We start from the raw sequence: 288358 nt of genomic DNA, 5'->3' as shown, positions 1-288358 counted from the left end.
GTGGTCAGAAGACAGGAGGATTTCTTTAGCATGGGATTGATCCTCTGACCCTGCTTCTTTTCTTCTCTCAGTCTCCCTATGTCCTATCCCATGTGCAGTGCTGTGAAGGGAGCTCATGTGGGGCAGGGTTCTATTCCCTGAAGAAAAGCCACTGGTTTCCTTCCATCTAGCTACTCACTTGTACAGCAAAACTTCATTGGTTCCACTTCCTGTGGAGGCTCCACAGCCCTGGTGGAGAGGTTGTATCTCCCCCAAAGTACAAGCAAGAGTGAGTCAGCATTTTCTCATTTTCAAAACAGGACATTCTGAGATAGTAAGTTAGGCTAGACAGGGCTACAACACAGCAGAGTCTTGAGTCCCTTTGCATGATTTTTTTTTCTTCCTGAGGTCCAGTGGCTGTCACATTGGTTCTGTCTCAGAAGATAATTTTACTAGAACTGGATACTAAGAGGGAACAACCCTGTTATAGTGAAATCCTAGAGGTTGTACGTGTGCTTTTTTTTTTTTTGCATTATGTCATTTGTCATTTTCTTAGATTAAACTTGTGGTTTGTGAAAATATCTAGGCCTACATTAGTCGTCTTGCCACATTTCCACCAGCTGTATTAGCGGGCTGTGTGATCATTTTGAAGCATTTACACCTGCAATCTCCTTACGCTGATACTAACCACTCAAAATGCAACAAATCCTGTACCTTTCTCTGCAGGTGCAAAGGGCCCTTTCTACAGCAGAACCAGAGTCTCATTTTTATTTCTGTCCCCATGGAACCATCTGGGGAGCCTGTGTAGGAGCTGTGCACCTCCTCCATGCTGTGGAGACCAAATCTGTGGGAACTCCCTGTCTCTCCTGGTGCAGTGGGGACTTATGAGTGGGTGTGCATGGATCTACCAACTATTTACTTCACAAAAGTGAGGGCATAGGAGCAGGAGAAGCTTCCAGCTCTGAGGCTAAAGAAGTGGCTATGGAGCGATTGCACTCCCATTCCATGCCTGGGAGGAAGGTTTATTTTCAGTCTTTAGTTTGGCTGACTGGGCTGTCTATGAGGCCCAAGACCTGGGGCTAAAGACTTTACTGGCCATATGATACATTTACATTAACTTTAGAGCTGGTTGAGGAGGAAAGGGTAAGAAGTTCCCTGAATATTTTTCAGACATTTTACTGCTTTGTTGAAATTTTGAATTTTCTTGAATGTTGTCAACGTTTTTCAAAAATGAAAACATTCTAAATGGCATTACAGCTGGTTGAATTCCCTAGCCCTCCACCCCCGGAAACCATTGCATACATTTTCATAATATTTTTTTAAATGAAATCTGGAAAATTTTGACTAGCTCTAATTAGCTTGTAACTTCTGGCTGAGTAATGAATGGGAATCCTGATTTATTTATCTGTTTGTCTTTTCTTGGATGGCTGTTTGTCCCTCTCCAGTTTTTTTGGATTGCAGAGAAGCTTTGGCTACACACTTCAAGATCTGGGGAAAGTGTATTTTACTGTTCACACTGTTAGAGTGGATGACGCTTTCCTAGTACTGGCCCAAATAAAATCTGTGAAGAAGCTGATCTCTTTCTCTGTAAAGTCAAGAATTAGTCTGATGTGACAAGCATGCAGCTACATAATTGGAACTGAAACCTACTCTGTATTAATTAGCTGTTCCATACTGAATCTCCTCCAACTCTTAATACTGAACATGGAGCAGCATCTAATGATCACAAAACCCAACACATCTTGGCCAACAGCAGTTCAGTAGATAACTCTCAAGAGCACTTACCATTATTGCTTTTGTAACCTCAGGATAGATTAGAAGTTTAAGGCTTTCAGTTAGCAGACAATCACATTTACAACTGCAGCAAGGAGCAGTGCCCAAAGTAAAGCAAAGTATCAAACCACTTTTTAAACAGATTCTTCAGTTCCCTAAAGAGGTGGGCAATCTGCCAAAAGCACCTAATCTATAATGAACTAAATCAATTTGTTATATGCTCTTTTATGTGATTTTCCCCCCTCCCTGCTGTCTCAGATAAAAATTGTATTGTTTAAAGTACATCAGAAGATTATTGTATATAAGACTTGACCTTTTGTCTTCTCAAAGGGCATATCAAGACTTTTGTTGGAGGAACTGCAACTCTCATGATGATAATACTGAGCACTTAACATAACTCTTGTGATCAAAGTGCTTTACCAACATCTAATGTTCATGATATCTATGTGAGGTTGGCAAATAAGTGTTGTCCCATTTGACTGACTAGGAAACAAAGGCAGAGAATTTAGTAACTTGCCCAGAATCATTGCAAATGTGGTCAGTGTCAGAGCTGGAACTGAATTCAACAAAGGTAGGATTTCATCCCAGGGATATTGCCAATCCGCCTTTTGCTTCATGTGCCTGTACATTTGTCTGTTCCCATCCATCCCAAACAAACTAGGTAGCCCCTGTCTTAGTTTATTATTGTGAGGCTTCTGTTACATACAAAAGGATGTATTTAAAATACGCCATTATCTTATACAATAACTATAATTATACAGCTATATATACACACACAAGACCATGACACCTTTGATTGGGAGCCACTACCAGTGCAAACTGTCTCACTGTCAATTAACTCAACATTCAGTGTCATGAATTTCATTATGTGCTGTATTGTATGTGTCCTAGCTTTAAATAAGGTCACTCCCTATGATATTTTGATTGAAAATCATGAAAACGAGCTTTTTCCTAACTCACACATTTGTCTTGTGGTTTATGAAACAAGTTTATTACCAGAATTGGAGACCTGAAAACTGAATGATTTAAAAAATAAACAAACCAACCAAATAAATACCTTTATGAAATAAGCCAAAGTACTGTAGTTGCATAAGATATAGTGATAGTTATATAAGGTAATTAAGGGCATAATCTAAATAAGCCTTCTTGTATGTAACAGAAGCCTCACACTGATAAACTGTATTTGTGTTAATAAAGATGCAGAGAATAAACAGCATAACACTATGAGTAAATATGTGTGTGTGTTGGTTGTTCTATGAATTGCAAAAATGGAAGAAGTTAATCTATATAAATAGAATTCCTGCCAGAAGAGACAAATGGGGGGGGGGGACGGGACAAAAAAAAATCCAGAGTCCCTTTTGCTGTTTGCATGCTTTAAATTGAGGTTTACCAGGAAATCTCTAGATGGAGGTGTATGCAAATTGAACCCCCTAAGGTTAAGCAAGAACTCCGTTTTTGAAGCTTTGTCCTGAAGAGGGAACCTTGGCTGCAGATCAGCTGCTCCCAGGGTCCCAAGATCAAAGACCCAAACTGTATAAAGTTGTGATTCACAAATTCATGGATGCTTGTTCTGAGCTAAGAGCTGTTATGAGCTTGTAACCCCTCCCCCCCCACAACCCTGGGTGGAGTTTGGAAGACTGATCACCTGTCAGAGCTCTTGCTGGAGTTGAGGTGATGGCTAGTAAACTTACTAGCATGTGTGTAGGTTCCTTTATTGTTTTGATATGTTTTCTCTGTAATGCTTCCACCTTAAGAATAAATGTGCTTGCTTAGAAAGGGCTGTGAGGTAACTTATACTTGTGGGCAATTGTGCTGTTCGTAGCCTCTGAGGAGAAAGAAGCACAGGCCTGCTTAGACAGTCTAACTTGTTGGGGAACTTGCAGGATAGCAGCTTAGAGAAAAACCAGTCAGAAGGGGAAGAGGCAAGAGACTCTGCTCAAGAGACATAAAGGCCGGGAGCTGGGAGCCTAGAGGGGGTGCCCTAGCTGGACCGTAAGGGGGAAATACAGGTGCAGTTGCCCCAAACTGTGACTTCTATTATGGATTTGTAGGGTAGGGCACCAAAAGGTATTCAGTTAGGCATTCCATGCCAAAATTGATGTTTATAAGCCCAAGTTTCCTCCAGTTTATGATTCTCATACTTTTTCGATCACTCTCTCAGTATTGGTTATGAAGGATTGTGTTTAAGACAAAGTTAAAAACTTCCTACTGACAGAAAATTATTTTTTTAACATCATGTCCTTAGAAGTTAGAGCTGGAAAAGCTACTGAAAATCTTCTGCCCATCCTGGCTAATAGCCATGGATGGACCTATCCTCCATGAATTTATCTAGTTCTTTTTTGAACCCTAAGGAAGTGTTTTGCAATGGCAGTAGAGTAATGAATCATCATGTAGTTGTGAGAAGGTATTTGAAACAATGAACAGGAAAGCAGGTAGTATTAAATTGAAAGGATCATCAGCTGATGATATCAAATGTAAGCACGAATTAAAAGTGACAGCATGGTTGGCTTGAAAGCTGGTGACATGAAGAAAAGAGGGGATAACTATGAATAGCAAGGCAAAGTACAAATTAGATTTTCAACCTGGGTTTGGATAAGATGAAGTGGCTGAAATCCAGTGGAGCTAGCACTGCACAACTCAAAGTCAAAAATCTATGGACCAGGAGTCTGCTGTATAAACAGTGTGAAACTTTCAGGCATATGTAGGCATCTTATTGAATATGTCCAGAGCTCTCCCCATCAATATTGCAACCAAAGTAGTCATCTTTTGATCCTCTGGAATCACATGGAGCGTGCACAGTGTCTCAAAGGTGATGAAATACTCTCCAATATCACTGGATTCATCATATGGTGGACATAACCACTCTCATTCATGGATTTTGGGGGAAGTCGAGCCAGCTGCTGAAGGGTTCTGTCTCTTCCACTCTATTACAGCTAGTTCATGCTTCTGGGTCTCAATTTGGGCTTGTCTCTGGGCCTCAATTTCTTTGTCTCTTAACTCCAGTGCTTGCTGGTGTGCAGCCCTTTGTCTGGCTGCTTCTCCCTCTATGGCAGCCTTTTCCCAGGCAAACTGCACATCGATTTCCATTTGTCTTAATTCCATCTGCCTTTTGTGTTCATTTTCCTTCTCAGCAATCTGCAACCTGTGCAGTTCTAGCTTCTTCTGAGCTTCACTCTCACTCATTTTGATTACTTTTCTGTCCCTATTTCCCTTACCCGAAATAAGCAAACAGAAAATAACAAACCAGTAACCACTTTGTCTGTTCTCCAACCACCACACTCAAAACTCACTTCAAATCATTACCAGTGCCTCAAAGCAATCAGTTGTGCACATATCCTGCCGACTATGCCACTGTGATGGGTTTGGTCACAGAGACCCCCTTGGGACTGTCAGCTGATGTGCTGAAATTACCTCTGAGCCCGTTTTCCCTGCCAGCTTGGCACTCTAGAACCCTGCCTTGTTGAGCCAGACACGCTAACCTGCTGCAACACAGACTGAGGGTCTGGGCCTCAGTCTCAAAGCTGCAGACTTTAACCAAAAACAGCTCAGCAGGTTCCCTCTCCAGCACCCAGACACCCAGTTCCCAATGGGATCCAAACCCCAAATAAATCCGTTTTACTCTGTATAAAGCTTATATAGGGCAAACTCATAAATTGTCCGCCCTCTATAACACTGATAGATATGCACAGCTGTTCGCTCCCCCAGACATTAATCACTTTCTCTGGGTTTATTAATAAACAGAAGTGATTTTATTAAGTATAAAAAATAGGATTCAAGTAATAACAGACAGAACAAAGTAAGTCACAAAGCAAAATAAAACAAAACATGCAAGTCTAATCCTAATACATTAAGAAACTGATTACAGATAATAGCTCACTCTCAGAGATGTTCCAATAGGCTTCTTTTACAGACTAGACTCCTTCCTAGTCTGAGCCCAATCCTTTCCCCTGGTATAGTCCTTGTTAGTTTCAGCAGACATCTCAGGTGGTAAACAGGGGTTTTCTTATGACTGACAGCCACCTTTGTCCTGCTCCTCCCCTCCCCGTTTTATAACTTTGGCACAAGGTGGGAATCTTTTGTCTCTCTGGGTCCCCACCCCTCCTGCTAAATGGAAAAGTACAAGATTTAAAATGGATTCCAGCATCATGTGACATGGTCACATGTCACTGTAAGACCCCCAGTCTCCATTCTTCCTGGGTTGGCCCACACGTACACAGGAAGGCTTGCAGGTAAATAAACGATTTACAACCAATTGTCCTAGTCAATGGGCACCATCAAGATTCTAAACCACCATTAATGGCCCACACTTTGCACAATTACAATAGGACCTCAGAGTTATACTTCATATTTCTAGCTTCAGAGACAAGAATGATACATGCATACAAATAGGAGGAATATATTCAGTAGGTTATAACCTTTGTTATGATACCTTACAAGAGACCTTTTGCATAAAGCATATTCCAGTTATATCATTTTCACACTCATAAGCATATTTCCATAAAACATGTGGAGTGCAACGTCGCAGTTACTGTCACTTTAACTATACTGTGGATGGAGAAAGAAACTTGCTGGAAAAAGCTTATTGCTAAAGTTCCCAGTGATGACAGCTAGAATAGTATATATAGCCTGCTTATATAGCCCTCCATTGCTATGCTATCTGAGTGAGTGTATCACAGCCATTAATGTAAGGATGAAATCCTTACCCCTGCGATGAAGGGGTTTTACAAATGGGGAACAGAGGCAAAGGGTAGATTAAGGGATTTGCCCAAGGTCACATAGGAAATGTTTGTAACTAAGCCAGGAACTGAACGTAGGTCTCCTGAGGCTCAATCCAGTGCCCAAACCATCCTTAGATCCACATCCTACCAGGGATTATTGCCAATTATAAAAATATCGGACATGGAAAAGAGTAAAGAATCAGGAGGGTGGGGAAAAGAAAATAATTACTGCCTTGTTCAGACTTAATTTAACTGCCTTTTGTTCAAGAAAGGTAGAAATAAAATGAAGATATACAAGGAAAAGGAATGAAAAGAGGAAGACAATGGACTGTGAACTGACAAATGATATTGCGTATTATGCGTGGAGGTAATGATGCCAGTTGTTAGGCATAAAGAGAAAAGAGTAGGAGAATAAGAGTCCTGGTGAACATTCACAGAGAGATAAAAGGAAGAAACATTATCAGCCCAGGATACTATGAAATACTCATCAGATAAGTAGGAGGAAAAACACTGGTGACATAGCCATTTATGCTGTGGCAGCGAAGGAGAAGACATTAATCTGCAGTATCAAAAACAGCTGATAAAGCAAAAAGGCTAGAAGAAAACAAATCAGATTTGATCCCAAACAAATCATTAATAAATCTAGTGAAGATTATTTTCATGACCAGAACAAAAGCCATGTTGGAAAAGATCAGGGTAGAATGCTTAGAGATGCTAAGGGGAAAAATGTGAGACAAACAACTTATTTCAAGATTTTAGAGAGCAATGGGAAGAACAAAAGATGGCAACACCTTAAATCTCAAGTGCTTTTAAGAATAGGGGAAAGAAGTAACCTTTCTTTCATGAGGCCAAGGGATGCTCTGAACATTGTGATAGACACAAGCCTGTTAGAAGGGAGGAAGAAATAGGAAGGCCTAGACTTGAGTTGAGGTAGGATGTGCCCAACTAAAAAGACAGATCTCATTAGAGAACATAGGAATGAAAGAAGAGGAAGGAGGAAAAGTGGAGAGGTGGATGAGGATGAAGGCCTTTGTGAACAGTAGTGACTATGAAAAGAATAGTGGTCAGAGTTGTCAAGGGGTGAGACTCAGGGCAGAGGCTGCCAGCGTTATTCGTGTTCATTTCAACAGAACTGCTTGAGGAATAAGGTACTGCTCAATGAAAATAAGGGTGCAGAAGTTAGTCCTAAATGAGGCTGGGAAAGAAGTTGGTGCTTGCCCGGGTTGCTATTTTCCCCCCCAGATTTAAGGATCAGTACCAGATTTTTTCCACTCTGCTTTTCAAAAATAATTGTCTATGATTCACTATGCAGAGAGAAGGCAGCAAGGAAGCTCTAGACATAGCTTGGCCAAGCATTGAGCATGGTTCTGAGAAAAGCCTACAGAAAGATTTTGGGCAGAGTGTTGGCTGAAAGAGGCCTAAAAGTTGCAAGCAAAGAAACTGTCTCTGGTTGTTTAATTTCTCATCTGTGCAGGGAAACAGGACTTTGTACATTCTTTGTAAACAAACAGGATTGCATCAAAGAAACACCTGGCTCCATCATCAATTTCTGTGGAAACAATTTGCAAGGCTCTGAACTTTGGCTGACTGACTGGGTCAAAAGATGTAACAGTATCTTCTGCTCACATCCAAAGCCCCTTGAAATCAATGGACAACTTTTCATTGAATGGGATTTTCACTGGGCCCTATTTACCTAATTCTGTATAGTTGTACGGGGGAATTCTCAGACTATTGCAAATTTGAAAGGAAGATGTAGTAGATTTATTTTCATGAGGAGCAAATATACTCAGGTAGATGGTTATATTCTAGCTGTTCTAACAGTAGAGCTACCCATTGAAAAGACTGGAAGCTGCATACCACTGTCTGACTCAGTGAACCATAACCCATCAGTCTGTTCCCTGATGCTTCTCTGGAATGCTGCCAAGAACAATAATTAAATGACCATTCCATCCTATTAGCTGTGATAGGTCAAAGCAGAATTAGTGCAGTTGGGTCCTTTGAGCTTCTAAACTAAACAGATGTGCCATTTCCATAAATGGCTGTGTCAGCTGCCAGCGAGACACTGAGATGGATAAAGAACACAGCTAGAGCAGCAAATATGTTTTGGTGGGACCGCTTGAGCTGTTATTGTGAAATAAAAGCTAATAAATAAAACAAGGGGGATGAGACCGAGACCAAGAACAATGCTTTTGTACAAGTCAGTCCTATGGCAGCATTTGCTTCTTTGATACATTAATTAGGCAAGATCAGGGATTTATTTATTTAAGGAGCCAGGAATGACACCTAAAATTTCATCCAAGAACAGATAATATAAAAAAGTCTGCTTTCTGTCAGAAAATATAGGGTAATAATAGTCAGACATTCTACCAGAATAAAGAACTTTGGAATCATCTGGTGTAAAAGACACTCTACAAATGTACAATATATTTAATCATTCTTAATAATTAATTGATGAAAGAGTAAGCAATGAGTGCGGGTCAGAACTTTATTTTGAAGTATATTGTTAAGTAATTATGTAGAGCCAGACTGTGACCGGTGTTTCACAGGGGAGTAAATACAGTCAATCTACCTGTCCTAGGTAAGTATATGGCCCCCCATTACTGAATTATCTGAACACCTGTCAATCTTTAATGTTTTACTCCTCACAGCACACTGTGAGGTATGGAAGTACTGTTATCCCCACTTGTCCTTAATAATAGGGAGCTGAGGCAAAGAGAGACTAAGGGCCAAAAAGCTGACTGACTTTCAATGGGCATTCAGCACTTAACCTGCTTAGACACTAAATCCCACTACGAACCTAGCTGCAATTTTAGGTGCCTAAATACCTTGGTAAATCTGGCCCTAAGTGACAAAGGACAAGGTCACACAGGAAGTATGACATATGACTGGAGAATAGCTAACATCATACCCAGGGGCAGCTTTAGCAGGGGTTTATGGGGACAAGTTCAACACACAGATCCAGGAATGAAGCCCTGTGAACCCTCTGCATCGATTGGTCATCATTCCAAACCTGCATTATGATGTGATCCCACCAGCCAGTGCTTGTTTTGAGGGCCCAGAACCAGTGCTCCACCATCTGCAGCTGCTCCATGAATGCTACCAGCAACCTTGAATTGAGTCTTGCTATGTCCCACAGCAGTCTGTCCTCCAAGAAAACATCATGTTCCCCATGTCTCTTCTTGTGGCTCTGCAAATACTGCAGGATTTTGTGCCATGTGCTTACAATGCAGGCACCATACTTCTGATGGGGATGGCAGACAGCGAAGAGGGCCACTTGAGTTTGGGGGACTTAGGAAAAAAGCATGAAAATTATGGAATACAGATGACATCATGAGATGGAGACAGTTGCAAACTCAGAAGTTGACCCCATATCCTGGTCAGCCCTGCACGATTTGTTTCAGCCCCATCATACATTGTCAAAACTTCCCAAAAGACAGTGCACTGGATGGTGGCGAGTTGCACAGTGGGATACTTACCCATGGTGTGTTGTCCTTTGCTCTGATATAAGTGCTCCTGTGAGTATGTGTACTGCTGACACAAGGAACTAAATATGCATGCGCGCAACCGATGTAGTAACTATAGCTGCTATATGCCGACATAACTTGTGTGGATATAAGGTTATAGTGTAGACATGGCCTGAGTATCCTCATGCACACAAACCCTAAATCTGTTGCAGAGCATGGAGTTACACCTTGATGTCCCAAGTCCCAGCATCCTAACCACTGCACCATCCTTCTCTGGACAAATAGTGTAGTTAGAGGCAGAGGAAACTGACAGGCAGAGGAAGAAAACGGAGCCCAGCAAGGAACTCCATGTGGGTGGATGTCTCTGCCAACATGGGGACACTCAGAAGTCAGTGAGGGTCAGCCCATGCCATAGCAACTTGCAAAAGCATGTGCTGTAAGCATGTACTCAGGTCCCAGATGACTTCACTGGGACTTAAGCATGTGCTTTGCTGATTCAGAGCCCTAAATTGTTTGTAGGGGGTAGGGGGAGAAACACATTAAATTAAAGTTGGACTTTTGTAAAACTTTGTAAGAAATACACAACACCCAAGTAAGAGCCCAGACTAATTCTGCAGTGAGGACCTACTCTAAGTGTGGCAGCCTATCCTTGCTGCATTTATCATGTGTTGCTGTACAATTCTCAGTAGCACCCACTGTTGGCAGAAGCAGGGACAGGAGAATGACAAAAATACAACTGAGAGAAGACGGATTCCTCACTCACAAGTAAACAGACTCTGCACAGGGCTCTTTGGAGGTAGGAAAGGAATCCTTCCTCCACCACCCAAAATTCAAGGAGCACCAGTAGAGCCTATCCATAGCCACTACAACAAACCTCAGGACTGCAGGAGTGCCTTTCCCTCCTGTATTCTCCCCAGCAAGCAGAGGGGCATTGGGATTTGGATCAGTCTGTCTGTACAATCACCTGTTCATTTCCCCTATCCTGTTTTCCAGAATGTCTTTCCTTGGTGCTTGCTGAAACGACCTGGGCCAGATCCTCAGATGGAGTAAATCACCTTCATTTCATTGTCTTCAAAGAAATTATGCTAGTTTGCACCAGTTGAGGATCTGACCCTAAGTATTCTGCAATTCTATCACAGGAATTAGCAGCTGAACCCATGGCTTGCTGAAGGATCGTGCTCCGGGATTTAAGCTTGTATTAAAAAGGAAATGTGGTAGCCCTCCCAGTTGCAAAGATAACTTTTAAAACATTAACCAATGAACTCTTGTCTTCCTGAATCTGCAGGCAGGCTGAAACAACAGTTTTGAGAAGTGGGAACTGCCTCATTCTCTCAGTGGGTGGTCAACCTTGACATTTACAGAGAGCATGTTAAAGGTAAATATTTCACTGATCATTTTATCATTTTAGCAGAAACAGCCAGCTAATCTTACAACCCAAACTGCACCCCACTCCATTTCAACTGCTAAAATCCCCAACTGCCTTCCTTTCAGCTTCCCCCTCTCCACCCCCAACAACTTTGACACTGCAGTTGTGTTATCAATACCAAACTCTGCAGTATCTTGGAAACTGGAAACGGGGATGGGGGACAGTAAAAAATAAATGGTATTTATCACGGCTCTATCCCCTTGCCCTTTGGAGTGGCTAGCAGCCATGAGTTATAACTATGCTTAGGCGAGGTCAGGGGCTGCAAAACAGGAAGGTTCCTTTCTTCCTCCCCCCAGTATCAGAAGGATCTTCCACTACTTGATCCACAGCCTGTTTATTTCACTCAGAGTACTGTTTTCTAATTATTTTGTAGGCTTATATACCCGCTTCCCCATCTGTTTTGAAACACCCCCTTTTATTTTGAAAAGATATAGAGAAGTGAATGCACTAGATCTGAATTTTTACCCACACAACTAATTCTTCTCTCTTCTTCTTCTCCTCTAATTCCACTGAGAATAATTGTTTATATACAGATGTGGCAGAGGCAGTAATCAGCATCCTATAGTCTGTGTCTAAGGGGAGGAGTGTATGCAGCTGGCTTTAGGAGACTATACCAGCTGTTTGATAGATACTGCGCTTGTCAGGAAGATAGGTCAAATCCAATAATTTACACAACAGCTGCACAAGCTATAAAAACATATAGTTGGTATTCCGGAGGATATCCTATTGTCAAACTTTGCCTTATGCTGATGATATTTTTTTCCCGACAAGATTAGAAAATTGTTTTCTTCCCCACAGAAGTTAACTGTTTAGTGGTAACTTCTTGATATATGGAGCCATACATACAGGTCAAGGGAGTAAGATGAGAACACTTCCAAAAATTCCCAGCATTGTCAGCCTGGCAGTTTTATAAGTATCATATATTCACTGTAGAATATAGCTATTTATCCACACAAAAATACAGCACATATATTTCAGGCTTCCTCTGTTGTCCACCAAGGTGCTTCTAGTTTGTCCTAGAGGGACTGGGTCTAAGGTTTCAAAGCTAGTTAGTTCTTTCTCCGTGCCTATTCAATTCTTGTACCTACCTCTGTGTTTATACTGTCTTTATATCTGCTTCTGTAGAGTGCAGTGTTGTAGCCATGTTGGTCGCAGGATATTAGAGACACAAAGTGGGTGAGGTAATATTTTTTATTGGATCAACATCTGTTGGTGAAAGAGACAAGCTTTAGAGCTCCATAGAGCTCTTCTTCAGGTCTGGGAAAGGTACTCAGAGTGTCTTAGCTAACTACAAAGTAGAACAAATTGTTTGGCATAAATAGTTAATACATATTCCAAGAGACCATTCAAGGTGAAGTGGCCAGTTAACATAACTCCAGTCACGGGACAAAAATGGGGGAATTAGTGGGTTACAGATTGTTGTAATAAACCATAAATCCAGGGTCTTTATTAAGAACATGGTTTTTACTGTTTAGCAAAATTATGAATTTAAGGCTTTATTGAATGTGTTGTGCAAGTTTCCTTTGAGGATGAAGATTAAGAGGTCAGATATGGAATGGTCTTTTGTGAAAAGTGCTCACCCCAAGGTGATATGATGGTTTTTGTCTTTTATCATTTTTCTGTGTGAGCTCATTTGAGAGCATAGTAATTGTCTCGTTTCACCTAGATAATTGTTACAGGGGCATTTAGTGCACTGGATGAGGTACATGTTGTGATAGGCATGTGTAGGACCCATGGATCTTGAAAGGTGTGTAGTGGGTGGTATTGATCATCATAGCAATGGAAATATGTCTGGAGGTTTAGCATCTGTTGTTCTGGCAAGGTTTGGTGCTGCTTTGAGTTGGTGTCCTGCTCTGTGGGGAGCTTTCTTCAGATGATGAGCTTGGTGAGATTGGGGGTTTTTTAATGGCCAGAAAAGGGGGTTCAGGAAAGATTTCTTTCAAGATGTGGTTCCCATCAGGTATGACTTTTCATTGTTTAATGGGTTCCATTAAACCCATGGGTGCAGGGTGGTAAGTGACAACTAGGGGTTTGTGGTCAGAGGATTTTTTTCCATATTGAAGCAGCTCTCGGGGTATTTGGGTGTCTCATTCCACGATGCAATCTGCGTTCCTGCTGAAATGTCCTCCTTTGGTGAAAGCGCTTTTAAGTGTGTTAAGGTATATATACTGGACTTTCTCCTGTTGTGTTTGAGTACTGGGCTATAGACAACAGATTTCTTGGTGTGTTTGGGTGGTTACTGGATCTGCGAAGGTAGGTGTGGTGAGCCATGAGTTTCTTGCATATAGTTGTCTATAGGGTTCCATCGTGGAAGATAATTGTGGTGTCCAGGAAGTTGATGTTGGTTTTGGAGTGTTCTAGAGAAAGTTTGATGGATGAGTGGTGGTTGTTGAAGTAGTGGTGGAAATCTATAAGGGCGTTTAGGTTGTCTGTCCAGATGATGAAAATATCGTTCATGTATCTCAGGTATAGCATTGGTTTTGTGGTGCATTTGTCCAGAAATTCTTCCTCAAGATGGCCCACGAAGAGGTTGGCATAGCCATCCAAGTATCCATGCTTGTCTCTATGGTTTGGACAAAGTGTGTGTTGAATGTAAAATTGTTATGGGGGAGGATGAAGTGGATGAGTTTGGCAAAGTGTTTGGGGTGGATATCTGAGTGTCCTCCATTGTCTTGTAGATATTTGAGGCAGGCAGCAATGCCATCATTGTGAGGGGTGTTGGTGTATAGGGAGATGACATCAGTGAGTGCAAGAATGGTGTTCTGAGGGAGGTTGTTAACATTGCCGTTTCTGGAGAAAGTCAGTTGTGTCTGGGTGGAAGATGGTCCTTTGTGTGGTGAGTTATTTGAGGATAGGTCTATGAGTCCTGATATTCCTTCAGTAAGAATTCCATGGCCAGATATGATGGGTCTGCCTGCCTTCCCTTACTTGTGTATGTTGGGAAGCATGTAGAAGGTCCTTGGGGTGGGTTTGTGAAGGATGAGTTTGTAGAGTTTCTCTTGGAGTTCTTTGGGGAAGGATTTGATGATATCCTTAAATTCATGGATGAATTGTGGTGTGGGGTCTTCTTTGAGTTCTTTATAGTAGGTGGTTGTGGACAGTTGTCAGTTGGCCTCGTTAATGTAGTCATCATGGTTGAGAACTATGATGGCACCCCCTTAGTCTGCTGGTTTGATCACTATCTGGTGGTTGCATTTCAGGGAATGTATAGCTATCCTCTCGGCAGTGGAGAGATTGTGGTGGATGTGATATTTTTTAAGGATTTAAGTCAATTTTTTTTCCTGAAGCAATCAATGTCATGATCAAGTGTGTGGTTTCGCTCACTGTGGGGTTTCCAGTCAGATGATTCTTTTTTCTTATGATTGTTGGTGGGAATGTGGCAATTGTGGGTGGTGGTGTCATTGTTGTGAATGAATTCTTTGAGGAGGAGTCATAGAATTCTTCTACTTCTCCGCATATAAGTATGATATCAGGTTCTGTGATTGGGCAGAAGTTCAGTTCCTTGGAGAGTACAGATAAATCAGCTGTGGTTAGGGGTAGTCTTGATAGACTGATGATGATAATGGAGTGTCATGTAGTGCCCATATGGTAGGTCCTGATGCCACGGTTTGTCCCCGGGGAGAGGCAGGGAAAGGGTATTGTAGTTGGATCCACTTTTGGTTTTTATATTAGATAGCTATCATCATTTTTTTGATACTTGTTTTGGGTTTCTGCTGAGTGCAGCAGAGTGTGAAGGGGGAAGCTTGTCATGGAACCACTTCTGGCTCCCTGATTCTTAGCCCCTTTCTTGGCCTATGCCCAGGTGACAGTCACCTGAAGACGGCTCTAACTGGCGCCAGCTAGCAATGGTTTCTAAGCAGAGCTGGTCAAAAAATATGTTCAGTGCAGTGGTGTCTCCACCTCCTCCTTATCGTGGACATGACCTCTGCTGGTGGTCTGCTGAGAGTGTGGCACAGGAGCTATGTTGGCTGATCTGCTGCTGCCAACTCCCCCATGTCAGGGGCATCTTTAGCAGGAGAATTAGGGACAGATTCTCTCCTCTTTGTCCTGAGGCTATTCTAATTTATGACAGGGACCAAGCCAGCCCCCAGCCAACACCAGAATTGAGGGAACATAAGGATGGCTTAAAGTCACCTTTGCTTCCCTCTCCCCCTGGTCTTGTGCTAACCACAGCTCAGCAAGTGTGGGTAATCTGGACTATTAACTTCAGTAATGCAATCTTGAGGAGATTCAGGCCCAAAACATTTAGGTGTATTCCAGAGTTTACGAATGAAGATAATGAAATCTTTCAATAACTACTTTTCTATCTGTATTTCACTAATGAAGTTTATTGAAATATAATTGCATTTTGAAGACAATTAGTCTATATTTGTGAACACACACATGTTTTTGTCTGTCTTTTGTCAGGAATCAGGGCCTGCAGCAGAACTAATTTCTTGGTACTCTCATCAGTACAGTTGGCCTGAAGGAGGCTGCCTGATTGGCTATACCGCCTGATTGGCTATACCACCTGATTGGCTGGAGAGGCCAGCAGGATAACTCTTAAGCCAGTAGCAGCAGTAAGTGGGTTTCTCAATGCTCATGCCTACCACTTTGCCCGTTCCTGTGTTATCTTGCTCCTGTTGCTCCTGGCTTGCACCCAGCCTTGCCTCTGTCCTGCTCCTGCCTTGAATCCCTCCTTGTCTGTTACCCTACTTGCTCCAGTTCCTGATCTCTGGCTTGACCCATTGTGACGTTGCAGTCTATATGATTTTATAAAAATATGCTAATGAGTGAATATAATGCAACTGGAATATGCTTCATGCAAAAGGTCTCTTGTAAGGTATCATTACAAAGTTTATAATCTACTGAGTATGATCATCCGATTTGTATAAATGTACCACTCTTGTATCTGAAACTAGAAATATGAAATATAACTCTGAGGGCCTATTGTAATTATGCAAAGTGTGGGCCATTAATGGTGGTTTGTAATCTTGATGACTCCCATTAACCAGGACAATTGACTGCAGATGGCTCTGTTTTACCTGTAAGTCTTCCTGTATATGTGTGTGCTGGCAAGTGGGTAATGAAGGCTTGCAGTGACATGTGATCATGTCACCTGAACTGGAATCCATCTTTAACCTGGTGTCTTTCCATTGAGAAGGAGCGGGTGGGAACCCAGAGAGGGACAAAGGATTCCCGCCTTATGCAAAAGATTATATTAATGGGTGGAACAGAACAAAGCGGGAGGAGCCATCATGAAGAATCCTCTAGCTACCACCTGAGCTGGAACAAGAGCTGTACCAGGGGAAAGAATTGTGCCCCCAGGCCTGGAAGGTGTCCAGTCTGAGGAAAAAACTTACTGAAGCATCTCTGAGGGTGAGATTATCTGTATTCAGTTTGATTAGACATAGATTTGCGTGTTTTATTTTATTTTGCTTGGTGACTTACTTTGTTCTGTCTGTTACTACTTGGAACCACTTAAATCCTACTTTCTGTATTTAATAAAATCACTTTTTACTTATTAATTAACTCAGAGTATGTATTAATACCCGGGGGAGCAAACAACTGTGCATATCTCTCTATCAGTGTTATAGAGGGCGAACAAATTATGAGTAAAATGGATTTATTTGGGGTTTAGACCCCTTGGGAGTTCGGCATCTGAGTGTTAAAGACAGGAACACTTCTGTAAATTGCTTTCAGGTTAAGCCTGCAGCTGTGGGGCAAGTAATTCAGACCCTGGGTCTGTGTTGGAGCAGATGGGCGTGTCTGGCTCAGCAAAACAGGGTGCTGGGGTCCCCAGCTGGCAAGGAAAGCAGAGGCAGAAGTAGTCTTGGCACATCAGTGGCAGCTCCCAAGCGGGGTTCTGTGATCGAACCCATCACACCAATGGCTTTGGCTTCTGACTACTGACTCTGGCTTGACCCTCTGCTCAGGTGTCTAATGCCTGACCTCCAGCTTGACACTTGGCTCTAGCTTTCAACTGACTCCGTCTCTGACCCTAGTTCTTGGTTCTTGACACCTGCTCCAAACAGTAGGTCTGCTGCCCACTTCGACAGCTATGCAAGACTGTCCTTGTCTCAGTTGGCTGACACCTTTCAACCTAGTCAGCTTCCCTGTTGGAAGGAGGATAAAATACCAAGGGGCACATGGCATAATTTATCCAAAATGTCTCACTGGCAGGAAATCTGGTAAACTTGGCATCACACTTTCCTTTGACATTTGAACTTTCAGGACCAAAGATAAACAGTGTTCTTGATGATCAGAGCTGTGATAGGAAGGCGAACTCTACTGGCTGTGCCATGTTTACTTCTTCATAACATCATTGCTCTTTGTTAATACTTGAAAGCCCATTTTCTCTTTTGAGTTGTCAGATTTAATAAGCCTTATGTTCACTTCAGCTACTGATGTTCAATGTCACCTACATCTCACTTCTCCCAGCTCTATCAAACATGTTTTTCCCCCCTTGTCATTGCAGACTCGATTCATTGCGCTGACAAGTCATTCCAGGGAAACATTTGGAGTTGAAGTGCTTATGTCAAAACAAACCAGCTTCTGTAAATTGACATATTATATCCCATCACAGCAAAGGATTAAGCAAAGTCTGCTTTGTAAAACAGAGTAGATGGTTTTGTTTCTATATTATCGTTCTACATTGCATTCCCATGTAGAGTTGCTTGGGTAATGATGATCTATTCTTTTCAGTATGTACAGGCACCACATTAAATTCTGTATCTGCTCCATATGCAAACAATATTTTAAAATAGTGTCTGTTAGTTTTCTGTTTAGTTTCCAGGAATTACTTTTTCTTTCCTTGGTAGACTTAACTTTATATCTGTACACTAGATGGATAGACAGGTAACAGGGGAGCAAGCATAAAAGACATCAACAAAGTAATCAAGTAATACCATACCACATAACTTAATTTTGTTTAACATCTGTCATGCAAACTATGTCCCCAAATGATTTACAGACACAGTAGCAGAAGCAGTGAGTAATAAAGTTGTGTAGACAAAAATATACATTTTTCAGATGAGAATTGAGGATTACATGGAAGCAATTAATGACAGCACAGGAAACATAGCATAGAACTGATTAACAGCCTGAAGGGCGAAACAACTGAAAATATTTGTGCGTCATTTAGAATTACATGCAAGCACTCTTTAGAACAGAAGTAAATAGATCAATTCCATAAAGAAACAAGTACTGTAACAATATACAAGAAATAACTTTGGAGAAGAGCAAAGAAGGATGAAGCATTGCACTTGAAATCTTGGGATCCAACTGACTCCAAGGTATGCTAAAGTTAAAAACAAGGCTGAGCCGTAGCCCTTAGGGAAGCCATGAACCTTAGAGTCCACCTTTCAGAGACACCATATACTTTATATTGGAGAATTAAGTTAGTCACACAGCTATTAAAAATACATTCTGTTGAATTGTACAGGCCAAAATTAAGTTTTCCATCTGTGGAAAAGGTATATTACCCTTCTTGTTTCCCAGGAAGGGCAGGAGAGTGATTGGCTTAGAAAGCTCTGGTCCTTCAAGGGTTCTATGTGATGAGGAAAAGGTTAAAGAGCAGGCCACAAAACAGCTGGAGCCCATTAACATCCCAGGAAGCCAGCCTGGATCACATAAGAGGAAGTGCATCATGGGGCTGGACTGGAGAAAGGTTGTTCCATACAGAGGCAATGCTACTAACGGAAATGTAAGCCTACTGTGAGACTGTCTTGTTTACTTCTTGTGTACAGGCTTTATTTTCCCCTCTGTTTTGAAGAGGAAAAGGGCTCGAGGACTGTCTATTTTCAGTTGGTTGAAAGGTTTTGCTTTCTCCTGGCTCAGAGGAGGAAATGGGTTTAAAGACAGTTTTCAGGCATTTGAAGGCTTTACTCTCCCTCTGTCTCAAAGAGAGAGTGGAAGAGAGATGTGGTGACTTGGTTTCCCTGCAAAGGGATTAGGAACCATAAGGTAACAGAAAAAATTGGGCAGCAAACCTGCACCATTGCCTTAAAGTTAGAGTCTTGAATTGGCACACCAAAGTGAATGGTGGGTTGGAGGTTCCTTCAGCACTGAAGGGCTACTGGGAGACTACCCCTGGACACCATTCTTCAGTAGGACAGAAATGTAGGTAGCATGTGATTTAATTTTGGCAACAACCACTAAATGCATACAGACAGAACAGGGGGATCAAATCCCCTGTCTCATGTCTGAGAGGAAGGGGCATGTCATATTAGTTAGCTATTGTACTCAGTTCCTAGGGTTAGAGGAAAAGGGGCGAGGCAGGACATGAAAAGGAAGGGAAGCAAATACCTGGCAACGCCTCCTTCAGACAAGTGGTTTATACTGAATTAAAGGTATTCACTGCCTGGTGAGCTGCAGCTAGGGGATCCCATAGTGTCCACTCTGAGTTGGCAATGAAGCCTTCCTTTGGGGTTGGGGACCACTGAGCTGTGAAGGTGCTAAATATCAGAAGAGATGTAAAACTGACACCCGAACCTGCCTCCTTGTCCTTAGACAGGACTCAGCATAACATTTGGCTGTGCTCAGTATCCTGATGAAGTGCACTCTCAGCTCGCTTGCCTAAATTAACTGCTGTTTCAACTGGATATCTTTACCTCCCGTTGTAAGCTTTTATAGTGTAGATGTGCACTGTTAAACAAATGCTGTGTTTCACTCTAGAGATAGCCGTACATCAATGCTGGATGAAATGTTGCCTCTATAATACCCTTATCTACCTATTGGAAAGCTATTTTTGTGTTAGAGCTGGGTGAACTTTTTCAGTGAATAGTAAATTTGCTGAAAAATGCATTTTGGGGGAGGGAGGATGTTAGCCGAATAGGGCCCGTTCTCCCCGGAGCTTACCTAATTACACCAAGGAGGCACGGAGAGACAAGAAGACGGGTACCATGTTCTTTATTGATCGATCAGCTGAGCGGGTGCTCTGATCGGCTAATGCCAGAAGAGAGACACACCTTACATGGCCGAACAGGCCCTTTTTATAACCAGTAACAAACAACTTAGCCTTCATCCTTTTGCGTCATTACGCTGACTTATGGATAATAGGTTACACAGGATACATATCTTACTTTTTGGGGAGGGGGATACAAGAGACATCTGTGGCGGATACATTTGTCATTTTGAAGGGAAAACAAGGTACATTTGCTGACCCTTTGCACTAAAAACCTTGGGGAGATATGGGGAAACAGCTGCATATACTTGTGAGCCAAGTGAGCCAATTAAATTGATTAACAAATAACAAATAGCTAACATGATTAAATACATGGTTAAATGCATATCCTTAGTTCTACTTAGGTCTTTAGGCCTTTTCCATCAGATCTTTAGGCCTTTTCTATCAGGGGAGATTCTGAAACTATATGCGAATTCAGGTCAAATTCAGCAAATAGCTTTGGACAAAACCCCCCCAAGCCATTATTGTTCCCCAAAAGTCAAAACAATTTGTTTTGATCATTTCAAAATGAACCATTTTGACTTTTTGTTTCAAAATTTACCTAGATTTTTTTTAAAAATGAAAACCACCCAATAATGAAACACCCCAAAAAATCATTTTGGATCAGTATTTTGTTTAGGTTTTGGGTGGCTCTTTTTATCTGAAACAAAAATCCCCCCCCTCCCCCAGTTTGGCTCCCAAACTGAAAAATCAGTTTTATTCAGCTCTAGTTTAAATCATCAGATCAAATGACCGGCACTATAGCAATGCAACATATTATCTGTCTATGCTCTCATTTGAGGTAGTTATGATATACAAAACCAAGTTTTTCTTGCACTTCTTATGGATAGTATCTATCACACTAACAGTGTGAAAACACTCTATCCAAACTGTGGAAGGGAAGAAAACATCTATTAGCATGATCACTCAGTACGATGGCTTCTGCATAATGTGTGAACTTGTTCATTTAAAGGTGGAGAAAAATTAACATAATTCATCTGACCTTTCTGTATCCTTCTTGTGCTCCTAGCACTTAATGTGTGTTTACTTAAACTCTTCCTAGTCAGCCAGAAATGTGCTACAAACACATCACATGTATTGAAGAAAATGCAACCTGATTTTTTTTTTATTAGGAGGGAAGACTTAATCTAGCCCTAATGGATGTTTGCACACGTGAGAAACCCATCATATAATTTAACTTGACACACAAAAAGAATATGTTCAGGCTCCGCTTTTGTTTCAGACCATGGTGTAATGTGTTGTAATAAGCTACTAGTAAGATTGTGAGCTCATTTTTTATCAAGTTGAAAGGGTTTCTTCTTTAGCTGTTGATAAGCTTCACAAATAGTCAACTATGATGTTGCAGTCTGAAGTCTCGCTTATCTTTATTCAGTTCATTGCAGCTGCCTATATCCTCTTTGCTATAAGTAAAAACATTACAATACTTCTTGACTGTTTAGCTGCTCCAAAGTCCTCTTGACTTCTTGAGATCTATCACTTCCCTCTAAAAGACACAAAGAAAAGGCTTTTACTGGAGAGTTGTCAGGACTTGATTTACTAGCCACTGGCTCTCACTAGCTGTATTGCGATCTGCAGTGATTGTGGTGCTCTTCTCTGGGAGGCCAGGAATTCCTGCAATAGCCCCAAGAGGGTTTAGTTTTAAAGGGACTGATATTTGGCTAGCATTTTATTTTTCCTGCTGTGGCAGCCATGACATTCGGACATTCTTGAACTCTTGTACTTGGGTAAAACACGGCTTTTTAGTGGCAAGCAAGTCAAGGTGTAATAAAGTTAAAACAATGAATATAATGGTATCACTGACAAGCTATACTATATAAGCCTGTGATAACTAAATATCTAACGTTAGACTCTACTCCCTCAGACATATTCACTGCTCCGGCATCTCTGAACTTAGTAGTTGCTATGGAATGCCCCATGACTCTTCTTATAGCTCTACCTCTTTCAGAGATGGACTTTGTATCCCATAGGTGAACCCTCTCCCGTGTGTCCCAGTATCCTTGTACTGTTGGGGAAATCTTGACACTAGCTCTTTTGCAGTCGCAACAGTGTTTTTCTTCGGAGGAAATCCCCTCTCCAAGGGAGAAAAATGGTCAGTTTTACAAAATATTCGATGGTTATTTTCCCATTATTGAAATGTATAAGTTTAAATTGTTGATAGCAGAATATAGTGGACTATTACAAAGTCTTGAAAGATACAGAAACAACTTTCCCTGAAACAAACAGAACTCCAAACAAGTGACTCATAGGACCTTGGTCAAAACGAAACATAGTTTGGGGCTACTGCCACTTCTTTCTTGGAGGTATACACTTCAACACTGTGAGCTCAAGGGTGGATAGCTCGGAACTTGCTAAGCTTACACTGGAGGTACACTCTGCCCTTAGTTGAGCTGCATATGTGTCCAGCCGCTCTGAGGTGCGACTGAAGTGTACACCCCAACTGTATCTCAAAGCTCAATGGAAGTGAACCTCTATATATTTTTTACACACCTCCAACTGCAGTTCACTACCTCACTTGTATTTTGGGGTGCACATTAACTGTGATGCACTTGCACTGCTCATACATTTTGTCCCAAATTCTGCCCTTTGCTTAACCCAGGCAATCCTCTGGAAGTCAAAGGGATGCAATGGAGGACAGAACTTGACCTAAAGTTGGGTTTTAAAGTGTGCACTTCAAAGAGTATACTTCAAATTGCATCTCGGGTACTGAGTTAGTTCAGAAATGTGTTAACAGTGCCTGTTTAGCAAAGCTAACACTTTGAGAGACACCATTAGCAAACTTATGAGAAAAAAACCCAAAGAATTTATTATCTGGAAGTGGAATTAAGCCTGTTAGACTCCTTCCAGCTGCAGGAATAACTGATGACTAGCTTTGCTGCTTTATGAAAGGAATAAAATGACTAATGAAACTTGGAAAAAGAATAGTTTTATGGTTTAGAAAGAAAACGTAGTGCAAAAATAAAGTAATGGGATCCATGGGAAAATATATAATGGTAATGGCAAGGCCAGAGTGTTTCTTTTAATCTGTCCTTGAACTCAGTGCTCATGAAAGGTGTCAGCTTCTCAGCTCTGGAGACTGAAGTGCACGATCTGTGTACAAAACAAGCAACAACAGAGCTGGCTTCTCCCCCCGGCAGGCCTCAACCATCACTAACCAGAAAGGATTGTTCTTCATCCTCATTGAATTCAACTCCTCTCTGCTGAGACTTAAAATAGTACCAGGGATGGTTTTGTTATTACACATTGATTATGAAATGCAATGAAGGCACCAGCTTACATATCTGATGGCTGTTCAGTGGGCTGAATTGTCACTCTTCTGGTAGGCCACATCAGCTGGAGATGAAAGGCTGTCTCTTCTATAGTATGCTAAGTGCATAAAGAAAAATATAGCATTAGGGATTTTTCTAACCTTTAAAATATTGGCTAGGTTATGGAATTTCATATATTCTTTATCTGGAGTATATGCATCATTGACAAAAATGGAACCACACTTTACTCAGTAGGGAAACATGCAAAAATTAGCAAAATGGTTGTGATGGCTGTGCTGTCAGTTACATTGGCTCATCCTCAGTGACTTCTGTGGATTTGGCCTGGTGTGTAACAGAACCAAAATTGTCCCAGCTCTTTCTTTAAACACAGTCTAATGCCATTGTATCTTTGTACCAGGCCATAATACTTAACATTTATTGTATATTGTGGTTTTCTTTTTCAAGTGTTCGGTAAACATTGGTTCTCATCACCCTCATAGGTTAAATGAGAATTAACCATATTTTGGGAGAAGGATACCTTAGCAAAGAAGCCAGGGCTTTATCCAAAGCCATAAAGGGAATCTCCCTCAATGCCAGGATTAAAACGCCTGTTTGTAGCTCCTGAATCCAGTGCTCAAGCAATTGGACCACAACTCTTTCAATTTTCCACCCTCCAACAAGAAGTTTTACTAGTAAGAGACCCTAATGGAGTTGGTTGCCATCACTCTACTTCCTGGAAGCCAAGCGACTGGTTCATACTACCTGGTCATCATCAATCTGGGGAACATTTCTCTATACAGGCACTCTTATGGTCCTCATCGCCAAAATATCACTCAGCACTTATATTTATCAGCTACCCCATTGACACCTGCAGATTTTACTTCTAGTCAGTCTTGTCCTAGAAAAATGCCCAGAAAACATCAATAAAGTCCAGATTTGGGGCTAGAGCCACAAAAGTAACCTAGGCTCAGTGTTGTTATGTGTAGCTTTAGGCACCAGCCTGCACAGTGGAATCCTCAGCAATGTAGGGGGAGAGTTAGGCAACTAAGAATAGGATTCCCAAGAGCCAGCCCACTGAGCATGGAGCTGCCTAAGTTCCCTCACCATAGAGTCATTTTCACTGTGTGGCCCAGCGATATTTAAATATGTTGGTGAAAGAGACAGGTTTTTGAGTTACAGAGAGCTCTACAGGTCCATTTGAAATCCCATTGGGTAATGGAGAAGAAATAGAAGGGAAGGACTAACATGAAAAATGAGGAATGTATCATGATCAGTGGAACTGTAGTCAGAGGGTCCATGTTCCCTGGACGGACTATATTGAGGGCACTGGGACCTCAGAAAAATGGGGACTGTAGAGAGTTTGGTTGGAAGCAACTCAGCCACATGGACAGAGCGGTGTACAGGGTTTAATAAAGTTCCACTTTTTCAACTTAACCTGCATTCAGGATCACTCTTTGCAAATGAAACAAGAAAGACTATATGCCCCTTGCTCTTTAAGATTGCATAACCTATCCCCTTTTTATTGAGGCAGGATGTAACTTGGGGGTGAAATGAATAGTGCCTGTAATTGATATCTGCAGCACAGAACTTATTTTGCAGTCATTGTGACTGGGATAATGCTCATGCTGAACTAAACCTTAAATGGATCCACCAGCTCTTCCATACACGTTGGACCCTTTTCCTTTCATCTCTCTCTTACCAGTCATCTGTTCCTTCCCATTTATGTAGCTGGGTTGGTGGTGATATGCTATGGGAGATCAGCTTAAAGTTTGTTTACACATATGTTGTAGGTTAAACTACTCTGCATTTAGTACAGTGTTCTTCTTCCGGTAGGGTAATGATACAAGTAAAGGGCAAGTGCATCATGTTACAATTTAAATTTGTTTTTGTTCAGATACCATGTTTAAGATTTTTGCACTGTAAAAAATGTGCTCAAAAGGGGGAGCAAAAAAGGAAATGTCAAATAGCAATATAAAGATTCCCATATGTGCATTTCCTAAAGTAAGTTTGCAAACATGCTGCCTTAATAAACATGAAATTGCATGTTTAAAACTGTAGCTTCAGTGTGAACTACTGACTGTTTCAAAATCCTGGATTCAAACATTACATGAAATGGGCTATTTGAGAATCTGAACCGAGGTCTGGGTCCAAATTTTGTGGCCTTTCCCTATCTCAGTGATGGGGCCCAAATGAAACCCAGTGTCTGAACACACCTGACCTTTTGGAGGATGTTGGCATCTGGTTCTGAATTTTGCATCTTAGACCCAGCTCTTGTATTAATATAAACAGCCTGTGTTTTGGTATGACAATGTAAACTATTCTAAAAAGCAACTTCCTATTGAGATGGGGTGAGTTTAGCATACATTCTTCTAGGCTGACATGAGGGAGGCTCCCCCTGTAGCTCAAGAGCCTCTTGTTCATGAGGATCCCTATGAGTTTTAGCCTTAAGAATACACAAGATGTACCGGTATACACATTTTCAAAATACAGCTACTGGACGAGGAGTTTCTATAACTGGTTAAGTCTATTCTGGACTCCGAAGATCACAAGAATGCAGATGCAAAAAAGCCCTATATTCAGGGTAAATGTGAGTAACTATACTTCACACTTATACTGCATTAGATGTTCACAACACTGTAGTGTGTCACTAACTAGTTAGTCCATTTTGGTATGGTGGTATCACTATTTTACAAATGGGGAAAAATGCTGAAGACAGATGAAGTCTACCTAGCATGTCAGTTGTAGAGCCAGGGTTAATCTTCCAGAATCTCAGCCCTGTGGCTAAGCAAGAAAGAACAATTAAAATATAGTAAAGGGCTCTATCCAGAACTGCATATAGAACAAACACCTTAATTACATAAATCACTGGTTATATGTGAAGCATGGGTGTATGTTGATTTATATGTTGTGTGGTTCTCTTCCTTAACTGCAGAACTTCGATCATTCAAATAACAAATCATCTAAATTTTTTTTCAAAGCACTGGGAGAGAGACATGCATTGAACCTGCCTTTACAAACTAATGCTTTTGCAAGCCCGAAACACTGCTCTCTTGATATTACTTTTGTTATTGCCAAAACCTGCTTTTGGACAAAGGAACAAAACCAATTTGGAGTGAAATTATGTGTTAAATTGAGAAAAATTTATTTCAATACCCAAGGAGCTGAACTAGGAATAATAGAATTCATCAGATGATATCAATTTCTCAACAATGGAGTCTTATAGGCAACAATAATGCAATAAGGATAGAGCGCCTTTCTGTACGCTGTCAATATTCTGGAATAATGTAAGAGAGTAAATAGAGTTGGATATCTTAATCAATAGCACTTAGTTTGCTAAAGGCACCTTATGTTGCTCTCAATCTGCTGGACATCTCTGCTTGTCTGGTGTCTGTTCTCCCAGGGATATTCCTCTTCTTTGTAAAAGGAGAAATGTGGGCAAAACTGCAGAGTGAAATATTGCAACTCCATGCAATTGTTAAAAGTTACTCGGAATAGACTTTTGCTCACCATCAGGCATTGTGCTACGTTTAAGAACGTCATGCTGTTCACCATTAGAAAGACCAGGTGGATGAGGTAATATATATTGGACCGAATTTGTGTTATTTACCATGACTGTCAGAAATCCCTTAGTTTTGCTTTGCAGGTCTGTCACTTATGCCACCCAAAAGATGATTTTTAGAAAATCCTATAGTCACCCTGATAACATTCATTTTCAGTGTACAGGACACTCACCTTAAAAGTCTCATAGGCTCGAGGTTTCTTTGATACCCATCACTACGAGAGGTGCAGAATCCGTCACTAAAAGGGCTCCCAAAACTTTTCTGCCATTGTCTCTCAGGATGACTGGAGTTGTATCAGACTTCTAGGGGTATGGAATGGCTGCTGTATGAGGAGCGATTAATAAGACTGGGACTTTTCAGCTTGGAAAAGAGACGACTAAGGGTGGATATGATAGAGGTCTATAAAATCATGACTGGTGTGGAGAAAGTAAATAAGGAAGTGTTATTTACTCCTTTTCATAACACAAGAACTAGGGGCCACCAAATGAATTTAATAGGCAGCAGGTTTCAAACAAACAAAAGGAAGTATTTTTTCTCACAACACACAGTCAACCTGTGGAACTCCTTGCCAGAGGATGTTGTGAAGACTATAACAGGGTTCAAAAAAGAACTAGATAAAGTCATGGAAGATAGGTCCATCAATGGCTATTAGCCAGGATGGGCAGGAATGGTGTCCATAGCCTCTGTTTGCCAGAAGCTGGGAATGGGTGACAAGGAATGGATCACTTGATGATTACCTGTTCTGTACATTCTGTCTGGGGCACCTGGCACTGGCCACTGTCGGAAGACAGGATACTGGGCTAGATGGACCTTTGGCCATTCTTATGTTCTACCATGATCCTAAAGTAGACGGTAACCAGGGGCACACCTTCAGGCTACACCTCTAGTAGATTAGAATCTGAACTCCAGTCCCATACACATGTAAAGGGACTGAGTTTAGCAGAACACAGTTTATGAACCTGAGTCTCTGCAGTACAGGAGCGCCCATAGCTGCACTCCACAAAAGGGGCAATTTACTGTGAATATGAGCAGAGTGCCCACAAAAAAAAAAAAAATCAAATAATGGGGCCTAATCTGCTGGAGCCTTCATTTTGTCTAGATCACTGCAATTGACCAGTGGATTTGCTTTTCTTTGGTTTGTAGCTCTCTGTGTGGAGTTTATATGCTCCATGGAAAAGGCTCTTCACAACATTTGTTGGACAATTTACTTTGTGGCTCTAGTAAAGATTTTGAGGGAGTAAAATAGAATTCCCGAGTAGAAACTAGTATCTTTCTGTAGTATTTGCTCACATTTATTATGATACAGGAGGCAGTAAATAAAAAATAAAATAAAAACAAAGCTTGAACTGAGAGAAAAATGAAGAGATGAAGGAGTGGCCTACAGCTTTCATTAGCAAAGACATTACTAAATTCATCTGATAAACACCACAGACTTAGATAGTAGTGTTAGTGAGATGTCAAAGGCTCCATCTAGTTCTGTATGAGGAACAATCTGTAAGCACAGTATATGCTTGGTAATATCCTGGTAGTTGCCAGCACCCTGTCTGCATATCCTTTGAATGTCAATGATGTAGGAACATTGCAAATATTTGAGGAAGATTCTGAAAAAGCACAGCTGGCCTTAAAACTAATGCCTGATTCATTATTGCAACAAATCAGGCTATTGCTGAAAATTTGGAAATCCTGACAGTGTTACAGATTATGAAAAATGGGTGGCCTAAATATCCCGGAAGCATGTCCAAGAGAAACAGATCTTTCTTCTTGAAGAGAAGTACCCTTGCAAAATTGATAGGAATGTTAATTCCCAGAAATTAGATAATTATCCCATTGGAAACGTAGCAATATTCCTAAAGGAGAGTCCAGGATGATTGGTTGAACAATACTAAATGTTGTGAATATACAACTATGTCTGTTTGATAGCCAAACACTAGGACATGTGTGCAAAGAATTGTAGCTATCTGTGAGTCTTGTGAAGAAATTAAAGCTAGCTATAGAAGAGGGAACCATAAATCATTACTCAGCTGTCAGAGGAAAATAGGGCTGACATCTGTACATGGTACTTTGCCCTGTACAGTAATATTCATTAGGAGTAATATTCACTTAGCTCCATTTTTGGTTCATGAAAATCCATGAAGCAAATCTGATTTCTTTCAATACATTCATTATTTGGAAGTATTTGCCCAATAGTTAGGAAGATTAACTTTTACACTATGAGTTGTTCTCACAGGACGGTTAGTTCCCTGAGTAGTACTACTTTGGTTTTGCTGCGTGGTGGGTGACTAGCTCAAGAAACTTGTTAGATGTCATATATTTCCATGGCTACTACCCCTGAAGTAGTTACAAAAGAGCTATATGCTGGGAAATTAGAACAGAAGAAATATTATGACAAAATACCAAATGGCTACCCTCATTGTAAATCAGGGGGAAAAAACCCAATGTTTCAGACAAAACATGGCTAGTAACCTACCAAAGTAAAAATCATGCCATTTGCATCAAAGCCATACATCATAACGCTACAGAGCATGGCAATGAAGACATGTAACTAAAACCCAGGAGGATATTGGCTCCTTTTCTTGATGTGTCTGAAGTGCTACTGTCAGGGTTTCTTCCCCACTCTGAACTCTAGGGTACAGATGTGGGGACCCGCATGAAAGCCCCCTAAGCTTATTTCTACCAGCTTAGGTTAAAACCTGGTACGCTGCCACCGCCAAATGATTTAACAAGAAACAGGGAAAGGACCACTTGGAGTTCCTCTTCCCCCAAAATATCCCCCCAAACCCTTACACCCCCTTTCCTGGGGAGGCTTGAGAATAATATCCTAACCAATTGGTTACAAAATGATCAAAGACCCAACCCCCTGGGTCTTTGGATAATGTAAAAATCAGTCAGGTTCTTAAAAGAAGGATTTTATTAAAAAGAAAATGTAAAAATCATCTCTGTAAAATCAGGATGGAAAATAACTTTACAGGGTAATCAGATTCAAAGAGCCCAGAGGAACCCCCTCTAGTCTTAGGTTCAAAGTTACAACAAAACAGGGATAAACCTCCCTCTAGCAAAGGGAACATTCACAAGTTGAGAAAACAAAGATAAACTAATACGCCTTGCCTGGCTGTTACTTACAAGTTTGAAATATGAGAGACTTGTTCAGAAAGATTTGGAGAACATGGATTGATGTCTGGTCCCTCTTAGTCCCAAGAGCGAACACCACCAAAACAAAAAGCACAAACAAAAGCCTTTCCCCCCACCCCCCAAGATCTGAAAGTATCTTGTCCCCTTATTGGTCCTTTGGGTCAGGTGCCAGCCAGGTTACCTGAGCTTCTTAACCCTTTACAGGTAAAAGGATTTTGGTGCCTCTGGCCAGGAGGGATTTTATAGTATTGTAAACAGGGGGGTTGTTACCCTTCCCTTTATAGTTATGACAGCTACTGACAGTGCTTTTGTATTGACAAAAATAATACATGTTGACTCGGTCACTTATCATAGGAAAACACAAGGAGCAGCAAACACAGCCTCAACAAGGTGAATCCGCTTCAGCAGCTAAACAGGCCAATGCAGAAGGAACTATTTTGAGAATTAAAGGTGAAATTCTAGATCTACTGAAGTCAATGGGAGTTTTGACATTGACTTCAATTGGCCCACGATTTGTACCTCAAGTGTCTGTCTGATCACAAAGCCCTTGCGGTTCAGCAACAGTAATTGCTGACAGATGTCCAATCTCATCTGCTAGATAGGTTCAGGCCATTTACCCTGGCCTCCGTCGAGATGTCCCTAGTCATGAGTTTCTGGCTGTATTCACTTCTCGGTAATGCTTTTTTAGTTTATATGATTCTTTTTTTCCTGGAGTGAATATAATGTCTTGTAATACTGACTCTTGTTGTCTGGCATGACCCAGGAAATAAAAGTATTCTCATAAATAGCACTATTATGGGTTGCCCCTTTATAACGTAAGCCACTGCACATTGTAAGCTGTTTGATATTGGATGTTAAATAAAGCAGCTGGAGCTCCAATCGGATATCTGGGTTATCCGTGCTCATGAGCTGAGTAGAAGGAGCAGATTCTGAACTATAGCAGAGTTTAGTGCACACAGCAGTGAAGTACAGGTGTGTCATAGGATTTGATGCTTAAATATTGGTAAATCACTTGTCTTTGCTGAGGAAGGTGATCTTTTTTTAAAAACAACTTGAGTTTCATTCTAAAAAGGAGTACAATAAGTGACCAGGCATGCTTTATCAAAGAATACCAGAAGCCCAAACAAAGTTTGGAATCTTTTATAAGCACTAAGTGTGAGAGGGAGAGAGAAAATATATGAGATCATCTAGTATTTGGGATTTTAAACAAGGATGTTTCAAATTATAGTTAATCCTGGAATAGGTGATGCAACTGGCACTGGATTCTGAGCTAGTGAAAAAATGGAGGTCACCCAGCAAGAAAACAGCAGAGGCATGGTAGAAGAAATAGCAAAGAGAAGATTCCCAGGGGAAAAGAGCAGTGCCACTTAAAAATTCTTCTTAAGAGCACTGGGTCAATGAGGCCACAGCAAGTAATTGCTCAGGCTCGACTCTTGCAAGTGACTTCAGTGTGGATCTGTATAGGCACAGCATTCTGCCTCTGTTCAGTCACTTGTAGGATTGGGGCCAAAGACTGAACCCCAGCTATTAAGATGGGCTTCATAAAATGCAAAGGAAGTTAGGATAGTGTCTGGAGAAAATGACTTGCTTAAATGACAACCAGTGTAGAGACTGTTCACAAGCCAATGACAGAAGGTGCCAAGCCCACTACTTCCCAGACTGAAAGGCCTGGATAGGATGGAGAAGAATGCACAACACCACATGGATCGTGCTATGCTGCCTGTTATAGGAAAAAGGGGATGTCTGTATCTATGGAGACCAAAGGCACCCATGGTATAAGAGAACTTTAATACTGGAAAACATTTTAAACCTATCAGAATCCATATGGTTTTTCAAACTTCTTTTGCAGCATTAATAATTATTAACATAATGGTGTTTGAAAATCATTGGACAAACCCTTATCCAGTTTGCCTTTCAATGAAGGGCTCAGTATGGTACATAAAACTGAATTTGAGATCCCTTTTTTTTTTTTTTTTTTTTTTGCCACGGATGTGTGATGTACAGATTTAACCAGTAATGGGACGCCCCTGTCCAAATGCAATATTAATAGTGAGTGCTTACCCAGCATGATCTCACAGCTGGTGCTCAAAGTGAGCTCTTCATGATGGTGATGTTACTACAGGATCAAGGAGAGCTGAACTTGGATTGTGAAGCTAGGTTTATGAAATATGGATAGTGGCAATAATATCAAGGAGGATCTAGATAAGTTAAACTTCATTTGGCATTAAAGAAATCTCATGCCAGATCCTCAATGGAACTATCAGGACTTATACCATTTGAACATCTGGCTTCCTTTTCTCTATGATTTTCTCTGTGATTTATATCAATTCCTCATCTTCCTTTTTAAGACAAAATCACCACATTGCCCTAAGATCTTACACTTTCAAAACACAATTAATGACTGCACCAGAAATATCTTTTTCAAATTAGTACTTCTGATCACAACCACTTACAGCATGAGGATTTTTTATTACTCTTTGGGGGCTTCATTTGTTGTTATAATGAACAGGATAATTGTATGAATGAATGGGCAGGCACTTAGCACACTAATGAGATTCTTCATGTTTCCATGGAAATGGAAGGACCAGATATTTGGCTAAGATAAGAGTTCATAACTTGAGTAGCAAAAAGCAGCAGTTTTTCTTCTTCTTTTTTTTGGTAGCCTATAAATGATTTTGATATACCATACAGCAGTAAATGGCACCAGTGAAGTTACATATGACTTACAACTGTGAGCAGGCTAGAATCTAGCTCTTGCAGCAACAGACATGGGTTGACATGGCAAGAAGTTTGGAAGGCTAACATGCATACTGATATGTTACTGGAAAGCTGAGTGGCCTCCACCACAGAGGCCATGCAGGTAGGCTGCTAAAATGTTTCAGAGCATGGTCTAATAAAGATTGATTCAAGTGCTACAGTTTCTTCTGAAATTCAGTTATAGAAAAAAACAATTAGTAACTGGTAAGAAATATATGGATTTCTTTGACAGGGTTACCAGCCTTGTGGATACAAGGGAAGCAGTAGACATGATATATCTTCATTTTAGAAAGGCTTTTGAAACAGTCTCACATGATAGTCTCATTAAGTAAACTAGTGAAATGTGGTCTAGATGAAATTACTATAAGGCAGTGGTGGGCAACCTGTGGCCCGTCAGGGTAATCGCTGCTATAAGGTGTTTGCACAACTGGTTGAAACACCATACTCAAAGAGTAGTCATCAATGGTTCATGGTCAAACTGGGGAAACATATCTAGTGGGGCTCCACAGGGGTCAGGCCTGGATCCTGTACTAGTCAATATTTTCATTAATGACTTGAATGCTTATAAAGTTTGTGGATGACACCAAGATGGGAGGAGTTACAAGAAATTTGGGGGAAAGGATTAGAATTCAAAATGATCTTGACAAATTGGAGAATTGGTATGAAATCAACAAGATGAAATTCAATAAAAACAAGTGCAAAGTGTTACACTTAAGGAAAAATCAAAAGCACAACTACAAAATGGGGAATAAGTGGATAGATGGTTGTACTGCTCAAAAGGATCTGGGGTTATAGTGGATCACAAATTGAATGAGTCAACAATGTGATGCAATTTGCAAAAAAAGGCTAATATAATTCTGGAGTGTATTAACAGGAATGTCATACATAAGACACGGGAGATAATTGTCCTGCTCTACACAGATGAGGCTTCAGCTGGAGTGCTGTGTCCAGTTCTGGGTGCCACACTTTAGAAAAGATGTGGACTAATTGGAGAGAGTCCGGAGGAGAGCAACAAAAATGATAAAAGATTTAGAACATCTGACATATGAGGAAAAGGTTTTAAAAAACTGGGTATATTTAGTCTTGAGAAAAGAAGACTGAACAAGCTTTCTAACTATCAGGGGGAAGTAAGCACTGGAATAAGCTTCCAAGGGAGGTTGTGGAATCTTCATCTTTGGAGGTTTTTGAGAAGAGGCTAGACAAACTCCTGTAAGGGACAGTCTAGTTTACTTGGTCTTCCCTCAGCGCAGTGGGCTGGACATGATGACTCGAGGTCCCTTCCAGCCCTGCATTTCTATGATTCAATGAACATATGTGACTTTAAATAGAACCATTATTGATAATTTATTTTCCTTCCATGTGAACCACAGCATGCTGAACTACCCTGTATGCACTATTTGTGTAAATCGAAACACTGTAAGCTAAGGCATTCTTACAGAGTGGAGAATAGGCCATTGAAATTTCTGCTGTTTCTCAGGATTACAAGATTACAAAACAAACAAAACCTTTAAAAATCCTGTTATGCTTTATGCATAATAAAGAAGCCAGCCAACAAATAAACAACCCTTCCCCAACCCTATCATTTCCATAAAAAAGGTAATTAAATTAAATATGTTAAGGTAATGTTTAAGGCTGCACAATTAAAATCATTTATATATTTTTTAAAAGGTAAGGAGGTTCCAATAGTGACCTTAATTCTGCCATGTTGCACAAGTAGTATTTCCTTTTCTTGTTTACCTGGTTAGCTATGTATCTTACTGTGTTACTATTTATGCTGTTCAATATATGCCATGAAATATATGTGACTTGCACCATAGACTTAGCTTGTAAGCATTTAGGGACAGGGCCATCTCTGTGTTCTGTGTGTGTGTACAGCACCTCACACAACAGGGACTTGGTCCATGACTAGCATTCTTAGGTGCTTATAAATAATAATGATGGCGTCTTGAAAGTAGAACAGTGACCTCTGCATTTCCTGACATTATCTGTGCAAACTTAAGATCTGAAATCTTTTCTTTGTTAAAAAGGCTTCCAGTTTTATGCATGCAGTCAGCTGTTGCCATAAGTGCTAGGATTTAGATTTAATGGATAATTTCCAGTTGACACAAGAGCAGGTTAGGTGCGTAAATGCTAACATTTAGTCTTGCAGTTATGTACCTTCAGAAATGGAGCTCAAGTTGTGCATGCTTTCAAAATTGTCCTTTAAAACTGAATAAATGTATGGATTTATTATAATTCTGTTTTTTTTAATTTGTAACAAAGATAAGACAAGGACAGCACACATGATGGTAATTGGAGAGAAATAGCAGTCTAATAATTCTGTTACAAATCATACCGCTTGCAGAAACCCCTTATTGTATTTTTAATATGGATTTTTTAAAATATACTATTATTTTGTTCATTATGACTGGTACTCTGCAGTCCCCTCCTTTATAAACAGAAAGCCTGGACCGGAGAGTGAGAAGTAAAAAGATGAATCCTGGTGAGTTCAAATCAAATTACAAAATCAAAATTTAAGAATAGCAAATGGGAAAAGACCATGTCACATTCTGTACCAATAGTCTGTGTTTGTGATTTTTGAGAGTTTTTAGTAAATATAAAGCAGAAAATATTGAACATTGCAGCAACTTTTCATGTTAACTGTGGTGCACTTTGACGGGTTCTGCAGAAAAAATGGAGAACAAAGTAAGAAAATGTCCTAAAAGTCTGTTCGCATGTTGGGACTTATTCCAAAGGGAACAATAATAAGACTCAGCTATGGTATTGTTAGTTTTGCAAAGCACTGCTTTAAAATAACCAAAAGCTATGCTTACTAGTGGTATTGCTGATTAGAGGTGGGAGTGAAATTTGGTGCAGGACAGGAGAAGTGTAGCCCAGCTCATATTTGTCCATGCAATATCAGGACAGTCTGTGCTCTCATCCCTGTTTATGTTCACAACATACACAAGGAGAAGTTTATCTATCTATCTATCTATCTATCTATCTATCTATCTATCTATCTATCTATCTATCTATCTATCTATCTATCTATCTATCTATCTATCCTATCTTGCTGGAAGGTTGCTACATAACCCTACTTTATTTCTTAGAATCCAGCATAACACACCAAAAACAGAAAGAGACAAACCAGGCTGCTCCCTAAGGCAGAAAGGCACAACTCATCCCACCTTGTTCTAGGCTGGCTTTTTCAAAACTGACAGATCACAGGGTTCCCAACAGAGCCCCTAGCCTGAAAGCAGGACAAGGAGCCACTCCTTCACACACTTTTAAAGTGATAGTTTGCAATTCCACCACAGTCCTCAACACATCACAATCCTGATAGCCCTATAGCAGTGGCTCTCAAACTTTTTTATTGGTGACCCCTTTCACATAGCTATCCTTTGAGTGCGAGCCCCCTTATAAATTAAAAACACTTTTTAATATATTTAACACCATTATAAATGCTGGAGGCAAAGCGGGGTTTGGGGTGGAGGTTGACAGCTCGTGACCCCCCATGTAATAACCTCGCGACCCCCTGAGGGGTCGCGACCCCCTGAGGGGTCCCGACCCTCAGTTTGAGAACCCCTGCCTTATAGTATATAGTTAAGATTCCACAGCCACTGGTCCTAGGAAGAATGAAAGAGGCCGGTGAGAGGTCCTGAAGCTGGGATGGGGGAATATCATAGAACAGTTCTGACTCTTTTGCAGGAGAAAGAGGTAGAGGAATCTGAGTCAGGAGGGAGCAGGTGGGGAGAAAGAACTGGCAGCTGGGAGGGCAATGAAGTGCCAGGTCTAATCCAGATGTATGATGTTGATGTAGAAAGACAGGGGCTATGTAGAACATGTTGGGGAATTAAATCTGCTTTAAACAGCATTGTGTTATACCTCCCTTTCACTATGTCTTTCCTGTAGTTCTTGAAAGGGAACACGTTGCATAGTGTATCCCCCTCCTGCTTTTGTAGTAAATGAGCTGTGTGGATCTTTTGCTGAGGGGACAGCTATGCAGAGGGAGGAGCATACCACACAACCCACTTTCCTTCATCAGAAGCTGCCCCACTACTTATCCCATAGCTTAGCTCCCTTCCATGCTACACCATGTGGAAGAGGGGAGATATGGTGTCCTTACCATCCAAATCTGATTGTTTCAGAAGTTGATATACTGTGATTTTATTCTCTGTGTAGTTTCTGGCAGTAAATTGCACTCCCCCCCCCCTTTGAAACTGAATGATAACTGTTGAGATTGGGCCACTGTACTATTATGTGGCGACAGCATGTCCAGGATTGCCTTGGCAAATACAGGAAGTGTGAGGAAGAAAGGTGCTCATCCAAGGTCAAGGGTAAATGTCAGTTTCTTGGGTAAATGGGTTTTCAACAGCAAAAGTCTGGAGCTTAATGGATCTTTCTGGCAGTTGACAGACCATATACTTTAGAGTGCAACTCAATGTTCTTTTTGGATGCTTCTTTGTTTGGAATTAAGTGTCCTTGTTCTATAGTGTCATCATGCACTTAGTGTCACCGTGTAATGTGATGTCTGTCAGTTCTGCGATCCTGTAGCAGGACTCACTGAAAACCTTACCTAGGAGGATTAAAGCAGGATTCCATGAATGTAAGTGCAGTTATCTATTAGGCAAGTGGCTCTCAACCTTTCCAGACTACTGTACCCCTTTCAGGAGTCTGATTTGTCTCGCGTACCCCCAAGCTTCACCTCACTTAAAAACTACTTGCTTACAAAATCAGACATAAAAATACAAAAGTATCACAGCACACTGTTACTTAAAATTACTTACTTTCTCATTTTTACCATATAATTATAAAATAAATCAATTGGACTATAAATATTGTACTTACATTTCAGTGTATAGTATATAGAACAGTGTAAACAAGTCATTGTCTGTATGAAATTTTAGTTTGTACTGACTTCACTAGTGCTTTTCATGTAGCCTGTTGTAAAACTAGGCAAATACCTAGATGAGTTGATGTACCCCCTGGAAGACCTCTGCATACCCCCAGGGGTACATGTACCTCTGGTTGAGAACCACTGTATTACACAATGCATTGCTACTTTCCATGCTCCAAGTTGCAGCATATTCAGTTTAGAAATGTTTTAAAATCCCTTTTTATAGGCATTTATATAAAATTCTAAAAACAGAATCCATCTGTTTTCAATTATTAAGTACATTCAATTATTAAGTACATTATTAAATGGGTGGGGGAGGGATGGAATGATCTATAATGACAAATAACTACCGTACATTCTGGTTTAAGGCTGGAGAGATGGATATAAGTATTGCATTTCAGTGGGAGCTTCAAGGAGGAATACTGACTGGCTTTTATTCACCAAAAAAGGCAGTTGGGCTTAATTGTCCCACTCTACTCAGCATTGGAATGGGTTCAGCTGGAATACTGTGTCCAGAGAAGAGCAACAAAAATGATAAAAGATTTAGAAAATCTGACCTATGTTGAAAGATTAAAAAAACTGGGCCTGTTTAGTCTTGAGAAAAGAAAATTGTGTGTGTGTGTGTGTGGGGGGACCTTTAAATATGTTAAGGACTGCTATAAAGGACAGATGATCAATTTATGTTCTCCATGTCCACTGAAGGTAGGACAAGAAGTAATGGATGTAATCTGTAGCAAGGGCGATTTAGGTTAGCTATTAGGAAAGTCTTTCTAAGTAGAAGGGTAGTTAATCTGTGGAATAGGATTCCAAGGTAGGTTGTGGAATCCCCATCATTGAAGGATTTTAAGAATAGGTTGGACAAACACGTGACAGATCTAGGGTCTAGGTTTACTTGGTCCTGCCTCAGCACAGGAGGCTATACTTGATGACTTCTCAAAGTGTCTTCCAGCCCTATGTTTCTCTGAATCTATATAAATAAAATAGATTCGGTAGACCAGGTTGAAAACTTTTTCTCAGTTTTTCTACCAAAAATGACTTTTTAAATGAAACAAACTTAACCTTGGACTGACATGCCTACAACAACACTGCATACAATTCCATAGAAGCTTTTTCAGTTTTAATAATAATAATAAAAAAATTTAGACTATGAAATTGTAGTTGAAAAACTGATTTTTTTCACAATATTTTTTTTGGGTGGGGGGGGAGGTGAATGATTGGTGGGGAAGATTTTAAAAAAATCTTCTACAAGGGCGGGGGGGGGGGGGGGGAAATAGTATTTTTTGACCCAGGCTAGTTTTCAATCCGTCTGACAACTTTGCTTGGAATAAGCATATAGTCTTTTAAAAGAACAGGAGTACTTGTGGCACCTTAAAGACTAACAAATTTATTTGAGCATAAGCTTTTGTAGGCTACAGCCCACTTCATCAGATGCATAGAATGGAACATATAGTAAGAAGATATATATACATACAGAGAACATGTCACTAAGGTGCCACAAGTACTCCTGTTCTTTTTGCGGATACAGACTAACATGGCTGCTACTCTGAAACATATAGTCTTTGGTTCATTATCCTTAGAAATGAATGAATGTCTCCCTTTGTGGAAGCAAAGGAACCATTTATATTCAAGTAACAGAACTGGTCTTAGATGTGTGCTAACCCAGCATGCACTGTTTTTGGTGCTCTTAACAGCACAGTCTCTGAGTAGTTCATTTCGGCAGATGAATCCAAATATGCCGGTGCATACTTCAAAAATCTTTTATTTGGGGAAGCTGCACAACCCCTGGATATTGCTGAAAACTACAAATTGTTTAAATGGGAGAAGTTAAATACATGATCCTTTTGTGAGTAATTGTAAATGAATGCAGGCTGACGTGGACCATTTTTGATTGCTTTCAAAACAGACTAATTTCTTTACAGGGAGCAACCCAGGAAATGAATGCACTTGTTTTGTCAGGGGGCAGGTAAATACTCAGGGCTATTATTTCAGCTTCATCTAAGATTGCTTGCTTAATTACTGACACTTGGGGGGAAACTGTTTTGGCAGTACAGCTAAACCATTGCAATAATTTCCTGCTTACCTGTACACAAAAATATATTAATGTATATTTGTAGTTGTTTTGCATTCTTCTCACATTATCCAGAAGGCCCCTAGGGGGAAAATACCTAGAATCTATATTAAGTAATGGTGTATATTATTTACCATTTCTAGTATGCATTTGAAATATAAAAAGTTTAGACAATTATCATATGAAAAATACATGAGTGCTATAAAACTACAGTTTATTCACTTTTTGAACATATTAAACAGGAAGTGTGAAACGTGTCAACTACATTTGAAATAGGAGGCAGAATTCTGCTCTTATTTACATCAGTGGAGTTTACATCAATGGAGTTGTTTCAATTTTACATCACAGTAAAAGAGAGCAGGATTTGCCCCAGAATTGTAATCTCTGTTCCACCTCCTGTTCCTAAAATCTGATCCTTCAATTAGCTTTATTACTACCCCAAGCTCACTAGAGACAATTGACACTGCCTGGGAACTGAATGATGCTGTCGCTCTAGAGGTGATCCAACCAAACCAGGCAAATCCATGGGTACCATGGAAGAAATTGCATGACGACTGCCTACACTGTACCTCTTCTGTGGATAGAAGGCACGAGTATCCAGACTTGACAATCCAGTACCTGCAAGCACTAAAATTCACTCACTTGTACAAAAGAGAAATTAATAAAATATGTCACAATTAGGGATAAATTCTACCTTTGGGAAGCTTCTATTTTCTGCAGCAAAGTTTGCTAAATCAAGACCTCACATATTAAGCTGTATATGCTACTTTCCTTTCAACACCAAGGGCCTTGCTATATGTTTTCTAGCATACAGAGAGCTGTGAGAGGGAATTTTCAGATGCCCACTGCTGATCCTCTGTTTTTTCTTTTGAAACTTTAGGTATGCAAAAAATGGAAATCTTCCTCACAGGCTCCTTAATATCTACTAGCCCATTTTTGAACAACTTTATGCCTTTGAATGTGGAAGAAGAATGCTTAGTGCTGGAAGGAAATGCTAAAACCAAAACAAAAACCCATTAGGTTCAATCTACCACTTTAAAATCACAATGCATCTAACTTTTATTTTTTATTACTTTCTTTATTTTGGAAGTCTTCCACATTTTACATTTATTTGTCTGCTTGTTCCTAAAGTTGTCCTTAGAAACCTGATAGCGTAGTTGAATGTAACATATGCGTCTGAATTTAATTTTGATTCATGGTGACAACCAATCCTTAGTTACCTACAACCTGTGCGTGATCCTAAAGGTGGCAGGGTTCACAGAATTCTAATTTTTTGTCATTTTGTCTTCTCTTTGATGTCCTCTTTATGTACCAGGCACATCATGCTCCCCATTGGGTGTCCTCTTTCTAAATGGTAGTTATTCGCATGATGAATTGAGTACTTGCCTGTTTTTAAAAGAATAAGATTTTGTTTGTGCCTGAAAATCTCCATATTTGGCTGGTAAAGTACCTCTCAAAGGAGAGAGAAACAGTATCTAGAAGAATGTCTTGTGTCTAGATGAATAAAATCAAACTCCACTAGCTTTTTTACTTTTAATTGTAGGCAATTTGTTCTGCGATGGAAAAATGTTTAAAGATAATCAATGCTCCAATCCTGTTTAGAGTTTTTAATTTTTTCCCCCTCTTGGCACGCTATTACCTATTAATTTGTCAGCTAAATGTTACAACTGTATGAAGCACTCTTCTGTAGCTGAGCCTTCCTCTTTGTAGGGAAAATAAGTTAGTGGGTTTTTTTTTAAGTGCTGTTAAAGGTGCCAGATTCATAGCACTAGAGACAGAAATTTCTGTATCTTCTTAGCACAGTTAGCAGGTATAGCATTTGGGCAATCTTCTCTGTATTGTACTGACCTGGGGCTCCTCCTGTAGGAATGAGAGTGCAGTTTAGTGTCTTTGCTTATTCAATCTGTGGCATCTCTCAGCCAGCCAGGGTGTGAAAGACTCACTTCTGCCAAGAGCTGGACTGAGACAACAGGTCATGTACTGATGAACATCTGAAACCTGAGTTGTTTTGATTGAAGAACCTAAAGACTGAAAGATTTTGTATTCCACTTTGAACCCTTTAAATCATCCAGTTCCTGTCATATGTACATGTTGACAGGATTAGGCCTTTGTACTGAATTAAAGGGAATGAATTGTTCTCCCTTTCCCTAAGAATTAAACTAGGTTTGGTTTTGGGGTTTCCAAATTTAAGGGTAACTTGGTGAGGAGGATTTCTGAGCAGACTATGTCTCCTTTCCCCTGCCCCCAGTGCAGAACTTACTGGTTTAAGGCCCCTACGCTTATTCACTCATTCCTCTAGACACCATCAAGGCCCCAGTTCAGCAAAGCTCATGCCCAAGTCCTGAGAATTGAGCACACGTTTAACATTAAGCACGTGCTTAAGTGCTTTTCTGAATCAACTCCTAAGAGCTTAGTCTGACACCAACTGAAATCCAACACAGAGCATGATGAGGGGTGGCATGGGTATGATAACACACTGCTTGGTAGTTTGTGTCTCTAAATCTTTGATGTATGTTACATCTCTATAGCTCTGCTAGTAAGATGCTGAGCAAACACTCAAAATTGAGATTCAGATTTTGTTTGTGAAAAGAGCACTGCTATAATTATATCAGCAATAGCAATGTGTATATAGGGACCTTTTCATGTATGTTATGTAGAGTACAAGGAAAAACTGCCTTTGATCTTTTATGTTGTAATACCTAACTGAAACAAAACAGTGTTGGGCCATTTTTAATATCTATCTATCTCGCAGTTACACAGGACACAGCAGGAGTGAACATTTAATAATACTAGAGATAGGGCCACAAAGTTTTGATCAAACTGTTTAGGGATTTTTGGATCTGGAATCAGCTTTGGCCTATTAGGGTACATTTACACAGCAAGTTGCAGCCTGTAGCAGTGAGTCTCATAGCCCAGGTCTACAGACTTGGGCTCATGGTACGGGACTAAAAATAGCTGTGTAGACTTTTGGGCTTCTGTTGGATCTTGGGATCTGAAGTCCAACCCCCGCCTTAGCCTTCAGAACCCAAGCTCCTGCCAGATCCCAAATGTCTAGCACCATAGCATGACCCCAAGTCTTTCTAGCTTGGCTCTGAGATTTGCTACCACTTACTGTGTCCATGCTTAGAGGGGTAGGAACCAGGTGCTAAATTTGGATCAGAACTTCACCGAAGTTCAAAGGATCTAAGGATTTTCTTCAGGCTCATCTCTAAATGAGATTGGTATGATATACCTTCTGATGTTCGTTATGAGAATGAAAACTCTCTGGGATGCAGTCTAGTTTTTAACTATGTGCAGTAGTTTTTTTTTAAACAGCTAGAGGCAATACCTTTTTTGTTTACAGTTTATAATTTATTAAACTTTGTACATTTTAAATTAAATTGACCTCCTTGCCCTTTGGAAAATACTTATCACACAAACTCTGTTGATCTTCTTTATTAGACCCATGGTGATAGTCATCATGTGTAAGAGAAAATACAACTTACGGTATATCTAATTCAGCAATTTCTAAATCTTGATCTTGTATTGGAATCTGCTTTGCAGGTGCCAAGGTCTTGAATAAACATTTTTCACCAATAGAAAATAATTCTTTTCAAAAGAGGAACCAATCTCTTTCAATAACATGTAATCACCTGAGTCTACCTCATTAAGCTAGTTTTCAAGGGCATATGCAAATCCTTAGCTGTATACAGTTGCCAAACCACTCAACCATTTTTGTTTTGAAAAGAGCTCCCTCTTGTAGTTTAACCTGAAACTCACAATAATTGTTTCTCAAAAAAAAAAAAAAAAAAAAAAAAATTAGAACCAAAGATGTCTGAGTTGATATGAAAGTCTGAAACTTGTTCTCCCATCTCTGCTAAAAATCACCCAACCATTTCAGAAAATATGAATAGGTATCACTTTGTATCTTCAAATGCTGTACAAACACTTGACCTGATTCTCCACTCTGCTATATGTTTTTTGCAGGTGTCTCTCCATTGATGTTAACTTGGTGTAAAGCCAGTGTAAAGGCATGGAGAATCAGGCCCACTTATTGAGCCTCCCAACCCTTTGTGAAGTAGTTAAGTATTGTCATCTGTGCCAGGGTACCTCCTTCACCTCATCGGCTTCAGCGTTTCTCCCTTGCACAGTGGGTGTTCTAGAGTAAATCGGTCTGACTCCAGAGGGATTTCCTCTTCACTCTGGTTTTATTTTTCCTTATTTACATTGTGGGCCTTGGCTAGGCCCAGGACATTCCCTTAAGCAACATAACCCCCCCACCCCCAACTCACAATGCAAACAAAAATACTTTTTCCTGGTCCCTCTCTGGGGTGTTACCCTACTATGCAGGCTCCTAGCTGCTAGTCCTTCCCCAAGCAGCTGTTAACTTAGTTTCTTTCTCTATAGAGAGACCAGCCTTCCACCTAGAGGAAGACTTTCCTTCCTGCTGCCACTATCCCTGCTGCAGCTTGTCTCTCATCTCTCCCCTCCTCTCTCTCACCAGAAGAGGATTGTTCAAAGGTGATTGGCAGCCCTTAACTGGCCTCAGGTGTCTCTAGGTAACATGAGGTAACTTTTTTTCAGCTCACAGGGAACAGGGCCTTCACCATGCTAGGGCTAATATATCTGCCCTACACCATCATCCTATATCCGTCAGGACTGACTTTGTCATACATCCCTGTTCTTACAGATGAGGAGACTGAGAGGTGAAGGGACTTTCCCAACGTGGAGCTAAGAGCCACTCCCAGACTATGTCTCTGAGTATGTACCTAGGGTTTCGATGGGCATGTACTCGAGGCAGCTAGCCCTTCCTGTCGCTTGTGCTGCCTCATCCACATTCTGTTTCAAGCGCGTTAGCTCAATGAGAGCTGGTGCAAGCATGTCTCCTCAACCTGGGAAATCAACCCCCCAACTCAAGTGGAGACATCTACTGGTAGAGATATTGTCTGTTGTGAAGTGGCCCTAAACTATAAAGTTGTCATTCATTTGTACCTAACTCCATGTTGGAAGCTATTCATGCACAGTTTAAAGCCATAATCTGGTAGAAATACAACACCTGTGAACAGCGCTTGTGTTATTATGGAATAGTACTGAATTATTGGGAGGAAGCTTAATCCAGTGAATTGAGTTAGAACTGAGAAGTTGGTGTTGGGAGAGGAGGGTTCCACTAGACTCTGCTTTTGGCTTGCTGTGGGATTATGAACAAGTCACTTTTGCTTCTGCCTCAGTTCACATCACCTGTAACACTGGAATCATAATGCTTCAGCGGTGCAGCTGTGCTGCTGCTGCAGTGCTGTAAGTGTAGACAAGCCCTAAAGCACCTCACTTAGGACCACATGTCCTTCGAATTGTAGCTGTTTTGTAATACAAAGAAACCTCAAAGGTTTAATTACCAGATGAAGGAGAGTTCATTAACCAGCACAAAGTAACAGGTGTCTAGGTGCTTATACATCACTGACCAGTAATGTGTTAAGCCAGTAGTACCTTTCAACATAAAAGACATATTACCATTAGAGACTCAGTTTAATTGATTGGAACAGCAGGATTGGGCTCTAAATTGTTTTTTTTTTTTTTTTTTAAATCTATCAGGAACAAAATATATTTGGGCCATATGGTGTGATACTGCTTCTCTGGATGTCACTGACTAAACTCCCATTAACTTCAGTGCTCCAGCATCATGGTCACGTTTAGGAGTACTACTGAATGATGCTGATAAAGATACATGAAGCATCACTAACAAAATAGCTTTACAGCAGAAAGTACTGTGTCCTCTCTTCTCATGCAGTGGAGATTAGTGGGTTCTCGGAGAATTTGCATCATAGGACCCAGAAACTCCCTGTAGATCCCATTTTGGAATTGCTCCTCTCAAGAGTGAGTTTCTGGGGCCTCTTAGGGTATGTCTACATAGCAAAGAAAAATCCACAGCTAGCCTGTGCCAGCTGATTCAGGCTCGCAGGGCTCAGGCTGCAGGGCTGTTTCGTTGCTGTGTAGATGTCCGGGCTCGGGCTGGAGCCTGGGCTCAAGGACCTTGCAGGGTGGGAGGGTCCCAGAACCCAGTCTCAACCCCAAGCCCAGAAGTCTACACAGCAACGATACAGCCCCGCAGCCTGAGCGCCGTGTGCCCGAGTTGGCTGGCATGGGCCAGCCACAGGTTTTCCTTAGTTGTGTAGACATACCCTTAAACAGTCTAAAACCTCTGTTTTAGTCTGAGAAGATACAATGCTTGAAGGCATTTAGAATTAAAACACTTATTTTAATATAAAAAGTTTTATTTATAAACCTTCACTATGACCTGGGAATTTATTCTTTTGAGGAAAATTCCTTCTGGTAGCATTTGAAGCTTTCTAAATGTTTTGTTTTCAGTTCTAAAATGTCTTTAATATATGGAGATATACCTATCTCATAGAGCTAGAAGGAACCTTGAAAGGTCATCAAGTCCAGCCCCCTGCCTTCACTAGCAGGACCAAGTACTGACTTTACTCCAGATCCCTAAGTGGCCCCCTCAAAGATTAAACTCACAACCCTGAGTTTAGCAGGCCAATGCTCAAACCACTGAGCTATCCCTCCTCCCAGGAAATATGGATGATGTATGTTCAAAAAACTCTGACATTTAAACACACTTTGAAGTGCAGATGCACTCATTATTTCACTGACTCTCATTTTTTGTAAACATGAGGATCAGGGTTAATAAATGACCATGCTAGTTTTATGGCGGCAGGAGGAAGGAACACATTATTTTTCTGTTAGTTTTGTAGGCTTGGGGGAATCTTCTCTTCTCTTCTTGTTTGTAGACCAAATCCTGCTCCCTGATTAGGTAGACTTCTACTCTATTGCACCATTCACCAGTCACTCCTCTTGAGTCTGTCATGAAAAGTAATGCCAATGAACAAAACTTCATTTTAAGAGTTTGAAACACAGGTATTCTTAGGGAATCCAAACTTAAAATCACAGTACATTCAGTTCAGTGACATACTGCAAACCTCTCCAATTAGTTCTGTTGACCTGTGTCACTCTTTAATTGATACAGTAACACCTTAATGCTTTTGTTTCATGGAATAATTGTAGACGTTTTTAATAAAAAAAATTCCATTGGATTTTCACACTCAAAAATGCAGAAGGTGCCAGTAATCTAGGGGTCAGATTTCCAAATGTGTATGTTAAAGTGTGTGGACAGATGTTTGGTGTATGCAGCCAATGATTTGCACACACACAGGTATGTCTGCCTAGGAGCCATACATGGGCATTGGAATCTGAACATGCCCAAGTAAAAGCACATGTGCACTTCAGCACATGCATGTTTGAATATTTGCACTTTGATGTTTATTACCTAGCCCATTAATCTTACAAGGGGTATTTTCAGTGTTCCTGAGCCTCTAACATGGAATAGCACAAGTGTGATAACTTTTACTACTTGACCTTAATCGCACACACTGTCAGTTCTTTAAAAGTTAGTGAGGATTTTTCTTCATTCTAAGTGCTTTCTGAAGCATCAGGTTCTTGTGTTTTATTTTGTTAAAGAGCATGTTGGTTCATTTCCGTTATTTGATTAAATATTTCTGTGGCACCTAGTCCCATAGTGTCTTGGTACCTTCCAATAAATTTAAAACAAAACAAAAAAAATCATCCACATGTTGACTTAATAAAAATGTGTCAGCCCAGTATTCTGCACATCATGTTTACACACGTTTCCATGGTATTTTTCTGTCTTGCTTGAATAGCTTGCTAGTTATTGCTATCAAATAGAGGAAATAGTACTAGGGAATGAACATCTGAGATTAGTAACATTAAAGCACACAAACACTCTGGAGGAGATAGATATATTTGGAATTCTGTATTTTCCTGTGTGGAAGATATAGAACTAAAGGTAAAAATTAAGCTCTTTGGTCAGCAGAAGTGCTGCTTTCTAGCTATATACTATGGCAACTCCAGAAAGGTGGGGCCAGACTGAAAATCTGGAGTAACACTATTCAAGTCAATAGTTTTGTCTGATGTACCAGATCAAAATCTGGCACTATGGAGTCACTCCCGACTCAGCAGCCAATTTTGAAAAATACACAGCCAAATACATTAGCAACACTCTATCCGTATGGCTCCCCAGAGACTGCTGAAAAAGTGCCAATAGCTCCCAGCCAAATTATATATAGAAAATCTGGTTTGTTGTCCGGATGAAATTTTTAACTTCCTGTGAATGCTGTGACTGGTGGGGCAGAGAAGGGCATGGATTGCTCTCGCTGAATTGAGCAATAAAAATGTGAAAACTTCATCTCCTAAACCAGAAGCACATTATTGCCCATGTGGTGATTGTCTGGGTTAACTGCGATTAATTGACAGCCCTAATTATTATTTTTGGTTACAAATATTTGCACTGTAAAAAAGATTAAAAAAATAAGTGCAATCTATAAGTGGAAGCATGAAGGGGTATATGAATGTTTAGCATACCAGGCACATAAATACCTTGCAGCACCAGCTACAACAGTGCCATGCGAACACTTGTTCTCACTTTCTGGTGACATTGTAAATAAGAAGCAGGCAGCATTATCTCCTGTAAATGTAAACAAACTTATTTGTCTTGGCGATTGGCTGAACAAGAAGTAGGACTAAATGGACTTGTAGGCTCTAAAGTTTTATCTTGTTTTGTTTTTGAGTGCGGTTATGTGAAAATAAAATAATTCTACACTTGTAAATTGCACTTTCATGATAAAGAGATTGCACTACAGTACTTGTATGAGGAGAATTGAAAAATACTATTTCTATCTTTTTTACAGTGCAAATATTTGTAATCAAAAATAATAATATAAAGTGAGCACTGTACACTTTGTATTCTGTGTTGTAATTGAAAACAATATATTTGAAAATGTAGAAAAACATTCAAAAATACATTTAAATTGGTGTTCTATTATTGTTTAGCAGTGAGATTAAAACCAATTAATTGTGACTAATTTTTTTAATCTAGTTAATTTGTTTTGTGTTAATCACTTGAGTTAACTGCGATTAATTGACAGCCCTAGTAACCAGGGCAATTCCAATTGCCTCCATTTTTGGGTTCCAAATGCATCAAATAAGCCTGTTGTTAGAGAACAAGTGTTCAGCAAATTGGGAACTCAAAACATCTAGTCACAGGTTTGAAAATGTAGGTGCTTTTTTGATCCATTTCCCACCCTGGTTTCCTACCATATTTGCACAGTTGGTGGGTTTTTCATGCTGTTTAACTCCTGTATATGTACACATGATATTGTCTAAGTTTTCATCGTCATGATTTAGATGTATAGGAAACATACCGATAGGTTATAGAGTAAACAGTTGCTTCTATTCACATTGCATCATCATAATTTAATATGCTGACATGTATTGAGCTCTCATTAGTATTTAAACACCAATAATACCATCATCACACTTACAAATATTCCTAACCCTCTTATACCAAATATAGGGCATTGTGTTATTCTCTTCAGTAAGGCACGGCTCTAACACAACAACCACCAGCTCTAAATACAATATCTTCTCAACTTCTTCCCTGAAGCACTAAGCCTTTGCACTGCCCTAGCTGAAAGCCAGAGGGTAGTTAATACAGTGCAGCCCAAGGCAATTAAGCAGTAGTTCTGAAGGGCTAGACTGACGGTGCTGTTTATAGTGAAGTTTGAGTGAGCCAGGTTCTTTGGGGAACTGTACATAGGAAAGCTCACATGGTGGAAGTCCAGTTTTTCTGTTTTTAGTTGGCGGAGACTGAAGGCTGAGTTTAGCACAGAAGAAGCCTCTTTCACTTAGATTCTCCTAAAGACAGTCTGCATTTCAATTAAGCTCTCTGATACATATGGAAAAATAAGGGGAGAGGGGGGAATATTTTCTCTGTGTGTACATGTCTGACTCTGACCGTACTCCCTCCATATTTTCCCTAGTTGTGGAAACTGTCTTTTTCTCATAAGTTAGCTCGTTCAATTATGACAGTCCAGTTTTTAGAGGAGGAAATTTGTTTTCCTTGAATTGATAGGCCTCAGCAATGATGCAACAACAGACCTATCTTGCCTTTTCCTGGCAGAGGCCAATAACCTCCTAATTTCTGTTGGAAATTCCCACAATGGGTGAAAACTGTTACTATTTTTTCTACAGTGAGCCTCACATAGTATTCTGTTTTTAAAAGGTACATGACTTCCCTTCCAAATTTGAAATAGTGCTTGAATATGCCTTCTTCTCATGGGACAGAAGAGACATGACCCAGTTTCTATAAATATGGAGGTGATTCTCTGGTGAGATTATTGGACACAGAGAGGGAAAGTAAGCAAACATAGTGCTGGCTGCTCATCTCACCATAGAAATGAATGGACTACCCCACTGCCATTTGGATAAGTCTGCCACCCATTCAGGGCAGCTGTATGTATGCTGTAGCCAATGTAGAATGTATGTTGCAGCCAATTATGCCATACCAGTTAGCAGCAATAGATGGTGCTGTGAGGGGATGGAGGGCAAATGTGCAAAGGCGTAGAGGTCACAACCCCATTTAGTTTGTGGGATCTGACAACATCAATGGAGGAGGTGGCATGCCAGCAGGCAGGTCCACCGACAGAAATTCCGAGCTCCAGGGCCAGGGCCGCCCCTGCTGGGGGCGGGGCCCGAGGCTGAAGTGATGAATCTGTCACTTCCGGGACTGCCCATGCTGGCCCATGGGGCCCCCCCAAAACATGGGGCCCAGAGTGGTCTCATGTGCCTAGGCATCCTGCGGCCCGCCCGGGTGATTTAAAAGGGCCCAGGGTTCCCAGCTGCCGCTGTTACCGCAGCAACGGCAGTGGCCCCCAGGTCCTTTTAAATCACCCTGGCCTGTGGGCAATTACCCCCTTTGCCCCCCTATTGGTGGGCCTGGCAGCAGGACACTGCTTTGTGCAAAATTCCTATACTCTTTTTATGTTAACAGTTTTGTATTTCTTGTGTCTGGATAAGAACCTGGTTTTGCAATTTAAAATCCTGTGATTCTACAAATAGCTGTGAGTTGCCTGTATGACTGGATCCAATTGTTAATTGTCTCCAACACTAGAATTATGGAATGGCTGGTTTAGAGAAATTTCAGCTACCTATTGAACATGATACAGTTCTGCGGTAACCTAGAATCCTACTTTCGACGTCTCCGACTCAAAGAATATTTCCAACATACCTCTGAACAGCATACTAACCCACAGAATCCCCCCTACCAGCACTACAAAAAAAAGGATTCTGCGTGGACTCCTCCGGACGGTCGAAACAACAGACTGGATTTCTACAGAGATTGCTTCCGTCAACGTGCAAAGGCTGAAATTGTGGAAAAGCAACATCACTTGCCCCATAACCTCAGCCATGCTGAACACAACGCCATCTACAACCTCAGAAACAACCCTGACATCATAATCAAAAAGGCTGACAAAGGAGGTGCTGTCGTCATCATGAATAAATTGGAATATGACCAAGAGGCTGCTAGACAGCTCTCTAACACCACATTCTACAGGCCATTATCCTCTGATCCCACTGAGGATTACCTAAAGAAACTACACCATCTGCTAAAAAAACTCCCTGACAAAGCACAGGAACAAATCTGTACAGACACATGCCTAGAACCCCGACCAGGGGTATTCTATTTGCTACCCAAGATCCATAAACCTGGAAATCCTGGACGCCCCATCATCTCAGGCATTGGCACCCTAACATCAGGCTTGTCTGGTTATGTGGACTCTCTCCTCAGACCCTACGCTACCAGCACTCCTAGCTATCTTCGAGACACCACTGACTTCCTGAGGAAACTACAATCTATCGGTGATCTTCCAGAAAACACCATCCTGGCCCCTATGGACGTAGAAGCCCTCTACACCAATATTCCACACAAAGATGGACTACAAGCTATCAGGAACAGTATCCCCGATAATGTCACAGCTAACCTGGTGGCTGAACTTTGTGACTTTGTCCTCACCCACAACTATTTCACATTTGGGGACAATATATACCTTCAAGTCAGCGGCACTGCTATGGGTACCCGCATGGCCCCCCAGTATGCCAACATTTTTATGGCTGACTTAGAACAACGCTTCCTTAGCTCTCGTCCCCTAACGCCCCTACTCTACTTGCGCTACATTGATGACATCTTCATCATCTGGACCCATGGAAAAGAAGCCCTTGAAGAATTCCACCATGATTTCAATAATTTCCATCCCACCATCAACCTCAGCCTAGATCAATCCACACAAGCGGTCCATTTCCTGGACACTACTGTGCTAATAAGCGATGGTCACATAAATACCACCCTATACCGGAAACCTACTGACCGCTACACTTACCTACATGCCTCCAGCTTCCATCCAGGACACACCACACGATCCATTGTCTACAGCCAAGCTCTAAGATATAACCGCATTTGCTCCAATCCCTCAGATAGAGACAAGCACCTACAAGATCTCTATCAAGCATTCTTAAAACTACAATACCCACCTGCTGAAGTGAAAAAACAGATTGACAGAGCCAGACGAGTACCCAGAAGTCACCTCCTGCAAGACAGGCCCAACAAAGAAAATAACAGAACACCACTAGCTGTCACCTTCAGCCCCCAACTAAAACCTCTCCAGCGCATCATCAGAGATCTACAACCTATCCTGAAAGATGATCCTTTACTCTCTCAGATCTTGGGAGACAGACCTGTCCTCGCTTACAGACAACCCCCCAACCTAAAGCAAATACTCACCAGCAACCACACATCACTGAACAAAAACACTGACCCAGGAACCTATCCTTGTAACAAAGCCCGATGCCAACTCTGTCCACATATCTATTCAAGTGACATCATCATAGGGCCTAATCACATCAGCCATACCATCAGGGGCTCGTTCACCTGCACATCTACCAATGTGATATATGCCATCATGTGCCAGCAATGCCCCTCTGCCATGTACATTGGCCAAACCGGACAGTCTCTACGCAAAAGAATTAATGGACACAAATCTGACATCAGGAATCATAATACTCAAAAACCAGTGGGAGAACACTTTAACCTGTCTGGCCATTCAATGACAGACCTGCGGGTGGCTATCTTAAAACAGAAAAACTTCAAAAGCAGACTCCAACGAGAGACTGCTGAGCTGGAATTGATATGCAAACTAGACACAATCAACTCAGGATTGAATAAGGACTGGGAATGGCTGAGCCATTACAAACATTGAATCTATCTCCCCTTGTAAGTATTCTCACACTTCTTATCAAACTGTCTGTACTGAGCTATCTTGATTATCACTTCAAAAGTTTTTTTCTCTTACTTAATTGGCCTCTCAGAGTTGGTAAGACAACTCCCACCTGTTCATGCTCTCTGTATGTATGTATATATATCTCCTCAATATATGTTTCACTCTATATGCATCCGAAGAAGTGGGTTGTAGCCCACGAAAGCTTATGCTCTAATAAATTTGTTAGTCTCTAAGGTGCCACAAGTACTCCTATTCCCTTTCTACAGAGCAAGAAAATAATTGCCAGAGATTGATGGCACATGACAATTTTAAATATGTATATTACCCAGAAAAATCTATATTAAAAGAACATTATTAAAGTTGCAAAGTCAAGGACTCAAGTCACATATAATCCCAGCCCTCAATAATATGTACACTTTGCATTTAGTACAATGGCCCCAAAGACACTTAAACTTAATTCAGTAAGGATTTTCAAGGATATTGCAGGAAATTGCCATATCTGTCACATCCCTCTCTGGCAGTTAGGCCACAAAGGGGATAACAGCTTACTACTCCTACCACTTAAGGAGTTTGTTTGTTTGAGCTCAAATGATAGAAGCATTCTGCGTAGGGATTGAATCTGAGACTTCAAGCTCCTAAAGTGACCTCTTATATTTATGGACTGCCCTCAAATTATAGAAGGATATTTTAAAGTTTAGTTTGATAGTAATGAGACAAGTTGTAAACACTTCATCACATGGGGAAAAAAGCTCATTTCATATTTATTTCTACTCTCCTGGCTGCCAAACTGCATTTTCTCAGTGCTATTGCCAGACACTTCAGAGAGTTCCCATCGTTTCTCTTCTGGCTGTGGTAAGTTGATTGCAGCAGCTCAGCATATGGCCCAGGTTTGGTCTTTCACTTATATTCTTTACTTCTTTGGCTACAGCTGCACTTGCCTCATATTAGCCTCATAAAAATATCAGCATTGTCTGTCTTTGCACACAGGCACCAGTGTTGGGATGGCCATACTGAATGAATGGTGTGAGAACATGGCTTGACATGACTGAACTGCGGAAGAGGATTCTGGGAGCAGAATCCTTCTCTTAGCATCAGGCAGATGCCGGAGGTGAAATTGACTGACTGGCTCCATGTGGTGTGTATGATCAATACTGATATTTGAGTCAGCAAATATGTCTACTTGAAAGCAAACAATACGTGTAGAACATCCTCAGTGGAGCATGGGCTGACTGGGGCATCTTGACCCTGTTGAAGGAAATGAATGATTGATAAGGGAGTGAATGTGGGATGATTTTCAGTTGGCACCACTCTGCAGTCTCCTCTTAAAGTATTAATTGGGTAAAAATTAGTAACCACCTGCCCACTGGGCATGCTTTTAAGATATGTGACTCCTGTGAGGAAAAAAAGTATAAAAATCAAGCAAATTAAATTACTTGGTTCGGATTCCTTAATTGACACTTGAAGAAGCAATGCTGCTAGACAGAGTAGCCAATCACTCTGCTACGTGGGCTCAAGTAGGACTGTGAACCAGAGAGGTCTCTAGGCAACTGAGGCCTTGCTTCAGGGGAATCCAAGACAGACCAGAGGGCTGAGAAGAACAGACAAGGAGAAAAGAAGCCGTCTAAATAATTGGTAACCACCTTCTCTGTTTGCCAAGCAGGAACTAATAGTTCCCCAGGACAAACTGCCATTGCAGTCAGTGGGAGATTAGCCTGGGGTGTCACAACTGCAGGGGGACTCCAGACACTACAGGTGCTGCATACCTACATGGTGAATCCTCCCACCCATTACCAAACATCTCTGAAGTAAATAGGATGAAATTCAATAAGATCAAATGCAAAGTACTCCACTTAGGAAGGAACAATCAATTGCACACATACAAAATGGGAAATGACTGCCTAGGAAGGAGTACTGGAGAGAGGGATCTGGGGGTCATAGTGGATCACAAGCTAAATATGAGTCAACGGTGTAACACTGTTGCAAAAAAAGCAAACATCATTCTGGGATGTATTAGCAGGAGTGTTGTAAGCAAGACACGAAAAGTAATTCTTCCGCTCTACTTCACGCTGATTAGGCCTCAACTGGAGTACTGCGTCCAGTTCTGGGTGCCACATTTCAGGAAAGATGTGGACAAATTGGAGAAAGTCCAGAGAAGAGCAACAAAAATGATTAAAGGTCTAGAAAACATGACCTATGAGGGAAGATTGAAAAAATTGGGTTTGTTTAGTCTCAAGAAGAGAAGATTGGGGGGTGGGGTGCAGGATAACAGTTTTCAAGAATACAAAAGGTTATTACAAGGAGGAGAGAGAAAAATGTTTCTCTTTAATGTCTGAGGATAGAACAAGAAGCAATGGGTTTAAATTGCCGCAAGGGAGGTTTAGGTTGGACATTAGAAAAACTTCCTAACTTTCAGGGTGGTTAAGCACTGAGATAAATTGCCCAGGGAGCTTGTGGAATCTCCGTCATTAGAGATTTTTAAGAGCAGGTTAGACAAACGTGTCATGAATGGTCTAGATAATACTTAGTCCTGCCTTGAGTGCAGGGGACTGGACTAGTAGACTTCTTGAGGTCCCTTCCAGTCCTATGATTCTACATTGTGCAAGGGGGCTTCAGCAGCTGAGTACCTGGGAGAACAGAACCCTTTTGCTAGAGAAGATTACTGTCTTAACGGAACACTCTTTACATGGCTCCCAGAGGTTCACTGTGAAACCTGACTATGCAGCCTGTAGGATTCTCACAGAGGAGTTGCCTGTTCAGTCACTTGTCAGCTATGTGTATTGATCTTTGACATTCCCCTTTTCCATGCCCAGTTCAGACTCCTCCTCCTCCTTGCCACCAAAGTTACCATATCTCCCAATGTCTCCTCCTCCCATCACGAATTCCATTGCCACCACTTCTTTTAGCAACCCCCACAGCAGGTAAGAGACTGAACTCTGTGTCCAGCAACCTCAGCTGAAGTTCCATTTTCTGTTCATGCTATCAGACAGACCCTGTGCTTATGCTGCTGGTGGTGAAGGGCCCAGGTTCAATCCCTACCAATGCCAAAGGTATGTATATAGAAGTGTAGTTTTACTTACCCACCACTTCAGGTTCTTTAGCCCATTCCGGGCTACATGTGCTGCACCAGTTCTGGCCACCTTTGTGATGTAACCCCATTGCCCCCTGAAGACATGGCACATCAGGAAACTCTACAGCTCTCATTTGGTGTTTGTTTCTATGACAGCTGGTGAACCTCAGTCAGACCACAGAAAGAAAGGTTGGTGTTCTCCAGGGAAATTGCTGGAGTTTCAGTCTCTTTCCTCTGCCCCTCCCACACAAAGGACTTTCAAAAGATGGCCTCAGTTCCAGGTAAACAAAACAGCTCAGATGAGGCTAGTTTGGGTGGAATTACTGGCTCCAAGAGGAGGCAATATTTCTCTCTGGAGCTTCCCATGGGAAAAGAAGTTGATGGTGGGAATGGAGGCAGTACAAGCACTACCACTCAGCCCTGGAATGGCAGGAAAGCAGGATCCTGGGAGCCCAGCAGTCGGTTTGTCCTGCTGGAGAGCAGGAAAGGGCATCAGAGAAACTGTATGACAGACAATAATCTCTACATTGGCTGAAATCTACTATAGGAAACAACAGGTTCAAGGACACCTCTTCTGAGGACACTTTTCCTGGTCATAAAATGAGGATGGCACAATGATAAAGATGTCTGTATCTCAGGGCTGAGATCCAGGGATGGGGGCAGCTCCCAGTCACTCTATGTAGCAAGGACTGATCGCCATCCATAGAGCCCCAGTTGCCCACATGAGTGAAGGGGTCTTGCCTCCGCAATGGTGGAGGTGTCTTCTATCTAAACATCACTGAGATGTAGCAATTCTTGGTTTGATTTGATGAGATCACCTGTCCTCACTCCTCTCTGAGCTGGGCTAGCTGCACGCTGCACACATGTCGGAGGACAGGATAGATCCCAGAGCCTGCAACACAGAGTGGGGAGAAGCTCCTGTTCATTTCATGCTCAAAATCCCATAAAAGAAGTGCCAAAGGGAGAGGGGAGAATAAAGGGAAAGAGGTGAAGTTGCCATTGTGGGGAAGGCACTGGAGTGGGACACAATCCAGTTCCCAGCTCTCCCCCAGGTTTTTGGGTGGGGTCTAGAACCTATCACTTAATCACCCTCATTGTCTGTGAGATGGGGATAATAGTTCCCTTCCTCTGAGGTGGGGTTGGGAAAAGAATCCCATTGTCTGTGTGGGGCTCAGACACTCTGGGGATGGATTGTGCCAGGGTGAGGGACCAGGACTGGAGTTGCACCCTACAGCCAGGGGAGAAGGATGGGGACAGAAAATCAAAGAACAAGGAATGGGGCAGGGATTCCCAGTGTAGCTCCATGCTCCTGTCAATGCCAAGGGTTTGGTATCTCCCCTTCATCAGATAATTTCCTACCTGCTCTTCTTTGCCTGATTTCCAGTGAGACAGAAGGTACCTGCAGTAGGGAATATGGGCTCTAGGATGTTGAGTTCTCCAATCTAGTACAGGCCCTGTAGCACTTCAGGCATCTGTCTGAAGGGTTGGAGGGCCTGATATTTCCCTGCAGCTTTGAGGACAAGAACCTGTGAGATCTGCTGGTCTCTGGGCATGGACTGGAGTGAGATTAACTGCTACCCTCCTCCCCAAATCAGCAACATTTTCTATCTCTCTATCTCCCCAAAACAACAGGGTTCCTCAGATGGACCCCCTTGCCCCCAGCACCTTCACCTAGCTAAGGCAGTGACTGTTCCTCCCATCCCACGAGAGAGAGTGGAGTCTTCTATTTAGTTACTGCCCCCTCCTCTCTTGCTGTTCTGCCTCTGGACTCATTAATCCATCACGGCCCAGTTTGACGCTCATGTTCAAAAATTGCCCCAGGCAGGTTCAGGGGAGGTGGCTGTAGCTGAAGGGTCAGGAAGGCTTTTGGCAACAGTGAAGAGGAAGGGAGGGAGGTTGAGACCTCTCCTTGAGTGGCCTCCAGTGACTAATGTTGCAGCCATGAAACAGCCACACCAGTGAATGTGGCTAGATGGGCAGCTCCTAGTAAGATAGCTCGTCAGACCTACGGGGCACCCCTCCTTCTTTTCCTGTGGGACTGATGTGGGTAGCAAGTTTAAGGCACAGAAGAGCTGGGATTTAGCTGTGATGAACATCCAGGATTTTGTACAGAGGTTACTGGGCATAGGCAGACCCTTGTGGTTCTCTCAGCTCCCATTTAAATACTGTGTGTGATGATACTAAGCAGCATTATCCGTCTCCCCCAAACTCCTGGCTTGGACTGTAGCTGGAAGGACTGGTGTCTGCACTGCAGGGGGGCTTCTGGTTACAGGATTCTGCTCTCTAGTCTGCCCCTTGGGGCATATGTGCTGTACATATGAGCCCCTCCCATTCCTCCTGGTGCTGAGATGTGGTGGCCTGGGTGGAATAAGAGACTCATTGATTTAAGAGCTTTAGAAGGGGGTTGGCTGCTCTCAGGATTCTTCCCATGTCCTTTGGGTTATGTCCCATAATTGTCCCACTAGACTGCAAGCTAGTGGCAATACCTGGTCATTGCTGGCCATATCCTCTGTCTCCTTCCTGATGTTCATGATTCAGAGGATAAGAATTTTGACCCCTTCCCCAACTCAAAAGTACTTTCTGGGACAAAAGGAGTGATTAAAATAATCCTTCTCCTCACCCCTGCAATAATCTGTGTCCATAGAAAGGCTGATTCCACATGGATCTTCCAGTTTCTTTGAGTGTCCCTAGGCAGGAGCTAGTGACTCTTCTCTGAAAACAATCTCCAGGATCTCACAAAGATTTGAGGCTTTCTCCCCCCAAACCAGCCTGGCAATCTGTGGATAGTGCTGAATAAAATCATGCAGAGATTTGAGTTGGGAATCCCAGATCCTCTGCCTGGGTGGCCCAGTGGGGTCCCAGCTTGGAGGACACAGACAACTTGTTGACTGTGTTAGATCCCTAATTAAACAGAGTTAAAGAAAATAGTATATATGGTAAGGAAATAAATACAACATTAATTGCAGATTTCTGCTGTATATTTCTTCCTGTTTTCTTTTATGTGTGTGCGCAGAGATTTATTTCTTTTATAGACTTATTTTTATTTCTGTGCTACATTTGGGTTCTTGCAGGCTGAAGGTGTGACAGGTTGGATCACTAAAACCCCCTTGGGAACTGCCACCTGATGTGCTGGGACTACCTCTGAGCCCAGTTTCCCTGGCAGCTTGGGACTTCAGTACCTTGCCTTGTTTGAGCCAGACACTCTTGCCTGCTGCAAACACAGATCCAAGTCTGAATCATGTCCCTCTCAAGCTGCAGGTTTAACTGAAAACAGCTTAAGAAGTGCTTCTGTCTCCAGCACTCAAATACCCAGCTCCCAATGGGGTCTAAACCCCAAATAAATCCGTTTTATCCGGTATAAAGCTTATACAGGGTAAACTCATAAATTGTTCGCCCTCTATAACACTGATAGAGAGAGATGCACAGCTGTTTGCCCCCCCAGGTATTAATAGTCACTCTGGGTTAATTAATAAGTAAAAAGTGATTTTAATAAATACAAAAAGTAGGATTTAAGTGGTTCCAAGTAATAACAGACAGAACAAAGTAAATTACCAAACAAATTAAAATAAAACACGCAAATCTAAGCCTAATACAGTAGGAAACTAAATGCAGGTAAATCTCACCCTCAGAGATAAGGGTGAGATTTACCTGCATCCTCAAACAATAAGCTTCTTTGACAGACTAGCCTCCTTCTAGTCTGGGCCCAATCCTTTCCTCTGGTACAGTCCTTGTTCCAGCTCAGGTGATAGCTAGGGGATTTCTCATGACTGCAGCCCCCTTTGTTCTGTTCCACCCCCTTATATATCTTTTGCACAAGGTGGGAATCCTTTGTCCCTCTTTGGGTTCCCACCCAAGTATCATCCTACTTCCATTGAAATAACTGGAAAAACACCATAGTCTTCAGTGGGAGCACAACTGGATCTACATTGTTTAGTTTAGACTTATATAGAACAATATCCCCTTGTAACCTGACTCTATCATAGATCTTCCTATGGAGAAGCCCTTTAGCATTCACAGAACTTGGCCTATTTTGCTACCAGCCTACAATGACAGACTGGAGAAGAAAGTAAACACATAGCTTATTTTCTTGTGCCATAGTGTGTTTTACACTCTCTAGTTAGTTCTGCCTCAGGCACTTTGCATAAGCATCTTACATAATCCTGTTTATATATATATATATATATATAAAAAATACTTCTTGAAAGGCAGTCTGAATTAATCAGTCCTCTTTGTCAGTCTGTCTGTAGGCCCAAAAGAAGCATCGAAGAAAGTATGTTGTTCTCCCATCATCTGTCAAATGTTGTTAAACTCCATAGACAATGATGAGTCCTTTCCCAGCATTACCGTGAACCCAAGCAGTTTGATTTCATAAATCCTTGTGAAAAGATATAACTAATCAGCCCAGCTGCTGCATGTCATTGGCGCAGTTTCTCCAGAACATCACCTCTGTATGTCTAATCATTTCACAATGACCCACTTAACTCCCCTTCTCCCCTAAATTCATTAATCCTGTTTCCTGCTTCAGATAGATCTTCTTCCTAATTCTCTTGCTACAGAAATGCAAAATGAGTAATTGCTGCTCTGGATACTAAGTGACTGAGACACAGGTTCATCCTGTGATCAAGAGAGAGATTTATTAGAACAATAATTTGACTTCAGCATCCAAGAAAATAAACTGCAACCCAGTTTTGTACTTGAATCAAACAATATTTCTTTTCTCTCGTGTCATCTCAAGGCCACACACACAAAAAATAAGGAAGTGAAGGTTTGGATATTCATATTTTAGAGGGCTCTTGGGATCCTTGCAAACATGTTTCCATGGACTGCTCCAGTGTCCAAGGCAATGTACACTTCTTCAGTTCCTAGTTTCATTGGTAGGAAGCATAAGAGCAGCTTTTCTTGCAGTATTGCTGGAGCAAGCTGAGGGATAGGTGTCACAATACTAATAAGAAGCTGTTTACTGAAGCATTCCAGCCCAAATCTGCAACATCAAGAAGTTCAGGTAGTTGAAATAGCTTTGGAGAAACACCCACAACTTCAGATCATTATCCAAACTGAGCCAAAGTACTAGTTGACAATTGATCTACTCCTCCTGCTTTGGAACTCACGGCTGTATCCTCAAGTGGTGTAAATTGGCATAGCACTATTTACTTCAACTGAGCTGTGACAATTCAGACCAGATCTGGCCATTTCTATCCCTGCAGATTTAATTTTGTCTAGTTTATAAATGGTTTGTCCATCTAATGTCCTATGTGAATTATTGCAGGTAATGTTATACCACTTCAAAAATGGTCTAATAATAATGTGTAGTTAGAGGAAGCTTGGACTCATGGATACAGTACTAGCCTGGGAATCTGGAGACTCTAACACTGGCCTGCTCGGTGACCATGGGCAAGTCACTGCACCTCTTTGCCTCAGTTTCCCCATTTGTAAGAAAAGCACTATGTAAGAGCTAGCATACCTGCCTCTGACTGGTGTTCCTTTTACAGCTTACAGAATCAGACTCTCCATACTATAGAAACAAAGCAGAGCAAATAAGGTTAGGTTTTTTTCTGTGCTGATAAATGTTTTTTCCCCACCCACCTTTTAATTTCAAGAAATATTTTTGGTTACAGCACTGTACAGTTAAAGTACTGTTCTGTGAAATACTTTTGCATTCAATTGCTTTTAACTACGGCAGTAGAAACTACTGATCATTCAGTGCTGGTAATAATTTCCCTTTCATAGTATTTAGCATAATATTGTATTGTGATTTATGCTCAGCTGCAGTTAAAAAGAGAATAAAGCACTTGCTCTTAAAAAAATACAACCCTCTTGTCTCCTTTGCTATACCACAGCCTCGACTGTTGGGTTCTATCAGTCTCTCCCTTGTGAGGGGACAGTGCACAGCTCTATCATTAGAACTAGAAATGGGTTGGATCCAACTATCCCTGAACAATGGCCCTGGGACCATATTTTGCAGCTTGACCCCCTCTTTATATGAAAGCAGATTCCACTCAATTTAAAATTGAACCTAAAGCCCTGCTGCTGGGGTGGCACTTTGACTTGTGCGTTGGAGGACCTTGTTAGGTGTGTAACCATCCACCTGAGATAGTTGACCAAGGTAATATAATCACAAGTAGAGCTAGGCAAATCTGTGCAAACAGGCACAGGATTATTTGTTCCAGTTCTTAAACAAATCCACTTAGAATGTGCCTGTTGCCGGATGGACAGGCCCGTCACCTGTGCCTTGTTAGGTGCTTCTCCAGGTGATGGGCTTTAAGGCAAATAAAAGAAAGGCTCCTGCATAAAAGCCCGAGTGAGAGCTGTGAGGAGGCTTTCCTACAGCCATATAAGTAATAGATAGTGCTAGAAAAGCAGTCTAGACAAAGAGGTGTACACATGAGGCATCTATGAAGGGGCTGTGAGACAGGCTTACAAGCAGGCTAAGCTAAGAAGTGTTCTAGAGGGTTGCAGCAATGGGTTTGAGTAAGTAGCTGTCCACTTACTTGTTATCAAGTCCCTGGACTAAGATGGGGGGGCTGGTTTCCCCTACTAACTCACTGAAGAAGTGAAAGCTCCCTGGCATGAGGATTGAAGTACTAGTGAGCCTGGAATCAGGCTGAATACCCAGTGTGAGATTGCTGGATGGTTGTTGGACTTCTGCATTAGTCCTTGATAAATCAAAGGCTGCCTCCCTTCTGAAAATAAACACATTCAGAAACACTGGAATTGGTCTATCCAGGAGTGGTAGACTAAGGAGCATGAAGGAAAAAGGACAATTGGAGGAAACCTCAAGCTGATCAAAGTGGGACTATAAAGGCAGACTTATGCTTGGAAGCCACAGGAGGTAAGGCTGTCTTCTCAGTGCTCTCTTTGTATTCATTTTCCTCAAATATCCCAGTTTGGAGGCAGGAATTTAAAAATCAAACAAATCCATGTTCACTTTTTGGCAAAGTTGGTATGTTTGAGAATCAGAATTTAAATTCATATGATTGTTCTCTACTGCACTACATCTGTACCATTATTATACAGAGCCTCTAAAATCTCTTCAGATAGCTCTTATGTACAAGAGACTGATGGTAAAAATGAAACCAGAAGCACCATAGTGCAGTGTGGTTGTACCCTGCCAAGTAGCTCTATGAAAATGGCTTTGTGAGGATTCTTGTTCAGGCCTTGGTGATTCTGGGAGACCAATCAGATTTGATCAATAAATAAAAATATTTAACTGCCCACCTTGCAGATTCTGTCTAGGATCTGAAATTCAAGTTGAGTTTTCTCTGGCTTGTGCATGGTTCCTAGCAATAATGAAAATTCTGCAAGACAAATTATTCCCTCCATGACATCTGTGCATCGTGATTGCCTAAAATGAGTTGCACTGGTATATCTAAGGACAATCCCATTCGAGGGATAAGTGACTCCAGAATTGTTACCTGGACTTGCAATTTATTATTGATAAACAATTTTGTTTTTTAAGCCAAAAAAAAATCTACTTGAATATCCTGTAGCTGTACTGATGCTGTAAGGCTAACAGGAGTAAAAACATACTTGTGCATGTGACTAAGCCAGCAGATTTGTCTCTGAATACACACAAGGAGCACATGTATCAAGTAAGAAGGTCCATGGTCTCATTTTTACAAACTAGCTCTTCAGAGCAGAATGACCCTCTAAAATTTAAATACTAAATATGATACATCTCTCAAACCCTCTGAACAAAACTCTACTCACAAATTAGAAGGAATACCTTTGAGTATATTGAAGGCAGATTTTTGGGGTTTTATTTGCCTCCTATTTTACCATTGAGGATTTCTTAATTTACAGATGGCTTTTTTTTTAATAATTGCTTTTCTATTAGCAAAGTGAATCTGTAGTTGATTATTCCCCAAGTCAAAGCTCAATGTTAAAATCAGAGCTGACTAATAAATAGGAACAGTTCTCACACAAAAGCAACCCCCTCCTCTTCCCCCCCCCCCAAAAAAAAAACAACCCCCTGACTTTTTTTCTTGTCTTGGCCTCAAATTTTCAGAACTTGAAAGGATACTTGGACAGGTTAAAACCTTTCATCTTTCAGACAAAACCAAGATTAATCTAATCAAATTCCCATGAAACAAGAAATGCACATTTCCCCAGTATTGCACAACACTCCTGATTCTTACCATTAAAGGAAACCAAATGTAGAGCTCCTTAAAACCAGCTTCTTGCTTTATTCTCTGAGACTGTATGCAATGGGTTGGTGTTCAATTACACACATTGTTACAGCACTGCATGTTGATCTATTTTTAACTTTATTTGGCATGTGTCTCTCCAAATGCCCCATGATATTGCAGAGAAGTACAGCAAAACAGCACATTGTCTCTAGAATACATTTCTAGAGTATGAGGAATTGCATGGGTGGGGGTGTGTGTGTCTCATATGCTATCTAGAAAGGCCTTGCTCTAGAACAAAATCCTCAGTTGGCTCATTATTTGCTATCTCTATAGCAGCTTCATAGGAAGATATTAAAATACTATGCAAACAATTGTAACTCCTCATCCCTGTGAGGTAGGCCAGGATGTATTGGCAAATCTGGCTTCTCCAAACTCTGGTTAAGCAATCTTGTTGATTATTCAAATGTTGATGTGTTTTCAAGTTTGCATGAGTGGAACTGCAGAGCCGTGATGATTTGGGAAGATGGCCATTTCTATATTTGAAGGAGTTGGTCCCACAGGATTTGAAGTCTGTCTTCTAGAGCCTGTAGTCAGTGAAGCAAGAATGTGAAAAGAATGCCCCATTGTCTATTTTCCATAGTAGTCTTCAGATCCTGAGCCCATGGTTCCTAGTTCAGGAATGTATTGTTAGAGCTTTATATGTCTACCATATTGAAACATTAGGGGTAAAATCCCAGCCTCTAGTGAAGTAAACACAGAACACCTGTTGGGGTCAGGGGGTTGCCCTAGGTGTGTTTGCATCATGCAAGTTTCTTTCCAGGTACAGACCGATTTCCATCCCCAGGAAATTTTGGAATGAAACTATTTTATGTATTTTAAATTATTTCTGACTGTCCCCAGGTAAGTGGAGGATGAATACATAGCAATTCAGAATTCTATTTGCTAAGAGGATGCTGCTGATTGAGTCATTTAGAGATTGCAGGATCTGTCTGGCTTAGTTACAGAGCAGTTGATGCTGGGTGCCAATAATTATTCATGTCTTGGAGTCTGAATTTTGTTTTCTGAATATAAAAATAATAGTTATGGTACAGAAGATTGGACTTCTCCTGAAGGCCATTGGCTTGAATCCCATGCAAGTCAATAGCAATCCAAAGGTGATGTGATATCTGATTGCTGTTCAGTGGCATAAGTGAAACGAGTTTGTGGTTTTCAGTCACTTTGTAGCATGTCCCCTATAAGCCATCCTCAAAACTGTCACTAATGGGCACTCTTGTTGGAAGCCAAAGACTGAATGGGCATGGTTGAGGTCCCCTTGAAAACCAGGCACTCTTCATGACTGCACCTACTGTAGGATGTTCAGAGCCCTAGGGAGTGCCCTCTAGGATCTGTAATTCCTCCCCTCTTAGTATTATGTTAACTGGAGATTAGCCAGAACTAGAACTCTTCATCCAAACTATCCCTTAATCCTCAAAATTCAGTGACTTGAATAAAATGGGACCTGTATCTGAGTCAACAAGGTAAGGTCTGGGAAACCTTAACTCATCCAGTGAGGTTTTGGAAAGGCAAAAGCTGGCTTTCTCAGGTCTAGTTTTTTTATTCTATCTAAGCAAAACTAGATAGTTCCTGCTAAGGGTTTTTATTTAATTTTTGAGATTTGGAATATGTTAAAATCCAACACTGCCAGACTCCAGGTTTGGGAACTCATGCAAACAAAAAACAGAACAAAATTACGTGCAAGGAACTTTGAACTATATCTGCCAAGTTTTCACAGCTCTGTAGTGTAAAGTCAGCCAAGTGTTAAAATAATTTAAGGGGAGAATATTTTAAAGTGCCAGACTCCTTTTAAACACTGTCAGTTTTCTTTCAAATAGAGAGATTCTAGGAAGGAAGATGACAGTGTAAACACTATTTCTCACTTGCATCTATCTTAATGCTGAGTTTCCAGTTCCTCTTTTGTACTTGTATTCCAGTAGAATCTAGGAGGCCACAGCTGAGATCAGGGTCCCATTATGCCAGGCACTGTACATATGTTAAGACAGTTGATGTCCTGCAGAGCTTGCAATCTAAATGGACAGGATCGACACTTAGGATTGCAGAGAGAGCCTCTTAAACTATAAAGCAAGAATAAATCAGTGCAGCAATACATGCCTGAATCATCTGCAAATAGCTTAACATAACAGTTCTGAGTCATGAACGTTTGGTGTGGTGTTAGCAATGTTGGCAAACTTTCACAAGTAGGCTTCAGAACTAACCGTTTCACTGATCAACATAGATGAAGAGTTGATTTTATTATACCTGCATAATTTGTGAGAATGGCATCTCCTATTTGTGTCATGAGTGGCTGAAGCTTGATTTATGGGAAGAGTTTGGGATTGTATCATAACTTCCCCTCCTGCACCCAGCTATACCCTGGGTGCACACCTCCCACTCTCAGAATTGTGCAGGGGAGTCTTTGATTCATTATGGCTATATGTTTGGTGGATGAAAATCAGGTCTCCAATTATCTCTCTGGCTCCTCAGCAATCTATTTTGGCTCTAGAGCAGTGGTTCCCAAACTTTAACAACCTGTGAACCCCTTTCACTAAAATGTCAAGTCTCACGAACCCCCCTCCTAAAAATGAATATTTCCAGGGATTTTCTCCTTCACCCAAGTATAAATTATAAAAGCCGTGATCTTGGAAATATAAAATTTGTTTTTGACATGCTTATTACACACTATTATTAATTGATCATTACAGTATTTTTATTACATTATGAAAACGGCAACACTCGTCCAAGATCTCACTTTCGTAGCTTGTATCAGTTTGAATAAGCTTGTTATAAGACAAGGCTCCTATGTTTCATCAGATGTGAAACAGCATGAAGGTATTTAAGGAGCCAATTCAAAGAGTTCCTCCTACACAGGCTTGAGCAGTCCAGGCAAACAATGCACGTTACAACAAAGCTTAAACTTGTTCTTCGTAATCATTTTAAAAACAATACTAGCTGCCTATTTAATTTTAAAAACAGCAAAAAATATCCATCTCCCTTTCCATTTCTTATAAGGAGTCTTGAAGTTTAAATCTCCTCAGTGTGATAGATGGGCTTGCTTTCATTTGCTTAGCTCTTGGAAGTCAGGGGCTCCGGGCTGCTGGCCCTTATGCTGCTCAAAGTCCCTAGGGACAGCTCTGTCTACCATTCAGGAATTTTTTCCTGAGAACCCCCTGTAACATTTCATGAACCCCCAGGGGTTCACGAACCCCAGTTTGGGAACCACTGCTCTAGAGGAAGCAGCTAAGGCACACATACAGTTTGCCAGAGTGAGAGAGGGTTTTTGTTTAGGGATGTGACAGGCTGGGAGAAATCCATTAGGGATGAGGGGGTGGTATGGCGAAAACTACTGCACAGTGTGGAGGAGTTTTCAAGGATAGCTGGGGGGAGTAGCGATTGTTTGGTCTGTGGGGTTGTAAATAGGGTGGTCACAACATTCATCTAGGAAGCCTCCTATCTTAGAGGTTGAGTCCTGGTCCCACTGAAATCAGTGAGTTCTGTCACTGACTTCAAAGGAGCCAGGATTTCACCTCTGGGCTCTGGCAATAGCTAGATATTGAGAATGCAACATTAGGATCAGGGAATAACTTAAATTCCCAACTTAGTATAGTTTCTTCATGCAAAAAAGTTCATTTGAGCATGGGTCAAAAAATGTACCCTCACTTACCTGGGCCCTAACTACTTTTTGTGTGTCTTTAAACATTTCAGTTTATCTCTCACAATGTGTTGACTATTTGAACTCATTACTCAAACAGACATTCATATTGCTAACAAACTGAAGTTAAATACTATTTCATAATAACTGGAGTCACTTGATGCCCTAAAACAGTAGTTCTCAAACTTTTGTACTGACCCCTTTCACATAGAAAACCTCTGAGTGCGACACCCCCCCTTATAAATTAAAAACACTTTTAAAAAATATATTTAACACCATTATAAATGCTGGATGCAAAGCGGGATTTGGGGTGGAGACTGACAGCTCGCAACCCCCCATATAATAATCTTGTGACCCCCTGCGGGGTCTCGACCCCCAGTTTGAGAACTCCTGCCCTAAAACAATGTTTTAAACTGTTGAAAATATAGAACTGAGACACTGCAATTTCACTATGGAACCTGAGTAGAAAAATGCCAGACTTTTTGACTCATGATTACTAGAAAGAGAAGCAGGCATATAATCAAATCACCTCCTATCCAACAAACCAAATCTGAACAGGCTTTCAGAAAATGTTCTAGGTTTTTAATCTTCATGACTTCAGTACTTAACAGAACAGGAAAGAGCAGCCAAAACAGACTTCAACTTGGAAAGTAAAGTTTGCTGCTTCAAGTAGCCTAGACAATGATTGATAGGAAGTCATTGAATGTGACAGGCTTGTTTATAAGTTGGTTCAAAGGCCACAAAATGTAAGTCCATGCAAGTCAGTGTGTGTATGGAATTTAGATTATACTTTCAAACTTCAAATCTAGAACAAGTATACATTGCTTGAAGAAGCTGTGTACATAAACAATTTTTGATAAATAGTGGTGGGTGGGCTGGATAGCTAAGGGAATTAATGGGTTACAGAACTCTTCATTATTAGCATATCTCTTCTGATCTCATTACTTTTGCATTGGTGTAGCTCAGGAGAAATCAGTGGAGCTACAGCAGTCTAAAGCTGGTAAGAGATCACTCACCCATCTGACTTTGGTGTGGGTCTCTATTGACCAAAATTTGCTTCATTCTTGCTGATTGAATAAACATCCTTCTGGAAAAGAGTTAGTCTCAGTCTTGTTTGTCAGGTGTCCATACAGTATCACAAACCCACTGTAACTGACCCATACCGGCAGGCTTATTGGATATGCTGATCTAGTTTCTGCTCTCACACTGTACTGCAAGCTCCTCTGGCAAGGAGCATTGTATTTTCTGCCTAGAAAGCACCTAGGAACATACTTTAGACCATGAATAGCCCTACTGAAATAAGTGGGTGTACTTATGGAATAGAACATGGCTTAATATGATTGGAAAGGATGCTGCTCTAGGTGCAGGTACAGCACTTAATCTGCAAGATGTCTTGAGTCCCTTACAAGATTGGATTAAAAACTAACTTGACTTTGCCTTTAAAAAGAACCTACTAGAGGAGGTAATTACTTAGCTATGTGAGGTAATGACTGGTGGGTTTTCATTCCCAGCAGGCTCCTCAGAAAACTTAAATATAAAGTGAGCCAACACATCTGTAACTTTACCACCTAAAGAGAGCTGATGCTGAAATTAGACTCCTGTTGCAGTAGGGCCCCAAGATAACGCTGGCTGCTTTTATTTGACCTTTAAAAGATGTGAAGTCCTTATTAATCCATCCACTAAAGAAATACAAGAATTAGTACAAATGGGTTCAGATGAAAAGGCTTGAGGGCTCAAAACTTTCTTTGTGGAAAAAGGCATTGGAAGTCTAGAAGGTGATGGTGATTTAAAAAAAAAAAACTGGAGAAAATTAAAGAAAAGGAATGAAGGCCTAGAGAAGAAACTGCCCCAGTAATTCAATACGTTATTTGAGGTCTAGTATTCATGGGGAGAAAATTAGTTATTACTTCAGTTGAAGAGAAGTGGATTCCTAAAATCTTAATGTTGACCGGCAGTCTCAAGATACATCTACACTTGTGGTGGTATGCAGAGTACAATCACTGCCCAGCCAGCTAGCTCAGGTGTAAATAGCAGTGTAGACAGTGAGCCACGGCTTAAGTGAATAGAGTGCCCTAATGCCTGAGCCCCCAGGGTACATACCCTACATGGCTCTCTAAATGCCCATGCACTGTCTCCTATGTCTGCCCAAAACATTAATGTAATGTTCTGCTGCCTCAGCACAGGAGCTACCAGAACCTTTCATTGTGGTGTGTAGCTACATACATAGTGCCCGTACTCTACATGTTACTGTAAGTGTAGACATAGCAAAGGTGGATTCAGGACCCCTGAATTCTATATCCAGTTCTGCCAATGAATTGTTACCCCAGACAAGTCACTCCAACACTCTGGACCTCTGTTAATTGGGTAACCTTTTGTGAATGAATATACTTGCACCACTACAAGCTAGAAGTGGTAAACTGGGCATCTAATATACCCACCACTAGCCATGGTATTAAGATAACTAATTAAACAAGGTTCACAAATGTACATGAGACTGCACATTGTGCAATTTGGACTAAGCACTCACCTTGATGACTAAATTGACCAACAATGACTGGTGAATGGTAATAGGTAGTGACAAAGTATGGGAGACCAATATAGTCAATTTTGTGTATAATATATTAAACAAAGTTGTAAGGTGGATTGTGGCACTGTACTTAAGGCCCCACTGCTGTGATAAGGAGGCAATTAATCATATAAGAGACACACAAGTTTGGAACCATAATTTTTTTTTTTTTTTTTTTTTTGTGGCTGGATCTGAGCACCTCACTTACAGTTACTAAAAACAGGGACCCAATGGGATGTCAATCAGAATAGGCCTTTTGCTGGCCCTCTTCAGGGGTGAATGTTGCCCACAATGGGACTATTTTATATTAGTAATCTAAATAGGACTTGTGCCTAAGATGGTAGCTTGCCACTGTATATTGTTAAATATTCATTGTAAAATAAATACAACATAGAGTTCCTAATATAAGTCATGCTCAAAGAGGCACATTCTAAGGTTGAATGTTTAGCTGTAACTTTTGGAATACCCTGATTTTTTGGAGAGCTAACCATGGCCTATCAGAGAGCCATTGAAAGTTTGAGAAGTTTTCTCTTCCTAGAATTCCAGTAAGAACAAGTTGAATTGGGGGTGGGGAGAGGGCAGGGAGTAGAATTAAATCCATTTTTAACCACTTGCCATGCAATAGCAAAATAATACCATTGTGCTGTTTTATGAGGCAATAATCCTGTTCCCTGATGGGACAGTCTACTTTGCCTCCAGCTTTGTAGTTTATCAACTAACTGTATTATAGCCTCATAAAAACCACATGATTGTACTTCATTTTCTTATGTAATATGTAGACTTCTATCATGCCCAGAAATCAGCAGTAGACTCCAAGAAAGTTAACACTAACTCTTAGATTCCAAAGGCTAAAGTCATGGTAGTTTTGCATTAGTGTTGCAGACACTTTTTTTTTTTTTTAATGATCAAGGTTAGAAGAAACAAGAGGATTGAGGGATCATAATCTATAAAAGTAATAGGGCCTCTGTGTGAATGAATAGGTTCGGTTATTATGGATCCCTGGAGATCACATTAGATCATGGATCTTGCAGGATGTCCAGGATTAGGGTATGGAATCCCAACTGGCTCTGTAAGGGGGCAAAGCTCTCTACTGTACAGAAGAATTCCAGAGAATCGCAGCAAGTCCATGGACTTCTGTCCTGCTTAGCAACCCCCGAGTCATGGACTTTTTTGCCCTTAATTAGTAAAAATCAACCTAGGTAAATAATTTGGCTTTTCTTTGGGTCACTCCTACAATAAACACTCTACTTGTGAGTAGTAGAGCTGACCAGAGGACAATTCCATTTTGTGTCAACATTTTGAGGTTTCAAATTTTTTGTTCTGCATTGGAACAAAACCCAAACCTTTATGTCAAACAGAATTGTCTAAATGTTCACTTGGATCAAAAAGATCAGGTTTTCAATTTGTGTTCTTTTTCTGCTCTGAAGTGACCCGAGAACCCTGGACCTCAGAAACCTTCCTGTCAAACGTTTTATCAGAATGAATACATCTCGGTGAAATATTTTGGCTTGGAAACAACATATTTTGAGGAAAATACTTAGTTGAATTTTCTAACCAGCTATAGTGAGTGTGTGTAAGTATTTTCACACTTGATTCCCTAACAGCTCCAAAGAGGTAACTGCCTGAAAAAGGAATAATATTCATTACGTGCTATAGTTAAATACACTCTCTCTAAACTGATGAAAGATAATCCTGGGCCCGTGTTATGAAAACACCAATGTTATGCCTTATTCTTTTCTCATCTTGTGAACGCTCACCTACTTCTATGCTAACTGCTTACATGTTGAAGCAGAAATGTAAAGGTCAGCTTTTCTAGCAGGCAGCTGCTGTAAACAGGCCTTGCAAGGCCAAAAGATAAGCAGACGAATGGGAATTTTTCTAATTGTAACTGCTCGAGGTGGGAGGGGTAAGAGGGAGTAACAGAACAAAGGCTTACACAGAAACAGCTTGGAATATAAAAGGGAAAATTTTATTTGTATGTGCTGCACTGGATTTGAGACATGCTGGTCTCCTAGTGCCATTTCAGAGCTCTGAAATAAACTTGGCTTGCTTTCTCCCCTCGGTGTCTTTATTGGTGCCAAGCACACCGGGCAACGAACCCTGTTTGCCATCTCTGGGCCCATCTGGGCAGGCAACAGGTCTGACTTTCCCTTTTGAAAAGTCAGACCTAAAGATTTGTGGTTGAAATTCAACCATTAACTTATGTTAACCCCCTAAAATAACTATCAAAATCAGTTTGTCCTGTAGAAAGGTCTGAATCAACAGTATACTATGGGTACTTTGTTTTCCACTCTGCTTCTTCCCACTGGTTTCTTCCTATCTGAGTTGACAGCAGGCAGCCACACTCAGAAAGCTATATTCTCTCTGCTCAAGATAAAATGTTATGTTGCCTTATCTTGCGTGCATGCTTTGTTTTGTTGCATCTTGCTGGCATGGTCACGCAAGGATGTAGTAGCTCTGTAGACACAGCAAATGAAATCAATCATTCACCTCAAAGACAGTGCTTCTGTAGACTTTCCTGTAACTCCTTCTCTCCCATTTCCCATAAAGCAACAACTCTTGTAGAACACAGAAGGGATTTCCCAACCTGTTTTAAATCCCCTTGTCATCTCTTTACACAGAGGCAACTCTTGTCTTCTGCCTTAGCAGGGATAGTTGTTGGTGAAACTGATGCTGTTCTACTAGGCTGGTGTAGAGGGTCAAATGCAGAAAGACTGTGTGGGCTCTGGTCTACATGTGGTGTCTTGTGCCATCATACTTCAGATATGTCCACATTGATGCTGGAGGTGTAATTTCCAGGTCAGATAGACATACCCACACTAGCTTTGATCAGGCTGGTGCACTAAATGTAGCAGTGTAGCTGCACAGGCAGCAAGACAGGCTTGCCTCTCCCCATGTAGGTGCCTAAGGGTCTCAGACTGATTATTTTTAGCAGGCTAGCTCAATCAGAGCTTGGGCCAGTTGTCTAACAGGTCTGGAAATTATACCTCCAGCATCAGCATAGGCATATCCTTAGACAGGAAACACTTAATCTATAGTGTTTGCAAAAAAAAAAAAACATTTTTTTAAAAAAGTGGAATGGCAACTATACTATCCATTACATCTTCTCTGTGTATGTATGTGTGTGTGTGTGTGTGTGTGTGTGTGTATGTATATATATATATATATATATATATATATAGAACAATACGCAGCTAGCTCTGGTGCTCTACTAATGCTTACAATAGAACCAAAGAGAATTACCTGCAGTAGGCAGTATTGCTACTTCAATGGGAAACTGATCAGGCCTGGACCCTGTAAGTCTGGCACTCTAAGTGGAGGATTGAGCTTTAAAATAACTTGTGTAATTGTAAGAGTTCTTTTGAGGCCATACATACAAGGCCCAATACTGCAGTCCTTCTGTGTATGGAACTCTCATTGACTTTCTGTGTGTGTTGAGACAATGGGATTGAGCCCATATTTTATTATGGATGTGGGAACAAAACATTAAGTGCTTTTCAGTTCCCCTTTAATGGCTGATCTTGCATTCTGGGTGTGCAGCGAATGCAGCCTTGGCCTGAAAACTGCTACACACTATTGCTGCTGTTTGTAAAAGAATAGCTCTCCCCTTATGTTTTAATGTGGTACCAGACAGTGCCTGGCCACCCACAACTTATTGCTCTTCAAGGGTTCATTCCTCATGGAGTAGCACCTTTTGTTACTAGGTGCTGGTTCTCAGACCGAGATTAGACTCCATCTTTTTGCATTTCAGGCATTATGAATTACTTTCACCTTTAAACTCATTAATTGTCATTAACTTAATCTCATGGAAGTATGTAGCAGAAGTACAAGGCTCAAATGCTGCTACAAATACCATAAATGGGTAAATTAACAGTGCATATAAAAAAACTTGTGAAGTGATATAGCAACCTTGAAAAGACTGGTGCTGATATCTGAAAATGACAGTGGGCCAATTGACTTCAATGGGAATAGCATGCACTGGGCCAAATTCAGATCTGGTGCAAGTGCATGCAAGATGCAATTAATCAAGTGGCACAGTTGAAGTATTAGAGCAGTTGTCTACTACACATAGATTCAGATTGTAACAGAGGAGGAGGGACCTTGGATTCAGGAATTTGTTCCACTATTAATCTTAAAATTTATATAGTGAATAGGTTAAATTTAAGGTACCACGCTAGGCTACATTCTGCTCTTATACCAGTATAACTCCAGACATCAGTGGAGTCTCTAATGAGAATTCAGAGTAGCTGAGAACAGAATATGGCCCCCAAATAAATAGTTGATAACACAATAAAAATGCCTTTAATATAGTTACCTCAAGGTAACTGAGGTAATTATAAATTATCTTAAAATGGCTGTCAACACAGATCTGTTGGAATAACTAAACTGACCATGCATTATTCATTCAGCACCACATGGGATGCTTTTATTACCCGGCAACATGAGCTACTGTAATGTTTCCACTAAGTATAGGAAAACATTGTTATATTGCAAATACCATGGTTTAGCCAGGGCCTGATTCTGCCCAGCTTTGTTCCTTCACTCAGGGATAAATAATACATAGGGAGTGCAAAGTGGGAATAAAATGCTACAGAATCATCAGTATGTATTGTGTCAGTAAGGCTGTGCCAAAATGTTCTCCTAATCCTTGGGGATATGTGGTTTGAACATGATACTGTTACCCAGAAACACAATTCTAATTGCACATCTAAATCTGACTTGCTTGTGGCCTTCTACAAGTAACTTAACCTCTCTGGAAAGCTGTTGTGAGTTAATTAGTGGATGTTAGTGAAGGGCTTGAAAAAGGAAAAAAATGCTTCTGTAAGTGCTGGGAGGAGCAGACAGTTTGAGAGCCTCTTGCATGTGAGTAATTATCCTTTTGCATGTATAGTATCTTTCAAGGTGGTGGTATGTAATTGCTCAGATCAGCAATGATATGCTTTGTGGCCAGCACAAGTAGATAATTCAGTAGTTTTCTCTAATGAGACAGTTGGTTTTGCTTGAAAAAAATATTTGCTTCATAGCTCTTTCAGTGAGCTAATGAGGTGAAGGAGTAAAATGCAGGGGTGGGAACAGAGGAGAAGGATGACTTAGGAGTGGGCAAGTTCATTTTATCTAAATTATAACTGCTTTAATATACTTGCCTTGAAAATGTGTTTCAAAGTGTTTGCTTAAATCTCAGCTCAGAAATGTGACTGAAGAGTGTGGTGTTTAGATGCTGCATGTGATTATTAGAACTGGTAGCACTGGCTTTTGGGAGTCTGAAAGGACAGGAAACAGGAAGGAGGGGGGAGGAGTTGAGGAGGCTGGGAGAGTTAGAGTGTGCAGCTACAGCTTGGTAAAGAGATTTCCACTGTAAATAAAGTTCTGTTGAAGTTTAATACCTTGCCTGGTGGATACAACATTTTGGCGACGAGGATGGATCTTCTGCCTCTGAACCCACCTGCACCCTTTCTGCAAAGCCCAAGTGAGCCTCCAATTGCTTTTACTGTCTGGATCCATATGTTTGAAACTTATCTGCCTGCAATCAGTGCTACAGAGATTTCTGAAGTAAGAAAGCGTGCTCTGCTAATCCACTGTCTTGGAGCAGAAGGGCAGCATATATTTTACACTTTCTCCTTGCAGATGATAAATATGAGACTGCACTCACTGCATTAAAGAACTTTTTTGTGCCAAAAGTGAATTTAGTAGCTAATCGCTACAGATTTCACCAGCGTGAGCAGAAACCAGGGGAGACTATAATGCAGTATATTGCTTCCCTGAGGAGTCTGATTCTAACTTGTGATTTTTGGGAATATGGCAGATGAGATGATTAGAGACCAGCTCATTGAGAAAACAACCGTGCTTCATGTAAGAGAACGCTTACTTCTAGAACCACAACTTACACTAGAAAAAGCAATAACCATTGCTACTCGGATTGAGTCAGCTACAGCTGAAGCCAAAATAATGAGCAAGGGTACAGGAGGCCCAGTGACTCCTTTGCAGAAAAGTTCACTATTACTGCAGACAAACAATTGCAAAATGAAAACTACTGAAAAGCCACTGAACCAGCAAATGCAAAATACAGTAAAAGCATGCTTTTGCTGTGGATCCCCACAACATCTTGCAAGCTACACAGGATGTCTAGCAAAAGTAGCTCAGTGCAACCATTGCAAAAAGATTGGGCATTTTGCTAAAGTATGTCACAGTAGCCAGTTCAATCAACAGGTGCATGCAGTTACAATACCAGATGTTACTGTGCTGAGTGTAGACAAAATCACTACTGCACATATTCCAGAACAGATAAAGTGCACTGTAAATGTTTCTGCCATACCCTCAGGCAAATCACAGTCTATTCAGCTAATGTCGGACACTGGCTCAGCAGTATCTATACTACCCGATTCCATCTATTTGCATTACTTTAAAGATGTGCCTCTTACTGAACCCAAACTTCACTTGGTATGCTATTTGAAAAACCATATTCCAGTACATGGCTGCCTGCCGGCAATAGTTACTTTTGGTGATTGCTGTGTAACTGTGGAGTTCTACATTGTCCACAAAGGCACTCCTATCCTTGGCAGAGATTTATTAGCTGCTTTAAATCTCAGGGTAGTTAATGGACGAATTGATCTTCCTCAGCAAAGCACTCTTGCGGTACAGACACCAGTTTCAGCTGGGACCCAACTCCAGGTTGAGGAGAAACTTGGCTGTGCTTATGGGTTTCTGCATAAAGTTAAAATGCAGAATAATGTGATGCCTGTATGACAGAAATTACGGCGCTTACCATTTTCAGTCAGGGAAGCTGTTTCAGAGGAACTTAAAAAACTTCTTCAAAAGGACATTATTGAAGAGATTAACTCCTTGGAATGGGTTTGGAAATACTACTGAGGAGCATGACAATAACCTGCAGTCTGTACTAAACTGCATCAGCAAAGCAGGACTCAAGCTCAATAGGTCCAAATGCAAATTTAGACAAACTGAACTCTCCTTTCTGGGGCATACAATTTCACAGGCTGGACTAAAACCTGATCCAGATCCTATCCTGGCAATTTCAAATGCTCCTCCTCCAACAGATTTGCAAACCTTGCGTTCCTTCTTGGGTCTTACCTCCTGGTATGCAAAATTCATTCCCAGTTATGCTTCTGTCATTGAATCGTTACGAGAATTACTATGGAGAAGTTCAACCTTAGTGTGGACAACGGATGCACAAGCTAGTTTCGAAACGGTGAAAGACTTGATTGTACATAGTCCAGTACTTGCACTATTCAGTCCCACATTGCCCACAATTGTAACTACTGATGCATCAGATTATGGACTTGGGGCTGTCCTCACACAACTTCATGAGGACAACACAGAGGACTGTTGCATTTGCTTCAAGGACACTAAGTAATGCTGAGAGAAAATATTCTACAGTTGAAAAAGAAGCACTTGCTTGTGTCTGGGCTACTGAAAAATGGAGAACTTACCTGTGGGGCCGCACGTTCAAGTTGCGCACAGACCACAGCCCTTTGACGTTGCTCACCACGAAAGGACTGGGAAGAGCAGGATATCGTATTGCTATCTGCAAGACTACTCTCTTTCAATTATGAACTGGAATATAAGCCTGGAAACGAAAATGTGGTAGCTGATTGCCTTTCTTGCCTGCCTTTGCCTTCACCAGATGGTCCACCGGAGGATGAGGATGTAGTAGTTGCGCTTATTACAAGCACTCTTACTGCAGTTACAAGAGAACAATTTCAAGCTGCTTGTTCAGCGTGTCCAATTCAACAAAAATTAGGAGAATTTCTGACAGAGATGGCCCAGTAACCCTAAAAATCTTGACCCAGTTTTGCTGCCTTATTTTAGAGTTCAGGATGAACTTTCTTTGCTCGATGGCTGTGCTACGAGGTACATCCCGGCTACTTGTGCCAGAAGGATTACAGTCAAAACTCATACACCTGGCACACGATACTCATCAAGGAATTGTCCGAACCAAACAACTACAGGATCTGTATTGGTGGCCAGGGATGGACTCTCAAACTGAAGCACTCATAAAATCCTGTGTCACTTGCCAAATGCATGATAAGACAGCAGTGACATGTACCCCTCCATTACTGCCTGTTCCTCTTCCTGAATCTGCATGGGAAAAAGTGGTGATTGACATTGTAGGACCCTTTGATACCACTCCAATTGACTGTTATGCCATCACTTTAATAGACTATTTCAGCAAATGGCCTGAGGTAGTGTTTACATCGCAAATCTCTTCTGCTACAGTAAGTAAGTTCCTCTCTTCAGTTTTTAGCCGGGAAGGTAACCCCAAAGAACTGGTTTCAGATAATGGTAGTCAATTTACTTCCCTGGAGTTTGAAACTTTTCTAGCAGAGAGGAACATCTTACACAGGAGGTCATCCCTATATTGCCCTCAAGCCAATGGGGAAATCGAACAGTTTAACAGAAGTTTGAAAGAGAGTTTGCAAACAGCTAAACTGGACGGGCGATTGTGGATACCCTTCACTACTGATTTCTTGCAAGCATATCGGGCTACACGACATGCCACAACGCAAAGATCACCCGCAGAGTTACTGCATGGGAAACAGATGAATACTAAACTGAACATTGCTGGATTGTTAAAGGCACGACCTGATGCCCCAAACAAGGATGATGTGAGAGACAGTTGAACAGAACCAAGCAAAGTCTAAGGCTTTCACAGACAAACGGTGGGGTGCAAAGGAACCAAAGTTTGTGTGGTTCCTTTGTTAGAATATGAAAACCTGGAATCTTATGCAAAGGGGACAATAAATTCACAGCTCCTCTTAAAATCATAGAGGAGAAGGGACCTTACACCTATCGACTCTGATGGGCGGGTATGGAATGCTTCTTATCTTGCACCTGCCTATGCACCAAGAGGAGATTATGCCAACACCCAGTCTACATTGGATGACTTCACCACAGAACCAACACAACAAGACATTGCACTGGAACCGGGGCTTGAGAGACGGCCTGTCAGATCCAGACGACCACCTGCCTGGACTAGAGACTGTTATGTAGTATCTACAGTGTTTTCAGTGTAATTCCTGCCAACAGTATAGTGTCTTGTTTCATATTTGTTCCTGTGGTTAGAACAACAATGTTTATTTTAATTTGGAAAGTTTTGAGAGGGGGGAATGTGGTGTTTAGATGCTGCATGTGATTATTAGAACTGAGAGCACTGGCTGTTGGGAGTCTGAAAGGACAGGAAACAGGAAGGAGGGGGGAGGAGTTGAGGAGGCTGGGAGAGTTAGTGTGCAGCTACAGCTTGGTAAAGAGATTTCCACTGTAAATAAAGTTCTGTTGAAGTTTAATATCTTGCCTGGTGGATACAAAGAGCTAGAGCCTACAGCTGCTTTGTGCCTCTGTGCTGATGCAAATCAGCTGTAAGCTAAACAGATATAGCCAGTTGAAGATTCCCCTGCCTAGGCAATAGTCCAGTGGCATAAGGCCATGGTAGCTATGCCTGTGCCACCCACATCTCCTGGTCTCTGTTGAAAGAGTGTCTATATGGAATAAGTGGGCATGGTTTGGAGGCTCTTGGCAGCCAGTGTAAAGTAGGGCAGTTCGGAGACTGGTCTGTGCTGAGGTCTGGCCTAGGATCAAGGTCTGGGAAGAGCAGTATAAATGCTACCTCTACCCCACACACACTCTGCTGATGCAGCCCTGGAGACTGAAACTTTTTTTGTACCTTGGAGGTAATCTTTCAAGGTGAGAGTTAAAGAATAGCATGGAGTAGAATGGAAGCTTTCTGCAGAACAGGCATAGGAAATGCAGCCTCCATGTTCTCTTATTTTCAATTTGTCATCTTCCTTGAGCATTGAGTTGAACGCCAGATCCTTAGCTGCCATAAATTTGTGTAGCTCCATTGACTTCAGGGGAAACCTTTAAAGTCTCTGCTGTAGGAATGTTTGCCATTGTTTGCTAAAGGTTGAAAGCTGAACAAGCAGACTCTGGATATGTTATTAACAATAGTAAAAGCTGAGAAATAATGCTGCAAACTAAATGTTGAGAACTACGTGAACATAACCCCTTGAGGATAATATCTGTCAGGCTAATGTAATCAGGCTGATGGCCACCAATGACTGGTTTTTAGAGCAATTTCTTTTGTAGAGGAAACTGTTGGTTTGGTTTTTGTTTTTGTTTACCTAGATGAGGAATGGTGGGAAATTATCAAGACCTCCTTTGCCAAGTTATTCTGTATCTATCTCTGAATGGTGTTCTGACATTTTAAAGAAGTAGTGGACTCTCTGACCCTCAAAGGAAAACTTTGACTATTTTTATACAAAGAGGGGAAGTTTTGAAGAAAATATGTTATCTTATTTCAGATAGGACAGATCATGTGCAGGATCCTGACACTTAGCAAGAAGCTTATGAATAATGTTCAACAAGAATTTTCTCATTCTTCAGAGTATAAGCAGATCAAGGAATTGGGGGTAACTTTTTTCTTCCATGTATAGCATTACAATAATGTATCTAAGCATGTGCTTTTTGTTCATTTTCAGCTGCATAAAAATATCAGCCCAGGTTTCTCAAGCCATGAGGCTAGGCAGAACTAAAACACCATTAATCCCTCCAGATGGGTCAGTCAGGAACCATATATCTTAAAGACCAATGCAGACTGGTAAAAATGTGCACCTTAGTTACAGTGAGTAATTAACCATTGGAGCAATTTACCAAGGGCCATGGTGAATTCTCCATCATTGACAACTTTTTTTAAATCCACGATTGGATTGTTTTGCTAAAAGATGTACTCTACAAATTTTGGGGAGGTTCTGTGGCCTGTTATACAGGAGGTCAGAATAGGTCAGACTAGGTTATACTGCTTCCTTCTGGCCTTGGAATATATGAATGTATTAAATATTCTCTGATACACATGGAGATCTAGAGTAACTGTGACCCAGTTCTGGTTCTGCAAAATCTCCCCCATTGGTCCACTCTAATTTTTCCCCTATATCTGGAAGCCAAAACTGCAACCAAATAAATCAGATCTAAGGCAGGTCTCTTGATAGCATCGTTGTGTATATACTTCAACAACCTAGCCAAGACATTAAAAAGTTATGGAATTAACCAAAAGCTATCATTAGGCTAAGATAGGACCACCACTTCCTAGAGATAATTTGAACCTCTAGGTATGGGCATATGAAAGAAAGCAATAGGTATGCAACTGAGACACAAAATGGCATCTGAAAGTATTGATATCTACTGTAATGTAGATGTGAAATAGGATCAGTATGGATCCGCTCTAAATTTACTTACAGTAATCTTTTTAAATTCAGAATATTCACATGCTGTGCTTGGGAGAAATTAAGCACAATGAATTTAAGAGAAATCATTCTAGAAGTGTAGAGAAATGAGCATGCTGTTATATCACATTTTCTGTGGTGGTATCAGCTGTGAATGCCTTTTTTTGATGCAGACCATTAATAAGCTTAGCAAGTGTAGCATAGGAACTATAGCTTGCTGTTTCAGCAAGGAGGAGAAGGGCCAGCCAGAACGCGCTCATACCCTATCCAGAAAAATAATGTAGTATATCTTGTGTATATGGTTGGGTAGGTTAAAAGACGGGAGGGTAAGATTGTTTTGATCCTAGAAAAAGGGCAGGTGCCTGACCCCCTGATAGCTGCACAGGTAACTTTGGGAGTACAGAACTGTAGGCTCTTCAGAACACTTTTTCATAAATGTGTCCTAGTATGGTTTTTAAAAAACTTAAGTTGGTTTAAATAGGAACACATCTCTAAGATTTGGGGCCTGACTTTCCACTTCATTGCACCAGTTCTATACTGGTGTAACTCCACTACAGTCAATACCTGATCCCCTCTATTGTATTCTTGTGTCCCACTCACCTAACAGCATGGCTAAGGGACACATGGCATTGAGTATCTCTTGATCCTGCACTCTACTCCTCTGTGAGGGAGGCTTAAAAGTGAAGAGACACTGACCTCAGTAACTACTTGGGTTCCCAGTGACGGACTAGGATGCCCTGGAGAATGGCTGTAGCTTTGGATGGACAATAGGATGGAATAGTCCTGAACAGGAGGAGCTTTCTGTGGAAGGGCTTTCATGGTCTGTAGGGTCATGGCGGGGGGGGGGGGGGCGCATTCTATGCTTGTGCAGCTCCCCCACTTACCCCTTAGTGCTTGGAAGCTTTTCTGGACCATTTTGTTTCTCCATAGTCCATAGCTGAGAAGAATTTGACTCAAACTTTTATCCGGCATATCTTCATGGTCTAGTTCTGGGTGTCTGAAACAGTGTTAACATCTTCCATGAGGAGAATGGGGGTGGGAAGTGTCTTTCCATAGCCCATTTGCAACAGCTATAATTCTACCTTCATTTCTCTGATAAAAGATCTAGACAACTTAATAGTGTGTAAGAGTTTGCCGTATTGTTCCTCCTTCAATCCTAACAATGCCTCTTATCTGATCATTTGACAATCATTTAATATAAGGTAATTTTTAAATTTTTCTTCCTTTAAAAAATGCAACAAAATGGCTCCTCCCATGAAATCGTTGATTAAATTGAAACACCAGATATAATAGTCTGAAAATAGTTCAATATTATAACTGTTTTTTTCTCTTGTGAATTCTTATTGTTGCTTCTGGTTTGTCCATATAGTTTGTCAAGAAATCTCTATCACTGGTCTCATGATGGGTATATGCCTTTCTTTTGAAAGGATACAAACACAAGCTTTGCTTTGCAGTTACTGCACCAATATCGCAGACAAGACAACATGATTATGTGTATGTGGTATGGATTAATGCACTCAGTGAAACAAGCACCAAAACTGCTGTCAAATAGATTGAATCTTTGCTTCATCATCTACTGCCAAAAAGTCACCATTTTTGCAAATACCAGAAGAAATGCAGTACATTCCCCCACAAAAATAGCATAGTTAAACAGTACAAATTCAGATTGCAAAAGAACACCTCTAGTTCTAAAAACAAGAAATAAGCACTTCCCTGCATGACCCAAACACATTCCACACTTTAGCACTGCCACAGACCAGTAGGGAAAAGAGAAACCAGTTTTGAGGGATCTCCATAGAGAACACCCTAATGTCTAATCCCAGGCATGCAAACTTGAACATTCCACCTGATTTGAATTACCCTTTGTGGTAGATAGGAGAGAAATGAACCCTGATTCTGCCACATTGTTCCTGAGCTCTGCACTAGGGAGGAGAGAGGGTGCTTTGCCCATCTTGCTGTAACGTTGAATACTAATATGCCAAACAGTGCTTGCAGCAAACACCAGCTAGTAACTTTTGGATAACTACTTAGGCTATTGCATGCTGGATGAGTGCTTCTTTGAGTACCAGCTGGTTTCTTCTGCCTGGATGATTGTTTTGGGGTTATTCCTAGCAGGTAATGGGGACTTTGACATTGGTCTTTAGCACATATTGGCCCATTTTGCTATATATCAGACTTTCATGATGGGTACATAACTCCTCAACACAACTGTGATTATGTTACCAGGATTTGTAGTAGTGCTTTTTAAAATATCACTCAACATGTATTTTCTTTATATTTTGTGGAATAACTTTATTCATTGTCTGGTTCTAAGGGAAAATACATACATGTGGAAAATTCACTTCAACTGGATTACCAAGAAATGAAGGACTGGGTTATCATGCTTTTGAAACACTTAATGGGAGTTGCCCATTAAAATCCTCAATGCATCACACAGCTAATTTACCTCCATTTAGTATTTTTATTCTTTGCCTCAATGCTAATCTTCATTTGCATATCTGAATGGGTTTACAATGTTGGCTTAAGTTCATAAATGAATTTCACCTGATCATTTTAGAGATGGCCTGAATTATGCTGCTTCTGCCAATCATAGTAGCAGCAACTGGGTACAACTTCCTTTTGTTCATGGTAATACCCTCTCCCCTTTTTACACTATTCCAACATCAGTTAGCTGTGCTGTCAATACAAAAGATATATGGCACTACCAGGTTCAAATGCTGTTTTAAGATTGATGTAGTTTAATAGTACATGTCTGTTTGGAGGACATAATAGCTGGCTAAGACTTCCTGAACAGGCTGTAAAGGAATGTATCCTTGTGACACTAAGCACCCCTGTATTCTTGCCTAACACAATGATGATAATTTTTGTACAAAATATGCCTTGATGATGATTAATATTCTTGCATTTGATGTGTATTGGGAGTGATGACATTTGCTGGAATGATCACTAAAGCGTGTTTAAGACAGGAATGCCAGGGGGTTGGTAAACTGGTCTGCCCCAGACAAAGGAATGTAGCTTTCCCCACCTGGCAGTTGCTTCCAAAGTACTTTGAAAGACCAATGAGACTGTCTGTCTACATATCACATAAACAGACCCATCACGCTGACAAGGGGTGGAGGCAAACCTCGCAGGAACAAACAGGGGAAAAGAGCATGGCATCTAGCCCTGGCAGGAGAGCAGTTCAGTCTGGCTTTTACTTTTCAGAAGAATCCATTTCAAAGGTTTATTGGCCTATAAAGAAAGGGGTGCTGAACCTTAAATGATAAGCAATTGACTCAACTGGTTGTATACGTTATTGTATTAGTGTATAGAGTGAGGCCTTTTCTGAAAGCTATGACACACTGGTGATTAATATCACTGTGAAATGTATGTAAACACTATATAAGGAATTAGGCTGTACTGTTCCTCCAAACAGGAGGGAATGTCACAGCTAGCTACCTGTCTCCTTTGTAAATTAGAAATAATGGAAGCCTCATGTATATTGAAATCATCCAGTGGGATTGGAAGCCCCTAGGAAAGGGTGAACAGCATGAGCTCATCCTGCTTCTTGAAACCAAGTCATTGAACTTTGGTTATCTCTTCCAAAGACAGAAGCCATCCCTAGCATCCATTATTGGTCACAAGGGAACAGTACTCTTGAGCTGAGAAAGATGGGTCCTTCAACCAATGGGAGTATTGATGTCTGTAGAACTGATTTATATAGGAGATAAACCTGCTTAGGCAAAGATGTTTCACCTGACTGCCCCCTGCCGCCCCATCCAACCCCTCTTCTCATTCCTGACTGCCCCCTAGGATCCCTGCACCCATTCAACCCCCCTTGTTCCCCACCCTCTGACTGCCCTGACCCCTATCCACACCCCCGCCCCCTGACCACCACCCCGAACTCCCCTGCCTTCTATCCAACCGCCTCCCTCCTGCTCCCTGCCCCCTTACTGCACTGCCTGGAGCATCGGCGGTGCTACAGCCGTGCCGCCTGGCTGGAGCCAGCCATGCCCCCGCACAGCACAGAGCACCGGGTCAGGTTGGGCTCTGCAGCTGCATTACCTGGCTGCCCAGAGCATTGCGCTGGCACCATGGCACGCTGAGGCTGCGGGGAAGGGGAAAGAGTGGAGGAGGGGGCTGGGGGCAAACCTCCCGGGGCAGGAGCTCAGGGGCCGGGCGGGAGGGAGGGTCCCGCAGGCCGGATGTGGCCCACAGGCCGTAGCTTGCCCACCTCTGCTCTAACCACTTAAACCTTCTTTCTGTCAGAGAATTCTAAAGGAGTTAATGTTAAACTGAGCACCTGGGCAACTACAAGTTAGGAAACAAGAATTTTAAAGTGACAGTTCAATAAAATGTTAAAACAACATGGCTGTTAACGTTAACTTTGTTGCATTAGAATAAAATTATGCCTAAAGGGTGCTTTTGTTGTTCTAAGAAAACAGCATGATTTGGTTTCCAAACACCATGTTAGGCATTTTTTTTTTAAACATCAAAGCTAAACATAGCCTAAGGGGGAATAATTAAATTATTTACTCAGATTTGTTGTTTTCTATAACAGTTTGGAATCCATCACTAATGATTTTTTAATCTCATTCCAAGCTATACCCTGGGGCCAGAAGACTAGGTAAAGCTAATTACACTATTGATAACTCCAGTCTTGTCATGCCTGAAGTTGTGCCCAAGAACTGAGATCTTCTGAGAAGCAAAACACATAATGCATCAATATTGCAAACCCAACAATTCATCTTGTACAGCCAATTGTGGAATGGAGATACAGAAGCCCTTCTGGATGTTAAGTTGAGGAGTTCATGTCCTGAAGCCTGGGACTGGAATACTCCAACCACTACAGCCAGTCACATAAGTCAGTGAATAACTGACTTGCTGGATTTAATTTTTTTTTAATTATTTGACAATTTTGTTCAGTTGCTAGTTATAGAGCTGCATGAAAATAGCTTCACTTGCTATAGAAAAACTTGATTTGTAAAGCATTAAATGCTCAGTAAGGCATGTGGTGTCGCTAAGAGGGGTGATATGCTAGTAAACAGTATTTTTACATGTAGTGATGTAAAGTGTGCATGGGGACTCTTGTGTCCAGAGTAAGAGCTGTATTCTGTTCTAGCTGCTTCAGAGGATCTGATCTCCTTTAGGATTCCCCAGATCAGAGGAAGCACTGAGTGGTGTAGATTTGGTATAGTGACTCAATGCACCTCCATACCTGTGAGTACTGGGAGAGCTGGTCTAAGCATGGCAACTCCCACCTCTAATTGGCCCATGATGTCCGCCTCCATCACCCACTTGCTAAACTTTCAAACAAGCACCTTCATGCTGCCCCTCAAGCATGAGAGGCTTGCTATGTAAACCTCCACAAAGCTGCCTCCGTATTCTCCTCGAAATTCATCTTTGAAATTCTTCTTTGCTGTGATGCCCACAAAAAAGTTGACAATGGTTAGGCTGCTGGAATGCACAGACCATAGCCTATGATGCTGACCAATATGGTCTTTTATAATTGACTTGTACTCCTTCTACCTGTCTATCTCTTGTCTTCTACTTAGATTGTAAGCTTTTGGGGCAGGGACTGTCTTTGTTTTGTGTTTGTACAGCAGCTAGGACAATAGGTCCATGACTACGCTCTTCCACATTGCAAAATACTAATAATTATACACCATTAGGTTCTCAGATGCCAAAGTCCTCTGGAGGCTGTGGGTAGCCAAGCATAAGTTTAAAGCAGCCTGAAGGATGCACTAGGATTATATCAGGGACTGGTCTCTAGCATGTTCCGTCATTTGGGGAAGTGGCTTTAAAGCCAAGTGCAATCTCACTTGGATCAATGTATTTGGCCTAATAAGCATCATTCATGCCAGGTGAGCTTACAGGTTTTTGCTCTTTACATAACATGAAGGAATCACACAGGTGCAGTGGGTTCCAAAGTACCATGTTTAATGAACATTTTAATGTGCAAAGCCTAGTTACAGATGCACTGCTGCTCTGGGAGGGTTCTGGTGACTTCTGAAATGTAGACAGTGAGGGCCACTAGTGCTACATCTGCGCAGTCCATATCCGCAAGTCTCAGATTGTGGGTCAACAGGCTCAGGCTCATGCTACAGCACAGAAAATAGCTGTGTAGACATTGCAATTTGGGCTGGAGCTCCGGCTCTGAAGCCTAGAGGGGTGTGAGCTTCAGAGCCTGCACTCTAGGCCAATCACAACATCTAGACCGCTATTTCTCCCGCTGTAGTATGAGCTGAGTCTACCTGGACTCTGAGGGCAAGTCTACACTACTGCGCTTCCTTGGTGCAGCTGCACCTCTGTAGCACATCTGGTGAAGACCTGCTATGCCAATAGGAGAGACATAGTGCAGTGTGGACAGCACTTAAGTTGATGCAACTTGCATCACTTGGGGTCGGTGTCTCTTTCACACCCTGAGACCTGTAAATTGCATCAATTTAAGCAGTAGAGTAGACGACCCCCTCAACTTTCTGCTGCTTGCTATGTAGATGTATCCTGGAAGGCTCAGAATATTTAAAGGGACACTACTGAGTTCTTACATTATACTCTTCTCCTTTTAGTGTAAAAGGTCTCTCTCTCTCTCTCTCTCTCTCTCTCTCTCTCTCTCTCTCTCTCTCTCTCTCTCTCTCTCAAAAGAAATGTTGAATGAAAGCAGTATACTTGTACAAAACATGCATGCTACAAATTGGCTGAGGTAGATTACAGCTTCCCTCTGGATAACCTCTCAAGCCTCACAACATCTGGAATAGTGTCTGTGCTACTTGGTGTTGCTGATACAGCTACACCGTCTTCCTGCTCTGCAGAGTTTGGTTCTCTTGTGTGTGGCTTTGTTTAAAGAAAACCAGTGAGCCTTGTTTCTATTACAAGTCACTGTCTTGCTTTAATGTAGGCTCAGTATTTCAATAGGCATCACTGGTGTAGAAAATACTTTGGCACTTGTGCTCAAAAGCTGGCTTGCATGTCTTCACCATGACCTACTTATTACTCCAGGTTTCCAATGAGTTCTTCATAGCTTCTTACTAAGGCTCTTTAACATGAAACATGGTTGTGAGATTATTAGCAACCATTTGATCAGTGTTTAATATTGCTCTATAGATCAGGCTTGAACAAGTCTGTGCGACCTTAAATTATGCCTCTCACATATGCCTCCCTTTTTTTTTTTTTTTTTTTTTTTGAAGATCTCCAGGTGCTCTTCATTGGTCACAGGAACTAGCAATATATCATCCAGGTAACACGGAGTGCCAAGAATACTGTAATATCGCTCCGTGGTTTGCTGCCAAATAGTTGTTACAGATGCTATTTGAAATAAGCTTTTGTGTGTGTTAATTGTGAAGTAGTACTTGCACTCTCCTCGGTCACCTTTTGTACAGAGGTTTGGGCTAGGTAGGTTGATGTTGGAGAATGACTAGCAAATGAGGAAAAGGATGCTGGTCTGCATGCAGCACTAGGTTATTGGTAACCTTGAAATCATCATATACAGAGAGCAGGGTTCTGATGGCTTCTGTGTTTCAGTGATCATGGTGAGACAGGGCACTGGGAGATAACAAAGGGGAATATGGGAGGGAATAGTCTGAGTGCAGAATAAGAGTCTCGTTGTCTAAGAGGTACAGGATGAAGCATACCAGTTTCTAGTATTTGTTTCTTATAGTTCTATTTTAACTTATTCTTGAATAATTTAAGACTTGTTTAGTCTGTCTTGTAGGATGCTTTAATACAAGAAAACTTGCCAATTCTGAACACTTGCACTTCAGAGCAACATTGAAATGTTGACTTACTCTTACAGTCTCAAAGTAATTATCCAACTGATGTAGCCTAGGTGAAGTAAGATACCCAACTCTGTTTCAGGTGCTTCAGAATATAATTCTAGCATAGATTTTATGCAAGAATTTTGGAATCTAAGTTGGCTTCTAGAATTATGCAACTTGTTTTCCCAATAGAGGATTATTTTCATACTTACTGATGTCTCTTATAGTCATTCAAATCTTAGACCCTCAAAATCTTCCACAACTGATGCAGGACCCCAGTCGTGACTTAATGTAGTAGATGCATCAGAAGAATTGAATCTTGTGGAAAAGTAAAGAAATAGATCTTGTATAACATTACCTTCCTGTCAATAGTCATGTAGATAAGGTCCCCATTAAAACATACACAATTGTCTGTCTGAGTTGAGTCAGGATAAGAAATTGACAAGACACACCTATCTTTTGTCCTCAATTCTTTGATCACATCTACCTTGCATCAGCCTATTGCTGCCATGGTTTTTGCTGATTAATTTTGAATTAATGGCTTTTCTTGCTTGGAAACATCTGCTTACTCTACAGTGCTAGGTTTTGACATTTTAGGTTATGTCTACATGCCAAGCTAGGGGTGTGATTCCCAGCCAACATACACACACTTGAATGTAAATGAATGTAAATAGCCATGGTAGCATGGACAGCAGCAGCATGGCTTGGGTATGTCCTGTACATACCCACCAGTTTCAGGCAGGTTTGTACTTGGCACACCTAAGCTGTCTCCATTGCTGCTGCCTGTGCTATTGTAGCTACACTACTACTTACATTCATGCTAACTTGATGAGAGCTAGTGCAAGTATGTGTACATGAGCTGGGAATCTCACCCCTAGCTTGTAGTGTAGATGTAGCCTTAGTTGCTTTCAGTGCTGGGGCCTCATTGTATATGGATACCAGTGACTCCCAACTTTTGATTGAGAGATCACAAACATGGTACTGGTTTCTCACAAATAAAAATTCTGATCTTGGAAGCATTCCACATCATTAACTCCCTTCTAGTGCTGTTCATCAGTAAACCTCAATGCTTTACAAAGCAGTGTACTCTCTCCATTTTACAGAGTAAAACAGAGGTGGACTGACTTGTCCAACTGTGGTGTATTGAAAAGTGTGTTAAAATTATAAGCTATCACTTTAAATACTATGGGTTTTTCCTGGTCTTGCTTGCAAGCTAGGGTGTTCTGGGGAAGTATGTGATCTGAGCCTAGCAGTAGCAGTCAGTCTGCAGGCAAGCAGCCTAGAATAAAGTGGGGTGAGTTGTGGCTCTGTTCTAGGGAGCATCCTGCTTTGTTTTTGGTTACGGTGTGTGATGAATTCTAAGAAATAGTGTTGCACTACAACCTTGCAGCAAGGGTTTTTTCCTCTAACTTCTCTGTGTGCATGGTGTGAACATAACACCAAGGTCGCACAACAGGTCAATGCCTGGGAATAGAACCCACGTCTCCTAACTCTCAGACCAAGCCATTAGACCACAGTGGTATAGGTAGGAGGTACACCTTTCCCTTTGGCATGGGCACAGTAATCATGTGTTCGTACTGCTATTGTTCCTGTACAGAAAGGGGAATAACTACACTGGTATAAGTAACTTTTTTATACTAGTATAACTAGGTGTCATTTTAACCAATAGAATCAAAATAGTTATACTGGTTAAAACTTTCTGGTGTAGACCAGGCCATATAGACAATTGTGCAAGGGAAGAGGCTGCAGAATCCGGTCCACAAACCTGTTGAATTTTGTAACTCACTAGACAACTCTGAGCACCAGTGTTTTAACCATTCATTCTTTTAATCAGTGGGGTAGCCTCCCAGTTAGAACCAAGTGATTACTATGTGAAGAAGAGTAGGATGTACACTGATCAGATGCTCTTTTTGTAGTAAAACAGCTATGTAAATTACGTAAATAAATACCAAACTAAACTTAAACTCTGCTTTTACACAGGTGAGTTTTGCAAATTCAAAGTTAAGTTATTCCATTCACTCTTTATTTGACTTGCCATTCAGCATATAAGCCTAGTACTAGGCTGTTTAGGCTTGATTGTCACATGGTAGTGGTTGTGTTCCTGACTGGTTGACTGTAACTTATTGATGTATCTAGTTCAAATGCTCGTGGGAAAATAAACTCATTTCTTGAGTACTCAACTTTGTATGTTTAATGTGCTGTTCTCGAGGATTTTGTCAGTTACACTCCTCTACTTGGAAAAGGGACAAGAGCCTAGACTAAACATTCATTTACATTTGAAGAAATACATGTGGAATGGTTTATAACCAGTTCTAGTAAGGAAGCTGATCTCATAATTATCATACTGCATGTGATTTGATCTGTAATTCCGTAGTCTCTCAAAAATCCCCCTTTCCTTCCACCATTAAATGAGGCAACAAGTGTAATGTACCTGGCTCCTAAAAATAGAACAAACAAATTAGCCACATAATCGTATGATAAATATTTCACTGATATCCTTAGGGATATGTTGTATGTAATGGGAGGAATTTCACTTCTTGGTTTGAAGAGACTAACTTTGATATTTCTTTACACTAATTTTATCCTGTACTATCTAGCTGACCTCTAAGTTATTTCCAAAAAAAGTCTAAATATTATACAAAGCTTAAGGAAAAATGACATCCAAGAGAAGAAGCTGATAGTCTAACCCTTTTTGTGTGAGATGTACATACATGTAGATGCCATCTTGGGCTGCCATCTCATAAGATTCTAAACCAGTGGCTTTCAATTTTTTTCCCCTTTCAGGCTCCTACACTTCAAATGAAGGTGTGCACCCATTTGGAAATCTTAGTCTGTGGACCCCCAGGGGGTCCAGACCACAGGTTGAAAACTACTGCTATAAACCATTTGGCCTGTGCAGTATCTGCGTGGACACCTCCAATTGATACACAAGTATTGCGGAAAGTGGTGTTGGTGCTTTAAGAAACTGTCAGTGCTCAAAAATAGTGCTGGGAAGCACTATGGAGCTGTGGGTGCTGTCATTCAGATGAGATGCAGAACCAAAGGTCTGATCATTTAAAAAGCTGATGGCAATCGGTGCATGGCTGAAAGAAATGGATGATAGTTAATATTCTGGGTAACTATTTTTTATCTATATTCTGAAAGTCTGAACTGAAATCAATTTATTGCATTCCTATAAATAGTGTTGCTGGCTTCATATCTCTCATTACATTAAATAGCTGAAATGGAGCCAAGAGATTCTTCCCCCCCCCCCCCCCCAATTTGAATCTTCCCTTTTTTTAATAGAAGGTTTAAGGCTCCTCTGGCAATCCTTCAGTGATCACTTTTTTAAAACTATGGATTTGTGCATGTCTTACATTATCTCTTTGAGTAATCACAGTTGCACATCAGCATAGTGTATACTTGCTCTCTAGCCTAATTCATCTCCCATCTTTGAAGAGAATGCAATGAGTGTTTTTCCTAATGCTACCTCTGTCAGCTAAGAGCTTCCTCAATGCCAGGGGAATCCAAGCTGTACTGCTCTGGCCACTTAGTTGCACCAAGGGGCTGGAATGTGGCCCCATGTTACTGTTTTTCATGGATTTCCAAGGGGTTTTTTGGCAATAAAACTCTACCCACCCATTTTAGATCGATATACAAAAGTAAATATATGAGAGCCTCAGTTGGTACGAACTCTCATATTTCCATTGACTTGCTTTTCAGACACAATGGCTTAGTTCCATTCTGGAACATTGTTCCCATAATCACAGTTGCATCTATCCATCTCCCCTGTAACATTAAACCCTTTATTCTCCCCCCCCCCCCCAGTTTTGGCCTGAAAACTGATCGGATTACTTCATCCCTCAAGAGGATGAGGTTCTTGGTCTAGAGATTTGGTCAAACTGAGTGATGCAGAAAGACGAGGAGATGGGTTCAGAAACAGGTGGTTCCAGATGGTGTAAATTAATATAGCTCCACTGACTTCAGTTGAGATACAGCAATTTACACCAGTTTGAGGATCTCCCTCTGAAAATTCTGAACCCTTATCAATATGCCTCAGGGCCCATGTGTGCATGAAAAAAGCACCATCAACTTAATCCCACTTGCATTTTTTTTTTAACCTGTAGCATTACAAGAGCTCCTAAAATTACTATAACTGAAAGCTTGTGTGGAAAAATTGTTTTTCCCAATAGCTTATTTATAATCATCACTATACATAGAAAACAATGAAACCAACCACCTACACAGTACTGTCAATCCATTTCTAAACCAGGAGACTTGCTGAAACTCACTTTCTTGCAAACAGTTTCAGTTTTGACAAATTAACATTTTTTCAATGGGGAAAAACTCACCTTTGAAAATGCCCTACCACTCTAAAAACATGGTCATAAGCTCAGTGTGGCTTGGGCACCATGGTCTGCCTTTAACTAGTGTTCAAGTGGATATGTTTAAAGGGACATATGGAAGGAATTGGGTACCCAGTGCACATTCAGAGTCCAATATGCTTGTGCAGTGTCTTAAATGTGTTCATAACTTCTGTTCCTGTTGGAGAGCTTTTGATGACTGAAATCCACAACTAAGCAATTGCCAACTTGTAATCATGCTCTCCTGCAGGGACAGATTTTGGGAGGGGTTGGAGGGACTCAAACCATGTTGGCTTGGTCAGCTACTTAGTTTCTTACTGGTGAAATTTATTACTAGAAGTCAGCTGACTCTTAGAGGAATATAGTTCGAGGATAAAACACTAGATTTAGTAGTCTGGAGGTTTGGGTTCCATTCTCTGCTCACCCACAAGCTTCCTATGTGACCACAGGCATGTTGCTTGCCTCTTGGGCAGCCGAAAAGAAATGAAGTGAGAGAACATTCAAAGTTGCTTTCCAATTTTGAGTCTTGTAACACTGGTCAAGAGTGAGGCTCCAAATGTGGTAAAGATGATTATTCTCTAAACAGGACTGTAACTCTCTACTTTGCCAAGCTTAGGATAAAATGGGGGGAGGGGAAACCAATATTTTTTTTTCTAGAACTTGGAAGAAACAAAGTATTAAGAAAATTAAAATAGACAGGGCTGTCCTGAAACCCAAAAGAAGAAAATTAAATATCTTAATATTAACTTGAAGTAATTCTGCTGGGACTACATGAACTATCATCTTTTTTGTAGTCTAATCTTTCTGTTATGCTTCTCAAATGCCAGATTTCTTCCATCCTTCTTGCTCTGCCCTACATTTAAAAGGTGAACTAAACTAAAATTTCCACTCAATCTAAAAGTTACTGGGACAACTAACATGTTATGTTATGTCCTGTAGTTGGCCATACAGGTACATTGCATCAGGACTGGAATAGCAGGTATGGTGATACTTTGAATTATGACTACAAGTTTGGTTGGTAAATTTCCCCCTCCTCCCCCTTAATATCCATTTAATTTCCATACCAACATGTCTGTTTACTTGGGTTTTGGGTAGGAGGAGGATCTCACATTTTGAAACGAGCTGTAAAAAGTAATGCTGCTTAGGTTATGATATTTGCATTACCACACAACTTTCCATAAAGACTGTTTCCTGACAGATATGGTGTGCAAGACAAACTACAGTAATAGTAATGAGGATTCTGTACAGAAAAACATGGGCCGAAACAAAGTCTCTAACAATGGTATGCCAGATCTTCAGCCTCACCTGGGGCTCAGTGGTCATTATACCCCCATGTCAGAAGAGCTTTTACATCTGTTCCTGGGGGCAGGTAGAGGAACCATGAGTTCCACCCCCAGAGAACCTGAAGTAAGCAGCGAAGGTCTGTTTCCTCAGACTCACTATTGTTTCCCTGAGAACAAGGTGGGTGAGGTAATATCTTTTACTAGATCAGCTGCTGCTGGGGCGAGAGAGAAGCTTTCATGCTTACATAAAGCTCTTCTGAAGAGCTGGTCCAATAAGAGATCATCTCCCCCCACCTTGTCTCTCTCATATCTTGGACCAATTGGGCTACAGCACTGCATACTGTTTCTCTGGGCCACTTCCAATCTCCATCTCACTCCAGGCCCCTTTCAGAGAGCGACTCCTTCCAATGCTTTTTCCCTGGAGGCTCCAGCTCCTTGTGCTGCTTCCTGGCCATTTTTGGTAGATGCAGAGTCCACTCAGGCTCCCAAGCAGCCCCTATCTAGTCTGCAGGCTGTTACCTAATCTGCCCTTTAACCCTTGCGGTGGCAGTCTGACAATTTATACAGCACTTCCCTGACCTATTCTTTCTATTAGTGTAGAAAAATCCTATCACTGTCAATAGGAGTTACAATGCACACACCCTAAGATGCTAATGAGACACCATAAGGGTCTGATCAAAAACCCAGTAAAGTAAACAGAAAGATTCCTATTGATTTTAGTGGGCTCTGCATCAGGCCTTAAATGAGGCTTTCCTGTGCTTTAAATCAGATAGCTCTAGAAATTCAGGTTTTTGTTTAACAATACATTTCAAAAAAATTCTCTGGCTGTCAGTTACTTTGAGCATGCCACTTACAAAAGAATCAAACCTCAATCCAGTGATTACTGTGATGGGCTGGACTCCCTGGGATGTCACCTGATGTGCTGGGACACCACTGAGTCAGACTAGACTGCCTCTTCCCTCAATGTGGAAAAGGGTGTACACAACTTCTTGCCCCCCCCCCCCCCCAGTTAGAAATCACATAAATTGGGTTATATTGTAAACCAGAAATAAATTTATTAACTAAACAGGTATATTTTAAATAGTTAAGGAGGTAGCAGACAGAACAAGGCAGTTTACTAAGAAAATGAAACCAAGCATACAAACTAATCTTAATACACTAAAGAAACTGGTTACATGCAAGTTCTCACCCTAAATGTGGTTCTAATCTTCACAGGCCAGCCACCCTTTCAGCGTGGGTCCAGTTCTTTTCCCCCAGTTCAGTCGTAGTTGTTTCCAGCAGTCATCTGGGGGGGAAGCAGGGGAGAACTGATGACCAGGATTACTTCACTCCCCACCCTTAAATAGGATTTGCATAAGGTGGGAGTCCTTTGTTTCCCTAGTTTGATCCCTCTTTCCTTACAGGGGAAAGTTACAAGAAATTCCAGGTCATGTTTTTATTATCAGGTGACAAGACCGCCTGACTCTGTAGGATTACAGCATCCACGAGTCAGTGGCAGTATGGCACATCCACAGGAAGGCCAAGATTTTCACAGTCCATTGTCCTCGCTGATGGGCCATCCGCCCTGTCTGGCTTTTCCATTGTTGTACCTGAAGTGTTAGCAGTGGGCATCACCCAAAGTGGCATAGCTGAAATACAGATAGAGTCAATATTCCTGATTTCAGATACAGAAATGATACATGCATACAAATAGGGCAATTGCATTCAGTAAATCATAACCTTTCCAATGATCTCACATGACCTATCTTGCATAAAGTATGTTACGTCGTATTCATATCATGAGCATATTTTCATAAAGAATACGGAACAACACATCACAATTACAATACAGATCTCCTCACTATTCAGTACAACTGCTTCATTTTCTAAACTAGTTGGCTGCCAATTTGCTTCTCACCAGATAAATGCCATAAATTAGTGTCTATTAAAGAACCTGCTAAGTAAACAATAACACAATCTGCAATATGTGGTGATGTCAATCCATTTCCTTTTCTAGGCAGCACCTATTTATGTACAGTGTCATGCTGAGTGTTTGCCAGCACATGGCAAATTGCCAAGAGTCTCAAGCATTTCCTCCCATCATTAAAGCTTAGTTTAGGTTTTCCCCTCATTCAGTAATCCCAGAACAAACAAACAAAAGAGAGGTCCACTTTCAATGTGGCAACTATAAACAGGGCTAGGATAACTCAGATCAAAACCAGTTAGAATTCTGACTACATCATATAATGCGCTGGAGTAAATTTGTTTCCTACATGTGGCTGAATAACTTACTGCTAGTCATACCTATTGTGACTCAGGGCAAAAATGAGCCCCTTTCCTTGCCCTGTGTTGAGGTGATGTTATATTAACAGCTTCCTAATGTGATGTAAAATAGGAAGTTGCTATACTGGTATAGCTGGTCGGTGTTGTTGATGCAAGTTCTCTATAGGCTTGGTTGGGCCATTCAGGCATATCCCAGCATTGAAGATGTCCTGAAACCAGGAGGCATGCCCATGGGGAAGGGGTGGAGCCAAGATTCCATTTCATTCCCGCTCTGTAAGGTACCATGTTCCTGTGGGGGAACAATCCATGTGATCGCAGGGACTGGAATTCTGCTTGAACCTTAGAAGCTATGTCTACTCAGCATTTTGGAGTGAGCCTCCCAGCCCCCAGGTTGAGAGCCTCAGCCCAGGGCTCATGCTACTGCTCTCAAAATAGCTGTACAGACAGTACTTTGAAGGTGTAGCTCAGGCTGGAGCTCTGGCTCTGCAGCCTACAAAGTGGTGGGCTTCAAGAGTCCAAGCCACAACTTCAAAGCGCTGTCTATACAGCTATTTTTACATGAACCCAAAGCTATCAACCTGGGGCTAGGAGGCTTACTCCAAAATGCTGTATAGGCATATCCATACCCATACAAGCTATGCAAGTGTGCGGTGAGGAAGGGCAGATGCTCCTTGAGCTTTCCTCTTGCTGCACCCCCACGCCAGGACCAGGTACAATCAAACTCCATGTTGGTAATTCCTGCTTGTTAGAACAATTGTACTAATAGCTTGCATCTTATGATTGTGTTTTCATAGATTATTCAGACAACAGGAATGCACATCCAAACAAGCTTGTCCAACAATATTCTTAAAGTACTGTCATTAAGCAAGGACAAATGTTCCCTCTAGGCTGTGTAAAACCAAGCTAATATGGACTCCACAGTCTTGATGTTAATTGAATATGAAACCAGCCTTCTATTCTTAGTAATACATGTGCGGCTTATTTATTCTAGACAGAGCTGCTAGTGCTGCCCATTAAGGATGCCCAACACTTTTATAAAGATCCTGTTTTCATTTGTTAATAAGCTTTTTGCAAAAGTATTTTCCATGCTGGGTATCTGCCTGAGGCTGATGTTTTCCAAGACAACTCAGCCTAAATATTTAAGCCTTTTCCAAGAACAAAGTTAGGGAAAAATACATTGTGCCCATGTTAAATTGATTTTCTTTGAAAGCTGGTAGAATCCCATGCTTTGGAGCAGGGACTTGAAATTTAGCAGCAGCTGGCTTCTGTGTGAGGGCTGTGCCTTTGATCATCCATGAAAATCTACCCAAATTTTTAGTCAATTTATAAGCATTTGGAAAATTGCTCTTTGTATATGCTCAGGACAGTTAGAGCTTTGCAGTTTAATTCCACAAAGATGCCATCCACACTAGGCATGTTCCAGCCCAGCGTGTTTGTTCTTTTGTGAGCTCCCCTTGTGCATATGCATTGTAATTTAACTTTTAATCACATCACACATACTATTTTCCACAAGACCTCTGCCTCATTCAGTGCATAGGATGGTTCAGGGTGGTGTAATGAAGTAGCCTGTTGTCTCTAGGACCCTTCTTCCACCCCAGCTTCTACAGGAAAGGAAGCACATGTAATGAATGTGGGAGAGGACTGCACTGACTTCAGTGGAGTTGCTCCTGTTTTACCCCAGTGGGAGAGGTGGGACTATAAGTGACCTGGCCAGAAGGCTGAGTCATGAGAAGGGGCAAATCACTGAGGACTCAGAGGGGACTTTGATGGGGGGATCCAGAGTCTAAGGTTGCTGCAGCATTCCAGACCATGAAGGGGAGCACTGGCCATTCTACATGGTCTCTGAAATATACCTTTTTACACTTAGTGGGTTAGCTCTCTGCTAAATATTTTAACAGTTTATGGAGCTTTTCACCTCTTGGTCACCAGTTCAAACTTAAACTACACTGATTATTAGGAGAAGTCCGGTGGCACCTTAAAGACTAACAGATTTATTTGGGCATAAGCTTTTGTGGGTAAAAATGCATCTGAAGAAGTGGGGGGGGGTTACCCTTGAAAGCTTATGCCCAAATAAATCTATTAGTCTTTAAGATGCCACTGGACTCCTCGTTGTTCTTTGTGGATACAGACTAACACGGCTACCACCTGATACTGATTTTAGGGAGGGTGAAAGAAATAATTCTATTGTGGAAAATTTGTATGAAAATACCTTTTTGGCCCTGTTTTTTTTCTCTTGGACTAGACATTTTTAACACTTGACTATACCAAAATTTGAAAATTTTACTTTTTTACTTCAGTTATGAAATGTGCCTGATTTATTTTACAACCAGCAACTTGTTACTGGTAAGGGAACGCCAGGTTCTAGCACTTCCATGTTTTTGTGTTCACAGAGAGCATTCCCCACTACGAATCACTTACGTGGAGGGAAAATCTAAACCGGTATTACATGTGGGTAAACATTCTGAGCAACAGAAGTTCAGTTTTAGAACTGATATTTGAACTCAAGTTCCTGGCTTATCATTCTTAGTGACAAAATTAGGCACAGTATTCCATCACATTCATACAAGTGACAAATACAGAGGTACTGTATAATTTCTCTATTCCTACTTGAGATTCCCCTGTTTATGCATCCCAGTATCACATTAGCCATCACATAGAACAAAACTCTGAAATTAGAATTCTGCCATCCATTTGGATGTCTTTTCAGTTTGGGCTGCCATTGTTGTCAATTGTTTTACTTCCTTCTTGTATGGTGATGTTGGCCATGAAGTAGTAGTAATCCTGATTCTGTGGTTTTGCCACCTGGGAAAACATCTGTTTTTTTTGTTTTTGTTTTGTTTTTTTGTTTTTTTTCTAATCCTGTTTGTGGCCAAAGTGGGGGTGGTCTTTCAAATACCATATTATATGCAATAGCTAGTACATAACCTTTACCAAAGCCCTCTGAAATAATGGGAAAGACTTCTATTGATTTGAATGTCTGACCTAAAGCCCAGTGGAATTAAGAGTCTTTCTACTGACCTCAGTGGGCTTCTGAATCTGGCCCATGTTGCGTGATTAAACAGTCAGTGCAATAGATGGCAAAATTCATCTAACACAACTGCTGTGAGCTTAATCATAGACACAACTATCATTGGTGGAATATGAACCAGCTGTTGGACAGGATGACTCAGCAGTTCAGTAAGAGGGGACATTTTCCCTAGTAGCTGCCATCTTGTGCCCCAAAATATAAGCTGCCGTTACTGAAAAAAGGGTGCAGGGGAAGATCCTTGGCTAGTGTAAACCAATGTTTGATTGAAGTCCCTGGAACTACCTCTACTTACAGTAGCTGAGGATCTGGCCCTCTATCCCTTAAAGTTGTGAAGGAAACCTTCAACATGTGAATGAAGTTTCAAGCCAATGTAGTGAGAGCCTGTCTGCAGACTCAGGCAGGTAAAACTATAGCCCTCATGAGTATGAACTGCTCCCCTTCATTTCAGGGAGAGTGCCAGCTCTGCAGACCTAATGATTTAAATATCCATATTGAGATTTATTGCACTTCTGATCAAAACCTGCATGAAGAAGAGAGAGGGTCTTATAATGAAGTTCTGTGCTGTATTGTTACTGGGAGTTACTTAGGCATCATGACTGGGTGGAGCTTGGAGAGAGAAGTACCACTTCTCACAGCCTCGCCCCTATATGCTGTAGCGTCCATTCCTCCGTCACTGCTGTACTTGTGGCCCATAGGCTCAACTTCCTGCAGCACAGAGGGAAGTAAAGTTTCCATGAAACTTCATGTAAAGGGTGACTGGGGGAGATCAGGGAGAGGGGAAAAGCCACAACATGCCTCTTCTAGCTCTCTTGCAGCCAGAGAGCTTGCCCTGTTTCCCTCCCCCTTTCTGTTAAATGTCTTTACACTTGGTTCAGTGGAAGTCTGTTTTTCCTTTTGCTCTGGTTAATTTATTTTTACATATTTAAATTCCTGTTAGTCTGTAAAACTCTTATGGCACATTGCTGTGTGAAAAGTCTGTCTTTTGCTGCTGCCTCCTCCTGTTGTGACTTTAAGTTGGCAAATGAAAAATACAGTGCTGTGACTGGCCTTGTCCACACAGGAAGTATACCTATTTCTCTTTATTAGGATTATTCTCAAAAGTCAGGTGTCATGAATTTACAGGGTCTGTGCTATGCCCTGGTCTTAAAACACACTCCTGGGAGTATCCCTCTAGTGTGCCAAACCCCTAAGGGGTCACCCTTTTTCCCATAAGGGTAGGCTACATGGCCTCAACAACTCTGAGACTGGGCCTCCAGGCTCCAGCACTCCTGTTCCTCACTGTGAGCTCTGAACAGTGAGTCTGACCTGAGGTAAACTCTGTTCAGAGATCTTTAAACCTTCAGGTAGCAATGCACCTCAGTCAGTATTTGCAGTGGCACCAGGCAGCCTTTTCAGAACAGGATTGGCTGCTATAGTCAACCAGGATACAGCACTGGGAAGTCCGTAGGTTAGCATAGAGAAGCAAACTTTTCTCCGTTACATCCCTGCAAACAACTGACTTCCATCAGGACCTGTGAGTTCATAGAACTCTGCAGGTGTCCACGTACACAAGTTATTTTGTGCTCCGACCCTGAAAGAAATGGTCATTTTGCTAACTTTTCAATCTATTTCTTACCTGTAAATGCAAATTTTTTTTTTAAAATTTACTTCTTACTGAGACCTTTGATTCCTATGGTGTCATTACTACAGCACGTTTCCAACTCTTAATTGGATCAGACTAAACACATTAGCTAATGTGACTCCTGAATTGTGTTCACCCACCCTCTAAAGGATTTCTAATATAAAAATAACACACTTTTCCCTTAAGTGGACAAACCGATTCAGCAACAAGGCAGTTACTGCCTAGATTTTCAAAGCGAAGTGCATGCAAATATGTTTGCATGTGCCTGGTTTTTGTATCTAGCCAGGTACTCAGGTAGCCCCTATTACCATAGTAAATGCCCTCACAATCATTAGTGGGTTTGGTCCTCACAGCACCTTTTGTGAGGTCGGGGAGTGCAATTTATCCCTATTTTACAGGGTATAGACTAAGTGACCAGGGCCGGCTCCAGGGTTTTGGCCGCCCCAAGCAGCCCAAAAAAAAAAAAAAAAAAAAGCCGCAATCGCGATCTGCAGCGGCAATTCGGCGGAAGGTCCTTCGCTCCGAGCGGGAGTGAGGGACCGTCCGCCGAATTGCCGCTGAATCGCTGGATCTGCCGCCCCTCTCCGGAGTGGCCGCCCCAAGCACCTGCTTGCCAGGCTGGTGCCTGGAGCCGGCCCTGTAAGTGACTAGTGCAAGCTCAGCCACAAGCTTCCTGTGAATTGAATCCAGGTGTCCTGAGTTGTCATTCAGTGCCCTATTCATTAGAAGATGCATCGTATCCACATAGGCACATGCAAAATGTATGCAAACAAATCATATATTTGCATACTTACTGTTAGTTTCCTAGGTGGGCAATGAATAGACACCTCTAGTATTTACTTTCATAAACTGAAAATCTGACCCTTTGTGCTTAACAAATCTAGCACAGTCTACAGTTGTATAGCAGGTTTCAGAGTAGCAGCCGTGTTAGTCTATATCCGCAAAAAGAACAGGAGTACAGGTGCCACAAGTACTCCAGTTCTTAGTTGTATAGCAGTAAATGAGGGGAGAATTTCCCTTTGTGGAATAGGCAGATATACTGCTGTCTCTTCTTCTGATCTATCCAGAAACTATTACACTGAGTCACCACGCATGCAGAGATAGAGGTAGATACATTGGGGAGACTTTGAACTGGCAGATTCCCAAGATAGCTAGGGACAAGTCAACTTCCAGCAAGGAACTTGCTCAACTAGTTCAAAACTGGACAGTCTCTCCAATAATAAAAGCAAGCGAGAACAGCCCAAGCTGATCTGAAAAGTCACCCCACACATCCTGACTTCAATGGGAAGCAGATCAGGCCCAGTGTGAAGGGATTACATTATAGTGATGATGATTGCTGCCATTTTACCAGCTTATTCAAAAAACAAACCTCCATGCTGAACTGGGCTTGGGGGTGGAGGTCAGTCATTGGATCCTATATCCTTATTACACTATGAATAGTAGCATGAAAAGTAGCCACTGCTGAGCATCTCAGCTGTCGTTTTTTGATGGTTATAATCATAGACATGTAGGGCTTTGCAAGGCTACATTTTTTTTTCTAACTCTCTAGTCTATGCTACAGTGAGGATGTAGAAAAGATTTGTCTTTATGACGTTTTTAGCTTAAATAAACCAGAAAGTAACTGACTTTCCAAACAAATCTCCAGAATTTCAGTGGTTTGGGTTTCTTTATACATTTTACCAGCTGGTCCTCTCTTTCTGCTCTGCTGAGGAACTCCACAACCTTTGTTGACTCCTCATGTCACACTCTGGCCCAGCCAAGTAACAGTTTGAATGAATTATTCATTTTTTTTCTTGAAAAGATGACTTCTGCCTAATCTTCAAAGACTTTCTGATGGCTCAACATCTGACCGCCCAGCAGCTTGTTTGAGAGTTCCCATCAGAGGAGCAGTGGATTCAAACATAGGAAATTCCCTTGACTGAATAGCCAACAGTGCTATTTTAGGATATGGTGGAATACTGTAATCCCTGAAGAGAACATTTTTTTGGTCTTCCTTTTTAAATTGGGCTGCAGGGCTTACTGTCACCTTGGTGTTGGATTAGGGTTTCCAAAGCAGTCAAATGTACTCCACTACTTATCTCAGGGCCAGTCAGGATTTAGTGTTTCTAATCACTTCTCTTATAGGGTCTAAGAGTGGAATGAACTAAAATCCTTGTCTTAAATTGCAACACTAATTACACTTTACTAAAATTTAGGCGACAAGAATTTTATTGCCTGCAAGAACTAAACATTTCCTTTGCATGAAATTTTTGAAAACGAGTCTGTAAGCAATATGGTGTTACTTTTGCCTCTCTCCAGGCCACACTTCAAATAAGTCCACCTCCATGCTCATCAGGATGCGTGCATAGTATGCAGAAGATGTCATTAGCTAGGCCTAAAGGGAGGGTTCTGAAGTTAAAGCTGTATCAAGCTATTAATTGGAAATTGAGGCTCTGCCCCACCCACTGCCACTTCCCTATAAAAACACATGCTTTTCTTGGCTCAGGTTTTGTGACCCTCTAGTGGCCTCTGAGGCAATGAAAAGGGGTTCCCAGCCCCACACAAGTCATGGGACAGACTCAAGAATATGGCTTTTTAATACATGGAGAGTTATACTGGGGGCAGTAGGGTCAGTAGTGTGCAGGGGTAAGAGGAAGATTTGTATATTACAGTGAGTTCATAGGGATGTGTGATGAAGGGAGGAAAAGGGTCCTTTAAACTGCTCTCTGCAATCTATTGCTGTTGTTACCACTGAGGTTCTTTCTGGTATTAATTCTCTTCCCTCCCCTTACTCATATCTGAGGTCTTCTATGAAATGCTCTAGATTACAGGACAAATCATCCTTAATATATGTAACAAATCCACTGGAATCAATGGAGCTACATCAGACAAGGATTTGGCTGTAGTAGTCTGAATGGAAGCCCTGAGGGGGATGGAACCAATGTACCAAACACACACATTAGTAACTTCTAAATGTTTCATTGAGCCAGCCCAGTCCTTCATTCATTTTCTTGAAAATAAAATGTCAGTCTCGTCCCATAAAACATGAAGGAAGATGCAAAGAAACTAAACAGGAAGCACTTAGCTAATGAGAGCAACTTGTCTTTTCTTCAAACCACACCAACTTCTTTGTGAGGTCCAAATTCTGCCCATGAACAGTGGGATTCCACTGAATAAGAGTAGGAATAATGATAAATTCTTTCAAGTATAAAGTAGGTGGGGACATTGGGGGTGGGGGGGTGGGGAGGGAGGAGCTGGAATTGTGCAGGCAGCCTATATGCATAACTGGAAATCTGAACCTCACATGATTCTTAATGATTTTTTTTTTCTGACACATCTTCAGCAATGTGCAATAATTGCAATTTATTTGCAGCTTGTTATAATAATTCAAGCATTTGTTTTTGCTGAATTGGCCATTTCCTCAACCCAGAAATAAAAAAGGTTCTCATCAAAAGGCAAAGATAAGTAGTGTATGGTGATTTTTATTTTTTATTTTTTTTGTGCTCAATGGCCCAATCCTGGCAACCTGACTCTGAAATCTCTTCAACTGAATGGTGATTGTGCTTGAGTAGCATGGATCATTTTCTTTACTTCACCCTGCCAATGGTGAGACCCACCGTTTTAAAAGCTACTGAATACTTGGCTACGTTTCATATTGGCTCAGTAAAATGTCTGTCACTGCTGTTTTATTTAATTGTGATAGAGAAAATAAACAGGGAGCTGAGTATTCAGTGTTTCCCAGCTTTTCTACATATGGTTGTTTCACTAGCACACTTTCGGTAGTTAACTCCAATACAGGTACAGAAGTCAGCTTTTGCCCACAATTGCCACGTAGTGGTATCTGAGATACTACGCTTCCCTGCTATACTTAGACTAGGAAACAGCAAAGGTAACTGATGTCTGTTAGTAAATGTTAACCTTTTTATGGTGACCGCAGTAGTTCAACTGGAATTTGGCCTTGACAACATCCTTTAACATAATTCATTCTGCAATCCTGTTTCCTGCTATAAAATTGGTCTGTATTGTTTCAAAGAAAACCGAACTGTACATCTCATGAGGGCAGGGGACTGGACTCTATGACCTCTCGAGGTCCCTTCCAGTCCTAGAATCTATTAATCTCAGCAGCGCTCAATATAGGCTAGGTTTATGAAGTATGCAGTGTAATATCTGCTCTTTGTATAAACTGCCAGCATCAGAAGGAGGGATCTTCTGAGGTCCCAAAGTTTGTGTATCCTAATTTATTTGTTGGCTCAGTGAAAGATATCCCATTTCCTACAGTGTGTGGGTTTTTTTAAAAGTTACAGACTGGAAAACATACAGCCTCCCTCACACTTTCTTAAAGCATGCTCCTTGAAACATTTCAGCAATAACGGTCTCAAGATTCTACCAAATCTCAGCTCAGACCTGTACCCCACAAACCATACAGTGGAGAAAATGGAAATACTTCAGGAGTGAAGTACTACTCCAAGTGGGTAAGAGAAACAGAATCCTGTCCCACAACTAGAGTTGAATTCACTGATAACTCGCATGTCTCTGTAGAATTCTGTAAGACTCACTCCTTTTGTTGGGCTAATTTGGGCATTTCTAAAACTGGAAATGTAAATTAATAAACCACAAACATTTTGTTTAAATTAATAAACCATGCTTTGTTTTACAGCTACTACCATTAGTCAAGAGTGTATTTTCCAGCTTCAGGCAATAATGGGGGTTTGTTTAATTTATCTGCCTGGAATGATCCACAAATGTCTGATTGTATTAGAATTTTCAACTGGCTTGAGTTTGCAATGAAACAAATGTCAGGCTGTTTTTATCAGGAAAAAAAATAGGTTTTGATACTGCTACCTTTTCTAGCAAATGAGAACTAGAACGAGAGGGGAGGCAATCAACCATGATGATCAGATTGGTAGACTTGCATAATGGGATGCATTTTTAACCATAATTTTGAAATAAAAAGTATAGATGCAAATCAAATTTTACGCTTTCAGTGTACTATTATTTATGCTAACTCAGAGTACCCAGTTTAATTATTTCACTGTAGCGCTTTTTTCCCCTTCCAATAACTTTTAGTTTGTCATCTTCCGTTGAACCTCAGCATGAGATGTAACAAAATATGGCATGTTCTAAACAGGAAAGAGTAGAGTGGGAGCCACTAAGAGGCCTTCACTTACCAAAATACCATTATATCTTTCTCATGCCAATGTTAGCATATAGGGTGGAAACCTGCTCTTCCATCCTTCTGTCACTAGTTGCTGATTCCATATACTCTGAGCTGTTGATCTCAACTATTTTGCCCTTTCTAAGGGTTCTTAAGGTTTCCTTCAGATGGCCTTTTTTCCTCACACCAGTCAGTTTCCTTTTGACAGCTTTATTTGAAGGTCTGTGTTGGCATGTGGGGTACATGTCCCAAATATGTCTAATGCTTCCATCTAACTTAGTGGAGACAAGCTGCTGGTTGGTAATTCCTCAAATATCTTCACTGGTAATAGTCTCTCCACCCAATGCCCACAATCTTTCATAGGCACTTATTTTCAAAGGTATCTAGTTTTCTAGTTAACATTTTAAACAGATCTCCAGCTCTGTTAAAAATGCTGTATGTTAGCACTAATTATGTTTAGGTTGAAAATTCTCAGTTTTGGAATGTTATGGATGCCTTTCCTTTCCTTGAGGTCACTTCTTCTTTCTTGATCTCCACTAGCTAGTATGGCACTTCCCAGGTAAGTGAACTGTTCTTCTTTCTGGATCTATTTGCCTTCTAACATGATGCTACTGCTTGATGTCTAGATTTCAAGGATGTTTGTTTTGGTGTACATTTTGAGTCTTGCATACCCATTTATTTGTAGCTTTTGAAGGGTGTCACTTAATAGTGCAATATCATCAGCAAAGTCTAGATCTTCCAGACACTTACCATCTATTCATACTATGCCCAAGTTTGTGTTGCTAATGTCCAGTCTATGGCAATAACCAAGAACAGCAGCACTAAAATACAACCCTGTTTCATGCCAGTGTCTGTGATGAACCACTGTCTGGTTGTTCACCTTTACAGCACACTTTGCATAGCTGCACATAGCATTGATGATGACTTCAGCTGGAATTTCATAAAACTGAAGAGTATTTTACAATGTATGCCTATGCAGGCTATCAAATGCCTTTTGAAAGTCAATGAAATTGATAAGCGGAGGCTGCCATTCTGTACATTCTTCAGTGATGGTCACAGGATCTCTTGGGCCTGAATACAACCTGTTCTTCCTAAGCTTTATATCCACTACATCCTGCATAATAATATACTACAGAAGACTTTCCCTACAACAGAGAGTAGTATGACTCTATTCCAGTTACAATCAGTAAGATCACCCTTTTTGGTTATCCTGACAATTATTCCATGTTTCCACTGGTCAGAAGGGGGCTGTCACAGACTTCATTGAATAACTCTGCCAGTTTAGTTAGGGTGGCAGTGTCAGGTGTACTTTGCATTTCTGCTGTGATTTGGTCATCTCCCACCACTTTGATTTTCTGCTTCTTGACTGCAGCCAAATCACTATTGGTCCAATAGTGATATCAGGATGATCAGGTTCATATACTTCATTGAACTCTGGTGCTGAGATAGGTCTAGGTCTGAGGACTTCTTTTAAAGGCTCTTCCCATTGTCTGTCCTACTTCAGCCTTTTGGCATCTTACTTTTTATTGGCCCACTTCCTATTTTGACACTTCCATACAGGATTCCTTGTATTCCTCTTCTACTTTTTTCCAATATTTCATTGGTTCAAGTTGAAATTTCTCTCAGTACTTTTTTAGTTCTGTACTGTTGATTTTCATTGCTGCTTTCTGTTTAAAGTTTGTTTATCTTTCTCTGTTTTAATTGCAATTTGGCAATGCAAATTTTGTGGTTGCTGCTGACATCTGCTGCTTGACATGCACTTGCATTTTGGCCAGTATCTGAAGTTGATGCAGATGTGATCAATCTGTGTTTTGTTTTTGTTTTGCCATCTGGTGAATTCTATGTGTAGGCCTCTGTGGATGAACAGGGAACTTGCACAAGCTAGGTCAGATGCCAAACATAATTCAACTAATGTCTCACCATTTTGGTTGATTCCCAACCCATGCTTCCGTGCTGCTCTTTCCATTCCTTGGTTTTCACATCTTACGTAGCATGAAAGTATCCCATCACAAGGAACAAACTCACATTTTGGGATTCTATCAATCACACTTTGGAGGCAATTATAGAACTTTTTATCCTGGTCACTGTTACTGTCAGAGCATAGTACTGTATGAGTGATCTCTTTAAGAATATGGTTTGGAATCTTACATGTATGATGCGTTGATAACTGATTTCTCCCCACCCCCGAATTTGTGATAATGAGCACTACGCCTTCTGAGTGTACATTGTCATTACAACCTGAATAGATGAGATGTATGTTCTCTTGCTTGAAACTCTTCTAATCACCACCCGTCAGCTGCTCTGACTGATGCCAAGGATTTCAAATTGATAGTTGTCCATCTTCCTCGTGAGTTTCAAGATCTCTTGCATGTCCATAAATGACTCTGAAGTATCTTTTTGCTGCCAGAATCTCACTTTTTGGGGGGTCCTAGCTTTCAGAGACTGGATTTCACCAGGAACTTTCATGCACCACAAGGGATGAGCAGTGTTTTCTACCGAGAAACCATTTATTACTGGAATGGTAGCCTGGTTCTATTTTACAACAAAAGAAACCTCATTGGTTTTGTCTTGTTTTTATTTTTATTTTTTTAAATGAGGTTAAGTGTTTAGCCTTGCACTCAACCTTACCTACATTATCCTGGCTGGGGACCAGCAGCCACATCAAAGGTAGCAGGCGGGGTTATCACAATATTTGCTGAACTTGTAGTATTGCATAGTGCTACATTTTATTGATTTACCAGAGTAAATACTGATCTCTTAAAGGCACCCACTGGACTCAGTAGGGGTGTGTGTGTGTGTGGGGGGGAGGAATCCAATAATAGGTTGGATACATCCTGGATAAATCAGCTAGTGTTCTCCTGGATCTGATCACTTTCTATCAAGGGTTAGTCTAATGTTCTCACTGGGTGTTTTGTAAGAAGGTTAGGTAAAGAAACTGTGCTATCTACTTTATTAGCTCTTGGGGCAGGGGACTCATCTCAATAACTGTCAGCACAGTATTGTCATAGGGTGACCCTGCTTGCCTTAATTGCACCTCTGATACCCCAAGGACTCCACTGAGAAACTTTCTTGTCTCAATAACCCTCTTCTTGGGCCCCATTTATTAACAAAACATTGTGTAAATAGTGAAAAACATAAGTCCCAATGTCCAAGTTTGTATATCAACCCCCAGTTCTTAAAAGTTAGTTCCTTGTTGCCCCACATAACACACTCTGGTGTCTTTCACCATACCTGGCTCTCTGGTCCTCTTCTGTCCCCCTGCCAGGACAGCCAGCACAACCCTAGTTCTAACTTTCAGAGCCTCTGTGCTAGGAGATGATTCACACCTCCCCATCCCACCCACTCACTGTTCCTCTGGGACCAACTGTCTGGTGTGGAGACATCAGAGTACATCCCTCTATTGCTGCCCTGCCTTCAGCTCTCTCCAGCCCTTGGCTTCAGCTCTTCAGCTTAGAAGGCAGTAGACAACTCCCTTTTACTGCTGTCTGGACCTGGCTGTCTCTGTTGGAGAAGTCAGTCAGCAAAACCCTCTCATTGTCCTCCCACTTTCAGTCTTCCTCAGGAACCTCCAAGCATCCTTTGGGTTTCAAAAGAACTCACCTTCTTTTCTCTCATTTATATAAATAAATTAAATAAAATAATCCCACGCAGCTCTCACCTACCTCTTTCCTGCCTGATTTACTACATCTTTTCCCTCTAGGGACCAGGTCCCCTCTTCTAGGACCAGTTAGAGTGAGTCACAGGTGCATGGGCCCTGCTCCTCTCAAAAGGCTAGAATCACTTTTGACAAGGATGTAGACCAACATTTTAGAACAGAATGCCTAATGCGCCACATCTCTAGAAAATCAGACCACGTAGGCATCTAAATAACATCTATATCTGTCACTTATGTTAGAACTAAGCAGTATTAATGAATTAATGGGAATTGCCGGTACATAGCCCAAATTTTCAGGAGGTACTACTTTTGTTTAGGAGCCTAAATATGGATTTAGATGCCCAACATTACACACTTTAGCTTGAATATTTTTTCCAGTGCTCACTTACTCAATACAAATGAATATCCCAATTAAGATATATCAACATAACTTTCTATTTTTGTTTCAAATTCATTAAATTCTAATTTTATTTTTCAATTGTCTTGAAGTAGTGGTTGGTGAATACAACTTCTGTAAAGTCTACGTATCCTCCCCCCCCCCCCCCCCAAGAGTACATACTGTATCCAGTGAATGCATTGTAAAGTTAGAGCTAGAAATTGCATTCACATGGAAATTGCTGGGTTTCAGGTTTTGTTATTAAACTCAATTTTAACCAGGTTCTCTATTGCCCACTGAGCTTTTGAAGCAAACCTGGACCAGTTAATGGTTTAACTTCATAACTGACTCAAAGCTCACTGAAGTCAACTGAAGTCTTGTCAATGACTTCAAAGGGATTAGGCCCTATGAGGTAGGGGTGGTGGTGGTTTGGAGGCTTACATTGCCATGTGGCAGTTATGTGAAACCAGATGAATCTCAGCATTCATACTGAGTTTTGCTTTGAGATTCAGGGTTAATTTAAAAATGAACCATTGATGATTTTGCAAAATTGCCCCAGTTTGTCCCCTTGAGAAATGAGGGAGACCCAAAACCTTTCATCCAAATCCCTGTACTCTGTTGATTTTTTGAGAGCATTAGATACAGATCTAAATCAATGCTTATTACTGGCACTGTACCCCCACAGTGGACAACAGACCACCTTCCATTGCATGTCAAATTATTTAAGTCTGATTTCACGCACAATTCTCTGAGTATTTTAAATCCCAACAAGGCAACTTGTATCTTTCTCAAATGTCAACATTTTCTAATGATTCCAGAGGGGAGCAAACTTCTGGTGGTGAATAACACCAGAGAGCTTGGTGAGCCAGTATGCTTGCTTTAATAATGCCACCCCAAGCACAGGGTTAATTTAATGTCTTCACATATATGGAATTTATTTATTCACTTTAATACTTACTTGTAAGCACAACATTTTAAAGAGAACTATATACAAAGCCTGAAGACTGCAGTGCATGTATGCTAACTGTGGTGACCGATCTTCATCACTCAAGAGATGGAATTTGTTTGGTCTAGATTCATGGGTTCAGAATTAGGCAGTAAATCTGAAATAGTCAGAACTTTCGTTTTGCATTTGGGTTGCTGCTGCTGACTGCAGCATGTGTGCCCTTCGGCAGCACCAGCTTTGAGCCGAGTGTGTGTCATTGCCCCTTCTGCTCACTGAGGACCACATTTTTGAATACTGGTTAGTGCATCTGCTTTTGGATGTAGCAGTGTTTATTGTTCCATGACCTCTGAAAACTGCCATTCCCTGCATCTGATAGTGGCAGGTGGTGTGATAATGCCAACTTTACTGTGGAGACTCTCCAGCAATGGCTGTATGGCAGCACATGCTTTCTCTACTGGGTGACTACTGGCTACTGCCTCTCTGGCCCACTTTGCCACATTTTGTCTACCCTTTGCCCCAATAACCATTTCTGGATACAGAGCACCATTGATCTTTGCAGCTAGTCTTTGCTTCTTGCTGATGAGGGAGGATCATGTGGACAGTGTGTTCGTCATTTTTGAACGACATCTGCTAGCATGCTTCTCGTGATTATGTTCTCTTCTGTGATTTCAGTGATCAGGCCCAAGATATGCAGATAGCACATAGGCAAAGCAAAAACATGAGTTAATTGAATTTGAAACTAGCTTGATGGTGTTCAGAGGCAACATGTAATATCCGTTGTGAGAACTTGTGTTGAGAATTAAATTTAATTCTCATTGCCAGTGGGTGAATGTCTGATCCCCTGCCATAGATACTGATCTGTTTCCATGGAGAGGTGGAAAACTCTGTAAATTTTTCCCCACCCCTCACCCCCACTTCCCATTCCACCCTGAAAAAAGCCTGAGCTGTCAACATTGGTATAAACTTTACTGGAGTGTATTTATCAATTAATCTTTCAATTAGCTAAAATATTTTCATTTGGTAGGACCCATCTAAAAACCTGACACTTACTCCATAAGCTGGTGAAAATTTCTAACTCTGTGATAGAAGGCCAAAATCATGGGGATTATATTGCATGTATGACATGTTTTTTATTTGCACACTACATATGCTAGCCTTTATGAATTCTCTAATAGTCCAAAAGATGGCATTGGGGTTTTAAATAGTAGGACAGATAAAACCTTTCTGTTCTGCAGAATAAATATTGGTACTAGCAGACTGTTTCTATTTTCATGTTTTTAATATTTGTACTACAGTACAGCCCAGAGAACCCAATCAGGATCAGCACCCAACGGTGATAGGTGCCGGAAGATAGTCGCTACACATTATATTCATAGTACTTATCTAGCCCCCATCACCATAGTATCTGAGAACCTCACAATTTTTCATGTATTTACCCTCACAATACCCCTGTGAGGTAGGGAAGCCTCTGTTTATAGATGTGGAACTGAGTCAGAGAGGCTAAGTGAGTTGCCCAAGGTCACACAGGAAGTCTATGGCAGAGCAAGGAATTGCATTTGGGTCTCCCAATTTGCAGGCTAAAGATCTAGCCACTGGATGATCTAATGTGATTATTCTTAATTTGGTAAATGCTAAATGACCTCTTACTTTTTACAGAAGATTACAAATAAATTAATAACCTTAAAAAATCTCCAAATTCTCCTATTCTTTGGGAAATCTCAGACTGGCCAAAAGAAATCCAATAGAGACTGGAGAACAAGTTAAACTACCCAAGAGTCAAATCAAACCAGAACACCAATGTTGGCATTTATAAGAATCCTGCACTTCTGCTACCAATCTGCATGAGAACCCCAGAGCAAAGCACCTAGCATTGTTCCAAAGCATCAACAAAAAAAAATCTTACATTGAGAGGGCCAAATCCTGTAGCCCTAAATACAAAGTGTGTGTGTGTGTGTGTGTGTGTGCCTGAATAAGAATGCAGAGTTTGGTACATAATAATTATTTTTAACAAATTTTAGAATGCTGGGGAAGTCTCAGAAGACTGGAAAAAAGCTAACATTGTGCCAATATTTTTTAAAAGGGTAAATGGGATGTTTTGGGAAACTATGGGCTCGTTAGCCTGACCTTGATCCTGGGTGAAAATATAGGAAGGCTGAAATGGGACATGATCAACGAAGACTTACAGGGTGGTGTGAAGGCTGATTTCCCCTCTCTGGCACTTTGAGTGCAGAAGGTGGGGGCCCGCAAGGATTTTAAAAATTAATACTGGCCACTCCAGCCTTGTATTAAACTCTCAAGGTTACAGCTTTTTTCTGACCTTGGATGGGTAGATGCTGCCACCACCCAAGTTCAAAAACCCCTTTGAGAACCCAGGAAGATGCACTTGGGAATTCCTTCTTGTGGGGTACCCTCAAGCCCATCACCCCCCCCCCTCTGGGGAAGAGCTGAGAAAGAAAACAAAGGAAATTAGCTGTTGCCACCAGCTAATTAAACAACATATGCACCAACCTCTTAGGACACAAAACCCAATCCTGTTCTTAAAATTTATTTATTTATTTTTTATTAAAAACAAAAAGAAAAAATACATGTAGAACTTAGGCTTTTTGCTAGATTAAAAAAAAAGTTACAAGGATTGAGCATCAAAATAGCTCTCTTGAGGTCCAGCTTAAAGGTTAGAAGCAAAACAAAAGCACCTGGAGTTAGCACAGAGGAGTCCACAAGCCATAAAGAAATGAGAGAAACCTAATTGTCTTCCTAGACATTTCCTGATCTACTTGCATATCTGGGGTTTCAAATGAGTAGTTTCTAGGTATGATCTGATGATTTTTCGTACCTGGCACAAAGCTTTTTACAGCATAGTTCCAGCCCTGTCTCTGGGAGAACAACACAGGGGAAGGGTCTTGTCAAACAAACTTCATATGTTCTGATGAGATCACAAATTTGGTGGATTAAGTATATTATGAGATTACAATTATCTTTGACTTCTATATGGCATCTGACTTAGTCCTGTATGATATTCTGATAAGAACAAAATTAGTGCTATACAAAATCAATGCAGCCCATATTAAATGGATTGATTAACTGATGTCAAAGAATTGAAAATATGCAGATCATCATCCAATGATGGTGTTCCTGGTGGAGTCCTGCAGGGATCTGATCTCAGCCTGATGTCAGTCAATATCTTTGTCAATGATCTGCAAGAAAATATAAAATCATTGCTGGTAAAATATACCAATGACAGCTAAATTGGTGGAGTAGTAAACAATTATTGGTACAGATCAGTTATACAAATCCATCTGGAGCTCTGGGTAAAGTGTGCTCATTTGAGCCACATGTGTTTTTAATCTAGCCAAATGCAAGGTTGGGGGAGGGATAGCTCAGTGCTAAACCCAGGGTTGTGAGTTCAATCCTTGAGGGGGCCACTTAGGGATCTGGGGAAAAATCAGTACTTGGTCCTGCTATTGAAGGCAGGGGGCTGGACTCCAGGACCTTTCAGGGTCCCTTCCAGTTCTAGGAGATAGGTATATCTCCACTTTTTTTTTTTTTTTTTTTTTTTTAAAAAGGTCATACATGTAGGAACAAATGGACACAGTATTCTGGAATTCAGTGACTGAGAAGGACTTTGGGGTAATGGTTGAAAACAAGTGAACATGAGCTCCCAGTGCAATGCTGTCGCTAAGAGGATGAACATACACTGGGTATATCAAATAGAAGTAGCTTGGTATTACCTCTGTATATGGCATCTGAAACTATTACTAGAATATTGTGTCCGCGCTTCAAAAAAGACATTGAGAAATTTAGAAAGGGTTCAGAAAAGAACTACAAGAACAATTCAAGGTCTGGAAATCCTATCTTTGTAGTCAAAGGCTGGAAGCTGAAGTATCCAAATTCAGCATAGAAATGAAGCACATTATATATAACCTCACTGTCTATATGTGTAATGAACTGTTGGAACAACTCACTCAGATACAGTGGATTCTTCATCACTTGAGTTCTTCAAATAAAGGCTGGATATCTTTTTCTGCTATGCCCCCACCCTGCCTCCCTTCTCTGTGGGAATCTCATAGCAGGGCCCAACTCCTGTCAGTCTGGGGAAGAAAGTGACTCACTGAGGGAAGTAGGCAGCTTATGCCTAGGGCAGTGAGCTCCATTCCCAGAGGAGCCCATGACAGTGCGGTATGGAGCAGACCAGGGCTCCTTGCCCTCCTTTCCCCTGTCCAAAGCCTGCCTCTCCCGCAGGCTCCAGACAGCTTAAAATATGCAGGGCTGCGGCTGGCTGGATGTCTGGGCCTGGAGTCCCCAGCGTTCAGGAAGGGAGAGAGCAGCAGGCTGCTATTGGGGTGGGGCTAGGCTGAACTTCTTCCTCTGATCACAGGAGACTCCTTGCATCTCCCCCCTCCCGTCCCCCCTGCCCCACTGTTGCCCTGGCCTGGACATCCAGCTTGCACCCTCAACAGTAACCTTGTTATGCCCCCTGATGGGGGTGTGCACCAGTTTAGGAACCTCTGTTCTAAAAGATGCTGTAGCTCAAACAGAAGCTATGGGTTTGATATACAATTTATTGGGTATGATTCTGCAGCCTATGTTGTGCAGTTCAGTCTAGCTGATCATGATTGTTTTTGGCCTTAATCTATGAAAATATAGTGGATTTTTAAATCTTATTGAGAGACAGCACAACAAACCCCTCAAATCTTGTCTTCCAGTTACTTATCTTATAAGGTAGGTGGGTGCACGGAGCCGGGGACTGGATCTGGTTAGTTTTAGTTTTTGAAAAAATATTTGGCATTATGAGGTAGGCTGGAGAATGACTCTTTCAATTCTTATGCTTGGTCCCAGTGTGGAGGGGACAATATTTTTCCTATTTGAAAGTTGATTCCATTTCCAAAAAGGAATAAATGAGAAGGTTACATTGTTTTAGTAAATTACTTCCAGAATGTGTTTCTTGAAAAGAGATTGTTTTCAGAGCAAACAAAATCCACCCATCATTTTATTTCCTTGGTTATTTTAAGGTTTAAATCACTAAACAGCCCTTGATCTTTTGTCTGGGGGGAACAGAAGAGAAATAACACATTTTGAACCCCTTCCTCTTACTGGATTTCAAGGTAAGAATGTGAAACCTGTTTGCACCACTAAAGTGTATTCCTCTCTTCATAAATGAAATAAATATTAAGGCCCAAATTCTTAAAGTTGAGTGCCTAAATTAGGCTTCTATATCCATATTTAATTCATAAAAATTGTATGAAGTGACTTTTATATAATGTACCCATTACCTGGAGCCTGAATTATTTATTTCCTACTGTTTACATATGAGGTGGTATTGCCACTCTGAGGGGAAAAAACAGTGATAATTCCAAAAAATCATGCATTCATTCCCTTCCCAGGCTGTTAATTGTCTGCGTGAATATTTTCTATTGCCTCACAGCTTGTTTTGATGAACATTAACTGAGGTTTTTTCCCCCTTCGATAAGCAGAACTTTATTTGCCAAACTTTCTAATACCAGTATCTAAAAATCTCTTCTGAGGGTGAAGGGCTAGTAACTCTCTCACTGGTGATGAATGAAAAAAGAACATGGTAGGAATGGGAATCATGAACACCTGCAGGAAGAGCTTGCAGCAGATGGAACACTTTACACACACATCTTTTCCCCCTCTGAGAATCTCATAGCATTTTAAATACTGGGACAGATTTATTGAGCCTTGGGCAACCAAGATCATTTGGGTCATGTGGGATTTCACACAGAGAGGAGGGTTAGGTATGCTCCCCTAGCATCCCTGTTATAGGGGAGGGTGCAACTTTAGCTTATGGCCTAGGTTCGGTAGGAGCCTGACTGGCAGTGGCTTTTGAGGGAGAACCATTAACTCTTTCATCCTGTGATCAAACCCCTTTCCATACAAAAACATCTCACTTTTGTCTGAAGTACCCCTTAATGATCTGAATCTCCAGGTAACTGCTCCCCAGTCTTCCCACTGGCAATCCCCTTCTGTCCTCCCACAAAAACCCTAATGGACAGATCTAAACAGATCTAAGGGTGTCTTGGAGTCGGGGTGGAGAACAGTCATATGTAGCCAATAAGATTAATGATACACATCTCTTTTCCTGCTCCTCAGTCAGAAATAGTGGTTTCTCTGGAGTTGTATTGTCACTTTATCTCCCATTTGGAATGTCAGTTTAAACCACTCTGACATGACAAGAACAGGAGTACTTGTGGCACCTTAGAGACTAACAAATTTATTAGAGCATAATCTTTCGTGGGTTACAGCCCACTTCTTCGGATGCGTCCGACGAAGTGGGCATTCACCCACGAAAGCTTATGCTCCAATACATCTGTTAGTCTTAAAGGTGCCACAGAACTCTCTGTTGCTCCTGTGAGGAGTATCCCACAACCTTCCTTGGAATTATATTTCAGAACTTAACTACCCTTTTTAGCTGGGTTTTTCCTAAGCTAACCTACATTTTTCACTGCAGGTTAAGCCCATTACTTCCTGTCCTGCCTCTAGTGGATATAGAATTGATCACCAGCCTCCTTATAACATATTAACTTAACATATTTGAAGACTGTTTTCAGGTGTTCCACACCCCCCACCCGACTTCTTTCTCAAGACTAAACATGCCCAGTTTTGGTTTGTTTTTTAACTTTTCCTCAAAGGTTTTCTAAACCTTTTATAATTTTTGTTGCTCTCCTCTGGATTCTCTCCAATTTATTTCCATCTTTTTTTTAAAGTTTGGTGCCCAGAACTGGACACAACTCCAGCTGAGGCCTCACCAGTGCTGAGTAGAGCAGGACAAATGTAATCTCTGAAAGTTCCTTGGGAGAGGAGAGGAGAGCTCTTTCCTTCCTTAGACGTTTGACATTTTCTTAAAGAATGAAGATCGCTTACCATAGTAGTTACGGTACAAATTCAAATGGAAGCCAGGAGTCTTGAGTGGTTGCTGTATTCACCCAATTCCAATATTTACTATAGACTAAACTGAAAAATATGCTAGAGCTAAGATATTTACAAGAGCTACGGTTAGTTAGGTAGTTGTGAAGTAGTATATGTGAATTTATGGGAAGTGGCTTCAAGATTTTTTTTTTTTTTTTTTAACTGTAAATTTTCCAAAACATCAGGAGAAATTAGTTTTGGGGATTGTTAGGAGAAACTTTGCCAATAGATTTTTTTTTTCCCCATTGGAGGGCACAAAGTTGGATGCTAAAGGATTCCCTGTCCCTCTGATCTAAGGTGAGTGGGGTTGGCTTGTTTTTCTTTGCTAATCCTAGAAAGAGCCATGAATGTTGGCCCAGAAGTTGACCGATAAAGTTGGAGGAAGAATGTGCACAGGCTCAGAATACAGGCCTGTATGGGCGGGAGCTAGGAGCTCTGACCTGCTCTACTGGTAACAATTGTAGCATGGCTCTCACGGCTGGCTCGCTGAGCAGTGGCTGCCAGCGACTACCATGAAAGCCAATGAACCTGAGTCTAGCCTTCTGTCTCTGTAGCTCCTTTCGCTCTCTCTAGTGCCATAATGATATAGTGCTTTAAAAATGTTGCCCTTCTAACTGCTTTAAATGTAGAGAAACTGAAGCTGAGTGGTGACTTGCCCAAAGTTGATCAGTGACTGAATTCAGATGTTCCTATCCTGGCCTGAGAACACTAGGCACTCTCTCACACTTTTAATATATAACTGTGGCGATAGTGAAATCTTGCATAATTTAAAAAATACTCCAGGAGAAAGTATGGTGGAAAAAATGCTTGCAGTGGTGTAACACCCGAATGCTTGCAACAGTTAAACATGGAGCTATTTCTCTCACTTGAATTATTGTGCAAGGAATAAAGCACATAGTGCTGTCAAGGTAAATACCATGGGATGGGAAATCACATTTGGTAATGGCTCCCACTTCATTAGTAGTTTTAAGAGAAATAAGATCTTACTTTTAGTAAGCAATGACTCACATCCCTAATATTTAGCTCTATTTTGCCAGAATGCACTTGTACTTTAAGCTGCCCACAGCCTGCAAACATCTCACTTTAAAACCAGTACCTATGATACGTTAGTACCTACATCCTTGAATATAATTAACAAAGTCTGGGTAACATCAAGGAGGGAAAAACCAACAATGTCAAAAGGCCAACTTGTCAGCCACTGTAAATGGGTGTAGCACCACTGAAATCAGTGGAGCTGCGCTGACCAACACCAGCTCAGGATCTGCCCCAAAGATTCAATTCTTCTCTTTCCAAGTAGCAGTATTTACAGTGTGAGCTTGCATCATGTAGAATACAGTAGTGTTTAATTCCCATAAGGGCAGATTGACTTTGGATCACAGCCCATTCTTACATCTTGGACTTAATTTTTGGGAAAGATTTATATGTTTACAGTGCTTTTGGGGTGGTGGGAGAGTAGGAGGGAAAGAAGTTGGAGGGGAATAGGATGTTCTTTGTAGTCAGAATTGAATAACAAAATGCTTAGATTCAATGGCCTTTGCCCAAAGATGCATTTTGCTCTGATGTTTAGCCTTCTGTCTGTGTGGTCTGAGTTCAGAGGAGAGGGCTTGCTTCTGTTTCCCACAAGGATGAGGCCTAGCTGACAGTGTTATGGAAAATATCAGGGAAAACATGCTGAGAGTGGGAGAGAACACAAAAGCATTTTTTTTAGTTGTTGTGCTGGAGAACACATAACAGTAACTCCTGCCAGGCCTGAAAACAAACTCAGCTGTTAAAGGTTTAATGGAAGACACTCATAACTTGCATCTCACCATCATTTGTATTCCATATAGTTTCAGTCCTGCAAGGTGCTGAGCCTTCTAGCCTTAGGCGTGTTCTTAAAGTTACGCAGACGGATAGTTGCATTGAAGTAACCAAACTTACCGGTTCAGTATTTACTTAGGGACAACCTAGCATAAACAGATTTAGTCCTATTCAGAAAGGGAGGATAATGTAACTTTTTAAAAGATCAGAAGTTTAGTTAGGTGTGTATTTAATTACTTTTGGTGTCCAAATAATGGAGAATTCTCAAATATACCAAACATGTCTTTAAGGAAAAACCAATAGGTAAGAATTCTGTTTTTACTTCCATTTATTTTGAATCCAGAGAAGCTACCAAAAATTAGCATTCCATAGAGACGCTAGGTAACAGATTGTCAGTACGAATGTCATCCACTAAGTGCTATGTTGCAATGAGCGCCTCCCAGTTTGATGCCAGACACGTCCCTGCATAGGCCCTGATCCAAAGCCTGTTGAAACCAGTGAAAGGCTCCTGTTGCTGTAAATGGATTTTGAAGCACCAAAAGCCTGGGTAATTAAGACATTCCTGCCTGATATTGCTGTTTAGGATGAAAACCCTGAGAACCATGTTTAATTATAATGGAACCATTGGAAAGGCGAGGACTGCCATTTCAACTGGTGCAGAAAGAGGGCCTGAGTGGATGTTTGAGATTCACCATGGTGACAGGAGCAAAAAGGAGAGAGAGCAAATAAACTAATCTGCTCGGATGTTGCTTGTGAATGAAAAAGGGTTTGTTTCACTGATTAGTTATATTGCTACTGCTTGAGTATACAGAGGCCACACAAAAATTAGTGGGATACATTGCCCAGATATATGTAGTCATATTAATGTTTGAATTTCTGTTCAAAATTGGCCATCTCAAAGTACGGTCACTTCTGGCCAATGAAAGTGTAAAATTCTACTATATCTTGTGGTCACTTCCACCCTAGCAACAATGGCTCACAGAGGTTCGGCTATGTTGATCAAACAGAGGCAGGGAACTGAGCCTTGAAACAACAGAAGGAGGGTGGACAGACTTGTGTGGATGTTAAGTTTTGCCACTTCTGCTGCATATAGGGATGAGGAAGGGTGATACATCCAGTCAGTACCAGACAGGCTAGTGAAATCATTAATACACTTTACACTTACAGGTAGGTGCTTCCACTTACACAGCAATAAGGAATAATGTCTGATGCTCAAGCCTTTAGTTTATTAGAGTCATTATTGACTGAATACTGAATTATTGCTTTTTGTCTGCACTCCTGGATGCTGGTGAATTTTACCTGTGTGTAAAATTTAAACTCTGTGTGTGATAGAACATCCTCTAAACTGAGGCTAAGATGTTATTACTCCTGACTGAACTATTGACTTGTTTGTCACTGAATATATTCAGTACATCTTTTTAATATTCCACTGGCATACTCCGTCATACGTTGATAGCACTTAGCAAATATCCTGAACTCATTATTTTGTGTTTGACAATAGAACCGTTTATAAACTTGTTTTGGTTGCAAATTAATAACAGATTTTAGTTTCATTGGTAAACAGATATATTATTAATACCAATTCTCCACAACACTTATATAAATTCAATTGCCTGTTTTTTAGGACAAAACCTGTAGGAATTATCCCAGCTCTGACTCATTAATGTCTTCTCTTGAAATCTGTGGCCCTGGATTTACCCTTTTCAAAGCATAGCTGGAAATGTTATTTCTGCCATGATGCCTCCACCTAAAGTGACTGACCACCCATGATTCTGCTAGGAAATTACCATATATATTCATAGAGATGCACACTTAGAACCACAAATACACACCAAAAATACTTGTGTAAGCAAATGGGAAGAGATGGAAGGGTGAAAAGACAACATTGGATGTAAACCAGTAAAAGGCTATTGGAGGTTCAGCTTGGGCATAAGGATCTGCCCTTCTGGATAGCTTGTAGGATTGGGGCCTTAATGATCATACATCTGAAGAAGTAGGTTTTTTCCCTATGAAAGCTTATGCACAAATAAATCTGGTAGTGCCACCGGACTGCTTGTTATTTTAATGATCATACAAATATCTTCAAACCTCCCAACACCGTTAACATTAAAATTCTTGCCAAGGTATTTGGGGGGGGGGGGAAATTTGGGGTAAGAATATCTGGAGTAAATGGAGAATAATTCTATTTTGAACATTGACTGCAATAATACACTAGCCACAGCTTTGTAATAAGTCAGTTAGCAGACTATGCCTCGGCTAATGTGTCATCTTTCATGACTCTAGCTGCAAAAGAGAAATGTTAACACAAGAGAAACCCAGCATCTTAAAATCAGGTGAATGATTAATAGAATAACTGGTAAGTTCAGCCATAAAAGTAAAAATGACTGAAAGTGTTGTGAAGTTAAAGGATAGACTTGTATTGTGTAGCAACTCATTTGTGTGCCTATTGCAACCATGAATATTGGGCGAGATGCAATCAGTGATTCAACGGGCATACCTCGTGGAGGAGAGTCAACAGCAGAATGAGTTGGTGGTGATGCAAGGTGACTGCAACTTCCCTGATGCCAGAGAGGGGGGGTCGCACTCAGAGGCTTGCTATGTGCAAGGGATCACCAGTTAAAAAAAGGTTTGAGCGCCACTGTGTTAACAGGACTAAAACTTACAATTCTGGAATCAATGTACTGTCAAGAGACTAATTTTTGAAGTGACATTGTCAGCTAATTAACAACCCTTAATGGTATCCACACTTGTCACCCATCTATTTAAGGTCAGTGACGTTTGATGAAATTCGTGTCCCGGTGTCTTTCCATCAGAAACTCCCCATTGTGATAAGCAACCCTCTGTTTTCAGCCTTTTAAATAGCTTCCTGCTGTTGACTCCCTGATCCCACCATTGGATTTGCACTGAAAATCTAGCAGGTTGGAGTCTCAGGGCCTCACAATGACTTCACTGGGCCTTGGAGCTGGCCCTTAGTTTGCACTGCTCCTAAAAGCTTCCCCTCCCACAGGCCTGCTCTGTTGTTCTAAATGCTGGAAATGAGACTTGGATAAGAAATGCCAAAGTTGTCATGGCAGGACCTCCTTAGTTGACAACCCTTGCTTCCTCCCGAAGGCATTCAGTGCCTAAACAAATATCATAGAATATCAGGGTTGGAAGGGACCTCAGGAGGTCATCTAGTCCAACCCTCTGCTCAAAGCAGGACCAATCTGCAGACAGATTTTTGCCTCAGATCCCTAAATGCCCCCCTCAAGGACTGAACTCACAACTTTGGATTTAGCAGGCCAATGCTCAAACCTCTGAACTATCCCTCCCCCATATTCCCTCACACAGTGAGTTTTTCTCTCCTTCTCTGTTTGTGGCTAGTGCTTCAAAGACATGTAGGGCAAAATCTGGAACAACAAATTACATATTAGATTCAGAACCTTTCCCTAATTTTCCCCAGCCTCCTACCACTTGCTCTTTTATTTATTTATTTTTTGGTCACTCTAACACTGTATTTAATACCAGAACAACAACAACAAAAAAGAGTTATTGACACTTATTATTATGGAAGGTGCTGTTGAGCAGAGACTGTTTGCAAGCTTGGCTGCACATAACAGAGAAAACGTATTTAGTGTGGTGGTTGTGTGGTGATCATTTTGCCTACCTTCAAATCCATTCAAACACTGAGGGCTTAGAGTCCTCTTCAACTCCAGCACTGAGGATCACATTCTATTTAAGACACTGTGGTGAGGAGGAGGAAAGGAGCAGAGATAAAAATAACCTGTATGGCACCCATCTCTGGCAGTCTGGATTTTGAGTCTCTTCTCCCCCTATTGCACAGGCTTAGCCTTTGGCTGAAACATTATAAAAAGGACTTAAACTGCAAGGCCTCTGATTGTTGTATGCAGTGCTGTTGTTGTAGCCATGTCAGTCCCAGGATATTAGGGGGGCAAGGTGTGTGAGGTAATAAATTTTATTGGACCAATTTCTATTGGTGGGAGACAAGCTGAAGAAGAGCTCTGTGTAAGCTTCAAAGCTTGTTCCTCCCCTGAACAGAAGTTGGTCCAATAAAATACATTACCTCACCATCTTGTCTCTCTAAGGGTGTGTCTACACAGCAACTACACATCCACGTCTGGCCCATGCCAACTAACTCGGGCTCTTGGGCTCAGGCTGTGGGGATGTTTCATTGCTGTGTAGACTTCTAGGCTTGGGCTGGAGCCCAAGCTCTGGGATCCTCCCACCTCACAGGATCCTAGAGCCAAGGCTGCAGCCCAAGCCCAGGTGTCTACACAGTAATGAAACAGGACCTGCAGCCCAGGCCAACCCTGGGGTTTCTAGTTGCTGTGTAGACATACCCTAAAAGGGCTCTGATTCTCCTTGCCGCTCTCGCTGGCATAGTTCCTCTTGCCTTGGAATTTGGGCTAGTGAGGGGAACTGCATGGCTCACAGTGACTTCGTCACCTGAAATTATCAGTTTGAACCAGCTCCAGGAGGCAGCAACTGTAAATTGTTGCCAGGGCCGATAGCTGTTTGTGGAAATTAGGTTTTTTGTTTGGATTTTTTGGCCTTCATCCCAGATTGAAAAACCTCTACCAAATGTTGGTATCTGTTGGCAGTCTCAGCTAGGAAGCTGAACACTGAGTGAATGTGGAGACAGAACTATCTCTTGCCTAGAGTTGATGAATGTTTTGCTATTGGAAAATACTGATCTGTCAAAATTGAAACATTCTGTGGGACCATGTTGATGTCCATGAAAAAACAAAACCAAGCATTTCAACCTTATCAGAATGTTTCTTTTTTTCAAACAGCACTTTTAGAATTTTTTTATAATTAAACTCAACATTGAAACAAAATGTTTTGATTGCCCCGAAACCTTTTTTCCCTCAAACTTCATTTCAGAACTTGGGGAACTTTTTAAAACTTTTTGTTTTGGAACAAAACATTTATTATGTCGGACTTTCCCCTGGAACAAAAATTCCGGTTCCTAACCAGCTGTATTCTTGCCATTTCGATGTGAGGAAACTGCCTGGGCTGTCTCTGTTCAACAGAGGGAAGAGTTCAGTCTCAAAGGCTGTTAGTCAGGGACTTTCCATGAGAATTCTCTCAACATTTTTCTTGTTTGAAAAGGGGGAGAGAGATTGGGGTTAGTGATGACTTCTCAGCGTGTAGTCCAGGTGCAAATGAACATAAGTCAGCATTGCATGATCACTTCCTAACAATTTCCTCTTCTCCCCCTCTCTCACAGTATCAGTCCTAGCAGCAGCATTCTGTAATTAGAAGCCTTTTAAAAGCAGAGTTGGATGGAAAAGCCCTAGAGAATTTAATAGGAATGATGCCCACAGGAGGTTCTATAGAAATTGAACAAAATGCTATAGGAAATACTCTAAAATCTATGCAACTTAAAAGAGAATGAGACAGAATTTTCAACCCCCAATTACCAGTAGAATAGTCATGTTTTTAAATGATCTATTCAAAACTGAAATACTGTAATAGTACCTCTGCCTAATCTTTGTTCTTCTGTGTATAACCCATTCCTTGGCTATTCATATTCTTCACTTTTTTTAAAAGTAATTTACTACTGCATAATTGATAATAGATGGGCAAATAATACCCGATAGAAGTAGGTGCTTCTTACTGATTCAGAGCATTGTGAAACAATTGAAAGTGGTGATGGATTCAGACTTCCCTATTGTTTCATAATTTGTTTTACACCGTCTTAGTCATGCACAGTGCCACAGTAATTTAGAGACTATAATGTAGGAAAACAAGACCAAACTTCTTATTTATTCAATGCGTTTGGAATTAAATTAGACTAATTTTGACACTCTTCTGCTATTTTGAGAAATCTCGATTTCTCTTCTATTTACTCTTCAATCACAGCATTTATGATCCAGCTCTAGACTACTGTGCAATAATACTTGATTCTAGGGTCTAAGTTGCAGATCTTGGATTTATTTCTGGAAAAAGTGTGCAGTCTCTCAACCACTTGCTGTTCATGTGCCAGTTGTCATATGGTCGTCATACTTTTTCATTCTCTTCAATTGCTTGTGCTTGATTAAGACAGTATCCAGTTTCTTTCCTTCAGTGTAGTCGACTCTTTTTAAAAGGCCTCTTATGTCTTATGTCTAACCAAATTCAGAGGGATTAAATTTCAGCATAAAAATTATCCATGCCAGCAGAGCGAGAGAACTAGCATTCTAAAACTCTACCCAACTAGTCTTCTCTAGGTGATGGGTGTCAGCCCTACACGATCCCTATCAAGGAACAAGCTCTGCATGGGTGGACCTCATTGCAGGATCAGGGTCCAAAGCACCCTGCAGTTGACAGCGGGTTGATCAGTAAAACTGGGCTGCAAATCTCACAAGAGCAGGCTCTAGGAAAAGCAAATGTGGTCTAGTGGCCTGAGCGTTAGACAAGGAAACAGGATTTGCCATCCTACCTTGTCCTATGGCTCAGGGCCAGATATTTTTTTCCACTGACTTGAACACTGATTTGATTTCCACTAGTCTGCAGTACTCAACGCCACTGGAAGTAAAGCCCTTACAATGGATATACTCAGTCTTAGAGCCCTGAAGAGTATATCTCAGTCACTTTGCCTCAGTTTCCTCTTCAGTAAAATAGAGGTGGCACCTACCTACCGCATAGAATTTTTGCATTAGTGAAAGTCTGCAAAGTAATCTGAAGAGAAGATGACCAGTAGTGGAAAGAATATTTGGCTAACTGTGAAAGCCAAAGGCAGGTAGATGTGGGGTCCAGAAATGTACCATGCTCTGGAATACCAAAATCAACAGTAGAATAAAAAAATAGATTAACCATATATAACAGACTTCACAATCATCTGTGAAATTAAACATATAGAGTGATCAGACATATTACTCAACAAAGGCAAAGAATTCTCAAATGCAATTGCCTCTAGCAATTGCAAAATGTCAGGGAATGCAGGTGAGATGCTGTCATCCCACAAATTGTCTGATTGTATTATCTTAGTAGGGTTTTCGGCTTTGTAGGTTAATACAATACTGGCAATCAGATATCCTGGTTAGGATTGTTTACCAGGGTCAGGAAGCAATTTCTTCTTGTACAGTGTTGAACAATTTGCCAGGTGCATTATTGTGTATGGCAATTTCTATGTAACAGTTATTCATTAGGACTAATCTGGTAAATGAAATTACATTAATACCCTCTTCCCCTCTCATATGTAAGCTCAATGACCTGTGTTTGGAAATACTACTGTACGTGACAGCAGGAAAATACTTCTAGTACATCAATATAGAACCCATTAATACACACAGCATTACTAAAACCTAAATGCTGATGTATGAACCACTAATTTCTCACCAATCTAGTTTTGCATTTGCTCTCATTTGATTCACCAAACACACAGCTCCTGCCCCACATTACAAGGATCCATGGGGTCTGCTAGACTGATTACTCATTCTAACATGTCTGCTACTGAATACACACAAAAATCCCTCCCTCTATTCCAAATGGGGCATAAATACTGGCAATAAATGAACCCATTCCCTGCATCATACTTCAATGTATTAATCACTCTAATATTGTGGAGAGAACCGCATCCACCTCCCACTCCCAACTCAGTGGCTGTAACTAGTGCTTAGAAGCTCTAGTGCATTGTAAAGCAAATCCAGCACAGGGAAACTTGTTCATAATTCATCCTTCTACCAGCACTTCTACAGAATCAGTCCCAGTGCCCCCCAAACAGTAATTTATGCTATCCAGCAACTGCCTATTCTGAATACCAAAGGGTGAACCAAATCAAATCTTATTTTTGAAGTCTATAATTTCTATACATTGATACAGAAAAGCCAAACCTTAGCTAAAAAAAACTGCAAAACAAAGTCCCTGTTCCTACATCTCCGACAATGACATGAAACTGGCACACCAGGTAGCTTTGCTGAAACATTGCCTGTGTTTAATCATCACCCTGCTTTAGTAGCAATAACTTTCCCATGCAAACCCAGACAAACACCTCAAGCAGAGGTGTGTGTGTGTGTGTTTGTTTTTATCCCCCAAAGGGAGAAGTGCCAGAGATTCCTGAAGTCCACAAGGGACTTGACTTTTTTTTTTTTACATGGAAGGCACTTAGATGCTATGGTGATGGACAGCAGTATAAAACCCTGAGAGAGTTTTATTTTTAATAATACTCTGTGCTTCCATAATGACTTCTCCCTGAGGATCTCAGACTGCTTTCAGCGCAGTGATTATAAAGCCTCACCAATCTCTTGTGTGCAGAGGTGCTGGAACAATTTTTATAGTGGGGTTGCGGAGAGCCATTGAACCAAACTGTGACCACTGTGTATATAATGGAAAAAACACTTCAAGCCAGGGGGTGCAGAAGCACCACTAGTTCCCCCATGCTTGTGGGGGGAGGTAAGCAGCATTACCTGCAGTTCAGAGTGGCAAGAAATGAATGCCCAAATGTTCTCACTTAAGTGTGTCAATTCCAATTTAGGCAGCTAAATAAGTAGTTTGAGTTATTGGCCACTTCTTTGGGTGCCTAGCTCAAGGCTCTCAAGTTTCAATATTTTGGCCTTAAATGCCTTGTACAAGGTCACACAATAAGTCAATTCCAGAGTGAGGAGTAGAGCTAGGAGTCCTGACTCATCTTCCTCTTTTACTAGTTAACAACACAGCTGCCCTCATTCAGCTGTTGCTCACGACTCTCTCATGCAATCCACATGAAAGTAATTAAATACCCACCCATAGTTTGAAACCAGTGAGGAAATTAATTCTAAGAGAAGCTGTGGTTTCCAAATGAAAATGTGCACATGGTAGGTTTAAATTGTGCAATTGACTACTTATGAAAGGGGTATTTTCTATCCATCAAGAAAACAAAGTGAACACTGATTCTCCCTCTCTCCACCGTGATGTAAGTCAATGGAGTTTCAATGGTGGAGCTGAGGGACAGAATTCCTTCTCATAAAAGCAGGTCTAAGGCACCTGAGTAGGTGATCCATGTCCACTGATTATAGTTGGACTCCCAGTATGCAGGGATTATGGCTAGTGGACCTCCACGTGGTGTTGGGGACTGATCCTTTCAGAGCTGAGCATCCCAGACAGGGAGTATGGGTGGAGTGCTGTGAAGCTCTCGTTATGCACAGACACTGCCAATTGGAACTGGATACAGATTCACACATAGCCTCTTGCAAGAACTTTAAGCACTAAAGTGATCACGGAATACCACATTACACACCCACTGAAGATGCAATGGCCTTGCTGCTGTCATTCCTGTGGCCTGACCACAATCTACTTTATGCAGTCCACAGACACAGGCCATGTTGCAATATAGAACTTTCCATGAGCCTCAGGATTTAATCCTCAGTAATCAAGCCTAGAACTAGATAAATGCATACCTAGAAAAATGAGGACTAACCCTCCACCCCCTTCTGTTGTATCCACCGGGCAAAGTATTAACAACTTCAACAGAACTTTATTTACAGTGCAAGTCTCTTCTCCAAGCTGTAGCTGCACACTCTGTAACTCTCCCAGCCTCCTCAACTCCTCCCCCCTCCTTCCTGTTTCCTGTCCTTTCAGACTCCCAACAGCCAGTGCTCCCAGTTCTAATAATTACAAGCAGCATCTAAACACCACATTCCCTCCTCTCAAGAAACTTTCCAAATTAAAATAAACATTGTTGTTCTAACCCCAGGAACAAATATGAAACAAGACACTATACTGTTGGCAGGAATATTACACTGTAGATACTACATAACATAGTCTTTAGTCCAGGCAGGTGGTCGTCTGAGTCTGACAGGCCGTTTCTCAAGCCCCGGTTCCAGTGCAATGTCTTGTTGTGTTGGTTCTACAGTGAAGTCATCCAATGCAGACTGGGTATTGGATGCATAGGCAGGTGCAAGATAAGAAGCATTCCATACCTGCCCATCAGAAAGTCGATAGGTGTAAGGTCCCTTCTTCTCTATGATTTTAAGAGGAGCTGTGAATTTATGGTCCCCTTTGCGTAAGATTCCAGGTTTTTGTATTCTAACAAAGGAACCACACTCAAACTTTGGTTCCTTAGAACCCCGCCGTTTGTCTGTGAAAGCCTTAGACTTTGCTTTTTGTTCAACTGTCTTTCTCACATCATCCCTGTTTGGGGCATCAGGTTTTAGTCCAGCCTGTGAAATTGTATGCCCCAGAAAGGAGAGTTCAGTTTGTCTAAATTTGCATTTGGACCTATTGAGCTTGAGGCCTGCTTTGCTGATGCAGTTTAGTACAGACTGCAGGTTATTGTCATGCTCCTCAATACTATTTCCAAACACAATAATATCATCCAAATAGCACTGAACTCCATGTTGATTCTTCAGAATCAATGACATCATTTTTTGAAAGGCACTTGGGGCTGATGCGAGACCGTATGGAACACGTTTAAAACTAAATAGTCCCTCATGTGTAATAAATGCTGTGAGGTCTCTGCTATCTTCATGCAACATAACCTGGTGGTATGCGCTCTGCAAATCAAGAGTAGAAAACATCTTTGCTCCACGGAGTTCTGCAAATACTTCCTCTATGTGAGGAAGAGGATGGCTGTCAATCACAATAGCTTTATTTGGCTCCCTTAAGTCCACACAAAGGCGAATGTCTCCACCCTTCTTCTGCGTCACTACTATAGGTGAAACCCATTCCGAGGAGTTAATCTCTTCAATAATGTCCTTTTGAAGAAGTTTTCTAAGTTCCTCTGAAACAGCTTCTCTGACTGAAAATGGTAAGCGCCGTAATTTCTGTCATACAGGCATCACATTATTCCGCATTTTAACTTTATGCAGAAACCCATAAGCACAGCCGAGTTTCTCCTCAACCTGGAGTTGGGTCCCAGCTGAAACTGGTGTGTGTACCGCAAGAGTGCTTTGCCGAGGAAGATCAATTCGTCCATTAACTACCCTGAGATTTAAAGCAGCTAATAAATCTCTGCCAAGGATAGGAGTGCCTTTGTGGACAATGTAGAACTCCACAGTTACACAGCAATCACCAAAAGTAACTATTGCCGGCAGGCAGCCATGTACTGGAATATGGTTTTTCAAATAGCATACCAAGTGAAGTTTGGGTTCAGTAAGAGGCACATCTTTAAAGTAATGCAAATAGATGGAATCAGGTAGTATAGATACTGCTGAGCCAGTGTCCGACATGAGCTGAATAGAGTGTGATTTGCCTGAGGGTATGGCAGAAACATTTACAGTGCACTTTATCTGTTCTGGAATATGTGCATAGTGATTTTGTCTACACTCAGCACAGTAACATCTGGTATTGTAACTGCATGCACCTGTTGATTGAACTGGCTACTGTGACATACTTTAGCAAAATGCCCAATCTTTTTGCAATGGTTGCACTGAGCTACTTTTGCTAGACATCCTGTGTAGCTTGCAAGATGTTGTGGGGATCCACAGCAAAAGCATGCTTTTACTGTATTTTGCATTTGCTGGTTCAGTGGCTTTTCATTAGTTTTCCTTTTGCAATTGTTTGTCTGCAGTGATAGTGGACTTTTCTGCAAAGGAGTCACAGCCTGGACTGGGCCTTTTGTACCCTGGCTCATTATTTTGGCTTTAGCTGTAGCTGACTCAATTTGAATAGCAATGGTTATTGCTTTTTCTAGTGTAAGTTGTGGTTCTAGAAGTAAGCGTTCTCTTACCTGAAGCATTGTTGTTTTCTCAATGAGCTGGTCTCTAATTATCTCATCTGCCATATTCCCAAAGTCACAAGTTACAATCAGACTCCTCAGGGAAGCCATATACTGCATTATAGGGTATGTCTACACTACGAGGGTATTTCGATTTCACTTAAATCGAATATGTGGAATCGATATTGCAAAGTCGAACTTGTGTGTCCACACTAAGGACAGTAATTCGACTTTGTGAGTCCACACTAACGGGGAAAGCGTCGACATTGGAAGCGGTGCACTGTGGGCAGCTATCCCACAGTTCCCGCAGTCCCCGCTGCCCATTGGAATTCTGGGTCGAGCCGCCAATGCCTTCTGGGTTAAAAAAAAAAAAAAAAAAAAAGGGTCGAGGGTGCTTTTGGGTAATTGTCGTCATCCGTCTGTCAATACCGCCCTCCCTCCCTCCCTCCCTGAAAGCGCCGGCGGGAAATCAGTTTGCGCGCTTTTCGGGTCAGTGACAGCGCGGACGCCACAGCACTGCGAGCATGGATCCCGCTGCGACCATCGCTGCAGTTGTGGCACTTGTGAACGCCTCACAGGTTATCATGCACGTTTCCCAGAGTCAGATGCAGATGAACCAGGCGAGGAGGCTACGGCACCGCGGTGAGGGCCTGAACTCTGAGAGGGGCACAGGCCTCTCACAAAGCACGGGACCCAGCTCCGAGGACATCACGGTGACAATGGGTCATCTGGATGTTGTGGAACGGCGATTCTGGGCACGGGAAACAAGCACTGACTGGTGGGACCGCATAGTGCTGCAGGTCTGGGACGAATCCCAGTGGCTGCGAAACTTTCGCAAGCGGAAGGGGACTTTCCTGGAACTTTGTGAGTTGCTGTCCCCTGCCCTGAAGCGCAATGACACCCGGATGCGAGCAGCCCTGACTGTCCAGAAGCGAGTGGCCATAGCCCTCTGGAAGCTTGCAATGCCGGACAGCTACCAGTCTGTCGCGAACCAGTTTGGCGTGGGCAAATCTACCGTGGGGGTTGTTGTGATGCAAGTAGCCAAGGCAATCGTCAAGGTACTGCTCTCAAAGGTAGTGACCCTGGGAAACGTGGAGGTCATCATAGATGGCTTCGCCGCGATGGGATTCCCAAACTGCGGTGGGTCTATAGATGGAACTCACATCCTTATCCTGGGACCGGACCACCAGGCCAGCCAGTACATCAACCGAAAGGGCTACTTTTCAATGGTGCTGCAAGCACTGGTGGACCACAGGGGACATTTTACCAACATCAACGTCGGATGGCCGGGCAAGGTTCATGACGCTCGCGTCTTCAGGAACTCTGGTCTGTTTAGACGGCTGCAGGAAGGTATTTACTTCCCGGACCACAAAATAACTCTTGGGGATGTGGAGATGCCTACAGTGATCCTTGGGGACCCAGCCTACCCGCTAATGCCCTGGCTCATGAAGCCCTACACTTGCGCCCTGGACTCTGAAAAAGAACTCTTCAACTACCGGCTGAGCAAGTGCAGAATGGTGGTGGAGTGTGCTTTTGGCCGTCTCAAGGGGAGATGGAGAAGCTTACTCACTCGCTGTGATCTCAGCGAAACCAATATCCCCATTGTTATAGCTGCTTGCTGTGTGCTCCACAATCTGTGTGAGAGCAAGGGGGAGACCTTTATGGTGGGGTGGGAGGTTGAGGCAAATAGCCTGGCATCTGATTACGCCCAGCCAGACAGCCGGGCGATTAGAAGAGCACAGCGGGACGCGCTGTGCATCCGGGAGGCTTTGAAAGCCTGGTTCCACACTGAGCAGGGTGACCAGTGACTTTAAAGTTTCTGTACAGAGAAGCTGAACCTGCCCCCGTTTCTTTACCCAGTTAAGGATGACTATCCTCTCCAGTTACAGACCCCCTCCACCCCCTTCCAAAAAAATAAATTTAGTTTTATTTTGTTAATGAACACCGTTGTCTTTATTACTGTTTTCGCGGGAATGTTTTAAATCTGGGACGCAGACTGTGGTGGGGAGCGGGTGTAGTGTACTGATGCAAATGATCCTTGTAAACTCCAGGAATGACAGGAATCGCAGTGGCGGATTGGTTGTTTCCACGGAGCCTGCCAGCCCTCCTGAGCGGGACTGCGTGTATGTGGGGGCTATGTGACTTTATGGCAGGGGGAGGAGGGTTACAGATCCCCTGCTGCGTGGCTTTGTGATCCAGGACAAGGACCGCTGCATAACATCTGTAACTGCCCTCCCCCGCCACAAAGTCACAGAGCAACCCCCCACCCCACCCCACGCACAGAACATGAAAACCACCTCCCAGACTGACCAGGGTAACTAGTCAGTGCACTGTGTATGTGCCCTGCTGCTGGACCTGCCCCCGCCTCTGTAGCCTGCTAAAGGTGACTGTCCTGTCCAATTACTAAGCCCCTTCCCCCCCTGCAGACAGACTGTCCCTCAAAACAGCATGACTGAAACAGTAATGAACAAAAACGTATTTTTTATTAACAACCACACATGAAACTGGGGGGTGAAGCTTGGACGGGGGCTTGCTTGAGGCGGCCAGGAAAGGACTTTTCAAATTTTGGGGAATGACAGCCTTCTGGTGCTTGAGCAGTCTGCAGGGGTGGAGTGAGAGTTTTCACGGACTCTGCCGCCCCTCCTTCTTTGGACTTTGGGCGAGGGGGGTATGGGACTTGGTGGCGGGGGAGTGCGGTTCCTGATAGACTGCAGCGGGGCTCTGTCCTCCTGCCTCCGTTCCTGCAGAACATCAACAAGGCGCCGGAGCGTGTCCGTTTGCTCCCTCAGAAGTCCAAGCAGCGTTTGAGTCGCCTGCTGGTCTTCCTGCCGCCACCTCTCCTCACGGTCCATGTGTGTCCGGTGCATTTGGGACAAATTCTCCCTCCACTGGTTATGCTGTGCTGCCTGGGCTCGGGAGCAGCCCATAAGTTCAGAGAACATGTCCTCTCGCGTCTTCTTCCTCCTCCGCCTAATGTGCGCTAGCCTCTGGGAGTGTGATTCCAGGCTGGGTTGGGAGACAGTTGCAGATGTGGCTGTGGGAATGAGGAAAAGGCAGTGAATTCCTCCGAAAGATAAATGTAGTTGTGAATCAAGAACCTTGATTCACAAGAACATAGTCTTTCTCCGTGAACAAGACCATGAACCACACCTATCACATGCGCACTGAGGACAAGGTCGAATTTTCGAACCTCGCCTTCAGTGCCTGGGCTTTTGCACTGCCGATCTGGGAACCGGGGCAGGACACGGTACTCTCTGTAGCAGGCAAAGATGGTAAGCCGTAGACTTGTTGCAGATTAAAACTTTAGGAGTACCACTGGCCACCTTTCACATTGAAAGCAATGCCAGTCTGTGCTGCCATCAGTCGGACAAGCAAGAACTGTGGCCCTGTCCCACCCCCTCGCGGATGTGCCAGGGAAAGATCCCTGGATGCTGACCCTCTCCTGCCCCCACCGCGTGGCTGTAAACCAGCGGTCACAGTTCTGTAAAGGAACTTGTTGCAAGCAGTCCCAATACTAACAGTCCCCTACCTAATTCAAAGCAGGTTGTCATGACCGACATCACCCTCATGAGGATCCCGGACACCGAGATCCGGAGGATGCTTCGAGAAAGCATGCAGAGACCGGGGCCCTATGCCTCCATGATCTGCAAGGCACTGATTCCAGAGTACCTGCTTGTCTCCTGGCGCGGGAACGTCTCTTACTTTGGAGGACCAAGTAAAGCCGCTCTCCCCAGGAACCTGATGAACAGGCTATCCCTTTACCTGCAGGAGATGTCTGTGGAGGACTACTGCTCAATCCCCGGACATATAGACCGGCTTTTCATATAGCTGCAGTAGCAGCGACAAAAGAGTGGAGCAGTTTGGGCAGCACAATCATGCACAACCGGACACTGTTTGATTTTTTTTACAAATACTTGTTACTGATTATTTAAGCGCCCAGGGGGAAGAAATCATGAATCAAAGATTGTTATTAGTATTAATATTTAAGTTTTGTACAAAATAAAGGTTTATATGTTTAAAGCACTTACCGCTTGATCCTTCCCCTGAATCTGTGTCCGGGTTACATGCTGGGGAGGGTTGGTAGGGGATCTCTGTAAGGGTGATGAAGAGCTCCTGGCTGTTGGGGAAATCAGCTTGGTAAGCGCTGCCGACTGCCTCGTCCTTCTTATCTCCTTCCTCATCTTCCCCGTCCGCTAACATGTCCGAGGAACCGGCCCTGGACAATATCCCATACTCAGAGTCCACGGTCAGTGGTGGGGTAGTGGTGGCGGCCGCACCAAGGATGGAATGCAGTGCCTCGTAGAAACGGGATGTGTGGGGCTGGGATCCGGAGCGTCCGTTTGCCTGTTTGGTCTTCTGATAGCCTTGTCTCAGCTCCTTGATTTTCACGCGGCACTGCGTTGCATCCCGGCTGTATCCTCTCTCTGCCATGGCTTTGGAGATCTTCTCATAGATCTTTGCGTTCCGTCTTTTGGAGCGCAGCTTGGAAAGCACGGACTCATCGCCCCACACAGCGATGAGATCCAAGACTTCCCGATCAGTCCATGCTGGGGCCCTCTTTCTATTCTGGGATTGCACGGCCATCTCGGCTGGAGAGCTCTGCATCATTGCCACTGCTGCTGAGCTCGCCACGCTGTCCAAACAGGAAATGAGATTCAAACTGCCCAGACAGGAAAAGGAATTCAAATTTTCCCGGGCCTTTTCCTGTGTGGCTGGTCAGAGCATCCGAGCTCGGACTGCTGTCCAGAGCGTCAACAGAGTGGTGCACTGTGGGATAGCTCCCGGAGCTATTACCGTCGATTTCCATCCACACCAAGCCTAATTCGATATGGCCATGTCGAATTTAGCGCTACTCCCCTCGTTGGGGAGGAGTACAGAAGTAGAATTTAAGAGCCCTCTATGTCGAACTAAATAGCCTCGTGGTGTGGACGGGTGCAGGGTTAATTCGATTTAACGGTGCTAAATTCGACATAAACGCCTAGTGTAGACCAGGCCATAGTCTCCCCTGGTTTCTTCTCACGCTGGCGAAATCTGTAGCGATTAGCTACTACATTCACTTTTGGCACAAAAAAGTTCTTTAATGCAGTGAGTGCAGTCTCATATTTATCATCTGCAAGAGGAAAAGTGTAAAATATATGCTGCCCTTCTGCTCCAAGGCAGTGGATTAGCAGAGCATGCTTTCTTACTTCAGAAATCTCTGTAGCACTGATTGCAAGCAGATAAGTCTCAAACATTATGGATCCAGGCAGTAAAAGCAATTGGAGGCTCACCTGGGCTTTGCAGAAAGGGTACAGGTGGGTTCAGAGGCAGAAGATCCATCCTCATTGCCAAAATGTTGTATCCACCAGGCAAAGTATTAACAAACTTTAACAGAACTTTATTTACAGTGCAAGTCTCTTCTCCAAGCTGTAGCTGCACACTCTAAGGCCAGGTCTACACTACCGCGGTAGTTTGATGGCTGGCAATCGAAGTTCCGGGTTCGATTTATTGCGTCTGGTCTGGACGCGATAAATCGATCCCGGAAGCGCTCGCCGTCGACTGCGGTACTCCAGCTTGGCGAGAGGAGTACCGCGGAGTCGACGGGGAGCCTGCCTGCCGCGTGTGGACCGCGTCTGAACCGCGGTAAGTTCGAACTAAGGTATGTCGACTTCAGCTACGTTATTCACGTAGCTGAAGTTGCGTACCTTAGTTCGAATTTGGGGGTTAGTGTAGACCAGGCCTTACTCTCCCAGCCTCCTGAACTCCTCCCCCCTCCTTCCTGTTTCCTGTCCTTTCAGACTCTCAACAGCCAGTGCTCCCAGTTCTAATAATTACAAGCAGCATCTATACACCACACCTTCCAATTGATTAATTTCATTTTCAGTGTTCAAATGTAACTTTGCCTACTTTCCCTTTATGGGATCTCACATTCCAAATATGTTGCTATGTTGTGGCTAGGTACAACTGTGTGGGTTAGGGATGCAGCTTCAGTCTTGATTCTGATCTAAATGCGTAATAGGAAGGAGACTTTTTAAACACTGTTTGTTTTTTAACAGTTGTTTTTCTGGGGCTCAGATTGGGAATGGCTTGTCGCAAACATGATCTTTCAAAAAAGTCTTTGCTCAGATAGTATCATAAAAATACCGCTGTATTTTTGACGGTGCACACGAAGCTTGATTCATGTTAAGAGAATTCCGAAATAAAGTTAGATAAAACTACTTCCGTTGTTTTTGACAGAATGCTGCCTGTTTTTAAAGGCATGCTTTACTGCCCCATTGGGGCTCATCTATTTCTAAAGCTTGGTGTCCTGATCCATTTGTCAGCTGTTCAGAGGTGTTCAGACCTGGTGCCAAACAGCTGAAAATGAGTGTTCAGCTTTTGCAGAAGCATGGAGGTTTACAAAACAGTCTTTCTTGTGTTTTTCTTGTAGTTAACTGTTCAGAGCTCAGCTTTCGCAGCAGTGACTTGACTTCAGCCACCAGTGTCCTCAGCATTTTGATACACATGCGGTAAGATCACAAAGGGAGCAGCAGATAATTTCAATACATTCAAGTGGAGGACTTCATTACAACCAGAGTTCACAGACCTTTTTGGTAGGGTAATATATTGCAGGCTGTAACTCTAATGCTCTTCTGCATTCCACAGAACTCCCTTTGTCTTCACGTGGGCCTTAGGCATGTGGGGGTGAAGCTCACCCCAGTACAGAGGACCAGCACAGTGCCGTGTGCACCACTTAGCTTAATTGGTACTTAAATGACTCTGAGTGAGCCAACAGCACTGGAGTTAATTTCATCTAGAGTGAACTGGGGACCAGAACTGTGGATCTGATGGAGCTGAAACCTCTTTTCTCTGCGAGCGGCTGTATGTGAGAACAAAGTGAAAACACCCGTTGATTGGGTGCATAAATCCTCCACAGAGCTCATTAGGGGTGGGCTTAAAATCTTTCTTGGGAATAAGGAATTCCTTTATTTCTTAGCAGAGGAGAACAGAGACCAGCATTTCCAAATGGCTGAGTTAGATGGGTTAATGGATAACCCAGCAATGAGGGAACCAAATAAAAAGCCGCTGCTTCATTAACCCAACCTGGGTATAAATAGAAGAAAGTGTGTTTAGGACCTTGCCTTTGTGCTGGCTCATTAAACCTGAGGGTGCCTGTCAACATGAGAGTTGACTTGAAAGCTATCTTGCACTGAAAGTCTCTCTTGGATGTAATGGGTTGTAGGATTTAAACTGTTCTCCACTGGGAACTTGCTCCATCTCCCCACCCTCTTTGTGCTTGGAGTGCCAAAAGCAATATGGATATCTGTTAGCAAGGTATGACTTCCATGAAATAGACCTGATGAAAGGCAGATCATATAATTATATTCCTTCTGACATGCTCCCTGCCACTCCCCACTTCCCCTTATTGACCGCAAAAGTCTCAATACCAATGAGACCATAACAACATTCACCTCTGTCTAAAATGCATCGACACACTGGCATGTAGAGCTGGGAGAATGATTGATACAATTAACAGAATGTGTTACTAGCTATCTTTTTTTTTTTTCTGATTGTGAATAATCTATGAGCAGGTGATGGGTTTCCTAAATCTATTCATTATCAAGAATTATTTGCTGGAAACTTCCTGCAAATTTGTGGTCTGTAGTTAGTTTGGGAGTAGTATTCAGTATTCTAAACTGGAGCATTTTGGTTGGTTTTGATTGCATGCATGGTATGGTTCCCTACCCTGATTAGATTAGCATAACACTTAATGCTTGTGCAGTGTTGTTGTTGTAGCTGTGTTGGTCTCAAGATATTAGAAATAAGGTGCATGAGGTAATATATTTTATTAGACCAATGCCTGGTGGAGAGAATGACAAGCTTTCCAGCTACACAGAGCTCTTCAGGTCTGGGAAATGTACTCAGTGTCACAGCTTAAATACCAGGTGGAACGGATTGTTTAGCATAAGCAGTTAACTCACATTTCAAGGGACTATTGCAGGACTATTGACAATTAACACTTCTCCAGTCATGGGAGGGGAGGAGGAAGACATGTCTACTCTGGCACGTCTGTCGTTAAAACTATTGTCCCTCAGGTGTGAAAAAACAACCTCCCTCAACGACAGAAGTTTTAACGATGAAAAGCGCCACTGTGGACAGCGCTTCCTCAGCGGGAGATGCTCTCCCATCGAAGCTACTGCCCCTCATTGGAGGTGATTTTATTTTGCTGCCAGGAGAGCTCTCTCCCAGCGATAAAGAGCGGCTACACAGAGCACCTTACAATGGTGCTGCTGCAGTCGCACAGCCATGCTGTTGTAAAGTGTACCGTGTAAACATAGCCTTAGGGGGTTATAGATTGTAGTAAAAAGCCATAAATCCAGTGTCTCTAATCAGTTCATGCCTTGTAGTGTCTAGGAAAGTTATTAATTTGTTCATTTTAGTAATGCGATTCTATCAATTCGGAATCAACAATTTCTATAATATAATATGTGCTATTTCCTTGCACATTCTTGCCAATAAATTAATTCTTTCACGTACTTTTGGAACATGAAGAGAAAGGTGATACAAACACAAAGTAAATTAATTTGTAAGACTGTTTAATATTATAAGTTTTTAAGTATTTGTGCTGCTTTAATGTGTTACAAATGGAATTCTACACTCTTCTTTCATATGAACAAGTTTTCTGAGAACCCTTTTCCTTAAAGGGAACATTGTATCCTTCATTCTGAATTTAACAAGGCTTCTTACAATATTTTTTTTACATTAGATGCTACATCCTAATGAGGGTCACTTGTACAACCTTTTTGCATTCATACTAAATACTTGACACCATTTCTTTTCACTTCAGACTCGATGATTAGCTCCACAATATGCAATTACATTGCTGTCTTAACTAGCTGTTTTCCTCAAGGATCACATTGCAAATGAGCATTATGATGGTTGAAGAGTTTTTTTTTTTTTTTTTTTTTTCTGAAAAGTAAAATGAACTATAACATACCCACAGATCTGAACTCTGTTTTTGTAACACAGCAGCATGACTGGAATATGAAATCACTGGAAACAGAATAAAAAACAAAAATGTAAAAATTCTGTCTGCTTGGATTTCTCTGAATATGTATTTTAGACCTGAGGGCCTGTTCATTCAAGTGAATCTTATTTTAAAGCCAGTTACACTGGAGCTGTTCTAATTCTATCAAAGTGACCATATATCTTACTATCTAAGAGCACGGCTACCCTTGCAGATGTAGAGCGCCGGGAGTTAAACCAGCCCTGGGAGACAGCAGCAGGGAAAGCGCTTCCGTGTGTTTACACTGTCAGTTGCAAGCGCAGTGGCATGGCCACATTAGCAGCACTTGCAACGCCACAGAGAGCAGTGCATTGTGGTAGCTATCCCAGTGTGCAAGTGGCTGCAGCATGCTTTTCAAATGGGGGGAGGGGTGGAGTGTGACAGGGAGTGTGTTGTGTGTATGTGCGGGGAGAGACTGTGTTTTTGGGGGGCAGAGAGTCTGTCAGCATGCTGTCTTGTAAGTTCAGACAGCAGCAGGGGAAAACCCCAATATCAGCTTTCCCCCCCCACACACACATGCCTGCCTTGGCAGCACCAGCATTCCACAGTAATGGTTTGCTTTGTCCCGGAGCAGGTAAGTATGCCGGCTGTCAGAAATGGAGCTTTGAAAGGGGATATCCGCATTCCTGCAGCCGAGGTCAAAACAATGACAAGAGTGGCCACTTGACTTCAAGGGATTATGGGACGTTTCCGGAGGCCAATCACAGAGCAGTAATGCAACACGCCCTCCACACTGACACCCAGGCATTTTAGCCAGGGCGCAGCAAGCTCTATGCTTCTCGTGGAGGTGGATTACCAAGAGCGCTCCAGCTGCAGAGTCCAGGCGCTCCAAGTTCCTTGCCAATGTGGACACCTCAGGAGTTAAGGCGCCTGAGGCTGATTTAATGTGATCTAACTTGCAAGTATAGCCAAGCTTGCAACTTTCTGTTTGCTGTAAATAAGCAATTAAAGGCTGGGGGTGGGAGGGAATTGCACAGATGCTCAACACAAATCAGAGTACTATGGGAGCAAATACAATGCCAGCTTTCATGCTTGCTGGAGAACAATTCTGAAGGCAGGATGGGTGACTGGCTGTCAGTGAAAGGGGAAGGTTCCTAGAAGAATTGAGTGGGAATGGAGCAAAGAGAACTGAGCTGCCTCAGGCACATGGGAAGAGAAGGGGCTAAACAAAGCAACAGAACTGAGCTGATAATCAGAAAGGAGGTGGAAGGAATTGTGTAATAGAACTGAGCTGCCAGGCAGCTCAGAGGAAGGGCCTACTACATACCGACCAGGCAAGTGATACTTTAAGGCAGTGATGAAGTGTCCAGAATGAAGTGCTCTGAGTATGCCAAAGGCTAAACATCTCTGTGTGTTGCCTGTTTACATCCTTGAGCAAAGGTCAGTGGTGACTGAACATATGTCTCACTGGAGGTGGAAGGTGTAATTTCCAGCTCATGTAGACCACCTCATGCTAGGTCAATCACAGCTAGCTTGCTAAAAATAGCAGTGTAGGAGCTGCAGTGGTGTGAGTGGTAGAAGAGGCTAGCTGCCCTGAATATGACACGAAGCTGGGGGGAGAGGTAGATAAGCTGGAGGGTAGGGATAGGGTCCAGAGTGACCTAGACAAATTGGAGGATTGGGCCAAAAGAAATCTGATGAGGTTCAACAAGGACAAGTGCAGAGTCCTGCACTTAGGAAGGAAGAATCCCATGCACTGCTACAGGCTGGGGACTGACTGGCTAAGCAGCAGTTCTGCAGAAAAGGACCTGGGGATTACAGTGGATGAGAAGCTGGATATAAGTCAGCAGTGTGCCCTTGTTGCCAAGAAGACTAAGGGTATATGGGGCTGCATTAGAAGGAGCATTACCAGCATATCGAGGGAAGTGATTATTCCCCTCTTTGGCACTGGTGAAGCCACATCTGGAGTATTGTGTCCAGCTTTGTCTCCCCACTACAGATAGTATGTGGACAAATTGGAGAGAGTCCAGCGAAATGATCAGTGGGCTGGGGCACATGACTTACGAGGAGAGACTGAGGGAACTGGGCTTGTTTAGTCTGCAGAAGAGAAAAGTAAGGGGGGATTTGATAGCAGCCTTCAACTACCTGAAGGGGGGGTTCCAAAGAGGATGGTGCTTGGCTGTTCTCAGTGGAGGCAGATAACAGAACAAGGAGCAATGGTCTTAAGTTGCAGTGGGGGAGGTCTAGGTTGGATATTAGGAAACACTATTTCACTAGGAGGGTGGTGAAGCACTGGAATGGGTTACCTAGGGAGATGATGGAATCTCCATCTTTAGAGGTTTTTAAGGCCTGGCTTGACAAAGCCCTGGCTGGGATGATTTAGTTGGGGTTGGTCCTGCTTTGAGCAGGGGGTTGGACTAGATGACGTCCTGAGGTCTCTCTGTACCTAGGGTCTCAAATGGGTTTGTACTCAGGATGGCTAGCCTTTTCTGCTGCTCACACCACCGTGGCTACACTTCTATTTTTAGCATGCTAGTTCAATCAGAGCTAGCATGGGTATGTCTGTGCAAGTTAGAAATTATACCTTCTACCTCCAGTGTAGATATACCCATAAGATAGGAGAGTTTGGATCTGAGCTTTTCAGCCATGTGGGGGTATTTCAAAGGCAGTTTTGTAGGAAAAGCGAGCAACAGTTTAGTTGTCCAACTAAGCCACAGTAGGCTGTGTAACAACTCCTAGAGCCATGCAAACTTTGCAATGGCTGCAGCAAGAAACAGCTTGGAAGATGTAGGCCCAGAGTTCAAAGGTAATTACTTTGTTGGAAAGACAAGCAATAGTTTATTTGATAACCTAGCCACAGTAAGTTTTGCAGTGAAACAAACAGCAATTTATTACCTTCATTGGTGTTGCAAAAGACAATTTTGAATTGAGGGAGATGGTTTCTCGCTATCCTAGTGTAAAAGCCTAGCAATGGCATGCTTAGCTACTGTAAGAGCCAGTTTAATTTGTAAATGAACCCCATACTAGTTATTTTAAACACATTTGCATAAAAACCTATGTACACACAGAGTTGGTAGGCTTAAAAGATTGAAAAATGTCTGGGGTGCACAACACCATCTTGTGTGTGTTTGCGCATGCAGGGGTGGGGGGAGGGGAGCAGGCGGCTAAAAATAACCAGCAGAAGATAATGTGAAAAGCCCTGGGTCATGTGCATATAAAGCATATGAATAATATAAGAAATTTGAGAAATGTGTTATATGTAATGGAACTTTCCAGAATTCATGGAACTCCTACAGCCATGGATTCAGTGTAAGAAGGATGGTTTTGCTTAACTTGCAGAAAGCATGCGAAGCTTTCTGATGAAGGCAGCTCTCTTAAGTAGGTGTAAGACCTCTAGAATTGACATCCTGCATATTATGGAATTATAGAACCATAGGGTTAGAAGGGACCTTAAGAGTCACCTAGTCTACCCCCCTGCCAAGATGCAGGATTTCTTGTGTCTAAACCATCCAAGGCAGATGGTTATCCTGTCTCTCTTTGAAAAGCTCTACAGTTCATGTTCATGAATGCAGAAAATGCTTTACTATGTACACACTCTCCTATTCAATTGATTTGTGAAATTCATCATAGAGAGGCAAAAACTTGCTCTTTAACACTCAGACTCAAGTTCTCTTTAGTCACTTGGTATGCAAAGATTTTCAGCACTTGCAGGCCAAAAATGGCCTTAATGATGGATTAAACTATATTAACGCCCACAGAGTGAATCAGAGAGGCAATTGTAAAGTCTCTATGGGAAGAGTCTCAGAAACGTACAAAAAAGCTAGGTTTATTACTATGTTGGCTGATGGATTCAAAGACTAGTCTGTAGCTGTGTGAGACACTGTACATCTGCTTTATGAGGGTTCTGCCCTCTTCTCTTTGTGGTGACTGGTAGTTTTGGAGTCTGGGACAGCAGTTACTGTTAGGGAATTAAAACAGCTGTAAGAGTTGTGGGGATCAAGGCAGAAGCACTGAAATCAGATCTGGTAGGCCTGAATGTGGGTGGAGCAGCGGTGATTATTGGCAGTTCATTAACAGGCAGACCAAGCTTAGACAAGACATTTCCCATGCTGCTGTTTTGCACAGTCTCAGCCAATCTTAGAATGGCTGTGGCCTTGATATTTTAACGTATATCATTTCTTTGCTTTAACGTAAGGCCAAGTGGGAGACAGACCCACTGAAAAATGACAATTAGTTCAAAAGAGAACAAGCTGACCACAGAGAAATTCCTTCAGACAACCACAGCAGCCATTTCAGGATCGCTCATCAGAATCAATTTGACTCATCTTGCAGGCCAATATGAACTTGAACAGCAATTGTAGAAGTCTCCTTTATTACAAGAAAATTTCTCCTTATGTTTTTAATTTTTTTATATATAATATATAAAAACAAGAAGGGAGTTAAACTTTGATGCCTGCATGGGACTGGAACTGGGCCTTCTCATTTGGGTCTCCTCTTGCTCCTATTGAAGACTTAGGAGCTTTGTCACTGACCGCTTTGAAGCAATATCAGGCCCTTGATTTTCAGTGGGTCCCATCGCTGCAGTGAAGGCTAGGGATTAGGACCAGATTCCTTCAATGGATAGTGTGAAATTAAAATGTTTCTTGCCTCCTTCATCTTTGATTGATTGAGCATGCATGGAAGGTCTCCAGCTGGAAGATGCATGTATATTTACAAGATGTAAACCTGTAAAGCCTGGCTTTGGGGAAATATTTATTCTGGTTTCCGATAATATAACCCTTGCCACTTGGCATGTGTTTAAACTGGGGATTTCCAAATGCAAATAAAAAGTCTGCTTTTAAAAAGAAAATGATCTGAAATAAATATTGCTCCCCTCCCCCCCCCACACACACTTGGGAATGTGCTTCCAGCACAGTCAGCAACCAAGGCAAATGACCATCAGTGTGAATCCACTTCAAAGTCACGCATACCAAAAAGCTCTACTCATCTCACTTTGGTGAGATCACAGTTCACAAGAAGGGCTCTAGAGTAAGTAGTGCATAGTCAGCAGCAGCAACCCCTCCCCACTGCCCCAAACCAAAGTTCGTTCTCGTGCAATTGTAGCTGGATCCTGCTCCCACTGAAAGAAAATAGCAAAACTTTGATTCAATTAAATGGAGCAGCAGCAGCAGCAAGACCTTAGCTGGGGAACAGCATGTTAAGAAACAGGAAACTCATAATACAACAGCTGTTTTTCTCATGGTGTTTCAGAAGTCAAGTGAAAGAGGAACTTTTACAGGAATTATGGAGTTAATGGTTTGTGGTCGGTCACACAGCACTATAGGAATTTATTTCCTAAACAAAGAACAAGTAGCTGAGATTTTAGATCATTAAGACTCATTGTTCTGGTCTCTCTTGTTGTGGACTATGTTCTGAAAATACTAATCAGTGTGGGGTCTTTTGCTCAACGGAAATGCCAGTCTCCTTTTAAACAGAACTAAAATGTAACTGTCTCATTTTAATTTGTGTAATATTCCCATTAGTTTCCACATCTATTGAAAGACCAGTAATTTTTCCAAAGGCCAACAGTGCTCTTCAGTATGCCTCTCAATCAGAGATCTGACTGACATCTGTAATATGTTCATATAAAGCAGCATTAGTTTAAGGGAAAATCTTTTATGCTATTTATATAGACCAGGCGAAAGTCTGTTTCTCATTGTCCATCCATAAAGATGGAACTACTATAATTTGGCCTAGGGTCATCAGGAAGGAGTTGATGTTGCTTACTATATAGTTTGGAAAAGAGTCATACATTTCATATTTTTTTTTTCTTTAAGAAAGACCATTGATCTTCATTATGGGAGAAACACAGAGGGGTATAGCTTACCAGAAAGTAAAAGAAGAAAACCGTTAATGTGTGAATAAATACAGCTGTGAAACATTTGCCTTTTCATTGTTTTCCAATTGAATACCTGACCATGACCTCCCATAACAGGAACAAAGAAACTGTTGACCTCAAGAGAGAAATTTGTTTTCAGAAGACGAAGGTGTCCAAGTGATAACCTCTCAAATCTGGAATTTTACTTCTAAAGAGCTCAAGATGGCCAGAAGCTTCTGCATCTTCAGTGCATGATGCAAAGCCTGCTTCTTTGAACTAGCCTTCCCTTTATAAAATAAATATAAGCCAGTTTCAGCTAACCTGAAGGAAGAGAGAGGAAATATATTTTATTTAGAATGAAAGCTCATTTAGACAGGGACTGTCTTTGTTTGTACTGGGCCTAGCATAATGGGGCCCTGCTACTGTAATACAAATATTATAGTATGAGTATTTCATAATTTTTGGAGGCTCCCAGATAGCTTGGTGATAAGTACCATGTAAAACCCTAGGTAATTATCTTGGTCCACTGTGAAATTTATAAAGATAAATGTCTAATAGGTTTCATTGACCTGCTGAACACTTTTTTACTTAATTTTGATTGTAGGAGTAATATATTACACAATTAACTATCCCACAGCACATGTGACTTTCAGCCCGCCATTTTTTGTCTGTGTGAATAAAGTGTCTTGGTCAACACCACTTGTTTCAACCCCTGAATACAATTGGAAGAACTCCACTGGAAGCAAATGAGACTGTAGCTCTGAGTAAAGTTCAAAAATATTCTGTCATACTTTGTTCATATTTGGTCACAAATGAAGCAAAACCTTGGTCAAAAAATGAAGCATTACTGTCTTGCAAATGTGACGTGCCAATGCGAGACTCGTTTTTCCTTAAGGCAACTTTTGACATTGCTTATCTAATCTTGAAATGAAGGCCTATTATTTGCATACATACTCCCATAGGCACTGGGATCAATGGGATTTTTTCCATGGAAAAAAATTTTCAGGGCAAGATTTTCAGTATAGACTAGTAATTTTGGGTATCTCAGATTTAGGGTACCCAACCTGAGACATCTTAGAGGCCTGTTTTTTCAGAAAGTGCTGACTATCTACTCTCCTGAAAAATTGACTACACAAAAATTAAACCAGTATCTCCTTTCCCATCATAACCAAATGTTGAAAATCAAGTCAGTGTTTTATTTGTTGAATGAAGATATTGCATTACAACAAGTTTTATAACTGGTGTTAGGGTCTATCTCTAGCCTCACTTGCCCTCACAACACAATCCTCCCCTTCTCTCTCTCACAGACTTTGAAGCTGATGCTGGCCTGTTGCACAGAAATACAGTATAGCACCACTAACTTGGAAATTCACCTACTTGGCTTGCACGTGGCCCTGAGGCCACGACCCAGGGCACACTGGAGGGATTATATCTCCCGGCTGGCCTGGGAACATTGTGGAATCCTTCAGGAGGAGCTGGAATGTGTTGTGGAGGAAAGAGAGGACTGGTCCTCCCTACTCTCTGTGCTGCTGCCATGACCCTTACCAGGAAAAGCAGTATAAAGGAAAAAAGATGGCTTGCACACTTAGAAGCTTATAAGTGATGTATGTCATGTATCAAAGGGCAGGGTCGAGTCCTTTATAATGAATTGTGATAGCTGTCAGTGAGGGCAGAGCAGATTATCCATATATTTTGCTATTGCTATATATAGGAAATACATTTTAGCTGTGACCGTATTTCTGCTTTTGTAGGCTGATCATTTCTCTTTCATTTTGAGAGCTAATGGTTACAAATGTGCAACACCAGAAATTAGTCATGTAACATCATAAAATAGGGTCACTGATCTGAAATTTAATAGAATCATAGAAAATAGGGTTGGAAGAGACCTCAGGAGGTCATCTAGTCCAACCCCCCGCTCAAAGCAGGATCAACCCCAACTCAATCATCCAGCCAGGGCTTTGTCAAGCTAGGCCTTAAAGACCTCTAAAGATGGAGATTCCACCACCTCTCTAGGTAACCCATTCCAGTGCTTCACCACCCTCCTAGTAAAATAGTTTTTCCTAATATCCAACCTAGACCTCCCCCACTGCAACTTGAAACCATTGCTCCTTGTTCTGTCATCTGCCACCACTGAGAACAGCCTACTCCATCCTCTTTGGAACCCCCCCTTCAGGTAGTTGAAGGCTTCTATCAAATCCCCACTCACTCTTCTCTTCTGCAGACAAAATAAGCCCAGTTCCCTCAGCCTCTCCTCATAAGTCATGTGCCCCAGCCCCCTAATAATTTTCATTGCCCTCCGCTGGACTCTCTCCAATTTGTCCACATCCTTTCTGTAGTGGGGAGCCCAAAACTGGATGCAGTACTCCAGATGTGGCCTCATCAGTGCCGAATAGAGGGGAATAATCACTTCCCTGGATCTGCTGGCAATGCTCCTACTAATGTAGCCCAATATGCCGTTAGCCTTCGTGGCAACAAGGGCACACTGACTCGTATCCAGCTTCTCGTCCACTGTAATCCCCAGGTCCTTTTCTGCAGAACTGCCACTTAGCCAGTTGGTCCCCATCCTGTAGCAGTGCATGGGATTCTTCCGTCCAAAGTGCAGGACTCTGCACTTGTCCTTGTTGAATCTTGTCAGATTTCTTTTGGCCCAATCCTCCAATTTGTCTAGGTTACTCTGGACCCTATCCCTACCCTCCAGCTTATCTACCTCTTCCCCTGCCCTCCCCTCCCCCAGCTTAGTGTCCTCCACAAACTTGCTGAAGGTGCAATCCATCCCATCATTCAGATCATTCATGAAGATGTTGAACAAAACCAGCGCCAGGTCAGATCCCTGGGGCACTCCACTTGATAACTGCTGCCAACTAGACATCGAGCTGTTGATCACTACCCGGTGAGCCCGACGATCTAGGCAGCTTTCTATCCACCTTATAGTCCATTCATCCAATCCATACTTGCTGTATCAAGAGACTGTATCAAAATCTTTGCTAAAGTCGAGATATATAATGTCCATCACTTTCCCCATATCCACAGAGCCAGTTATCTCATCATAGAAGGCAATCAGGTTGGTCAGTCATGACTTTCTCTTGGTATATCCATGTTGACTGTTCCTGATCACCTTCCTCTCCTCCAAGTGCTTTGAAATGGATTCCTTGAGGACCTGCTCCATGATTTTTCCAGAGACTGAGGTGAGACTGACCAGTCTGTAGTTCCCAGGATTCTCCTTCTTCCCTTTTTTAAAGATGGGCACTATATTTGCCTTTTTCTAATTGTCTGGGACCTTTCCCCGATAACCATGAGTTTGCAGAGCCATTGGCCATTATCTCTGAAATCACATCAGCCAACTCCCTCAGCACCCTGGGATGCATTAGATCCAGACCTATGGACTTGTGATGTGCTTTTCCAAATAGTCCTTAACCTGTTTTCACCACTGAGGGCTACTCATCTCCTCCCCATACTATGGTGCCCAGTGCAGCAGTCTGGGAGCTGACCTTGTCTGTAAAGACCAAGGCAAAAAAGCATTGAGTACTTCAGCTTTTTCCACATTCTCTGTCACTAGGTTGCCTCCCCCATTCAGGAAGGGTCCCACACTTTCCCTGACTATCTTCTTGTTGCTAACATGCCTGTAGAAATCCTTCTTGTTATGCTTCACATCCCTTACTAGCTGCAACTCCAATTGTGCTTTGGCCTTCCTGATTACACCCCTGCATGCTCGAGCAATATTTTTATACTCCTCCCTAGTCATCTGTCCAAGTTTTCATTTCTTGCAAGCTTCCTTTTTGTGTTTAAACTCATGAAGATTTCTTGGTTAAGCTAAGCTGGTCACTGGCCATATTTGCTATTCTTTCTGCACATCGGGATGGTTTGTTCCTGCACCCTCAATAAGGCTTCTTTAAAATACAGCCAGCTCTCCTGGACTCCTTTCCCCCTCATATTAGCCTCCCAGGGGGTCCCACCCATCAGTTCCCTGAGGGAGTCAGTCTGATTTTTCTGAAGTCCAGGGTCCGTATTCTGCTGTCCTTCTTTCTTCCTTTTGTCAGGATCCTGAACTCTACCCTCTCATGGTCACTGCTGCCCAGGTTGCCACCCACTTCTGCTTCCCCTACCAATTCTTCTCTGCTTGTGAGCAGCAGGTCAAGAGGAGCACTGCGCCTAGTTGGTTCCTCCAGCACTTGCACCAGGAAGTTGTCCCCAACTCTCTCCAAAAACTTCTTGGATTGTCTGCACTACTGTATTGTTCTCCCAGCAGATGTCAGAGTGATTGAAGTCCCCCATGAGAACCAGGGCCTGCAATCTGGAAACTTCTGTTAGTTGTCCGAAGAAAGCCTCATCTACCTCATCCTCCTGGTCTGGTGGTTTATAGCAGATGCCCACCAAGACATCACTCTTGTTGCTCTCGCCTCTAAACTTAACCCAAAGACTCTCAACAGGCTTTTCTCCAGTTTCATATTGGAGCTCTGAGCAATCATACTGCTCCCTTACATACAGTGCAACTCCTCCACCTTTTCTGCCCTGCCTGTCCTTCCTGAACAGTTTATACCCATCCATGATAGTGCTCCAGTCATGTGAGTTACCCCACCAAGTCTCTGTTATTCCAATCACATCATAGTTCCTTGGCTGTGCCAGGACTTCCAATTCTTCCTGCTTGTTTCTCAGACTTCTTGCGTTCATGTACAGGCAACTCAGATAACTATCCGATTGCCCTACTTTCTCAGTATGAATCAGAAGGCCTCCTCCTTGTGTTTCCTCCCGGTATCCCACTTTACCTCCAGGCTTAGATTACCATCCCCCGGTTAACCTAGTTTAAAGCCCTCCTCACTAGGTTAGCAAGCCTATCTGCAAAGATGCTCTTCCCTCTCTTTGTTAGGTGGATTCCATCTCTTCTTAGCAATCCTTTTTCCTGGAACAACATCCCATGGTAGAAGAATCCAAAGCTCTCTCTCTGACACCACCTGTGTAACCACGCATTTACCTCCACAATTCGATGGTCCCTACCTAGGCCTCTTCCTTCATGCTGAGTAAGCAGCAAGACACAACATGGTAAAGATGTTAGATGGGAGAAGATGTATTAAAATAAGTAACTAGGTTTATTAGCATTATAATGGAGAATTGTGAGGGAGAATCCTGTAGAAGTTAGAGCAGGAGACCGGTGACAAGGACTCCTGGGTTCTATTACTATTGCTGCCACTCACTCAGTTGGTGCTCATGGAAAAATCCACTTAACTTCCATGGGCTTAAACCTGTAAAATGGTTATATTAATACTTACCTCACTGCGGGGTTGTGAAGCATAATTGTTTGCAAAATATTTTGAGAGATTTAAATGAAAGGTGCCATGGATATTTAAAGTACAATTATGTTCTGTTACCATCCTATAGCAATATACAAGTGTAGAGCTGTATCTCATTTGTGAATATTGCTGTAGGGGGGACCTGACATCTCATTTCCCGAATCATTGGATAGAACAAATCTGGGGATGGTGGAGGAACAAAACAGCAGCATAGGCCTCATTGTAGCTAGAGGTTTATTTAGGACTAGAAAATGTCTGAATCTCCTTTCTCCTTTCCTATGAGCATGACTCTTGTGGAACCTGAGTATGCCTCAAAGTTGCTGCAGCCTTTCACAACTTTATTCTAATGGCAGTAATGGTAATGTTCTGTTTTCCTGTTCTTAGCCTATAAGTTAACAAGAAACATGTTGTCCTTCATGCTTCATCGCTGTTATGTTCTGTCCTTCTCCAGTCTGATATTGACAGCAGAGACTCGTATTTCTCCCTGTCTCTTGCTATTGGCACTAACACGCTCACACTTTTGCTTTGCCTGGTTAGCATTACTTAAAATGTGAACATCTGGATTACATAAATCAAAAACATCGAACAAGTCTTACAGAAACTAAATGACATTTAACCAGAACTTTGCAATTCATCTACATTTTCTAAACGTATGTGAAAATCCTGCATCTGTTTTACATTTAGTACATAACCCTGACATGGAATTATACATCACATTCTTTTGTCTTAAAGCTATATGTAACGTGCTGAAAATTTAAACGTCAACCTAGGTTTAGTATTTACTGATACAAATTCAACTTGCTCATCTACCCAACTCCAATCTTTCTGTGACTAATTTGAAATTAATCATGCATTCCACCCGTCTATTGAACCTCAAATTTCCTAATTACTACTGATTGAAAATCCATAGAAATACATTATAGAACTAGTTTTTCAGTTAATCATTCTATTTTCTGAAATATTCAGATAGGGGTCTTTGAGTTAATTCCCTAAAATTGTATCTTTATTTTGTTTCAGATGTATTATGGGTATAATTATAGTGGGAACAACCATGATTGCTATAATTCAGACTGTATAAAACTTTCTATTCTAAACCCCTATTTTCAGTCACTCATCTCTGACATTTCAGACGGAATTTGTATTGATTTGGTCTCCACCCAAAGGTTAAGTAAAACAAATTCAGCTATTTCTAACTAAAGGTAGAATTAAAAAAAAAAAAGAGAACTTCTCCCTTCACAAAAAACAATATTACCTCATGAACACCTGTCAAATGGAAATGGCTGGGGGAGGGAGGTAGAAAGTTGAACATCAGTGTGAGAATAGTCCTTATTGATTAAAAGTGCCTTTAAGTACCCATATATTCAAAAATCCTGAGTGAGACCTCCAAAATCATGAGATTGGCTTCAGATTTACAGAAATAATCTTGGATTCTTTATAAGCCTTCTGCTTTCTGAGACTTTTTAAGTTTCATTCAATTTACATTTTCATGGTAATTTTTCCCTAAGAGATAAAAACTTCTAAAATGAAAGCTAAGTTTCTCATATAATCCCTTGCCTCCAGTAGCTGGGGCTTTAAGAAAAATAATAAATATTGTGAGATCTGAAATAATCATGAGTTGGCAATACTGTAAATACCATAGTTTGGTTTTGATTTGACCAATTAGATTCCTCATCATGTGCTGTGCATTCATTCTACACTTTGCACAGTGTTTTTTCACTAAGATTGTAGAGTGCCATGATGTATAGTTCTTTGTGGGTTTCATATATTCCTAATTTTCCTACATTTCCGGTGATAAACTATGTGCAATTCAGCAAGTTCAGTATTACTACAGAATGCTCATGGGTGGCATAGTGGTAACTTACAAACACACTCTCTGGCTTCAAAGTAACAGCCGTGTTAGTCCGTATCCGCAAAAAGAACAGGAGTACTTGTGGCACCTTAGAGTAACAAATTTATTTCAGCATAAGCTTTCGTGGGCTACAGCTCACTTCTTCAGATGCATACAGTGAAACACACAGACAGAAGATATTTATACATACAGAGAACATGAAAAGGTGGAAGTACACATACCAATTGTAAGAGGCTAATCAATTGAGATGAGCTATCAGTAGCAGCAGAAGAAAAAACTTTGAAGTGATAATCGAGATGACCCATAGAAGGTGTGAGGAGAACTTAACATGGGGGAAAAAAATGCAATTAGTGTAATGACCCAACCATTCCCAGTCTCTGTTTAGACCTAAGTTAATTGTGTCTAATTTGCATATTAATTCGAGTTCAGCAGTCTCTCTTTGGAGTCTGTTTTTGAAGTTTTTTTGTTGCAAAACTGACACCTTCAAGTCTGTCACTGGGTGATGAGAGGTTGAAGTGTTCTCCCACTGGTTTTTGAATGTTATGATTCCTGATCTCAGATTTGTGTCCATTTATTCTTTTGCATAGAGACTGCCCAGTTTGGCCAATGTACATGGCAGAGGGGCATTGCTGGCACATGATGGCATATATCACGTTGGTAGATGTGCAGGTGAACGAGCCCCTGATGGTGTGGCTGATGTGGTTAGGTCCTATGATGGTGTCACTTGAATAGATATGTGGACAGAGCTGGCATCGGGCTTGGGTACTATAATGGAGAGCTTCATATGTTTACTGTTTCTTATGGATTCACTTTTTTAATGTTTGTGCTGCATTTAGTATCATATTCAAGGACAGAACTCCAACTCACTGATTTCTTCCCTCCCCCACAAATTTAAACCATAAAAATGTATTTTGTTAGTAGCCTTCATAATTTCACTAGAAATGCAACTGTCTCAACTGTTTAATGAAACACCTCCCGAAAACACATTTTTCAGGCATGAAAAAGGCTAGAGAATTAACAACTGTCAATAATATGCCCCTCACTAAACTCATCAGTGTCAGTATTTCAGTTTCTAATGTTTCCTGATCTAGTCACAGATTTTTCCCTTTTGCGATTGTGTATGTCAGCAGCAGTTGACTTCTTAACTGCTTAAAAAGAAACATATCATCATGGGTTTACGTGGTGGCATTGTCTTTTAATGTATGTATTAGAGCTGGTTAGAAAAATGTTTTAATTTGTTTTTCTGCGGAAAATTGTGACTTTTTGGCAAATCAAAACTTCCAGCTGAAAACTTTGACTTTAGAAATGCTGTTGTGGTGCCTCACCCCTTTATTTTTCTCTATGAGCTGGGCTGGGCTCCCTGGCTGGACTACATCTCCCAGGGTGGACTACAGTTTTCCCTCTTGCAGAACTACTGTGGTGCAACATGGATTGAAGTCATGATGGGAGATGACCTCTTGCTTGGGGACATGAGACACCCAAGCTACAAATTCTACAAGACACTGTGGTGGTATTTCTGAATTGAAACTCTGGTTTTTAGGCATTGTTTTTTATGAGAGAGCCAAAATTTTCCATGGAAAGCAGACTTCAAAAAAATTTTACAAAATCCAATTTTCTGTCAAAGCAGTTTTAACAGAATTTTTTACCAGACTTCATAAATATCCCTAGTTAAGTCAGCAGAAGCATCTGGAAAAATATTTGTACTTCTTTTTTCTGTAAGGGATCAATTTCATATCAAATCTCAAATACAGTTTTCAAGGAGAAAGAGGATTTTGTTTGTACCTCAGACAGGATTGTGAGGATGAATTTTGTACCATTAGAGATGCCTCCATTCAGCTGAGACATTAGATTGAAGTCCCTCTTGCTCAGTGGGAATTTCACTAACTCCTGTGAGAAGGAGATCAGGTCCACTGTTCACTGATGTATGTGAGCTGTTAGTGTGTTGGATCAGATAGTCACTATGCTCTCAGGACCAAATTTCACACTGTTTGATGACCTGTCTAACCTCACTGAAGTTAATTCATTTGCATAGGGCAGTGGTTCTTGACCAAGGGTACATGTACCCCTGGGGGTACATAAAGGTTTTCCAGGCAGTACATCAACTCATACAGATATTTGCTTAGTTCAGGGTTTCTCAACCTGGGGGTCATGACCCCCAGGGGCTTTGCGGGATGGGTTTAGGGGAGTCGCAAGTCCAGCGCGGGTGTTTAGGGGGTGGCAAGCAGGGCAATTGCCTGTGGCTCCATGCAAAGGGAGCTCCACGAAGCTAAATTACATGCTTCAGCCCCAGGTGGCAGGGCTCAGACTTCAGAAATGCTGAAATATAATTACAATATTTATATTCCAATAAATTTATTTTATAATTATATGAGAAAGTAAGCAATTTTTCAGTAATAGTGTGCTGTGACACTTTTTTTTGCATTTTCATGTCTGATTTTTGTAAGCAAGGGGGGAGGGATTGTTAGGGAATTTGAGATCCTCCCCCATGAAGACCCTGGCTGATCGCTAACCTCTCCCATTCAATCAGGCATATCTACCTCTGTCTTCATGTGTCCCTGCACCCTTCCACCCCCTGTCCCTCATGTGGCCCTGCACCCCCACTCCCATTCAGCCCCGACTCAATGTTGTCACCCCACTAGCTCCAATGCCCCCACCCCAGTCTCTCTCCCTATTAGCCCTTCTGAACCCCAGTCTATGACCCCCATGTGCCCCAATCTGTCCCCCCCATATTCTCTGCCTCCTCACCTGGCCCCTTGGGCACGGTGCTGTGAGGAATGCAGCCTCTGTCTCCTCTCTCTCCACTGCTGGCTGCTCTGGCCTATGAGCCAGCTGTCCTCTCTTCTGGCACCACATCAGCCCTGGTGAGCAAAATGTGTAATTGCAGCATGACCCCTCTCATGGCTTCCCTTCGCCTCCCTGTCAGAATCGATTATTTTGAGGGTTTAAAAAAAAATCTGTGGGGGATATTAATTCTGCACTTGCGCAGCAGTGCAGAATTTCCCCAAGAGTAATTGTTAGGTTGACTTCTGTCTGTAAAAGGCTGGCTGTAGTAGACCTCACTGTGATTAACTACATGAAAGACTAAGGGAGCCCAGCATGATTTGCTGTTCATTGTGTGCCTATGGTAGAAAACTAACTGGATTAACACTGTTATTGTTATCTACAAAAGAAAGGTGACAAAATAAACTTAAGATAGTCTTGCAGTATCTCATCAACTCACTGGAAAACTGTACAACATTAAATTTGAGCAAAAGAATACGCAGGAACTCAGTCAGGATCTCCTACAAATAGACTTTCCCTTTCTGAAAAAAATGCATATGGTATTCATCAACTGTACAACTTGCTGGAGATGCTTAGGACTTCACATGAAGTATTTGGGAAGCTACCCAAGAAAGATGATTCACGCTTCTCCAAAACTCATATAAAAACGATCCCTTACCTTGTACTTACAGAATGGTATCCCAATCATTTACGGATTTATTCTTACATATGTTAAGGCTTTGGGAACAAATGGCATGAATTTGAGCTAAGAAGAATCATAGAATCATCGAAGATTAGGGCTGGAAGAGACCTCAGGAGGTCATCTAGTCCAACCCCCTGCTCAAAGCAGGACCAACCCCAAATAAATCATCCCAGCCAGGGCTTTGTCAAGCTGGGCCTTAAAACCTCTACGGATGGAGATTCCACCACTTCCCTAGGTAACCCATTCCAGTGCTTCACCACCCTCCTAGTGAAATAGTTTTTTCCTAATATCCAACCTAGACCTCCCCCACTGCAATTTGAGACCATTGTGCCTTGTTCTGTCATCTGCCACACTGAGAACAGCCTAGCTCCATCCCCTTTTAACCCTTCTTCAGATAGTTGAAGACTGCGATCAAATTCCCCCTCACTCTTCTCTTCTGCAGATAAAATAAGCCCAGTTCCCTCAGCCTCTCCTCATAAGTCATGTGCCCCAGCCCCCGAATAATTTTCGTTGCCCTCTGCTGGACTCTCTCCAATTTGTCCACATGCTTTCTGTAGTGATGCAGTACTCCAGATGTAGCCTCACCAGTGCCAAATAGAGGGGAATAATCATTTCCCTTGATCTGCTGGCACTGCTCCTACTAATGCAGCCTAATATGCCATTAGCCTTCTTGGCAACAAGGGCACACTGACTCATATCCAGCTTCTCATCCACTGTAATCCCCAGATTCTTTTCTGCAGAACTGCTGCTTAGCCAGTCGGTCCCCAGCCTGTAGCAGTGCATGGGAATCTTCTGTCCTAAGTGCAGGACTCTGCACTTGTCCTTGTTGAACCTCATCAGATTTCTCTTAGCCCAATCCTCCCATTTTTCTAGGACACTCTGGACCCTATCCCTACACTCCAGTGTACCTACCTCTCCCCCCAGCTTAGTGTCATCCGCGAACTTACTGAGGGTGCAATCCATCCCATCTTCCAGATCATTACTAATTGAATACCTGTTTGATTTCCTATAAGGCCTCAAATTTGTAACAAAGCTAAACACAAGCCAAGTATGACTGTTCTAAAAAGTTCTTGACTTCCAAAGGTGGGCCTCATGCTCATTCCCTCTGCCAACCCTTCTGTTCTCTAGTGGAGCCTTTTTCCTGTATTTTTTATTTTTAAATATTGCATATCATTATAGTGAAAGGACATTGGCTTCTTTCAGTTAATGATATAGCCACAGGCCAAGAGCTGCATAATCAATGGCAGGGCAAGCATTCCCACAATGCTTCACCAACATGCTTTAACACGGATATGCAGGGCTCGCCTCTGAGCATGAAAAGTAGTTTAGACTCTGTGCCCATTCAATTCTTGCCCTCAATGCTGAGACCGACAACTAGAGGTAACTGTGGTGGTGGCGGCTAGTGGCCTGGAGATACTTGTCTGCAGAGAATTGGGCAGAAACAAGCTCCTTTCATACAAGACACAGAACGATCATCCGATAATAGCTACTTTGGCACTATGAAGCTGGGTGAACAATGCAAAAACGTTTGTATTCTGCCAAATCTTTAGGGGCTGGCTCCAAAGCCCATTGAAAACAGTGGGGATCTTTTCATTGGCTTCAAGGGACTTTGGCACTGATGTGTCTTGCTCTTTTAAACAATAAACAAATGTGGAAACCACACAGACTCCAAGTGTGTCTACTAAATTTTATAGACGCATGCAAGGCCTACCTCTTTATATACTGCTGCTCTGACTGGTTTCTTGTGGGTTCAAAAATGTAGAATATGGTGAGCACCACCAGAGAGGTCATCAAATATTTCATTATATACTGCCTTATTCCTATGTATTGGGGGAGTGTTTCAAAGGCAGTTAGGCACCAATCCCCCTTTGAAAGTCAATAGCCGTTAGGTGCATAACTGTAATTTGTGTGTTGGAATATCTTCCCCCCTCTGTCCTTAACTTCTGTGTGCCTCAGCTTACTTAATAGTAAAGTAGGGATAATACTTCCCTACCTACCAGGGAGTAGGGCTTATTCATTTGAAGTTTTAGCTGGAAAGTACTAGTGATAACTCTTTCAGGAGTTCAGAATTCTGAATTTGGGTCCTCTAATAAATAAAAAGTTTTCTAATTCACATGCAGTGCAGAGTTTGAGAAGTTTCTTCATTTAAAAAAAAAAAACCCTATGCTGAATTTTAGAAAAATAATAATGCAAGACTAGCATAAAAAAGGAACAGAATATTCAAAAGTGGAACAACTCACTAAAATGACACCGCCAAATAAAAGTTTAATCATCCTATTTTGCTTTCAGTTACTCTTATGCACCCCTTTTTGGTTTTAGTGGTGTTACTTCATAGTAAACAAGGGCAAAATTTTGAGGAAGCTGCCTTGATTCATAAGTTAAGTTGTTTCTTATTTCTGTATCATGGTTCTGCAGATGTTGGAAAAACTTGCTTTATGTCAAAAGGTGTAAGACCTTCGGAATGTACTGCAAACCTGTGTAATTTCATATGAGTTAAAATATTTTTTTTAAATGTCCTGCTGTAGATTCAAGAAACAGGTGCTCTTGAGATAAAGACTGCTTGTTCATGTGATCTTAAAGCGAACACATCTGTCAAAAACACACATTGGATTAGATTCTCAGCTGGTCTAAATTCATGTAGCTCCATTTAAGTCGGTTTAAACAAGGATGAAATCTTGGACTCCCACTGGAGTCTGAGAATCTTTCCCATTGACCAGGACTTCAACCCAGGTGTTTAATAAGCCCTGTTAAATATGGTAGTGTGGACAAGAAATGTCAGATACCTTGATGATGGGTGCCCTACAAATGTCTGCAATAAACAATGAATGAAATAGTCTGAACACTGAAAGTGAATTAAATATGGCTAAGTTTTGCATCACATCTTTTTATGGAAAAATAATTTCAAAGGTTGCAGCTGTCTTTTTTCCCCCCTTTAACTGAGAGCAGTTAGCCTTCAGTGGCACAGGAAATAGTGGAGATGCAGCTGATGTCTCTTTTTTTCTATATCTGCACAGCTGCAAAAATGCTTTAACAGTATGTTAACACAGGAATTGATTTGGACCGGATCATGAAATGGTGTAAACTGGCATAAATCCAATGATTTCTGTGAAACTCCTGTGACTCCCTCCACCTGAGGATCTGGCCCTTAACAAATATTCAGTGGAGCAGAGCCATGAACTAACCTCCCAGGTGAATATCCTAATTGTCAGGCTACAGATTCATATTGTCTGTATTGCCCAAAAACTATTCAAGTATTTCCTTCAAATTGGAATAGTTTCACGAGGGAGACTATCAGACTTACCCCAGAACAGCCCATTGGTTTAGGAGGTGGGAGACCCATGTTGAAATTCCTGCTCCACATCAGGCCAGAAAGAGAAGTTGAATCTGGGTTTCCCACCACCAGGTGGGTGCCCTAATAACTGGACTAAGGATTATAAGAAGGGCATCCTTCCCATGTGCTTCCTTCTTCTGTTTTGTGAATCTAACCCTGTAAAAATGCCCAGAAACAATGTTTTTGTTCAACCAGAAGCAGACATGATTGCTGAAATTTCAGCATATTTTGGTTTCAGTTCTACCTGAATGGATTTTCATTTTTATTTTTTTTCAGAACCACCAGTGAGCTCAGTTCTGTTCCTAACTTACACTGGTATTAATGTGAGGAGAATCAAGCCCATAGTTCTAGTCTTATTTTAAAGAACCGCTCTTGGTTTTTGGGCACTGGTACTGTGACCTTAACTAGGGCAGTGACTGTTGCAAAAGACCAATTGTTGTACATGTAATGTTCACTATTTCTTACAGTTGAAAGATTTTCTATAGGGTTTGTCTTTTGTTAACTGGACTCTTTTTAATGTTAAGTCCTTAAAATTGGATGAACTTCTAAAATTCAGCATGTATGTAAATTGTAGAGAGCTGTGTATCATTGTTCACCAGATAGTGAAGATAAGTAGAGAATTTAATATATGGAGGAAAGGGTAGCAGTGGCACCTAAAATTTAAATTGAGCTAAATTCTCGCCTTTGATGTTTGCTTAGCTGTTAAAAGTAGAGATGGGCCTGATCTGAAAAGATTGCAGGATTTGAACCAATGACATAAAAGGGACAAAGTCTGTAAGAACTGTGTGTATCTGAGGGCAGAGTGTAGCTAAGATAGTGATCTAAACATCCATGGAAAAATGGGAATCTGGATGCTTATTGCCCAACAGGTTCCAAATATTGGGGGAATCTGGAAGAAGTATACAAATTTCATAACTGGTTCCTACCATTAGCATAGGCTGAACCAGGGGCGGCTCTAGCTTTTTTGCTGCCCCAAGCATGGCAGGCAGGCTGCAGGAGGTCCCCAGTCCCGTGGATTCGGCGGCACGCCTGTGGGAGGTCCGCTGGTCCCGCGGCTCCGGCGTACCTGCCGCCGAATTGCCGCCAAATCCGCGGGACCTCCCGCAGGCATGCCGCCGAAGGCTGCCTGACTGCCGCCCTTGCAGGGACTAGCAGGGGTGCCCCCCGCGGCTTGCCGCCCCAGGCACGCGCTTGGAGCGCTGGTGCCTGGAGCCGCCGCTGGGCTGAACCAAATATTTATATCCGAGCTTTGACATGGAGTAAGTTTAAAAGACCTGCATATGAATTTTGAGGCCTAGACGCAACTCTTTTTTTTTTTTTCCTCCAGTAACCTGATCACTTGTGTGAACATCAAGAGGGGAACATCAGACAAACATTACAAATATGCTTAGGGGAGGGTAAGACAAAGCACACTGCGTAGAAATTTGGTGTCTCACAAAGCACAAAAAATAAAATAAATAAAATGCAGGAGTGAGCCACTAAGACATTCTTCTCTCATCTCATTTGTAGATGAGAGGTAAGAGACACAGAGCAATTGATTTGAAAGAAGACACTTAGGAGTTGGGACTGAAGCAGTGGCAACTTGCCTGCTTAAAGAAATAGAGCAAGGGCAAGAAATACCACCTTGTAGATTGGAAGGAGAAACAAACAATTAATAGAAACGCATATAACTGAAGCTTAAAAATATACGCAGCCTTCTAGCAGAGCTGACCACTGCTACACCAGCCGGTGCCAGCAGCAAAACAAAAACAAAGCTGTAAATTAGGAAATAAAGTCGTAATAAGAAAGTTGGATTCCTTCCTCTCTTCATGGGGAAATACAAAACAGATAATATTATCTCTGTGGCTTTCACACATTTCTAGCACCAAAATTACCAAACTCTCTCTACATTTTTGCATGGTTCTGATCAAAACAAGAAGCACTGAACCATTACAAGAAAAGCCTTTTCTGGTTGGATCTAGAAGCAGACGTGTCAGAAGTATCACCAGTGAAAAGAAATGGTACTTGCAAGATTTTGGGCCCAGTTTTACAGAATCAGTTTGGGATATGCATTTGGAATCATTTTGGATGCTTATCTATATCAAAATATTTGGAGCAGCACCAGTCTCTAATGTACCCATCAGAGGGATGAACTGTGCTTAGTGATATTCTTGACCCCATGCAGAGAATGGCATGAGCATTAGTTAGGATGGAATCATGGGGGAGCCTGCACTTTCTTAATGCCCATTTCTCACACATGCCTAGATTCTTAACCATAAAAGTTACTTTTTTTAAAACAATGTTTTATATTTTGGCCTCCATCCCCATCTAGTGTTTCTAATTGTTAGTAACAAGATTAGTCATCTATATTATCTCATTAATAGAGCCAGGCAAAAATTTTTCATTCGGAACATTTTTTGGTGAAAAGTGCAGATTTGGCAACACCAAAACTGTTTGGCAAATCTGTTAGTTTCACCAAAGTGTGTGTGTGTTTGGAGGGGCAGGGGGATTCTGAACAATCAAAATGGTTCATTCTGATCTCTTTGAATGAAACATATTTTTGGAGGGGCTGGGTTCAAAATGACTGTTTAGCAATTCCTTCCATTTTATGTTTAGACCTTAAACCTTTAAATCCTCAAAATTTAACCTAAATGTCTCATTTTTGGGGTCGAATGAAACTTTTCATATGACCCAATTTTTTTAAACTTTCCAATTCACTGAATTTTGAAAAACAAAAATTCAGATCAAACTGAAATGAAATTTTCAGAACTGCCAGTGAACTAAAAAATCAATTATTTGCACAGTTGTAGAGTCATCATTTTTTACTCACTTAGCTAATAAAGCTTTCTGTTCTTTGTGTGATACTTTCTTCTGGTAAGAGTTGTGTGTTCATTTTTATGAACATCAGTCTCTGGACTTTAGTGGCAAATAAATAAGTACTTTACTCAGTTGTTGGCCCTAGCTACTGAAGTGGCTGTAATATCTCTAGTACTGGAATGAGCTTTAAGTAAGGCCGTTTATGACTTCAGACTTTCACATGTTGTGATGCAATTGGCCTCTCTGGCAATTCACTACATTCTGCATACTTTCATTGGTCCAATACCACCACGTAAGGTGCTGACCTTAAGTATTTTGGTGTCCCTCTCCCACATCAAAGGGGAAAATAGTTATAAACATTTGTATTGACGTGTTTGAATTTCACAACAAATTAATCAGAACAATGACAAAAAATAGCATTCATATTTTAAAAATAAATCTCTTCCCTGAGTGATCATATCCAAATTTGAAAAGCCCTCTACCAGTACAGGAAAACTTTTAAATACACCAGTTTCTCAAAATAAATAGTCAAACAACTTCTTTGTCTTCTTTGTTAGTAAACGCAAGCACTATTAAATCTTCCAAAAAAGCACAAAGCCATAATTGAATTATTTTACTCCATGCAGAAATAAAAATATCTATAGCCTAAAAAAAGTCTAGATCCAAAATAGTAGTCCCATTTTCTGAGTCTTTTGCATGAATGTATAAGGTCAAAAAGACCTGCACATCCTCCTCATAAAAATCTGAATTATTTTATCTATATCAAATTGCAATTTTGCTGGGGGGAAAAAAAGTCATAGACCCAGACACACAATCACCACAGAGAGAGAGAGTGTAATTTTTTCTATTGGCCACATCAAGAAAAATAAGCACTTTTTGCTCCTTATAGAGAATATTATCTCTATTGCCCGTACTCCATCATTTTTTCTCTTCAATCAAATAGCTTTTTCTAAAGAAATAACTAGAAAATAGTGAAGTGGATCCATTTAAAGACACAGACCCGGTTTCTTTGTTACTACAGTATTCCCTCCAGGGAAATGTCGTAATTGAGAGAGTTCAAGAAAAAGAAAACTGATTCCAAAACACACTAGCTCTCATGCTTCAAAGACGTGAATATAATTTGCTTTATTTTTTATTTTTTTTAGGTTCTCTGCCCTTCTGTGGAAAACAGTTATCTTTTAGAAGGACTTTGTCTTTCTATATTTCCAAATCAGCTATTTGCCTCTGTTTCTCATCCAATTTATTTTCTGCTATGTGTGTCTTATCCTCTAATTGAGAAATCTTATTGGTTAGAGTATTCTATTGGAACCCAAGTTTGTGTTCTAATCAGTGATTAACTGCAAAACTGGACTCCAGAGACACTTTAGGGATTGACAGAGTGTTCTAAGTGTCTGGGTCCAGATGTTGAGCTGCATGTGGTGCCACTAAGGAGGGGTGTAAATTCACTGAGGGATACCTCTACTTGAGCCAGCAGTGCTGGAGGAGGCTGATACAGTGTTCCTTCCACTCCAGTTCTATCCTAGGCTGCTGTTTGTTTCCACTGAACTCATGCTGTCTTATGTTCTCATGAGGATTGAGAACACGTATTCCTTTTGTGGTTCACTTCCTTGCAGAGCTCTCCTATTTCACACACTGCACTGTATACCTGTAACCTTACCTTTCATTTCTGACATCAGGAATGGACTATCTGAGGATTCCCACTGCTATAAAGTGGTGCAGTTAAGCATAGGCATAGCCCCAATCCTGAATCCACTGGGCAGCACAGTATGGGGAGGAGGTGACCAGCCCTCTGTGGAGAAAGAAGTGGTTCAGGACTATTTAGAAAAACTGGATGAGCACATGTCCATGGGGCTGGATGCGCTGCATCCGAGGGTGCTAAAGGAGTTGGCGGATGTGATTGCAGAGCCATTGGCCATTATGTTTGAAAACTCATGGCGATCAGGGGAGGTCCCGGATGACTGGAAAAAGGCTACTGTAGTGCCCATCTTCAAAAAAGGGAAGGAGGAGGATCAGGGGAACTACAGGCCAGTCAGCCTCACCTCAGTCCCTGGAAAAATCATGAAGCCAGTCCTCAAGGAATCAATTTTGAAGCACTTCAAGGAGAGGAAAGTGATTCACCAAGGGCAAGTCATGCCTGACTAACCTACCTCTAATTTGTCTAGGTCCCTCTGTATCCTGTCCCTACCCTCCAGCGTATCTACCACTCCTCCCAGTTTAGTGTCATCTGCAAACTTGCTGAGAGTGCAGTCCACGCCATCCTCCAGATCATTAATGAAGATATTGAACAAAACCGGCCCCAGGACCGACCCCTGGGGCACTCCACTTGAAACCGGCTGCCAACTAGACATGGAGTTGTTGATCACTACCCTTTGAGCCCGACAATCTAGCCAGCTTTCTATCCACCTTATAGTCCATGGAGGTTAGGGATAGGATACAGTGGGACCTAGACAATTTAGAGGATGAGCCAAAAGAAATCTGATGAGGTTTAACAAGGACAAGTGCAGAGTCCTGCACTTAAAAAGGAAGAATCCCATGCACTGCTAAGGACTAGGGACTGAGTGGCTAGGCAGCAGTTCTGCAGAAAAGGACTTAGGGGTTATGGTGGACGAGAAGCTGGATATGAGTCAACAGTGTGCCCGTGTTACCAAGAAAGCTAATGGCATTTTGGGCTGTATAAGTAGGAGCACTGCCAACAGACTGAGAGACGTGATCATTCCCCTCTATTCGGCATGGGTGAGGCCTCATCTGGAGTACTGTGTCCAGTTTTGGGCCTCACACTACAAGAAGGATGTGGAAAAATTGGAAAGAGTCCAGCGGAGGGCAACAAAAATGATTAGGGGGCTGGAGCACATGACTTATGAGGAGAGGCTGAGGGAACTGGGATTATTTAGTCTGCAGAAGAGAAGAATGAGGGGGGATTTGATAGCTGCTTTCAACTATCTGAAAGGGGGCTCCAAAGAGGATGGATCTAGACTGTCCTCAGTGGTACCAGATAATAGAACAAGGAGTAATGGTCTCAAGTTGCAGTGGGGGAGGTCTAGGTTGGATATTAGGAAAAACGTTTTCACTAGGAGGGTGGTGCAGCACTGGAATGGGTTACCTAGGGAGGTGGTGGAATCTCCTTCATTAGAGGTTTTTAAAGCCTGGCTTGACAGAGCCCTGGCTGGGATGATTTAGTTGGGGATTGGTCCTGCTTTGAGCAGGGGGTTGGACTAGATGACCTCCTGAGGTCCCTTCCAACCCTGATATTCTATGATTCTATGAAAAGGCTTATCTGAGCACAGATATGAATTTAATAGCTATAGGTGAGGGTTAAATAACTGGTCTTTTGTCTGATATTTTCCTTTGCATTTTTCTGGATTTGAAAAATGACTCACTAAGGATCAACTAATTTCATTGTTAGGAACTTAAGTCTGCACTAACTGTAATTTATAATAAAAAAATATCACTAGATTCTCCATTCTTGTATATTGAGCATGTCCTCCAGCTTCCTCTCATTTACTTCAATAGCATTCAGTAATACTTTAAATGGTATGTAAGAGCCAATCAAGCATTAATTTAGGTCCAGTCCTGCAAACACAAGTAAAGTTAAGCGTTTATAAGTGTGTACATTGCATTATAAGTGTTTTAGTTAGTACTACTCGTCACGAGTCTACAGTCTGTACAGGGGTCAAATGATGCATGTTAACATGAAAGATCACTTACTTGCATGCCATTTACATAAATTTCTTCAGATTTTATTCCCTCCTTCTAGCTCTTCTCCCCCGCCTGTTTAAAGATAATGCGTGAAATCCTGACCCTAGTGAAAGCAGTGGGATTTTTGTCAATGAAGTCAGCAAGGCCAGAATTTCACTCAACCAGCCCATTCTGTTACACCAGTGTGAACTGAGAGTAATTCCTCTGAGGCTTGGTCTCCCCTTAAAATTTATACTGGCATAACTGTCACTCAGGGGTATGAAAAATCCACACCCCTGAACGATGCAATTAAACTGACCTAACCCCCCAGTGTAGACAGCGGTAGGTTGATGGGAGAATGCTCCAATCGACCTCACCTCTCAAGGATGTGGATTACCTATGCTGACAGGAGAAGCCCTTCCCCTGGTGTCTTCACTGAATTGCTACAGCCATGCCGATGCAGTGTTTTAAGTGTAGACAAGCCCTTAGCATAGGCTACATCTATACTGCGGGATTATGCCAGCATAGGCTCCATAGTGTAGATGTAGCCTGAATGTCAGTGGAGTTACACCAGTCAGCACTAGTTAGAGAATGAGGCCCATGGCTTTTGCTAGGCTCTGAGATTTAGATGATGTGATTCCCATCCATCACCTCTTTAGCCTTTCTCTAGGTAAATCTAATCATTTTATTTTTTTATCCTTCATTACCAAAATCGGAAAAATGGAAAAATGCATTAGGAAAATTATAGTATCTGAAATATAATGAAACCACTCAGCCTTCAATATACATTTTTCATTTAGAAACAGCATGAAAGATTAATAAACTAGACTGCATTAATCATAAATATTAATGATAATTCAAATGAGGGAAAGTATAAAGAAAAACAGTAGGAGCTCTGGTAGCATCTGAAAGACCAGAAGGAAAGTTTTGACTGTGCTGTAAAATGCAAGCATAATGATTTTAAAAGAGGGGAGGAGGGTGCTGTGATTCATATGGTCTGTGTCAGGAATTTAACAACATGTGCTTCAGGATGATCTGTTCCACTCCATCTAGCATCTGAGGAGAAAAGGACGAGCAGTCAATGTCATAATGAAATGGGTAATGATCGATTTGATGACTGATGTGATTTATTCATTCAATGATCTAGCCATTCACTAACTCTGAATAGCGATTACCCTTGAAGAGTTTTTGATTGTCCCAGGTAACTAAATGACTCTAACTCAGTATTCTTTAGGTGCTCCTTACTACTATAGGAAGGTTTAGGTAAAACTATACCATAACAGTAATGATATTTGATGGAAAAAGCAACATCTGGAAGATTTAAGGGTTACCATTGTATAGGGCCTGTTCAATTAGCACAGCACAGTGCAGTGAGGTGGATGACCTAATATTTCTATATAGTTCTGCCTAGCTCTCTCAAACTGGTGATTCACTCAGCCCTGTCCTAAAGGCAGACTCTCACCAGCAACAGAGCCAATTACCTGTGATTGTTTAAACTGCTCCCAATATTCCTCTGCTGATTGCAGCTTCCTAAAGTGCAATTCAAGTCAGATAAGTGATTCTATAAAAATGTTACAATAGGATTGTCATATTTTGTCCGTTCTTCCATGTCACATGCTCAGTGTTCCAGCTTTTCTAACTGACAAACCTACAAACTCAGCCTGGGATCAAAGAGGCAGAGTTGTTGCTTTCTCATGCATCACCATGCCCACAGTGCTACCTGTGTAAACCCATTGCCTTCAACTGCACAAGTGTAACTGATTGGAACATATAGAACTACGATGAAGGCCAAGAAAGAACGGAATCCAGCTTGCTCTGTTGGCTCTTCATGGCTGCTGGGACTAAAAGGGGTGGGGGGAAGCAGTGAAAATGTATCTTTCACTGAAGTCAGAAGATCTGACTCTGAATATACATGAGCAGCAGATCTGAGTGGAGAAAGTTTTTACATAGTGCTGTTTTTACATAGTGCTGAGTGCTGTTTTTACATAGTCAGTTTTCAGTGTGCAGTAGCACTTTAGGAACGATCTGCACCTGAGACTGCTTATAAGATTCCTGTCCCACTTGTGTCAATTTCTCTTTCAAAAGGCTTTTGCTGCTGCCACTCAGTTTTGTGTGGGAAGTCTTTCAAGCTGACATGGCTCTGCTGCATCTTTTAGTCATAAAAACAAACCTCAACAAATATTCAAGATCTCTTGTATTTTTAAAAAAAGAACAGGAGTACTAATTTGTTAGTCTCTAAGGTGCCACAAGTACTCCTGTTCTTTTTGCGGATACAGACTAACACGGCTGCTACTCTGAAACCTTGTATTTTTAATACTTTTTGAACAGCCAGAGTCTAAGGTCTCTGCTGGGTAACTTCAGAGAAGGAAGCTGAGAAAAGGAACACTGAAGGACCTGTGATTTGGCTGGAGAGGCAGCAAAGGAAAGGGCTAGACGAGTGGCTTGAGGAGTGAAGGAGTGTAAGCTGGCAGAAACCGCAAACTTTCAGGTATGGTTTGTAAGTAGCTTGGAATGCTGCAGAGGACCTGGGCTAGCTGTCAGGGACTGTGAACATGATGGTCAGTATTTAGGGTGACCAGATGTCCCGATTTTATAGGGGCAGTCCTGCTTTGGGGGGCTTTTTCTTATATAGGCACCTATATGCCCCCCACCCTCTGTCCCGATTTTTTACACTTGCTATCTGGTCACCCTATCAGTATTGAATGTGTTCCCAATTCACAGATGAAACTAAATTCAAAGATTTCCAGATTAATAATTAAGGTAGCAATCTGGGCCAGATTCCTGGGCCCAGTTGAGCTTTGTTCACGGTGGGACCTGGATCTGGATGGGGAAAAGATCGCTCTAAACCACCTTTCTGCTCCCCTAGTTCTCTTGACTAGGCACTGAATGAATCCTGGTATAATTTAGAGCACCATTGGGATATGTTCTTTTATATATCCTAGGGCTTAATGGCAACATGCTACAATAATAAATAATATAATACTCTTAAACTGTATAGCACCATCTTATCTGATGTTCTTAAAGCACTTTAGAATGGTGGTTACAGTATTTTCAGGGCCTCAAAACTCGGGGAGAAGGAAAGGAAACTTGAAATATGAAGTCTTTTGCTTCTCCCAGATTCCTCATTGGATTGAGTCCCCCTGGATTGATGTGTTGGTGGAAGAGATCTTTCTTCTAGTGACTTCCTATAGGTTTAGATTCAAGCTCAGCCATTCACTTTCTCAATCTGCTCTTTTTAAAGCTACTGTAACACACAGCCCTACTTTGACTCACATTTTTAAATCTCACATGCGCTACAAGTGTGTTATATGTAAATGCAAGCCTATTCCTTTCTCCTCCAGCTAATTTAATCCCAGTCGGCCACATAGGTGAATAAATAAAAAAGGGCCTGCAATGCATGGAGAAAAGGGATATTAATTAACTGGAAACAATACTGTGATTCGCATAGAAGATGTGATAAGATCACATAACATGGTTATTATCTTTAGAAATCGCAGCAGTGAGACTGGGCTGAACATTTTTGCAACTCGTCAGATCTGGAGATGAGTCTGTTTATACTTTTAATCTCTGCTTGTAATGCACCTTGGAAAACATGAGCAGACACAAATGGCAGAAACAAAAGCATGTTTTTCCAGTAATCTGTTTTTTGTTTTTTATTTTTAAGCCCACTATCTGCTGAGGACTCCAAAGCAATTCAGTGTTATGATTGTTACTGAAAACCAGCTGCAATTATTTTGGCATGCTTGAAGGATTAATTCTAGACTATTTCCTCATGAGGACTTAAACATCTTACACACGTTAAGGGGCCACAGTGTAAATTTTCAGAAATGCCTAATTTAATCCACACTTTCAGTACTCAAACTTGCAAAAGCAGCTAAGTGACGTAAGAGTCAAATTCCTGTTTTTTAAAAGTGACTTGAAAGGGTACGTCTATACTTACTTCCTGGTCCGGATGTAAGCGATCGATCTTCTGGGATCGATTTATCGCGTCTTGTCTAGACGCGATAAATCGATCCCGGATCGATCCCGGAAGTGCTCGCCGTCGACGCCGGTACTCCAGCTCAGCGAGAGGAGTACGCGGCATCGACGGGGGAGCCTGCCTGCAGCGTCTGGACCCGCGGTAAGTTCGGACTAAGGTACTTCGAATTCAGCTACGTTATTAACGTAGCTGAATTTGCGTACCTTAGTCCAAAGTGGGGGGTTAGTGTGGACCAGGCCAAAGTCAATGGAATTTCAGTTCTTACGTCACTTGGGTGCTTTGGAAAATTGTAGCCACAGGCCCTAATTCTGTGTCACGTTATAGCCCCTTGACACCATTCAACACTGATGGTTAGACCATACCCTTTGATTATCCTGGTTGTGGGTGCTTCTCCTCTCTGATAGAGTACAGCTGTTATGCTGGCTCTGGCTATCTCCCTGCCATGGCCTAGGCCCTAGGGGGCAAGGAAGGGGCAGGAGAGAGTTTTCAACTGGAACACCTGGTTGAAAAGGGATCCTGGTGGCTCCGGTCAGCACTGCTGACCAGGCTGATAAAAGTCCAGTTGGCAGCACAGGCAGGCTCCCTATCCAGCTCCGTGCGACTCCCAGGAAGCTTCCGGCATCTCCCTCTGGGTCCCAGGCAGAGGGACAGCCATGGGGGTTCTGCGCACTGCTCCCATCCCCAGAGCCAGTTCAGCAGCTCCCATTGGCCAGGAACTGCGGCCAATGGGAGCTGAGGGGGCAGCACCTGCAGGCGCAGGCAGCATGCAGAGCCCCGTGGTCACGCCTCTGCCTAGGAGGCAGAGGGAGATGTCTGTCATTGCTTCCTGGGAGCCACCTGAGGTAAGTGCCGCCCAGAGCCCACAACCCCTCCCATGCCCCAACCTTCTACCCCAGCCTGGAGTCCCCTCCTGCACCCCAAACCATTTATCCCTGGACCCATCCCAGAGCTGCACCCCCAACCAGAACCCTCAACCTCTCCCACACCCCAACCCCCTACCCCAGTCCAGAGCCCTCTCCTGCACCCCAAAGCCCTCATCTCCAGCCGCACCACAGAGACCGCTTTCCTAGCCGGAGCCCTCACCCCTTCCCTGCACCCCACCCCCCTGCCTCAGCCCGGATCCCCCTCCTGCACCCTGAAACCCTCATTTCTGGCCCCACCCCTGAGCTGGCACCCTCAGCCCAGAGCCTGTCCCCTCTCCCACACCCCAACCCCCGGCCTCAGCCTGGATCCCCCTCCTGAACCCCAAACCCCTCATCTCCGGCCTGACCCCAGAGCCTGCAGCCAGAGTCCTCACCCCCTCTCTCACCCCTGGTGAAAATGAGCGAGTGAGCCAGGGTGGGGGGAGAGAGCGATGGAGGGAGAGGGGATGGAGTGAGCAGAGGCATGACCTCAGAGAAGGGGTGGGGCAAGGGTGGGGCAAGGGTGTTCAGTTTTCTGCAAATAGAAAGTTGGCAACCCTAATGGCTCTGAAGGCCATTGCAAGCTGATGCAATTTAGATCAGGCCTGTAGCTGCATTGAGGGGCTTGAAGCTACCTTTGCTCCCCACATGCTGTTTCCACCCAGTGCAGGAAAGCTGTAAGTAAGAATCCAGTCTGCAGAATTTAAGCCATGCAAAGTACAGTAGCCATATACTGCATCACTCTCATGGTTTTAATATCCATGCAGATTTCATAAGGAAGTGTGCCTGTTACAACAGTGCATAAAACTATCTACTGACCTTGATGGAAGCCATATGCATTTTCTCTCCCCCATCCTATATGACCCCCATGTGTTTGGCTCTGTAGGTGTTAAGTTTTAAAACAGATGTGTATGAAGTAGATATACTCTTCAGCAGAACTATGAAATGCTGCAGAAAGCCAAGACCCAAAAAAGAGGTAAAAGTAGTTCAAGCTAACTAATATTACATGACCTGCAAAACATAAATAAGAGGGAGTATAGTCAGTTTTGTTACCTTTTTAGTAGGGGTAAGATAGTACCAACTACCAATGCTAGTGGTATTCTCATTTACCATTAAGCTGGGATAATGTTCAAAGCAGTAACACCTTCCTTATAAGCCAAAAGATATCAAATTTCTTTAACTGCACCCACTTTGTTTAGGGATTTCTTTACTTCCAGAGGGTGAAATAAATATCAGATGAAACTGGAGTTTTATAACACATACAGTGATTTTTTCAAATCCAGATTGTGATCTTGATTCCGTCACTGTGAATCTAGAGTAACTTCACTTCATTGGAATCCAGTCAACTTCATTGCTGTAAATGAGGTCAGAATTTGTCCCTAGAAATTCACAAAAGACATGTAAGAGTTGAAAGGAGCAAAACACACATTTTTACACACACACACGTACTCACTCACTCACAACAGATTTTGAACCCACGATTCTCCTAAATTGTAGCTACCTACATGGCAAACAAGCTACAAGTGAAGAAATTCACTGTCCTCTGAAAATATATTCTAGGTAGTGCAGGTAACCATACTTAAAGTTAAGGTTGCCCAAAACTTCCCTTTTAAGACCTATTTTCAGTTGCGTATAACTTTGCCAAACTTTTACTGTTTCAGCTGAATTTTTCAATGATGGGTCTGCATCAGAATAACTTTTTTGGGAACATTTCCACAAAACCAGTTCAGCCATTTTCAGCTCTATAGGAACTCTCTGTCAGTGACATGAATGGAGTCCATTTCTCCATGGTGGCATTCAACTGCCCCTAAAGCATGAGACCATCCTTTCTTTTCATCCAATCCCCTTTCTCATTCACCACACACCTTCCAAATTCTGCAACCAATGAGGTCTTCTTCACTGCACAACTCTGATTCATCCCTAGAACATGTCCCTCCTGTGAACTAAATGAGGCAGGGATCCTATGGTGGTGTATGGTGGTGGTGTATGAACAGGTCATTAAAGACAGTGTCTGCATAAGGGGGGTGAATTAAAGTTGCACAGGCAACCTCTAAATCTGGCATTTCCTAACTTGAGAACTTGACTTTGCAGCCTTCATGTTTTTAACATTTTTTGTGTGTGAACATGTAATTTGATTATACGGGATAGAGAGGAAAGACACTCCAACTTAGTGTTTGTCAACAGTGCTAGATTGATATACATGGAAAATTAAGTCCTCGATTTACCACAGATTATTTACAGTGCAAGCTTCCCTACCAACATGATTCGGTTCAGATCAGAGGAGACTCCCCTCGATCTGTGTAAATGTAGCTCGTTCCCCATATCCATTTATGGTGAAATTTTTCAAAAGTACCTAAGGGAGTGCATACATTTTCCATTGACTTTCAGTGGCAGATGGCTTCCTAATTCCCCTAAGAGACTGGCAGTGAGTTAGGGTAGTGGGTTTTGTGATGTGGATGCATCAACAGCAGGAATCTCTCTCTCTTTGGTCAGAATGCTTTAAACACAATGGGGAAATCATATTTAAGGGGTTTATTGTCTGTATCAGTTTGAGACATTTTATCTTTAGTGGGGATGCATTCTAATTTCAACCCCAAGGTGCTGCATTCTAAGAATATAAAGTTTCTCTATTTAAATTCCACACTTCTATTGCCTACTTTGTATTAAGCCAAATTTATGAACTCAGTGATTTCTTCTTCATAGTGGCAGTGAAAAGGAATTTTCTCCATAATTTCTTTAGGCCGAGACCTGTGAGACACAGTAGTCTCCTTGAAGTCAGTGAGATGACACACATGTTGAAAGTTAAGCACTTGTTTAATTGTCTGAAGCCTGAAGGCCAAGGTTAGCAAAGAAAGTGGCTTGGCCATGTGGATCAATTATCCCTAGCAAAAGAGAAACTGTCCTTGAATAAAAATGTCTTGATTAAGCCAGGAGAATTTACAAACTTGACTTGGCCAGTGCTGCAAGGCTACTCCCCTAAAAAATCCAATATGGTTGCAGGCTGTGTGGTGAAAATGTTTTAATATTATTTTTTTGCTCTGATATTGTGTATATTCCTCATTCTATAGGCTTATATATTTGGGAATTATAAATTATCTTCACATTGGAGCCAGAATATACTTTAAATCTTTTATTCATAACCATTCATTGCAGTTTGATTCCCATTTTCTATTGTATTTTCAAAACCTCACTGTTTGTCTTAAGGTGACATTGAGTAACACAATTATTCTATAATGTTATAGTTATAACTATAGTTATAATTCTATAATGGGGGTTAGTCAAAGCTTTTATTCAGTAGTGACCTGGGGAAATTTCATTTGGCTTCATATAGAAGGACTTTGACATATAGGCTACATCTGTACTTGGTGCAGGGGATATGGATCCTAGCTCACATAGGAGTCTGGTGGCACCTTAAAGACTAACGGATGTATTTGGGCATAAACTTTCGTGGGTAAAAACCTCACTTCAGATGCATCTGAAGAAGTGAGGTTTTTACCCACGAAAGCTTATGCCCAAATACATCTGTTAGTCTTTAAGGTGCCATCAGACTCCTTGTTGTTTTTGTAGATACAGACTAACACGGCTACCCCCTGATACTAGCTCACATAGACACATTCATGCTCGCTTTTGTGGAGCTAGCACACTTAAAATAGGAGTGTAACCATGGTAGTGCGGGCAGCAGTGACACGAGCTTCCTGTCCCAAAGTAAAAACCTGTCTGGACCACGTACGTCCTCAGGGTAGCTAGCCCATGCCGCTGTTCATGCTACACAAGTGCAATGAGAGCTATAGTGAGTATGTCTACTTAGCCTTAGTTTAGTCACCCCCAGGATTGTTTACAGAATTCCTGTTCTAAAAGATCTGTGGTCACATTATTCATATTTGTTGTTTTAACAAATGCTGGCAGGATGCTGAGCACTGTAGAGGACACAAAATGAAGATGATCCAGGCACTAAGGATTTTGGTCCCTTTTCGGGCAAAGATTTAAGCACATGCTTAATTTTAAGCACATGTTCAGTACTATTGGGTGAAATCCTGACCTCACTGACTTAAATCCTAGCCCGTGTGGTATTCAGTGTGACTACTCATGCTTAAAGTTAAGGCTCACGGTCTAGGAGTAAATGTTTCTTTGCATTGTTTGCAAAGTGGATACAGTCTGGACCTGCACGTTTTGATGTAAATAATTTAATTACAAGTTTGTATTATGCGTGTTTCCTGCAGTTCAACTATATTTAGAAGAACCTTATCCTCTTGTCCATCTGGAAATGTTATTTCCATGGGGCTGCTCCCATAAATAACATTATTCGTGTGCATGTTACAAAGTTCAGACTGAGTGACCTATGTGGACAGAGTTGTGCTGAAATACATTTTGATCGAAGGCTTGATCCAAAACCGATTGAAGTATTGGCAAAACTCCCATTGTCCTCAACTGGACTCGGTTCAGGCCTTAGAATGAGAGTCCGTGCATGCTTTCTGCACAGCAAGGACTGAATAAGGTTTGGCTCTGTCTATATCAGCCGTTGTTCAGCTACAGTTGAGAAGGGGTTGAGTTTGATATCTGAGGTAAAATCTAGACCCCAGTGGAAGTCTTGCCATTGACTTAATAGGATTTCACCCTGATGTCACACATGATTTCTTTCCTAGTATAGAAGCAGAGAAGTTATCACAGGCAGTACTTCCAACAAATCAATAGCAGTAAAGGTTAGTTCTGAATAGTGGTGCTGTTCTGCTTCAAGTCATTCTAGAATTAATTAAATATGATATTTTTGAAATTATTTTAACTTCAATTAAACAATCATTAAAAATAGATCAGAGCCTCCAGAAGTAATTTGGTTTTCTGCCCCAAGCACTCGTCTTTAGAATATGAATAGAGAAGGAAGTACTATTACAAAATGTTTCTATACTTTATGAATGATGACTAGAATAGTGGGTGATTAAATATAACCGAACGATAAATTCTCTTTCATCTAGTCTGTGCAGCCTATGCTTATTTTGTCTACATTTCAATAAATCAACTCTTTTAAATCAGATGCAACTAAAGAAATCAAATGGTTTTTAAAATTGTTGATTACATCAGCTATGTGGCATGGAGGATAATTATCATTAATGCACAGTTCTGAATTATTTTTTTATATTTTTATTATAGTTTGTTCCATTCAGCAGGGTTTTGCAAAATGTAAAACACCATTATATTTAAAAACATCAAAAAGACATTGAAAAGAAATATTTGACAAACGAATCCTGGATTAGGGGCCAGGCATGTCTTATCAAGCATGTCCTGTGAATGGTGTTGAAACTTCAGATGCTTTCACATGGTCTCAAGGTGACACATGATGTTAAACCTTATCTTTTTATTAGCTCACGCTTTAGATCTGATGACTGAAACAGGGAAAACACTTGTGATAATTTTTTCATTTTTTTTTTTAAACTTTCAACGGGAAAACTACAAGTTACTGAAACTTTTTAACCCCTTTGTTATATAATGGAAAATATTAAACAAAACTTCAAGTTTACATACTGACTGGTAGGTTTGTGAAATCAATTTTCCCAGCCACAAACAAAAAGCAGACAAAAGAGAAAAAACAAAAATAATCCTTCTCTTTGTAGGAAGGGGATAGGTCGGATATGACTGGATCTGAGTGCTCCTAAAGTTCAATTGTTTGGATGTGGAGTTTTGGTTTCAGCCAATTTTTGTGAGCATCAGGGAAGTGTGATTGATAGTTGGATGGTGACTTTTTTATGTTTTTTTAATTTTATTTTCTAAGCATGTTATAGATTGCTTGATAAGTCAAAGCACTGAAAGGTATGTTGGTGCAGATTTTTTGCTATACATTTCTAAGGAATAGAGGGTTGGGGGGTGTGGGTGTATATTTAACTTACAGGTAGTTCCCTGCATGCATGCTTAAAAAAATAAAGTAAATATTTAGGCAGGGAGTGTGGAAAAACAGGCTGACATTTCCAACTCTAACCTCTATGATAAACATTTCTTATAAGATAGACAGGAACATGAACCACCACTAGTTGGCACATAAACAAAGGCAAATAAAAGAGCAACAGATATAAATCACAAGAGTAAAACAAAGCTTATTTTCTGTATTGTCAAACTCTCACTTAATACAAATCTCCATAAATCTTTACAAATGGATCCAGTTGGATTAACCTAAAAAAAAAGAATGGTTAATTTAAATTTCCATAAACCTAATTTTGTGTTCCAGTTGGACATTGTGGCTAAACAAATTACAATGGAGAAGTCGGCCAAATATCATAAACTTAGGCACAAAAAGTCAGTCTCAGTGTAGCAATGAGCTTTGCAAATCACAACAGTATGCTGTTTTCTTCCTCAGTGTTTCAAGGGAGCATAAACAATCAGATTTGGCTTGTTTGAACAAGCTGACAGTTGTTAATTCTATGTGGATGAAAATGTAAGGGTCTCACAAATATAATGTAAACAAAACAGCATAGCACAAACTTTAAATCATCTAGGTAGGGTCCTATTCCATTCCAGTGGGCAAGACTGGATGGGATAGCAGTAGAAGTCTGAAGAGGCTGTAGCAACCTTAAAACCAGGGGGGGGGGGGGCAGGCGGGAGAATAAAATGAACAGCTATCTTTTCTCCTCCCTTTCCCTCGGGGAAAAAAAATCTATTGCAGTTCATGGGAAGAACATCCCACTCCAACTCCCAAAGATCAGAGACAGAGTGAAGGGTTTCAGCAGGAACACCCATTCCAAACAACCTTTCCTCCTTCTTCCCAGGAAACTGGTGTAGTCAAGTTGGGGGTGGGTTGGAGGAGAAATACATCCCAATGAAGGAACATCTATGGGAAGAAGGGTTTGGGAAGGGGCACTTGTAACAACACCATCCCCACCCCCCAATGGAAAGTTAAGGGGCCATTTACTGAGCATGACCTTGAACCCTGAGATGCTCCTTTCTCCCCTTACTTGGTAGTCTTAGGATTCCTGCATCTGCTACAGTCCCAACTGCCCTGATGGTGATCTGCCTAAACGGGGGGGCAGGATGGCAAAAAGGGCAGAGGTCATTTAAGGTCCATAAAATGAAATAGAATGTGATTTATTCATACTAAAGTGGAGACTGGACATGGACTCACCCTAACTCTGACTTCTATGAGTCAGTCCAAAGTTTGACAAAGATCGAAACCTGTGAAAGAAAATTCAAGCAGTGCCCCACCAAATTTTTAAAGGACAACAATGGCCCCACCCATCCCCTGCTAAAAATGTTTAATACATATTGCATTTTCTCGCAATAGCATCATTCTTTATCATTTTTAGTGATTTTCATCATTCCTGCCAACAGCAAATGCTATTTCTTCTGGCAACTTTAACCTTCTCCCAGATCACCAGCAACATCTTTTACATAGCAATTTGGAATCTGTTTTAATAATTGTACAGACTGTGATCCATCACACAGATGACTATATTTGCCCAATGGGCTACAGGAAACTTTCAATATGTGGTATACTTAAAATTGTATTAAAATGACCAACCACAGCTTTAGGTTTTAAGGGGTTTCCTGGTCCTGCTTCCAGGGTAAGTGGCTTTGTAGGGAAGCGTGAGTAGTCTGCTATTGCTCTCTCTGTAATTGGTTATTGTGTGTTAGAGCTCCATATTCTTAGTAATAAAGCAGAGTTACATTGCAGGCGTCCAGCATAAGTATTTGTGATGTTTCTGAATCCCTGTGTAGGCCGTGAACATAACGAAGTACATATCTAGCAACAAAAGTACTGTAAACTGCCTTGGGATCCTTATTAGTTCATCTACAGAATCATGTACTTAGCAGATCAATATAGCAAGTGTAAAATGTGGGTTTATAATTGGTTGGCATATTGTGCACTCCCTTGGAAGATACAGTAGCCAGGACAGGAATACTTAAACATTCCACGCTGTGAAAATCAGGTCTTCATGCAAATCATTTATTATGTCCTCACCTAATCAGAGCAAAGTCTCTCTAATCTGATTTTTTGAATTATTTGCTGCCTTGACTTTGGAAAGGTTGCTGCGTTTAAAAGACCTAGACAAAGCAATTAAAGCTTTAAAGGAGTTCAGGCAATTCTTCAAGCTCTGAGACACACATCTCATGCCCCGGGAGTATGCAGTATTTGTGCGCACTTTTTTTTTTTTAGAAATTATAAAATGCAATTTTCAGTTCTGGTGTTTGGATTTGGAATGCTTCACAGCAAAGGTGTAATCAAGCTGGAACATGCCAGAATGCTGTTCTGGTCCTGTAAAGCAACAATGTGGTAGCAGTGGCACGTGAGTTTCCGCAATGACTAATTGATAAGATTAAATTGGCAGAGTTAAGATCACAGCGAGGGCAGGATCGAATGGGCAATTGGCTGATGCCCTGAGAGCATGGGTGTTCACACAGCTAGTCTGAGCCATTTCTTTAGTTCCTGACCTTCTAGCATTGAGTCTGGGCTTTCTAGTCTGCAAAATCAGGGTAAGAGTGACCTGCAGCATAGAGCATGTGAGGAGGCAGGAATTATATCTCATTGTCCTCATGAACTGCACTCTGTGGGGCAGAGAGCCAATGAGACAGTGCTACAGCCCACTGCCCTTTGCATCAGATACCATGCCCAGCCCCTGGCTCTGACTTGCTGCTGGGACTGTCTGGTGTGGCCATATATGCAGAGGAAGCCCTGCTGGCCAAGTCCTTGACTCTGGGTATCCCCAACCAGAAAGGCGCTCTCAGCCTGGGACAGCCCTGTGGGCTCCGAAGAAAGCCAGTCCCCGCTGGCATTGCTCCGCAGCTGGTATCCTGTTCAGCTCCATATTTAGGCAGCAAGGAGAGAGCTCTGATTGAAGTTGGAGCTGATACATTCCCCTGTGGGGCTATAACCACATCCTGCCAAGCTACCCCTGCTGCAGAGGGGCTGGCATACCTGGGACATCTCAAGATCCCTCTCGCTAAAGGCAGTGGTGAAGCACCCGGTCCTGGATGGACTCCAGTGAGCTGCACTGGCTGTGGTGCTGGGGATCTCCACACCCTCACCCTTGGGCTCCTCTAGCCAGGGACACAAACTTTCCCAAAAGTCAGTAGCCCCTGGCTGGGCCAGAATCATGCTCGTCGGTCAGGGCCACCCCTGGGTACATGGCCATGTCAGAGCCCCAGAGTTTCCAGCAGCATGAGCAGGGCTTGAGGTGCAGGCCTCCAGCCCCGGGCAGGGAGACCCACAGTCCATGGCATGCAGGGAGCAACCCCAGGGCCTCCCTCTCCATACAAGAACTCTTGCTTAAGAAAATCAATATTTCAGTGGCATTCTGGTCCCTTCAAATTTAGGACTACACCACTGCTTCAGAGCACCACCAAGCCTGGGTGTGGATGAGAAGCAGTCAGTGTATCTTAACTGGCTACGTGGAGCACAAATGTGCATTGTTGGCTCTAATTCCAGACTGTTCTCCATCTCCTACACCTGAAACAAATTGATAGTATTAAAAATACACTTCAGTGGAATCCCTTAACCATGCAACTCTTTCAAATTCTTTGCGATGTATAGAAGTTGTGACTCATTCAGTTCATTCTTCTGACTTTTCTGAATTAGAGGCCAAATCTGATTCCCACTGACCTCAAGGAAAAGAGTCTCATTGACTTCAGTGGAAACTGGCTGGGCCTGCAGGGTCAAACCGTGGCTTCCATCCTAAGGACCTGCATCAAACCCCTTGAAGTCAATAGAGATTTTTCTATTGACTTGAGTGGAAATTGGATCAGGCCCAAGTCATTACCTAGATCCAGCTTCCTTTCAACAGCAGTCTGGGATCACAAATACAGGATTAAAAGAAACTGGTGGGGCTGGGGGGAACAAATCTTTGACCTATTATGCAGCAGGAAAATGTAAAATGGAATACACAAATAATGTGGAGTAGGAGGAAATTGCTTTGTATGCCATAGTTTTGCACAAAATAAACAGTCAATGACTGCATGTGAGATAGGATTACACAGTTCTGTCTCACAACAGAGAAAGTGTTTGTTTGACATCTTAATTTGCATTGAAGATGAAATCTCAGCAAGCGGCTGGAAATTCACCAAGGGTACAATGTTTTTATGCTGTCGCATCTAATTTTATTTCTGCACCAAATAGTAAAACCTGTAGAAGAATAAAAATGAGATTCATGGCATTATAAATTACGTAGCATTGACTGAGAGAGCTGCCACCTAAAATGTGTGTTAAATTGATCAAACCTAGCGTGAAGACAAAACAAGCAGGGAAGCAGCTCTCAAAGAGTTAGGACTTGCAGGGAGGGGATGGGAGTCAATGGTGTACACGAGGGTTCTTCTGTTGAATTCATGCAGCTTAAGTGATAATGTTAGGGATTAGAAATGGGGATAGTAGAGGTAGAAGGCAGGAATGGCAGCAAAATGTGTGGCTAGTTGGAGGCGATGAGCTACCTTATTCCAGTATGCTCCACGGTAGAACCTCAGTGGCTCAGAGAGCAGTACTATCTGTTTCAGAAGTGCTCTGTACAAGAGATCTCTTGTACATAAGTAGTTAATAGAGAAAATGCCAAAGGATACTGCTCAAGAATATTTAGTGTAGCTCCTGGGTTTAGAAAGACCAGTAAAAGTTGTGCATTGCAAATGGCTTCCTCTATGCAGTTCTTGACATGTAGCTGTTAATATGCTGTCAGAATAATAATAGTACCTAGCTTTTCTATATTGCTTTTCATCCATAGATCTCTAAGCACTTTACAAAGGAGGTCAGGGTCATTATAACCATTTTACAGATGGAGAAACTGAGGCTCAGAGGTGTGAAGTGACTTGCCCAAGGTCATAAAGCAGGTCAGTGATACAGCCAGGAATAGCAGCCAGGCCTCCTGAATCCAGCCCAGTTGCTCTTACCCAACTTCTGCATTTTTTTTGCTCTTTATGCACATTATATGTCATGTGTCACCCTGTTCCTGGGTCTCCCCAGAAAAAGGCTTCTTGTTTTTACAGGTTCGTGTGTGTTCATCTCAAAACTTCCAACACAACATTGTTTGTTTTGTCAGCAATAACATCATTTAAGCAGATCAGCAATTCTATGTAAAAGAAGAATTGGCAAAACCACACTTGTGCCAGAAAATCCTTGGCCTACGTGTTGCCTCATCTAAACTAGTTCACTATCCATAATTACAAATTATTAAGCTGTAGCTATCAAAGCTTTTACCCTTATAATTAACAATTCTTCATTTTTATATTTCAGTATCATATTAGGTATGTGTATATCCTCATACCACCTTAATCTATTATTTGGGGGGAACTTATGGAAAACATGATGATTCTTTAATGTCAACATTTCGCATAATCTCTAAACATGGGTTTTCAAAGGCCTTTTTCATTCAAAGTCCAGTTTTGTTGATGAATCATTACCAAAAAAAATTGTTAATTTTCCTGTATTGCGTTTTGAGGGATATCTCAAGTTTAGGGCCTTGCTATTTAGTTGCTTTTAATGGTACCCAAAAGGAAAATCTGTGAACACTGGAGCTTCTTCAGGGCCTCAAGCACAAACTATGAAGTAGCTGCAAAACTGGACAAAGAAAGCATGACAATCATAATTGCTGTACTAAATACAGCAATAGGTAAGGACTGCTACCTAATTAATCAGCACTTACTTACAAAGAATAGATGTAACTAATGTCTCAGATGCTTTAGACAAATGCTTAGTGTTTAAAGGAAATGAAATATACAAGAGGTGTATTTTCAATACACTTGATGAAAATGAAAGTGATACTAGACCAATAAGCAGCCAGTTGGTGCCATTTAGCCTCATCATGTACATTTGGCTCATTAAGAGATGAAATTATTAGAGAGAGTACAGTTTTAGGTATTAAAGATTATGAAGCCAGAGCAAGACTCAGAGTTGGAACTTAAGTATACGTTTGATATATGCTGCATCTGCGGAAGATGTACAACATGTGCAAAATAAAGGCAAATGCAGGGTAAAACAAAAACAGAGCAAAAAGGCAAGCAATACATGTACTGTGGGAGAAATCATGTAAAAGGCAAATGTCCAGTATATAGTGCCAGATGCTTATTGCAAAAAAAGATCATCTTGCAAAAATATGCAATCAGTGACTGAAATAGTTCTATAATGTGCACCAAAAAGATGACAGACCTTCATCTGTTTGTTATACTGTGGCCTGAGTGTACAAAATCACTCTGTGTACACACTCTAATTCAAGCCCATTGCTTTATTAAGCTCTCATGATGGCGTCTAAAAATCTCAGGGCTTTTGTTATGGCTGTAGCTCTCAGTACCAACGTGCTCTGTGGTTTAATTTTAAAAAGGAGGATGGTTAGTAGCCAGCTAATAGAACTGAGTTGTTTCAATTTGTCTCTTATAGTTCCTTCTATATCAGTGAATGATTTATTTTCTGTTCATGTAAGTGTTTTTATGGTGCTCATCATTGTGGTAGTAGAGTTCTTCCTTCCATTTGAACAATGATAGAAATGTAGAGCTGGAAAGGATCTCAAGACATCCTCTAGTCCAGTCTCCTGAGCTGAGGCAGGACCAAATATACCTAGACCTTCCCTGACAGGTGTTTGTCTAACCTGGTCCTAAAAACATGACAGGGATTCCACATCCTCCCTTGCTACCTATTCTTATTGTTAGAAAGCTGTTCCTAATATCTAACCTAAATTTCCCTTGCTGCGGATTAAGCTATAATTTCTTTTCCTACCTTCAATAACCATGGAAAACAATTGATCACTATAGCCCTTAACATATTTGAAGAATGTTATCAGGTTTTTCCCTCTGTCATCTTTTCTCAAGAAAAAACAAGCCCAATTCTTTCAACCTTTCTTCATAGGGCAGATTTTCCAAATCTTTACCATTTTAGTTGGTCTCCTCTGGACGCTCTGCAAATTGTTCACATCTTTCTTTAAGTGTGATACCCAAAACTAGACACAGTACTCCAGCTGTGGCCTCACCAGTGCCAAATAGAGCAGGAAATTACCTCCTCTGTCTTCCTTCCAACACTCCTGTTAATAACCCCAGAATAATGTTAGCCTTTTTTAGGAACCATTGGCTCATATTGAATTTGTGCTCCATTATATCCCCCAGATGCTTTTCTATGGTATTGCTGCCTAGCTAGTTATTCCACACTTTGTATTTGGTCATTGATTTTTTTTTTCCTTCCTAAGAGTAATACTTTGCACTTGTCTTGATTAAATTCATCTAGTTGATTTCCTATTAAATCTCCAATTTATCAAGGTTTTTAATTCTAATCCTGTCCTCCAACATACTTGCAACTCCTCCCAGTTTGGTATCATCCACAAACTTTATAAGCATACTTTTCACTCCGTTATCTAAATCATTAATGAAAATATTGAATAGTACCAGACCTAGGACAGACCCTTGCGGGACTCCACTAGATATGATCTCTCAGTGTGACAGTGAACCATTGATGATACCTCTTTCTAATTTTTTTTTTCAAATAGTTGTGCACCAGTTTCAACCAGTTGTGCAATATTTAAATATATTGAGCAGAGCATTGACTCTGTTTATGTGAATTCACAGTTCTAGTTCTTTAAGCAGTTGCTTATGTTGAATCTGTTATATAGTGAAAAGAACGAGGAGTACTTGTGGCACCTTAGAGACTAACAAATTTATTTGAGCATAAGCTTTCGTGGGCTAAAACCCACTTCATCGGATGCATGCAGTGGAAAATACAGTAGGAAGATATATACACAGAGGACATGGAAAAAATGGGTGTTGCCATACCAACTATAACGAGAGTAATCAGTTAAGGTGGGATATTATCAGCAGGAGAAAAAAACCACTTTTGTAGTGATAATCAGGATGGCCCATTTCCATCAGTTGACAAGAAGGTGTGAGTAACAGTAGGGGAAAAATTAGCATGGGGAAATAAGTTTTACTTTGTGTAATGATCCATCCACTCCCAGTCTTTATTCAAGCCTAATTTAATGGTGTTCAGTTTGCAAATTAATTCCAATTCTGCAGTTTCTCATTGGAGTCTGTTTTTGAAGATTTTTGTTGGAGTATTGAGGTCTGTAATCGAGTGACCAGGGAGGTTGAAGTGTTCTCCGACTGGTTTTTGAATGTTATAATTCTTGACATCTGATTTGTGTCCATTTATTCTTTTGCGTAGAGACTGTCCGGTCTGGCCAATGTACATGGCAGAGGGGCATTGCTGGCACATATCACATTGGTAAATGTGCAGGTGAACGAGCCTCTGATGGTGTGGCTGAAGTGATTAGGTCCTGTGATGGTATCCCCTGAATAGATATGTGGACAGAGTTGGCAACGGGCTTTGTTGCAAGGATAGATTCTTGGGTTAGTGTTTTTGTTGTGTGGTTTGTGGTTGCTGGTGAGTATTTGCTTCAGGTTGGGGGGCTACCTGTAAGCGAGGACTGTCCTGTCTCCCAAGATCTGTGAGAGTGAGGGATCGTCCTTCAGGATAGGTTGTGGATCCTTGATGATGTGCTGGAGAGGTTTTAGTTGGGGGCTGAAGGTGACGGCTAGTGGCGTTCTGTTACTTTCTTTGTTGGGCCTATCCCGTAGTAGGTGACATCTGGGTACTCTTCTGGCTCTGTCAATCTGTTTCTTCGCTTCAGCAGGTGGGTATTGTAGTTGTAAGAATGCTTGATAGAGATCTTGTAGGTATTTGTCTCTGTCTGAGGGGTTGGAGCAAATGTGGTTGTATCTTAGAGCTTGGCTGTAGACAATGGATCGTGTGGTGTGTTCTGGATGAAAGCTGGAGGCATGTAGGTAAGTATAGCGGTCAGCAGGTTTCCGGTATAGGGTAGTGTTTATGTGACCATCACTTATTAGCACTGTAGTGTCCAGGAAGTGGATCTCTTGTGTGGACTGGTCCAGGCTGAGGTTGATGGTGGGATGGAAATTGTTGAAATCATGGTTGAATTCCTCAAGGACTTCTTTTCCATGGGTCCAACCCAACACAGCCAATGGAGCATTCATTTTTAATGTGCACTCCCAGCTACCAGAGCCAGCAACATGGAGGAGACACCTTTTGATGAACTTCTCTTGCTTGTGCTGTGTCAGGAAACTGGCAGCACATCTGAGAGGCACTGGTGGACATTTCAGTGGCATTTTCTGGCCCACCAAAGGTACCTGATGGATTTCCTGATAGATTTGCAGGAGGAGGAGTACCCTGGCATTGCAGACTCTCACTGGCAGATGCTGCTCAGTATAATTGGCATAGCAGGTGATTCCCCAGACATAGACTGCTGCTTCTGGCACAGGTCCATAAGCATAGGTTGTTAGGACCACACTGTCATGCAGACCTGGGATGACCAGCAGTGGGGCCAGAACTTTCGCATGAAGAAAGTAACATTTCTGGAGCTTTGTGAGCAGTTGTCCCCACCCTCCAGCATAAAGAGACACATCTGAGGTCACCCTTGCTAGCCCAGAAGAAGGTTGGTATTCGGGTTGCCAACTTTCTACTCGCACAAAACCGAACATTCTTGCCCCGCCCCTCTCCTGAGGCCCTGCCCCCCACTTACTCCATCCCTCCTCCCTCTGTCGCTCGCTCTCCCCACCCTCACTCACTTGCTCATTTTCACCGGGCTAGGACAGGGGGTTGGGTTGTGGAGGGGTGAGGACTCCAGCTGGGGGTGTGAGCTCTGTTGTGGGGCCAGGGATGAGGGATTTGGGGTGCAGGAGGGACCTCTGGGCTGGGGCTGTGGGGTTTGGAGTGTGGGAGGGGGCTCTGGGCTGAGGCGGGGGGTTGGAGTACATGAGGGCTCTGGCTGGGGGTGTAGGCTCTGGGGTGGGGCTGTGGATGAGGGGTTTGGGGTGTAGGAGGGTGCTCTGGGCTGGCACTGAGGTGTTCGGAGGGTGAGAGGGGGATCAGGGCTGAGGCAGGGGGCTGGGCCATGGGGGAGGTGGGAGGACTCCTGCTGGGGGTGCGGGCTCTGGGGTGGAGCTTAGGATGAAGGTTGTGGGGTGCAGGAGGGTGCTCCGGGCCAGGGGAGGAGGTCAGGGGGTGCAGGCTCCAGGTGGCACTTACCTTAGGCAGGAGCATGCCCCCCTCCAGCTCCTACGCGGAGGCATGGCCAGGTGGAGCTTTTCCTCGCTGCCCTGTCTGCAGGCACTGCCCCCGCAGCTCCCATTGGCCATGATTCCCAGCCAATGGGAGCTGCAGAGCCTGCGCTTGCGGTGGAGGCAGCATGTGGAGCCCTTTGGCTGCCCCTATGCATAGGGGCTGGAGGGGGGACGTGCCGCTGCTTCCGGGAGACGCGCAGAGCCACGACCTGCAGGGAGGCTGCCTTGTCCCATTGTGCTGCCGACTGGACTTTTAACAGCCCGGCCAGCAGTGCTGACCAGAGCTGCTAGGGTCCCTTTTTGACTGGGCATTCTGGTCAAAAACTGGACACCTGGCACCCTAGTTGCTATGCAGAAGAGTGTTGCTACCCCAGGCTGCTACAGGTCCGTTGTCAACTGTGAGTAAAGTGGTAGCGGAGGTTTCTGAGGCAACCAGGCATGTGGTTTATCCCTAAGTGGCAGGCATTAAAGATATTGCAGAGATAAATGCTGGCTTTGGGAGAATGGGGTTTCCTAACTGTGGCAAGGGTATTGATGGGACTCATGTGCCCCTAGTTTACCCTCCTCAAGGAGCACATGAGTCCATAAACTGCAAAGGGCACTACTCCATTGTTATGCAGGCACTAGTGGACCACAGAGGCAGATTTATGAATGTCAGTGTGGGCTGTACAGAAAAGTTTACAATGCTAGAGTTTTTTGCCGCTCAGGAGTCTACATTCATAGACAGGCTGGAACATTATTCCCACCAAATAACACTGACATAAATGGTGTTACTGTCTCCACTGCTATTCTCGGGGGGAAGGGGAGCTGCGTATTTATTGACATATGAACAGCTGTACTTAAAGGAATAGTAAATAGAGGAATACTGTTTGCTTTGTAATGCTTAATTACTCCTTAACATGTTTTAGCTTTGTTATCTCAAATCATGATGTGCTGCACTCATAGCAATAGATTTTCTTGAAAAATAGAACATACTTTATATGTTCTAACGGGGCTTGAAACAGTAAACCACTCACGCAGTCTTGGGCAGCTGCCATTACAAAACCACACCCCAAAAAAGGAAGGGCATGAAACAGTGGGATTGTGTCGGATATTAACTATCTCAGCATGTCTCCTGACCCCCCCAGTTCTCCTGTCCCTTCTTTACACATTTGCTCCTCAGTTTGTGGCATGGGAGGGGGATGGAGGTTTATACCAGAAAGGAGTGGACTTGGGTTAGCGCAGTTGCAGTGCAGACACAACAGGGGTTTGCCTGGGCTCGGGCTTGGGTGTGCATTGTAGTGTAGACATACCTTTGTGTTTCTCATCAGGAATTTGTGCTATATCCACCATACACAATGACTGGCAATAAAGATTTCAAGAACATTCTATGCATCAGAGTAGCAAAAGCATCGATGACACTGCTTGCAGCCCCGGGATGTGGGGAGGGAGGAAGTCTGCTATAATTGTGAGTACTCTGAACTACTGAGCTAACAGCAGTGAGGTGAAATGGCAGGCTATACTGGAAAAATGTTCTGTGGAGGACTGGCCTATGTATTTAGAGAGGCTGGAGCAGTATTTTGAAATAAATGGGAAAATGTGTAGTAGCATTCTTGAGTGTGACAAGAGGAAAAACATACCATTTAGTATGCAGTCTGATCACCCCAGAGAAACCAGCAAGCAAAATGTTTAAAGAGAGTGCAAATTGTTTAAGAGCACTTGGCACTCATGACCCTGATGATAACAGAAAGGTTTCATAGCAGAATCAGCTTGAAGATGAATATTTAACTCTATTGTAAAAGAGGGAAAAGATTGTCGGACCACTGTGGTTTTAGCTAGGACTTAAGACAGATTTGCGTGTGGACTGCTTAATGAAACATCTCAGAAGAAGCTGTTAACTGAGGAAAATCTTACTTTTAAATGTGCAGTAGAAATTGGAGTAGCAATGGAAACTGCAGCAAGTGATGCAATAGAACTGCCTACCGGAGCTAAAACAGAAGTAGGAATGCATAAACTATCTGTAACCAAGGCAAGAGCCAGTCCACTCAGACACATATTATCAGTGTGGAAAAGGGTTCCATGCTCCTTCTGGTTCCTGATTTTAAAGATGCATATTACAGAAGCTGTAATTAAAAAAGAAGGGCATATCCAAGTGGTTTGTCACACCAAGAGAAATAAGGAAGAGACCAAATCAGGGTACAGAGAAGGGAATATCAATGTACACACTCTGTAGACGCAGGCAGTAGTGAGAGTGTGGAATAGCCAGCCTAGATATCTATAGTGCGCTGACTTGTCATTGTCACCCCATGTCACGCTGCCTGGTATGGGACACAGTCTCAGGTGAAACTGCCAGAATACAGGGCATGTACCCCCAAATATTCTCTCATAAGATGTCACTAAGCCAAGTAACAAATGTGTGCTTCCAAAACACTATACTAGTAATTATGAAGCCACTGACAGTCCCCTTCAGGCCCATTAGCCCCTCATGCACCACCCAGACAAACCAGACTTCTGTGATGAAATGATTATTAAAACAAGAAATCACACATATTAGGTCCTTCAAATTCCAAAGAACCAAACGCTCATCCCAGGTCAAAACATAGTTCAGATCTTGCCCCAAAATCATGATGGTAGCCAGTCCTTTAGTAAACTAAAATCTAAAGGTTTATATATAAAATGTATATAAAATAAAGGAAGAGTTACTAAATGGTTAATGTGAATCATATACATTAGTTGATTTCAGAGTTTGTAGAACAGGGTAACAGCAGTGATACGTGCCCTGCTGAGTCACTGGGCCTCCGTTGTCCGTATGTTCTCAGGCATGTGAATGTTGGGACTTCCACAGAGACAGACACATAGAATATTTTTGGGAAGAGACTCAAAACCTGAGAGCCCTGAAATAAGATTTCAGATTTGAAGACAATAAAGGTCCCAGAGGAGTGCCAGGCATCACTGTAAATTCTAGGTTACAATCATACCATAGTATACTATTAACTCCCTACTCTGTCTTAAGACACATTTGCATCTGAATTCCAAAATCACATGGGTCTCTTTGCTGCCAGACTGAATTGCTAGCTCCTATCTAATTTGCTGTCCACTATCACGCCTAAGTCTCTTTACCAGGTTTCTTCCTCCTATTGAATGTGTGTGTGTTGGCTTAATTTTTCCAAGCTATATTAAGCATACATTTTCCAAGATGTATTCAGCTGGTTCATACACTGTCAGTACAGCGAAGATGAACAGGAATGCCAAAAGGTATATCTTCTGTAGAAGGAATGGGACACACACTTGCTGCTAATCAGGGCAAACATGTATACCGATTTGCTAATACAAATGGGAGTCTTTGTGCTGTTTGGCTTGAGCATTAGACATGTCCCTCTTCCTATACACCATGCTCTCCTGGGGGATGCGGTGTGTACACTAGTGTGCTAAATCAATGTCACTAGTGCACTCTTGGATACCAAAGAGGTATTCTGCTTACAGGCAGCAGGGAGTTATTTAACCCTTTCCCCTGCCAGTCCCTACTTCCATGCTGTAGTACACCAAAAAGCATGATTTTGCCTTTACCCAGCTTCAAGATCCCAGGGTACCTGCACAGCTGCTGTATATTTTACAGTGTAACCTGTCCATATACATTTCACTGTAATGGTCTTGAGCAGATGGAGTTTGGCTTAAGTAAAGCAAAGTTGAAGTCTGATTTTGTTAAAACTAAGTGATCTTTTCAGGCTGTATTGATTTTGATTTAAAGCTTTTCCTTCTGTTTTCTGCTCATACATGCTCTGTGTATTTTATAATCCTTCATAGAAGCCTGTCACAGAATGGAAACTCCTGTTTATGATCTATAAATGTTGTGGCTAACTTGTAAAACGAAATGTTGCTCCATTAAGTAACGTGATATCCACTCTCTCTCTTCACAGTAGGTATAAAATACAATGCTGCAATGTTCATTATAAATCCAGTCAAGTTCTTATGTCATTTTCACTGAGATTTTGAAAGGAAAATAGATTTTGTGGATTGGGTTGTATTGCCATGAATCATTGTGGAAAATAATGTCTGAGTTGTAAACTGAAGTTTGGGTATATTCTGACATCAGTTTATCTCTAGATCTATGCAATGCTATCAGTTTTCAAAAGTTTAAAAAGGAGATTTGAAATAATATTTCTGAGAAATACATCAGTGTTCCATGACTAGATTTTGTCATATTCACCAATGAACTATATCTTTTCACTGGGAACCTGATAAAGTCTCCATTGGGCAAACTGCTGATATGATCCAGGGAGATTTTGTTAAGAACTTATTTTTTATTATAATCATAGTAATACTTAAGTAAGTGTGTGTGTGTGTGTGTGTGTGTGTGGTCCATCAGTTCAACGATGACGTTTCCATGCTCTCTAGCTTTGTGGATTCTGGAGTGCCTCTGAAATCCAAAGCGTGACGCACATGCTCGTGAGCAGATTGGACAGACAAAGTCATTGGTGAGCGTCTTGGTAGCTATAGCAGTAGTATGATGCTTTTCCCTTGCAGCTAATAATCGATTATTTCTGTCTTCAAAGGCTTGAAAAGCTCGGAGTATTGTGTTGTTGCCATGCTGATCTAATTAACGCAGCCTTCTCAAGATCCTTTGGTTTTATTGCACCAAAGTGTATACTGTTTTTGATGCTGTCCTTGTAGCGCTTTCTGGGATGCCCTTGATTTCAGTGTCCTTGTGCCAATTCGCCATAGAAATTTTTTCTGGGGAGTCGATATTCAGGCATCCTAATGATGTGTCCAACCCAGCGTAGGTGGGCTTTTATCAGCATGGCTTCAATGCTTATGGCATTTGACTTTTGGAGAATCTCCAGGTTGGTAATTTTGTCCTGTCAGCGGATCCCCATAATGGTGCGCAGAGACTGCATATGGAAGGCTTCTAGCTGTTTGATATGCCATTTGTATGGCGTCCAGGTTTCACCGCCGTAGAGGAGAGATGTGAGCACAAAAGAATTATCAAGTTTTATTTTTATTGAGAGAGTTATGTTGTGGGATTTCAGGACTTTGTTACGTAACTTTCCAAATGACTGAGAAGCTTTCTGTATCCTGTTTGTGATCTGTTTATCAAGAGATCCATCATGCGAGATGTTGCTGCTGAGATAGGTAAAACTGTCAACTTGCTTTAGTTGGTTTCCACTAATGGATATGCTAGGGGATATGGCACAGAGCGGTGAAGATGATTGGTGCAACACCACAGTTTTCTCCAGGTTGATTGTAAGGCCAAACAATTTTGATGCTTCAGCAAAGCGATCTACAATGCACTGGAGATCTCCTTCTGTGTATGCTAGTAGGGCACAATCATCCACAAAGAGTGCTTCTCTTATTAGTAGTTCTGTTACTTTTGTTTTTGCTTTAAGCCTTGTAAGATTGAAGACTGAACCTTCGTGTCTGTATCTGATGTAAATGTCTCTATTGAGCCCATCTGTAGCATGGTTGAGAACTTGGGTGAAGAAGAGGTTGAACAGTACAGGGGCAAGGACACAGCCTTGTTTGACTCCATTTGAAATGGGAAAGGAGTCAGTGAGATCTCCATTTAAAAAGTACCTGAACTTGCATCCCCTCATGAAATAAACGAATGATCTTTACCAGTTTTAGTGGGCAACCAAGTTTGCTGAGGATCATTCATAATCCTTTTCTATTGATTGTATCAACTGCTTTTGTCAGATCGATGAAAACACTGAACATATTCATGTTTTGTTCAATACATTTTCTTGTATTTGCCTGATAGTGAAAATTGTGTCTATGGTGCTACGACCAGGTCTGAATCTGCACTGAGTCTTGGGTAGACTGGTTTCTGAGACAGATGAAATCAGTCGGTTCAGGAGAACACGAACAAAGATTTTTCCAGCAGCAGATAGGAGAGAGATCCCATGTTAGTTATCACAGACCATTTTGCTCCTTTTATTTTTAAATAAAGGAATAATTGTGGCATCTTTGAAGTCTTGTGGCATTTCTTCACTGTCCCAGATGTCAGTAAGGATCTTCTGGAGTGTTGTTACCACTTTTGGACCCGCAGATTTATATATTTCTGCCGGTATTCCATCTCTGTCTGAGGACTTTCCTGAACTCATCAAACTGATTGCCTTTTCTATTTCTTCAAGTGAGGGTGGTGAGTCAAGGTGGTGCTGAATAGGCTTTTGAGATATCCGATTAATAGCACTTGTTTTAATTGAGGATGGTCTGTTCAGTAGTTAGCTGAAATGTACAACCCATCTTGGTTCCATGCCATGTTTGTCTTTGACTGTCCTTCCATCAGCCATCATGAGCGAACCTGTGCCCACCTTTGAATGTCCATAGACTAGCTTCAAAGAATCAAAGAACTTCTTTGGTTCATTTGTTTCTGCATACATTTGAGTGTCTTCTGCTACCTTCTCCCTCCATTTATCTTGTATCAAGCGTACTTGTCTTTGTGCCTTGCTTTGCAGGTGTTTAAATCTGTCTCACTTTGAGGAGGACTGAATATCATTTTGCCAGATTTGGAAAGCCTCATTTTTTTCTTTCAAGAGTACTGTGATTTCATCAAACCAGTCACAGTGAGCCCTTTTCTTCTATCCAAGGACATTAGTTGCAGTTTTTTTGTACTTTCTCTAAATTCCTCCCATGACACAGGGTTATCACCAAGGCTGGTTTCTAGTGCACTTTGTAGCTTGTCTCGACAGGATGCATAATTTAGTTTAACAATATCAGGGGACATCTTGATTGTTTTGAGGCATTCCAGGCATGTGGGTACAATGTGTAGACTCAGTAGTGACCTAATCATTCTATGATCTGTCCAAAATTCTGCTCCACGCTTGGCTCTGGTGATCCTGGCATCCCTTATGTCACATTGTTGGACAATGATGTAATCTATTAGATGCCATTGTTTAGATCTGGGATGCATCCATGTAGTTTTATATTTGTCTGCCTGTCTGAATATGGTATTTGTAATTGTCAGGCTATGTTCTGCACATTTTCTTAGGAGTAGGAGACAATTTTCGTTCATTTTTCCAATGCCATTTTTCCCAATGACACCTTGCCAGTTGTTATCTTTACCTTCTCTTGCATTAAAATCTCCTAGGATGATTAGTTGGTCACTTTGTGGTGTTGACTTGATGAGAGAGTTGAGATCAGAGTAGAACCATCCCTTAGCATTGTCAGGATTTGTTAAGGTGGGTGCATATGCACTGATGATGGTAGCAAATCGTAACTTATTTAGTGGTAACCGGAGTTTCATGAGTCTTTCGTTAATGCCTATTGGAAAGTCTTCAAGACACTGCAAGAATTTGATCTTAATTGCAATTTGTCTTAATGGATTCTATCTTCATGTGGTTCTTTTCCCTTCCAAAAGAAGGTGTAACCCCCAGCCGGTTCTGTAATAATGCCATCATCTGCCAATCTAGTTTCACTGAGCACTGCAATGTCAATGTCACACCGGGTTAGCTCTTTTGAAAGGAGAGCTGATATTTCTCGATTTGAAAGAACATCTTTGTCTATCATAGTCCTGATGTTCCAAGCAGCAATCTTTAGTGCTTTTTTAGTTATCTTTGGTTTTCAACTGCGTTGAGGATGATCAGGCTGCGTTGAGGATGGTAAGCTGGCCGGATTTAATTTGGACAGGCAATGTTTGAGGCACCTTTTCTAGCCCCTTCCCTTACAAAGAAAGAGCAGTGCAATCCTAAAAAGGGCTGCTCTGTCACCTGGGGTGTTGCCGAGCTTCCCTGCTGCCTTTGGGTCAGAGATGGGCGACCAACGTCCCAAGCCGCCTGTGTGCAGGCTTGTGGCTATGACTGCCAGTAATCATCTTCACTTGTCGCTTTGCCACACCCCCATCGCCACAGGACTTTTGAAGAGAGATGTGCATGAATGACGTGTGCGTGAAGTTGATGAAAATGAGAGAGTTGTTGCACTGGGACAGTCCCATTCCTCGGCTGCTGAAGCTTGGCCCAGTGGCACAAAGGCTGTTACAACTGGCTCCTTTAGCTGCAGTGGATAGCCATGACTTCTGTAGTGCCCCATCGTGCCTTTCACCTTCTGCAATATGTTGCTGCACTGCTTTTCAAGCCGTTGGACCAATATATGGTCTCTTTCTCCTTGGCTACCAGAAAAGTCTTCGTATGCTTGGGAGGGAAATCCCTATCTCACCATCAGTTTCTGCACTTTCGTTTAGCCCACCTGCCGATACGGTTTACCAGGATGTGGCCGCTGTCGCACATTTACAGCTACTTGGAGCCACAGGTGAGAGCTGGGTATGCAGTGAGGACCAGAGAGGAAAAGAACCACTCCAGGAGTGCGGCAGTTCGGATCACTCAAAGGTACTACCTCTCCCATATACCCCTATACCAAAATATAGCAGGTTAGTAAATACTGAAGAATAGATGGTTATGGTTACTAGAAATGGAAGATTGGACAAATGACCAGGGAGGAGTATAAAAATATTGCTCAGGCATGCAGGAATGAAATCAGGAAGGCCAAATCACACTTGGAGTTGCAGCTAGCAAGAGATGTTAAGAGTAACAAGAAGGGTTTCTTCAGGTACGTTAGCAACAAGAAGAAAGTCAAGGAAAGTGTGGGCCCCTTACTGAATGAGGGAGGCAACCTTGTGACAGCGGATGTGGAAAAAGCTAATGTAGTCAATGCTTTTTTTCGTCTCTGTCTTCATGAACAAGGTCAGCTACCAGACTACTGACTGGGCAGCACAGCATGGGGAGGAGGTGACCAGCCCTCTGTGAAGAAAGAAGTGGTTCAGGACTATTTAGAAAAGCTGGATGAGCACAAGTCCATGGGGCTGGATGCACTGCATCCGAGGGTGCTAAAGGAGCTGGAGGATGTGATTGCAGAGCCATTGGCCGTTATCTTTGAAAACTCATGGCAATCGGGGGAGGTCCTGGATGACTGGAAAAAGGCTAATGTAGTGCCCATCTTTAACTACAGGCCAGTCAGCCTCACCTCAGTCCCTGGAAAAATCATGGAGGAAGTCCTCAAGGAATCAATTCTGAAGCACTTAGAGGAGAGGAAAGAGATCAAGAACAGTCAGCTTGGATTTACCAAGGGCAAGTCATGCCTGACTAACCTATTTGCCTTCTATGACAAGATAACTGGCTCTGTGGATGAGGGAAAAGCAGTGGATGTGTTATTCCTTGACTATAGCAAAGCTTTTGATACGGTCTTCCACCGTATTCTTGCCAGCAAGTTAAAGAAGTATGGGCTGGATGAATAGACTATAAGGTGGATAGAAAGCTGGCTAGATCATCGGGCTTAACATGTAGTGATCAATAGCTCCATGTCTAGTTGGCAGCCGGTATCAAGCAACATGCCTTAAGGGTCAGTCCTGGGGCTGGTTTTGTTCAGTATCTTCATTAATGATCTGGAGGATGGCATGGATTGCACCCCAGCAAGTTTCAGAGGGGTAGCCGTGTTAGTCTGAATCTGTAAAAAGCAACAGAGGGTCCTGTGGCACCTTTAAGACTAACAGAAGTATTGGGAGCATAAGCTTTCGTGGGTAAGAACCTCACTTCTTCAGATGCAAGTAATGGAAATCTCCAGAGGCAGGTATAAATCAGTGTGGAGATAACGAGGTTAGTTCAATCAGGGAGGGTGAGGTGCTCTGCTAGCAGTAGAGGTGTGAACACCAAGGGAGGAGAAACTGCTTCTGTAGTTGGATAGCCATTCACAGTCTTTGTTTAATCCTGATCTGATGGTGTCAAATTTGCAAATGAACTGGAGCTCAGCAGTTTCTCTTTGGAGTCTGGTCCTGAAGTTTTTTTGCTGTAAGATGGCTACCTTAACATCTGCTATTGTGTGGCCAGGGAGGTTAAAGTGTTCTCCTACAGGTTTTTGTATATTGCCATTCCTGATATCTGACTTGTGTCCATTTATCCTCTTGCGTAGTGACTGTCCAGTTTGGCCAATGTACATAGCAGAGGGGCATTGCTGGCGCATGATGGCATATATAACATTGGTGGACGTGCAGGTGAATGAGCCGGTGATGTTGTAGCTGATCTGGTTAGGTCCTGTGATAGTGCTGCTGGTGTAGATATGTGGGCAGAGTTGGCATCGAGGTTTGTTGCATGGGTTGGTTCCTGAGTTAGAGTTGTTATGGTGCGGTGCGTGGTTGCTGGTGAGAATATGCTTAAGGTTGGCAGGTTGTCTGTGGGCGAGGACAGGCCTGCCTCCCAAGGTCTGTGAAAGTGAGGGGTCATTGTCCAGGATGGGTTGTAGATCACTGATGATGCGTTGGAGAGGTTTAAGCTGAGGGCAAGTTTGCAGATGACACTAAATTGGGAGGACTGGAAGATGCACTGGAGGGTAGGGATAGGATACAGAGGGACCTAGACAAATTAGAGGATTGGGCCAAAAGAAATCTGATACGGTTCAACAAGGACATGTGCAGAGTCCTGCACTTAGGACGGAAGAATCCCAGGCACTGCTACAGACAATTGACCTAATGGCTAGGCAGCAGTTCTGCAGAAAAGGGCCAAGGGGTTACAGTGGACGAGAAGCTGGATATAAGTCAACAGTGTGCCCTGTTGCCAAGAAGGCTAACAGCATTTTGGGCTGTATCAGTAGGGTCATTGCCAGCATATCGAGGAATGTGATCATTCCCCTCTATTCTTCATTGGTGAGGCCTCATCTGGAGTACTGTGTCCAGTTTTGGGCCCCACTCTACAAGAAGGATGTGGAAAAATTGGAAAGAGTCCAGCGGAGGGCAACAAAAATGATTAGCGGGCTGGAGCACATGACTTATGAGGAGAGGCTGAGGAAACTGGGATTGTTTAGTCTGCAGAAGAGAAGACTGAGGGGGGATTTGATAGTTGCTTTCAACTACCTGAAAGGGGGTTCCAAAGAGGATGGATCTAGACTGTTCTCAGTGGGACCAGATGACAGAACAAGGAGTCATGGTCTCAAGTTGCAGTGGGGGAGGTTTAGGTTGGATATTAGGAAAAACTTTTTCACTAGGAGGATGGTGCAGCACTGGAATGGGTTACCTAGGGAGGTGGTGGAATCTCCTTCCTTGGAGGTTTTTAAGGCTTGACAAAGCCCTGGCTGGGATGATTTATTTGAGGATTGGTCCTCCTTTGAGCAGGGGGTTGGACTAGATGACCTCCTGAGGTCTCTTCCAACCCTGATATTCTATGATTCTATGGGTTATAATATATTTACATAAATTGGAGTAGATCATATGATTAATAGAATCATAGAAATTAGAGAGAATAATACCCAGTTAAATTCTTAACAAGTTTCAGAGATTTCCTCAGGTCTTATATTTTAACTGTTTTCATAAATGGTTCAATGGAGGGACAGGAAGGTATTTTATAGTACCCGGCAAGATGGTTGCCTGATCTCTGACTTCCTCATTTTTCAAATATCGGTTCAAATGAAACCATAATTATTTGGATAACAATTTCGTAGCATAAAACATAAAAATTTACTGTCTAGATACAATCTGAACAATTAAGGTTGTATTTCTGTGCTACAAAAGGTATCAAATATTGCTTGCCAGAAAATGGAAATCCCATCTCGCAAGACACTTTGTAGGTTTTTTGGGGAGGCGGAGTGGGAGGGAATTGTTGCAGACTGGTAAGAAATATAAAAATGTGATTTTTTTTTTTTTTGTGGGAAAGGCTTTCAAGAAAAATCTGTTTCAGGAAAATCAGGATACCCAGGTGCTCTGCCTCTCTGAACTCAGGGGAGGTAGAGAGGCAGAGTACCCGGGCTTTCTGTCTCTTTGGCTCCTGAAGTTGCAGAAAGTGAACTTGCAAAAAGTGAAACTGATGAGCCTTCCAGGTGGGCAGGTGGGGAGCCATCATTTTTTCATTTTCCTGATAGAAAATTTGACATGTTTCAGCAAAATTTAAAATTTTCCTACAGAAAATTTTCATTTTGAAGAAAGGACTCCCCCCCCCCCCCCCTTTGGTCAGATGATCAATCTGATGAAACATTTTTAGTCAGCTCTAGGAACAAAGGACCTATGCTGGAATTTTTTCAGTCAAGGTCAACTTTAGAAAACAAGAGTGGATGAATCTTACAATCCCTCCACAATCATCCTGACAGTATTTTAAAATCTATTTTGCATCAAATGGAAAAGGTGCTGAGATAGTATGAATTATTTTTCACTAGAAATTTCTCCAAACGGGGACCTAGTGGAATGTGGTGTTTGCAAGTCATTACAGGAGAGAGATTCTATATGTAACAAAGTGAATAAAAATTGATGATTTTAAAAAAAATAAAAATCCCATTTTTTATTGATTTTTAAAAATTAAATCTATTTGAAATTGACAACATGTGGTAAGGTCTAAGCTTATTTAATTTATTAAAATCATGTAAATTACATTTTTTTAAAAAAAAGCAGTACATGTTTGTCACTGAGTTTTAAAGGAAGTCAGACCACTGAACTGCTGGAAGTCACTGGGTAAACACTTGGAACCAGAGTTTGTTGAAGTGCAAAATCAGCTTTTGACAACTGTAACCTCTTTTTTGCAGGTTCAGAGAGAATATTTTCCTTACTCAGTGTATTCAACTAGTTCATTTAGAGTTAAGAAACCCATTGGGAGTTGAAAAAGTAGGAAAGCTTATTTTCCTTTTCCAATCTATGAATAAAAATGAGATGGAGGAGGAGGAGATCTACTAGTTTTAAAATCCTGAAGGACATGGTGACCAGAAACAATTAGTTAATTTCTCTAACTACAGACTATACTTCTTTATTTAATAAATCAGTTTGTTTTAAATATAAAACATGTTACGATAATTTTTTTCCTTGCTCATCCAGCACACTTAGGATATTTTTATTTAAATAGTTTTTAAAAAATGCTGGTTTTGTGCATTTTTAATTGTTTGAATCTCTATCCAAATAGAGCTTGAGAGAAACCCCAAATAAATAATTAATCATCTGAAAATAGGAAATTAATCATTTGCCATTTTCTAATAAAAAGTATAAAAATTAAGAATTTTAATATATAAATTAAGCTGTATAATTGCTTAATATGTAGATAGCTATAGTATATCCTCCTACTTAGCAAAAAGAAGCACGTAATTTAGAGTAACAGCTATATTTAATTGCAATTATATTTTGCTGGTTACCAACCAATGAGAATTAACATTTTTTAGCAAAATAACTAAAAAGTGCATATGCAAAACAGGATTAAAATTGGTTATTTAAATTAAGGTTTTCTGTTTGCTGATTTAAATCATGATTAAAATCAGTTATTTTAATTGTTTAGATTTAAATCAGTCCATCCTGATATATACACACACAGCATGCAGACTTAATTAAAATAATCATGTATAGTCCAAAATTATAAAAATAACAGGAAAACCCATGATAGTGACCAGATATAGCCATGGAATTCTGAGGAATTTTCAGTTTTTATCAATATTTTTGTATTCTACATATTTGTAATTGTTTGAAAAATAAAGAATGATTTAAAATTAAGTTTATAGGGTTTATCATCTTGTCATGATTGTCCATCTATAGATTTGATCTAACTCTGAATGACTTCAGTAGCAGTAGTACTGAGACATATGTGTGCTTGGAGATTTTCTCCTTTCTTCCTTGAATAACAGCAGCAGGCAGTGTAGACAGTGCCTGGAGCTGAATTAGCTCATGTGTGCATAGTCTGTCAATTATTTTGTGTGATAAGCTGTTGGTGTTCCTGTTCCCATTTATTTAAGTGCTTTATCCATTATTTTGTATAACTTTTCATTCTGCTTAGGGGAAATACATGGGCTTCAAGAAGAGTCGTAATTTCTTACCCTTCTGCCAATCATGTTTTTAACTGTTAAACAAATTTGAACAAAGAACATATGGAGCAAGTATGTTCTGAACGATTGCTCTGGCACAAGCACATTTTTGTTTTTGTTTTTAAATGGTCTCTTCCTTTATTTTCTTCTCAACAGCATCTGTGGGCAGGGCCAGCTCCAGCTTTTTTGCCACCCCAGCGGCGAAGTGGTTTAAAAAAAAAAAAAAAAGCCGATCGGCGGCACTTCAGCGGCAGCTCAATTGCACCGCTTCATTCTTCGGCGGCAATTCGGCAGCAGCTCAAAGAGGAAGAGAGGGACTGAGGGACCCGCCGCGGAAGACCCGCACGTGCCGCCCCTTTCCATCGGCCGCCCCAAGCACCTGCTTCTTTTGCTGGTGTCTGGAGCCGGCCCTGTCTGTGGGGATGTCTTTATTTTTCAGTTAGGCCTTTTTTAAAGTTGTTTTTGCTCCCTCTAGTGGTGTGCTTTCAGTTAGACACCCCTAATTCAGCAGATGTTCTCTTTTGTGTAGTAGGGTACAAATTATTGTCCCCATCTTAGTACAGCTTTTAGTCATCTTACTGGAGGAGTGAAATCCTGGCTCCACTGAAGTCAATGGGAGTCTTACTGTTGACTTCAATGGGGTCAGGTTTTTCATCCGGTGTGCTTAGTGTAGGATCACCCAGTGCTGTATATTGTGAATACTGTGAAGTTTCAGTCTGCAACAAGATACCTTATTTACATCCTTATTGTTCAATAAAGAATTTTTCATGCTTCAAAATTATTAGCTGTCTTTGGTCTGTAGTAAACAAGAATTCTCACAGAGCATGATTGGAGATACCAGTAGAGAAAGGGGGTGGGGAGGATAAAACAGGGCTGAATCATCCAGTGCTTTAGATTATTTTTCAATATCTAACCTAGGATAGTGGGCATCAGGTACAGTGGGATGTGCCCTAGGAAGTGATAATCTCTTGTACAGCCCCTTTTGCATGATGTGCAGGTTTTTTGTAGCATGACTTGTTTGTGCATACTGTTTAAATTTTCCAAGTTCAGTGTGTGTTCCTAAATTCATGCTGAGGCCTCAATCCTGCAAAAATGCATTTACATCATTAGTCCCAAAAGTGGTCAATGAGTCTGCTCAAATGCATACAGTTAAGCATGTGTGAAAGTGTTTGCAGAATTGGGGCACTGGTCAACTAAAGAAAAGTGGTCTACTTTTCAAAGGTGTGTGCACCTGCAGCTCTCATTCAATGCTCTGCATTTTGGATTAATCTTGTAGTAAGTGGATTCTCAGCTTTTTTGGGGGGAAGCTATGCTAGGTGTAGGGTGACCAGACAGCAAATGTGAAAAATCGGGACAGGGGGTGGGGGGGTAATAGGAGCCTATATAAGAAAAAGACCCAAAAATCGGGACTGTCCCTATAAAATCGGGACATCTGGTCACCCTAGCTAGGTGTTAGGTAGTCATAAAACAGGAGTAAATTGCTGTAGGGCAAAACAGTGGGAGTGCAAAATGAATGCAACTTAATGCTGAGCAGTAGAAGAAGAGCTGTATCTTGAAAGCAACTAATAATGGGGTAGTATCAAGCAGACTCCCCTCTCAGCTAAATACTGCAAAGACTTCAGTGGGCTGTAAGGATCTAAAAGAATGAAGAATTTAGTCAATTAAGTTTGTTCACAGTAACCTCAGAGTCAAATTACTCTCTGGTGTAAATAGGCCAAGTTCCCATTAACTTCCATTGGAATTTTGCCTACTTATGCCATGAGCTGAGTTTGGTCCATTCACAATGCCCAGTCAGTGCAAACCGCACTAGTTTTGCACACAATCAGTGCAAGTTTTACTTTGCCACTTAAACCATTTTTGTCTGATCAGCTTACCTCAAACATAAGCTAAACCATAGTTTACATCTCCACTAATTTTAGCCCAGTATATCCATATTAATAAAACAAACAAGTGCATTTTTTCCATATAGTTAAATGGAAAAATATTACCTCTCCTCTTTAAATCTTTATAACATGTATTTCAGTTCAGTGAAGCTGATTTTATGCTTACTAAAATAGTTTAATGCAGAACATCTTACAATTAATATGGTAATTTTTAGCTCCGCACTCAATTTGTTATTTGCTAATTAAAGATTAGTCATTTAAGTGACAAGACATTGTAGAGGAAATGGATAAAATATATGTAGCTCTAACAAGAATGCATTATCATTTATATATAGAATTTATCATTTTAATTTGTCCAAAGGCTTCTGGCTGCCTTCGCAAAATTCAGGAACGTATTTGCTAGAGCTGATTGAAAAATGGTGAACATATATTATTAAAGTTTTCAAAAATGTTCATGAAAAAACTGTTAATTTCAAACGTTCAAAAAATGTTGACCAGTTAAAATCTACTGTTGAGCATTATATAAATATGGAAACATAATTACTGGATTGTTCCCTAGCTGCAGCTAAGCAAGGTAGTCAGGTTTCTTTTTGGACTTTGGTTCGACTTTAAAATATAAAATGTTGCTTATCTAATGCTCCAGGTGCCCCAACACATCATTAATAACTTCATAAAATCACAGCAGCATTAATCATTTCAACTGGCACTTGGCCAGCCACCTACAGAAACTTCTTTCCATCCTTTCATTGTTGTGGTAAGAATACCCTCAGCCCTCTCTCAGGTGTCTCTTGCAGTATGCCCAGAAAAATCTCTAAATTCTGGCTATTTCAGACCAGGACGGGAGAGCAAGTTTAAGTCCTGAAGCCCTCTCAGAGAATGTCCTGCCAGCCATCCCCTCTCCTTTATAATGAGGGGGATCAAGCTCATATGCCCCAGTTTACTACAGCTGTGGCACCATGGCCTGCGGAGAGTGGCAATCACTCAAGTAGTGCTTTATAAGTAATAACCAACACCTTAAGGACTCTTAAGGCCATTTATGCGTCTCTGGACCCCGTTCAGTTGTCGAGTCCAAACAGTTTTTTAATACCTGAGGGTTGTGGTGGATTGGGTAATCGGTGAGGTGGAAAAGGGTGAGAACCATGCCATGAAGGGCAATCTCTACCAAGATCTGAGCCCTCTTTCACACTCCCATTAGGACTTGACATTAAGCTGACAGGGACCCCTCAGTGAGGAAACCTCTGGATGGCCAGTCTTACCGCCACCTCCTCGTGGTAAGAGTCGGTAACTGGCGTGGATTGCCAGGCGGAATGCGGAGGGCGAACTGCCCCCCCTTATTGGGGGGTGGACTGGGGTGGGCAGCCCCAAGAAAATCTGCTCCCCTGGCAAGGGTAGCCTCCTCCAGGCATGGATGAATCCCTCTGATAAGGGTAGTCTCCCCCTGGTAAGGGATAACCTCCCCCTGTGAAGGGTTATATCTTTTTAATTATGGATAAAAGGAATATTAATATTCATACTCGAGTGACGCTGGACCGGGTAAACAACGCCCTCGCTACTGGTTCTGATGTCACGGCTGGCAGTGTCAGATATGTTAGGGGACTAATTCAGGTCGCTGGACCAATGCATAAAATATTTTTGCGTGAGTGGTTACCGCACGAGACTGAAATATGTGATCTCCCTGTCAGAGATGATTGGGAGTGGAGAATTTTGGCTGGCTAGTGAGGATCGGGTTGGTAATGATTTGTCATTTTTACCTATGGTTTTTACTAATAGCTTTTTTAATAATTTGGATGTGGACAATTTTAATCCTAGTTTTAAGTATTTAGATCCTTTGGGTGGTCCATATTTTAATTGAGGGCTAATGTTTATCCAACTAGGGAGACTTTAGCAAGAGGAAGAGAGGGAGTTAATGCTATGTGTAGATGGTGTGGAAAGGTTAGGGAGACCATCCCACGTATATCTGGGCAGTGCTATAAAATTAAAGATGCATGGATTAAAAGACATTATAGGATAGTCTCAGCTGTGATTAATAAAGTTAGTAAACTTGGTGGAAGACAACAATGGAACCACAGCTTAGAAATAGTGAAGGAAATTTACATAAGCCGGATGTTGTTTTTGTGAAGAGTGATACTGCGGTTGTAGTAGATGTTACCATTCATTGGGAGGACAATTCTGACCGTCTGGAAAGGGCCCAGAGAGAAGATTGACGACTACTACTCAGAGTTGGAAGAAGATCTCAAAAAGATATCCAGGAGTATAAATGTCCACTTCTTTGGTCTCATAATTGGGGCTCGTGGCAAATGGAGTGAAGGTAATAATGATCTTCTAACGCTCCTGGGAATTGATTGAAGTAAGAATTTTAAAGAAAATCTTTGCAGGCTCGTGCTATATGCCACCGCTGATATGATGGCCATGTTCAGTGACAAGTACTGATCTCGGACTCTCATTCCGCATATCCTATTTATTTATTTTTCTTTTAGTTCTCCATATTTTAATTTCAATGGATTATTGGTTGTCAGTACCTCTGTATCCATTGGTTACTTACTCACCTGTCCTTTATTATATAGTGGTTTTAATTTATGAATACTTATTAATTAGGATTAATATCCTATTTTAAATTATTTTTACTGGAATTGGATGCGGACTGGCCGCGTATAGTAACCAGGAAAGGGCAGGTAGTCACGCCTGTACACATGTAGCTGGAGACCAATGGACAGCTGGTGCAGATCTTAGAACTCCGGCATCATGTACTTTTCAGTGCGATGCCCCCAGTCAATAAGTGAGGCTGATGCAGAACACAGCAGCTCAGTCTTGGAATGATTTTAATCTGTAGTCTCACATAGCGCACACTGCAGTAGTTCTAACCCTGAGGAGACACAAACATGCATAAGAGTGACAAGGTCTGTATGATGTGCATCCCACACAGGCCCTGCAAGGGTTAATGTGGACCTGAAAGGCTGATTAGCATACCAGGCTGCACCTGGAGGAACAGTCAGCCTTAACTGACCCTGAAGCCCAGCTGGGCAGGAGCACTAGTTAGTATAATGAGAGGAAGCTTGTAGCAGAATGGGGCTGCAGGGAGGAGGGGAATTCTGCAGTCACTTTCTGGGACCAGGAAGGTTGAGAGTTGGCCCTGGGATCTTCTCCAGAATAGGGAAGTCTGACAAGAGGCCAGGAGAGGCACTGGATTGGAATCGGCTCCAGTTGCAAGTCCTGATATAAAGGGCAGGTTCTAGATTTCCACAGAGGGAGGGAGCTATTCAGTGAAGGAACAAAGCAGGGGACACAAGTAGCTGAAAGGCCAATCCTGAGGGGGGGAGAAGTTGATTTAAGTTTATACTTTTAGTTTGGGATGCTGTTAGAGGATTACAGGGGAATGCCCTGAGAGCCCTGGCCCTGAAAGAAGGGTTAACCTAGAGAGGTTGTGGGAAGAAAAGGCCTGAGAGAGGCTGGGTAAGAAGCAGCCCAGGAAGACAGCAGCAAGGACATGTGAACAGCAGACCTTGGTTGCTGGTGATGGGGTCCCTGGGTAGCAATCTGGTGTAGTCAGAGGGTGAGGGATACCCTACTAGCTGTCGAGAGAAAGGGATAAAGAAGGTGGATGCCCAGGGGCAAGGACCACAGGGCCCAGAGATGGGGCTGGAGACCTGATATAAAGACACTGGACTTTTATTGCTGGGACTGTTACTCTGGAAGGGGTGACAGTAGTTTGTGATCTGGCTGGAGGGCCAAGTCATGGAAAGAGAGGCCACTGTAGTACCAGAATGACCATCAGTAGGGGACACCAGTTGGAGGGAGAGCCCCTATGCCATGCCTGGCCACAAGGATGCTCTCTAAAGGTGAGTGAACGCCTTTCAAAGTCTGCATCCAAAAGAAAAGGTCACAATCTCCTAGCTAATACAGATGGAAAAAAGCTAATTGGGTTACTGCTATAATTTGGTTGTCAGACTGCAGCTGGGTTGCTAAAATCATCCCTAAGTTGCAAACTGTAGTAACTAATGGCAGACATACTCTGTCAATCACAGGGGCTGACATGGCCATTTCCTCCAGCTGTTACCGTGTAACAGTTTAATGTTTGCATAGCTGTAATTTGTGTGCTAAAGGAAAAATAGAGAAAAAAGTCCTTGTGATGCGGGTTATAACCATCTTTATTGAAAGGTCACATGCGTCTGACAAAGTGGGTATTCACCCACAAAAGCTTATGCTCCAATATGTCTGTTAGTCTATAAGGTGCCACAGGACTCTTTGTTGCTTTTTATTGAAAGGAGAATTACAACACTTGTCAGGTTGAAAAATAAGCTATTCTTGATGGAAAAGTTGAAAAGGATGATAATGGATTATCAATTCAGATTAGTTTTCAGCCTACAGAATTGCACTTTCTGCAGCATTTCCATGGAAATCACTTTACCCTGAATATTTAATCCCTTTCCCTGCCATTTCCCCTACTTCTCTTTCTCAGGATGTGATGTGTAAAACTGTAGAGGACGATTTCTGCAACTCTAGTATTTAACCTAGAAAAGAGAATTGTCCAACATTTCAGCACATAATACTTGACATATAGGTACAGTACACCTTGGGACAGTGGAAAGGTATGTTAAATGCACACAGCCGTCTGCCAGCTTGACATTTGGAAGCACATCTTCAGCTGGTGTAAAATGTCCTATTTTCAATGGAGCTATGACAGCTTCTACCAGCTGTAGATCTGCCCCATCACTATTGGGTACAATACAATGAAAAGTTTGAAATGACGATAACTTCCACTGAATGAGTGAACGAAAAGCAATAATACTGAATGGTTGCCACATGTGTCCGAGATCTGCTTTTAATAAGCTTGATATTAAATTGACATCATTATCCTGTATCCTGTTCGCATCAAGTAAGACCCCTGAGCAGAAACTGATGCTTTAACAGAAACTTCTGTTAATGGAAAACTGACACTTAAAAAGAACATGCATACCATTCACTGTGTATGTAATGCACATTTAATGAAACACTACATTAACTGCCTCAAATTATTTTCAAATACAAACTTTTCATCTATTGAGTTACGACCACACACAGTAAAGTGGGTGCATGTTGTACTATTCCTTTTCATAGTCTACTGCTAGATTAGAAACTGCTACCTGAAATACTGGTCACTTATGTCTACACTGCAGCTTGGGAGCATGCTTCCCACGTTGGGTAGGCAGATGTGCTGGCTCTACTTGAGCTAGTGAGCTAAAAATAGTGGCATGGATGTTGCAGCACTGGCACCTTGGGCTAGCTGCCGAAGTGCAAGCCCACCTGACCCCTGGGTCACAGCTCAGGTGGCTGGCCCATGCCATCACCCAGGTCACAACGTCCATATCACTATTTTTAGTGCACTAGCTCAAGCACAGCTAGTCCATGTCTGTCTGTCTGGGCGGGGAGGTTCACTCCTAGCTACAGTATAGACATACCCCTAGATTAACCGGTATGAGTTTGAGTATTCCAGTTTTGTATGAGAATAATACAAATTGCTCAATGACCGAAAGGAAACTATAGCAAACACATGCATTAAGTTGGACAGTGAGGTTGAGAAACTGTTTTCAGATCAAGAAGAATTTGTGCAACACCAATGCATTTTTCTTGTATGCAAATCTGGATTATCTCTAAATTCCACTGGGATATGGGGTCCTAGCCCAGAAAAATGCATCTGGATAACCACCAGTCCTCATTAATTAATAAATAAAAACAAAAGCATATTCATGATGCAAAGAAAACTTTGAAAAACTGGGGGTGTGTTATGATCAGTGGAAGTGGAGTCAGAGGGCCCATGTTCCCTGGAGGTATTGTTATTAAGGGCACACCAGGAAAACAGGGAGCCCGGGATGTTAGGCTCGAAGCAACTCAGCTTCATGGAGAGAACGGTCCACAGGGTTTAATAAAGTTCTACTTGTTCAGTGTAATCTGCATTCAGCTTCACTCTTTGCTAATGAAACATCACAGCAGTGCCTGAGCTGTAAATTCCCTGAGGTTATGTTCTACACTGCCGCTGGGAGGTGTGATTAGAATGGATAGACAGACTTGTAATAGCTCATCTTAACCTTGCATGCTAAAAATAGCAGCATAGACATTGGGGCACTGTTGACAGCTCAGGTTAGCTAGGACCCAAGGGATTAGGTGGGCTTTGACTTGGAGAGTTAACCCAAGCCACTGCCAGCACTACAATATATAAGCTGCTATTTTTAGTGCTCTAGCATGAGTCTGTCTACCTGTGTTGGGAATCACACACCCCCTCTGTAGTGTAGACCTAACCTGAAGTGTACAAGCTGGGAAGGCACCTCAGACAGTGGTGATGACATCAACTCTCACCTTGAGTCTGAGAGCATATCAGGTTCAGTCTGTTTGGACAGGAAAGCAACAAGGGTCAATATCAACCTCTCTTTATGCAACAAGGTTAATAGGGAAATACCCTGTGTGATTTCAGCTGGATAGTTGGGCTGCCTACCATGTGATTCCTTGGGGCACATTAGACTGAAACAGAAGGATTTTGAAAAGCAGGCACAATCTAATAATGTAACCTGAGAGCATAATGGAGCCCACAGGAAAATGTGGCCTCATAGTATCTAACTGAAAAAACAACAGAGTACAGCTGCTGGTGGATAATAAGCACCACGGACTCCTTTTGAGGAATACAGCCATACAAGCCCTGGATCTGGTCAGGGTATAGCATCAGAATTTATAGCTGTAGTGCAAGGGGCAAAAGGGGGATTCCTGTGGACAGTGGAGACCATTTTAAAAAGAATATGGGGATGTCTTCAAAGACAATGGGTATCTTGAACTAAACTCCACAGTGGAACCTGTATGCTTACTCCAAAGGAAAATTCCAGTGGCACTATATAATCCACTAAACAAGGAGCTCAAAAGCCTGTAGAACAAGGGCTATCATAACATCTGTAGAAGCCAGTACAGCTTAAGTAAGCAGTATGGTGGTGGTAAAGAAGACAGTGGGCAAATTACATATCTGCATAGACCCAAAGCCACTGAACCAGGCACTGAAAAGATGGCACTGTCCACAATTGATGACAACTTTCCAGAACTTTCCGAAGTCTGAACCTTTATGGGTTATGAGGTAAGGAACAGGTTTCGGAGCATAAACTTGGATAAAGAGCCTGGTATGCTGACAGCCACTGAAGCACTATTTGGTCACTACAGCTGGCTGCACATGATCCTATTGGGATCCAGGAAGTGGACGGGCAAAGCCCGCCCACTGCTAAAGGATCCCCCCCCCAGCCTAAGGGGGGGTCCACAGGACCTGGAGACCAAAAAATTATGGGGGACAACTAATAAAAGAACAGGGACCGGAGTGAGGTCAAAGGGCCAAACGAAGCGAAACAGACAGGGACACCGAGCAGAGAACCTCGGACAGCGCCCACTGCTCCTCGAAGGCGTCAAGGGAGCCAGTGGACGCCGCCCAGAGGAACTCTGCCCGGATACGTGAACGAACGGAGGACCTGAAATAGGCCCCACAGTCACAGGAGACTCCATCGGCCAACCTCCTCACTCTGGTTTTATAGATGGCCAGTTTCGCTAGGGCCAGGAGGAGGTTGACCAGGAGGTCCCGTGACTTTGTGGGGCGACGGATAGGGAGCGCATAAATAAAAAGGTGAGGACAAAAGTGCAACCAAAATCTTAACAAAATATCCGTGAGGAGCCAGAATAGGGGCTGCAGCCTGGCGCCCTCCAGGTAAACATGCGCCAGGGTCTCCCTCACGCCGCAGAAGGGGCAGGTTTCTGGGATGGGGGTAAACCGCGCCAAGTACACGCCCATGCTCATGGCTCCGTGAAGGAGCCACCAACTGATGTCCCCGGTGGGCTTCGGAATCAGAGTAGAATAAAGGCTGGCCCACCGGGGCTCCTCACCCTCCAGAGGTGGCAAGAGGTCCCGCCACTTCATATCGGGGCGGGATGCGAGGGTGAGGACATGAAGAACATGGAGCACGAGCGTGTATAGATGTTTCCTTGGCGCGGTCCGGAACAGAACCGGCTGCAGATCGTGCAGCCGGCTCATGGCGAAGGGACGGGGGGGCCGGTTGGGTCCACGGGGCAGGGGCCCGATGAAAAAGGCTGCACATGATGATGGGCATAAGCCCAGTCCACGAGGTGTGCCAGAGAAGACTTGCCCATATGCAGGAAGAATTGCCTGGGGTGAAAATAATTGCAGATATCCTCATTGTAGGTGAAGGGAGCAATGATAACAGTTGCTGAATGAGACTGACAGAAAACTGCAAACAAGAGCATAAACTCAGGCTAGAAAAAATGTTTCTCAGAGCATGACGGGACATACATTGGACACCTGCTCACAGCAGAGAGACTGAAAGCAGATTTAATCAAAATCAAGGCAGTCAGAGACATGTCAGCTCCAGTGGCTGTGAAAGGGGTACAGCACTTTAGTCAGCACATGGCTTCAGTAGTGGAACTCATTGGTGAGGTCCCAACAGCAAGCATTTGACATGATGAAACAAATGATACCCCTGCCTGAAGTACTACCAGCCAGAAGAGCCACTGATGACAGACCAGTGTGATGCATTAGAGAAAGGATTGGGTGTCGCACCTTTGCAGGAGTAGCTGATTGTTTATGCCAGCAGAGCCCTGTCAGAGGCTGAACAAGGGTAAGCTCAAATAGGAGGAGAGCTTCTGGCTGTGGTATTTGGAGTGGAGTTATTCCATCAGTACACCTATGGCCACCTAGATCACGGCCACCTAGAGACAGTTATGGCAAAACCCCTTCTTAGTACACTAAAGAGATTGGAGGCACATCAACATGCACTGTAGTGCTACCACGTATAAGCAAGTTGGGAGAAGGGAATCAGGACTTTGTGTAGCCTGTTAATATCATTGGAAATCAGAGGCCTAGGAAAAGGACATCCGACTAGAGGCAGTCAAGAGAGTGATACTAGCAGGATGGCCAGAAGACAAAAGCCATGTATTAGTAGAAACAGAAATATATTTTCAAATTAAAGATGAGCTGAGTTGCAGGATGGATTCATATTCCAAGGACAGAGCTGTTGTCACTGCCTTATTACATAAGGATGTCCTGCAAAAAATACATGCCTCACACCTGGGCATTGATAGCTGTCTTAGGCCATGTCTACGCTATCACTTATGTGGGCAAAATTTATGTCACTTGGGGTGTGTAAAAAAACAACACCCCCCTGAGCAACATAAATTGTGCCTGCACAGGTGATAGAGTGCACAGCACTATGTCGGAAGGAGACTGACATAGCTACCGTCGCTCATTGGAGGTCATTTAATTATGTTGATGGAAGAGCATAGAGTGGCTGCATGAGAGATCTTACAGCTGTGCTGCTGTAAACTCTCTAGTTTAGACATAGCCTTAATGGGCTTAAAGGGGGCATGGATCAGCATTCACATCACACTCCCCATCAGTACCCGACCCAAGCCAGGGAAGCTAATGATCCAACCAGAAGACCAAATTTGGTGCTGAATCCTGGTCACATGCTACCTGAGGTACGTTGAGCATACCCTAAGAAGACGAACAGGCTTAAGAGTGCATTTACTGGCTGTGAATGAATACACAATTCCACTCCTTGAAAGAAGGGTCTGACACCAGCCAGATGTGTAATAACTGCCAGTAGAAAAGTGATTGTTACCACATGAGCTGCCTACCCAACCATGCGGAAAAGGTGGGAACAGACTTTTGTGCCTGCAATGAAAAACAGTACTTGATTACAGTGGATAACCATTCCAAATTTTGGGAGGTTGATGTCCGGCCTGATATGAGGAGCACCTCAGTGATTGGCAAACTTAAAGGCCCACTCTGTGAGATATGGCATTCTGTACACTGTGTTCACCAAACATGGACCCCAGTTTGCTTTGAAATAATTGAAGGAATTTGCATGCAAATGAGTTTGACCACCATACCTCTTCCCCAGCATATCCACAGAGTAAAGGTAATGTGGAATCAGCTGTGACAATTGTTACACAAAGCTGTTTCTTCTGGTTGAGATCCCTTGTTAGCATTTTTGGCACATAGGAATACTCCATCTAGGGACTGTCACGATTTTTAGGCATTTGTCCCGCGTCCCAACCGATGTTTGGTCGGGACAAAATTTGTCTCGATATTTCGCACTCCTGTTTGTTTTGTTTCTGTTCCGCCGGTGAGACTCCGCTTGTTTTTTTTCCCCTTGCTCTGCCGGCGGGACTCCGCTTCTTTTTTTTTTTTTCCCTCTGCCGGCGGGACCCCCACCCCCATGTGTCCCGATATTTTCTTCATCCCATCTGGTCATCCTAACTCCATCACAAAGGTGACAATACAGTCCAGTGCAGGCAATGATGGGATGAAGGACCAAACCCCTGTTACCAGTGAAGGGAGGCCTCTTGCAGGCAGAAGGGTGGAGACACCGCTGAGAGGAGATGAGCATCAATCAGAGAAAGCAAGTACTAGAATACAACAGCTCAGCCAACAACCTACTGGCTCTGGAGATGGGCACTGCTTGTGAACATCTAACCATTAGAGAGTGACCAGAAGGAGTGGACTAAGAGTTGTAAGAGGTACAGTGGCACTCAGGTCATACACTGTGACTATGCAAGGGGGACCAGCAATCAGAAGGAAGAGGAGACACCTATGAGCCAGCAGTTGCAACATCCAGAGAGCCTACAGAAATCATCGCAGAATAGAGAAACAGAGAACTAGCCAGAGGTCAGTCCCACAGGGAGGGAGGAGACTCTCCAGAGAAAGTGTTTGCTAGATTCAGAGACTAAGTCTTGGTCTACGCTACAAAATTAATTCTGTACAACTATTTCACTCATAGTTATACCGACCTAAGCACTGGTATAGACAGCATTATGTTGATGGGATAGCTTCTCTCACCAACATAGATACTGCCTCTCGCAGAGGTGGATTAACTAAGCTGATGGGAGATGCTTTCACCTGTCGGCTTAAAGAGTCTTGGCTCAGGTCTACACTAGCAGGGGGGTCGACATAAGATACGCAACTTCAGCTATGCGAATAGCGTAGCTGAAGTCGGCATATCTTAGGTCGACTTACCTGGCCGTGAGGATGGCGGCGAGTTGACCGCTGCCACTCCCCCGTCGACTCCGCTTCCGCCTCTCGTGAGCTGGAGTTCCGGAGTTGACGGGGAGTGTGATCGGGGATCGATTTTATCGCGTCTACACTAGACGCAATAAATCAACCCCCGATAGATCGATCACTAGTGAAGACCTGCCCTTAGTTAAAGTGCTATAGTGATGCTGCTGCGCCAATGCAGAGTTTTGAGTGTTGACCTGCCCAGAGATGTCATTCCTGGCATGGTTTCCTCAGCAGGAGACCAAACTGTCTGAGTATGTAATCAGATGTGTCTGTGATAAAGACGAGACTCCAACTCAGCTATGTGCTGGTAAGCTCTGGTGAAGGACATGAAGAGAGGACGTGGGTGTCAATTATTTGTTTTTTAATGTTTATATTAAAATGTTTGTAAAATAAGGAAGACTTAGTGATCAGTCAAACTGGAGTCAGATGGCCCATGTTCCCTGGAGGGACTGTTATTGAGGGGATATCAGGAAAATTGGGAACATGGGCAGATAGGTCAGAAGCAATTCAACCACATGGAGAGAGCAGTCTCCAAGGTTTAATAAAGTTCTATTTGTTTGACATAATCTGCATACAGCTTCAATCTTTGTTAATGAAGCAAAAGCAAGGAGGGAAAGACATTACTGATTTTCTATTTGAAATTATAATGCGCAATATAGCTAGGCTTAGCAGAATTCAATTTTTTATATAATTTTAATGAATAATATTGGATTGTTTCAGTTTTTATTGATTTAATTTAAGGGGGGTAAACAATTTTTGAATGACAGATGTTGAACTTCAAAACATTATAGCTTTAAAACACACATTATCAACATCACGTGTCAACCTATACAAAATAAATATCATTAAATCAAACTAAGTTCTCAAGCAGCATCTTTCTTACTTTGCCTATCTGTAAATTTTGATTATCATCAATGGAAATATTGTTTCACTGGTGTGTGTGTGTGGGTGTTGACATTGATGTTTAACAATAAAAATCTAATCCTTCCAAGCTTAGAAATAGCGTTGAATCAGGAAATCACTTAGCATGTGTTGAAGTGCTTTCCTGAATAGAGATGCTCTCCTGACCCTGGACTTTGATTAGGTCACGGCAAAATTCCAGTTTAGATATCTGTATTTGGTCTAACTGGCATTCCTCCTGTCATTTCAATTGCATTCAGCATTTTTCATTTCTTGCCCTGAATAGTTGAGTAGCTTACTGCACACAATTAAAAAGTGCCCTGGGATGAAATATGGGATCTTAATAATGAAGAGAGACCTACATAGATGGAAACAAATTAGAATTTTGGTGTGCAAATGCAACTCACACTGAAGTCCCTGGAAACTTCATGTATATATGTAACAGGATTTGCTCAAGTATCTTTAAAAATCTATCCTATATGTATACTATTGGGTAGTGCTCAAAGGCTCCAAGCAGGGCCCAATTGTGCTGGGTGCTGTGCAAACACAGATAAGGAGACAGCCCTTGCCCTATGAATGAATAGTGGAATATTAATAAATAACTCTGTAGAGTACCGGCATGTGCTCCTCTGAGAACTTTCTTCTAAATCATGTGTGTGCATAATTTGTCTAGTGGTCTGTCCCACTGAGAACAGTTTTTCCTTCCTAGTTGGAGGTTGGATGCAGCTGTCACAAGTTAAAGCAACCCCCAGACTATTCTTCCCATCACCCATGCTGGGCTTAAGGGACCCTAACCACAACAGAGAACCTGCCCCCAAAATATCAACATTTTGCACCTGTGACCTTTTCCCAGCCCTTTCCTGATCTACAGCAGAAAACCATGCAAAGCTCAGATCCTGGAGGCCTTGTAAGTTAGGTTTAAAGCACAAAAATCTTTCCACGGAGAGTATTGTGCAAGCAGGACCTACTTCGTACTTGAATTCAAAATAGGGTCGGGTGTCTTCCTGAGAGAGCATTCCATCTAGTGGCTTGTCCAGGTTTGATTTCCAGTGCAACCTTTTGATACTGAGGAATAAATAAACATTTACTTGGTGGAGAATTTTTTTTAGTACCATATGCATAATGTTCCACTTCATTTCCCCCTTCATCTTTACTTATTTCAGGTATTTCAGTAGCTAACTCTTTAAAAATAAACACTAATGTATTTGAATGTGTTTTGTATGTCAAACGACAATGCAGTCTCAAACACTGAGTGACAAGGGTATAATTCAGTTTCAGAAGTGTGCTGCTATTTTCAAATTGTTTGAGTTGTCCTCTGATCTCTAACCTGGGTTCTTTGAAATTTCCTTCAGCTTAAACTGGGGGGGAATTCAAGATGGAACCTTTGTAGACGTGGCAAGTTAGTTGGGGACACATTTAGTGGTGAAAATATAAATATAAGCAGGCATCTAAGTGGATGTGTCCAATTGAAGTGTAAACACTATGTTTTAGAAAGGTCAGACTGAAATCTGCACAACCCACAGCACCTTGAACTTGTAATGCCTGCTGTACCAGATCATGGAAGCATCTCTGATCCTCTATCAAAGCCCAGTGTGCAGAGTTTTGCCGCATAAATCCAGGGACTTAAAATTGTGCTATAGAAATGGACTGATTCTGCAAAGTGAGTCTCTAAGTGACTCAACAAGTCACAAGAGGCACTCAGCACCTCACAGGATTGAACCGTGAGCGCCTGAGTGTGTAGGTCAAGAAAGAGGCAAATCAGTAAGAGCATTACTTACAGTAACCTTAGTTATAATTTTGTCAATTTTGCTTTTTATACTATGTACCATAGTCTTCTCCAGTAGCTCAACACAGGTCTTGACTCATACCCCTTGGCTTGGCTTGACTTTACCTTTAGATTTTCTAGCCCTGCCCACTGATCTGCACTGAAAAAATAGATGTTTTAGAGTGCTAGAGAGGCCAGATCACTTAGTCTGAGCTTCTGTAGGTAAATATTTGCTTCAGATAAATTACAGTAGGATAAAACCCTACATTTTAGATGCATTTTAAAGAATTCTACATAATCAACAAATATTCAAAATTAAAGCTGTTTTCTATTCAAAGCTGCCAGTTTAGAAAATCTTGCTTTCAAATATATCTGAAAGAGGACCAGATGTTTGCAGCTGTATATTTTTGGAGCAAGACAGACATCGTGTGGTTAGCTTAATGCAAAGTGGGCTATCCAGGGAATACACAAAAGGATAATCTTGCTTCCCGCTTTGTCTGCTGAAGGGTGGCAATCAGAATTATTCCAGGAGTGGGTGGGTCAGCTTTTGTGGCCTGCATCATGCGGGAGGTCAGACTAGATGATCATAATGGTCCCTTCTGACCTTAAAGTCTATAAGAATTTATACCTACTGGGTTTATCTCCTTTCCAGAGCATATCACCTTTTCCCATTGAATTCAGTTATATGAAGGGTGTGTGTTAGATGTGAAGAAATGATTTATCTTTCTAAGAACTCAGTTACATGTCTGTGTAGCGGGGTGGTCACCCTGCTCCTGCCTGAAGGGGATAAAGTAGCTCTGGGGAGGGCTGCAGCGGGAAAAGAGGCTGATTGGGGAAGCAGCCACAGGTGAGGCCACGCCCCAATCAGGCCACGGCTAGCCCTATATGAGGGCTGAGGGCCAGAGGCTGAACAGACACTCTCTCTAGCCTCTAGAGAGAGAAGGACCTAGCTGCCTGGGAAGCTAAGGAGGGTACCTAGGGTGGAGCAGTGCTGGGGAAGGGCAGAGGGAGCTCCAACCTAGCAAAGCCCAAGGCTGCAGGCCTAGTTGAGGGCCCACAAAAGGGTACTAGGGCTGCAGAGGGGCAGCCCAGAGATAGGCAGAGGCAGCTGATCCAACCCCCCTTGCCGACGATGAGTGGTTTATAGACTTCAGTCTACCCCAGGGAGCGGGGGCTAGATGATGACTGGCAGTAGCCACTGAGGCAATGTGGGGATAGGGGGTTGGAGGTTCCCCTGGGAGGGGAGACCCAGACAGAGGGGGTACTGGGGTGGGCAGAACCCTTGGGCAAAGGGCACCAGGGTCTGGGAGGGACATGGGGCCAGCGGCAGGCGAGACATCATCTGGCCTGCAGAGGGCGCTCCGGAGCTGGAAAAGAGCTAATTTCCTGTACAACCAGTAGGAGGCACCATGCTGGTGAGTCATCGCCCTGCCACAGTCTGCAATAAAGTTCATTTGACAGCCAATAATATAGGAGGAGTTCAAATAATGTTGCATTCCATTTGTGCAGTAAGCAGGGCCAGCTCCAGCTTTTTTGCCGCCCCAAGCGGCAAAAAAAAAGATAAAGCCGTGATTGGCGGCACTTTGGCAGCTGCTGTACTGAGCCGCTTCATTTTTCGGTGGCAATTTGGCGTCTGGTCCTTCCCTCCAAGAGGGACTGAGGGACCGAATTGCCGCCGAAGACCCGGATGTGCCGCCCCAAACACCTGCTTCCTGCGCTGGTGCCTGGAGCCAGCCCTGGCGGTAAGCGCATTTTAACTGTCTGCGAAATTTTCTTCTACAACCTTTCTGACTTCTTCCACAGAATCCCATTCCATCCTCAGACATTTGGAATATCTGTCACCTAGTAACCTTAATAAGATTTACAACAGCAGAGGGTTGGAGGATTGACAACAAGAGGAGAGATTGGCAGTGGCACTGTCAGGTGGGCGATACTGGCAGCAAAATGACTATACCTAATCAGGCGAGGAATCTGGGTGAAGCCAAGCAGAAACAACTAAGGTGTTTGTATACCAATGCAAGGAGCCTGGGTAACAAAATAGAGGAACTAGAACTAGTGCTGCAGGAAATGAAACCAGATATGAGGGATAAGGGAAACATGGTAGAATAGGAGTCCTGACTGAAATACAGGTATTGAAAGGTATGTGCTGTTCAGGAAAGACAAATAAAAGTAAAGGTGGTGGAGTAACATTGTACATTAATGATGAGTGAGACTGTAAAGAAATTAGAAGTGATGGAATAGATAAAATGGAGTCTGTTTGGGTCAAAATCACTTTGGAGAAGAAATGTAACAGATGCTTCACTGGGATAGTGTGTGGGGGTTTGCTACGGACCCCCAGGTTCCAAAGTGGATATGAACAAAGAGCTCATTAATACTTTTAATGAAATAAATACTACTGGGAATTGTGGGACACTTTAATTTCCCAAATATAGATTGGAGGACAAGTGCTACCAATGATGGTAGAGCCCAAATTCCTGGCTGTGATAGCCAACAGATTGCTTCACCAAATAGTCACTGAACCAACAAGACGTATTGCCATTTTAGATTTAGTATTGGTAAATATTGAGAACCTCATAGAGGAACTGTGTTAGAGGGCAACCTTTATTTGAGTGACCATGAGTTAATTCAATTTAAACTAGATGGAAGGATAAACAAAAATAGGTCTGCAACTTGGTCCTTGATTTCAAAAGGGCAAACTTAAAAAAATTAAGGGAATTAGTTAGGGAAGTGGACTGGACTGAAGAACTCAAGGATCTAAATATGGAGGAGGCTTGGAATCACTTTGTCAAAGATGCAGAAACTATCTGAAGCCTGCATCCCAAGCAAGGGGAAGAAATTTGCAGGAAAGGGTTGCAGATTATACTTGATGTACAAGCATCTCAAACAGATTATTAATGAAAACGGATAGCCCACATGGTCAGGGTCTAACTGATTGCCATATTTGGGGTCAGGAAGGAATTTTCCCTTAGGTCAGACTGGAAGAGATCCCGGGTTTTGTTTTGGTTTTGCCTTCCTCTGCAGCCTGGGTCATTTGCTGGTTTGAAGTAGAGCAAATGGTGGAGTCTCTGTAACTTGACGTCTTTAAATCATGATTTGAGGACGTCAGTAGCTCAGCTAGAGATTATGGGCCTATTGCAGGAGAGGGTGGGTGAGTGAGGTTCTATGGCCTGCAATGTGCAGGAAGTCAGACTAGATGATCATGATGATCTCTTCTGGCCTTAAAGTCTGACTGCTAATCTACACTAGAATCGCTACAGCGGCGCAGTTGTACCAATGTAGCTACGCTGCTGTAGCGCTGCTAGTGCAAACCTCTAGGCAAGAGAGCTTTCCCATCGGCATAATTACTTCACCTCCCCAGGTGACGGTAGCTATGTCAGCAGAAGAGCTTCTCCCGCCAACGCAGTGCTGTCCTCACTGGTGCTTACATTGGTGTAACTTATGTCGCTCAGGGGGTGGCTTTTTCACACACCTGAGCGACTTAAGTTATATTGAAGTAAGTGCTAGTGTGTACAAGCCCTGAGTCGAAAATCCCTCTGGGTTTCCAAAGGATAATGCTGCAGGAAGCAGATTTCTCCTGTCATACCTCTTTCTGGCCATTTGTTTCCCCATACTCTCCAAACTTGTGGAAGCTTGAGTACTGGGAGCCAAATGGCAGGGCTTCTTTGACTTTGGAGGGGATAGATGGTTGCCACACTGCTTCACCCCCATCTTTCCCTCCCCCCCCCCCAAATAAAGAGTTTTGGCCCTAAGACAGTGGGGTTTCCACTCTTTTCAGTGCCCTCGGGAAATGAAGGAGAGTTATAACCCATGAACGTAAATACCAGAAATCTGCTGAGCAGTCAAGTATGTTCCAGCAAAGCTGGCAGCTTGGAAAAGTTATTATTGTCATACAATTAAAATAATTTCTCTATTTTGACAAATATCTCACAGGAAACAAAGTAACAAGTTTCTTTGTCATTGTCTATATACAACTTCAAACATTGTTGTTTTTTTGTTTGGTTGGGTTTTTTTGGGGAGGGGGGGGTTGTGTTTAAATTAGGCCAGGCAAGCCCCAATGAAACACTTTTTTGTTTCCTTTAATACCTCAGCTACATTTAAAAAAAATAAAAATGCTGACATCTGGAAATGGCCTGAGTGAAAGAAACTATTATAAATGCAAAGTTGTTGGCAACTCAAGAATGGAAGTGGATAACACCATTACATTGCTTAAACTTAATTAGGGAGGGTTAAAAAGACTGCCTTTGTTGGAGTACTGCAACACAGAGAGGAGAATAGCATTGCTTCATGACATGAGGGGCCACATTTGCAAAGCTATTTAGGCATTTAAGGATTCAGTGGGTGCTTAATCTGCTTAGGCCCTTTTTTAAAAATCCCAACTCCCACTGAAAATCACTTAGGCACCTAACCTTCTTAGGTGTGTGTTTGTTTTTAAATCCCCCTAGGCACCTTCCTGCATTCTTAGATGCCTAAATACCTTTGAAAATCTGTCCTGACAAGTGCAAGCATCTTCATTCCATTTCTTGCCTCACATTCTTAAAGTGGCAACAAGCTCCAAGCTTCCCAACAGATTATGTGGCTGTCAGAGCCTTGATGCAAAGACAGAACTGGGATTTAAAGCATGTGCATGATGTTGTTAGCAAGAATCTACTAACATAAACCACACTTAGTAGCTGACAGACTGTCAATTCTGTATCTTTTCCCTCTGTGTGCACTAATGAGACAAACACAACAGAAATGATCAAATTAAATTTCTACATTTACCACAAGCTTTGATTTGTTCTAACCTTCTCTCTGTCATATTACTATATGCCAGCATAAATCTAGTGCCTTAAAGGGCGGAGGGAGGGAATACACATTCTGATTGTGGTAAAGAAGCAGTTTTCCACTGCCAAGTGAGCCAAAAGAGGGCTCCTGTGTGTTTACCAGGAGACTGGCAGTTAGTTATGTGAAACAACAAGCATGTGTGGAGATGAGGATTAATGAGTTAAAGATTCTCAGGATAATTTTGCTCTGCCAAATATTTAAAAAGCAAGAGGCAGTCTTAAGACAGGAAGATGTGTGTAATTTTATAGTTTAGAATGGGCTCACCTTTTTGTGTGCTCCCCAGTCTCTTTCAGATAAAAGTAACATTAATATTCATTACTATTACATCAAATGTATTGATATTTATATAGCACCCATCTTCCCCAACCCTTCTCCCTTTCCTGTGCAAACCATCAGAACCCTCCCTTTCCCCTCCAAGGAATAAATCTTCAGTGTAACCAGGGCAACAGCTTTAGGGCTTTACAAAACAACAGTGGCAATGCACTACTTCACACACAGCTACTGTAAGAAATACAGAGCAGGCAGCAACATCAAGAGGAATAAGCATCAGGGCCGCCCAGAGGATTCAGGGGGTCTGGGGCAAAGCAATTTTGGGGGCCCCTTCCATAAAAAAAAGTTGCAATACTATAGACTACTATATTCTCGTGGGGGCCCCTCCGGGGCCTGGGGCAAATTGCCCCATTTGCCCCCCCCCCCCCCCGGGCGGCCCTGATAAGCATCGTGTTGGGAGCCAACAACTCCTGCCATTGTGTATGCTCCTTGATAGCCTTTAACAAAGATGGGTAAAGATAGCCTTTGCATTATGCTTGGAGGGTTAACAATTCCAGGCTCAGACAGACCAAGGGTTCAGAAGTGAGTTCCAAAATTAAGCGCCCTCACAGAGAATGCCCTGCCAACAGCTCCCTCTGGTTTATACCAAGGGAACTCCAGCTCAGGCACTCTGCTGATTTCAAATGTGTCTTTATGTCATGGGCAGACAGGCAATCTCTCACGTAACCAGCTCCCAAATTATTTAAAGCTTTATAGGTAAAAACCAACACATTGAATTCCACCCAGAAGACAATTGGCAGTCAAGACAGATCAGGGAACACTGGTCTAATGTGCTTCCAATGTTTGAATATTTAAAGTGCTGCATACGTGTTTAAATATTATATATTTATTTATATATTATGGTCATAGTAGCTCAAACTCGAACAATTGGCTGCCACATTTCAAGCAGTGGGACATCCCTACCTGAAGTCCTATTAAGAAGGAGTTACAATAGTTGATTCCTCTGGTTAGAGGGTCTGTATTGCTTTGGTGAGTTCAACATGAGATGCATAAAGGTGTAGCCATTTGTCACAGGGTGGCAAGTCTGTTTAAGAGGGAGCAAAGTCCAGTGCATCTGTGACTGGTGAGCAGCCACACAGCTGGTCTTAAGGCACCTGGGCCATATAAAAGAAAGACTGAGACAGTCGTGAAGAGGCAGGTGAGAGCTACTTGTGAAGAAGGGAGAAACAGAAGGAGTAGTAGAGAGTTGCTGCAGGAGAGCAGTAACTGAGCTGCTGCTGCTAAGAACTGTGGAAAACTATTAGGAGACTGGTTAGAGCTGGGGAACCATGCCAAGCAGCAGGAAGGCTTGTGCAGAGGACCTAGGAACAAGGGGAAGAACCAGCGTGGTCAGTATAAGCCAGGCCCAGAAGTAAGAGGGTAAATGTTGGAGGGTGGATCCCAGGAGCAGGAACAGGCTTCGCAGACAAGGAGGCCTGGGTGATTGGAACAGTACAAGAAGGCTCTTGGCAGCTGGAGTGAGTGGAGGGCTTCAGGAAGCTGAGTCTAAGGAGAAGGGAGTGGACCTGGAGGATTATTCTCTGAGCAGCAGTAAGACTCAAAGATGAGGAGGCCTGGGAGATTGAAATATTGTGGGGAGCCTTCTCACAGGAGACTTGACTTGGAGCTATAGGAGAAGACTTGCAGGAGAGCAGTGGGTCTTGGAGCTTTCAAGTAGGAAGAGTGTCTGGAGAATGAGGCCCTGACACAGGGGTTAAAGGAACTGCGACAGAGTGTTTAATGACTCCTGAGTGGGTGACCTGGAATGGTGGCCTTTGAATGGGATTGAAGAGCTGCTGCATTGTAACCTCGTTTTACTTTGGGGTTTGGGAGGAACTGTTTTTACTCTGGGGGCTCTGAGGAACTGTATGTGACTAAAAGGGCTTGAATTTGCTGCCAAGAGAGAGACTATTTGTCTGGGAGGATAAAGGGGAAATAGAGGCAGGCACACCTGTTGTACCTGTCTTCTGCTGGAGGGCGGTTCAGCAGGAGCTGCCTACGACACTATACAACTGTGGGGGCATGGGAGGGAAACCCCAACACTTCTGTTCTAATGTGTGACATGATTTTCCATGGAGAGGATCCATGCAAAACTGAGACAAGATTCTTATCTTGTTTCATTCTTGTCAACTATCTTTCTAAAGTTATAACTGATTTATAGCCAGAGCTGCAGGCAGTATTCATAGAGCCTTGGACAAGGCATAGAAGCTGGGTTCCAATAAGCTGAAAAAGTGACTAAGGAGGCACAAAAGGTTGGAGATGTTTGAAAGCAGGTGGGTAAATAGCCATTTAATGGTGTAGTCACAGCCTAGTAGAAGTGTGTAAAAACTCATATTGTGCACATGGGCAAGTACCTCCAGAAAAAAATGTCCTATCCTCATTTGTCGTTTTTCTTTTCTTTCAGACTCGCCTCAGTTTTTTCCTTCTTCCTCCTCACTAAATGTGTCTACTGACCCATTTGACTTCTTCCTTTTCCTTGCATTCTTTCCACCTTTCTTTTTTCACTCTTCATTCACCACCTTTGCTTTTCCTGTTTCCTCTCACGCTGCCTGACACTTCTCCTTGAATATTTAAGCTCCCCCCCATCTTAGCCCTGTGCAACTGTGTCAAAATAGAATTTTTAATTCATATATTTACACACAAAAGCTTTCATGTGTAAAACGAAATAACTTGATTTCAAAGCTAATACAATTAGAAGACAAAACAATGCATTTGGGATGCCATCTCCTTTTGTATTAGCAGAAGACTCGCAACATCCCATTTTGATTTAGACCCCCTTTGTACTATACATTGTGTGGGTGGACTATACTGTAATACACTGTGCTTTTGATTGTTCTACATAAAGTCTTCTTCCTAGTTCTGCTAAATCTCCTATTTGGTAAAATATAAAATTACAAATTGCTCATGTTTTATATATAACTGCATCCGCTTTTGGTGTCAAAGTGCTGCACATAGATGTGACATATATCCTAGGATGTCTCTTCATAATTAGCAAATCCTGCCTGAAGTAAGACAAAGAAGGAATCTTAGGGTTACCTCGATATCTAACTGAATTGCTCTTTGAATGCTCCAGCCCCAGAAGATTTCTTCCTAGCCAACATTTTTCCTTTAATCAGCTGTTCTTCCACATGATCTTCTTTCTCCAAAACAGTCTTAAAATATTTTCTGTACATCTTTTAAACATAAAGGCTCAGTCCTTTATGTGCACTAGAGAATTACTTGGCACATCTGCAAGGGGAACAAAGGCAGCTTTCCAGCCTTCAATTCTAGGAGCAGCTGGGAGCTATTGGCTCCTAATATAATTTAGAGCAGCCTTAGGGCTATTCTAATTTGTCGAGCACTTAGGGGGCACTGAGCTGGGGGGAGGGTGTGGTTGTCTGATCACAGCATGCTCTGGCTACACCCCCTTCTGTTCTCAGCACACCCCATACACCATCCCTGGGGTTTCTTTAGCTAAAGGAAGATTGTCATGTTCTAGACATTGGTGGTAAAATAATTGTCATATCACTCAGAACAGCAGCAGACCTGATGACAGCCCTGGAAATAGTTCTCCAATGTAATTAGCAATAGAGTGAATGCATTCATTAGTTATTTTTATAGCACTTTGATTATGTGACGCAATATTAAATGTTAAACGTGGCTATTCTCCTCAGATGTGTAGTGTGTCAGACTGCACTGAAATAGCAGCGTTGCAGGACGCAGAAAAGAAAACATCCACCATCCTGATCACAGCTCTTTCATCATCTTCCCTCTAGTTCCAGGCAGATTTGGGCAATGTAGCCAAGAGAATAAATTGAGCTCTGACCAAATCCTCTGAAGCACTGCGCATCCTCAACCCCCTTTGCTGTCAGTAGGAGTTAAGGGAATTCAGCACTTCCCAGAGTTGTGCTTTAGTTTTGAAATTATGGACTTTTAGTATTTGAGTTTAAACTAGTGTAAATGGTGACTTCTCTGTAACTTGAAATCTTTAAACCATGATTTGAGGACTTCAGTAACTCAATCAGAGGTTAGAGGTCTATTACAGGAGTGGGTGGGTGAGGTTCTGTGGCCTGCAACGTGCAGGAGGTCAAACTAGATGATGACAATGGCCCTTTCTGACCTTAAAGTCTATGAATCTGAGTTCAATCCAGCGACAGATAAAGCAGAGCTGCATTACTGCAGAGTACTTGCTGCCAATACATTATTTCTACATGTGTTTTTCATTTAGCTTTTATTTAAGTGGTGCTCATGTAGCTGTGGTTATGTCAATGTTTCCACTATAATCCCCTACTTAGAATTCTGGCAGGAAAGATTTATTGGGATTGAACATTCCATATAGCATTTCAGCCTGCCACAGATTTGTGTTTGTATATCTTGCATATCGGGCCATTAAGTTAATGGGGAGTTTTAGGACATTTGTGCCTAGTTCTGTCATGACTTACACCTCAGACAGTTCCATTGTCTTAAATAGGAATGCAGGGTGTAATTCAGTACTGGATTCAGCCCTATCATTTGTAATGTGGACTTGTCAACCTGTTATGTAGACAATATTGAACTCATAATGTTGGAAGGGCTTGCTTGATGCATTTTGAGGCATAATTAAATACAGGGTTGTACACAGGTGTGGGGACATGCTCTGTTGACACCTGTTCTCAAAAAAACACTTATGAAGTCCCTTGCATCTCAGCCTACTTTGACCAACCCTTATGTCCCCACCACTCAGTAATAGGCAGCCTTGATACAACACTCCCCCCAACTGCCAAAACCTTCCTTCACCTCTTCCCCCAAATCCCTCCTACCAATGCCCTGGTTTCCCCCATCTGCTGAGTACCCCAGTAGTAACAAATACTTGTGAGCTATCATTCTTTAACCCGGCACCTCAAACATCCTTTGTGGGTTAGAGAAGCTTTCCTGAGGTGCCCACAGAAGTTTTCATAAAGGGCTTCGCAGAACTAAACACACACGTAAACTAAAACTGTGGCTCATGTTTGCAGCTTTTCTGCCTTTTTTAATATTATTATTATTATTATTTTTTAACAGATCTGGTCTAAAAAAATCAAGACTAGAAATTGTCATGGCTAGTTAAGACATGGGAGATAATTGGATGCTTAAACTGACAATCTAGTCCAGAGCACATAAGGAAGAATGTGTGTTTTACAAGGACTAAACCTCTCTTGTATGATTTATTTAGATCCTTTACTTTGTTGAAGAAGCCTTTTCATTGTGTTTTTGTTTTATTTCTATCTTTTGCATTCATGAACTGAAAGCAAATCTAAATGTTGTGATTTTTTTTCTTCTCTCTCTCGCTCTCCTTGTGCACAGCCTCTGCTGAGCTGTCTGGAGGTTTACTCCCAAAGTCTGAAAACTGCCCCATCCATGTAATCTTATGCTACTTTTGCTGAGTTCCCTGCCAGTTAGAAGTACACTTTTGGTGGGCTTATTTTGAGCATCTTTCAGCATGCACCATCTGTGGGGTATTTTAATGTTTTGTAGAAATTACATTGATCAGACTCTCTTTCAGGCGTGGCTTATTTCACCTGGTTGCATATATAAATTTTTGTCTGTTGGAGTCAAATATCAGGGGGTAGCCGTGTTAGTCTGTATCTACAAAAACAACAAGGAATCTGGTGGCACCTTAAAGACTAACAGATTTATTTGGGCATAAGCTTTCGTGGAGGGTCTGTTGGAGGGTTACAATTTGAGTTTATTTGTGTGAATCTAGAAAGCACATTCTATACAATCAACGCTAAAGTGTGCAGTATGTGTTAAATAACTGTCATGTCAGTGTCTACTCTCTTATCAGTAACAATACGTAGTTCTTATTAGGGCTGTCAATTACAGTTAACTTGAGTGATTAATGCAAAACAAATGAATTAGATTAAAAAAAGTTGTGATTAATCAGTGTTAAACAATAGAATACCAATTTAAATTTATTATAAATATTTTGGATGTTTTACTACATTTTCAAATATATTAATTTCAATTACAACACAGAATACTACGTGTACAGTACTCAATATTATTTTTGATTAAAAATATTTTCACTGTAAAAATGATAAACAAAAGAAATAGTATTTTTCAATTCACCTCATACAACCATTCTTTATTATGAAAGTGCAACTTACAAAAGTAGATTTTTTTTTTTTAAAGAGTGCAGTTATGTAAAAAAAACAAGTAAAACTTCAGAGCCTACAAGTCTACTCAGTCCTACTTCTTGTTGGTATTAGCGACTGGCTGAACAAGTTTATTTACATTTACAGGAGATAATGCTGCCCGCTTCTTATTTATAATATCACCTGAAAGTGAGAACAGATGTTTGCATGGCACTCTTGTAGCCAGCATTGCAAGGTATTTACGTGCCAAATATGCTAAACATTCGTATGCCCCTTCATGCTTCGATCACCATTCCAGAGGACATGCTTCCTTGCTGAATTTAAGTTGGTATTCTATTATTGTTTAATAGTGCGATTTAAAACTGTGATTAATCATGACTATTTTTTTAATCTGGCGATTGATTGTGATTATTTTTTTAATCACTTGACTGCCCTAGTTCTTATATAGTGCTTTACATTAACTAATGAATTCTCACAACATGCTTGAGGCAAGGAGGTAAGCGGGGGGTAGTATTCTGTTGACTTCAGTGGTATTTTTGCCTGCCTTCTTCCTTTGTTTGTCCTAATATCTCACCAATATAAAGCCACGGGTGTCTTTCATATTCGTGTACTGCAGCACTGATCTGAAAACCATTCCTTTTTAGGTCCTAAGGTTCCCCTGCAGGTTAGTCCTAGGTTACTGTATCACCATTTATACTCCCTTTAGGATGATGTAGTAGCTTCTGGTAAAGAGACTTCTCTGTCTGCTCATTCTGTAACGTGAGAGTGGACGGAGCAGTAAAGCTGGTTGAATATTCTACAAACACCTTGAATTTAGACCTCGTTTGATTCAGGATTCAACCCTGATTTCTGTGAATGTACATAGAGATGGTTGAATTGTTCATTGCAGATAACAGTGATCCCCATTAATCCTGAAATTATCCCCATTATACAAATGTAACCTTGTGCAGAGTGCACAAGAGGGCCTGTCCTTCAGGAAAATATTCAACCCCCAATCTCATACAGAGGAGTGTCAGTTAGAGCACAGAAATATAAAATAGCTATTACAATTCCCAAAGTAATAAAACAGTAAGTGGGGCTTTATTAGGTCTGGGGAACTCAGGACAAGGACAGTGGAAAAATGATCAAGATAATAAAAGACAAAAACAACAATACATAAACTACTTTTATCATTCTGCCAATTTCTTTTGACAGGAAAATGGGTTTTGAATAGGAGCCTAAATGTATTGGCCTCGTCTATTCTGGGAAAACTGGGCCCTAGAATTTACCGTGACGTTGTAGGGAGAACATGAGGCCCTAGGGTTAGGAGTTACACAAAAAGATAGTAAAAATGCCTGTGACCTGTCTACACCAGTGATTCTCAAACTAGGGCCACCGCTTGTTCAGGGAAAGGCCCTGGTGGGCCGGGTCGGGTTGTTTACCTGCCGCGTCCGCAGGTTCGACCAATCGCGGCTCCCACTGGCTGCGGTTCGCCGCTCCAAGCCAATGGGGGCTGCGGGAAGCAGTGCGGGCCGAGGGATGGGCTGGCCACTGTTCCCGCAGACCCCATTGGCCTGGAATGGCGAACCGTGGCCAGTGGGAGCTGCGATCAGCCGAACCTGCGGACGCGGCAGGTAAACAAACAGCCCTGGCCCGCCAGGGGCTTTCCCTGGACAAGCAGCAGCCCTAGTTTGAGAACCATTGGTCTACACTACAACTTCCAAAGTTGCTATCACCTTTGAAACTGTCTTATGAGTCCCAGTTTCCCTATTGTAGATGCATCCTTTCTAATTCTCCCTGTGAAACTGCATCCAAATTCCTGAGCAGATGTGAGGCTCAGGGCATACCCTAGAAACTTTGCTGTCCTAATGAATCCTCACAACATGCTTGAGTCCAGGAGGTAGGCAGGGGGTAGTATTCTGTTAACTTCAGTGGTATTTTTGCCTGCCTTCTTCCTTTGTTTGTCCTAATATCTGACCAATATAAAACCACAGGTGTCTTTCATATTCATGTACATAGTGTAGCACTGATCTGAAATCCATTGTGGTTTAGGTCCTAAGATTCCCCTGCAGGTTAGTCCTAGGCCACCTAGGCACGCTTCAGTGTATGCACAGGGCCTGCCCTAGGGATTTTTCTGCCTTAGGTGAACTTCAGTATGAGCACCGCATCCATCCATCCTATGACTCCATGTATTCAATTTTTATTGGGTTATTTAATGTAATTTTTGACACACAACTTTCTATGAGACAGCATACTATTTTTAAAGCACACTGTTTCTTCTTTGGTTTTGTTCTGCCCTCCTTTCTTCTTTCCATTGCCTGTATATTTTGGCATATCTTTTTTCCCCTGTCCTTCTTTCCATCAAGCTTTTTTGTGTGTGTAATATATTTTACTTTGGATCTCAGAACGTGTCCTGTGATTTGTCTGTAAAGTGCATTGAACACTTTGGGTGGTATAAATAATAAGATGCTCTTTTTCTATGTTATGTACTAGCTGATGGACCTTCCTTTTCCCAGTACCATTTTCTTTTTACATGAAAATGGGTTCTGAATAAGAACTTTAAGTTTGAATAGACATTTGGGGACAAATCCACTGAGATCAATGGAGTTACATTTGGGATGAATTTGGCCTCCTCTTTTTGCAGCAAATATCAGCAAAAACTATCAAATTGGATATCTTTAGAGGAGTGGTTGTTTACCGAACAACTAGCAGTCTTAAACAATTGGAGTATTTCGATTGCATAGCCTATTAAGACACTCTGGTTCTCTAAGCCTCTACTGCCACTGCCTGGCTATGAGTAAGCACTGTCATTCTGCAGGTCCTCCCATATCAAAGGCTTGATCCTCGACTGATTGATTTAAATTGACTATAGTATCCAGTGACTTTAATGGAGCTTTGCTAATTCACATCAGCTCAACCCAACCTTGCTTATAGTTTTTATGCAAGCTTAACAATTTCCTTTTGTTAAGATGGCCGTTTATGTTCAGCCATAGTTTATTTTTTAGTTTATTTCTGGAAAATGGAAATTCTGATATCAATTTTCCTACTCTGTTATTTGTGGAGATGTTCCAGTCATCTGTAAACGGGGCCTCACAGAAGTTTTTGGGGCCTGGGGCAAAATCTGAAACTAAGCAACCCCCGCCCCACTCTTTCAAACAAAAATTATCATGGAGATAAAAAAAGTTTAAGAGGGAAAGGTATGGGGCAGGAGGAAATCAGAGAGGGCCAAGGCCTGTGGGGTCATTGCCCTCCCCACAGGAATGGGTCACTCCCAGTCCCATGTGTCCCTAAGCACCAGCCCTGCTGCCAGTTGGGGGTGGTATCCCCTAGCAGCGCCTCTCCCTCATCACACACATGGACAATCACACTCCTACCTGCAGGCTCTTGGACTGGTTGCCTTGGGCCCAGCTTGCAAGTGGTGGCAATGGTGGGATCTGGGCCCAGCCAGGGCAGGTGAGTCGATTCCTGCATTATTGATGGCAGGAGGCAAACCTGCATAGTGGCGAGACCCCTTGTGCCAGGTCTCAATGACTCTCACTCAAATTTGGCCTGCCCATCCCTCTGTCATTTTGGGGGACCTCCCATATGGGGACCCAGGACAACCCCTCCCAGTCCTGGGACAGCCCTGTTTGTAACTCCACATGTTCCCAAATAGCCTGTTTCAGACGTCTCCAATTTCATTCTAAAAAGGGGTATCTATATGATCTAGGTGTCCTTGACATACCTTAAAAGTACATTCTAAGTGAAGCAATTTGATCACCACCACACGTTTGGTAATGTGTTTTGTTCAGTGCCAGCACAGGGCACCCCCATCAATGGCTGGGGCTCCTGGGCATTACTGCAATGTCAAAAATAAATAACAACACATCCCTATTCCTACTGTCAGTTTCCTTCCCCCCATGTTCCCTTGCCCTCCATTTTTAAATGCCTGAGATGTAGGGTGACCAGATGTCCCGATTTTATAGGGACAGTCCCGATTTTTGGGTCTTTTTCTTATATATTACTCCCCACCCCCGTCCCGATTTTTCACATTTGCTGTCTGGTCATCCTACTGAGAAGGAAGATGAACTTCAAATCTAATTTGAGGAAGGAGACTCCATTGTCTTAACTCAGAGTTGAATTCAGTCCTTAATGTATTCCTAAGTTTTCAGTAACAAAGATGCCCTGTTTTAAGAGATTCTTTCATGTGCTCAAATATCACCAAGTTAGTTTCCATTGCTGAAAGTTTTAACGCCGTATGTAAGATTATGGAAACAAAATCTCATCATACTTGACCCCCAGTTTACCTTAATCTATTCTTTTTTTCTTGGCAATAGTGACTCTCATTGTAATTAGCATTTCAGAAACAGGAAAAGAAAAGTAAAAGTTGAAATAACTTTACCTAATTCTGTCAAATGTACATATTTATTTACATCACCCTTTGAGATTATCCCTGATTTCTATTACAGCAGAAACATCATATTTCTTCTCATGGTAACTATGTAATATTGAGGTAATGCATTGCTGTCTAATTAACCATCATTTTAATTGAATTATCACTTAAGCTCACCCCTTCAAAGTGATAACTATATAAACTCTCCTTTTCATTACTCAAGTAAGATTACTGAGGGGGAAAAGCCCTATTGGCATTTCAAAAGATGTACACTTAAGGGAATATTTTCCAAAGGCACAAGGGAAATTAGGCATTCAAATCCATGGAAGCTGGGTGCCCTCCTATCTGAGCCTTTAAAAATCTCTCCCTTAATACAGACGACAAAAAAATCAAAAAGAGAAAATCATCCAGGCTCTATAGATTAAAATCCTTGCTATTCATAGCTGGTGTCATTCACCATTGCAGAGAACACACACAAGGTCTCTACACCACTTCAATCCTACATAAGACCTCAAATTAGGGCTTCAGTGGGGTATAAGTGGTGCATTGGACTTGTGGGAGCCCTCTTTGGGGGGGGGGGGGAATTATATCTAATAAAAACAAGGGCCATAACTTTACAAAGTGTCTAAAACTAGGCCCATATTTAGGCACCTGAGGGTGAAATTTTCAAAAGCAGCCTAAGTGATTTGTAAGCACAAAATTGCATTCAATAGAGTCATGCCAGTTTTCAGCAGCTGAGTATCTGGCTATGGTAGGCGTGTACCCTACACAGGGGGTGAAAGAGTTAATGTGGGACTCAAGCTAATAACCCTCCTGGTTGCATCTGGAGGGTGGGCCAGCCCTAATTAAAGAGAGCCCAGCTGGGTGGTTAGTATAAAGAGAGGATGGGTGTAGGGAGTGAGGAAAGAACTCTGCTGTCCCTCTCATGGTAGTAGAGAGCTGTGGGAAACAGGAAGGTTTCTGCAGGGGAGGAGACCTTGGGGGTGGGGGAAGATTGGAACAAACTCCTGTGGCTGACCCTGACACAAAGGTAGGAACTAGACCTCTGGAGAGAAGCCCTGGGATGCATTTATCATTACAAAGAACCCAGAAAGGGACTGGGGAAAAGGCCTGAAGAAAGGCTAATGGTAGGAAGAAATCCAGGGAGGCAGCAGCAAGGTGTCTGGTGGAGTAGACCTTGATTGCTTGTCCTAGGATCTCTGGACTAGAACCCAGCTGCTTGGAAATTGGCATCTGACAAAACTGCAGTGTGGGCTATGCAAAACCAATTCTGGCTCTATTGGAAGGCGAGTGTGGCGGAAAGGCCAGGGCGGATGGCTATGCAATGGGTCCACTGACTACTGCCCCTCTGTGTCCCCCACAGTGAGGATGTGGGTACAAAGGATGCGTAATTGAGATCGAACTCTGTAGTTTTAGAAACCCCATAATCGTAAGAAGGACTCTTTCTAATAATACATAAATTGGGCCTGATTCTCCTCTAATTTATGCCAATGTGCATCAGGAATAACTCCGCTGAAGTCAATGGGAGCAGCAAGTGCTCAGCACCTTTGCAAATTCAGGGTACCCTTTTAGGTGACTAAATATAGCTTATTATATTACATATAACTTAACTTTATGCACCCATGTTTGAAAATGCTGGCTATCGTCTTTTATTATGAAAGTGCTGTTTGCATTTCTAAGATTGAGTTTTGCTTTGCATAAATAGCAGAAATTTAAACTGTTTTATATAAAATACTGTGCACCTTCTCCAGACGTACAACACTTGCTCTTTGAGTATACAACGAGAATGATTGAGAATTTACAAATAAATCTAACAACTAGCTAATAAGTTAAAATTATTAAAAACTGGGTCCGTCAGTAAATTGAGCATCACTGTCAACTCTGCCCCATAATGGTGCCATCAGGGAAAAAGTAATCGAATGTGATGATTTTTGTCTCCTCTGGGACCACAAACGCTAATGTGCCTTAATCGTAATCCTATGCTTATTGCATGGTGTGACTACAGGGCCATGCAATATGACTGTTTGGGTTCCTTAATTGTGCATTTCCATATCTTCATATGTTTTGATTTCTTTGAAGAATAATTAACTTTGAATTTCCAAGGTTTATAATGCTTTGTTTTTGGGATAATTACAACTTTTCTGGAATTATTTGAACTTAGTTACTGATGCATACTCAACCTTAACTCCATTATAATATGGTTTTGGGTTTGGGAATTTGATATCCATGGCTGTGATATGAAGAGTCTAAAAGGCCCTATTTATACTTGTCCACATTTTCTGAGGTGTTCTTGTACTGCTCAATTTGATAAACTGGATCTGAAGATCAAGCACCAAATTAGGGAGCAATGGAACAGCAATGGATTTCCATCTACCGTCAGATTACAGAATCTGATGATCTACTACTTATGCTTATTTGCTTTCCTTTCTGGTTCCTTAGGTGCCCAGTTTAAAATGCCGTACAATGAATATGAGCATTTTCAGAGTAAAGATAATTATTTTTATAGTGAAAATAGTTACATATATGCAAAGAATTTACTTCTTCTGGTGCTTATAGTCATTGCTTTAAAAAAGTATCTACGGTATTTGCTGAGAAGAGAAATATAACCAGTTTTATGTGAGGATTACAATGGGTCAAAAGTCAGAATTTCCATCAGGTGGGAAAGTCTGAAATTCTGGGGGGGGGAACCTGTTCCGTTTTTGGAATGAAAAATAGAAAATTCAAAATTGGCCATAAAAGAGAAAATCTGAACATTTGTTTCAAAATAATTGAAACATTTCAATTAAATTTTTTTGAAATGAAATTAAGTCTGGGAGCCCAAGCTCCTGGCTCAGCTGTGGCTCACATGGCTTTGTGGCTTCCAGCTTCCTGTCAGGCCTAGTGGACTGATGGGGAGCTGGGAGCCACAACTGAGCTAGGAGCCTCAGAGCTTGAAAGCTAGAGTTTCTAGGCTCCCAGTAGGGAGCCTAGAAGCCTTGGAAGCCTCAGCTCAAACTAGGCTTCTCAGGGCTTCCAGGGTCTCAGTTGTGGAGTCAGGGAGCTGAGTCCCATCTAGAACTGCAGCTCTTAGGGCTTCTTGACATTGCACCAGTGAGCAGGAAAGCTGTAGGGTCCCCAACTATAGTGGGACTGCCCTGGAGCTGCAGACTCTGGTGAGCTGCCAGGAAACCAGGTAGGTGTCCAACAGAACCCTGGTGGTGGTTCACTGGAAGTTTGTTGAAAGTGATCCCTGTCTGTGAAATGTTCGAATTTCTATGAATCAACACTTCATGGTGAATACCTGTTTCACTGGAAAATTCTCACCCTGCTCTAGTGAGGATAACTTTTATTTCTGACATAAGATCCTTACTTTAGGCATTTCTTAGCCAAAAATCACAGTGGCTTTAGTAGGCATCTAAAACAAGTTTGAAGTCCCAGGGGAGGACAGGGGCTTGGTATCTAATAGATATGTGGCCAAAATAAGACTTTTGTCCTGCAGAGTCAGAGGCATTCAGAGAGAGGGTAAGCTGTTCCACTGTGGACTTTCATCTCTCTCTGTCAGCATGACTCCTTCCAGTTCACACAACAAGTGTGTGGTGGCTGGGGAATGGAACCCACATCCTCTGAATCCTATCTCCATGCTCAGTCTTTGCTTTCCAGTCCCGTCCCCCCCCCCATCTCAGTGAATGGGCAACAGGTTCTAGTTTCTAAAAGAAGGGTAGAATAATACCTACTTCACGAGGGGGTGTTGTGAGGCCTCATCAATGTCTGTAAAAGTGCTTTGTGATCAGCGGATGAAAGTCACTATAGTGACTTTTAAGTGTTTTTGTTATCAGTTTTTAATACTAAATTGTAGGGCTGGCTGGAAAACAAGAATTCAGTTTTGTGAAAAATGTAGAGTATTCAGCGATTAGGACACTCATGTGGGAGACCCATGTTCAAGTCAGAGCAGGGACTTCAACATGGATCTCCCACATCCCAAGTTAGTGCCCTAACTGCCAAGCTCTGGCTATTCTGGGGTCTATCTCCTTTGCACGTGTGAAAAGCTTCAGTTTTGACAAATTGGTATTTTTTGACAAAAAAGGTTTTGTCAAAATACCTGACCAACTTTACTAATTTGCACAGATTTCTCTGGAAGTAATGGAGCACAGCAAAGTCTATCTGCATGTTACTTTACTTGCGCCAGTTCCTGGTTGGTTCCAGGATCAGGGGGCTGCAAAGATGGTTTGAAATCACCTTTGCCCCACAGCCTCTGGTACTGGGGAGCTCACAGCTTGTCTGAAACAGAGAATTGAACCCGTAGGCTAAATATTTAAGTTTGTGAAAATATCCAATTAATCTGATGTGGGAATACCAAATGTAACAAACTAATCATAATGAAATTTGAGCACATAATATAACAACCTGTTGCACCTACACTTTCACATAAGACTTAACATTTTTATGGGTAGGATTAATGTGATATTTTACTAGAAAATATATATTTCACTCTAGAGAGACCTTAATTTAGCTGAACATTTGTCATGAATATAAAATATTATATTTGGATACTAAGATCTAATGCCTTCACTTAGAGACCTTTTTATTAACTTAGTTCACTGAAATGAAATATTACATAATGATGCATAATGGGAAAAGCTTGAGAAATGGATCTTGCTAAAGGGAAACAAATGTGTTATCTCATGGTACAATGGCTATCCACGGGTTCTTCTGAATGCTGTTTTTTGATGTAAGCTTATATTTGGGATTTTAAATACATAGTTATTAGATTTCTGTAATCATTCTATTTTATGATTTCAGATATTTAAAGCCAGCTCCTCAGCTAGTTTAAATCAAAGTAGTTCTATTGAGAACTTGATTTACACCAGCTGAGGATCTAGTGCATAGTTTTTGTTCTGGTATTTCAGTATGTGACATTATGCCCCCATATTCTTCATAGAGATAGGGTTATGATATAATTATGGCATAACTAAGATGTATTTTATGCAAGATAGAATTGGAAAGGTTATGATTTACTGAATATGATTATCCTATTTGTATGTGTAAAGCTGACAGACTCCGGTCGTCAGCAGGTGGAATCGAACCGGGGACCTCTGGAGCTTAGTGTATGAGCCTCTACGCATGAGCTAAAAGCCAACTGGCTGTAAGCTAAGGCTATATAGCAGACTTATTTAACTCTCTCTAAGTAGCCTCGGTGCCATTAGGTGGGACAGAACACCACATCCAGAAGGTGTGTGTGGGTTACATATGCATGTATCATTTTTGTATCTGAAGTTAGGAATATTGTCTATGCATCTATTACAAATGTGTTTACACCTGGGGAACGCCCACTAGACAGAATGCAACCAGTCTGGATGGCCGGTTGGGAAGGGCCATTAGGGAAAACAGGTCTTTGAAGATGCTAATCTCCCACCTTCCTGGGAAGCCTTCCTGGGGATGCTGCAAACAGCCTCTGAGTTATGGCTGCAGGGACCATGTGACCAAGTTTCCTGGTACTGGACTCCATGATAATACTAGTGTTTTTCCACTGATCGGGGGTGGGGATCAAACTGGGAGATAAAGGATTCCTGCCATATGCAAAAACTATTTGAGGCATCATGCGGGGTCATTCTTCATTGAGTCCCTGCCCAAGAAAGAGAACTGCTGGAAACACCTGAGAACAAAAAAACTGGACTAGGGGAGAAGGGCTGAGCCCCCAGGCTAGAGGGTGTCTGGCCTGTGAAAGAAATATCTGGAATTTCAGAAATATCTGAAAGCATATGCAGCTTGCCTTCAAGAACCTATGCAATCTGTCTAAAACAAAATTTAGGGTGAAATGTGCTACTTATAACCAGTTTCTTTAGTGTATATTAAGCTTAGATTGCACATTTGTTTTATTTGCTAGGTAATCTGCTTTGATCTGTTTGCTATCCCTTATAATCACTTAAAATCTATGTTTTGTAGTTAATAAACTTGCTTTTGTTTTGTCTAAAACCAGTGTGTGTGTAAATCATAACTTGGGGGCAGAAAGCTGTGAATGTTCCGCACCACATTGAGGGAGGGGGTGGATTTCATGAGCTTACGCTGTACAGTTCTCTGTGCAGCGCAAGACGGTATAATTTTGGGTTTACACTCCAGAGGAGGGTGTGCATTTGAGTAACTGGGCAGTTCCTTAGCTGAGCCTTCCCATGCAGAGCTGATCTCAGCATCTGTGTGCATAGCTGCAGCTAGGTGTGTCCCTACTTGTATTTCTGCTGGTAAAGTGCATTTTGAAGCCTAGGGGAGGGCTTGGCTGGCTTGCCTCAGCTATATAGTATAAAGGGACCCAGACTGATGGGTCAGGTGGACTCAGTGGTACCCCAGTTCCAGGTGGCACCCTGAAGAGTTGGGGGGGGGAAGCCATCACACAGTATCTATCAAATTTCATGCAAAGTGAGGAGAACTAGTCCTTCTGTGCTTGAACTAGTCATGGTAATATTTTGGAAACCAGAACCTTTCATAAAGCTCCAGGTTTTGAATGACCAAGTATGCTTTTTATTGCCTCTTAAAGATTGTGCTGAATTCCTTGAAAGTCTTCCAGAAACTATCTTTAGATATTTTAAACAACCAATGATCATAATTAACATTTAACAAAAATAAATCCAAAGTGCACTTCGACTTCTTTTTAAAGCCACATCTGTGTGTGTGGTATTAATGTTTACGATCCAAGTTATTGGCAGATTTCTTAAGCTGGGAGTGAATCAAAAGACATACACCATATATCAACACTTGTCCTGATCTTTCATTTCAGAAAGTTTTCTTTTTTTCCTGTGTGTTCAATGTTAATCAACCTGTTGCAGTTTTTTTAGAATTCTTTTAACCAAATGCATTGCTTGTGGAAGGTGCTGCAGACTTAAAATCCAATCTGTGCTGAGCTGGGTCAGCAATAGCTGGGCAAATTTCCACCGACACCGTTAACATACCTCAGTATTGATTTGGCAAGTCTTATCTCTAAGTGTTAGAGAACATCTCCGTTTACATGGCCATTTAGTCTTTGCTTTACCTCTATCAAAGGTCTGCATTTTCTTTTCATTGAAAGTGTGCAGTTGGCTTACTGTTTTTCAGAATCCCTCTATTTGTTTCCAGTGCATGTAGTATATAGTGCTGTACACAACTGCTAACCTTTCACCTTTTGAAAATTGTAACCCTTCCTTGTCATAATTCAGATTACAATAAGTAAGTGAAATTAGTTGGTATTTTAATAAAATAAAATAAACATTTTGTATGACATGACAGCTCTTTGATGCTCATAGGTTTCTATGAAAGTCATGTGGTTAGATCAGAATACTGTGACATAAGTTCTGACAGTTAACGAACCACTAGGTTTCTAGTAGTGGAGAGGATGAGGCCCTCTCCCTGGTGGCTCATGAGCTACTATACCTTGAAATGGTCACTTAATTTAACACCATTTAATGCATTGAAATTGAGCTGCCAAATGCAACATATACAAATAACAATAATACATCAAATTCACAACAATAAAATGACTAACCAAATAAAGACTAAGTGGGCAGGGGGAGGTAAAGAAGACCAATTATATTCCTGTACTTTCAATACGATATATAGCCTCCTATAACTGAAGAAGGGTAGAAGATTCTGAAGTCCAGTGATTAACCTAATGTTCCTGAAACGCACTTGGGGCTTATCTACATGGTGCTTTAGTCTGCACCAGAGGTATTTAGGTTTTAGTCCGCACTAGTGTGTGGTGCACTAACTGGCTAGTTGTGGACCCTGCTGGCTCACATGAAAAGTTCTGTAGTATGTGCTACTATAATCCTGTTTCAAACTGTACTCCCATAGTTGGGAGACACAGTACATTAATTGCAGCAGGGGTTTTTGGGGTATTACTAATCTAGATCTAATGGCTAAAGTTGCTCTCATGAGCAAAGCAGAGTCTGGTATAAATCTGGTTCTCTATGATAGAGCAGAATTTAGTTCTTATTTTTCTTTGTATAGCTATAAATAGGCAATGTGATTTCATCCATTTATAAGTGAAGACTTTCATTATTCATTTGTAGTTCACTATACACACAAGCTAAATCTGTCCTTTCAGATGACGCAGAAGGAAGATTCCTGTCAGCTGTAATTGCTGTATGTGGAAGATGAGTGCTACATTATTTTTTCCCCAGTGGAGAGAATGTTTACTCTGTTTATTATCTCATAGGAAAATTAAATTTTATTATATTAAATAAGCTAAGGGTAAATGTTGCCATCCTTCTCATTCTTTAACTGAGGCAAAACTCTTCCTGGTCCAAATCCTTAAGTCATTATTCAATTTAGATTCACGGCTTTTGCAGCAAAAGTCTTGTATGTGGAGACTTTTTTGTCTCAGATAATAACAGAAGAACACCAAGATGAGCTGATGCTAGCAAGCATAGGAATGATGGGTCCTCCAAAAAGAAAGGAACTTTTCTCTGGCATATACGTTATATGGCAGAGAGTAGCAGAGAAAGTCATCAGTGCCACATTTCTGCCTTCTTAACTTCAGCGTGGCTAAAAATGATATAGAATCCAATCCAAAGCTCAATGAAGTCAGTGGAAAGACTCCTATTGACCTCAGTGGGCTTTGGATCTGTCCCATAGTTGATGAAACTCCTCCTTTTCATAAAAGACCAAATTCTGTTTTCTGGTCACCGCTCTTTTCTGACTCCCTTTCCATGAGGACTTACTTTAAAAAAAAAAATTGGTTTCCAAGAAAGCACAAGAAAAATGAAAGTCTCATTATTAATCCTGTGAATGTATTGAAGTCAATAAGTTCCTCCCTATCTATGCTAGTGCAACAGAGAGTGGGATTCAGGCCAGTGGTCCTGAACCCTAATCCTGCAAATATTTACACATGTGCTTAACTGCACACATGCATAGGAGCATTGACTTCAGTGGGACTGCCCATGTGCGTGAAGATATTTGTGTGCTTAAATACTTTGCTGAATCACTTCCTGCATTATGAAATTATAACTTTGGGATTTTTTGGGGTGGAAAGAATAAAAGTTGGAAAGAAAGAGCTGATTATTGCAGGGAGAAAAATTCATCTCATGAATTTGAATGATAAAGTTTATCCTTTCTTTATTGGTATATGCATTATAATACAGCCCAGGAGTCCCAGTCATGGACTAGGTGCTGCACAAACAGAACAAAAAATGTTAAGTGTAAAATCTTAAATGAATTATTTCAGTAAATATTTTTTGGCTCATCGTTGAATGACTAAGGCCCTACTCCTATAATTCATTGTGTCTGAGGGTGCCCTATCAACTTCAATGAGATTCTGCAATGGGTGCAGGCAGGAGGCCAGTATGCTGTCAATTGAAGGATTAGGGCCTAGGCGACCCCATCCCCTTCTATTTACTACCCTTAAATTGTGGTCATGTTGGTTTGAAAATGCTTAGAAAATAATACATGGTCTCAGACCACAAGATGTCAGTATGGATTCATAATTCAGTTACCCAATGTTACTCCCTGTTGTAGCATTTTACTGTCACTGAATGAAATGGTGATGGGCCTGAGCTACAATTGTGTATGAACTTCCACAAAGCTCGGAGGTGCTCAGGTTCAGGGCCCCGTTACCTAGGTAAGAGCACATTGATTTGGATGTGATATTTGTCAAAGTTAAAGGGATATTTGGATCTGGCTGTTGGTTTGAACCTTTCTTTAGATTAGAAGTGATAGTCTACAAGAGCAGCAGGTAACTAAAACTGTATGGGGCAGCCATTGCTGTGTAGCAAAGTTTGAAGCATTGGAGATCTCAGAGCTTTCATTGTGTTTAAAAATAGATGTGGCATACTCATTTATCTCTGGAACCCTCTCTTTGAAGCCCTGGACACTCAGTGCGTATGTTTGGTGGTTTATTTGGTCTTTCAATAACATTATTTCTCATAGAAAAATGACAAGAATTCAGTGGATTTTCAAAGGCAAAAATGGTTGCTTAGGCACTTAATGGACTTTAAATGGAGTTTAGGTGCCTAAATACCATTTGCGCTTTTTGAAAAATCTACCCCTACGGCACATTTTAGCATAAGTTCTTAGCTTTTGCTCAGGAGAATTCACTGATCTTAATACTGCAGGTATTTACCATATGAGAGTTACGTAATAAGTACTACACACAACTGTTGGTGTGCCTGTTTGAAAACTCCAAAGAGAATTCTGAGAAACATTTGGATTAAATTTCAATTTTAAAATTAAACATTGTTTCCCTTTTGTAATCTGCTTGAGGAAACATTTAAAATACTTTGTGGAACAGATAAATTAACCAAAAGTAAATGCTCAGTAGAATACAGTATAAGTAATATTCTTTATTTTATAGGTGAGTAGTAAGTTGCTTTAAACCAAAAAATTATAGGTTTACTAGATTTATGGTAAATCTGCACTAACAAGATGTTGAAGACATGCACAAAAAGTATGACAGATACTTATATAGTATAACAATGATTTATTTCAAATACATATCCTAGGGTAAGGCAAACAGCAGGGGATTTATCTCTATCAAAGCCAAAGTTTCTTTGACTAGGCAATTTAAGATGAAGTTGAAAGAAAAAAAATATCTCATGGCTGTCACAGTTAAGGAGCAATCCCATTCTTGCTTCAACTAGACAATCATCAAATGAGATAATTGAACACAAATTTTAAAAACTTAAATATTTAGGTTGCAATTGCAAACACTTTTGGTAGGAAATTAAAATTTAAGGTTCACATAGTGGAACATATTTTGCCCTCTGTTAACACCGGTGTAAATTTGAACTAGCTTCTTTGACCTCAATGATGTAACAACATAATAGGAGGCTGAATTTGTGCTTTTGCACCTTTAACTATGTGGCCACATGAGCTCAATAACCATAGTGTAGAGTTTACTGCTTTGGGCGATAAGCTGGGGACGATGGTATGAAAGAATGAAGAAACACTCAATACTTACCCATGTGAGATGCTTTACTATTTCCCTATAATAAGAGTAGGAGATGATATCTCAGATGCTCCTGTGGGGTAACTATTTGTTAATACTGGTTCAGTGGAGTTGTACCAATAGTAAACAGCAAATAATGTGGCTCACTGAATTCTGTTACTTTGGTATTGAGTAATTGTTTTATGCTATACAGTAACAAGGCACCATTCCTTGAAGGAACTGAAGTACATGCTTCCCTTTAGGCATATGAGTAATCCCATTCTTATTCAACAAACCACTTAAGTACATGCTTCTGAAGGTAACAGGACTTGAATTGTTTAAACTTAAGCACTTGCTAAATTGGGACCTAGCTGTCTTGACCAGCATCCACTCTGAGTAACCTGTTTGTCAACCGTCTGTCTCTCACAGTCAGCTGTTTGTCAACCAATCTATCAAATGAATCAGTAGGGAATAAAAGCGCCTATTGTTTTAGTGATGAATAATACTAACAGTTGGCTGAGAGACGTAGTGCAAATTGAGCAACATCACTAGGCAAGTTTCATAGCTTCTGCCAGAAACCAGTATTATACATGCGTTACCGTTTCTGGTTCTTCCCAATCCTAACCTCAGGAACATATGCTAGCAAGTAGAGCCTCATCCCAGCAAAAAGCTGCAAATTTCAGAATGTAGACAGTGACTACTCAAAGATGTACCATTCAACTTCTTTGGTACATCAGTAACATTTTAATATGCTAAAAACAACTGCCAGCAGGACAAGCAACTGCTCTTGTCTCCATGTGTTTTTGTAGTGGGATTAAAAGGATGTGCATCTTCCCATCCTCTCCTTGGCTTTGGCCTTATCTTTATAATGTATTGGATTTCAGTGGGTTTTGGATTAGCCTCTAGCTGTTGGCTTGTGGATTTACCAGAAAAAGGAAATTCCTTACTGGTGAGCATCTTGGCCTCCTAGCCTGATACCAGTAGGTGAAGCAGCAGCACCTGACGGGAGAAAGTGTTCCCTATGTGCCTCCTTTTCAGCAACATCTGCCCCTTCACAAGGGGCGAAAAATGGCTCAGAATTCACAATGAAAAAAGATAGGTTATGGATGGAGCTCTCGTAATGTACTGGTGTGTTCTGGTAATAGCTGAAATGTCTCATTTTAAAAATACCACTTGTAGTAGACAACTTGAATCATTGTGCTTTAGTTTTCATATATTACTTCTTGACTCCGCTCTTGGGAATTTTCTTAGCGTATCCTTATTTTTTCATAGTAGGCCTTTGATTAACCTACTGAGGTCTTGAACTGCAGCATAGAACAGAATTTAGGAATGATTCTGGTGCCACGGAATATACAAAAAATTGGCAATGAATTAGGGAACTTTTATTAATAAACTAAACACCATGTGTAGTTGTTTAATACTAAAGTTCCATTCAGAATATGTTGATTCAGAGATGGGTACTGTGTCAGTAATTTACTAGATGGTACCACAATGAAACAACTTTCTGGATCTACATTGAATTTTCACTATACATGAGAAAATCTCCATTCTCACAGTACATATGCATTCTTCTATCATTTTAAGGCATGACTTGTGTACTAGCTAACACCACTTACAAAGTTTAGGCAGTTCAACTCTCTTTCCTTCAACAGAAGAGGTAAACCATAAGTCAGGGAACTGAATTAACTGCATATTTCATAAGCTGACATAGAAGAGCTATCAAATGGTCACATAAAGTATCACAAAATGAATTTAGAGATTTCTCTGTCTCACAGTGGTATACAATAGTAAAAGGGGCAGAGTTTCCCTCATGGGCCATATTGTACCATCACTTTTTAAGCAGAACTCTTCATTAATTTCAGCAGGGAGTTCTGCTTTAAAACTGATGACATGATTTGGCCTCAACGAGTGGCATAATTTACCTCGCTGTCTTAAGAAGAGGGGATAATCCACCCCCGGTCTGTCAGTTAATTTTGATAGCATGGAAAGCTTTTTAAAAACTGAGGCTTATTATTATTATTATTATTATTATTTCTTAATCTGAAATGAGATTTTAAAGTGTTCTTAGATTTAGTTTACAAGTAAATTGCTTTGGTGCAGAAAATTAACCTCTACCTTGAAATTAAAAAAAAATCTCTGCTGTACATTGAAATAATTTTATAATGAAATTACTTTAAATAAGTTAATGTCTGTAGAGCTCTTTGGAAATATAAACTTTGAACTATTATTATTTCAGGGTATGCCTTTTCTATAGGTCCGTTCCTGAAGTTCTGGCACAGCCAATCCTAACTTGGGCAAAGCTCCCATTGAAGTCAATGAGAGCTTTTATGTAAAGGCTTCAAGCTTGCATTAGGCCCAAATCTAAGACTAGAACAGAGCCCTCAATTCCCATTGCATTCAAACTTCACAATTTACCTTACAAACATACGTAGTTTAGCTTTAATTATCTGAACCTCAGTTACTATATCAGAAACCTCCTATGATCCAAAAGATGGTTGCTTTCCCTGAATTCGTCTGGGGACATGACCTTCTTTCAGATAACAGGGAGTGTGTCCTATAAATGCTGCACAGATAGTGTATCACCAGAGGGGCTAGAATTGAGAGATGAAGTTCTGCTTGCTGTGAGCGGAGGAGTACTGCAGAAACATCCTTCATAACCTCAGCACTCCAAAGCACCTATAAACAGAAGAACCACTCCAGTGCTTATGAGCAGCACACACAGAGTCTTTAGAAGCATCCCTCCAGCCCCAAAGATTCCTTTACCCAGCAGCCCTCCATATTAATCTGACAGGCCTTTGGAAAACTGGCCATGTGGTTCATGAATGCAGATTTAAAAGAATGCTTTCCCTGATCACCAGAAACCCCGATTATCAGAAGGTTTTGCATTTCCCCAGAGCCTGCACGTGACAGTTGTTTAACAGGGCATGGCAATGCTACACAACAGTTAACAATATGAAGAGAAGTGTCCCGTTGCTAATGGAGTGATATTTTTGTACAGTGCTTGTTGGCTTGGCAATAAATTTAGCTCACTCATTAGATTCTTGACCTATTTTTGAACATCTTCTCAACGCACAAGTCTCATTCAAAGCTCCTTCATCACTTTGGTGCTTTTGAAAATTTCATTCAATCTCTCTTGTGCTTTGTTCCCCAATTGTACAGTAGGAATAATAATCCCTTTCTCCCATTCTTTGTCTTGTTTGTTTAGGTTCTCAGGTATCTAGTCTAGAGATGTGTCTCTTACTATGTGTTTGTAAGCACAATAGGGCCCTGAGCTTGACAGGGTCTTTTAAATACAACCGTAAAACAAAAAATACAAATTAGCTTAGTGCACTTGTAACTCACTAAAAAGAGACAGGTTAAAGTAGTATATTCAGTACCTCTGCATGGGTATATACAGTTCATCTAATCTAATTATAATGATACTGTGCCTACATGATCAATTAATGCATTTGCGAGGATTGATTACATTTATTGAAAGGTTCTGCAAAAGAACGCTGAAGTAACATGATGATGTTTTGAATGTTAGGATAAAAAAACCCTCAATAAATTGCTTTAGCTTTTGAAGCCATCTTTTAGCGGAAGCCAATAAGCCAATTGGAAAGGCTTATATGAATCAATGGAAAACAAAACCGTATGATAACCCTCAAGAAACTGGCTAATCCTTAGGTATTCCCCCCCTTAAGGGCTAGCCATTTACCTGGGCTTCTGGAGAGGCCACTAGGGGGTCTCTGAATAAGAATCAGGCCCTGAGTGTCATTGACATTGTTATTGGAATGATAATATACCTGCTGCTGCAGTAAATATGACTGGTTAGTATCAAGAAATTGGTCTGGTTTCTGAAAGATCAATGAGGAGTAGTTTATCTTTTGTCACTGGGGAATTTATGATTATGCCTTAATCTTATTACAGCTCTTGAGAAAATCAAATAAAGTCTTATTATAGCAGTGCAGTTGCACAAAGATCGTGTAGTTTAAGGTTTTGTTGGCACGTCCACGATAAATCCTTTATTCCAAGGGGATATAGCTCTGCTGTAAAAACTGGCTCTGAGCTAAAGCTTGGCAAAGATAACGTATCAGCGAGATTATTTCTAAATAACATTTCAAACAGAATGTTTTAGTGTCTGAATTATAGGATTAAACAAAACATAATTTTACCAGTTTGATACCTATTTATGCTCCTATTAGTCAAAAGTGCTTTGTCTTGTTAAAGTAAAATTCTGTTTCTCTAGCACATAACTCCACTGGGAGTCCAAAAGCAATAAAGACAATACTTTTCCAGGATAGTCAAGCTCAAGACAGTCTTGAGGACCTATGCCTTGAAAATAAAATCCTGTCCCACTGGAGTCTATGGGAGCTTTGCCATTGACTTCAATGAGGCTTAGAATTCATCCTAAATGTCTGTGAGGCCATTTAGAAATTATTTTTAACTCTAGCTGTGCTGTGGCTTTTACTGATGACTCCCATTAATTACTGGGGATAAGGCAATGGCCCACTTGCATGCAAGTGATGGAATTGCTCAGAGAGGGCCTGATATGGTTCCATTGAAATTTAGTGGCAAATCTCCCATTGAGTTCAATAGGAAGAGGACCAGGGGCACAGTATTTTAAAAACACAATACATAGCTAGTGAATAGATATGATCTTAAGCTAGGAAGTATTCCAAAGTTTGAAGTTAGGAGTTTGGTTTGGACCCATTTCTCATTATCGAGTGATCTTGTGGAGTAATAGCCTGAAGCTGCACTATCTCCTGCCACCTAGCTATTGTTGGAGGTAGAGAAGACTGGGAAAAGTAGAAGGGATTCTAAGTTATTGTATGAAAAGGGGGGAAAAAAACATGCAGAGGAAAAAGATGGACATGCCATAAATATTTTCCAATAGCTTTTGCCAACAACTCCGAAATTATTTCAGTGTTCCAGAAAGAAAAAAGATTGTGACTAAGAGAATACAATGAAGAATTCCATTCTGTAGAATGGAAGAGAATCTGGGAATTATATTTAAAATGCCTTCCTGGAGATAACACTAAATATAAGACTCTGTAGTCAATATCCTGGATGACTTTCAGTGTAATGAAGATGCAATATTTCCATTAGACACTAGCAGTTAGGAAAAAAACATAGTCCCGATTACTGCCATCCAAATGGCTAAGGCAACAAATATGATTCAAGATGACACACCTTGGGAACTCACAAATTCAATTCAATTAACTCCAGAAGTTTCAGAATAACAGGAGAAGCTTGGAGATTTTTTTCAAAGGAACAAATGGCAATTAGGTGTCTAGCTCCCACTGACTTTCAGTGGGAGCTGGATGCATGACTGCCATTTTTGCTTTTCAATATCTCCCCCTTGGTTAGGGGGAGAACAAAAAACAATTATTCAGATACTTTTCTGAACTTTCCGAAACACGTGAGTTGCCATAACTGGTCTGAAGATCTCCTGGGGACAGGCTTTTTGGTACTTGTCCTTTTGGGTTTGGAACTACCTCAAGAACAGCCCTTCTTGAGTAGTTTCACCAATTCCACTTCTAGAATCAGGAAACACAATGAATTATGGGAAAGAAGGGGGAAAAAGAGACTCTCAAACTATTTTTAGCTTCCTAAAAGGCTTGTTCAAGGAGTGGCTGGAGGTATGTGTTTGGTGCAGATTATTTTTACCTGAAGAAGTTACCTAGAGCTGCTAGTATGGTGCCTTATTATTTAGCACGTGTGGACCCTGGTCACAGACCAGGATCTCATTGTGGTAGGTGTTGTGCAAACAGAATGGAAAGACCTGTTCCCAAGGATCCTACAATCTAAGAGCATATGCTGTTGTTCAGCACTGTGAACAAACCAAACCATGAAACTGCAGACCTAAGATGTAGTTCAGCGCCATTTATATAAACTTTTCAGGGACATTCAAAAATCTTTAGATAAAAGGTATGTTTAGATTAGCGAGCTCCTGGAGGATGTTGCCCAACCTTAAAAGGCCCATGCTCCGATTAGTAGAGTCTGTTTAAAAGTAGTCTGCATATATCTTTACTGTGGTAAGGGCTGGAACATGGAATGCAGCTTCCTCTGTAGTGCCAGATTGCCTTGGATCGTCTCTTTGTTGCACTCCCAGGGTTGGAAGCTGGAGTTCAGTCTTCCCCTCACTGCTGACCTGACCTGGGTAAACTGACTGGTGGTTCTTCACTGCTATACAGATCTGAGGAAACTAGAATGCAATGAAAAGTCCAGTATATACCAGGAGTCAGAGTTTTGTGTAAGAGTTTAATTAAATGGCTGTTGCTGTGTGTAAAATACCAGAAACCAAGATGAAGAGGATATGTAAGTGTGTGTATGTGTGTGCGTGCACATGTGCACACACAGTCTATAACAGCCTGGTAATTACTGTGGTATTAGAGATCTTTTCTAACCAAGTTTAGATCATGTTTTAAATACATAGTTGGTTTTCATGACATAGAATCAGACGGGCACTGCTCCTAGCATGGCTGCTTGTGGTTCACATAGTGTTTCAATTTTTGTATCACTGTTACACTGGTTGTGATGCATTTTTATTAAACTTTGTCTACTGTCATGCAAAGCGAAAAAAGAAAAGTAATCTGTATATAACAATAATATAATAATTTTCATTAATGGAACAATTTCCATTTACGGATCACAAAATGCTCTCCAATATTAATTAATTAATTACTAATTAGCAGCTCCCCTGTGTGTACCACAATCCTTATTTTACAGCTGGGAAATGGGGCATCAAGAGGCTAAGTGGCTTTCTTAAGGTGATATGGGATGTTTGTGCCAGAACAAGAGAGAGAACTCATCTCTCCTGACTCCTAGTCCTGTGCCTTTACCATAAGATTCCCTTTCCTGTCTAATACACTAGGTAGAATCTCCATGTGTGCATTGATGACTGCCGCTATGCTGTTTCAAGTTTTAAAAGCAATATACAATTTATTAAAAATGTCTTCCATGAACTGCTCAATGAGAGTGGGTAGGGTCTTGAGTTACCATGCTGTTTTACCAAATGAGGGTCAATGGGGAAAACAAGGATGCCAGTCAGATATTAACTTGTTCATAGATTCATATATTTTAAGTCCAGAAGGGTTCATTATGATCTAGTCTGACCTCCAGCATAGCGCAGGCCCTAGCATTCTCTCTATGTTTGGTACTTTGTACACAAAGTTTTAAAAAAAACAAAAACACTTAGCGCTTATCAATGACAGGGATACATATTTGACCCCTCAGCAGTGTAGTTCTGCATATGTTATTGGATGCTTACTATTAACTTTATGGGGGGGGGAAATGCCCCCAGACACTGAGAATTCATAGTTCTCATTCTAGAGAAAAGATCATACTAGGTCTTTGAGTGGAACATTTGCTGGTGGGGGAATATGAAAATAAGAATAAGAAAAAACACATGCTACACCAAGCAGCATGATAGCACATGAATTTATTCTCCTTTCTATCCATCCAGTTTACTTTTAACAACTTCCTGTGTCATTTATCCTTTTTTTGTTGTCGTTGGAGTTTTAAATAACATGTTAAAATTGGATACTGCCAATTGACTCTGGATCAATTTAATTAAGGCTTCATATCTAATACAACAGAGGATATTTAAATGATTTAGAGACATAGCTCAGTTCTCATGATTTATGCTTTTCTTTATACCAGTTATCCAAGATGAATTGCCGAAGAAACTGGAATACAGGTTTCATATCCGATATGATAATGAAAATATATTTTTCTTACTCTTGCAGTGCAGAACAATGGATTAGTTGTGGAATAATGTGACCTATTGTGAAGTCATGCTGACATGTTTGAGCTCCATCATATGAGTGCCTGTTTTACTAGCTATCCACTGTTATTTCCCACTGAATTTCAAATTAATTGCAAGATAGTTAATAAAAGGTAGCTAAGTGCATTTTAAAACAAAGGAGGAAAAATAGGTTATCGGTGATTCCTACACTGATCCCAATTGAGTGGCTTCTACATTATCAGTCTACCAACCGAAAGGCCCCAGAAAGAGAAGATCCCTTTTATGACATCCGATAGAGATTTTTTTCTGCTTTTTTTTTTACAGTCATCCTGGATTACCTCTATTTTCTCTAATTCCTAGAGATAAGAGTTACCTTAATCCATAAAGAAGATTGCACCCATGTGACTTTTCCCTCCAACTCCCCACTTCCCTGTTGAATTGTGACACGAAATGTCCACTATATGAACTGAATTGAACATTAAGAGCTGTCCTTGGTTAGATTGAGTTGCTTTACCGTGAAATCCATTCTTTCAGTTTCTTATATGGATTAATACTGTTTGTTTTGGCTTAGTATAAACTGTTGTACTGCTTCTACTAAAAAAAAGAAAAAACAGACTGAGTTGAACTTTATCAGATAATAGAAGATTTTAGCAAGGACTAATTTTCAGACGTGTGCCCCACTCCACATGTTCGAATGTTTTGGTCAAAGGCATTTTCACAGGATTAGTCTCCAAAAAAGAATAAAATTTTGGAGGTTTAAAATGTTGAGCCTTTACAAGATGTACTGGATAGATGTTAGAATCACCCTTGGTGGATGACATTTTACTTTTCTTTGGAATCAGTGGAAAATGTCCCTCACTCATAAAATACTTAGTTTAAATTCTTTAGATTGTCCAATCTCAGGGAGTTTAGGTTGGAAAAAAGTTTGGGAGTGTTTGTTCATTCATTTATTCCTGCTTAGCGTTTGAAATCTATTCACTTGTCTCTGCTTACTCCCATGGGTTCAGAGGCTTATTAAAGCACTTAGGAAGCCCTTTACTCTCTAATAAACAGAAACTCTTAGTGGTGAGTGGTTGCTTCAATGGATATGCTAAAAGTCAGACTCTCTAGACTTCAGTGGGGTTACATGTAGGAATATCTATATACCAGTGTGAAGAAAGAGTTCACAATCTGGTCCTAAACTATTAGAACTGCCCAAGGGTCCAATTTTGTTCCTTTGCTCGCTCCACTGAAGAAGGTGGGAAAATCCTGGAATAATATATAAATTAGCCAGTTGGGTTAGTGCAATCTATCAAAATGAACTGGCCATTTAGGAAGATTATTTTATTTATTGTGTGTGGCTCTCTCTGACTTTTAGCAAAGTAATATGGAATGCTTGTTTGTTTGTGTTTTTGCTTAAACATGTAACTCCTACATCAAATGTAAAATATTGCAACCACGTTAGTAGGTGGAACATTTAGGTTTGCCTGATTTGAAGATATTGTACCCTTTAGGGGGCCTTGCTTTGGTTTTTGCTTTATTGAAGTTGCACTATTAAAAGTATTTGATCTCTATGGACCTTAGTGTATTATTCCTGTTTATCAAGTTGTCCTGTATGGTTTGCATTCAGGCAAGGCAATTGTATTGCATTTCTCTTTGGATTAAATCGGATGCGCACATCGCCCATTGTCTTTAATGGGAGCAGCATATTGTTGCTTTTCCTTTTAAGGGTGGGGCTTCAGGAAATCAATCTTGGTATTTACCTCTTCCATCAGAGAATTTGTAGTATATATATTATCATTAGCACAAGAATTAATTAAACTTATGACTAGTTCCCAGGGTTAGTGATATTAGTCTCATAACTGTTGGCCAGTACAACAGCAAGAATTAGCTTAGACTGTAGCAGTCAATTGATTTCAACCAAGTCTTTATCAAGGTATTGTTTAATTAGATTCTGCTCTATTAATGTGATGTGTGAGGCTTGTTTGCACAGGACGAAGATGCTGAAGTCCTATTGAAGAGGCCATAAGGAAGTTAGGATTTATTCAATTTGCTTTAGGGTATAACTGGCTGTGTGCTGTCACATAACCTATGTAATATTTGGGTCATCAATTGTAAAGACTCCTTGAGATTTGTTTTACAGGAGGGCTTCCCTAGTAAAGTCTGCTGTCAACAGAAATGTTTCTGAATTCTTACCGGGATCCGGGTTCCAGTTTTACTGATTAATGAAAAAAGCCATTTGTAAAATTATTTTAGCTACTTGCAAAAGGTACCACCTGAACTGCAATGGAAACTGAACTCTATTTATCCACAGATATAGCACAAACATTATAACTTTCCTCCAATTGTGCCATCAATCTGACTTAGCTCTGGAGGGCCTATGTCATAGGGTCACTCCAACTGGAGCTCCCTCTTGCAGCAGGCCAGTGTACCAATCTCAGTTTCCCCTCTCAGATAAGAACTTCACTTCTGGCTCTCTAGCTTCAATGATACCCTTCTTTGGAGCCAATTTATTATGAAAACCATTGTGCAAATCAGTCCTTAACAAAAGTCCCCAACATAGCCTATTTATCACCTCAGTGCATATAGTCCTTAAAGTTCCATGAGGTGACACCAAACGCCGGCACATTCCACCACACTTAAGCTCCTCTTCTGTCCTTCTGCCAGAACAGTCTCCCTAGCCCATCCAGCTGGAGTACAGCCCCAGTCTTCCTAGTTGGAACCCCAGAGCTGCTCTGGTGAGAGTTCAGCCACCCAGGGGAGCATCCCTCATTCCCCTGGACCCTCTCACTCTTTCCCTGGGTCCAGCTCTGGTGTGGAGCCAACAGCAGGTAAGCTCCTCTACTGCTCTCCTATCTGCAGCCCTCTTTCACCCTTAGCTTTGGCCTCCAGCATAGAGCCAGCAGATAACTCCCACTGCTGCTGCTCCTCCTTCAGCTCTCCGGCCCTGGCTCTCTGGCTTTGGGGGGGGGGGTGATCTTAGTGCTCTCCTGCCATCAGCCTTCCCCCAGGTAACATCTTCTGGCGCTGGCTGCTCTCACTTGCCCTGTCTCCTGATACACTCTCTGACCGCCCTGTCTCACTGGGTCCCCCGCCCCACCCCACCCCCCACTTCTCCTTGGTCCTTTATATCCTGCAACTGCTGCCCCGCCCTCTTAATTAGCCAAACAGGAGAACCTATTCAGGAACAGGGTAGCTGGACTTTTTCATTTACTGGGATCAGCCACCCTATGACAGGCCACTTAGCCCTTGGTTTCTCTGTTGAGACTGGCAGTGAGGCGTTGTAATGCTGGATTATCTGAGCTGAGACACTCCGCCATTAAGATCTGAATGGGGAGGCCATTGATTGACTTCATATAGGCCAGCAAACTGAGCATACCTACAGTATGAGTAACAATGAGATTTATTACCCACGGGCATCTTTCCTGCTCCCTTAAAGTAAAGCTGATGCTCCTGGATTTCAAGGACCAGCATTAAGTCCCAGAGAATATTGACTGCTATTGGCTGTAGCTTCACATTGTCTAAATTGCATGAATAATCAACACTTTCTATTCTTTACCATTATTATCTTCGCTGAAAGCTGCTCATTTGGTTTTAAAATCTCTTTGGGGACAACACTGAAATGGAGACACCATCTGTCTGAGACCAGCCCTGCAAATGGAATGCCATCATTGTGGTGCTGTCACAATCAGAGAGCATTAAATGCTGAGGAGATAATTGCCTTGAATGTCACTGACTTCCATGTTGAAAGTAGCAGAATCCAGAACTAAATGAGGATCCAATCACAGCAATTGTTTTCGTTTCTGCTACTTGTTCTTTGCTGTCTACCGCTCGGAAAGAAGATGAGTGTAACCAAATCAGCAATTCATATCAGAAGAGATATGAGCTCTATTGTGCCTCGCCCTACACATGGATAAAGAGGGAAGAGGTGGCACTGCACCCACGGGCCAGGGCCAGGCACAGGCACAACCCTAGTGTGCAAGGAGTAGGAGAGACTAGCACACCATAAAAGGGATGGACAGAAAGAGGAGGGGGTGGGTGAGTAAGGCCATAGTCTGTATGAGCTCAGTCCATGGAATAGTGGCAGGGAAGAGTGTGTGCTGGAGTCTGGAAAATGGCAGGGGCTGCTCTGGCCCATGTTCAGATGAGCCTATCTCAGGCACAGTGCCTGGTAGTGGAACCTCTTCATTGCATTTTCCTTGCTGAACATGCTTAATAACATGAAGATACAACTTTGCACTAAAGTATCCTATAAAATAGATTAAATTTTTCTAGAGACAGGAACAGATCTTCAGTTGGTGTAACTTGGCATAACTCCTTTTGGAGTCAGTCGCACTCCACTGACTTGCACAATACAGATATGGTTTTGGAGGCAGATAAACAAGGATTTTGAGTTTGGTTGTGGAACAGGGGAGAGCTCATCTTTGGAATGATTAGGGAAATTTTCTCTGAGGGATAATGCTGCTGTATGCCAGTTCTTGCAGGTTCTTTACCTATAATCAATAGCAGGAGCAAAAAGATATGGGAAAGACACTACAGGTCATTTATGTGTTTTACAGTGGAAAATGCTTACAAAAATGTGGCACTAGCGCTCTCGCTCTAATTTTATTTTTGTATCGATTTTATGCACAGAATTTCCAGGCTTGTACTTCCCTATCTCCCAGGAGTGCTCCGAGGAGAAATCCATTGCAGAGTGTAAGACACTCAGACACAATGGCAATTAGATCCATATAAGTAGATAGAGCCATGCTGACTGAAGTCACTGGGCCTCTGTGAGTGCAGGGGCTCTCCTGTGCAGAGGTACTGGCCGCAATATGCTCCCCGGAGACCATAAGAGAAAATAAAGTATCAGTGTTTTTGAAAAGCCAGAATTCTCTTCCTTGACAGAAGCTTCACAAATTTGGAAGGCCCAGGTTTTCAACAGTGACCCTACCTGCCTCTAGTTTTGAATGCTCACCTTAAGATTCTATAAAGAGGCCTGATATTCACAGGAAGGGCTCTTCTTTAAAATCACGGCCTGTGATTTTGGGTGGCCGACATGGACACTAGCTCCATTTTAATATTAGTCTTTTAAAATGTGAATTAGACACCTGTTGACTGCAACATTTTATAATGGGTGTCTTCTCTATGGACTCCTCTGACAAGCCACCAATAATTTCACAAAAGGAGAGAAAGTTGTGAGTGCTCTTCTGCTCCCGGTTGCTAGGGAAACCACTCCCCAGGTATCTGTGTGCTCAGTATGTCTGTCTTTCATTGTAACTTTATTTCTGGCTCTGAGATATGCAACCCACTGCACGGCATCTATAATAGAGTTGGAACATGAAAATGGGCCTGAATCAAATATCTGCAGTCCCCATGGGTAATGAAAATATAACTGAATATTTTATTCTATGTTAGCCACACTACAATTAACAAAATGTACCAAAACAGCATGGATAAATTGAGTTAAACTAACAGTGGCAATTTATCATCTTTTGTTTTATTGAAAGAGATTCCCCAAAAATGACATCCTTAATTCATTCACTGGTTAATTTGATTCTCCATTTAATTTGATCAGAACCTAAAGAGCTAAATTATTTGTACTATCTTTTCTATGATTCAAATTTTATTAGATTGTTTTATGCATACAGAATATAGAAATAAAAAAAACATAAAAGCCAGATAACTAATTTATCTGTGTTTAAGATACCTTTCTAGTGTATGAGTATGTAAAGTAACATTTCTATAACTAAGTCCCCCTCTGCAGCAATACTTTGAGCCAAACATAAACCCACACACTTATTATAAGTGACGTCTTTAAGTTTGGTATATTATCGACAATGAAAGTTTACCTAGACACCATGACAAAATCAAAAGAGAAAAGAGGGATTTTAGTCTTTAATTCAATCATCTTTGACTGAAATGGCTAATATTGGTCTAATACAATCACTGCCTATGGAGAATGGCCATTTTATTAATAAAGAAAGTGAAAATTGTGAATTGGTTGGAAAGAGAGAGAGCCAAAGAAAACTCTATACTATTATAAGATGACTGAATGTAATTTTTTTGTGGTGGGCCTGTTGTTATTATGGGGTTAGTAGATCTGAGTTAATATGGAAAGAAAGTATTTGGGAACACTCATTTAAATCAAAGCCATGAAGTAGCTTTCACAGTATTCAAGGCCCTTTTTGTCTGTCTTCCTCAGATGCACATAGAGTGACTGTATGTTCTCAGAACCTGAAGGTCTTGTCAGTACTTGAATGAGTATGTGTTCATACAATGGCTTGCGCTGGAAGGTTTGGAGCATCCCTTTTCAAATCTCTGATTTCTTTCCTCCTGGTCACAAGTTTCATTCATGTAACTTGGGAACAAAAGCAGTGCTATGTGACCTAGGTGAACAGTAGTATATCATGTATAACAAATATCAGAGAGTCAAAGACATAGTCAAAAGTGTGAAGGGGCTTGTGCAGACACGTTCATACCATAATCCTACAGTGGGGTTGTTCAGTGGAGGCTGTCACCACTCTGCTGCAGCGGGCAGGGATGTGGATTGTTTGAGGGGGGGGGGGCAGAAGAGCCTTAATCATGTTTCCAGTGGCCCAACTGCACCACACAAGCCTTGGCTAGATGGACCATTGGTATGACCTAGTATGGCCATTCTTATGTTCTCATTTATGTGCTCCATCCTCATAATCTTCCTCATCTACATCAGTGAGCTCCCTCCTCCTTCTCTTCCGCAGGCTTATTTTCCTCTCAGTATGGACAGAGAAGGTCTGCAGAGTTTCATTTTAAGCATGTAGCACATGTGAGAGCCCCACAGATCCTCCCCTAAGAGAATCCTCCTCTAAACACACTTCAGTGGAGGGAATGGCTGCTATTTATTTTCTTGAGGCCCAGGCCCATCTAGTTGCATGCAGTGATTTTTGTTTTCTAAATGAACCTTTGGCCATAGCATGAGAAATCTGAAAAGTTTTATTTTCACCAGTAGTGGTTCATTTCCCTCCAACCGGGAGCTTCCAGCCACTTGCATCCCAAAGAAGAACAGTGTGTGTTTGGGGGGGGGGGGGGAAGGGGGGAGGGAATATGACTAAGAGGTGTCCAATAGTGTATCCATAATGCTTTCATTCTCAAGTGAACTGGTTCTACATGCAAGTATTGGTTTTGTTGTATTACTAGGGATGTTTGAGCAGATAAATATTTTCCTTCTTAAAGGCCAATATAAGTGGGGGAGGGAGGGGAAGAACCATTTTAGTGAATTTTAGATGTGTGATGCACAAACACCCTGATCCAAAACACTTTGAAATTAATGGGGAGTCTTTCCATTGACTTCAGTGAACTTTAGATTAGGCCCATAGAGCCCTGTGGAACCCACAGGGTTAAGTACAATGCAGAGCTGTGGGAAGCTTTTTTTTTTTTTACACTGGAACTTGGCCCCAGGTGACATTCAGGCTTTATTCCAGACACACAACTTGTCCTACCTCCACCAACAGGTTCATTGAGGTTTGCAAACGTTCTGAGCTACTTGCACCTTGACAGTTCTCTTCTGATTAAACATTAGGGAAAGCATAAATCTCTTGCTGCCATTCGAGGGCTAGATTTTGCCACTCCTTAATTACCGCGAGTAGCACTTTACTTCACGAGTAGCCTCATCAAAACATGCCTGGTGTCACACTCTGTCTCCTTGTATTTTGCCCACTACTAGTCTTGTGTATAGGTAAGCAAATAAGCATAAAAAAAATTTAGACATACTCATAAAAACTCATTTGGGGCTAAGACAGTTACAGCAAAGTGAAGGAATGATCTCATAAGACATTTGCGACCAGCTCTAGTCACATCAGATGCTAAAGGTTAAGTCTCAATTTTCAAGAAAATACTGAAAAAAAAATTACTTTGAAATTTCCTGGAATTTTCTGATTTTTGATTAATCACAAAAATTAGTTTGAGTTTAACCCCCCCCCCACAAGTTTTTAATGGTTCTTTTTTCACTAGTCTCTCCTCTTTCCCTTTTTATCCCCTTTTCTGGGGGTGTGGGGAGGAGCAAGGAGAGGGTGAAAGTGTGTGTGTGTGGGGGAAATATCGGTCTTTCAAATAAAAAACATTTCAGTTTTTGATTTTCAATGTATGGTTGCTTAATTTCATCATTGGAAATGTCAAAGAAATTGGTTTTTTTCCCCCCCTGAACTTTTGTTTCTTTAAAAAAATTCATTAAAACCAACTCAACAAAAATACTTCTGAAAACATTCTGACCAACTGTATTTGTGATCTTTTCTGCAACTCATCTAACTACCTGAAAAGGAAAAGTATTTGTAAGACTATATTCAATGGCTACAGAAAGGAGCTTTAGGTAAGTCAGGGTTCCTCATTCTAGATCATTCTGGTAATAGGTCTCATCATTAAACTGATGCATCATATGGTACCTAAAGGAGTGAAAAAATACACTGAGGAACAGTTACCCACTGCTATAACTTCATATTTCTTTTCTAATCATCTGGGACCAGAGTCTACCACCATTCTTCCCAGTGATTGGCACCTTATTCCCTATTGAAATCAATGGGACTGTGGTTAGAGTGAGGTATTACTCAACATGAATGAGGATGCCAGATTCTTCCTCCTTGTCATTATCACCTTGCTCCGCTGAAGTCAATGAAGGGAGGTACTTCTCACTGCTAGCAAGGGCAAAGGACCCTCAGCTTTTATAAGGGAGCTTAAAGGAGCTAGTTTTCCATTTGTAACCTCTGGTAAACAGCTTGCTGAGTGCTATGCTCACAGTCCTGTGCATTGAGTGACACTGACCCCTCCCTCTCACATTGAGCAAGTTGCTTTTTCTTAGGGTGGAAGAGATCACCGTACGATACAGCACTGTCTAAGCATTGGGGTAGACGACACAGCCAAAGTTCTCCAGGAAAAGATAATGCACATGGAACTGGGGACGTTCCTTCAAAAGACATAAGGGGAAAAAACCAAACCCTAACAACTTCATTTTTGCCACTGAGGAGTATTATGTTTCCCAAGGGTTAAAGTCAAACTTGTATGTTTTATTTATGCACTTGTACATTTTGACTAAAGTGAACAGCTGGATGCTATTGCTTTTAGCTTCTGCCAGATGCCAAATGAGGTCAGTTACAGAATTGGAGCTGATTCATGTGGGGTGAGCACTAGAACGTAAGTCCCCTGTACAGAGCACTTAGATTAAAGGGCCATATGCAGCATTAAGAGGATTTGCTTCTGTTTCCAGTGAAGAGCTGCTGTCTCAATTGTCCAGAGCTGATGCTGGCAATATGATTAAAGTGCAAGTGTGTGGGTGTGTTTGTTTTCAACTGCACGCCACATGTGGCAGAGTATGTACGTTAGAGATCTAGTCGTTACTTGAATAAGATCATTACTGAAGAAAGGTCTCCAATAAAGGATTTGCCAGAATTCAAAAATTACATTAATTGTACTGACAATATTAATAGGGGCATGTAATCCCCAGAATCGCATTTTTTTTCCTGAGGATTTTTTTAATCCTTTTGTTTATGGTCACTGTTGCATGTAGCCATATAAGGATGATTTTGCTAAATTAAATCTCAAATGGCATCTTTAAGTATTATTTCCAATGCTTGGGTGACACTATTCAAATACCAAGACTAGATAATTGCCATAAAAAAAAAAATGAGGATAGGGGGAAGTTGGAGACCCACACTGGCCCCTGATTTTTTTTAAAAAGAGATGTTCTCTGTCTTTGGAGATGTGAAGAGATCTTTTGGGAGGGACCCATGGGAGGTTCTTGAGGTCAAACTCAGAGTCTTCATATTTTCCTCTCTAGAGGAGGAAGCCCAGCCACTCAACTCCATGGATCCATAGTTTTTGCAGTGAATGGAACTCACAATCCTGTGAAGTAGTTTTCTTTCTGTGTTGCTCCTGCGCTGGTTCTTTCTTCATCTTATAGGACTCATGCTGGCATTGGAAGAGTACCCTAGCAGCAGTAGAATGACAAAATCAACAGGATCTAATGCGAAGATGTGGGACAGTGGGCTCACCCCTAGAGTGCCTCCTCATGGCTGGGCACGGTGTAGCTGGCATTTCTTCCCTAGCATTTCTCCTTGCTGATGGTTGCTTTGGTCATGTGGTGGTCTTTCTTCTTCCCACTTGGCCCTCTGGCCAGGTCACACTTTAGAGCCACCCCTTGCGGGGTAACAGAGTCCAACAAAAATATCCAATGCCCTTACATCAAGTCTTCACCCCAAACACTGGGACCAGTGGTCCTTGCACCCACTTGGCTCAAGATTTTCCAGTGTCTTATCCTCTTACATTTGGGGCCTCCCGTCACCTTCCCCGGTGGATAGTAGGGGAACCTAGGGCCGCCTTCTATACTGGGTTCCAGCCAAGGGACCTATAGTGAGCAGGCAATGTCTGTCTGTTCTGACCCATCCGTGCTACCTCCCTGGGCTTTTACTAAGCGTGGCCCTTTTCCAGGCTCTCTCTAGGTTCATCCTTCTCTCAGGACTGGAACTGTCAGTGCTTTCCCCTGGACCCCCCCTTCCCTAACAAAATTCCAACAAAAAATCACAAATTTTAACTAACTTCTGCTCTCCTCAGACTTGACCTTTCAATGCTTTGCAGTTCCCCTTGCACTGTTCCTCAGCTGAATGCCTCCCAAGGTTTTTTCCCTGGAAGTTCCAATCCTGTCCTTTTCCAGGGCTCAACACTGGCACATGCTTTACCCTGGTGACTGCTCCACATCACTCCTGGCCTCTTGAAAAACTTCTCTGCTCCAGAGGGGATCCCAGAGCCAAGTCCCCCCCAGGCTTCCTCTTTCCTGCCAGTCTTTCCACTCTCTGGTCCCAGAACTGACTGCAGAGTTCTTCACTCTCTCCCCACAGCCCCCTTCTCTAAACTTCTTCCATTTATAGTCCTCTCCCAACCCTCCCGCCCCTCACCAGTAAACCCTGACATCCTCCAGGTGCATCTCAGTAGGTTAGTTGGCCTTTCAGGCACACATTAACCCATTCATTGCCTGTATGGGTACACATCCCATCACAGAAGGGAACAATGCTGCAGAAAGTGCTGATCCTCCACCTCCTCAAAACCCCACAAGAGTCCAGTTCCCAACTTCATACACCTCAAAAGGAGGCACTTCCATGGGAATTCTAAAGACTGTAATGCCCTCATGAGTTCTCAGTCCTCCAAGTCTCTTCCCTTTGCACAAGTGGAGGAGATGATCAGGGCCATAGCTACTGGACCAATGCATTTTTTTGGAGCTTATGGTCTTAAGAGACAACCTCCTCCTTCACACTGAACAAACTATGTGCTGGTACATACGCAAATCTGGCAAACTGTGACTGAGGACTATGTGGACTAGGCACAGGATATTCCTCATGATTCCTGTCTGAGATGCAGCTCTGTTCCTTTTCTCTCCCCCCCCCACCTATTTCACCTGCAGTTGCCACTGTTCTAGGGTACTTGACTGATGGCTCTGTTCCTCTCATAAGATCATTGTCCTCTACTCTTCATTCATAAGAACATTCTCACAGCTTCTTTAACATCTTCCTTACTTTATGTAACTGTCTTGTCCAGTGCCTTGTCTTATGAATGTATGTTTATGATGCAATATATGCTTTAGGTTCCGTTATGGTTCAAGGAGCTTGAAATGCATTGAGAATGTGGGGTTAGTGAGGTGCACTGGAAGTCTGGTGGTGCAATGCTACCAGTGATGGGAGCTAGATATATTTTGCCTTTGCAGTTCAAGAGAAGGCATATTGAGCCAGACTTTTAGCTGGTGTCAGTCAGTATAGCTCCATTGAAAGCAATTTGGCCTAATGTACGTGAAGCTGACTAATGGTACATATACAGTAGCCAGATATATGGCCATACAATTCATAAAGGATAGGCCTTACCACCCCATATTTTTTCATTCAAAAACTGCTTATTGGCCATTATGCTGACAGATTGATGTTCCCTAGGTAAATATTGCATGTACTTGGAAAGATTGCAACAGCAACCATCTCTGTGTAGGTGATTGAATGTTATGTTTTCCTCCTCAATTCTCCTTCTATCACTGATGCTAATTGATGGATCATTAATTTCTCTTTGACATTATAATATCCTGGCTGGGACTTTGGACTAAGAGTAATTCCCTAAAAAAAAAAAAAAAAAAAAAAAAAAATAAATCCAAAATGAAAACTATATCTGTAAGTAGGTGGCAAATAAAATAGACATTTATCTTTTTCATATCTGCTCATTTTAGTACCTGATACAATAAAAATAGACCCATGCTGAGCTTCAGTAATCTTGTGTGTATTGGGAGACCAGGATAATTTTTCTGCATTGTTTCAGCCTAGTAATTATTAGCAAGGAAGTGAGAGACAGGACTAAGGAAACAGTTCACGAGAATTTGGTTTGCCTTGAACACTATTTGGCTAAACATGAAATTCATTTTATAAGGCTTGCTGGGCAAAGCTTGTCTCTTTTTATCACCATCTTTGCTGAATGTTTGCTTTCTCATGCTATTTTTGTTTCTTTGCTCTCATTTAATGCCATCCTGCTGCCTTACCTACTGACACAAGCTAACAACATGGCAAAAGAACTTTGTCTAATTTCCATCAAACTGAATTAGGATTCAGGTTACAAATATGAAAACAGTCTTGGGGGAGAGGGGAGCAGGGCTTTGAGCACTCAAAACAGGGTCTAAATAATCCGATATGATTATTAATTAGTGGTGGGATACAAATGTAGCGTGAATGTTTGAGTACATTTCACATAATCAGCGGTTAAGGGTTGTTTCCATTTCAATGGGTTTTCTTCTTATTTAACATTCATATAAGACAAGCAGGGAGTTTCTTAAATAACAAATTGAAATACCAAAGGGCTGCTTCACCAGAACACATTTCATTGAAAAGAGAACTTCTCTCTGCAAATTGGATGCAACAGGAGCTTACCATAAAGGAATAATTAGATGTATTGTTGTTATGATGATTGAACCAATATGTGCCTTGTTGAGTACATTTTTCATATTTCAGAGATTCTATTTGAAAAGACAGATAATGTTGTCCAAAATTAATCCATGGTGCAATTCTATTGACTTCAGCGACATTACACTGGGATTGAATTTGCCATAACTGTAGCTGAACTTGGGGCCAATATTTTCAAATTTTGATGCCTAATGTTAGGCTCCTAAATCCATATTTAGGCACCTAAATAAATGGTGTGATTTTCAGAAGTGCTGACACCCTACTGCTCTTATTTACTTCAGTGGGGAACTCTGGAGACCTTTTTCCTCTCTTTTGACTAATGTTATGCTAATCACATAGTATCTAATGAACAGGTTAAATTTCCCCCCCTAAAGTCCCAAAATATATTGTATAAATAACAAGACTTAATCACTTTTAGTCGGCATTGTACTTTTCAGTCGTATAGGCCTGATTAATTCTTGCCTAACAAATTTCTTTCCCACTTGTGAAGAAGCTGAGTGTGAGCCTGAATTGAGACCAAGATGGTGTGAAAATAGTTTTTTCCTGTACTCGCTTTAAAAGAAAATAACACAATTTCTCTACATTTATATTTGGATTAACTAACTGGCCAGCAGCCAAATTATAAATATATAAGCTAGCTCTATGTGGCATAGTTAAAGAACTTTTTTTAAACCCATCTTATTCGGATGCACTGATCGCATCAGGTCTTTGCTCTGGATAAGACTCTAAAACCACTGTAGGGGTGAAACAGTGGGTTGCTTTTAAAAAAAAGCAAGAAGTGGAGCACTGTTTAGAAAGGTCTGTGTATTCTTGAGAGCGCTTTGATCACTGAAAAATGTTCCTGGAAAAAAAAAATATGACCAAAAGTCTCTTTATAAAGAAATGTTGACAGGAGTGCCCCACTTTTTTATAACTACTGCACCGACAGACTTAAACATTTGCAGAACACTAGATAAACCATCTCTCAGTAGAACAGAGCTGTCACACATTAACAACATCATATCATTGAGGAAAAATTCAATTTTCACCACAACTGTAACTGTCTCCACCAAGATTTGCCATTGGAAGCCTAAATTTTTGTGAAACACTCCCACTAGTACTTTACCCTAGCTTTTCCAAAGCAACTGAACAACATTTATTACAGTGAAGAAGATGAGCAACATTTGGCCTGGACAATACACACATTTAAGTCAAATATTGACTAGAAATCACTGTAAATACAGGCTGGGTTAAATATTTCACAGTATAGTTTCCTGTGCCAATCGAAAACTGCTTTGCTATGCTGCCTTAAGGTACTTTCCTTTTGAAACATTGTGTCCACACAGTTCTGCAGTTGTTGCAATGAGCTGTGCAGTATTCTGGGAAGATTCAGATCTATGCCTGTAATTTCTCTCGTATGGAACCAACAGGGATTTTGGGACTTGGGATCAAACTAAAAAAAGCCTGTGAACACTTTCCTAGCGTGCCAAAATGCATCTGTATGTTGCAAGTGCTATTTCTGATCTGCTGTCAGGCATCATGGAGACTGAGCTCCATGGTCATGACAGTCTTTAATACAAACTGCACATATATTGGCAATTGCGCAGCCAGATGGGCTCAGCTCGGCTGCTTCATAGGGATTTGGATGTCTTAGTGACAAGGCTTCAGGGGTGGGAGGAAGATGAAATCAAGCAGTTACTTCTGCAGGGCATTTATCTGAGTAGTGCCAAGTCTTGGGCTTGGTCACCTAGCAGTGACTGGTGGGACATAGCAATGCAGAACTGGGATGAGCAGCAGTGGTGGCAGAATTTCAAGATGCTAATGGTAGCTTTCCTAGAGATCTATGCAGAACTCACCCTAGAGCTGCAGTGTCAGCACACCAAGATGCGAGTTCCTCTCAGCATGGAAAAGTGTGTGGCCATCACCATATGGAAGTTTCCCACACCGAATGGCTAGTAGTCAGTAGCTAACCTGTTTGGTACTGGCAGATTAACTCTCGGGGCTGTCATCATGGAGGTTTGTGATGCTGTTATGGGGGTGTAGCAGTGCTGGGGCATAAAGCTTGGCAATGCACAGGAAATTATTGATGCCTTTGCATGGATGAGGTTCCTGAACTGTACAGGGGCTATTGATGGGACATGCGTGCCCATGCTTTGCCCCACCCCACAACACAAGCCAAAGATTTTTAACAACTGGAAGGGAAATTTCTCCATTGTCCTGAAAGACCTGGATGATCACCGTGACAGGTTCACCAATGTTAAGGTGGGATGGTCTAGAAAGGTCCATGACATCAGGATCTTTAGAAACTCAGGTCTGTTTGCTTGAATGAGCAAGGGATTTTTTTCTCTCCAGGCCACTATGGATGTTAATGGAGTTAAGATTCCAGCTATCAGTCTAGGAGACCGAGCTTACCTCTGCTACCTTGGCTTATGAAGCCTTTTAATGACACTTTCACAGGAGGAAAAAAAGTAGTTTAATTATACTCTGAGTAGCTGCAGAATGGCAATGGAGTGTGTGTTTGGAAGGATGAAGGGAAGGTGGTGGTGCCTCATGACAAGGCTGGGTATTTCTCAGCATAAGCTGACTTGTGTGATAGGTACTTGCTTTGGTTTGCACATCTGTGAGAGCAAGGGAGAGTGCCTGGATGGTGGGTGGAAGCAGGAAGTGGAGAGACTTTCCAAATGTCATGAGCAGCCAGAAAGGGTGACTGAAAAATGCCCCAACTGGTCAGGGAAATAAGGTTTGGGATGCATTATGTTCCTTCTTTGAGGCCTGGTGGTAGTTGTGGGTAATGTGTGCTGTAACCATTGAAATGAGTGACATGTGATTGTGTATTGATTATATTAGGAATTGATACAATGAAGGGAAGTTATGCTATTGATGGCTTGAGCTGCACTTCAATGAAATTTTCAGCCCAGCTGTATCACAAAAGATGTATTAGTTAAATAACACAGGTAACAAATTAGACAACTTGGTTAAAAAAGTTTACCAAGTGTGTAGGGGGAATTTAAGACCAATGGTACTGTGGCATGCCCAGACTAAGGGGTGCTCACAAGCTCCTGTAGGTGATGCACTTGAGAATGTTCTCCTTCTCCCACTCCAAGGCGATTGATTGTTGTGGGAGAGGCCTGTAATTAGGTTGATTGAAATGGGGGTCCCAGTATGCTGTGTTCTCCATAGTTTGCATGAGTGAACAGGAAGCAACTCAGGAAGAGGTGTGGGTTATGGAGGCAGCATGTGTGACCCTGTCAAGGTTCCTTCCCCACTCTGAACTCTCAGGTACAGATGTGGGGACCTGCATGAGAACCTCTAAGCTTAACTACCAGCTTAAATCTGGTTTTGCTGCCACCACCCAAATTATTTATGAGTCATTTGGGAAACTCTGTCTACCTCCCCCCCAGAATATCTCCCTCCCAAGTACTATAACCCTTCCCTGGGTAGCCTTGAGAGACGTCACCAATTTCCTGGTGAACACCGATCCAAACACTTGGATCTTAAAACAAGTAGAAATTAACTATTCCCCCCCTCCTTTCCCCCACCAATTCCTGGTGAGTCCAGATCCAACCCCCTTGGATCTTAAAACAAGGGGGGGGGAGGAGAAAATCAGGTTCTTAAAAAGAAGGCTTTTAATTAAAGAAAGAAAGGTAAAAATCATGTCTGTAAAATCAGGATGGAAAATAACTTTACAGGGTAATCAGATTCAAAGAGCCCAGAGGAACCCCCTCTAGCCTTAGGTTCAAAGTTACAGCAAACAGAGGTAAACCCTCTAGCAAAAGGAACATTTACAAGTTGAGAAAACAAAGATTAAAAACTAACACCTTGCCTGGCTGTTACTTACAAGTTTGAAATATGAGAGACTTGTTCAGAAAGATTTGGAGAGCATGGATTGATGTCCAGTCCCTCTTAATCCCAAAGAGCACAAACAAAAGCCTTCCCCCTCCCCAAGATTTGAAAGTATCTCATTCCCTTATTGGTCCTTTGGGTCAAGTGTCAGCCGGGTTACCTGAGCTTCTTAACCCTTTACAGGTAAAAGGATTTTGGTGTCTCTGGCCAGGAGGGATTTTATAGTATTGTACACAGGAGGGTTGTTGCCCTTCCCTTTAGTTATGACAGACCCAATGGTTTTGGGGTTTGATGCTGCAAGGAAATAGAAATGTATAGCTTTAATTTGCCAGTGTGACTGCCATTTGGAGCACTCTGAGGGAGAAGGGGGTTAAAAGCCAAGCAGGAGGAGAGACTCCTAGCTCTGTCCAGCATGGTGGCAGAGAAACCGTATGTGGGAAAAGAAAGGTGTTTAAATCCCCTATGCTGTTATATTGTAATACAATTGCATAATACTTACTGGTAGAGCTTTCATACACAGCATTTTCAGGGTGGCTGCCTGCATGATGTTCTTGTGTAATCTCTAAATCTGTTATGCCACACAGTTCTTGGCTCCCCAGAAAAATATCCTCTTGGTTGGACCCCATAGTATACACATGTCAGGGGAGCTTTCCTTAGGGTCTTGGGTGCTTGCTCTGTTGGCTGGGGTGCTTTGTGGAAAACTCCTCTTTGCTCCCCGAGCCTAGCCAGCACTGTGCTGTCTGCAGTGCTAGTCTCCCTACTCTGGAGACAGACCTTCCCCTATCAAAGGCCTGGGACAGACTGCCTCTCCTCTCCCTGAGCAGCCTTTTATAGGGCTGAGCCTGGCCCTGATTGGCTGCTTCCAATCTGGGCTCTGATTGGCTCCCAATAAGCCCTTCTCCCATTGGCTGTGCATCTGCGCAGGCCCACTGGCCTGCTGCAGCCCATACTCTCAGGGAGTGGGGCAGCCGCCCCACGACACACCCTCCCCCTTAAGAACCCTCTCAGGGGGAATTCCCTATCACCCCTGTGCTCCTCGCAGCTGGGCCCTCAGGGAATCTCTCTTGTAGCGCAGGCCCTCCACTAACTGGAACCATCTGCTTCCTACCTCTATTGTCTGGGTTCCCACTTCCATTTGGGTTCCCATATTGGCCCTCCTGGCCCCTATGTGGGTTCCCTCTTTTAGGTGGGGCCTCTCTGCCCCAGCCCCCTTCTCCTTGGGGGCCTTGGCCTGGACTACCACCTCTTGTTGGCTAGCCCCAGACCGAGCCTCTTTCTCAGGCACTCCCTCTTTCTGCCTCAGGGGACAATGCCTTTTTATGTGGCCCTTGGTGTGGCAGTGGAAGCACCCTCGGCGCCTTCCCCCTGCCACGGCCTTAGTCCTGCTTGTCTGGGCCCTAGCCCCTCCTTCTGGGCTGGCCTGGGCCTTGGGAGCCCTGTAGGGGCACTCCCTCTTTAGGTGTCCCTGCTCCCCACAGACCCAACAAGCTGGGGGCCCCCCTGTTACTCTCACAGGAGGGCACCTTGTCTGGGAGGGGCCTCTCTGCCCCCTCCCAGTAGGGACACTCCCTCCTGAAGTGGCCCTTTCGCCCACAGGCGTAACAGTTCCTGAGACCAGGCCCTGGCCTCTCGCCCTTGGCGCCTGGTCTCCTATACGGTCTGGGTGCCCACCCCCGCAGCAGCCAGAGCACCTCTCTGCTGCTCAGCAAGCCGAGCCACCCAGGCCCTCCAGTACAAGTCTTTGTTCTCCACCATCTTCGTCTCTCACTGTGGCACAATCTGCCTAGTCCTTTGCTCTGCCCCTTGTGTCAGGGGTGGACTGCTATGCCCACATTCTCCACCAAATGCAACAGGGTTGGGACTCACCACCGCAGCATCTCCTACTGGTTACTCCAGGAATTAGCTCAGTCCAGTGGAGCATCCCCTCTCTGTGGTATCCCGCCTGTTGTCTTGCCCTCGGTTGGCTTCTGAGCCCACGTCACTCACGGTGTCCTCTTCAGGACCACTGCCCTCCGGCAGTGCCCCACAGTCTTTCCACACCCCCTTCCGGGGGGCAGGGGGGGTGTCAATCAGCAGTCTCTATGTCCAGCCACAGTGGTCAACCACACACCCCAAAGTCTAATCTCTCCTGTCAGGGATCTGGCATGTTCTATAATGGCCGCTCCCTACGGCCAATGGCTGGGTGTACTGCAAGGGGGGGGAAGTAGGGGATCCAGGCCCACCCTCTACTCTGGGTCCCAACCCAGGGACCCTCTGGCGGCAGCCTCGCTGTCCTCCTTCTCTCCCCTTGTCTGTCCGCTTCCCTGGACCGCTTCCCCTACAGCCCCTTGCACCCGCTAGGGCCTTCTCTTCAGGGCCTGGCAGGCCTCAGGCTAGAGCTCCTCTTTGCTCCCCAAGCCTAGCCAGCACTGTGCTGTCTGCGGTGCTAGTCTCCCTGCTCTGGAGACAGACCTTCCCCTGTCAAAGGCCTGAGACAGACTGCCTCTCCACTCCCTGAGCAGCCTTTTATAGGGCTGAGCCTGGCCCTGATTGGCTGCCTCCAATCTGGGCTCTGATTGGCTCCCAATAAGCCCTTCTCCCATTGGCTGTGCGTCTGCGCAGGCCCACTGGCCTGCTGCAGCCCATGCTCTCAGGGAGTGGGGCAGCCGCCCCACTAGACCCCCTCATTCTTCTCTTCTGCAGACTAAACAATCCCAGTTCCCTCAGCCTCTCCTCATAAGTCATGTGCTCCAGCCCCCTAATCATTTTTGTTGCCCTCTGCTGGACTCTTTCCAATTTTTCCACATCCTTCTTGTAGTGTGGGGCCCAAAACTGGACACAGTACTTCAGATGAGGCCTCACCGGTGTCGAATAGAGGGGAACAATCACGTCCCTCGATCTGCTGCTATTAATGTGTGTGTTTAACGGCAACCAATGCAATTAATATCTGTAGAGCACCATCTATGTGCTAAGCATTGTTAGGTGTATCTCAGGCTCCAACAGAAATTGGGGGGGGGCATTGTGCTATGAGAGTACAAACACATTATTAGAAACAGTTCTTGTTTTGAAGGGCTTAAAGGCTTACCATCTAAAGAGACCAAACAGACCAAGTGTGAGAGAAAGGAAGTAGTAATAACCTCATGTTACAGATGGGGAACTGTGGCACAGAGGGATTAAATGACTTTCCCAAGGCCCTAGAAGAAGTGCATGGCAGAGCTATGGGAACTAAACCCATGTTTCTTGAGACCCCGTCCAGTACCTTAAGCACAAGACCACTCTGAGGTATTCTTACAAACAGGTTTTGTCATTTTCTATCTCCTGTCAAATGTTTTCTTATAGTATTATTTATAATATCTTTATTATTTAACTGTTTTAAGAAAAATAATCAAATAAAGGGGGAAACATAGCTATAGTCTTCTAAAGCTAAATTGTATATGATCATTTCTCACCTGTTGGATCAGAGAGGTATGGAGTAAATTGCAGCATACTTGTTTTAGAGACCTGTACCTGAGAAACTACACCTCTGTTGAAGTTAAACATGCTTCTACTTAGTTTCAAGCTTCAGAATTTCTTTTTACTTCTAAAGGATGCAGCTGTGATATTAAAAATGACAAAAATAGACATTTTGCTGTCACATGGAATTGTCAGGCATGTTCCTTGAGAGATTCATTACTCTATTATGCATTCTAGCAATCTGCCATAAATCCGTATAGTGCTTCAACATAATCTTTTATTACTATTGCTAAGCACAAAAACATTATTCTATCACCTCTTGGTGGCACTTTAGTCTACTTATTTGATCTCCTAGCAGTTTAAGATAGCTTTCTTTTAGGCAGTTTCCAGCAAAGAGTAGAAACAGAGAAAATGCCAGCTAAAACCAATCAGATTTACTTTTGCCATAACTACATCATTAGCAAGCATGTAATATTAATTTAGGAAGATAGTGGAACAAGGAAGAGATAGTAACTGTATCTGAGAAGAGTATGCAGGTTAACTATTCACTGCAATATGATGGGCTTCAGATATATAAAATTATTTTTTAATTAAAATCAAGTTCAAATTTGGAAATATTTTCTATTTTGAATAGTAACTGCTATAAAATAAGCCAGATGCATATTGTATATGCTAATGGAATTAAAATAGTCCTAGTAAGTCAATTTGGACTTATTTTCATCTTTTGTCATGTAAAAAGCTCTCCGAATCATGTTATTCATATAACAAATATTAGCATTTTCTCCAAAGAGCACAAGAACTGTGCTCCTAGGACACTGTTGAGTTGCCAAACTGCCCAGCCTGAGGTTGCTAGAATCCACTGTGCCCTAAACTGCAAATCGGGAGGGGCATTTTTCAGCCACCAAAGTCCTTTCTATTTTTTGTCCTCTTAAGCTCTTTAACCTGGTACTGCTTTACTTCCAACCAATAAAATAAGCCTGACTGACATGACCAACTTTCATTTGAGGGGAAAAAAACAAATTCCCGATAATCTGAAAAATCACTGCAATAGGTGGAGATTACTGTAGCAAATATCGTTTGAAAGAGAAAGGAGTTTGCAGTATGATCAGTCTTGAGGAAGTTGCTCAGCCTTCTGTTGCTGAATCTTCTCCTAAATCAATTGGAAGAGAGAGGCACCAGGGTAATAAAATTAATTCTCTTACCTTGTCAGGCAGCCTAACCAACATACCTTGGGAAATAACTCTCTTTATTGATTGGGGGTTATCATTGCTAAATATATGGTGTAAGATCCAGGGCAAGAAGTAGGAAAGGCAGAAAAAACACTGAGATCAATAATAATCAGTTAAATAATAACAACAATAATCATTCTCTACGCTTTGGTAGCCCTTGTCATCTCAATATCTGAAAGCATGTTTTTTTTTTAAAATTGCTTGATTAATTAAGGCTCTGCTGGCCTCCATTTGAGGTAGGTAGGTAATTGCAGTTCCTTTGTTATCTTTACATTTGAAGGTTTCTAACACAGCTTGGTTAAATATTTTTAATTTTTTACCAAGACTAGGAGGCACCACTGTGATCTTCTAGGTCTAACCTCCTATATAATTCAGGCCATACTTCCCCAAAATAATTCCTTTTTTTACTACAGCAGATCTTTCAGAGAAAAAAAAAATCCAATCTTGCTTTAAAATTTGCCAGTGATGGAGAATTCCCCACAACCCTTGTTCCAATGGTTAATTACCCTCCCTGTTAAAAAATTTACATCTTATTTCCAGTCTAAATTTGTCTAGCTCCAACTTACAGCCACTGGATCTTGTTATACCTTTGTCTGTTAGATTGAAGAGTGCATTATTAAATATTTGTCCCCATGTTGGTACTTACAGACTGCAATCAAGTTGCCCCTTAACCTTCTCTTTGTTAAAATATTTAGATTGAGTTTTCTGAGTCTATCACTATAAGGCATGTTCAAAACATGTAATCATTCTTGTAGCTCTTCTCCAAACCCTCTCTAATTTATCAATATCCTTCTTGAATTATGGAAACTAGAACTGTATACAGTATTCTAGCAGCAGTAGCACCAGTTTGAAATATAGATGTAATATAACGGCGCTACTCCTAATATACATTCCCCTGTTTATGTAACCAGGGATCACCATTCAATTATGATTCTCTATTTACAGTTATATTTTGAGACCTATTGTTTGCCATGTTACGCGTCGTAGTTTTTTAATCAAAATATCCTGTGGTAACAAGTCAAATGTCTTACAGAAATCTATTACATCAACACTGTTCCCTTTATCAACCAAACTTGTAATCTTGTAAAAAAAAATAGTTTGACTGGATCTATTTTCCATAAACCCATGTTGATGAGCATTAATTATATTATCATCCCTTAATTATTTATTTATTGAGTCTCTCATATCAGCCAGTCCATTATCTTGTCTGGGTTCAATGTCAGGCTGACATACCTATAATTGCCTAGGTCATCCCATTTACCCTTTTTAAATAGTGGCAAAATGTTTGCTTTCTTCCAGTCTTCTGGAACTTCCCCGGTGTTCCAAGAGTTACTGAATATCAACATTAATTGTTCAGTGAGCTCCTCAGCCAGTTTTTTAAACTCTTGGGTGCAAGTTTTCCAGACCTGCTCATTTAAAACATATCTAATTTTAGTAACTGCTGTTTAACATCATCCTGAGTTACTATTGGAATGGAGTCAAGTATCAGAGGAGTAACTGTGTTAGTCTGTATCCACAAAAACAACAAGGAGTCCAGTGGCACCTTAAAGACTAACTAAAAGAATAACTGGTAGTCTTTAAGGTGCCACCCGACTCCTCATTGTTTTTATTGGAATGGAAAGTGTTTCATCATCATCATAATATGTTACACCATCTCTTTTTTTTCCATATACAGAACAGAAATATTTATTGAACACTTCCAACTTTTCTGCTTTATTATTGACAGTTCTAACATTTCCAACTAGTAATAGACCAATATCATTGTTAGGCTTCTTTATGTTCTAATATACTTTAAAAACCCTCCTTATTGGCCTTATCTCTGCTATCCATAGATTTCTCCTTGTGTCCTTTAGCTTCCCTATCAAGCTGATTTCACTTCCCCTCTAAATTAGTGGGGAGAGGGGGTTAACCAGTACAACCTTCTTTCTTGATTGTAGCTTTTTAGGCATCTAGTAAAGTCTTCTCAAAAGAATTTCCAATTTTTATTCATATTGTTTCTGTTTAAATTCTACCTCCCAGCTGATTTGGGTCATACTTGTTTCCCACCTAATGAATATGGTCCTTTTAAAATACTAGTATATATATTACAGGTTTGATCTTTGTTCAGTTTTCATGTAAAAAGTATGATCACGTCATGATCACTTGCACCTAAGCTATCATTAATATTTAGTTCTGTGATAAATTTCACTTTATCTGGCAACATGAGGTCTAAAACAGAATTTTCCATGTTGGATGCCCACTTCTTGAATTAGGAAATTGTCATCTCTAATATTTAGAAATTCAGAGGGTGTTTCTAATGCTGGCAGCATGAGACCTCCAGCATATGTCACTCAGACTGAATACTCCCCATGATCATGAAGCTTTTTTTCTTACATGTTATAGATATGTGCTTAAGGAGCCAGTCATCCTGTTCCCTAGTGTGATTTGGCGCTCTGCAGCAGACATCAACTAATACCTTGTCTTTTCTTTTCCTGTTAGGACATTGATCCATAAACATTCAAGATCACTTTCTTCTCAGTTGTCAGTGACTTGGAAGCAGGTAATGCCATCTTTGACATAGAGCTCCACTCCTCCTCCTCCTCTTGTGCCTACTCAATCCTTCCTAAATAGATTAAACCATAGATCTAACATTCCAGTCATGCGAATCATCCCACCAGGTTTCAGTAATACCAACTAGTTTGAATTTATGCTAATCAATTAGCAATTCCAATTCCACTTGTTTGTTACCCAGGCACCTAGCACTGGTGTACAGGCAATTAAATAATGTATTTTCTTCATGTCCTTTGGTTTCTTGATTAACTTTGTTCTCAATATCTCGATTTTGTATTAAATGAGTGCTCACATCTTCCCTCTTTTTACTCTCCCCTTTTAATATTTGTTTAATGTTTCTGACTACCCTAGCCAGCCGGTTCCTGAAAAGATTGTTTCCCCATTTACTGAAATGGAGGCCATTCAAACTGTACATCCCCCTCTCTCCAAAGAAGGTGAACCAATGTTCCACAAAACCAAAACTTCCATGTACACTATTTACCTAGCCAGTGACTCACTTCCAGAATCTTTTGCTCTCTGAAAAGATCACTTGGTTATTCCTTTTCTTCAGTAACATTCTGAGTTAGACTGTAATATGTGAAATATCCTACAACATAATGTTATTAATGCCAATAAACACCATCACCAGTGGATCCTTGCCCATCAACTTCAGCATCCCAATCATTCTTTGAGCGATGTCAAATTTGAAAAAAAAAAAATCAGAAAAAACTTTGACAGATTCCCCTCCCCCAAGTTTTTGTTAAATTTTGCAAAGTTGGATAAAATTTTGAAAATAAAAAACAAGCAAAACAAAAAAAAAACAAGGAAAAAATCTCCAAACGTGTTGTTTCCCCCTCTTTTACCAAAGTATTTAGAAACATGTCTATTGGAATTCCAGAAGGTCTAAGTGCTTTATGGAGAAATGGAATTTAAAGTGTGGTGGAGTTCTAGAATAGAGCTGGGAGAAATGTTTCAGCTCAAAGTTTTGTTCCCCCTCCCCACCCACCCCCCAAGAAGTGATTTGTATCAACTGAAACATTTCACAAATTCATGTAGAATTCCCTGAATTGTTCTGGTTTAAAAAATAATCTGAAAAAAATCAAAATTTTGTTTTTATATTTTTCTAAATGAAAACTTTTGATTTTTCAGTATGAAATAACTTATCAGTTGGATATGTACTTCAACTGTATTAACAATAAGTAAAAGATGAAAAAAGCTCAACAATTAAATGGATTTTTTTCAGATAAAATAAAGCATTTTGTTCTATTTCAAACAATTTTTTCTACCTTTCAGTTCACCAAAACATTTAAAAAAAAATTGTTTTGGGTCAACCTGAAATGACTTGTGTTTTTTGTTTGTTTGTACAGTGTACAGCCACTGAAGTGAAAAATCAATTATTCGCACAGCTCTGTTCTAAAGGTATGTAGGAGATTGAAAATATATGTGCAAAATACACACACGCTACTGGATAATATTAGAAAAGTAAAGTATTAAGTATTAAAAATACATCCATCCCCAAAGTATACACACTCTTGCCAGCTAGAGAGTGAAACACTGTTAAAGAAAGCATGAAGTCATTAAAGATTTTACAAAGTAGTACAGCTGCAACTGTTTTCACAGAACACAGATATTACCACTTTGCCTCTTTCTTATAGGAAAATAGCAATACTAATTCTAATTTTGCTTATTTATTAGTACTGAATATTGCCTAGACCAGTACCTCATTGTGCTACACACTGTACAAACACAGAACAAAAAAACCAGCTCTGACCCAAAGAGGTTACAAGCAAATTCCCTTTGTAATTTCATTGACTTCACTGGCGCTACACCAGCGCGGAATTTGCCTCAATAAGCTACTATTGAACTTTTCTGTTTTTCATATTCCATAGCAGATTCTATCCACTCACCACAGAAATTTTACATCTTAATTACATCATTATTTATTATCTGATAAGTCCCAATTTAGCGCTAAACAAGACACACAGATAGGCACAGTCTTTGCACTGATTAGCTAATGATCAAACAGTAAGACAACAATTGGATAAAAATACTGTGTGAAGTCTAGAGGTCTGAAACAACATTTTTGGTGGTGGTTTAAACTGAAAGGGGGATAGGGCTTCATGGATGAAGTGAATTTTTGGGGTCCCACAACAGGCTGGCACAGTCTTCATTTCAGATTTGCTAATCTAATTTATTCCATAATTACAAATGTACCACAGCTATAACAGGAGTGTTTTTTTTCTCCTCTACGCTTTTCAGCTCAAAACAATACAGTGTGACAGCTGTCATTTAAAAACTGTTCTGCCACATCTCTCAATTTGCCAGTTCTCTTGCGATTTAGTACTCCTGGGGGAATTCTGTGCCAAAAAGTTAAATTCTGCACTAAAAAATTAAAAATTCTGTGCACAGTATTTTAAAATTCTGCATATTTTATTTGTCAAAATAATGTAATACAATCACACCAGTTTCAATTACTTTGGTAATTTATTGAAACTACAATACAATAGCTGGAGAATGGGAGTGGGGAACATTGAAGGAAATCCCCAAAGTCTCTTTTTATCTAACAGTAATGTAGCTAGGTTTGATTCTTTATTTCTAGATATTGGTCACCAAATATATGCAGCCATACATTCAGTTTTACATCATAGGCAACTGAAGAGCAAGTGGGGGCTGTGGAATCAAACTCACAATTTTTATTGGCTACTGGCCATCTCAGAAAGGTCAGTAGTAAACAGTTCATGGAGCATATTTCAGTAGGAAAATTTTTCAGTAAAAAAATTTAGACCAGTTCTAAAGCACCATAAGCATTTATAAGGTCATACTGTCATTTAGAATAAGGCTCCTTTACACCACTCTGGCAATGTAAAGGAGCCTTAAAACTTTTATATCTCTTTTATGATCCTGGAGGAATTCACTAAGAATGGGAACTATTCAGCAACAACAATGGGAACAACTAAGTAGGCAGGCTGCTACATTATGCTCTGCCTGAAGGGACAGAGCCTTCCACATCTCTACCTCCAAACACCCTGAAGTCCTGCCCCTCCACCCCAGGTGCACTGAATAGTGAGCCAGAGTCTCTTTCCTTCACTCGCTCGCATCCCCTTCCCCGTGCTGATTTATGTCTCCACCGGCTGTTCCGGGCTGCTGGGGAGGAGTGAGTGACCACTCTTGCAGCTTTCCTTTGCTTCCCCTCTGTCAAGGCTGTATCCCCACTTTGAACTTTAGGGTACAAATGTAGGGGCCTGCATGAGGACTTCTAAGCTTAACTACCAGCTTAGTTCTGGTCCACTGCCACCATTCCCTACCCTGGGAAGCTTTTAGAAACCTCTTACCAATTCCCTGGTGAATACAGATCCAAACCCCCTTGGATCTTAAAACAAGGAGAATTTGACCCTTCCCCCCTCCTTCCTTTCACCAACTCCTGGTGAAGACAGATCCAAACCCCCTTGGATCTTAAAACAAGGAGAAATCAATCAGGTTCTTAAAAAGAAGGCTTTTAATTAAAGAAAAAGGTAAAAATCATCTCTGTAAAATCAGTATGGAAAATAACTTTACAGGGTAATCAAACTTAAAGAGCTTAGAGGACCCCCTTCTGTCTTAGGTTCAAAGTACAGCAAACAAAGATAAACACTCTAGTAAAAGGTACATTTACAAGTTGAGAAAACAAAGTAAAACTAAGACGCCTTGCCTGGCTTTTTTACTTACAAGTTTGAAATATGAGAGACTTGTTTAGAAAGATGGGGAGAACCTGGATTGATGGCTGGTCCCTCTCAGTCCCAAGAGTGAACAACCCCTTAAAACAAAGAGCACACACAAAAGCCTTTCCCCCCCGCAAGATTTGAAAGTATCTTGTCCCCTTATTGGTCCTTTGGGTCAGGTGTCAGCCAGGTTACCCGAGCTTCTTAACCCTTTACAGGTAAAAGGATTTTGGAGTCTCTGTCCAGGAGGGATTTTAGTACTGTACACAGGAGAGCTGTTACCCTTCCCTTTATAGTTATGACACGCCCCCCAAATCACAGATAGTGTTGGACGTTTGGTTCCACACTGGCTGTGATTTCTTCCTGGAGTTTTAGGAGAAAACAGAGTTAATAAGACACATGTACCTTTTGACATACTACTGATTATATAAAAACTAACAATATGTTTTATTCCAAGAACAATTGTTAACCAGTTAACTCTGGGAAACTTTCCCGGGAGAGTGCATCAGCCACTTTGTTAGAAGCTCCCGAAATGTGTTGTATTTTAAAATTAAAATCTTGGAGAGCTAAACTCCACCGAAGAAGTTTTTTGTTATTTCCCTTGGCGGTATGAAGCCACTGTAGCGCAGCATGGTCTGTTTGTAGTTGGAAACGCCGTCCCCAAACATATGGGCGTAGCTTTTCCAGCGCGTACACAATGGCGTAGCATTCCTTTTGGCTGATTGACCAGTGGCTTTCCCTCTTAGACAGTTTCTTGCTGAGAAACACGACAAGATGGAATTCTTCATCCGGTCCTTCTTGCATTAAAACTGCTCCCACGCCTCGCTCGGAAGCATCTGTGGTTACTAGGAACGGTTTGTCAAAGTCTGGGGCCCTTAGCACAGGGTCAGACATGAGTGTTGCCTTAAGCTGGTTAAAGGCCTTTTGACACTTATCAGTCCACTGAACTGCATTTGGCTGTTTTTTTCTGGTTAGGTCTGTTAGCGGGGCGGCGATTTGGCTGTAGTGTGGTACAAATCGCCTATAATATCCGGCCAAGCCTAAGAAGGATTGGACCTGTTTCTTTGACTTTGGAACTGGCCACTTTTGGATAGCATCCACTTTGGCCTGTAGGGGATTTATAGTTCCTTGACCCACCTGGTGCCCCAGGTACGTCACTCTGTTTTGGCCTATTTGACACTTTTTAGCCTTAACAGTTAGTCCTGCCTGCCGGATGCGCTCAAAGACTTTTTTCAGGTGCTTCAGGTGTTTTGTCCATGAATCAGAAAAAATGGCCACATCATCGAGGTAGGCAACTGCAGATTTTCCCAATCCCGCTAAGAGACCATCTACGAGTCTTTGGAAGGTGGCGGGTGCATTTCGCAACCCGAAAGGGAGTACATTGAATTTATACACCCCTGCCTGGGTGACGAAGGCGGACCTTTCCTTAGCGGGTTCATCTAGTGGTACTTGCCAGTACCCTTTGGTTAAGTCTAAAGTAGAGATGAATTGGGCATGTCCCAATTTTTCCAATAGCTTATCTGTGCGTGGCATTGGATAGTTGTCAGGACGAGTTACAGCATTTAGCTTACAGTAGTCCACGCAAAAGCGTATTTCCCCATCTGGTTTGGGAACTAGAACCACTGGAGATGCCCATGCACTGGTAGAGGGGCGGATTATACCCATCTGTAGCATGTCCTGGATCTCCCTTTGTATAGCAGTTTGGGCATGAGGTGACTCCCGGTAGGGTGGGGTTCTAATTGGGTGAGCATTACCTGTGTTAATGGAGTGGTATGCCCGTTCGGTCCGTCCTGGAGTGGCTGAGAAAATCGGTGCAAAGCTTGTGCACAGCTCCTTGATCTGCTGTTGCTGCAGACGTCCCAGGGTCGTGGAGAGGTTCACCTCTTCCACGCCACAATTCCTTTTTCCTTCGTAGTAGACACCTGCAGGCCACTCCGCGTTATCTGTTTCCTGGGCTGTAAACTGGCAAACGTTTAATTCTCTGGATTAAAAGGGTTTAAGAGAATTAACATGGTATACCTTAGGCTTTATGTTGGAGGTGGGGGAGGCTATGAGATAGTTAACAGCTCCTAGGCGCTCCTGGACCGTGAATGGTCCTTCCCACGATGCTTTCATTTTATGGGCCTGGAGCGCCTTTAAGACCATGACTTGGTCTCCTACTTTGAAGGACCGTTCTCTGGAATGTTTATTATACCAGGCCTTTTGCTCTTCCTGAGCATCCTTTAGGTTTTCTTTAGCAAGGGCTAAAGAGTGTCGAAGGGTGCTTTGTAGGTTGCTTACAAAGTCTAGAATGTTAGTTCCTGGAGAAGGCGTAAACCCCTCCCATTGCTGCTTCACCAACTGTAATGGCCCCTTAACCTCGCGGCCATACACAAGTTCAAATGGTGAAAACCCTAAACTGGGATGTGGTACAGCCCTGTAGGCAAAAAGCAACTGCTGCAACACTAGGTCCCAATCATTGGAGTGTTCATTTACGAATTTACGTATCATGGCCCCCAAAGTTCCATTAAACCTCTCCACCAGACCATTGGTTTGATGGTGATGAGGGGTGGCAACCAAGTGATTCACCCCATGAGCTTCCCACAGGTTTTTCATGGTCCCTGCCAGGAAATTAGTTCCCGAATCTGTAAGGATGTCGGAGGGCCACCCTACCCTGGCAAAAATGTCTGCTAATGCCTGGCACACACTTTTAGCCCTGGTGTTGCTTAAGGGTACAGCTTCCGGCCATTGGGTAGCAAAATCCATGAAAGTCAGTACGTACTGCTTTCCTCTGGGTGTCTTCTTTGGGAAAGGACCCAGAATATTCACAGCTACTCGCTGAAATGAGACCTCAATTATGGGTAGTGGCTGGAGAGGGGCTTTAACCTGGTCTTGGGGCTTTCCCACTCGTTGGCACACCTCACAAGACCGGACATAATTAGCAACGTCCTTGCCCATTCCCTCCCAGTGGAAGGACTTCCCCAACCGGTCTTTGGTTCTGTTCACCCCAGAATGGCCACTGGGATGATCATGGGCTAAGCTCAAGAGCTTTACCCGAACTTAGTGGGAACCACCAACTGTCTTTGAGGATGCCAGTCTTCCTGGTGCCCACCAGAAAGAGTCTCCTTGTATAAAAGTCCTTGTTCTACAACAAACCGGGATCGGTTAGAAGAGCTGAGAGGCAGTGGGGTGCTCCATGCCGCCGCCCAAGCTTTCTGAAGGCTGTCATCTGCTTCCTGCTCGGCCTGGAACTGTTCCCTTGATGCTGGAGACATCAGTTCCTCCTTGGACTGTGGACTGGGGCTTGGTCCCTCTGGAAGCGATGCAGGTGCTGGGCCTGTTTCCATTGACTGTGAACCACTGTCCGCTGGTGCACTATGTGGTATTTCAGGCTCTGGCTGAGCCTCTTGGGTAGGGTTATCTGCTGCTTCCACCAGTTCAGGCTCGCTGGTGCCCTCTGGCATTGGAGCTGTAGACGGGTTTGGAAGCGCTGGATTCAGTGCTGGCAATGGTTCTGGTGCTGGTTGCGTTGCCAGTTCCGGTTCTGGGACTGGCTTTGGCTGGGTCTCTGGGATTGGATTTACTACGGCTGTTGCAGTCGTTGGCAGGGGATCCGGTTCCACCACCTTTGTTTGGGTCTCCGGTAACACAGACGGGGCCCTGGTGGACGGCTCAGGAACAGGGATGGGGGTGAAAGCTTGCTTAGCCTGGCTGCGGGTGACTATTCCCACCCTCTTGGCTAGCTTCATATGGTTGGCCAAGTCTTCCCCCAGCAGCATGGGGATGGGATAATTGTCATAGACTGCAAAAGTCCACATTCCTGACCAGCCCTTGTACTGGACATGCAACTTGGCTGTAGGCAAGCTTACAGACTGTGACACGAAGGGTTGAATTGTCACTGTAGCCTCCGGGTTGATGAGTTTGGGGTCCACTAGGGATTGGTGGATAGTTGACACTTGTGCCCCAGTGTCCCTCCAAGCGATAACCTTCTTTCCGCCCACTCTCAAGGTTTCCCTTCGCTCCGAGGTTATGAGAGAGGCATCTGGGTCTGGGGATCTTTGGTGTGATTGGGGTGTAATGAATTGTAATTGGTTGGGGTTCTTGGGGCAGTGAGCCTTTATATGCCCCAGTTCATTACATTTAAAACATCGCCCTGCTAAGGTATCACCGGGGCGATGTTGGTTGATGGAGACTGGTGTGGTGGGGTGATAAGGCATCTGGGGTTTCCCTTGGGATGTGGGTGGGGCCTTGGTTTGTCCCCAGTGATAAGGTTTTGTTTCGGCTTGCCCCTTCTGATATTCGCTCCAACTGCTACTAGCTTTTTTCTTTTCTGTCACCTCCACCCATTTGGCTCCAATCTCCCCCGCCTCGGTTACAGTTTTGGGCTTCCTATCTAGGATGTACCTTTCTATTTCCTCAGGAACATCCTCTAAAAACGGCTCCATTTTTACTAGGGAAAGCAGATCTTCCAGAGATTTAACATTTGCTCCTGATACCCAGGCATCACAATTTTTGTCAATGTGGTAGGCATGCCGGGTAAATGACACATCTGGTTTCCACCTTAGGGCTCTGAACCGCCGACGGGCATGCTCAGTTGTTAGCCCCATTCTGAGTCTGGCCTTGTTTTTAAAAAGTTCATAACTGTTCATGTGTTCCTTAGGCATTTCAGCCGCCACCTCTGCTAAGGGTCCACTGAGCTGCGGCCTCAGCTCTACCATGTACTGGGTTGGAGTGATGCTGTATCCAAGGCAGGCCCTTTCAAAATTTTCTAAGAAGGCCTCAGTATCATCGCCTGCCTTGTAGGTGGGGAATTTCCTGGGATGGGAAGTGGTACCTGGAGAGGAGTTGCTAGGATGGTCTGATGCATCCTGCTTAGCACTTGCTACTTTCAGTTCATGCTTCCTTTCTTTTTCTCTCACCTCCTCTTTGGCTTTTTCCAGCTCCATCTCTTTCTTGTGGGCCTCCTCTTGGGCCTCCTCTTTGGCTTTTTCCAGCTCCATCTCTTTCTTGTGGGCCTTCTCTTTGGCTTTTTCTTCTCTTTCATGGGCCTCTGTTTCAAGTTTTTTAATTTGAAGCAGTCTCTGATGTTTTCTTTCATTTTCTTCTGCTTCTAGTTTGGCCAGTTCTATTTTGTTAGCTACTTCTTTGGTAGTCATTTTCCTGTTTTCTTGTGCTGGGTCACACCCCTCTGCAGTTGACTGAAACTGGGATGTACTCAGCTCTGGCTGCTGCTGAGTTAACAGAGACTTTCTAACTAGCTACTCACGAGGATGTAAAAAGAAAAAAAACAATTCAGCTTGTAAATTCCTTTTACCAGTCAAAGTTTTCTCACTTTGAACCCTTTTCTTAACAAAGGCTCTTGTTAAAAAAACTTAACACCTCTGCCTTCAGGCAAGGAGAGATAAGATATGCATCTACCTTCAGCTCTGCTTTCCAAGCAGCTAGAAGGAAAAAAAAAATCTTACTGGCTTTTGGGTTTAAAACGAATCCCACCCCTGCCACCATGTCAAGGCTGTATCCCCACTTTGAACTTTAGGGTACAAATGTAGGGGCCTGCATGAGGACTTCTAAGCTTAACTACCAGCTTAGTTCTGGTCCGCTGCCACCATTCCCTACCCTGGGAAGCTTTTAGAAACCTCTTACCAATTCCCTGGTGAATACAGATCCAAACCCCCTTGGATCTTAAAACAAGGAGAAATCAATCAGGTTCTTAAAAAGAAGGCTTTTAATTAAAGAAAAAGGTAAAAATCATCTCTATAAAATCAGTATGGAAAATAACTTTACAGGGTAATCAAACTTAAAGAGCTCAGAGGACCCCCCTCTGTCTTAGGTTCAAAGTACAGCAAACAAAGATAAACACTCTAGTAAAAGGTACATTTACAAGTTGAGAAAACAAAGTAAAACTAAGACGCCTTGCCTGGCTTTTTTACTTACAAGTTTGAAATATGAGAGACTTGTTTAGAAAGATGGGGAGAACCTGGATTGATTGTTGGTCCCTCTCAGTCCCAAGAGCGAACAACCCCTTAAAACAAATAGCACACACAAAAGCCTTCCCCCCCCCCCCCAAGATTTGAAAGTATCTTGTCCCCTTATTGGTCCTTTGGGTCAGGTGTCAGCCAGGTTACCCGAGCTTCTTAACCCTTTACAGGTAAAAGGATTTTGGAGTCTCTGTCCAGGAGGGATTTTAGTACTGTACACAGGAGAGCTGTTACCCTTCCCTTTATAGTTATGACACCCTCAGAAGTCATTTTTCTGTGGGGAAGCAAAGAAATCTGCGGATAACATGAATTCTGCACCGGTGTAGAATTCCCCCAGGAGTAATGTAGAGAATGGGATATAAATAGGAATACATAATGTATATTTTTGGTGAACCACAAATCAAATAATTAAATAGGGTTTTCTAAAATAAAAATGTTGCTCAATATACTAATTAAAAATTCTGAAGAAATGCTGCTTAATATAAAATAAGTTGGCTCATTTTTAAAGGTATGGAATAAGGCTAAATTCTCCCTTTGTATCAACATCCAGAGTGTTTTATCACACCTGATTAGCATGCCCATTTTCAGTTAAAAGAAAGTTTACAAAGTATACACTGTTTAATAGAGGTGTTACATAAATCAAATCCAGTCTGGCTATTTCTAACAATTAGGTTCACTCAGGCTCACCTAGATTTGCTTGGATAGTGACCAATGAAAACAGATGCAGCTCAGATAGACCCCCAATTCCGGAAAGCACTTAAGTGCATGTAACTTTACGCATGTGACCACTCCTCCTGAAGTCAATGGAGTGATTTACTTTCTTACTCATGTGTATAAGTTCTTTTCAGAATTAGGGCCATAGACCCCTCATTATCACCTGTTGCTATTCCTACACATTTGACCTGTTAGCTTTGAGCTTTGATAGATCAGTCAATGTTTAAACCAGCTGGCCTCACCCAGTTTGTCTCAATATCTTCATTTTTAGACTGAGGGGAAAATGAGCAAATAAAAATGAAACATTATATAGGAGTTTCTCAGTGAGTTGAAGTAACAACTTGGAAAATCATGATGAGAGTGAAACCAAGCTTCCAGAAACGTATTTAAGAACCACAGTGTGTTAACTGGAAGACTTCATATTACAGAATATCAATCCAGCCACAAATACTAAGAGAGCACAATGGTGGATTGTACAACACAGAAGAGCTAAGAGGTAAATTCTCTAAAGGTTGGTAAGATCCCTATCGCCAAGGAGAAGTAATGACAGAGAACTAGCAGCGCACTACTGTTTGAGAGGTTGTAGATTTTAAGGATTTAATGGATCATTAGAACCTAGGTTCCAACTGTGCTCCCATGCATTTTTTTACACCTTTCTGCCTCTCATGTTTGGTAAGACTTGCATCCTGATGAAGACAGGATTATCATAAGAACATAAGAAAGGCCGTACCGGGTCAGACCAAAGGTCCATCTAGCCCAGTATCCTGTCTACTGACAGTGGCCAATGCCAGGTGCCCCAGAGGGAGTGAACCTAACAGGCAATGATCAAGTGATCTCTCTCCTGCCATCCATCTCCACCCTCTGACAGACAGAGGCTAGGGACATCATTCCTTACCCGTCCTGGCTAATAGCCATTAATGGACTTAACCACCATGAATTTATCCAGTTCTCTTTTAAACTCTGTTATAGTCCTAGCCTTCACAACCTCCTCAGGTAAAGAGTTCCACAAGTTGACTGTGCGCTGCGTGAAGAAGAACTTCCTTTTATTTGTTTTAAACCTGCTGCCTATTAATTTCATTTGATGACCCCTAGTTCTTGTATTATGGGAATAAGTAAATAACTTTTCCTTATCCACTTTCTCCACATCACTCATGATTTTATATACCTCTATCATATCCCCCCTTAGTCTCCTCTTTTCCAAGCTGAAGAGTCCTAGCCTCTTTAATCTCTCCTCATATGGGACACGTTCCAAACCCTTAATCATTTTAGTTGCCCTTTTCTGAACCTTTTCTAATGCCAGTATATCTTTTTTGAGATGAGAAGACCACATCTGTACGCAGTATTTGAGATGAGGGCGTACCATCGATTTATATAAGGGCAATAATATATTCTCAGTCTTATTCTCTATCCCCTTTTTAATGATTCCTAACATCCTGTTTGCTTTTTTGACCGCCTCTGCACACTGCGTGGACATTTTCAGAGAACTATCCACGATGACTCCAAGATCTTTTTCCTGACTTGTTGTAGCTAAATTAGCCTCCATCATATTGTATGTGTAGTTGGGGTTATTTTTTCCAATGTGCATTACTTTACATTTATCCACATTAAATTTCATGTGCCATTTTGTTGCCCAGTCACTTAGTTTTGTGAGATCTTTTTGAAGTTCTTCACAGTCTGCTTTGGTCTTAACTAACTTTAGCAGTTTAGTATCATCTGCAAACTTTGCCACCTCACTGTTTACCCCTTTCTCCAGATCATTTATGAATAAGTTGAATAGGATCGGTCCGAGGACTGACCCTTGGGGAACACCACTAGTTACCCCTCTCCATTCTGAGAATTTACCATTAATTCCTACCCTTTCTTCCCTGTCTTTTAACCAGTTCTCAGGGAGCCAACCTCTGTAATTTAAGTGAGTGGCCAAGTGATTGTAAG

The sequence above is a fragment of the Emys orbicularis genome, chromosome 2 (assembly GCF_028017835.1).
Source record: "Emys orbicularis isolate rEmyOrb1 chromosome 2, rEmyOrb1.hap1, whole genome shotgun sequence".
Classification (NCBI taxonomy): Eukaryota; Metazoa; Chordata; order Testudines; family Emydidae; genus Emys; species Emys orbicularis.
Note: the sequence above shows the minus strand (reverse complement) of the source record.